The sequence below is a fragment of the Onthophagus taurus genome, chromosome 7 (assembly GCF_036711975.1).
Source record: "Onthophagus taurus isolate NC chromosome 7, IU_Otau_3.0, whole genome shotgun sequence".
NCBI lineage: Eukaryota > Metazoa > Arthropoda > Insecta > Coleoptera > Scarabaeidae > Onthophagus > Onthophagus taurus.
Genome location: NC_091972.1, coordinates 5587107 through 5869334, shown reverse-complemented (window position 1 = coordinate 5869334; position 282228 = coordinate 5587107). Strand labels below are relative to the sequence as shown.

At 32.2% G+C, this 282228-nt stretch overlaps 36 protein-coding genes, 3 long non-coding RNA genes and 1 other non-coding gene across 54 annotated transcripts in view; 24 read left to right on the top strand and 16 right to left on the bottom strand.

Moving 5' to 3' along the window:
• The window catches only part of LOC139430379 (uncharacterized), a 13239-nt gene extending 11677 nt beyond the window's left edge, over positions 1-1562 (top strand). Inside the window, exons 2-3 of the long non-coding RNA XR_011640864.1 lie at positions 1222-1402; positions 1463-1562. This is a non-coding gene — a long non-coding RNA (uncharacterized lncRNA). The remainder of the gene's footprint in view (positions 1-1221; positions 1403-1462) is intronic.
• LOC111418859 (protein Wnt-4-like) overlaps positions 1-29856 on the bottom strand; it is a 46962-nt gene extending 17106 nt beyond the window's left edge. Inside the window, exon 1 of one of the 2 annotated variants that reach the window (XM_071197277.1) lies at positions 29515-29856. In XM_071197277.1, the coding sequence (XP_071053378.1) occupies positions 29515-29597 (83 nt within the window). In that variant the 5' untranslated portion in view covers positions 29598-29856. Of the gene's footprint in view, positions 1-21223; positions 21242-29514 lie in introns of those variants that run through there. The other variant, XM_071197278.1, reaches the window with a different exon arrangement.
• A 3104-nt stretch (positions 29857-32960) lies between these two features.
• On the top strand, positions 32961-36231 carry LOC139430539 (uncharacterized). Its single transcript, XM_071197663.1, has 2 exons — positions 32961-35704; positions 35754-36231. Exons 1-2 carry the CDS (start codon positions 35647-35649, stop codon positions 36176-36178), a joined length of 483 nt encoding a protein of 160 aa, XP_071053764.1. The 5' UTR covers positions 32961-35646; the 3' UTR covers positions 36179-36231.
• A 44-nt stretch (positions 36232-36275) lies between these two features.
• LOC139430536 (CLIP domain-containing serine protease HP8-like) lies at positions 36276-37954 on the top strand. The gene is made up of 5 exons (XM_071197651.1): positions 36276-36431; positions 36498-36878; positions 36944-37034; positions 37233-37420; positions 37483-37954. Exons 1-5 carry the CDS (start codon positions 36353-36355, stop codon positions 37893-37895), a joined length of 1152 nt encoding a protein of 383 aa, XP_071053752.1. The 5' UTR covers positions 36276-36352; the 3' UTR covers positions 37896-37954.
• Positions 37955-52020: 14066 nt separating this feature from the next.
• LOC111415078 (phenoloxidase-activating factor 1-like) lies at positions 52021-53568 on the top strand. The gene is made up of 6 exons (XM_023046569.2): positions 52021-52145; positions 52209-52538; positions 52599-52686; positions 52739-52938; positions 52999-53091; positions 53143-53568. Exons 1-6 carry the CDS (start codon positions 52073-52075, stop codon positions 53454-53456), a joined length of 1098 nt encoding a protein of 365 aa, XP_022902337.2. The 5' UTR covers positions 52021-52072; the 3' UTR covers positions 53457-53568.
• Positions 53569-53715: 147 nt separating this feature from the next.
• Positions 53716-56007, top strand: LOC139430904 (CLIP domain-containing serine protease HP8-like). The gene is made up of 6 exons (XM_071198371.1): positions 53716-53797; positions 53847-54152; positions 54208-54298; positions 54347-54546; positions 54601-54696; positions 54754-56007. Exons 1-6 carry the CDS (start codon positions 53716-53718, stop codon positions 55065-55067), a joined length of 1089 nt encoding a protein of 362 aa, XP_071054472.1. The 3' UTR covers positions 55068-56007.
• Positions 56008-56793: 786 nt separating this feature from the next.
• Positions 56794-58442, bottom strand: LOC111415071 (CLIP domain-containing serine protease B9-like). Its single transcript, XM_023046563.2, has 4 exons — positions 58037-58442; positions 57583-57976; positions 57306-57517; positions 56794-57254 (listed from the first exon to the last, which is right to left on the bottom strand). Exons 1-4 carry the CDS (start codon positions 58116-58118, stop codon positions 56857-56859), a joined length of 1086 nt encoding a protein of 361 aa, XP_022902331.1. The 5' UTR covers positions 58119-58442; the 3' UTR covers positions 56794-56856.
• Positions 58443-61851: 3409 nt separating this feature from the next.
• LOC111415067 (transmembrane protease serine 9-like) lies at positions 61852-68832 on the top strand. The gene is made up of 11 exons (XM_071198370.1): positions 61852-62037; positions 63253-63459; positions 63554-64016; positions 64073-64374; positions 64432-64743; positions 64991-65209; positions 67513-67836; positions 67893-67977; positions 68030-68229; positions 68282-68377; positions 68432-68832. Exons 1-11 carry the CDS (start codon positions 61953-61955, stop codon positions 68740-68742), a joined length of 2604 nt encoding a protein of 867 aa, XP_071054471.1. The 5' UTR covers positions 61852-61952; the 3' UTR covers positions 68743-68832.
• An 89-nt stretch (positions 68833-68921) lies between these two features.
• Positions 68922-75194, top strand: LOC111415079 (serine protease easter-like). The gene is made up of 6 exons (XM_023046570.2): positions 68922-69285; positions 69341-69661; positions 69718-69802; positions 69853-70052; positions 70108-70203; positions 72867-75194. Exons 1-6 carry the CDS (start codon positions 69222-69224, stop codon positions 73169-73171), a joined length of 1071 nt encoding a protein of 356 aa, XP_022902338.2. The 5' UTR covers positions 68922-69221; the 3' UTR covers positions 73172-75194.
• Positions 75195-75377: 183 nt separating this feature from the next.
• Positions 75378-77611, top strand: LOC139430537 (serine protease grass-like). Its single transcript, XM_071197652.1, has 6 exons — positions 75378-75519; positions 76261-76578; positions 76635-76719; positions 76774-76973; positions 77029-77124; positions 77178-77611. Exons 1-6 carry the CDS (start codon positions 75444-75446, stop codon positions 77480-77482), a joined length of 1080 nt encoding a protein of 359 aa, XP_071053753.1. The 5' UTR covers positions 75378-75443; the 3' UTR covers positions 77483-77611.
• LOC111415044 (uncharacterized) lies at positions 77566-84671 on the bottom strand. Its single transcript, XM_023046536.2, has 10 exons — positions 84166-84671; positions 83786-84007; positions 83560-83729; positions 83216-83501; positions 81207-83090; positions 79083-79843; positions 78648-79034; positions 78275-78560; positions 77850-78224; positions 77566-77796 (listed from the first exon to the last, which is right to left on the bottom strand). Exons 1-10 carry the CDS (start codon positions 84169-84171, stop codon positions 77566-77568), a joined length of 4608 nt encoding a protein of 1535 aa, XP_022902304.2. The 5' UTR covers positions 84172-84671.
• On the top strand, positions 80309-81734 carry LOC139430538 (ubiquinone biosynthesis monooxygenase COQ6, mitochondrial-like). Its single transcript, XM_071197662.1, has 2 exons — positions 80309-80668; positions 80722-81734. The coding sequence occupies exons 1-2, from the start codon at positions 80509-80511 to the stop codon at positions 81174-81176; spliced, it is 615 nt and encodes a 204-aa protein (XP_071053763.1). The 5' UTR covers positions 80309-80508; the 3' UTR covers positions 81177-81734.
• A 207-nt stretch (positions 84672-84878) lies between the features above and the next one.
• On the top strand, positions 84879-86855 carry LOC111415045 (ubiquinone biosynthesis protein COQ6, mitochondrial). Its single transcript, XM_023046537.2, has 6 exons — positions 84879-85086; positions 85140-85247; positions 85976-86178; positions 86254-86369; positions 86437-86603; positions 86676-86855. The coding sequence occupies exons 1-6, from the start codon at positions 84952-84954 to the stop codon at positions 86703-86705; spliced, it is 759 nt and encodes a 252-aa protein (XP_022902305.2). The 5' UTR covers positions 84879-84951; the 3' UTR covers positions 86706-86855.
• A 3982-nt stretch (positions 86856-90837) lies between these two features.
• On the top strand, positions 90838-103182 carry LOC111415053 (uncharacterized). Of its 7 annotated transcripts, none has more exons than XM_071197656.1 (8): positions 90838-91148; positions 91610-91998; positions 92161-99005; positions 99060-99173; positions 99232-101828; positions 101890-102602; positions 102674-102834; positions 102894-103182. In XM_071197656.1, the coding sequence occupies exons 6-8, from the start codon at positions 102224-102226 to the stop codon at positions 103041-103043; spliced, it is 690 nt and encodes a 229-aa protein (XP_071053757.1). In that variant the 5' UTR covers positions 90838-91148; positions 91610-91998; positions 92161-99005; positions 99060-99173; positions 99232-101828; positions 101890-102223; the 3' UTR covers positions 103044-103182. The 7 variants fall into 7 exon arrangements, with proteins under 7 accessions (XP_071053757.1, XP_071053756.1, XP_071053759.1 ...); XM_071197655.1 differs by having other exon boundaries at positions 91610-92021; XM_071197658.1 differs by having other exon boundaries at positions 91610-92400; positions 92454-99005.
• On the bottom strand, positions 103175-113265 carry LOC111415052 (uncharacterized). The gene is made up of 12 exons (XM_023046543.2): positions 113001-113265; positions 109434-109504; positions 109006-109152; positions 108597-108809; positions 108363-108548; positions 107833-107973; positions 107251-107646; positions 106750-107193; positions 106294-106695; positions 105511-106233; positions 104053-104751; positions 103175-104000 (listed from the first exon to the last, which is right to left on the bottom strand). The coding sequence occupies exons 2-12, from the start codon at positions 109492-109494 to the stop codon at positions 103390-103392; spliced, it is 4023 nt and encodes a 1340-aa protein (XP_022902311.2). The 5' UTR covers positions 109495-109504; positions 113001-113265; the 3' UTR covers positions 103175-103389.
• A 4725-nt stretch (positions 113266-117990) lies between these two features.
• Positions 117991-120317, top strand: LOC139430535 (uncharacterized). Its single transcript, XM_071197650.1, has 2 exons — positions 117991-120145; positions 120198-120317. Exons 1-2 carry the CDS (start codon positions 118069-118071, stop codon positions 120227-120229), a joined length of 2109 nt encoding a protein of 702 aa, XP_071053751.1. The 5' UTR covers positions 117991-118068; the 3' UTR covers positions 120230-120317.
• Positions 120318-122456: 2139 nt separating this feature from the next.
• Positions 122457-131273, bottom strand: LOC111415074 (cyclin-dependent kinase-like 4). 2 transcript variants are annotated; one of them, XM_023046566.2, is made up of 7 exons: positions 131123-131273; positions 130584-130773; positions 130417-130526; positions 130074-130357; positions 129784-130013; positions 123595-123729; positions 122457-123540 (listed from the first exon to the last, which is right to left on the bottom strand). In XM_023046566.2, exons 1-7 carry the CDS (start codon positions 131188-131190, stop codon positions 123406-123408), a joined length of 1152 nt encoding a protein of 383 aa, XP_022902334.2. In that variant the 5' UTR covers positions 131191-131273; the 3' UTR covers positions 122457-123405. The 2 variants fall into 2 exon arrangements, with proteins under 2 accessions (XP_022902334.2, XP_022902335.2); XM_023046567.2 differs by having other exon boundaries at positions 122457-123528.
• Positions 131274-135469: 4196 nt separating this feature from the next.
• LOC111415043 (uncharacterized) lies at positions 135470-140947 on the bottom strand. Its single transcript, XM_023046535.2, has 3 exons — positions 140711-140947; positions 140433-140631; positions 135470-135859 (listed from the first exon to the last, which is right to left on the bottom strand). The coding sequence occupies exons 1-3, from the start codon at positions 140876-140878 to the stop codon at positions 135519-135521; spliced, it is 708 nt and encodes a 235-aa protein (XP_022902303.2). The 5' UTR covers positions 140879-140947; the 3' UTR covers positions 135470-135518.
• LOC111415080 (uncharacterized) lies at positions 135930-140389 on the top strand. Its single transcript, XM_023046572.2, has 5 exons — positions 135930-136234; positions 136284-138687; positions 138877-138951; positions 139014-139590; positions 139645-140389. Exons 1-5 carry the CDS (start codon positions 136078-136080, stop codon positions 140239-140241), a joined length of 3810 nt encoding a protein of 1269 aa, XP_022902340.2. The 5' UTR covers positions 135930-136077; the 3' UTR covers positions 140242-140389.
• Positions 140948-142085: 1138 nt separating the features above from the next.
• Positions 142086-147742, bottom strand: LOC111415055 (superkiller complex helicase subunit twister). The gene is made up of 7 exons (XM_023046546.2): positions 147480-147742; positions 147178-147394; positions 146100-147123; positions 145375-146044; positions 142763-143744; positions 142522-142709; positions 142086-142469 (listed from the first exon to the last, which is right to left on the bottom strand). The coding sequence occupies exons 1-7, from the start codon at positions 147657-147659 to the stop codon at positions 142113-142115; spliced, it is 3618 nt and encodes a 1205-aa protein (XP_022902314.2). The 5' UTR covers positions 147660-147742; the 3' UTR covers positions 142086-142112.
• A 171-nt stretch (positions 147743-147913) lies between these two features.
• LOC111415056 (chaperonin containing TCP1 subunit 3) lies at positions 147914-150180 on the top strand. Its single transcript, XM_023046547.2, has 6 exons — positions 147914-148042; positions 148100-148161; positions 148341-148715; positions 148764-149000; positions 149050-149133; positions 149190-150180. Exons 1-6 carry the CDS (start codon positions 148009-148011, stop codon positions 150033-150035), a joined length of 1638 nt encoding a protein of 545 aa, XP_022902315.2. The 5' UTR covers positions 147914-148008; the 3' UTR covers positions 150036-150180.
• A 2731-nt stretch (positions 150181-152911) lies between these two features.
• On the bottom strand, positions 152912-154213 carry LOC111415072 (secretory 13). The gene is made up of 2 exons (XM_023046564.2): positions 153885-154213; positions 152912-153836 (listed from the first exon to the last, which is right to left on the bottom strand). The coding sequence occupies exons 1-2, from the start codon at positions 154128-154130 to the stop codon at positions 153144-153146; spliced, it is 939 nt and encodes a 312-aa protein (XP_022902332.1). The 5' UTR covers positions 154131-154213; the 3' UTR covers positions 152912-153143.
• Positions 154214-154398: 185 nt separating this feature from the next.
• On the top strand, positions 154399-155261 carry LOC111415054 (transmembrane protein 50B). The gene is made up of 4 exons (XM_023046545.2): positions 154399-154578; positions 154637-154765; positions 154820-154958; positions 155011-155261. Exons 1-4 carry the CDS (start codon positions 154480-154482, stop codon positions 155109-155111), a joined length of 468 nt encoding a protein of 155 aa, XP_022902313.1. The 5' UTR covers positions 154399-154479; the 3' UTR covers positions 155112-155261.
• Positions 155262-155817: 556 nt separating this feature from the next.
• LOC111415057 (BTB (POZ) domain containing 9) lies at positions 155818-160165 on the bottom strand. The gene is made up of 10 exons (XM_023046548.2): positions 160073-160165; positions 159838-160017; positions 159651-159786; positions 159345-159601; positions 159013-159274; positions 158668-158887; positions 157066-157225; positions 156882-157009; positions 156511-156829; positions 155818-156453 (listed from the first exon to the last, which is right to left on the bottom strand). Exons 2-10 carry the CDS (start codon positions 160015-160017, stop codon positions 156283-156285), a joined length of 1833 nt encoding a protein of 610 aa, XP_022902316.1. The 5' UTR covers positions 160073-160165; the 3' UTR covers positions 155818-156282.
• A 627-nt stretch (positions 160166-160792) lies between these two features.
• Positions 160793-162705, top strand: LOC111415051 (uncharacterized). The gene is made up of 5 exons (XM_023046541.2): positions 160793-160935; positions 160996-161294; positions 161355-161562; positions 162201-162342; positions 162395-162705. The coding sequence occupies exons 1-5, from the start codon at positions 160845-160847 to the stop codon at positions 162561-162563; spliced, it is 909 nt and encodes a 302-aa protein (XP_022902309.2). The 5' UTR covers positions 160793-160844; the 3' UTR covers positions 162564-162705.
• Positions 162565-169856, bottom strand: LOC111415050 (structural maintenance of chromosomes 2). Its single transcript, XM_023046540.2, has 13 exons — positions 169758-169856; positions 169479-169669; positions 168997-169419; positions 165772-166050; positions 165372-165711; positions 164876-165309; positions 164679-164825; positions 164359-164622; positions 163574-164308; positions 163339-163524; positions 163074-163289; positions 162802-163011; positions 162565-162747 (listed from the first exon to the last, which is right to left on the bottom strand). Exons 2-13 carry the CDS (start codon positions 169644-169646, stop codon positions 162637-162639), a joined length of 3513 nt encoding a protein of 1170 aa, XP_022902308.2. The 5' UTR covers positions 169647-169669; positions 169758-169856; the 3' UTR covers positions 162565-162636.
• A 131-nt stretch (positions 169857-169987) lies between these two features.
• LOC111415060 (zinc finger imprinted 3-like) lies at positions 169988-171518 on the top strand. Its single transcript, XM_023046550.2, has 2 exons — positions 169988-170075; positions 170326-171518. The coding sequence occupies exon 2, from the start codon at positions 170346-170348 to the stop codon at positions 171306-171308; it is 963 nt and encodes a 320-aa protein (XP_022902318.1). The 5' UTR covers positions 169988-170075; positions 170326-170345; the 3' UTR covers positions 171309-171518.
• A 40-nt stretch (positions 171519-171558) lies between these two features.
• LOC111415061 (Ribonuclease kappa) lies at positions 171559-172136 on the bottom strand. Its single transcript, XM_023046551.2, has one exon. The coding sequence runs from the start codon at positions 172050-172052 to the stop codon at positions 171762-171764; it is 291 nt and encodes a 96-aa protein (XP_022902319.1). The 5' UTR covers positions 172053-172136; the 3' UTR covers positions 171559-171761.
• A 241-nt stretch (positions 172137-172377) lies between these two features.
• LOC111415073 (RNA polymerase II-associated protein 3-like) lies at positions 172378-174215 on the top strand. Its single transcript, XM_023046565.2, has 3 exons — positions 172378-172579; positions 172634-173993; positions 174046-174215. The coding sequence occupies exons 1-3, from the start codon at positions 172436-172438 to the stop codon at positions 174138-174140; spliced, it is 1599 nt and encodes a 532-aa protein (XP_022902333.2). The 5' UTR covers positions 172378-172435; the 3' UTR covers positions 174141-174215.
• A 5818-nt stretch (positions 174216-180033) lies between these two features.
• LOC111415063 (calcium-independent phospholipase A2-gamma-like) lies at positions 180034-183487 on the top strand. The gene is made up of 5 exons (XM_023046554.2): positions 180034-180447; positions 181030-181471; positions 181723-182532; positions 182596-182812; positions 182868-183487. Exons 1-5 carry the CDS (start codon positions 180377-180379, stop codon positions 183125-183127), a joined length of 1800 nt encoding a protein of 599 aa, XP_022902322.1. The 5' UTR covers positions 180034-180376; the 3' UTR covers positions 183128-183487.
• Positions 183488-185716: 2229 nt separating this feature from the next.
• Positions 185717-187020, bottom strand: LOC111415077 (uncharacterized). The gene is made up of 4 exons (XM_023046568.2): positions 186840-187020; positions 186192-186789; positions 185995-186141; positions 185717-185940 (listed from the first exon to the last, which is right to left on the bottom strand). The coding sequence occupies exons 1-4, from the start codon at positions 186953-186955 to the stop codon at positions 185758-185760; spliced, it is 1044 nt and encodes a 347-aa protein (XP_022902336.2). The 5' UTR covers positions 186956-187020; the 3' UTR covers positions 185717-185757.
• A 2253-nt stretch (positions 187021-189273) lies between these two features.
• LOC111415062 (ras-like GTP-binding protein Rho1) lies at positions 189274-191379 on the bottom strand. 2 transcript variants are annotated; one of them, XM_023046553.2, is made up of 3 exons: positions 191133-191379; positions 190773-190987; positions 189274-190681 (listed from the first exon to the last, which is right to left on the bottom strand). In XM_023046553.2, exon 3 carries the CDS (start codon positions 190674-190676, stop codon positions 190098-190100), a length of 579 nt encoding a protein of 192 aa, XP_022902321.1. In that variant the 5' UTR covers positions 190677-190681; positions 190773-190987; positions 191133-191379; the 3' UTR covers positions 189274-190097. The 2 variants fall into 2 exon arrangements, with proteins under 2 accessions (XP_022902321.1, XP_022902320.1); XM_023046552.2 differs by lacking the exon at positions 190773-190987 and having other exon boundaries at positions 191133-191378.
• Positions 191380-192585: 1206 nt separating this feature from the next.
• LOC111415070 (putative peptidyl-tRNA hydrolase PTRHD1) lies at positions 192586-193500 on the top strand. Its single transcript, XM_023046562.2, has 2 exons — positions 192586-192692; positions 193103-193500. The coding sequence occupies exon 2, from the start codon at positions 193108-193110 to the stop codon at positions 193465-193467; it is 360 nt and encodes a 119-aa protein (XP_022902330.1). The 5' UTR covers positions 192586-192692; positions 193103-193107; the 3' UTR covers positions 193468-193500.
• Positions 193501-195439: 1939 nt separating this feature from the next.
• On the bottom strand, positions 195440-195512 carry TRNAV-CAC (transfer RNA valine (anticodon CAC)). The gene has a single exon. It is a non-coding gene; the product is annotated as a tRNA-Val (tRNA).
• Positions 195513-198517: 3005 nt separating this feature from the next.
• IT (ion transport peptide) lies at positions 198518-239175 on the top strand. 4 transcript variants are annotated; one of them, XM_023046538.2, is made up of 4 exons: positions 198518-199010; positions 235400-235623; positions 237942-238065; positions 238330-239175. In XM_023046538.2, the coding sequence occupies exons 2-3, from the start codon at positions 235400-235402 to the stop codon at positions 238063-238065; spliced, it is 348 nt and encodes a 115-aa protein (XP_022902306.1). In that variant the 5' UTR covers positions 198518-199010; the 3' UTR covers positions 238330-239175. The 4 variants fall into 4 exon arrangements, with proteins under 4 accessions (XP_022902306.1, XP_071053839.1, XP_071053838.1 ...); XM_071197738.1 differs by lacking the exon at positions 198518-199010 and adding an exon at positions 209862-209945; XM_071197737.1 differs by lacking the exon at positions 198518-199010 and adding an exon at positions 234008-234087.
• On the bottom strand, positions 209867-237719 carry LOC111415048 (uncharacterized). Of its 2 annotated transcripts, XR_011640978.1 has the most exons (7): positions 237431-237719; positions 236966-237369; positions 232581-236901; positions 232448-232532; positions 232224-232394; positions 232025-232165; positions 209867-209943 (listed from the first exon to the last, which is right to left on the bottom strand). It is a non-coding gene; the product is annotated as an uncharacterized lncRNA (long non-coding RNA). The 2 variants fall into 2 exon arrangements; XR_002706336.2 differs by having other exon boundaries at positions 232224-232532.
• Positions 238719-250212, bottom strand: LOC111415058 (FA complementation group M). The gene is made up of 12 exons (XM_023046549.2): positions 250048-250212; positions 249027-249991; positions 248849-248970; positions 245794-246018; positions 245225-245732; positions 244996-245169; positions 244830-244946; positions 242077-244598; positions 239623-239792; positions 239460-239568; positions 239205-239412; positions 238719-239146 (listed from the first exon to the last, which is right to left on the bottom strand). The coding sequence occupies exons 1-11, from the start codon at positions 250065-250067 to the stop codon at positions 239227-239229; spliced, it is 5118 nt and encodes a 1705-aa protein (XP_022902317.2). The 5' UTR covers positions 250068-250212; the 3' UTR covers positions 238719-239146; positions 239205-239226.
• An 80-nt stretch (positions 250213-250292) lies between these two features.
• LOC139430573 (uncharacterized) lies at positions 250293-252574 on the top strand. Its single transcript, XR_011640979.1, has 2 exons — positions 250293-250583; positions 250647-252574. It is a non-coding gene; the product is annotated as an uncharacterized lncRNA (long non-coding RNA).
• A 3172-nt stretch (positions 252575-255746) lies between these two features.
• On the top strand, positions 255747-280774 carry LOC111429217 (uncharacterized). 2 transcript variants are annotated; one of them, XM_023065069.2, is made up of 9 exons: positions 255747-256322; positions 273241-276349; positions 276862-276967; positions 277026-277146; positions 277915-278078; positions 278147-279278; positions 279363-279480; positions 279536-279775; positions 279896-280774. In XM_023065069.2, the coding sequence occupies exons 2-9, from the start codon at positions 273260-273262 to the stop codon at positions 279983-279985; spliced, it is 5061 nt and encodes a 1686-aa protein (XP_022920837.1). In that variant the 5' UTR covers positions 255747-256322; positions 273241-273259; the 3' UTR covers positions 279986-280774. The 2 variants fall into 2 exon arrangements, with proteins under 2 accessions (XP_022920837.1, XP_022920836.1); XM_023065068.2 differs by having other exon boundaries at positions 255748-256322; positions 277882-278078.
• Positions 280775-281086: 312 nt separating this feature from the next.
• On the top strand, positions 281087-281969 carry LOC111429160 (mitochondrial ribosomal protein L24). The gene has a single exon (XM_023064998.2). It carries the CDS (start codon positions 281165-281167, stop codon positions 281918-281920), a length of 756 nt encoding a protein of 251 aa, XP_022920766.1. The 5' UTR covers positions 281087-281164; the 3' UTR covers positions 281921-281969.
• The last annotated feature ends 259 nt before the right edge of the window (positions 281970-282228 follow it).

Sequence of the window (282228 nt, the reverse complement as noted above, 5' to 3'; positions counted from 1 at the left end):
TATTTTCGTCAATAGTACCTTATTACGACTTTTTGTTTTGAGATTCAGATTATTAGGGAGAAATAAACAAACCGTTCTGAAAATGTTCACAAGAAATTAAGTGTGTGTTCGCCCACAAAGGAAAACAGTTGATCATAGTTAATCAGTTTCATCATAATTTTTTTTTCTTAGAGTGAATACTTCCTGCTGTAAGAAATCTTTTGATTAAACGCCAACAAGTACTTCTTTTAATTGCAGTATTTGGAAATTTTTCACAAAATAAAGCAATAATCGGTTTTTTCCCGGTTCCATAGCACTGAATCACGTAAACTTTTTCCTGTAATGTTAACATTCTGTTTAAAAAACACTTTAAGTTTACTAAATTACAGTTTGAGAGATTAACAGTGACAGGAAAGCAATTTTGTTTTTCCATGGCAGTCTTTGTTAGAAATAAAATTGTTTGATATGGATTTTTTCAAAGTAGGCCGATCAATCCGAAAATTTGCATATGCCCATAGTTTTTCATTCTGAACAAAACTTCTTTGTAACACTTTCACGTACTGTAAACAGAAAAGGTACTTTACCTGCCACAAAAAGAGTTTTTCTTTCACTGTCAAGGCTCACTTGTTTTTTAATAATTGATAATATGTTCAAAATTAGTCGTTAATCAAGCAGGGCTAAACCCCAAAAGATGACAATTAATATCGAAAAAATTTTACCTTTTATGAGTCGTTTCACCTATCCGGGGACACACTGTATGTATATTGGTAACAAGGATCCACACCATGTATAGCTTATAGAATGTTTGAACCAATTTACGAATAAATCTGTTATGATTCCTTTAGATAGGTGGCAATTTGCAACAGAACCTATTAGGTGTCCGTAGGCCAGAACATGATTGATGGCAGAAATATGCTTCTTGTATTTACGAATTTCGATAAAACAGACTTTTTGGATGCTTTTAATAAACCAACATCTCTCATGGATTGTTCCTTACTGATCTTTCTCATTGATTTTTCATGCATCCCACATTTTCTGTTTCACCACATGAGGACGTATTGCGCCTTTTTTTTCTGCAAACTGAATGTTGGAGTGTACGGATACTACTATCTATACCATTGGTCCACTAATTTTTAACCAAGATCGCCTTTTATTGTTTAAAATCTTGTTGTACATTTTCAAACTAACCTTCCTTTTTTGGCTCTGAGGCCCAGATATATTTTATTATTATTATTATTTCAGATTCATCATTTTGTTGGCGATCGACTCAAAATGGCTTCGTGATCGACCAATAGATCGCGATCGACGTTATGGACACCACGGATCTATACCATTGATCGTCGAAATGAATGCGGCTCCTGATGCTCTCTTTTGGTCGCGTCAAGTTAGATGGCTACTTGCAACAGAACCTAGGTGTCCATAGGTGAGAACAAGATTGATGGCAAAAATATAGTTGTTGCATTTACAAATTTCGGTTAAACAGATTTTTGGATTCTTCCTCATTGATTTTTCCGTTTTGCCACATGAGGAGGCATTGCACCATTTTTCTGCAAAACTTAATGTTGGAGTATACGGGATACAATGGCAATGAAATCAAAAACCTTGTTTTTACATCTAAGCTATTATCTAGCATCTAATCGTAAGTCTAAAATTGTTATTGCTTAAATAACTCAACATTCTTAAAATCATAAAAATATTATGATAACCTTCAATAAATTCACTCAACTTAAACTTTTTATTTCCGTTTGCTACTTAATAAAGACAGTTTACTGAGATAGATCGCAAGTTTAATCCTGTTTTATGCCTTTAACGATATTCTTTAATGAGATGGAGATCTTTTAGATGACAGTTAAAAAAATTGGATGGAAATGTTCTAAATTCAAAAGTACACATCATTAACGAGATATTCATAAACAGTTAAGATTTTGTTTATGACTTCGTTATAACTTATTTGACTGTATCATTAAAGCAGATGCATATAACTTTTTTTAACAAAAAAAAGGATGGCGTAACAATAAAAAAACAGCCATCAACACAGGATATTTAAGTTGACTTATGTGAATATTTAAGGATTAAAGCTAGAAACGAATTCCACGCGGAAATTCACTCATTTATCGCTTGAATTGGAATAGCGGTTCATTCGAGATATTCATCTAGATATTTCATCAAGATTTCTAGATTAGAGATCTTTTTAAAGGTTCGCAATTACAAATACTTGACTCTTAATGAATCTCACTTCGTTTAGCATCCGTTTACATCGTCCGCAAGAAAGTTAGCTCTTTTAACGAGCGTTAATTAAACTGTTAGCGTAACCGCTAATAAGGTAAAGAGATGGCGCTTAATCAATGTTTCCGTCGTTGTAAGAATTGGAAAGTGGCTGTTCTTGTTTTCGGATAAATTGAGTTAAGATTGGATTAAGTTTCTGGGTCTAAAATCGGTACCCATTAAGTCACATACGCGTACGTCAATCGGTCCATTACATTTGCTGTCTCTTTCGCCTTTTGGTCAAAGATGACGAAGGCCGTGCGTCTTTGGGGCCCGACCCGTTTCTCTCCGGCTCGTTAAACGTGCTCGTAAATACTGCCTCAGGCCTTTTGCATTCCATGGGGTGTTTTTAATTAACGTCCGGGCAAATCCTAGACGCGACGAAAGGAAATGTCGTTCGAGTTTCGCAACGATTTTCATTCCGCTTGAAGGTTACGTCGACGTTTTACTTCTATCATCAATGTTCGTAGAAATTTCTAAAATTTATTTTCTTTATCTTCAATAAAGGATGCGTTGAAAAATGATCAACAATTTGTCTTACTTATTTTATTGGTGTTTTCATAAATATAGAAGACAATTCCGAAACTTTAAGATATATTGATAATAATAAATCCCTTTTTCCATAAATCTGCATAATCCGAGAACATTAAAACAGTAGATCAGGTTCTTTCCAAAGACCCAGATATCTAGTCAGATCGTTAAGTTCATTCTGAGAGAAGGACTGAGGTGGATCGCTTCTAGAGGCTTTATATTCGGTACTTCTGAAGAGATTCAAAAGTGTGGTCGATGAAATTTTATCCAGATAAAATTTGGTAGAAACAAAAGTAACAATAATCAGACTGATTTTTCTGCTCTCTCCATATCATAGGCAATCCAAATAGTAAAGCAGCTTCTTTCCTTTGAGCCAGAAGTGTAGATCATTCAACACTGGATACAAACTTTATAAGAGCCCACGATTTATACTGCTCTACGAATTTTATGTCAAATATGCAAGATAAAGTTGTCTTGATATAATCTGAAATTTTGAATAATTCTTTCCAGTATTGATCGATTTTCATTCATTAACATTCACCCCTTAGATTTTTGAAGTTGTTAGGACAATGTTTATAAACCTCAACCGTGACAAAACACCATAGCAAAAAAAAAAAATTGTATGGGATCAAATTTCTCTCCATCAAAATCTGTCCCTTAAAATCCCTTCATATATAAGAATTGATGATAACTGTATGATTTTCTTCTTCTCTAAAGAATGCTATTGAGGTCTTTTTCACTCCAACATCGCAGGTTCTGTTAATTCAGACATTTTCTATTTATTTATTCTTCATCCGCTTTTGGATATGAAAGAACTTGAGATCTTCATTAAATTTATTCGTAGCGAATCCACAAATTAAACAAATCCAAACGATTTATTTTTTATTTCGATTTTTTTATTAATCGGTAAATGAAAGACAAGGAGATGGACAAGGTTAATACAATTCCCAAGGTTTTGTCGACGTTTTCCTTCCATCATCAACCACTCAGACGGATTTCCAGAATTTATTTTCTTTATGTTCAATGAAGGGAGCGCTGAAAGATGATCAACAATTTGTCGAAAGCTAAACAAAACTTTCATGTAATTCGCAACCACGAAACGTCATCACAAATTAGGGTTCCCAGAAGTATACAATGTTGTTGCTTTGTTCGAGGTTCAGTTAAACACATGGGATGTCCCTAATTTAATAATAGGTTGGAAGTTATCTTTACCCCCTGTTGTAACATCGGGGAGTGCCCGAAAGCGTGATTTAATGCTACCATTTATTTACGGATGCACCCTAACGTAGTTACTTTTAGGCGCAACATCGTAAACTGCAAATAATTTTGCCTAGACAAATATTTTCTGACAAATTATCTCCGTCGATTAATCAGGTACCGTTCGTTAATTAACGCCGGAATCTATTTATCCGGATTCATTTGCATTTCTAGCGGGCTAAGAAAACGTTCCGTGTTCCATACCTTCGAAAGGATCTATGATAATCGGCAGCTCATTAATTACTTTTATCGGACCGGTTGCTTAATTAGTAATGTATTTGTAGGGGGAAATCGACAAAATTTATTTGTAGTCGTCTGATAAAGTGCAAGCAATAAATACGTCTCGAAGTATGTTAATTCCTCGGTAACTTATTTATACTCCTGCTACTACTTCAAGGTAGAAATAACAAGTCAATTATACTCGGTTTATGTTCACGTTTGGGTTACAAATCAAAACTTGAATGTTATTCAAAGGAAAAATTGGTGATCAGAGAACAAAAAAATTAAATCTTAAAAGAATTAAAAATGATTTCGTTATTTGGACAATCCCTTTAACCATAACTTACTCGTTTACTATACCTACAATATTGAAACATGTTTTAAAAGACCTTGGTTCAAAGAGTAGGTGGTGGCGTTGGAATCGCATCGCGTGTATATCGCTGGGCGATAATTTACAGCAATATCTGATGAGTGCCAATTTATGCGGAGCCCTTGCTAATAAAGCCCGCAGGCCTGAAAAAGGCTTACAAGGAGGCAATAAACGTCTTCCGATCGACGAGGTAGGTGTCTTAGGAGTCTGCGCCAATTATCCTTTTAAGACGTTTAATCGAAATCGAAAGTATTTACGACTACCGTATGCATAAAACCGTAATTTATACGTCGTAAATTTAATTTCGTCGCTTAATTTTCTTTTCAAAAATCAATTAATATCGGACAATTTGACCAACTATCGATTCGTCGGGATTCGCTTGTTCCCCGAAAATATCCTTTGGACGTCGTTGCGACGTCTGGAAGTAGTAAAGTAAAGTATTTTTGGAAGGGTCCAAAGGACGGCGTCGCGTCGTTACATTTTACGGCCGGTCATAATCTCGACCATATCGACAAATCACATATTGAAATGTAATCCGATAAACCGTCTGGCACTCGCGCAGTTTTTTTTTTTCTTTTCAGAGATTTTCATCAAAACGCTTCATTTATTGTAGCCACCAAGTACTTGACTTTACAGTTTTATTACTGTTATTTTGTAACCTAATTAATGTCTTAAGTGATAATCGGTTTTTTAATTGGATTTTCCTTATTAGGTCACGCACGCGATAAATTGGCAAAAAATTTACACGTCCGTTGCATTTTAATCAGGTTTTTTTTCTTACAACCTTCGCTACAATAAATTACTTGGGAGAAAATCAGTTCTGTATATAGAATGATTCAAAAGTAGAAATCTTAAAAAAGGATTGAAGTAGTCTCAATGATAAATAATCTTTCTGATTCTAGTATACAAATTATTATTTTGCATAGCTGACCATACAAAAGTAATCGTAGAAAATATTGTAATTTAGGTCATTCTCTTGTATGATTTTCTTGCTTGATCCTTTTGCTTTGTCAAATTGTGTGATTGATGAGTGTACATATGGCCCTTCAAGTACTTGAATGGAAACAATTACATGATTGCATGGAAAGTGTTCTTGAAGACACCCAAGTGGCACTATCCAGTTAGAAATAAACTTTTCTCAAGTTCAATCGTGGTCTTCGCATTTCCAGTTACACTATTTTGCAGTTTGCCACAAAACAAAAATTCTCTACATTGAAGCGTATGGGAGTAAAAGGGCATTGTATTAAGGGTATAATTTGCTACAACTTTTGTTGTAAATAGTTTCTCTGTATCATGTTCCTGATACCGATTTGTTTAACACTCTTCAATTTTCATACTTTTGAAAAATTATCTTCATTGATGCATCTGGGAGTAAAAATGTTACAGGGCATTGTGTTAAGGGTATAATTTGCTACAACTTTTGTTGTAAAAGTTTTTTTGTATCACGCCCATGATACCGATTTTTTTAACACTCTTCTAATTTTCATATTTTTGAAAAATTATCTTCATTGATGCATCTGGGAGTAAAAATGTTACAGGGGATTGTGTTAAGGGTATAATTTGCTACAACTTTTGTTGTAAATAGTTTTTCTGTATCATGCTTCTGATACCGATTTTTTTTAACACTCTTCTAATTTTCATATTTTTGAAAAATTCTCTACATTGAAGCATCTGGGAGCAAAAATGTTACAGAACATTGTGTTAAGGGTACAATTTGCTACAACTTTTGTTGTAAAATATTTTCTGTATCATGTTCTTGATACCGATTTTTTTAACACTCTTCTAATTTTCATATTTTTGAAAAATTCTCTCCGTTGAAGCATCTGGGAGCAAAAATGTTACAGTGTGTTAAGGGTACAATTTGCTACAACTTTTGTTGTAAAAGTTCTTCTGTATCATGCTCCGGATACCGATTTTTTTAACACTCTTCTAATTTTCATATTTTTAAAAAATTCTCTACATTGAAGCATCTGGGAGCAAAAATGTTACAGAACATTGTGTTAAGGGTACAATTTGCTACAACTTTTGTTGTAAAATATTTTCTGTATCATGTTCTTGATACCGATTTTTTTAACACTCTTCTAATTTTATATTTTTGAAAAATTCTCTACATTGAAGCATCTGGGAGCAAAAATGTTATAGAGCATTGTGTTAAGGGTACCATTTACTACAACTTTTGTTATAAAAGTTCTTCTGTATCATGCTCCGGATACCGATTTTTTTTAACACTCTTCTAATTTTCATATGTTTGAAAAATTCTCTACATTGAAGCATCTGGGAGCAAAAATGTTACAGAGCATTGTGTTAAGAGTACAATTTGCTACAACTTTTGTTATAAATAGTTTTTCTGTATCATGCTTCTGATACCGATTTTTTTAACACTTCTAATTTTCATATTCTTGAAAAATTCTCTACATCTGGGAGCAAAAATGTTACAGGGCTTTTTTACATAAGGATAACGCCAAAATAAATGCGTACTACATTGTGACACACACAGAGTATCAGTAGATCACTTTGTGTCTTTATGGTTGTAACTTGCATCATTCTTGCATAATGTTTTGACCAGCATAATCACTCCCTCCAATATATCTTAATACACGATGTCTGCAATATTATACCAGTAATGAGCCTTCATATATAAATAACTATGTTACTCAAACTTTCAGTACTAAAATAGCTATCGTTATAGGAATGAAGTATTTTGCACGGTTAATCGTGGAATGCACGTTTCTAGCGATTCATGACATATATTGCAACGATTGAACAAAAAATAGTATACTTTACTCAGAAGATAAACTGTACGTCTTGTAACGCTTTCGACTTACTTCATTCGTACAAACAAGCCGCATTTATATGGTTAGTTTGCCATTGGTGTTCATCGGTGTCACTACGTTCATCGCCAAACGACAAACCACACCATAAAAACAACTTCTCCATATAAAACAATGTACTATTTCAACTCTTAAACCGAAACGTTTTTATATTATCTTGTATCATTAATAACAGTAAACACAGTAATCACAATAAAAAGTTTGAAATTGTCTAACACTATAAAATGTTAAGTTAATAAGTTTATATTAGTTGGGGAGAAAGCGTATAATTTATTAACAAAAAAGTGGGGATGTCAAAAGACGTTGGGTATTGTAATAAGTTAAAAGCATCGATTCAGACTGGTTCCTTCAGGGTAAATGATTTAAGATCGAAAGCTTTGGGCCGGTCCATAAAATTCGAATACAGTTATCCACAGCCTTGCAATTTTCGTAATCAATTGCTGCCATTAAGTTCGTTGCGACCAGGCAGTATGAAAACTTTATTATTATAAATGGGCCTCATCGCCGGCTTGGGAATGTACAAATAAGCCAGCTAATTACACAGAACCAGTCCGACGGGAACTGTAAGTACCACCCAAAAGCTGGGGTCCCTTTCGTTCTTTTCTCACTCTCTCTTTCTTGCTATCCGCGTTGCGCCGGTGACTCCCGGATTTCTCGTAAACGACCAGATAATACGCTTAAAAGCCGGCTCCAAACGGGCCGCGTAATGAAGCAATCTCGATTGAGTTGCCTGAAAGAGTGCATGAAAAAATAATCCACGAGAGTCTCGTATTTTCTTCGTGTTTTTCTTTTTACTTTCCGCGCCGTCTTCGAAAGACAAATAACGACCATAAACTGCGTGTCTTAAACCCACATACACGTGATAAAAAGTCCGAGTTAATTAATGCTACAAAAGAGAAAATTGCAAGGATATAATCCCTTGGTAAAACAATGTGCGTGCGTCCCACGCGATGTTCGAATAGTAAAGAATCGAACGTGAGGTGAATGTGGTTCGATCAAAAAGAGCCAATTTTAATTATTTTTGCATTACACTCATCCGATTATCGCCTAGATAATCTGATGTGTACCCAACTCCGGCTTATTAATATTTCATTAAATGCGAACGAAAAGAGGGGCTGAAAACGGTTCTGTGTAGGGGAGAGCTAGAAACGTGCAGTTTCAAATGATTACTTGTGACAGTTATCGCCCGAGAGCAACGTGAATATAAATTGGTAACTGAATTTGTCTAATGTGTATTAATTTTTTAACCCCCTTTTAGTTAAATTTATTACAAACAAGCAACCGCGAATTAATTTTCACCTAATCACATTAATCCACAAACGTGTTATGTTTGCGTCCTTCTTGAAATAGAAATAAACCTACATAATGTATAATCACCATGAAAAATCGTGCAAAATAAATTTAGGTTAAAGAAAAAAATATGTGAGAGTAACGTTGAAAAATGTAAGAACGTGACAATTAAATGTATGAGAAGAAACGTTAATTAGATGTAGAGGTGTTTTAACCTCGACATGTATTTGAACATCGACTATACAGTCGTGTGGCGAGATACAAGACACGGTGTCGTATTGGTATGAGGTTCTAGACCACCGACGAGATAGCATCGGTGCACTTTACGAACAGACAGTATATCATTGGTGAGCTGAGCTGCGCCTTCCGTGTCCAGGTGTTGCACACGGCTCTAAGAACTGTACCACTGTAACTAAGTAATTGCTGTTATAAATTAACTTAGGATCGGATACGAAAACAAAAAGTAATTTTTTTAGTACTTTTTTATTCTATCCTATTCAACTTGTAAGACATTGACAAATTAAGCAAGTTTTATTCACAACAGCATTCTATGGTAGCTTCTATACGTTCTCTTGTGACACATTCTTCGAAAGCCTGAAAGAGTTCAGCACATAACATCGGTTCATTAGGGTGGCTCTTGTAGCACGCGATAAGCTTTTTTGTATCAGCTGCACAAGGAACGTACGTGGATGTTTTTCCGGGTCGTTTTCCGCCCAATTCTTCAAAAGCTTTATGATATGCTGATTCCATAACGCCAGCAATCTCGTCGTGTTTTTTCTGCATTTGTTTGACGCGGTCACCCCAGTAATCCTTTTTAGGAGGTTCTTTATCTCGTCCTTCTGCTTTGTCCATGTCTTTCATAATTTTGGTAATTTCTGGAGGTAAAGGCCCGCCTTTACCGCATTTAGTATCCCCTTCATTTACTAGAATAAGTTTTCTAGTTCTACTTCCTGATAAACCCATTTGAAATTTCTATTAAATCAAGCCTAAAAAAGCGTATTCTTTTGGATAGAAGGACGTTAATACGTCAAAATGAATATCGATGACATAAATGCATTGACAATTTTTTTTAATTTCTTAAAGATAGGTTATCTATAAAAGTCTTTGTAGCACCCACGCTAGAATGTGAATCTAATAACCCGATAAATCAACGTCGGAGATGCACGAAGAAGAATTTCCGTAATTCTTGTAAACCTTAACGAAGGTCATCAATTCGAAGGCGAGAGAGTCGTTCATCTAAATTTTCCAGGTATCCATTATACATGTACGAGTTGGAGAAGTTGCTGTTGTGATATCGAGCCGATTTTACGTTGCATTTCGAATAGGAAACTCTAATATCGAGCAGTTTGACGATAATATCCACGTTAGAAGAAAACGACGCGATAAGAGGGTAATAATACCACGACTCTCGCGGTGCGGCCTAATGGAATAATAACTGGGTACAGTTATGTACTCGACGGTGGAGTCGAATTTTAACGCTCAGGCACGAAGTCTTCATTCCATTTATCACGACGAGCAATTAAGGTTTAACGGTAATGAGAAAATTGCGATAGTGAGCTTCTAGGAACTGTCTTAAGCGATCACTTGTGTGGTCAAACTGCAAAGATCTTTAATCTATGAGCGTTATGTTGACCGAAAAAAAAGAGTACTTACTACCAGACTGAACGTTTCTTTGTAATCACAATTCGGGAAGCGACCGGAAAAGATATGATAATAACAATAATAAAAGTACGGCCTGTAACGATCCAGTTTTTATGTGTTTGCATTTAAGTGGCATCATAAAACGGCATCGGGCCTTTATGGATACTAACTGTACGCCCCTGCAGCTTTATTAAGGACGTAAAAGGCGTTATATTGTGAAACATATAAAAGCCCTTATCGTTACCGAATCGAAGATCCTGGTTAATGGAACACGTAACGCCTCGAAACCGTAACTTTTGTTATTACGATTCTTATATTTATGGATTTTTATTTTTATGTTATCTGAAAAACCATTCATTTCGTTTTTAGTCATTCTTAACATTAAAAAATTAATTTTTTTGCTTACGGTCCATCTACTGCAGATGTCTAATCTGCTCGACCACGGGTAATATTATGGTTCGCTTATGTGAAGGGAAGCAACCTACACACAAAGACTCCCTTCCGGATATGATATATGCCATCGATCTGTCAATAAATGTAGCGGCCACAGCGGACATCATCTGCAAGCTGGCTCCCCTTGTCGGGGAAGTCGAGATTTATGCACCGGGCAGTAAACGCTCATATTTGCAATCAAACCCGGTCGGTCCACATAAAATCTACCCTCCTCCGGTCGTAAAACGTCGCCCCCACCTCTCCAACTCCCGTGGTAGTTACAAATTCCAAATATCCAGCTTAGGAAAGCGTACAGTTCTTTCGTTCTCGTAACATTATCTAAAGCGTCGATCGCTCGCCGTATCGTTCAGGTATAAATCCCGAACGAGATGGCAATCTTTGCGAATGAATAAGCTCGGTCGCCGTTCTCCACTTTGCCGCACTAATAAGCTTATCAACAATTTTAACTTTTACTCCACGCTATATTTCGCAAGACTGTGCTTGTTCGTGCGAAAGTGCTGTAACCACAACGTACATATTTTAATAATTTCATATTTGATATTGCGTAGAAAAAGAAATAGGTATTCAAAAATACGACAAAGTCGTCGCGTGTCCGTCATCAATCCGTCTTATTACGCGTTCGCCTGCATTAATTTTGGCCCTTAGATCGATGATGGAAGCTAGAAAATAGGTAGGGCCGTTCTTCAAAGAAAATAGGACCATATAACGGAAATCCCGGAGTCGTGCTTATCAGTCATAAAGCGTGTCCGCTGATTCATACAGCAGCTGTCTTAGTGGCCTTTTATTAGTCAGAATTCGTTCGAAAATAATCGATAAGAAACGTTTCTGTTTTATTTAATCTCAAATTTCCCACGTTTTGGATTTACACAAAGATCCACTTGGAATTGTCTCTTTCGTTTACCTCGCCAACAATAGTCGTAGATCATTTCCAGGTCATTGATTGTCGAGGTTCTCGAGCGAATATCCACAGTGCGCGGAGAGGCACAATGAACGTTCGAGGAACAGGTTGTTGAAAGTTTAAAGCGCGCGACGGCCCGGTATGTTCTAAATTACACTTAGCAGCGTCGAACGGCCGTAAACATAAAGCGAGAGGACCGGTTACCATTTATTCAAATCCGCTGTGTGCTTGCTGCGCCTCGCTCTTCTTCGCCTTTACACTCACTCAAATGATTTACGTTGACAATTCTTTGCTCGTTTATTAACCCAAAGTGTCCACTTGATTACGAATAGTGCTTTATGGATTCATGTCCTGTTTTACCTTCTATACACGTTATTACATTTAAGTATATTTTCCATACTTGACATGTACTTATTATGTAAAATATTAATTAGGAGTTTGGACGCTGGATTCGATATATCAACACGAAATTGTCAGAGTTGAAGGATTCTAGCACTTCGCCCATAAGCAACGGTTTAAATGTCTTCTTCTAAGAAACTTTGTATCTTCACCAAGATATATAAGGAATGATTTTGCCTGAAACTGCCGAGGTTGCTTGCGGGCGAAGCGCTGGATTGGATACAATACCAAAATCGTCTGCGTTGAAGGATTCTAGCGCTTCGCCCGCAAGCAACCTCGGTGGTTTGAGGGGAAATGTCTTCTTATAAGAGACTTTGTATCTTTACCACGATATATAAGGAATGTTTTTATATATTAACACGAAATCATCAGAGTTAGAGGATTTTAGCGCTACTTCAATCATGGCTGGATTAGCATTAATAACTTCTAATTCGACTAAAATTGAATCGATTTTCTTCGTCACCGGATGAAAAAAACCTAGGATTATTATGGCTAATAATTCTTTTACTCAATCCGCGTAGCGTAAAGTGTTAAGATCCAGGTGAAATTTCCTCTATCATACAACTTCTAGAATTTTCCCCGTTAAAAACATTTCTTAAAACTTGGGTTAATTTACTCCCTCTAAATCAGTGGTTCTTAACCTGTGGGTAATTACCCTTTGGGGGTTAAATGTCAATATGGGATGGGTAACCGAGCCACACTGATTTCTACATTTTTTTAGTAAACTGGTTCGTAAACTACAAGAATTACTACTATTAATTTTGATGCAACTAATGCGATAAAAAAACAACAAAAGAAAAATTATGGCAGAGTGAAACACAAGGCGACGCACATCTTATTCTTTTTGTTAAACTGTAATGTGATCTTATAAAACCTTGCATAGTAGATGCAGTAAAGTTTGTTATGGGCGAGCAATATGTTGCTAAAATTAATGAAATATCTCTCTCGCCCAGCACAATTAAAAATCGTATTGAAAGAATGAGTAACGATATTTTGGCCACAGTCATATCGGAACTAAAAGATTTTTTTTTGCACTGTAGTTGGATGAGTCAACTAACGTGTCTACTTGTTCACAATTACTCGCTTTCGTTGGCTACTTAAACGATGATCGTATTAAAGAAGAATATTTGTTTTCTAAATCGCTACTCACCACTATGCGCGGTAAAGATGTTATTCTTACTCTAAAACAATTTATTGAGGAAAATGATCTGAAGTGGTCATCGTTAGTTGGCATATGTACTGACGCTGGTCCTTCCATGATGGGTATTCGTTCTGATTTTTAAATATTTGTGAAACAAGTTACCTCACAATGCTCACCTTATTATTGCATGATACATCGACATGCCTCGGTTGTTAAGATGCTACCTTCTAATTTCCTGAGGGTGTTTAATACAATAGTGAAAATTTGTAACCATATTCGGATCACTGCCACAAATTAGAGAATTTTCAGTGTTATGTCATAAAGCCGTTGCGAAATTTTATGCAATTGTGTTCGCTGTCAAGGAAAAATGTTTTAAACAGGTTGTTTCAGATGCGCAAGGAAACAGCTTTGTTTTTTGAAAATCGTAAAACAGAAAAGGAGAAGAACTTTTATACAAAAATAAAAGACTTCACTCATTACAAGGAAATATAAGCAACATTCTGATAGTGCAAGATAGGATTGCTAGTTGTTTGCGAATACAAGAACTTTACAAACGTAGAGTTCAAGTTGGTGACATATCGATGTTCATGTATTTTTCCGAAATATTAAGCACATACAACGAAGAAATATTTCACTAATTCTATAGACCAGCACCTATCTTCTTTGATAAATTCGTTGAACCAATATTTCGCGGACATAGAGAACCGTCAAGCTTTATCCTAGACACTGAGACTATTTTCTACAGATGAAGATGTTTCAGCTAATTTCAGCTTATCAATCTACGCGAATAGTACATCACAAATGGAATTCCAAAATTGTAACTTAGCTACGTTTTGGACAAAGTAACAGAGCGAATATTTTATTTTAGCTGACAAGGCTTTAAGAATTCTAGTCCCATTTGGGAATACATATAGATGTGAGAGCGGCTTTTCAACTTAGGTTTCAAAACAAAATCTAGGAATCGATTCAGCATAGAGCATGAGTTGCGAAGTCTTGAAAATATTTTGTTAAGAAGAAGCAAAATCAACCATCCCATCAATTATTATTCAAAATTTATGTGTAATATATTTAATAATAATAACATTGTTATAGTACCGTATGGTATCTTTTATGAAGGGGTAAATCCCCAGTCCCGGGCAGGTCATGTGGGTAATGATGGTGAAAAAGTTAAGAAACACTGCTCTAAATGGACAATGAGTACATTTTTTTCCTAAAGTTCTAATACATTCTTTTAGTATCAAAAGACATTTATTTATATTTCCTCTGTCTTTGATTCTAGTTATGCTGCCATAATTCTCCGTTTATCCTAACGTTATTTCCCTTTTGAATTAAATCATGAACATCTTTAACTTTACATTTTAGTTCAATGTTTTCGTAATAATAAATTTATGTGAGAACATCGAAATGATAATGAAGTATATGGTAAGATCTGTAAGTAATAGTTGAGGTGGACTTCGTCTTCCGTACGTTTCCAATTATAACCTCGTTCAACATCTCTGGCTATCTTACATCCGCTAATTCGATATCTCTCGACCAACGACGCGTTTATACACATAGGCCTCGGTCTGGTCTTTGAAGGAAGCACGTTCTGGCGAGTTAGTCGCGCGTGAATTCTGCAACTCCTCCACTTGGCGACGGTCCAGCAAGCGACTCCAACAATCTTTTACACGCTGGAAATACAGAACCCGATACATCGCTAATTATAAGCGTACGAGGGCGTCCATCTGTTTCTGCGAAGGTAATCCTGCGAAAATTAGATTAAGAAATGACTGGTGGACCAGTTTGGTTGGCGCCAACCAACCGGAGGTCTTCTGATTGAACGAAGGAGTTAACGTTACGATCGGTTTGAGTGCTTTCCTATGTCGGCATTACGCATAAATATGCAACATCCGTTCTGTTTTTATAACACTTAAATATGTTTAAAATTCGTTTTTTATTTATGTAATATATTATATCAAGTAATTTTAGTTCATCAGCATTTTTCAAATAATCTCTTTTAGTTCGTAACACTCACCTTTTTTGCTAGAGGCCTTGCTTTAGGCGTCTATCTTCAGTTTCCAGTACAAATAAACTTCGATTTAGTAGTGGCTGTCGCTCAATCCACGCTGTACCCTGTCATTCAACGACGTGGAATAAAACTTTGTTTTTAAAACGCGCCTCCCCTCGTTATATAATTAGACGAGGGTCTCCGATCGCGGCGCCCGTCATATAATTAATTGCCTTCCCAGGTAGCGCATATTCAATCATAACCGGGTGAATGCCGGGATTATGACAGCCCCTTTTGTGCCCGCGTACAATGCGGGACTTCTTGGATTTCAACGAGCTCTTCATAATTTGTCGAAGCGGGCCGAAAAAGGAACAAGAAAGATTTTTTCTTTCTATATACGCAAGGGAAAAGAGGTTTTTGTAGAACGCGAATAGTTTTTCCATGCGACCACCTGCACTTGGCGTCTTGGGCAACCGGTAGCTTCTTTGGCAAACATTTACTGGCAATCAAACGATAAGGACATCACGCCTTGTATGTAAATTCAAGTGGAAACGAGACGTATCTCAAAGAAATACATTTATATTTTTAATCAACTTGTTTATTTAACTGTCTTGATAAGTACCTTTGTTTCATTAACATAAAAAACCACTTTTGCAACAGGTTCAAGTTTTACCTATTATTATTACTATCTATGGTATCATTGAGCCCCTAAGTAGTAGTAGTAAAAATTTTTAAATGGTTCGGACAAAAAAAAATCATAAACGCACTAATGTAGTTTTTTTTGAAGCCTACTACTATGTGGGTAATAAGTATCGTCGTATAACAAAGTAGTCGTTAAGATTTATGTTCTTCGTGGTCGTAGTTCACCGAATCGGATGTGTAGTCAGCGGTGTTTTTCGATGGAGGAGATCAGTCTCTTTTATGGCCGTCCGCGTTGGCCTAAGTGACGGCCGAAAAGCGTATTTTCAGTCAACGGTGCACTTCGGTCGCTCGTAAAATCGGCGACGGAGCCACGGCCGCCGGTAAACACTGTAAAATAACGGGCGATCATAAAACGCCGTTCATCACGAGAAAATAAACCGGGGCGCGGTTTATTTACGCTAGGGACACCTTGCGCTGCACACCCAAGGCCTTCTTCAAGACCCCCGACGCCTTTACGGCCCCGTCAAAGACTTTGCTCGTTCTGGATTTTTCTAACTCTTTTAAACACTCAATTACCATTTCGCGTCGGCGGCAATTGCTCGTTTTATTCTACGCGATACAGAGTTTGTTTGCGCCGACGTCCGAATTAAGGGGGCCGTTAGCACTTTTAACTGCCCGTTTCATTAAAATATTAACCAGCCGGAGAAGAGGAGTGAATACTTAAACCGGTACGTGCTACGACCTTTGTACTTTACGAGGATTTCTAAAGCCTCGTTGCCAGTTTAAGTACTCAACAGACGTGCATTTTACTACATTCTCACAATTACCGTATATTCCGTACAAGTTTATAACACACAATATAAAACATTACAATTTTAGTAGATCAAAAAAGGCTTTGACATATTTAAATTTTATTTTAATCCTATTTAATCCTAACTAGGTATAACTCGTTATTAGGTCTTTAAAATTATTAGAGACTTCTTTAGGGACTGTGCTATGTTATATTGGTAATGATTGTATAGCAAGGTGATGTTCCTACATATTGCCAAAACAGTTGTTGTAATATTGTTATAGTAACGTGGCAGAAACAACACTGTTCTGAAAAGTTCACAAGTACAGAGTTGGCAACGGTGGCAATAATTTTGAACTACGAAGTGTAGGAGGAACACTAGTTGAAGAAACTGAAGTAAAAAAATGAGTACATGAAGCATGGAAGCAAACAGTGACTATATAAGGTAAGTTATTAACACTATTTCTCATTGTATTTGACTACAGGGTAGTCAAGATGCCGAAAAGTAAGAATCGGCATTTGTTTAACATAGGAATCTTTAACATCGTTCCTTATCATCAGCTTTGATAAGTACGAGTTTTGCAGGTCGTGATTACCCAGCTCCCAAAAACCATTAAAAATCTGTTGAACATTATCTTGTCCTGCTTTTGATTAAGGTCGCCAGGTACATTGCTCAATAATTTGATGAACTTGGCACTATTGGGTTCATGTCTCTAATTTCCTGAGTTTCTGCTCCACCTTCTTCCAAGACTTTTCCTTTTTCAGACCTTTTCTGGTATATTATTGTCAGTAATCATTACTTCACAAAGCAGTAACGTAAAAAACCATTAAAGCGCGCTCAGCGGAGAAGTTGGGTTGGGTTGGTGGGTAATTTTTAGCCAGCTTCTTGGTATTATCCCCTCCATGCTTGCCTTTTTTCTTATGGACATTACACTTTATACAGTACTTGTGGAAGTACTAGGAATGAAACATAAAAACTGTGATACATGAACGATGAATGCAGTAACCATCGTTTTCGAGACGAGACTCGAGACGATACTCGGACAAGACAAGACGAGACTTTCATTGGTCTCGTCTCGAGTCTCGTGCATGAGGTCTTGCGTCTCGTACGAGAGTCTCGCAGGTAGGTATTTCCGCAAATAATATCTGCAATATTTCTGTAGATATTTTCGTATCTACACGCTGGAATTCTAGTAATGATATGTTGAAAGTACCTCTTGAAGGTAGACATGGACTTGGTGCATTGTGTCAAAATGTTGTTGATTTAAAACCATATGCTCTTGAGGACAAAGAATGGATACTGCTAGAAGAAGTGCATAAATTACTAGTCAACTTTCAAATACTTTCCAAGAAACTTGGAGGAGGGAAGTACGTCAAATTACCTATGGTGGTTGTATGTATCAATATACTAATATATAATATTGAGAGCAAAATAAGAAGAGAAGAAAATCGAAGAGCAGCTTATTGTTAGTTTTCAGGCTACGAGAGACAAAATATTAAAGCATTATCGTAAAACTAATTAGATTTATGTTGCAGTTTTAATTCTCGATTTGAGGCATAAGATAGAAGTTTCTGATATGACAAGATGGAGGCAAGAATTAAAAGAAACTTTGATCCGGAAATTTGAAGATTTATACAAAGTCTATGTCCATCAACCAGAAGGCCAACGTTCGAAATAACGACAATGGAGGAACGAGAAGATTCGAGAGCGGAAAAGTCGGATTTTGTAATTGATTTTGATGTTTTGTATGCAGTAAATCCTAGGCCTTCCGAAGAAGAATGGATGCAGGAGCTCCAAAAATATTATTCCATGCCTCGGTGTAATAAAGACACAGATATATTACAACGGTGGAAAATTCATGCTTCTAAATTTCATATTTTAAGTTTAATGGCACGAGATCTCTTAAGCATACCAGCTACTTCAGTCCCGATGAAAAACAAAATCATTTGCGACCGACAGGGCCGAGGACTGTAATTCTCTCTTTCGACTCTTACATTATAGCAAGTGTTTAAGTATTTCTTATTGTACTGAAACAATAAAATTATGCATGACGAGATTTGATACAAGACTTATTAGTTCATCGGCGAGACGAGACAAGACTTTATGAAAATCTCGTCTCGTTGGTCTCGTGCGAACCACTATTCTAGTTCCAGGTCTTGTGTTAGTTCTAGTGATAGTGTTAGTGTATAACTAGAAGTAACACTAGACCTAGAACTAGAAATATTCTACTAGATACTTTCTAATTCTAGGTCTAGTGTTAGTTCCAGTTTTAGTGCAATAAAAATATGCAATATAGTGACATCTTATGGTAACAAGCGCTACCTGCCACTGTCACTAGAACTAACATTAGACCTAGAACTAGAAACAGTCGGATTTAGCCGCACGTCTCTCAAGATGGCTAAACCTGAATGATTCTAGGTCTTGTGTTAGTTCTAATGCAAAACTAGAACTAACACTAGTTTCACGCGAAAGAGCATATCGTTCAGTATTGTTGTAACGGTTAGTAATAAAAGTGAAAATAGCTTGACATTCTTATGAAAAATGAATGAAGTAAGCTAACGTTTATTACCCAAGTATACACTTTATGTCACACCAAGTAAAAGCTGAACAATAAGCACTCACTATAGGTATATTATTCTATAGTACCGTAATATAACAATCAAAATACAATAATCAAGAATTATAGATAAGAATAAATAATATGATTTTGATAATAATCTATTGTATTGGTCAAGTATTAATTTTTTTTAACTTGAGTCAGCCATCTGCTTGTTTCTCGTCCAATGAAACTCTGCTTTGCTAATGAATAATAATTAAGGATTTGAGATCTCGGGGGAGGCAATTAATCAGGCCGGGCCTACCGAGATACGGGGGAATCGACGATAGGGTGTGCTGCAGCTGAGGACAAGCAATCCCGCTGTGAACACGAGGGAGCGACGTGCATTGTCTGTCTTTCCTCTTGGCGTTGCATCTCTTCGTCTAGTTCCGTTCTACGGCTAACCACGTGGCCACCCCAGTGGCGGAGATTTGATTAATTGGAACGGTTGGTATTACAAGATATTAGTACCCAGAGCAGCCGCATGGGGAGTTGTTGAATTTAAATGATTTGTTACTATACAAATATAAGAACTGTTGTTTAGATATAAAATTTAATTTAGATTAACTGTAGTTTCAAGAATTCAAATTTTCGTTTGAGATCATTCTAAAAGTACACTATAAATTAAAAAGTTTATAGCTTTCTTGACATTGGTTTACAACGGGTCAAAATTAAGTTTCTCGTTTTACCATCGACTAAATTAGCATTAGAAATGCTGGCGTTTACGACTAATAAACGTTTACGCCGTAATCTCGGTGAACCCCTTGAATTGATCGCGTTTAATTACTGTCCCATAGATCTCAAAACAATTTCCTGCGTTAATAGAAACGTAAAGAGAAGGATTTTAATTTTTTTTTTCAAAGTACATAGAAAAGGGAAATTTTCTCGTCTTTACTTTAGTTTATGTTTGTGTTCGATTTGCCTTCTCATTAACGCCGAGTGTATTTTTAAAGCATAGCCCAAGTCGAACCGGCATCTAACGTCACTGTAGAAACCTTCTTTATGACTGCAGTGAAAACAAAGTTCGTGTGTGTATACAGAGACGTGAGCTGGTATACAAAGTTTGTATATGGAAGGTATAGTAAATTCCGGCGGCAGCAATTCCGTTTTATTTATGATAATTAAATATCACAAAACTATCTCTGGCATAGAGAGATAGTTTTGTGATAATTTTTATTGATATGATTTAAAAGAAAAGTTTTAAACTTTAGAGTAGAAGTCTCATTATAGTTTATAACCTAAGGTTAAAAGAACAAAACCAACGCAATATACCTCGCGTTTCCCCTTTCCTTTTCAGGGCCCAGATTACGAGCCCTCGCTTGGGGCCATTGTGGGGTGATAATAATGCCTCGGTAGACAATAAGTGGCCGAGGTGCGCTGCCCCGATGCAAGGTTAATGAGATATCGGCCGACAACGGTTAATTACGTGAAGAGGGCTGCCGCAGCAGTGTAGGGCTGTTCCGGCGGGGTTCGTCGTTAGCCGAAGGCCCAAACTTCTTTTTTAATGGGATATACCACCCCTCACGGTAGGGCGAGACCCAATCTACCTCACAAGCCGTAAATATTGCGCCTTAGAGAATGATATATAACCTTTTTTCGACGCGGCCCGTCGCCAACCTAACGAACTGGGCGTGAATATTTCAGTTCGAAGGAAAGTTTGTTGTAACGCGACGGCCACTCAACCGTGTCTCTCATACGGTATCTTGCCAGATAGATAAGGAATATCTGCTTAATATGGATTAATTCGGTACGTAGCCAAAGGAATTCTCAATAAATATCGATTTACTACCTCAAATCTGACAGGACATTAAAATAAAATTGTCGTATGTGTGTAAACGCCTGCCGTAACACATTCTAGAACTAAATTGACCGTGAATTTTGAGAATTTACACTGACATCTTAAATAGCATACCATTCGAAAGTCAAAACGTACATTGTTAAAAATTATTTGTTGATTATAGAGACGTCGTTTTATAGGAAAGAAAATTCGTAGTCGTGTGAACGTCGAAGTCGAAAGAAAGCAAAGAAAGGTATAAAAGAAGTCGCGTATCGCACTCGCGATTGTTCTCGCTTTATGGTACATTATATCGTCGTTAAGGAACCGCAATATGTGCGGACGCGAATGACCCAGTAAATTTAATCTAACGCACAACAATGCGCACGCGATGTATCGTTGCGGTGTTTAAACTTGAAGCACACTTGGCACTTGAATTTATTTACACGCCTCGCTCACGGAACATGCACTCTACGTACCTGCAAGCACGAAACTGGTAAACATCCAGTGCGACATCACGTCCGCGACGTTATATCAATTATTCTTTGGTGACTTGACAATTTCTTTTTTACATCGATTTAAAATTTACGGTTTTTATAAATCCTGCTTAATAAAAGAATAATCTTTTGTAAAATGTGTATATTTATATACAGATACAACATAAGAAAACGTGCCGAGATTTCTTAAGGTAAGTCCCACAAGAAGTGGAGGCCAGTATTAAGCCTGATTAACAACGCCCAAGCGGCTCAGTCGACCAGATATCAATTTGACCTGGTTGAAAATAAAAGAAGACTCTGTAATTCTAACCGAAAGCCCAAAGAGAGACGGGTTCGTCGTTCCTTCTCCAACCTGAACCCATCTTCGAACCGCAGTTCGCTCGGTATTCATAGACTCTCCGGCACACTCAGGTGTCCAAGGTAATAATCTCTTTTTATGGCGATGCGCGTAGATTAAAGATCTAATCTCCGGTGTAATACCGAGGTAACGTAGCGCCTGCCGGGCCTAAATCATCGCCGTTTCCGACCAACCATTTCTCCTTTATTAGCGTTATTACTCCTTTTTTGCTTCGGACAAGATACGATCTGAGAGGATTAAGAAATTTAAGCCATGTTCCTTAATTAAGTGATCTGTGAAATTTCGTCGATGTGCTCCCTTTTTTGGAAGTCCAAATAAAGAGAGATTCGAAAAAACTCACTAGTTCAATGTATTCTTTCTTTATATGTAACCCATATAAATACTTTGGAACATTTTTTCATTCAACCATAAGCTACAACTAAAAACTGAAATATTTCCATAGAAATTATTGCGTACTTACTTACTTTGTCCCACATAAAATGCAACATGTCAATATAATTTAACATTACAGTAAAACGCAGTGTCCGTTATAGCTCAATAAAAATATACAACAATCTAACGCTGAATAACAAATAAACCTAGAACTAGAAACATTCCGTTTAGCCATATCTCTCTTAAGACTGGTAGTGCTAGTTAGCTTAAAATATCACTATGTTGCATATTTTTATTGGACTAAAACTAGAACTAACACTAAACCAAGAACTAGAATCATTTGGGATTAGCCGTCTTAAGAGACGAAGAGTAAACCCAAATGATTTTAGTTCTAGGTCTAATATTAGTTTTAGTGACAGTGTACGTGTAAAACTAGAACTAACACTATACAACGAACTAGAATCATTAGGGTTTAGCCGTCTTTAGAGACTTGCGGCTGAACCCAAATGATTCTAGTTCTAAGTATAGTGTTAGATCTATATAGTAACAATGCTAGTGTAAAACTAGAATTAAGACTAGAACCAGAAACATTCGGGAATTGCCATATTAATCAATTTTTAGCGATTCTTTCAGAAAACTTCTAGAAACAGGTAATTCTGCTCCAGCAAAAGCTATTCGACCGCATGTAGTTCATGTAGAGGACGAAGAAGCTATAACTAATGCTGTCATTGATAATCCTTCCATTAGCACTCGAAGAATAGCACACAACATACATGTAAGTCAAAATTTTGCATGGTGCGTATTGAACCGCGAAGTCCTTCATCCGTATCGTAAACAGAATGTTCAAACTCTACAGCCAGGAGATAATCAGCAACGGTTAGCATTTTGTGAATGGTTATTGCAGCAACATGCCCAAAATAATGACTTCATTTCAAATGTTCTCTGGACAGATGAATCATGTTTTACACGAGATGGTATAAATAATTACCATAATGAACATATCTGGGCATTACGAAATCTGCATGCGATTAGACCAAGGAAATTTCAGCATCAACGTTTGGGGTGAAATATTTAACAATAATTTACTAGGTTTGCATGTACTTGATGGACGTTTAAACGCTGTAAATTACAATTTTTTTTGAACAATACACTTTTTGATTTACTTGAAGATATACCTCTTAATGTACCTAATTCAAAATATGTGGTACCAGCACGATAGTGCCCCACCTCATCGCGGAAGAGTAGATGTCGAGTGGTTAAACCAATATTTTCCAAACAAGTAGATTGATAATAATGGTCCATTTGCTTGGCCTTGGATTTCTACTTATGGGGTCATATGAAACAAAGTGTGTATCAAGTGGAAATTAACACACGAGAACAGTTATTAAACAGAATACAAATGGCTGCTACTGAAATAAGAAATCAACCAGACATTTTAATTCAGCTGATGAATTCTTTAATTCGTCGTTGCGAAGCATGTGTTTTAGCAGAAGGGGGCTATTTTGAACTATATTTGTAATATTTATGTGTTTAAAAAAAAATGCAGCAGTTAATTATGATATAAAAATTAAAACTTTAGTGTTATAATTTTGTAAATAATTAAATAGGACATATGTTCATTAAAATTTTTTTTTAGTAATTGGATTAGCTATCATGTCACTGTTTGATGGTGAGGTAATAAATCACCCTGTATAGAAAGGCACTTCGATTTGTGTGATAAAAACTTCTCAAAATCAGCGGCATCACCATATTATATTTGGAAGTATACATTTTGAAATTCATAAAGTAGCAACGCCTTGAAAACCCGATTGAGAGTGAAAACCGTATTTGCATGTCATGTTTTACTGTAAATTGACAGATGGCAAATTTTAGTTAAACCGCTCGATAATTACTGAAATTATGATCAAGTTGCACCCCAGCATTGAAACAACTTGAACAAAGAATTGCAACTCCAAAACTGCCATCTAAGTGGACATATTTTGCAACGTTTAACCTGTTTTACATTTCACTTGTAATTGCTCAATTGCCGTTACCCTAAGGAGCCCTTTAGAGTAATGAGTAGAGTTTCGTTTATGAAATTGCGCTATACACACGCAAAGCTGCAATTGGTTACTCTTTAGTATAGATATTGATTGCGTGGTTATTTTGACTTGAAGGTAGAATTAAAATAGTAAATCAACTATGTTCCATATAGAGTAGTGTGGTAGTACTTGCCGTACTATGTTAGCTTTCGAAAAATTAGTACTGGAAATAATCGGCAAGGCGCTTTTTCTTTATTAATGTTAAGCTTTCGGATTTATTTTGTATCCTTCGTCAGAACATCACATGTCTAAAATTAAAAATCCAGTGAAACAATAAAATGAGGTTAGCCTCAAAAACTTACGAAAAAGAGCGCAAAACGAGGTGTAAACAGTCCATCACAGGATGGAAGCTCACAATAAGCAAGAATTGAACACGAGTCCAACTAATTTCACAATTAAAATAAAACCAAAGGACGGACAAACTGGATGTCAATGTGAGATGTAAAACACTTGGTGTAAAATAACCAAGAAATCGCTAAAAACCGCGGGAGTTTATGACTCATTCCAGGAGTACCAAAAAATGAAACATGAAAATGTTAAAAAATAAACTGTAAAACCGAAACGGTTAAGGGGGAACAAGAAAAGAACGTTAACGATGCACTATATATGGGAATAAAGACCCTAAAACAAGATTTTGGAGATCTCACTACAACGCACTTCATTCCTCATCGATAGTAGGTGTTTATATATAATTTTATGTTCCATATACTACTCTGCTCAAAGTACTCAAAGATAACCAAAGATAGTTTTCTCTGCAAATTTAATCTCTGCTACAATTCATTTCTTCCAAGTATAAATATAAATTTATTATGTAAAATGAGTTCTTCAATCTATGGTATTAGCAATATGAAAACGAGATTATTTATTCCAATGTTCATAGAATATAGCCATGTTAGTGGCAAAAAACTTAATAAGTGTTTGACCTTTTGGATGCCATGTTCTTCAGAAACAAGTTAAGATTTTGTGCAAAACGCCAATCTGTTGTGTATATGGACGGTCCTTTTGGTAAAAATGTTGGTATAAACACTAAGAATGGCTATTATTAAACTTACAACCAGATTATTACAAGATATATCGAAAAAATCATCTTTTTGCTTTAATTTGTAATAATTAAGCAGTATTAGTACACAAAGAATTTTACAAGTTGTAAAAATGAAGTAAATGTGTTCGTTAAAAATGTAGATGATTATAATTTATTTTTCTAATGCCTTCGAGTTTTATATGACCTCTAAGGCGGAAACACACATATGTTATGCGTTAAATAGGAACACTTAATTAAGATCAAGAGCTGCAATTTAAAGGGGCCAAAATGTGATTTTTTGAGTCGAGTTAAGAATATTCGAATTGATGAGAAGGGCAAATTAATTTCGCGAATTGATTTAACAAAATTTAATGTGATTTTCATACATTATGTAATATTCGATTACGATAATTGTAATCATATATTTTCAGGAAAAATTAGTAGTGGTAAGAAGTAATTTTAAATTTTACATTACGATACAGGTGTAAACAAATTACTTATGTATGCATTTTCTAATGTATAAACTGATTTTAATTTAGGTTAAGTATTCGGCCGGTACAAGGCCGTCAACTTTGCCTTTTTAAAATTTTACTTCCCGCCCGACATAAACCGAAACCGACAACCACCTGAGGCATGTCGTAATCGACACATGTAACCCAGTCCTGCATGTAACTATACAAAATCCGTTGCATCCCGTTTATAGCCAAGCTAATTTCTGTACAAGCCCTTTTGTATATGCGGTTGTCGCAGTTGGTTCGCCAACCTGGTCGTATACCTCAACTATAGCAGCCTATAAAACATGCACATACCTACAATACCGAGTTACAAATTCGTCACGGAATGTTCACAATAGGTCGCTACTCGGGGGAAGGATAATGCTTTTAGTCGTTTGTGATTTACATCTATAAGCACAGTCACAACCGGAAAACTATAACTATGCTCATGTTAAATGTTGGAATAAAACTGTCGAAAAATAAAGTTACGTTTCCGTTTTTAAATTGTTTGATATTCCAATTGGAAATAGTAATTTACACATAGAATGAGACAGAGAAGTCGATTGCAGTAACTATTTTCTATTAGGTTGGGTATTAACGACTTGGTAGATATAAAGTGCCGCCGGCGTAACACTTGCAATTAAAGACTCTGAGAGACAGACTGCGGTTCGCCAAACGCACGTGTGTTTCATTACCTTATGTAAATTTGACTTTCTTTGCCGTCCCAGCAGCCGATGTATTTCGTAACAGCGAAAGCTCTCGGCTACCGACCGTTTTATACACAACAACAACACAATTGTGGTTTTGTAAAGGTTGATTTAATCGTTAAATAAGCCGATTAAATATCAACTAATCAGATTAAAAAAAAAATTTACAATTTTCAAATTAGTGTCAACAAAAGTTTTATGTAGTTGTTTTATAATAAATCTTGGTCGGTGAAAATAGATGTGCAAACACTAAAACTAAGGCTTGCTGCTATACGTTAGCATATAGTGACATTTCCTGGACCGTGTTTCACTGCTTGACGTTTTATTACCGTTTAAAAAGTGAAAATTGCACGGCACAATAAAGTTACGACCGGTTGATACAAGACATTTTATGCTATCTAAAACTAGTAACAACGTAAAATATTCAAAATATTCTTTGTAACGTAAAAGATCTCTAATAAATTTCTATGTAAAAACCTTTTTTTGAATTTGTGGCGTCGCATACCTTCACCAAATTAACCGTATCATCCCTCATTCGTTCTAAAGGCGATACTGTCGGCTTTTTGAAGATAGTACAAAAGGAGGTGTCGTGACCTGGGTATATTTTTACGACGGGGACCGCCTTTTTTTCCCATACAGTAGTGGGCAGGTACACAATGTTGCCAACAAACTGTCGGCAGATATTTAAGGTTACCCGTACAATCTAATAACGAGGCATGAAAATTACCCCCTACTGATGACCAAAAGATTCGGCTAGGCTTCCTAAACCACGTTTAGGAATGTTTCTTTTTTATAAAGAAATTTTTACGTAAGAACGTTTTTGAGTTGAGAAAATGTTGGGATTGAGGTCTTAAATTATTTTCGAAGATTCGAGCTTCGCTGGCTACTTTCTTGCTGTCAGTATTTCGTTAGGTAATTATAACAAATTTACGGCGTTGAAAGGTCTAATGGGTCGATGAAAATTCTATTAGGCGTTGAGCAATTAATTGCCCTATCGGACAGCTTATAGTTAATGGAATCTTAAGAAGATGAATAATATTTCATGATTACATGTTAAACAAAAATTAATCATTCAAGATTTTCTTGAATTGAGATTAAACTGATACAAACTCAGTATAGTTAATAACATCAATTCTCGTTAGTTTAAAGATTTTTAGATTTCTATTTTTATGCAAAAATCTTCTTAATAAAGAAGTTCACCAAAAAGATATAAGAAAAGGTATCTTCTTTCAAATTCTTGCAACGAACAATTTAGAACACGTTCGCTAAGCAAAGTGTTTGCTAAGCAATTTAGACGAACAACGTGCAGAGTTGAAAGTAGAAGGGAATGAGAGTCGAGGAAGGTACAGCAGAGAAGGAACCGCGCCATTGATCTTTTTGTATACCTGGGGCCGTTGCGATGCGCTCGGGCCGCAGCTATTAACAAATATTTATAATTCGATGCCCCTAAGTGGAATCTCTTGTCGGGCATTTGTAAGGCAGCGGGACCGCGGTTGGAAAAAAGCCGCTCAGCCGCTGCCCTAAACTAGTTTTTCGATGAGATGCGATCCGGACCGATACGCGATATGCGTCCGTGCCGTTTTCGAACCTCCGGGAATGTCAACGTGCCGAGCAACGAACCCGACAACAACCCTTAGCCATCAAAGAAATGAACATCAACCAAATTATAAAGACAGCTCACGAAATTTACAAAAAAAAATCTTTTTTCGAAACTTATAATTAAATCTTTGAACTCTAAAATATGATCTTCATAAACAAAAAGAGGATATGTTAGAAGTTAGATTCCAAAGACATACTGTAGTCTGGGTGCACAAATAAACATTGCATCCAGAGAGTATAGGAAAAGGTATATCTCTTTAGTGTATACAAAAGAGTACTATTTGGACTGCACCCGACATCGTTGAGCCTTGAGTTACGTATGTGTGTTTTGAAAAACATAAATCATTTGTCGTTGCGCTCATTTTTCATGAAGCTCTGAAAATAGGCTGTAAATGAATGCACCGAAATCGTATTAATGCCAAGTGCGAATGTTGAGAATGGTCATTAAGTATCTTGACGAACCAACTATACAGAGCTTTTTATTACTATTGTGACGTCCGTACGTTTTAATTTAGCTCGTTTTCTTCGACGTTTATTCGATACTTTGGTATGTAATCGTTTAAATTGTACCTGGCACCGCTCGGATCGCTCGATTTTAGGCATAACATTCAACGTATTTTAAGTATCATCACCAATTACAGTAACTTGTTGTTCTACTTCCCATTTAATGTGACTTATCATTGTAACAAACCGAGTAGTATGTATCCTTTTTAACTAAATCACTCATCATTATGGTTGCTTTTTGAAAACAAACCTGAAGAGTTGAAAAAGGCGCGGTTCGCACGTTTCACAGTAATTAACCAAAGCAATAATTTTTACAAACTCATTAAAACATGTTAAATACGTTTCTCGCTTTACGACAAGTCGAGTCATAAATCGACGGGAGCTTTTTTCTTTCATTCCTTTATTTTCTATCCCGCGTTTTAGTTGTACGTTTACTTAAAGGAAAAAAGGGAAAATGTAAATTAAATGCGTACGTTAGGCGACATATTACCAAGACAACCTGTAATTTATTTGTCGATATGGCATGAAAACGGTTGTTGTTTATTGCTAGACCCCATCGGCGTGAGATTAAATCACCATTAATTGTCAATAATTACCACGCACCGACACAAATACTCCCGCGATACTGTTTATACTTTATTTTAAAGGTATATAATTTTAAGCAAACTGAATTCCGAAGGTTTTTTTAAGCGAACATAAAGTTTATTTTACACGTGACTTATTCCATCAGTATTTATCTAGGAAGTATCTATATTCAATTTGAGGTGCGGGTAAGAATTAAGAATAAAGGAAAAGAGAATATTTTTCGGCCACTCACCACCAATCAGCACTAGTAATATGAATAAAAAGCGTCGTCGAGAGGGCGACGGCCACGACGTATCCCGCACCAGGCCGCCACATAGCCCCCAAGAAGAAGCGGCGCCGCCGCCGCCGGAAAGCTCAGGAAATACAAATATGAAACGAAGAATGCACCAGCAGCAGAGATGTGATGATGAAGATGTCCCGACTGCACACAGCACCCGAGAAACTCCGTTGATTGGACACCGTCGTCGAAGAGATCGAAAGCACCACACGCGTTCGAAGAAGGATCACCGCCTGGATAGCGCGGTTCTGCACGTGTCACGTTCGCGTCTTGTCCTCACGGGGCCCTGCGTCCGACTGACGACGCCGCGAAATGAGGATCGCGCCACGGGCCGCGGGACACGGCCCCCGCCGGCCAACCCCGCAGTGCACCACCACTTCATTGGGCGGTCGAGCGACGGCTCCACCTCACCCACGACGCCCGCCACCAGACATCGACGCCGACGTCCTTATCATATATCCATAATAAGATATTTGCTTATCATACACAAAAACCTTATCTAACACAACTCAATAACTATCTACTTGATTATACTACTAATTAAGTTAGTAGATTAATTGGAAGGAATTGGTACAAATACATAAAATAAGACTACATCATTTCTTTATAGTTTATTATTATTTAGTAGAATAGTTTTGGCACTGAAATCAACGGTAACTACTTAAGATAATAAATTCTGAGGGTAGCACACATTCAAAACAAACTTTAATCTTTTCATAGACCTAATTTATATGTTATTAACAAGGGAACTGCAGCAGACACAAGCAAGTCTCTTTTGTGTCCATCAAAATCACAATCTGATTTATTTTCTCAAGTCAGACAGTTTTAGAAAGACATGACTTTGTAGCGGTTTTTTTGGGAAAACCCTTCCGCGTGCAAGTACAAAAGCGGATTGTTGTAAACAATTTAAAATAAACAATTTTTGATCCTCCTCCTAAACTCTGTTGTGATCTTCCGGTGAGATTTCGTGCGAAGAACGAATAATAGACAGAACTAGGTTGCGTAAGATCTGCTTAATCTAACTAAAACCTCTTTGTAGTTGATCTTGAGAGTTATAAAAACTTTGTGTTAATTTAGGTAGTCATTTCTTTTAGTGAGGTAAAAGTTTTTGAACGGGGTCGTATACACTCAAGGAGCGGGACGAATTCAACAATGGCGTTAAATGTCCTCACTAGCCAGACCCATTGTTCTGAATGGGGTTTTATAACCTCGGCTCGATCTTTTCCGAAGAAACCGTTACGCGTCAACGCATAAAACTAAAGAACCCCGTCGAATAATCTATTTGCCTAAGTTCCCTTATGATTAGTATTCATTAAATCGGCCGTCGAGGGCGAGACTGTAAAAGCTAAAGTTTATGACGGGTTGGGCTCGTGCAATTTACCAATTATCCGTCGAGCTTTTGTTCAGATCGCAGGAAATTGTCCGCTCCAGTGAGAGAGTTAAGGCTTGATCCGACGGACTTTATTACCGTCCCCGGTATAAATTTTCAATGAGTGTTTCCAGAAGTGCTAATTATAATAAATCATGTGGAAAAGGACGCGGGGAGGGGCAAGATTTATCTCGGCGCAACGCATTTCAACCTGCAGGAGAAAGTGCAATTTAGCCTCTCTTAACAAGCGACGCATACGGAATAATTGCACCTTTTAAATCGGGCGTTTTCTTTAAATAAATTATTCGTCGTTTCACCTTAAGTGTTCTATATAATACTTGTCTCGTTTATATTATTTAAAACCTAGATCATTAAAACTTAATAATTATGAATGTAGGTCGCGATTTTCGCTCTGTTTGTTTTCTACAATATACATATCTACAACAAAGAGAAAAACGAGAACTAAAATTTTGATGAGAATTAAGACCAAGTTTCTCAAGTTGTTAAGCAAAATAAAATATTTTTTCTTAAAAATACAAAGAATAATAATAGGTGTTTAAAGTTTAATATCCAGATAAGATAGAATAAAAGATAGTCATAACCATTGTACATTGTTCTAATGCTAGAAGCGATTTTGTTCTGTGTTAGATCTAAAATAATCAAGCAGAGACCGCCAGCTACGATTTCTATTGTTCACTTGTAAACAGGAACGGAACAATCGCTTTAATTACAGTCCTGTTTGAAAACGAAGCTGTCCATCGAGTCCATTGCACCGTAATGTGTATCCAATCACCATTCTTATCGCAACTTTCTTTTTTGTGTATATCATCCACTAAAACCGTATTAGATTTCATCATCATATACACACATTCATTAAATCCAATCAACTAACAACTATTGAATTTAAAACCATTCGGTGTTAGTAACACGGTTACAATTCAAAACTTTACCAGCCTTTATTCTAAACAACAGTTTCCTCTTACCGCTTTTCAACTCTCATAAATTACCTCTTTACACTTTTAAGTTTTAGGTTAAGTTTACTTTTCATTAAGAGAACGTCACGTTGATCCGAAGACGTGAACTGTTCTCGATCAGACTGAGGACGATCTTTTCGTAGCCGGATCGGGTTGGTACCCATAGATCAATAAATCTGCGACATCAAAGGTTTCTTTGACAGGACTGAGGTTATTTTTTCGTAAGACGCGAAGACAAACAAATCGCGGACGTAACGCACACGCTCGACTGATGGACACCCGTGTTCTTAGATCGCAGCGGTGCCGTTCTTTTGCTTATGTATCCCATGCACAACGCCTTCTAATGCTATTTAAACCCTCTGCTGGTTAAACGCTCATAAAAGTGGGAGTTAAAGTTTACTTGGAATTTAAATCTTGAAGTCTTCAATCTGTCGACACTTTTGACTCTTCATGTTCAGCATTTAACAAAATTCAACTAAACTCAAACAACTCTTTATATGTAGATGAGTATTCTCTAGAAGAGTTCGAAACAGAATTTACTTTGTGTATAAACTGTTAAGAATATGTTTGTTATAAGGATGTGGAGATATCTACTATATTAAAATATAGCCATGTAAGAAAATTTTGTCGTGGTGTTAATTTTATTAATCAAACTTGGTACACAATTTAATGACCAAATCTTTCAGCTTTTAATATAAGATTGGTTACACCCAAGAGTCGAATCTGAGCATAAATATTCTTTAACGCCTAAATGTTTGGCAACGATCATCATTTTTGTTGCAAAAAATCAGAAATAGAAACAGTTTCTATTATCAATTTAAAATATACTCAGGACAGGAAAAATATCACAAGTAGTTGTATATATGTATAATACAGGGTCCGGCAAAATGATCTCCCACATTTTAAATGCTATTTAAATTTTTTATTTATTAACAAATGACATATGCTATGTCATTTGTTTTTATTAAGTTTTGAAAATTACAGAGTCCAAGTGGCGACCATTTTTTTCGATACATATTCGAAGCTGATTTCTGAAAGTTTCCATCAGTCGAGCAATAATTTGAGGCGATATTTCTGTAATTTCTTGGCGAATTGCTGCTTTCAATTCGTCAATGGTTCGGGGATGGTTTTGAAAAACCTTCGCTTTCAGATAGCCCCAAAGGAAAAAGTTGCAGCCCACCTAACGTCTCCACATAACGAGATTACGTGTCCTGGAAACATTTCCCTTAAAACGTCCATTGTCCTTCTTGTTGTGTGAACCGTAGCTCCATCCTGTTAAAACCACACATCTGGATGTTCAAGTTCTCTAAGTTTTGGTGATCAGCAGTTAACCTTTACGCCTACCTCTTCAAAAAAATAGGGACCCCAAACGCCAAAAGATCCAACAGCACACCAAACAGTAACATGTGGGCTGTGAAGTGGCCTTTCATGGAGCTGCCGCGAATTTTCTGGTGCCCAGTAGCGAAAATTCTGCTTGTTTACACAGTCAGACAAATGGAAATGAGTTTCGTCACTCGTTAACAAAAGAGCATTTTGTGGGTCGTTTTGAAGAACATGCTCTGCTATTTTCCCAATCCCATTCACTAAGTTCTTGCACAATCATCATTTCGTATGGGTGGAATTTTAGATCAGCGTGTAAAATTCTTCTCACAGGACGATCTGACAAACGCAAAGCAGAGGCATGTTTAGCAGCTGAACGAGTAGGAGTGCTTTTCTTACAGCTGCAACATTTTCAGGTGACCAGTTGATTTTCTTTTTAAGGCTGAACCTGTGGCTCTAAAATTTTAAACCCACAACAGTATAGTTTTGCGATTTGGAACCGGATCATGTCTACAAAGCACGAAGTGAGCACCAAAAATTCTTTGCGTCATAATTACTGATTCGTTTCTTTTAATAAATGTTTCGATAAAAATATAATTCAAACTTAATGGATGCAAGGGCAAAAAAGGTAAAAGTGTCACTGATTTTACCTTCACCTTGTAAGGTCAGCAAATATTGAAAGAAGAAATGTTCTAATTCAATACAATATTGTTCAATATAGAATAATAATAATAACTCTCTAAAGGTTTAAGGCAAGTCCAGGTCCTTGATGAACCTTAGTATTGCTCCAAGGTCTTTGTCCGTCATATCAGTAGATGTCAGGCGAACCTTTCCGAAAATTTTGTGTCTTAGGCATCCTCTCGCGACAAATTCACACAGAATATGTTCAACAGTCTCTGATTCATCGTTGCAAAGTCAACAAGTTTGATCATCAGCTTGTCCAATGTTGAAGAGTTGGTATTTTAGGGGCGTATGGCTGGTTAGAAAACCTGAGAGCAACCTTAGGTTCCCTTTGCTGAGGCATAAAACTTCCTGTCTGTGTCCTGGACGTTCTTTCCAGTGCTAGGGTACCTTTGAGTCTTTCCATTGCCTTTCGTGCTTCCGCTCTGGTTATTACAGGATTTTGTACTTCTGGTTCTTCAACATCTTGTTCATCTTGATCCCAATTTTCATTAAGATAAAATTCCAAAATGTCGTCATCATTTTGATCTCCACAAATACTTAAACCACTGTCCACGTTTATGTAATCCCATGCAGTGATCTGATCTTCGCATCTTTTAGTAACAGTCATCTAATGTTCGCATTCTATCGCTGGTTGTTCACGATCTTCATGAAATTCATCATTTCTTCATTTAAATCCAGCTTTTGGAGCAATTAGCAATCGTTTCTCGGTTATTTTAACTTTCCTAGCAAAGCGCATAGCTTGCCATAAATTTATTTCCCGTGGAATTTCAACAACGTGGCGATAAAAAACTTTAAAATGTTGGATAATACCTGGATCCAGTGGTTGCAATTTACAATAATTTTTTTTTGATGATTCATTTTCTTGTCTAAATCCAATAATCAATCCTTAATTAAATTTCCTGAAAATAGTTCTTTCCATTATACAGCTCCGTTCAATAAAAACTCTTTTCTCACAACGAATAGCACTCATAACAAAATTAAATAACTGGTTATAATAGTGAAAATGAGCAGGATTTCTCGTTCTGTTGCAACGTCATAAAACAATCTCAAAATGAGCCATCATCTCCTTTATATTGCAGTAATCTACTGCAAAGTGTTTCTCTTCTACTAATAATGGTCAAACAATCTTTTACGAATCTATCATCAAATCCTAGGAAGATGAGGAGTTGGCACGTAACGAAATAAGAAATTAATAGAGTTAATTTCTAATCCTATGTATAAACGCATAGATTAATTTAATCCATCGATTGAATTAAATCGGTTTCATTTTGATGTTTAGTACCATCTGTTGTGAAGTTTCTCATTTTTTCTTGCTCACCCTGTATAAACAAAATTTTCTAAAATGAAGATATTTCAGTACGATTGTTACGCGTATTAGAAAAATAACTGAGTGATTTTAAACGTTAGATAGTCGATGGAAAAACGTATCACAAACTGCCATTAAAAGTAGATTTAAAATTCAAATCTTTATTGAAATAGCGTGTAACAGACAAATCTCCCTTTGGATTGAATCCAGTTTTAGTAACTTTCCTCTCCGCTTTATGTGCAGAGTTTACCACGGTAAGATAAATTTAACTTTCAATGTATTCCAAGAAATACCATGAAAATACATTAAATTCGTATTCAAATATACTTACTTATTCACCTTAAGGTAGACAACCTAAACAGCGCTTTCTCTCGATGAAACTTTTATAGAATCCTGTAATAGTTTACTTGTTATTTTTTTATTGTGTATAAGAAATGTGTCTTAAATTAACAATTTATGTTTGTTTAACGTTTAATTTTTTTAAAATAACAGGTATGTCTTTTCTAATTTTGTTTAAATTGATTTAATAATATCGTTTTAGATTCGGCATGCATAAAAAATATAACTTGTATTTCTCTTCCCTCGTGTGCACCTTTTATGAAAGTAATTACCAAAGCTCAAAAACCATTAAAATTAGATTTAGTAAAAATATTGCGATCGCAAGAATGCGACTTTGAACTGGGGTACCCAAAAGTATGCTGTAGTAACTCACCGTTTAAACAAAATTATGACAACTCAGATAAAATTAAATTTCCATCGGGAAACGATAAACCAAATACATCTTCTAATAACGCCGAAGTAATTTTACCTTCAACGGAAGAAGCAGAAAAAATTCGCCAAAAGAAAATTGAAGATATGAATAAAGTTTTAATTGAATCGGGAATTATGGATTTTATTGGCTTTGATTTATTTAGAAGAAAGAAAAATGGATATTTATTGTATATGGTAGATGTAGAAATTAGATAATTTATTTATTATTGTTAAATGTGAACGTTTAAAAATTAAACCGTTTTTCGTAACATGTGTTTTTAAAAACCTGTTTAAGCAAAAACGAATTCTAAACATGGCTGTAAGGTAAAATTGTTAAATCTCTTTAATAATAATAATGGTGTGTTTTAATAACATATTAAAACTGTGGAAATGTGGGGTAAAGTTAATATCATATTACTCGTGTTATTGTTATTTACGATTGATTTTTCCATAGAGTTTGGAAAATTTGGTGAGTAAAATAAATTTGATTATTAATTAGTGTAATTGAGTAAGATTATAAATGTTATAATTTTAGATAAAGTTTGTAAAGCTCCGCGAGGAGATACGTGCGTACAAATAAGGAAATGTCCCCTATTCGCGGAATTGCTCAGCAAAACTGATATACCTCGACCACGATATGTCATAAAATTAATAAGAGAACATCAGTGCGGTTTCGTTGGTGAAGTACCAAAAGTATGTTGCTTTCGAAGGATGAATACGTCATCAAAACCAAAAACATCGATCATCCCAATCGGAAGAAGTTATTTTCCGCCTCCTAACGTGACCAACCACACAAATTTACAATTACTTCCAAACAACATCTGCGGTCCAATAAGCCAAGGATACAGAATCACATCTGGTAATGAGACATCACTTGAAGAATTTCCTTGGATGGCTCTTATAGCTTATGAAACTGGTAAAATTAAAATTTACAATAATATAATAACGGATTACTTAAATAATTTTTTTTTAATTTGAAAGGTGAAGGAATTGAATTTCGATGTGGTGGAACTTTAATTAATAAATATTATGTCCTGACAGCAGCACATTGCATTTATAACAATTTAACAATGTGAGTATATATTTTGCATAGATAATTAAATTGTATTAGTCATTTGATCCTTCTGCGAAAAGGCTTCTGAATGATATATCTTGGAATTTAAAGTTAGCGGTTTATTTCTTAAAATATTCAGGTAGTTGTTATTTATCGACGCATTCTTATAATCTCCATAATAATATAACGTTGTGCAATTTGTTGTAACGATTACAGAGTCGGTATAAGACTTGGCGAGCATAACACTGACACAAAATTAGACTGCGATGTAACAGGAAGATGTTCCAAGCCGACACAAGATATTAGACCAAAAGAAATAATGGTTCATCCAAAATATGTCGCTGAAACTTTCGAAAACGATGTTGCTTTAATTAGATTGGCAACGGAAGCAAATATTTCTCAAAGTAACTCAAAAAATTAATTAATAATCATTACTTTAATAATTATAACTTAATTTATTTTTAAGAGAACATTCAACCAATTTGTCTTCCTACCGGGGATCTCTCTATAATGAATCTCGAATGGAAATTTGCGACAGTTTGTGGCTGGGGATTAACAGAAAACGGTTTAAAAAGCAATTTCCTACAAAAAACAACGATTCCTATAATACCGATAGAAAAATGTCGAAAAATGAGTGAAAAATACTATTCAGTGAGTTACGATCAAATTTGTGCCGGCGGTTTTAAAGGGAGAGATTCTTGCGGTGGTGATAGTGGAGGACCTCTTCAAACGGTAGCTAAACACGCCGGAAGATTGAGATATATTCAACATGGAATTGTTTCTTATGGTCCAAAACATTGCGGAACTGATGGTCAACCTGGAGTTTATACAAACGTTGCGTATTATATGGATTGGATTTTAAGTAATATGAAAACGTAAATTTTTAAGTTATTTAAATTATAAATATGTACTTGAATCAATAAATGATACGAAAAAAATCACTATAATAAAATAAATTTCTTTAAAAATCGAAATTGAAGAGTAAGATGAGTCAATGATGTTTTTGGTTAACATTAAAATCGGGTAAAAATTAAACTTAAAAATATACCTAGACAACAATAGGTTTAAGCGACAATAGCTTAAATTTATTGTTGAATAATAACAATATAAGATGCAAATTAATTCAACAACAAAACTGTAAGTAAAACAAAATATTATTGTAATATTTTGTTTGAGTCCTAATATTTTTGTTCCAGTATCTTTTTTGTATAATTAATAAAAAACCCGGTCGAGAAACTGTCGAAAAGTTGTGACTCACCTTATAAGAAAATTATAGCTGCTCCTACAGAACTGAAGTTAAATATATTTATATATTCAAGTAAATAAACAAATAAATGTTAAGTCGGTTATACGAAGCAGTCGACTGCTACCGCAATTAAATCGCAGGTAAAGATTCTCATAAAAATATTCTCAAAAACGAAAATGTTCTCCACTAGAAAATTCCCAGAGGTAATTTTCTCATCGCGCATAGCCACCACCACGCACTCTGTGTTGATCCTGATAAAGTTCAGACGGTTCGGGAATCCCACAGACGTAAATTATTGTTATGTGAAATATGGCAGGGCAGATGCGGGATTAATGGATGGTAAAAACAAAGTTGTGATAAAACCGAAGAATAATGTGTGGAATTCATCTTAATAGAGAAGAACAAATACAAGGGGCAGAGGTAATGGCAGAATTGGCCCTTTATCGATCTAAAGAAGGATTATTTGGAAAATTATATGTTTTAAAATCCGTGTTTTAAAAAACTACATCCGGTTGTATGGTGGAAGGGTCAAGATACTGCCTGCTTCGAGTGCAACAACAGAAAGAAGCTTCATCTACAGCTTTATTCACACTGCGAAAAGAAGAAATTACTGTTTAATACCGCATGATTTTCATTGTTCATTATCAAAGAATTTGTGAGATTAAGAGTATTAAGGGTGTGACATCTGAATCTTTTCTCTAAGTATTACCAATACACTTCTGCTGATCATGCACCAAGTTTTCATTTTCGACCCTTAAAGTTTGTGTTTTCATGTATAACTAGAATTAACACTTTCAGTATCATTACAACTAATATTAGGCCTAAAACTAGAAATACCGTATTTTCTCGAATGTAATCCGCACCTTTTTTACAAATTTTATGTGCTCTAATATCAAATGCGGATTACAATCGGGTGCGGATTAGATTCGCAGTCGTATAGTTGCAATTTGGAAAATAGTAAAATAAAATCAGATTATAACAATAACACTTTATTAAAGCTTTTAGAACGATATTTACATTTTTATGTATCATGTTCTTCCCATATTACGTCATCTTCGGATCAATATAGATCAATTCGGATTATACAAAACTTCTTAAATGATGTTATAATATTGTTTTCAGGGATCGTTTTCCATGTCGCCTACACTCACTGAACAAGTTCAGAAGCTCCTTTAATTGCTCCCGGTTTTGTTAATTCTCGAGTTTGTTAATATACATATACATACACAGGTTGTAGTATGGATGTTATACCACCAGGTATTATTATTATGACAAGAAGTCTAAACAAGGGCAACCAGTCTATGATTAATTAATATCCTTATTTAATAATCCTCCTGGTCTAAGACTCCATACTTGTCTTAATCATTCCATCATCAGCTTTTCCATTATCCATCCTTTTTGTTGTGCCCTAACTAGAACGTCATTCAGGAAGTCTTTCAGATTTCAGAATGGTTTTTTTCCCAGTATTAATAATGACAGCAATTTTTCCCTATCACTCTGCGCATCAATGTTATGCGCAATTTTTCGCAACCACTCGTTTATAAAGAAATTTCCCGCACACCTCTCCTTTCCAGTGTGTAATTATGTGGCATATCCAGATATACTGCCATTTCGTCGGCATTCACAGTTTGAGACAAATTGAAATTTTCTTGAAAATCATTAGGAGCTTTTGGGAAATTGTAGTTCTGCGCCTCAACGATAACACCATTCGGCGCATAAATCCCATAATCCAACCTTTGCTAGTATTAAAAATTTTTTAGTCCCTCCTTTCGTTTTTCTTGAGAGAACTAGAAAACTGCCTCGTCAATTTCATGAAATCGTCTCTTCGTTGGCCCGGTAAATTTTTTGCACGATGCCTCACAGTCTGCAATAGCTACCTTGTCTTTCCGCAACAGCCGCAACGTTACTTTCATTAACAGCAAAAATTGTACTAGCTTTTCGATTTCCTTAACGCTAACTTAATAACATGTCTGCTGTATAGAAGAACCTCTTAGATTTTTGCTACTTTTTTTTATAATTACGCTATTATACGTATAATTAAGCACACACCACGTTCGAGCTACTACGAGGGCAGTATATGAACGGAATTCGTGCTAGGCATTACTATTTATTTTTAAAATTATAATTATTTTCCAATTTTTTCTGGCTTGGTAAATTTAAAGTCTAGTCTAATAAAAACTCGTCGTAAGCAAGGTTTCTTTAGGTGCATCAGCGTCAGTCAACAGAAAAAATATATATTTATGGTTAACAACAAGCATCGCATCGTTTTGGTGTTGTCGAATTGCTCAAAGAAAGATGCGGATTACATTCGCAAACTAAATTTTTTTACCACTATGCATTTTTAAAATCGGGGTGCGGATTAGATTCGAGCGCGGATAAGATTCGAGAAAATACGGTATTCAGCTTTAGCCATATATCTCTCAAGACGGCGAAACCCGAATGTTAGTTCTAATGAAAGTGTATGTGTTAATTCTAGCTATTAGAACTAATACTAGATCTAGTACTAGAAACAATCGAGTTTAGCCATGCGTCTCTTAAGACGGCTAAAGCCGAATATTTCTAGTTCTAGTTTAGTTAGTTCTAATTAACTTGCACTGTTATAAAAATTCAAAAAAGAATTAATACATTTTTATTAATAAATGTTCACTTCAAACTTGTTTCTGAAGATGATTGTAAAATTTTACCTGAATCGTTAAACACTTTTTCAAACAACTTTAAATTAAGAATATTTTAAGTTCATTTAAAAAATTTCAAACATTTTTTATTATTTCCTAGTTGATTAAACAAATTGTTTGAATAACGAGTAAATACAGTTAGCAACAATTATTGTTACTTAGAAAATACAAAGGTTTTGCTAACAAATATTTTTATTTTTTCAGGAACAAATATCTTTGGAAAATTTTTATTTATAGTTACTTGAAAGTAGTGTAATAATAATATGGACAAATAAAAGTTTATAAAAACAATTGTTTTATTTAATCATTTCGAATAAATAAATATCCCACAAAATGGTTTCGTTCAAAGATCCGATACGTATAAATATTTATACATAAATAAATAATAAATTAATAGTAATAAATAATAATATCCATTATATCGTCTTTGTTAATAACAACCAATTTCCAAAGAATTGTTTTGTCCAAATACCCATTTCCTTAGTACGTTCCTTCTTAATCCAAATTTAATTTTTGTCGAAGTATTTAACTATTTTCGATTTTTTCCATTGGATATCCTCATCTTCAAGAATTGTATATGAAATATACCTTTTTCCAGTATCCTTTGAAGATAATTGAGTTCTTCCACCAAAAATTTGAATTATCACAGTCTTCAAAAATCATTTTGATGATAGTTATCGTAAATATCTTCTTCAACCAAGGAAACCAGAACCCATCAAAGATAATAAAGCAGCACGAGGCATTGATGTTCTTATGGATTGTTTGTAAACTAAGTGTGGGTAAAGGGAAATACAAGCTACTTTTATAAGCAAGGCTAAAAGGCGTCGTCCGTGTCGTCACAACGTAATGTTACGCCACGGAATTCCTCCTTCGGCCATCGCCCACTAAGCCGTACACCTTTATACGTCATAAGGCAGGTGGCTGAAAAAAATGAAAAACTTATTAAGCTCTCAGCCAAACAGGTTTCGAAACAGTGTCATGACGTCTGTATTTAATTTGTGGTCAACGGTTTGCAAGAGAATATGAAAAGTGCATCTGGGATATTCTGAAAGAATTTAGGTTTTAATCACAGAATTGACGTAGGTAAATATTTAAAAATAGAAACAGACTCGCTATCAACCGTTGTGGTTCGCACGTAAACAACGCGCTATTATTAGCGGTCATTAATTAATTCCATTCAGACAGACTGGGTCGGAAATATTATTATGCCGCTTTGCGTGTTTTCTCTTGTTTCTAGGTTTTCGTGTATTGGAGTTGCACAATCGTTTCCTTTGTTGCGATTATCTTTGGAGTGCGTCAATTTGTCTGGCGTGGCGGTCGTAAAAATGTGATGATTAATTATTGGTAGCTATTATATTCTGGCGTTATTGGAATTTTCTTTCACGCACACCAGTTAGCTACTAGTGTTTGTTAAGAATTTCTTAAGAAATGTTATATAAAATATTTTTAATTCTTAACGAATACCTACATTTTTTATAATTTCAATGTAATTTTCATCTTGTCGTTAATCGTCTTAATAAATGTTACGAAATTTATTAAAATTTTTAAAACCTTGTTATGTAAAGTAACAACGCCATATTAATTTTTCCTCTTCCAGATGAATTAAACAAAACATATTTAAAATGTGCTAAAAGTTTGAGTTGGATTAAGGTTTGACAATTTTGATCATAATCTAATATTGCAATACTTGTTAAATTGGAAGCTTAAAGCTTCTCATTTGAATAGTGACCATCACTCATGAACTTTATAGGGAAAATTTAGTGGTAAAATAATTTTTGAAGATAACGGTACAATTTTGACATTACAAAAAACAAAAAAAAATTGTTAAGTTTAATCAATCATAAAAAGCTTATATTTGTCGGTCCAGAAGCGAGTTTTATACCATGCTAAAGCTACGATTTTTTTATTAAAATCTTTTATATTTGTTTTCATTAATGTATGTTTACCTTTTGTAAAAGTTTTCTGACGATTTCTACTGATGACGGGCAGGGCCCGAAACCTGGTATAGAAAAATAAATTAAGCATATACATCATCTCAGTATAATTTTATTCAAACCCTACTGAGTATGATTTTTTTCTTTAATATTCAGGCGGGCATGCTCAATTTTATAACATGAAATCGCGGGCGCGTGTCATAAATTGTATGATAAGAGCTTCGCATTAACTTTTTTTAATTATCGAGCTATCGCTTCCTTATTTATGGTAGAGGCCACACGTGGCGTCTTTTTGCAGGAAATACTTTGATACGTTACTTTTAATAAAATACATATTTTGCTAGAGTAAAAATATTTAATTAAATAATTGTTAAAAACATAAAATTAAATCAATGAAATGGATTCACTTTTGAAATCTAACAACATTAACAAACTACATCCAATGTGAATTGGATGAGACAGGTTATATTTGCATTTTGCAGCAGTTCAAAGTTTTTTTTTGTTCAGAATACATAGTTACACGAATACTTTAGCGTTTAATCCTTTCAAATGCATAATATGAAGAGATATATTATAAAAACGAAAATTGTCATAAATTTTCGCGCGCTCGAAGATTAAAACGATATACAGTGTAAAATAGCACCCTCGTAAAATTTGTATTTATTATCCGATTTCGACAATTTTTCTTTTGAATTGTAGACCATAAATAACTGTACATTCGGACAAAGAGTCATATTTTTCTTAGAAAAGCCAAGGCCTACTATTTCACTTTTTAGGTGCTAAAAATGACGAAATCATATTAGGAATTTTTTTAAAAAAATCTGAGTACACCACTGCATTAAGCGCCTTTTGAAATGGGCATATACCAAGTTTCATCAAAAATGGTTGCAAATTAAAACCGTTGCAGATAATTGAAAAATATCATTTTGTATTATCCCATTTAAAATAACAACGTTGGTTGCCATAGCAACGAAACAAAAAACAATACAAACAAGCAAATATCGCCAAAAAATGCGCCATGATTAATAAAGAAACTTGTATTTGAATCAGTTTTCTTTAAAACCACAAATGGCGAAGTTATTGGCTATATTCCAGACATTTGACACACCCTGTATATAAGTATCGTATCTCATTAATTTTTGAGAATTAAGAAATAATTTTTGTACTAAATCAAAGCTTAAAACTTCCCCTCTGTATAGTGAGCACTATTCAAGAACTTTATAGGGAAAATTTAGTGGTAGAATAACTTTTGAAGATAATGTTACAATTTTGATCATAATCTGATATTGCAAAAAAGATGTCAAGTTTAAACAATCATAACAAGCTTATACTTGAAAGTCCAGAAACAAGTTTTATACCATATTAAAGCCTCAACTTTCTTCTTTAAAACGCTATATAACAATTAAATAATTTATTTGAATAATCTTTCGAAAATAAATTATATGTAAGTACTAAATCAAAACAATTTATGGACTTTAAAAATTCGTACCTCATTTAGTTATTAAAATTAAGTAATAATTTTTGTACTAAATGAAAGCTTAAAGCTTCCCCTCTGAATAGTGACCATCATTCAAGAACTTTATAGGGAAAATTTAGTGATAGAATAATTTTTGAAAATAATGTTACAATTCTGACCATATCCTAATATTGCAAAAAAAAGTGTCAAGTTTCAACAATCATAACAAGCTTATACTTGAAAATCCAGAAACAAGTTTTATACCATATTAAAGCCTCAACTTTCTTCTTTAAAGCGATATATAACAATTAATAATTTATTTGAAAAATTCTTCAAAAATAGATTATATTTAAGTATTAAATCAAAATAATTTATGAACTTCAAAAATTCATACCTCATTTATTTCTGAAAATTAAGAAATAATTTTTATACTGAATCAAAACTTAAAGCTTCCCCTCTATATAGTGATCATCACTCAAGAACGTTATAGGGAAAATTTAGTGGTAGAATAATTTTTGAAGACAATGTTACAATTTTGACCATAAACAAAAAGTGTTAAGTTTCAACAATCATAACAACCTTATACTTGAAGGTCCAAAAACGAGTTTTATACCATATTAAAGCCTCAACTTTCTTCTTTAAAACGCTATATAACAATTAAATAATTTATTTGAAAAATCTTTCGAAAATAAATTATATGTAAGTACTAAATCAAAACAATTTATGGACTTTAAAAATTCGTACCTCATTTAGTTATTATAATTAAGTAATAATTTTTGTATTAAATCAAAGCTTAAACCTTCCCCTCTGAATAGTGACCATCATTCAAGAACTTTATGGGGAAAATTTAGTGGTAGAATAATTTTTGAAAATAATGTTACAATTCTGACCATATCCTAATATTGCAAAAAAAAGTGTCAAGTTTCAACAATCATAACAAGCTTATACTTGAAAATCCAGAAATAAGTTTTATACCATATTAAAGCCTCAACTTTCTTTTTTAAAACGATATATAACAATTAAATAATTTGTTTGAAAAATCTTTCGAAAATAAATTATATGTAAGTACTAAATCAAACCAATTTATAGACTTTAAAAATTTTGTATCTAATTTACTTATTATAACTAAGTAATAATTGTTGTACTAAATCAAAGCTTAAACCTTCCCCTCTGAATAGTGACCATCATTCAAGAACTTTATAGGGAAAATTTAGTGATAGAATAATTTTTGAAAATAATGTTACAATTCTGACCATATCCTAATATTGCAAAAAAAAGTGTCAAGTTTCAACAATCATAACAAGCTAATACTTGAAAGACCAGAAACAAGTTTTATACCATATTAAAGCCTCAACTTTCTTCTTTAAAACGATATGTAACAATTAAATAATTTATTTGAAAAATTCTTCAAAAATAAATTATATGTAAGTATTAAATCAAAATAATTTATGAACTTCAAAAATTCGTACCTCATTTATTTCTGAAAATTAAGAAATAATTTTTATACTGAATCAAAACTTAAAGCTTCCCCTCTATATAGTGATCATCACTCAAGAACTTTATAGGGAAAATTTAGTGGTAGAATAATTTTTGAAGACAATGTTACAATTTTGACCATAAACAAAAAGTGTTAAGTTTCAACAATCATAACAACCTTATACTTGAAGGTCCAGAAACGAGTTTTATACCATATTAAAGCCTCAACTTTCTTCTTTAAAACGATATGTAACAATTAAATAATTTATTTGAAAAATTCTTGAAAAATAAATTATATGTACGTATTAAATCAAAATAATTTATGAACTTTAAAAATTCGTACCTCATTTATTTCTGAAAATTAAGAAATAATTTTTATACTGAATCAAAACTTAAAGCTTCCCCTCTATATAGTGATCATCACTCAAGAACTTTATAGGGAAAATTTAGTGGTAGAATAATTTTTGAAGACAATGTTACAATTTTGACCATAAACAAAAAGTGTTAAGTTTCAACAATCATAACAACCTTATGCTTGAAGGTCCAGAAACGAGTTTTATACCATATTAAAGCCTCAACTTTCTTCTTGAAAACGATATGTAACAATTAAATAATTTATTTGAAAAATTCTTCAAAAATAAATTATATGTAAGTATTAAATCAAAATAATTTATGAACTTCAAAAATTCGTACCTCATTTATTTCTGAAAATTAAGAAATAATTTTTATACTGAATCAAAGCTTAAAGCTTCCCCTCTATATAGTGACCATCACTCAAGAACTTTATAGGGAAAATTTAGTGGTAGAATAATTTTTGAAGACAATGTTACAATTTTGACCATAAACAAAAAGTGTTAAGTTTCAACAATCATAACAACCTTATACTTGAAGGTCCAGAAACGAGTTTTATACCATATTAAAGCCTCAACTTTCTTCTTTAAAACGATATGTAACAATTAAATAATTTATTTGAAAAATTCTTGAAAAATAAATTATATGTACGTATTAAATCAAAATAATTTATGAACTTTAAAAATTCGTACCTCATTTATTTCTGAAAATTAAGAAATAATTTTTATACTGAATCAAAACTTAAAGCTTCCTCTCTATATAGTGATCATCACTCAAGAACGTTATAGGGAAAATTTAGTGGTAGAATAATTTTTGAAGACAATGTTACAATTTTGACCATAAACAAAAAGTGTTAAGTTTCAACAATCATAACAACCTTATACTTGAAGGTCCAGAAACGAGTTTTATACCATATTAAAGCCTCAACTTTCTTTTTTAAAACGATATATAACAATTAAATAATTTATTTGAAAAATTCTTCAAAAATAAATTATATGTAAGTATTAAAGCAAAATAATTTATGAACTTTAAAAATTCGTATCTCATTTATTTCTGAAAATTAAGAAATAATTTTTATACTGAATCAAAACTTAAAGCTTCCCCTCTATATAGTGATCATCACACAAGAACTTTATAGGGAAAATTTAGTGGTAGAATAATTTTTGAAGACAATATTACAATTTTGACCATAAACAAAAAGTGTTAAGTTTTAACAATCATAACAAGCTTATACTTGAAAGTCCAGAAACAAGTTTTATACCATATTAAAGCCTCAACTTTCTTCTTTAAAACGATATATAACAATTAAATAATTTATTTGAAAAATTCTTCAAAAATAAATTATATGTAAGTATTAAATCAAAACAATTTATGAACTTCAAAAATTCGTACCTCATTTATTTCTGAAAATTAAGAAATAATTTTTATACTAAATCAAAGCTTAAAGCTTCCCCTCTATATAGTGACCATCACTCAAGAACTTTATAGGGAAAATTTAGTAGTAGAATAATTTTTGAAGACAATGTTACAATTTTGACCATAAACAAAAAGTGTTAAGTTTCAACAATCATAACAACCTTATACTTGAAGGTCCAGAAACGAGTTTTATACCATATTAAAGCCTCAACTTTCTTCTTTAAAACGCTATATAACAATTAAATAATTTATTTGAAAAATCTTTCGAAAATAAATTATATGTAAGTACTAAATCAAAACAATTTATGGACTTTAAAAATTCGTACCTCATTTAGTTATTATAATTAAGTAATAATTTTTGTACTAAATGAAAGCTTAAACCTTCCCCTCTGAATAGTGACCATCATTCAAGAACTTTATAGGGAAAATTTAGTGGTAGAATAATTTTTGAAGACAATGTTACAATTTTGACCATATCATAATATTGTAAAAAAAGTGTCAAGTTTCAACAATCATAACAAGCTAATACTTGAAAGACCAGAAACAAGTTTTATATCATATTAAAGCCTCAACTTTCTTCTTTAAAGCGATATATAACAATTAAATAATTTATTTGAAAAATTCTTCAAAAATAAATTATATGTAAGTATTAAATCAAAATAATTTATGAACTTTAAAAATTCGTACCTCATTTATTTCTGAAAATTAAGAAATAATTTTTATACTGAAACAAAGCGTAAAGCTTCCCCTCTATATAGTGATCATCACTCAAGAACTTTGTAGGGAAAATTTAGTGGTAGAATAATTTTTGAAGACAATGTTACAATTTTGACCATAAACAAAAAGTGTTAAGTTTCAACAATCATAACAACCTTATACTTGAAGGTTCAGAAACGAGTTTTATACCATATTAAAGCCTCAACTTTCTTCTTTAAAACGCTATATAACAATTAAATAATTTATTTGAAAAATCTTTCGAAGATAAATTATATGTAAGTACTAAATCAAAACAATTTATGGACTTTAAAAATTCGTACCTCATTTAGTTATTATAATTAAGTAATAATTTTTGTACTAAATGAAAGCTTAAACCTTCCCCTCTGAATAGTGACCATCATTCAAGAACTTTATAGGGAAAATTTAGTGGTAGAATAATTTTTGAAAATAATGTTACAATTCTGATCATATCCTAATATTGCAAAAAAAAGTGTCAAGTTTCAACAATCATAACAAGCTAATACTTGAAGGTCCAGAAACGAGTTTTATACCATATTAAAGCCTCAACTTTCTTCTTTAAAACGATATGTAACAATAAAATAATTTATTTGAAAAATTCTTCAAAAATAAATTATATGTAAGTATTAAATCAAAATAATTTATGAACTTCAAAAATTCGTACCTCATTTATTTCTGAAAATTAAGAAATAATTTTTATACTGAATCAAAACATAAAGCTTCCCCTCTATATAGTGATCATCACTCAAGAACTTTATAGGGAAAATTTAGTGGTAGAATAATTTTTGAAGACAATGTTACAATTTTGACCATAAACAAAAAGTGTTAAGTTTTAACAGTCATAACAAGCTTATACTTGAAGGTCCAGAAACGAGTTTTATACCATATTAAAGCCTGAACTTTCTTCTTTAAAACGATATGTAACAATTAAATAATTTATTTGAAAAATTCTTCAAAAATAAATTATATGTAAGTATTAAATCAAAATAATTTATGAACTTCAAAAATTCGTACCTCATTTATTTCTGAAAATTAAGAAATAATTTTTATACTGAATCAAAACTTAAAGCTTCCCCTCTATATACTGATCATCACTCAAGAACTTTATAGGGAAAATTTAGTGGTAGAATAATTTTTGAAGACAATGTTACAATTTTGACCACAAACAAAAAGTGTTAAGTTTCAACAATCATAACAACCTTATACTTGAAGGTTCAGAAACGAGTTTTATACCATATTAAAGCCTCAACTTTCTTCTTTAAAACGCTATATAACAATTAAATAATTTATTTGAAAAATCTTTCGAAAATAAATTATATGTAAGTACTAAATCAAAACAATTTATGGACTTTAAAAATTCGTACCTCATTTAGTTATTATAATTAAGTAATAATTTTTGTACTAAATGAAAGCTTAAACCTTCCCCTCTGAATAGTGACCATCATTCAAGAACTTTATAGGGAAAATTTAGTGGTAGAATAATTTTTGAAGACAATGTTACAATTTTGACCATATCATAATATTGTAAAAAAAGTGTCAAGTTTCAACAATCATAACAAGCTAATACTTGAAAGACCAGAAACAAGTTTTATATCATATTAAAGCCTCAACTTTCTTCTTTAAAGCGATATATAACAATTAAATAATTTATTTGAAAAATTCTTCAAAAATAAATTATATGTAAGTATTAAATCAAAATAATTTATGAACTTCAAAAATTCGTACCTCATCTATTTCTGAAAATTAAGAAATAATTTTTATACTGAAACAAAGCGTAAAGCTTCCCCTCTATATAGTGACCATCACTCAAGAACTTTATAGGGAAAATTTAGTGGTAGAATAATTTTTGAAGACAATGTTACAATTTTGACCATAAACAAAAAGTGTTAAGTTTCAACAATCATAACAACCTTATACTTGAAGGTCCAGAAACGAGTTTTATACCATATTAAAGTCTCAACTTTCTTCTTTAAAACGATATATAACAATTAAATAATTTATTTGAAAAATTCTTCAAAAATAAATTATATGTAAGTATTAAATCAAAATAATTTATGAACTTTAAAAATTCGTATCTCATTTATTTCTGAAAATTAAGAAATAATTTTTATACTGAATCAAAACTTAAAGCTTCCCCTCTATATAGTGATCATCACTCAAGAACTTTGTAGGGAAAATTTAGTGGTAGAATAATTTTTGAAGACAATGTTACAATTTTGACCATAAACAAAAAGTGTTAAGTTTCAACAATCATAACAACCTTATACTTGAAGGTTCAGAAACGAGTTTTATACCATATTAAAGCCTCAACTTTCTTCTTTAAAACGCTATATAACAATTAAATAATTTATTTGAAAAATCTTTCGAAAATAAATTATATGTAAGTACTAAATCAAAACAATTTATGGACTTTAAAAATTCGTACCTCATTTAGTTATTATAATTAAGTAATAATTTTTGTACTAAATGAAAGCTTAAACCTTCCCCTCTGAATAGTGACCATCATTCAAGAACTTTATAGGGAAAATTTAGTGGTAGAATAATTTTTGAAGACAATGTTACAATTTTGACCATATCATAATATTGTAAAAAAAGTGTCAAGTTTCAACAATCATAACAAGCTAATACTTGAAAGACCAGAAACAAGTTTTATATCATATTAAAGCCTCAACTTTCTTCTTTAAAGCGATATATAACAATTAAATAATTTATTTGAAAAATTCTTCAAAAATAAATTATATGTAAGTATTAAATCAAAATAATTTATGAACTTCAAAAATTCGTACCTCATTTATTTCTGAAAATTAAGAAATAATTTTTATACTGAGTCAAAACTTAAAGCTTCCCCTCTATATAGTGATCATCACTCAAGAACTTTATAGGGAAAATTTAGTGGTAGAATAATTTTTGAAGACAATGTTACAATTTTGACCATAAACAAAAAGTGTTAAGTTTCAACAATCATAACAACCTTATACTTGAAGGTCCAGAAACGAGTTTTATACCATCTTAAAGCCTCAACTTTCTTCTTTAAAACGATATATAACAATCAAATAATACATAGAATTTTACTAATTTATATCATAGAAAACCGAAATTTTGTTCAAAACAAATTAATATTCGAGATCTCTGACTAAGCTTGGTTTAAAAAAGTATGAAAAATGCAATAAAAACATGATGATCGTTATAATAGTGGTATTAGTCACACTACGAAGAAGTACATCCCCGTATTTATTGAGATTTTACAATATCTTACGAGAATTTTTTAATTTGTTTTTCATACTAAACTTCTTATCTTAGCAATAAAATGTGTATCAATTATAGTCTGGTCGCAACATGTTCATTTATGTCATTCAATTTTCCTAAAGAGTGACTAATGTAATATTCCCTTTTTATAATTGGATTAAAAAATCGTGGCAATTTTTATTTGTATATGATTATGAAAAGTTTAAATATGTACTAATAAAGATATAACATAATTGTTTAATTAATTTATTTTATTTTAAATTATTTATATGAATCTAAAGTGATTCACAATAAAGATAATATAAATCTAAATTTGAATTATACATGGAAAATCATGCAGATAAACATATGAATGTTGCTAAAATTAAATCGACAGAGGAAAACGCTTTGCTGGTAGTGACGCAATGCCACACTGATATCGTCACGGACCGCCACAGGTATCTCGCTATAAAAGATCCTCCCATTCGTAGCTTTTCACTCATATTTCTGACCACAACGCTTTGCAAACAACACCATCCACCATGTCTAAGTTTTACACCCTATTTACTTTTATTATAGTTTTAATTATCCCAGTGTTCAGTATTAGAGCAAAAAGTAAGTAAACGATTTTTAATTATATTTCAAGAGTAATTTTTTAATTTTTCTTTCTTTTATGAGGATTTGTTTTTGATGATGTTGGATGTAGAACTCCAGATAATGGAGTTGGAGATTGCAGGCCACTTTCGCAATGTGAAACTTTGAACAATTTAGCATCAACGAGGGCAGGTAGAATACGCGTTGCTGAATACATCTGTTCTTATAAAAGCGGCATAATTTCGGTTTGTTGTCCAAGTAAACCAGTGGAAGAAAACGGCGTTGATAGTACAAAAAGAAATACTGATCTTTTACCAACTGAGTGTGGTGTTAGTTATGCTGGGCATAAAATTACTAATGGGGAACAAACAGATTTGTTTGAATTTCCTTGGCAAGTCGCTTTACGATACAATGGTAACAAAAATGTTTTTGATTTTTCTGCCTATATTTTTTTTAACCTATTTTCGTTTGTAGATAAAAAATATCCATTTAGTTGTGCAGGAACTCTTATCAACAATAGATACGTTCTAACTGCAGCTCATTGTGTCGTCGGAACCGCAATGTAATTATTTATAACGACTTTTTTTTTAGATTTTACTTTTATTTCATTACAGAATTGGAGTAAGATTAGGTGAATACAACTTCGAAACTAATCCGGACTGCATAGTTGATAGAAATCGAACAACTTGCGCTCCGAAACACATTGATATTTCCATCACTAAAAAAGATATTATCGCCCATAAACAATATAGGCCTATAAATTTAAAGAATGACATCGCTTTAATAAGATTACCAAACCCCATTGAATTTAGCCGTAAGTATTCAACAACAATCAATTATTATAATATAACTAATATAAAATGTGTATTTACAGAAAGTATTTCTCCGGTGTGTTTACCAATTAAGGAATCACTTTTAAAGGAATTAGGCAATTTAACCGTAATTGGCTGGGGACGTACCGAAACTTGTAAGTTTTTAATTTCGATAAAAAAAAAATTTAATAATTTTCTGATTTTAGCCGAACCAAGTCCGATTTTATTAAAAGTGACCTTACCTTTAATGCATATAAATCAGTGTCGACAAGCATTGCGTCTAAGAATTGCAATTAGTGATAATCACTTTTGCGCTGGTGGTAGAAATGGTCAAGATTCTTGCAAAGGTGATAGTGGTGGTCCGATTATGTACACGGCTGTTGATGATGCGCAAATAAAATGGGTTCAAGCTGGTGTTGTTTCTTTTGGATCAGAATATTGCGGAAGAGACAAAATACCGGCTATGTATACTAAAGTTACACAATACATCAATTGGATTCTAGATAACATAAAACCATAGAAAAATATTGATTTGATTCTAAATGTTGTATATGATTTATTTATGCTTTTTTACACTTTTGTACTTGTAGTTTTTTTGTTAGATGAATAAACACTTTTATCACAGCATGCAATTCAAGTTTTTTTATTAACAAAATCCTTTAAGATAACTTTTCTTTTCAAATATATGTTGTAATGCACTAAACGTGCTAAAAAGGTAACATACAATGTATATAATATATATTTAAACTTGAGCAAAAACTTATTTAGTAATTTTTAAAATGCTTGAACCATTTCCAGCATTCGCTTTATTTCTTTACGGGTTAATTTCTTTGTATCATAATTTCGAAACTTTTAGTTCTTGTTCGTTTTTATATTTGTAAATTACTTTTATAAACTCATTTTTTTTTAGCTATTAACAACAATGATGGTTTTTGTCAAATTTCTGAAGACATTCTTGGTAAATGTACATCGTCACCGGATTGTAATGGAAATGGTGCAGCGTATAATTCCTCACAATGTCCACCTCATCAAATTTGTTGTCCCATTGTATCCACAAGATCAACTTTTGAAGTATTTGATGTACCCAATATAGAAAATAGCGTTCTTCCGATTGATTGCGGTGTCCCATTATCGTTTATCGAATATCGAATAACTCGAGGAATCGAAGCTTACCTCTTTGAATTTCCTTGGCAAGTTACTTTAAAATATCTAAGTGGTGAGTACTTCGAAGAATTTTTTAGTTCATTTTTATAAAAACATTGTTTTTTAAGATAAACAAAGACCGTTTTTGTGTGGAGGAACTTTAATCAGTAATAGATACGTTTTAACAGCCGCTCATTGTATAAAAACTTCTTCGCCTCTGTAACTAATCAAACATTTTTTAGTACTTATTAATCGAAAATCTTTTAGAGTTGCGTTGCGATTTGGAGAATATAATTTTGATTCAAATCCAGATTGTGACCGAAACGGAGAATTAGAAATTTGCTCCCCGGAATATCTCGAAATTCCCGTTGGAATAAACGATGCGATAATTCACGAAAGTTATTCCGGAAAAACCATGGAGAATGACATTGCGCTGATAAGATTACCACATCCTATCGAATTTAACAGTAAGAAATGTGGTTTGATGGACCACATCAGTTAATAAATAACCGTTTGTATAGATCACATCGCCCCGATATGTTTACCAGTTGGTTATTATGCCCAAGATATTTTTTCGGAAGAGTTAACTGTTATCGGATGGGAAAATACTGAATATCGTAAAATTTTAAAATAAATTATGACTTTAATGTTGGTGTTAAATTTATAATTTGCAGATAATGTAAGTCAAATTTTATTAAAAGTTTTTGTACCACATGTTAAAAATTCTGTCTGTGAGGCGATATTTAAAAATGTTGCTGATATAACACAGAATCAATTATGTGCGGGTGGTACGAATGGAAAAGATTCGTGTGCGGGCGATAGCGGAGGACCAATTATGTTTTCAGTAGGTTCTAAAGAAACTAAAAGATGGATTCAAGCTGGGATAGTTTCGTTTGGTCCGAAAAATTGTGGAGAAGTAGGTATACCTGGAGTTTACACCCGATTAACAAGTTATATTGATTGGATTTTAAACAATATGGAGTTATAAAATACATAATTAAAAGAACTTTGATTTTAACCATTTTTCATTGTAATTTGACTTCAACCTTTATATATCTTCTAAGCTATTAGGGTGAACCTTGCTGAATTATTGTGATAGAAAATTTGTATTTCCCATGATATGTGCTTTCAATATCTTAAAAAAGGTCTTCATTAAAAATTGCAGATATGATTATACACAATGATCTTTTATGCACAAAAGTCTTTAAGCCAGTGGTGTCCACTAATTTTTAATCAAGATCGACTTTTTATATAAATGTCTTGCTAAGATCGACCGAAGGGTTTAAAGTAACCTTCCTTTTTTTTGCTCTGAGGCCCAGATATAGATATTTCAGATTCCTGATTTTCTTGGCGATCGACGTTATGGCCACCACTGATTTAGATTAGCTTATAAATAAAAAATATTAATAATTGGGTTCAATCTTGTTATGGATTTAGACTTTATGGCCCATTACTAAGGTTTTATGTATAAAAAGTATTTCCCCATCGCTTTTAGTTTTTGAGTTATAATTGAGTTAATTTTCGAAAATCAACAATTTTGATGTTTAATCGATTTAGAGCTTATAAATAAAAAATAGTAATAATTGGGTTCAATCTTTTTATGGATCTAGTCTTTATGGTCCATTACTAAAGTTTTATGTATAAAAAGTATTTCCCCATCGCTTTTAGTTTTTGAGTTATAATTGAGTTAATTTTCGAAAATCAACAATTTTGATGTTTAATCGATTTAGAGCTTATAAATAAAAAATAGTAATAATTGGGTTCAATCTTTTTATGGATCTAGTCTTTATGGTCCATTACTAAGGTTTTATGTATAAAAAGTATTTCCCCATCGCTTTTAGTTTTTGAGTTATAATTGAGTTAATTTTCGAAAATCAACAATTTTGATGTTTAATCGATTTAAAGCTTATAAATAAAAAATAGTAATAATTGGGTTCAATCTTTTTATGGATCTAGTCTTTACGGCCCATTACTAAGGTTTTATGTATAAAAAGTATTTCCCCATCGCTTTTAGTTTTTGAGTTATAATTGAGTTAATTTCGAAAATCAACAATTTTGATGTTTAATCGATTTAGAGCTTATAAATAAAAAATAGTAATAATTGGGTTCAATCTTTTTATGGATCTAGTCTTTATGGCCCATTACTAAGATTTTATGAATAAAAAGTATTTCCCCATCGCTTTTAGTTTTTGAGTTATAATTGAGTTAATTTTCGAAAATCAACAATTTTGATGGTTAATCGATTTAGAGCTTATAAATAAAAAATAGTAATAATTGGGTTCAATCTTTTTATGGATCTAGTCTTTATGGTCCATTACTAAGGTTTTATGTATAAAAAATATTTCCCCATCGCTTTTAGTTTTTGAGTTATGATTTAATTAATTTTCGAAAATCTAATTTTTGATCAAAATCGACTTTTTATATAAATGTCTTGCCAAGATCGACCGAAAGGTTTAAAGTAACCTTCCTTTTTTTTTGCTCTGAGGCCCAGATATAAATACATATATATATATATATATATATATATATATATATATAATGGTACTAGGACCAAAAAGAATTGTTAAATACATAAGTTGAGGCAATTAACTTCCGGAATCCCGCATATTAATGGTAATAATAATTAGATTATAATGATAATAACGGTTATATAATTATATGTTAATTATTACATATCATTATATCGTTTGGAGTTTAAACATTAAAAAACGATGTAATTGTTAACAAAAAAGACGTTCCAAAACTTATTTTATTAAAATTACATCATGAAAAAAAAATTACTTAATATTTTCCAAAATCCAACTGTTGTGAAATTCCACCCTGGTAAATACTTTGGGAAGATAATTTTCAGTACATATATTCATATCGTAAGATACGACAGATGCTAAAATCCATCTGAGACGATAATCTTCCACTATAACATAAAAAAGTCCACTTCCTCCATAACCTTGACAATAGTTCGCTAGATTTTGACCATTGGCGCATAAATAATCATTTCCTATTGATGTCTGCAATAAATTTTGGCAATGTGCGTTCACTACATATGGAATAGTCAAACTTGATAATGTGTTCGTTCTGGATTTTAACTTATTTCTTTGAGGAAACCCGATTAATGTTAAATTTGCCTGTTTACGATAACTTTCTTTTATCGGTAAACAAACGGGTTCTATAGCACCTAAAATTTAATTGTTTTATAAGAAATCAATAAAAAGGATAATATACAAACTTGTAAAATTGACTTTTTGAGGTAATCTAATTAAAGCTATATCGTATTTTCTAGGCTTTGTAGAATTTGATCTATATAAATTGTGAATGATGATGTCTTTATTTTCTATTTTTAAGTCGACCGTTGGTGGTGCACATATATGCTTGTTTTTTATTCCAGAATAACAATCTGGGTTGGTATCGAGATCATGATCTCCTAATCGAACAGCAATTCTACAAACAAAAATCAATAAAAATTTTAATTAAAAAACTTAATTGAAATTATTACAATTACTTACATATTTGGTTTCGATTCTATACAACTTGCAGCTGTTACCACAAATCGATCATTTATTAACGTTCCTCCACAGTGCATCGAATTAGTGGTGCTATTTTCAGTATCATTTTCATAAATCAAATCAACGTAAAACGGAAATTCATTAAGTTCAGATTGTCTTATTCCTCTCTCCTCTCCTCTCCATGTAGGTCGAACATTTCCACAATCTTCAGTTAAAAGGTTATTAACATTAATTTCAATTTTGTCAAAACGATTTTCAAGTTTCATCACATATTTATTAATTTTTTTTTCATTGTCTTGTTTAATTTCATTGTTATTGTCATCTATTTCAAAAGAATTATTAACAAACTTGGTTTCATTTCTCTTAAAACCATTTAAATTTTCTAAAAGAGCAGCTAAAATAAAATTAATTATTAATGATACAATCGAAATATTTAACTGATTGTGTTACTTACTATAGAATTGATCGGGAAACACAAACCCTTTACAAAAAAAACTTTGTATCAAAACACCAAAAACCACGAGTAAAGTTTTCATATTGCCTTTCGATGAACAACAAGCTTGGTATTTATTCTACGAGCGAAAGAGTTAAAACAACAAGACAAAACTGGAATCTTTAACATCTTTTTTTCGTAAAGTGGTTATCCTCGGGTAACCCAGTAGAGATCAATAACCCAAGGTAAATGCGTGCATTATTTCATAAAAAAATAAGTTTAACTGTTAATATATCGACTTGCATTGCCACTTCGAAAGTTGAAGTTATTTCACAAAATCTAATTTCTTCTACAGTGGTATCAGGTGTCATATAACTTTTCTTGTGCGTCAATCGATTGTAAATCAATTAAGGCCATACACCTGTGTACTATATTTAGAAAGGTGGGGAAAAAACGACTAATTATCTTAAACACTAAGAGGAAATTTTGGATTATATAATGATGTATAAGAGCTAAAATTTGGTGGTGTGGTAAATTATGTGTTACATTACTCATTTCGATCTTAAAGAATTTTTCAGAAAATAAAAAAATGTAATATAAAATATAGCAAACTATTTACTGTAATTTGATGTGACCATTTGGTAAAATTGAACAGATTGCTTCATTTTTTGGTAATAGTTCTTACTTCTCACTTACAAAGACAGAGTGTTCCGTCTTTATAACTGTGCACTAATTTGCAAGAGAAATGTCGTCCCATAAATTACGGTAATACTTCGATATAATGGACCAATTTTTGATTTGAACTTTAAAGACTCTGAAGACGTACGTCTAAACCTGAAACATTCTAGTTCTAGGTCTAGTGTTAGTTCTATTTGTAGTTCAACAAAAATATACAACAATCTAGCGCTGAATAACAATTAAAACTAAAACTAACACTAGACCTAGAAATAGAAAGTTTCGGGTTGAGCCGTGCGTCTTCAAGCTAGGGCAAAACTAGAACTAACTAGTTTTGCACTCTTACTAGAACTAATACTTGACCTAGAACTAGAATCATTCGGGTTTAGCCGTCTTGAGAGACGTGTGGCTAAACCCGAATGTTTCTAGTTCTAAGTATAGTGTTAGTTCTAGTTTTACACTGGTACTGTTACCAGAACTAACGCTATACCTATATCTAGAATCATTCGGGTTTAGCCATCTTGGGAGACATGTGGCTAAACCAGAATGTTTCGTATTCTAGGTGTAGTGTTAGTTCCAGTTTTACACTAGCACTGTTACTAGAACTAACACTATACCTAGAACTAGAATCATTCGGGTTTAGCCGTCTTGAGAGACGTGTGGCTAAACCCGAATGTTTCTAGTTCTAAGTATACTGTTAGTTCTAGTTTTACACTGGTACTGTTACCAGAACTAACGCTATACCTATATCTAGAATCATTCGGGTTTAGCCATCTTGGGAGACATGTGGCTAAACCAGAATGTTTCGTATTCTAGGTGTAGTGTTAGTTCCAGTTTTACACTAGCACTGTTACTAGAACTAACACTATACCTAGAACGACGTGTGACTTTGACTCTGGTTACTTTAAACACCCATACTAGTGAAATAGTAAGCTGAGAATACAAACTGACAAACTAAAGTGAGGAGGAGGAGGAGTGAAGGTCAAAATAAAGTTACCTTAACTAAGTTGTAATTGACCTTGATCTCAAGGTGAAGGCGGCACGACACAATCGTGACCTTGAATGTTTTTAGAGTCAAGGTGTTTGGCTCGTCGTTTTCTTGAGATGAATCTCAAGGTTGAGGGCATGTAATGGCCAATGAATACATGTTGACCTTCACTTCTATTTGTCCACTGACGAACCTCCTTCTAAAATCTCAAGGTCAAACTTACGCAGTGTGACACATATCAGTGTGACTGTCAATGTTTATATTTTCCTGTTGAACCCTGGGTAGGAATGTGCACATATTCTCCCAATGATCAATATATCATCCGCGTACATATTACTTGTACACTTCTTGTATCGATAGACCATTTTAGGTTCAGCAGTGACTCTCGTATAATCTTCTCAATAGGTTGGAAAACAAGACTTGTTTCCATCTCCTTGGGTTTCTGTGTAAGAAACATGGGATCAATTAGCAATCATATATCTTCCAAAATTTTATGATTAGGACATCAAAAATAAATCCTTTATAGTTTGAAACTTGAATAAAAGCCTGCTGAAAAGCCGTTATATTTAAATGCTTATAACTTCAAGGTTATTTTAAGAGAGAAACTGTTATCCATCGGTTTTCAAATCATCAAAACCATCTGCAACGCTTTAAAAAAATGTATAATATTAACAAGAAATCCTAAATTTCTATCTTTAGATCTTAAACGGGTTATCGTCTTCGTGGGTTTGAAAACAACACAATCGACACAAACGTTTATTTGTTCATATAATAACTAATCAACCAAATCTCCTCTTAATTTTTACAGTTATTTCGAAGAATGCTTCTTTTATAATTTTCATATCTCAACGGATTCGTGCAAATTAATGTGCATACCACCACTTTTACAAGAGATTTCTTAGAAATAAACACACACTTTGGGTGCTACTAACTAGACGTCACATAAATTTTCTTTTACGTCAAGAGATCAGCTTGTGCTGGAAATTAATTAATTTTCAAGACTTGATTGCTATATTTAGAAACGTGGAAACAGTAACAATGAAGATAAATTTAAAAATACGATTATCTTAGGTACTAACGGGAAATTTCGGATTATGTAACAAATTATCCATACGCGCACAAAATTTCTTAATACGTCACCGTACAAAGTGGGAATTTAGATGCGATCAATTTAATTTAACAGTTGTTTACAAATAAATCCACACCAGTTTTATCATTTCATTACTTACAATAACACCCGTCATTGTTGTTCATGAACTGTAAAATTATGACGTAGAATGAATACGTAACGACTTTAATTAATAGAGAGGTGTTGCTTATAAAACAAGACATTTTTGTAAATCTCTTTATATTATTAACAATATTATAAATGAATTTGATCGTTTTAATTGGCCTTGAATTTAATTAGACCATTGAAGGAAATAACGATAAGATACACTTAATTAAACTTTATAGTCAGAATCATTCGGTGAAATCCCGTTTTTTTCAAAGCGTAGAAAATTTTTAGAGACCAATTCAAATTTCCCGAAGACTTAATCATTCTGTTCCACGAATTCCGTTGCCATGACCATTAACCGTAGGCTGAATGTCATGGAAAATTAAAGAATGCAAATATTGAACTCCATTAACGTTTACAAGTTGACTGTTTGCTCAGCAAAATGTTTTCAAATAAACAATGCAACAGAATTCCTCTTAATATCCTGCTTTCATTGTAAACCCCGTCCTTTTATTATTGATTCTAGATCGTTGCTCTTCGCTTATTATGTTTTAACACGTGAACCAAGTGGTGTTCACACTAACAGCATATTCTTTAAAATCGCTCAAATTCACTCAAAAATAAAATTTTAAATTTATTAAATCTATACTCATTAAAAATCTATTCAAGTTGATTATAGTTGATTTTCTTGAAATTAAAAGGAATATAAACAAGGTTATAATCAGAAAACCACAAAAGATCATTATTTGAATGCTAATTAACACCGTTTATAATTAAAATATTGTTAAGTAAAGGAATTTTCCTTTTTAATTACAAAAAAGTCACCCTAATTTTTCTTTATAAGCCCATAATGATTGGGTATGAATATTGGTTCGAATGGATACTCAGCCTAACAAAAAAGAGATAACATTCTTGCTAAACCCATGTAACTCATCGACGTACCGCCGTAGGCGATTCAACAGCGTCCTTAACAATTAACCAGCTCATGGTCGCTCAATTTAAGAACCGCTACTGAACTTTTCGTTGATCAGTTGTTAGTGGTTTCCGACACAAGCAACATGTTCGTTGTTAGTTTTTTCCCGATCGTTCTGTTTGCAATTCTAAACCACGTTGATTCCGCGACAACAAACAGAAGATTATTACGTGAGTATAAAACGATTATTATATTTTCTTGTTTTTTTCATTTGCGTGTTTTAAATATTTTTGCATCATTCCTGCTTTGCGACTGTTTATTATTTGGATAAATTAAAATGGATATCTTCTAGGTATATCCGTGCTTTATCGTCTTTGTTTTATTATTTGCAGATTTTATGAATAGTTTGTAACGTTAAAAAATATTAAAGTTAAATAATTTGAACATATTTATTTGATTATCTTTGTATAATATAGGTTGTAGGACATAAAGACGTCTCGTATTTTGTGTATTTTTAGATACGTTTCAAGGTCGTTTACTCATCTATATGTCAAAGAACCGAATTTAAGCTAAATAACATTCGAAAGTTTTTATCTGGTTGGAGGTAAATTGCCAGTTTTTTAAATGACTGTATAATTTTCCAGTCACGGTTGTTCCCCTGTTACTTAACATTTTATGTGAGACGAGAAGAACTTTTTTTTTAACATTTGAATAGTAAATTGCATCTTAATTCAAACTTAAACCGCACGTTTTAATCAATTTCAATTTCACTTTCTCGGATATAATAAAAATAAAACAAGAAGTAACACTAAAACTAGAATTAGAAACATTCGGATTTAGCCATACGTCTTTCAAGATGACTAAAACGTAAATGTTTCTAGTTCTGTCTTTCTAATGACCAAAAAAAGGTAAAAATTTGGCAAGTTCTATTCAACTTCTATTCGTCTAGGAACTTCTGGAGATGCTCTTTTCCATACTGCCAGATCACAAACGTGTCATCCACGTAACGAAACCCTAGCTTTGGTTTCCATGGACTTTTTTTCAAACATCTCCATGTAGAAATTAGCTCTGGAACATATTTCGGTAAGCCCTCCAGAATGACTTTCTGCTGAAGACCACCCACGGCATCTTTGCCTGATATTCAAATAAATAGAGGTTCCATATCAAAACTTACCAAAATATCCATCCTGGGGATCTAACTTCATACTTAAAAAGTCTTTGTCATCTCTTCTAAACGATGCAGATGGATTAATACAGTATTTGGCATGCAAAATAAAATCATATCGAATAAGAACACAAATCATGAAATAACTTTTGCATGAATATGTAAAGTTTCAATATCAAAACATTTTTAACCTTTTTTGGCTTTGCTTTTTAGCTATCGTTGTGTTATACATAAAACAAACAATCAGTTTACATAGAATTTTTTATAATTCACCTTGCAGAATGGGCAATTGATGACAGAGGTTGTAGAACACCAGATGGATACACCGGGGATTGTATACCAATCAATGATTGTCAGCCAATGGTCGATTTATTATCAAAACATCCTTTAAATGAAACCTACCGAATTCATTTCAAGAAGTATTATTGTTCCTTTAAAAATTCGGTTTTATCAGTTTGTTGTCCATCAGAATTAAGAATTAATTTTGGTATATTATTATCATTTCTTGAAAATTCCACTTTACTATATTATTTAACTTTGTTATTACTTTTAAATCAATTTTTAACTTGTATTTTTTGCAGAATGGCTTTATGATGAACCTTCGACATGTACCACCCCAGAGAAAGAACAAGGATCTTGTATACCAATTTTACAATGTAAACCAATGACCGATTTTCTTGAAAGATCCGGAACGTTAGATGCAGCCACGAAAGATGTTTTACGACAATACACTTGTAGATACGACGGAGTTGGTATTCAAAACATCATTGTTTGTTGTCCAAAAAATCCTATCAGATTATCAGGGCCAGGGCCAGCGACAAAAAATGACGACGTTGACAAATCTATTTTACTTCCTACAGAATGCGGTTTATCAAACAGTCTCGATAGAATTACAAACGGTCAAAAAGCCGATATTTATGAATTTCCTTGGTCGGTTGCTTTAAAATATGACACCGGAAAACCAATACCGTTTCATTGTGGTGGAAGTTTAATCAACAATAGATATGTATTAACAGCAGCTCATTGTATTAGAACTTTAAAATTGTAAGTATTAAAATTTCTCTTCGATCAATTCCTTTATTTTTTTTTAATAATTTTAGAACTGGGGTCCGTTTAGGTGAATATGATTTTAACACCAACCCCGATTGCATAGTAGATCGAAATAAAACAAAGTGTGCTCCACAACACGTAGATTTTGATGTTAGCGAAAAAGATGCGATTGTTCATTCGGGATACTCAAAACAAGGAATTCAAAATGACATTGCTTTAATAAGATTGCCTAGAGAAATTAAATTTACTGACGCGATTGGTCCAGTTTGTTTACCATCAAAAGAAAACTTAATGAAAAAAGATTCTGATTACCGAAACCTCACTGTTATTGGGTGGGGAACCACAGAGTTGCGTAAGTTGAGAGATTTACCTAAAAGTCGTTTTTATTAATTTAAAATTATCATTTTAGGACAACCAAGCACCGTCTTATTGAAAGTTACCGTACCATACGTAAATCAAGCAGATTGTCAAGGCGTTTTTAAAACTCAAGTAACTATATCGAATAAACAAATTTGTGCAGGTGGAAGAGATGGTAAAGATTCGTGTTCTGGCGATAGCGGAGGTCCTATAATGTACTCAGTGGTTGATGATGGTATAATTAGATGGGTTCAAGCAGGTTTGGTTTCGTTTGGTACTAAAGTATGTGGTACAGAAAAGGTTCCAGCTGTTTACACAAAAATATCATCGTATATGGATTGGATTTTGAGCAACATACAACCTTAAGAATCCGCGATTTATTTTTAATGAAAAGACTGGTAGGAAGAAAGAAAAAACAATGCGTATTTATGTCTGATGTGCTTATAAATGTTGTGACTATTTTAATAAATTTGTATTTTATAATATAATTAACAAATAAACATTCCGTTCCTTTAAAGGTTTTTATGTTTTATTCATGACTTAAGGCGATAAAAATTTTTTTTCAAAAATTACTTCTGGAACCACTTAAACAACTAATCTTTTTTTTCGTGCGACTGCTGTCTCATTTAGAACTGGTTTTTGTACGCTACAGTCGATGTGCAGCCTTTGCTGGCGAACAGTTCGCAAATTAAACATTGAAATTCTTATCCACTATATAAATACTAATTCAAAAATTGATAATCCAGTGCGAGTTGTCATGAAGTCTATAACTACATCATTAACGCTGTTGTTATGTTTTATATCATTTTCTAAGTCACAAAGTAATGCAGGTAAGGACATTTATAATTATCTACAATTTGAAACAGCATAATAAACGTAAATTAATTAAAATAATTTAGTGAGAAGAACCACATAAAAAAACTGTTGGTGTTGTAAACATTAGCTTTGTTTTGGTCTGTTGATTTTAGGACAAAGCAAACTTTTAATTGTGGAAATTTATAGCTGTATAAAGTGTTCTTCCTATTTAGTAATTCCGTGACTTACAAAATAAAGCCGATAACAACTTCAACAACAATTTCATAGAATTTTTGTAACATATTGTTTGTATATATTTGTCACCAAGTTTCTATAAAAGAATTGAAATCGTTTTAAACAAAATGTAATAAATCATTAAAACAAAAACAAACATTTCAATTTGTATTAAGACCTTGAAATCGGTCGGATGAATTAAAATCATCATTACGCGCAAAATGTTTTATTTTTATTCAAAACTTCAGATTGTTGACGCAAAATTGAATGTTTTTAGTTCAATAAAAATATGCAACTATGGAAATATATTTTTGTATATTACATCTTAAGTGAAATTCACTGTATTATTAACAAACGCAGTTGTTTAGAATTATTCCACTTATAACAACTCATCTCCTGAAAAATCTGCAGGTCAACGTTGTCGCCGAAGAAATATCATCATTTCCAAAATAGCTTCGAATGCAGTTTTGACGGTTGAGCATCGCTATGACAACAATGTTGAATAGATATAATATTCTTGTCTAAGTTTTACTATTAGGCTATTAAACAAACATATCTACAGGGAGCAACGATTGTACAAAACTGCATCAGCGTATTCTATGATCAAAAATAAACAAAAAAAGCCTAATAAACATAGGTCCGAAAATGGACCATTTTCGAGATATTCAAAGATTTAGTTTCATAAGTTGATATTGTTAACATCATATTTAATTTAATAAAACTATTAAGTATGGCTCCTATTAATTACTCCAAGGAAGAGATGGCGGATATGGTGTATTGTTACGGACTAGCTGATGGAAATGCGTCGTTAGCAGCTCGTCATTACGCGCAAAGGTTCCCGAACAGACGATTGCCTAATAGTCACACCTTTAGCAGACTATTTCTCAGATTAAAAGAAACGGGAAGCGTAACCCACAGCCATTCCACGGAGAGACATTACACAAGGCCGGTGGAATTAGAAGAAGCAGTTTTGAGAAGAATTTCTGCACAAGAAAACATTCACCGCATTTTAAGGGAGCAGTTGCTTTATCCTTATCATTACAACACCGTTCAAGCTCTAACAGAAAATGATGGCGAAAAAAGAGAGATTTTTTGTAGGTGGGCCATACAGGAAGAGATAGTAAACGTCGACTTTCCCATAAACATTGTATTTACGGATAAAGCAACATTTGCTCAAAGCGGAATTTTTAATATTCATAATGCGCACGTTTGGAGCGATGAAAATCCCCATGCAATACTAGAAACTAGTATGGACTGGAGTTATAGGTGATCAGTTATTAGGTCCATTTTTTCTTCCAAAGAGATTGGCAGCCGATGCCTACATACATTTTTTACAAAATGACCTTACAGAGGCATTTGATGAATTACGTCAACAAATTCTAGAAGATTGCTACTTTATGCACGATGGAGCACCAGCACATTATGCACGCGCTACTCGAGCATACTTAAATAACAGATTTGGCAATAAGTGGATTGGCCGAGGAGGGCCACCTCGTTCACCAGATTTAAATCCGTTAGATTTTTGGTTTTGGGCACATTTAAAACAAACTGTTTATTCTGAAGACGTTCAAAATGTGCAGGATTTGAAGAATAAAATTAGTAACTCATTTGACACAGTAAAACAAATTCCTGGTATCTTTGAACGCATTAGAAGTTCATTTAGAAAACGTATCCGTTTGTGTTTAGAAGTAAATGGTGCGCATATTGAACATTTATTATGACATGAATCTTTTCCAATTTGTTAAATATTCGTTGTTTTTATGCTGGTTGAACGATTTTCTTCGACAATCTTTGTTACTTGTTTTGTTAAATTATTAATGAACTGTATTAATTAACTTAATATTATCTTATTATTTATTAAACTTTATCTTAACCATCGTAACCATGGTAATCATATAATTACTGCATCTAAATCGTTAGAATTAATGATGTTTACAATAGGTCAGCTTATGAAACTAAATTTTGAATATCTCGAAATTGGTCCATTTTCGGACCTATGTTTATTAGACTTTTCTTGTCTGTTTTCGATCAGAGAATACGCTGATGCAGTATTGTACAATCGTTGCGGGACACCCTGTATATATTAATTTTTTTCTCTTTCAAGGCTCTAACTGTATTACTCCTTCCTACACTTCCGGACGATGCATTAACATTTACCAATGTCAGCCGATAATGAATGTTTTGAATAGCGGAGGTTTAACCAATCAATTCAAAGAGGAATTGAAAAAATACTATTGCGGATTTGATACGAATCCAAAAGTATGTTGCCCAAACTACGAGATTACTCCTCAAGCTGATCCTAATGATAATGGAAGTTTATTACCAACAGATGGCTGCGGTGAAGCTGAAGCACTTAGCAGAATAACTAATGGTGATAAAGCTGATTTATTGGAATTTCCATGGCAAGTTGCTCTAAAATACGTCTCGAGTAAGATAAAAGCTAAAATATAAAAAGAAAATGTTATTTAAATTAGATGTTTTTAGAAAAAGCTATTCCATATAGTTGCGGAGGATCATTAATCAATAAAAGATATATTTTAACTGCAGCTCATTGCATAACATCAAAATTGTATTTTTTAAAGATTATTTAGTGAATTTTTAATAAAATTGGTTTATTTTAGAATTGGCGCTCGATTAGGTGAATACGACTTTGCAACGCCCATTGATTGTGTTTCAATAAGAAATATTACAACTTGTGCTCCTCCGCATCAAGATTTTGATGTTACTAGTAATGATGCTAAGATTCATGCAGAATATAACAAGAAACCTTACGAGCACGACATAGCATTGATTCGTTTACCAAGAGATGCAATAATAAACCGTAAGATAAATATCAAAAATCACTTAATTTATGTGAAAATAACATGTTTTAGGTGCTGTTAAACCAATTTGTTTGCCCATAAATCAAAATTTAACACCTAAATTTCTGAATAATCTTCTCGTGGTCGGTTGGGGACGGACTGAATTTAGTAAATAGACTTAAATGAAATAAAAAGCAGAATTAATTCAAATAATATTTTTAGGTGGTCAAAGTACTGTTTTACTAAAAGCAGCAGTTCCATTACAAGGGAACGATATTTGTAACAAACGTTATAGCCCCATTCCAATACAAGATACACAATTTTGTGCTGGTGGAAAAGATGGTAAAGATTCTTGTAACGGCGATAGTGGCGGTCCTATTATGACTGTGGTAAATGTTGATGGTATAATCAAAACCGTTCAAGTCGGATTGGTTTCAATTGGACCAACTAGTTGTGGCTTAAAAGACTTCCCAGGTGTTTACACAAAACTGACATCATATACCAAATGGATTTTGGATAATATTCAACCTTAAAATAAAATAATCTTTAAATATATCATTATCGATTATATGTATCAATTTTAATTTAACATTTTTTTTTAATAAAATGTATGCAGCACTCAATTTGTATTGAAAGTTAAATTAATGAATTACTCACTTTAGCTCTTAGAAACACATTTTTTTCAAAAAATCTATCATTATGTTGTTTATAAATCCGTATACTGGGATGTTATGTATAATTTAGCAATTCAATTATCCTATTACATGTCCATTATCAATAAATCGATCACTAATTCTAGTGGTTTTCAAATCAAATATGTAGTAAATGACATCATTGAACTATTCTCAAGAACTGTTTATCACGTCAAATTTTGAAATATGTAAAAGAATAAAATAGGCAATAAAATGAATATGCATTTTGTAAAAATTCCCATGGAAGGTGCGCAAGTAGGTATATAATCAAACGTTGCTTCTATTAGAAGTAGTGTGAGATTCTCATCACCCAGTTGAAAATGAAATTATTCGCGATTTTATTTCTTTGTTTTATATCTAACACAAAATCTCAACAGTTTCAACGTAAGTGCATTATTTTAATTTAAACAATTAACTATATCGTTTATTTTATTTTAAGAACCATCATGCATCAATCCATCTGGTGACAGCGGTCGGTGTATTAACATTTTTGATTGTAAACCAATAATGATCATACTCAATAAAGAAGTGATAACGGACGAATTAAAAGTTGAATTAAGAAAATATTTTTGTGGATTTGATGGAGCGACAATTAAAGTATGTTGTCCAAATAAGGAAATTTTTTCTAAATCGGATGATGCTGAAAATTTGCTACCAATAGATGATTGCGGGGAAGCCGTATCCGTGGCAAGAATAACTAGCGGGGAAAAAGCGGAGTTATTAGAATTTCCTTGGCAAGCTGCGCTAAAATACGTATCTTGTAAAATATAAAAAATCTTCAAATATATATTTATTAATTTATTTTAAATGTTTCAGTAAAAACTATTCCATATTCTTGTGGAGGAACTTTAATTAATAAAAGATACGTTTTAACAGCGGCTCATTGCATAAAACCAACCTTGTAAGTTTTTGTTATAATTTTAATGTAATTACCATTAACGTGTTTTTTAGAATTGGCGTTCGTTTAGGTGAATATGACTTTTTAACGCCAACTGATTGTATCAAAATAAGAAATAGCACAATTTGCGCTCCTCCCCCTCAAGATTTTGATATCACACGATCGGACGTAACAGTTCATTCTCAATACAAAACCGCAATTACAGGTTATGATATAGCATTAATTCGTTTACCAAGAGATGCAGTGTTTAATGGTAAGATATTAATAAATATAATCAATAAAAATAATATCTCAAATTTCCTAATTAGACGCTGTTAAACCAATTTGTTTGCCAATAAACAAAGATCACACACCTGATGATCTTAGAAATATGCTTGTAGTCGGTTGGGGTCGCACCGAATACGGTAAATATAATTATACTTACCGGCGAGACGATAGCTACAAACCGCCCAGCAACAAGCTTTTTCCTTTATATTTCCACCTACTTCTAGGGCCCATATCTTCGTTATCTAGAAAGATAGCGAAAAACTAAGCACACGGTTGGAAAGCTTGGTCTTTTCTCTATCTTAAACCGAGTTTTCGTCCGCCGATATGTTGATAATAAGAGCAAGAAAAAATAAGAAACGTCGCGCTGCATTCAATTTACCTCAAAATTACCAAACTTCACGGCCTTGTGCAGCCGTTACCAGACGGAAATTCAATAAATGGTTTACATATGCGGAAAGAGCTGACCTTGGACTATCTTATTCCGAGTTTTCGTCCGTCAATATCTGTCGGCGTCTGTCAAGAAAACGCTCCTGAAAAGGAGCCTACAGTTGGCAACAAACTTTACTTTTGTATTTCCATCTATGTACTTTTCGGACGGATATCTTTGTTATTTATAACGCTAGCGAAAAACTAAGCACACGGTTGGAAAGCTTGGTCATTTCTCTATCTTAAACCTTTTCGTCCGCCGATATGTTGATAATGAGACCAAGAAAAAGTAAGAAACGTCGCGCTGCCACTAGTTTTTGCCACGGTTAAACCACGCTTGGGTCAATAACTCCCTTATATGACGGGGAGAAAACTCTAGAACTATGTTCATCTTATGGAAAATTTTCTGCTCTTTTCAACGGTATATAACACATCTCAATCACACGTTTGCACAATCGTTTTTCAGCCCAGCAACAAACTTTCGCCTTGTATTTCCGTCTACTTTTTGGTCCAATATTTTCGTTAACTAGAAAAATAGCGAAAAACAAATAACACGGTTGGTACGTTTGGTCTTTTCATTTAAATCACCTCAAAATTGTCCCACTTTAAACCTTGTGCAGCCGTTATCAGAAGGAAATTCAACAAACGGTTTACATATTCGAAAAGAGCTAACCTTGGCCTGTCTTATTTCGAGTTTTCATTTACAGACGCCGTCAATATTCGCCGGCGTCTGTAAAAGAAACGCACCTGAAAGACAACCTAACTTTCTTATTTGATGAAGGAAAAATTGGAGCAAAGTTTTACCCGAGAGAGAATCCTAACTTCATTTCATATTAACAGATAATTTTTCATTCACTCTTAATTTATTTAAAACCGTTTAAAAACATATAAGTACGAAGGCTTTTACTAACACTAACACTAGCACTATCACTACAACTAACACTAGACCTAGAACTAGAAACTTTCGGGTTGAGCCGTGAGCTTTTTGAACAAATGTTTGACGTTTCGGGTGCCATGTCGCAACCTTCTTCAGAAAACAAGTTGGAAGCGAACCCGAAGGTTTCTAGTTCTAGTTCTAGGTCTAGTGTTAGTTCTAGTGATAGTGCTAGTGTTAGTTCTAGTTTTAGTTTTACGTTTAGAAACATGTTAAACTGTTCAAAACGGAAAGATTATTTCAAGCGATTTTAAACTCGAATTGTTGAATTGTATTTTGCTGGTTTTGAATCTGGTAACGTTACCAACCTTTGCATTTTAACTCAGTTCATCAATTTAAAAAACGCGTATACAAACGCGTAAGCGAAGTGCGTGGCACACCGTTGGAAAGAGCAGAAAATTTCCCATAAGATGAATATAGTTCTAGAGTTTTCTCCCCGTCATACAAGAGAGTTATTGACCTGAAGCGTGGTTTAGCCGCGGCAAAAATTCGTGGTTTAGGTAGTTCATAGTTACAAAAACGGATTGTGCAAACGTGTGATCCCGGTGTGTCATACATCGTTGGAAAGAGCAGCAATTTCCCATAAGCTGAATATAGTTGTAGAGTTTTCCCCCTGTCAAATAGGAAAGTTATTTAAGAAATATATGCGTGGTTTCATCAGTAGGGGCTTTTTCAGGTGCGTTTTTCTTATAGACGCTGATAGATATTGGCGGACGAAAACTCGGAATAAGATAGTCCAAGGTCAGCTCTTTCCGAATATGTAAACCATTTATTGAGTTTCCATCCGGTAACGGCTGCACAAGGCCGTGAAGTTTGGTAATTTTGAGGTAAATTAAATGCAGCGCGACGTTTCTTATTTTCTCTTGCTCTTATTGCAACATATCGGCGGACGAAAACTTAGTTTAAGATAGAGAAAAGACCAAGCTTTCCAAACGTGTTCTTAGTTTTTCGTTATCTTTCTAGATAACTAAAATATTGGCCCGAAAAGTAGACTGAAATACAAGGGAAAAATTTGTTGCTGGGCTGAAAAACGATTGTGCAAACGTGTGATTGAGATGTGTTATATACCGTTGAAAAGAGTAGAAAATTTCCCATAAGATGAACATAGTTCTAGAGTTTTCTCCCCGTCATATAAGAGAGTTATTGATCCAAGCGTGGTTTAACCGCTTGGGCAAAAATTCATGGCAGCGCGACGTTTCTTATTTTTTCTTGGTCTCATTATCAACATATCGGCGGACGAAAACTCGGTTTAAGATAGAGAGAAGACCAAGCTTTCCAACCGTGTGCTTGGTTTTTCGCTATCTTTCTAGATAACGAAGATATGGGCCCTAGAAGTAGGTGGAAATATAAAGGAAAAAGTTTGTTGCTGGGCGGTTTGTTGCTATCGTCTCGCCGGTGTTATACTTATAAAGAAATGAATATACTTAAATATATTTTTAGAAAAGTTTAGTACGGTTCTTCTTAAAGTCTCGATTCCATATCAAGAAAATGATGTATGTAATCGGATATTACCAGTTAGGATTCAGGCCAATCAATTTTGTGCTGGTGAAATAGATGGTAGAGATTCTTGTAGTGGTGATAGCGGTGGTCCAATTATGACAGCTGTTAATGTCGATGGGCGCCTCAAAACTGTTCAAATTGGATTAGTATCGTATGGACCACAACGTTGTGGAAAAGATTTTCCAGGCGTATATACCAGATTAAGTTCATACACCAAATGGATTTTAGATAATATAAAATCCTAATTTTGTGTTATATCTTCGTTATCATAGTGGCGTCCTTGGTGATAATCAAAGAATACAGATTCATATACAGGCTGTCTCAGCGAGACCGGTCATTAGACGTTTCTGGGGTTCTGGCGAAAATAAAAATTTGAGAATTCAGACTTAAGTATTATCAATTACGATCTCTTCGTCTAAAATATTTTCAGATTTCTTGCACTTCCGGTTATACCGGAAGTCTCCACCAACTTTATTTTTTTAAATGGAACACCCTGTATATTTTTACATATTTGGATTTGTCTGTTTTCAAGGTTTACAAACAACTTTACTTTTTGCAATTTGATTCGGTCGTTCTCGAGTTATTCGAATTTTTCTAGAAAAATCTGCTCCAGCAGACATTTGTTCAAAAAATCAGAAAACACTCCATTTTTGGGATATCAATTTAGGATTGAGAACATGCTTAAGCAACATGATGGAGTATGTTTTGGTGCCGAGAACTGCGGTCTAGAACGTTTGATCACTTTACTATGGCACGTTAACTTTTCAAAATTTGGAAGTACCATAACTTCATTATTTTAAATGGCACCCCCCATATTTTATTTTTTAATCGTCTTCGATGTCTCATTCTACATCTTTTATATCCCATATGGCCCATACCTAATATTAATAGTTTGGGAGATAATTAGGGTTTTTTGAAAAATGCACACATATCATATGGATATTTAGCCTAGTGTGCCATGAAAAACAAGCCTTCTCAATGAGTTCTTGTCAAAGACTCACTTGTTTACGTCACTTGATGCATGTGAGCTAATAATTATCTGTTATGTCCCTTAATATTAGTACTGAAACGAGTTAAAATCGATAACAATAACGAAAGTAATATTTACACAAATCAAGAAATTCTTAATTTATTTTCTTTGCATGAAAAACGCGACAAAGTTCGTAGTATGATTCTCAGATCTTCTTTGGCAGCTCGAATAGAGGTGTTGGGACTGGCCTCGAAATAAGCCAAGGTATTCACCTCTTCCGTTGCATTATCTACTAAATTTTTTGGTCAGTTTAACACGTGATTAATTCGTCCAAAATGCAAAAAATTTGCTTCTATTCCTCTAAATTTACCTTTTGTCATCGGAGATAAATGTGGATAATTTTCATTAAACATTCTGCAAGTTCTACTAAGAACTTTGTCGCACTTTTCGTGCACAAAAAATAAATTATGGATTTCTTCATTTGTATAAACATTATTTACGTTATTAATATCCATATTAACTGGTTTTAGACTCACAAGCATCAAACATCCTAATTAGACTTTGACGTTTATCAATAAGTCATTAAACATTTGTTTTCCATGGCACACAAGGTTAATATCCATATGATATGTGAGCATTTTTCAAAAAACCCTAATTATTTCTCAAACTATTAATGTTAGGCATAGGACATATGGAATATAAAAGATGTAAAATGAGACGCCGAAGACGACTAAGTAATAAAATATGGGGGGTGCCATTTAAAAAATGAAGTTATGGTGCTTCCAAATGCCGCTGGAGCAAATTTTTCTAGAAAAATTCGAATAACTCGAGAATTGCTGGTTCAAATTGCAGAAAGTAAAGTTATTTATAAACCTTCAAAACAGACAAATCCAGATATGTAAAAATATACAGGGTGTTCCATTTAAACAAATAAAGTAGGTGGCGACTTCCGGTATAACCGGAAGTGCTAGAATTCTGAAAATATTTTAGATGAAGAAAACGTAATTGATAACACTTAAGTCTGTATTCTCAAATTTTTTGTTTGGCCAGAACCCCAGAAACGTCTAATGACCGGTCTCGCTGAGACACCCTGTATAAAACAAGTTCTTACTACTGGTTTCTCGCTGTTACATTCTTTCATTTTCCAGATTAACCTCAACATTCAAAATTGTTCTTTCTATAATATGCTTACCACTTTTTATCACGCTTGTATCCTTGACTTGATAATATTTAGATCTTAAATTTAATTTTTGTAATTTTTTTTATGAAATTATAATAAAAGTGAAATTATGCAGGAAGGTTTTGTGTTATTTATTCATTCAAAAACCTGGAATTTTTGTATAATTTGATAATAAATAAGTATTAATACGAATACCTTATCTGTATCCATTAACTATCCGGTTTTAACGTCCTAGTCAAATTAGTTTGGTGTAAAACGGAAAAAAATAATTCTTTTAAAACAGGTTTTTTGCAAGCGTTCCTACAAGGTTCTTCGCTATATAAACAACGTCCACTCGAGATTCTGTAACATTGATTCGAAAATAATCATGGAGTTAAAAACAAACTTAATTGCGCTTTTATTGTGTTATTTCATATCTCATTCAAAATCACAGTTAATACAACGTAAGTAACGTACTATTTAAATATATTACACATACAAGGTATTTTTGTGACTCACGGTATAATTTTAATATACATACATAGTATTACAATCAAAATTTCATTGACCCTAACTACTTTTTAATTAAGTTTTTAATTGTGTAGAAGGTAATTATCTTATTGAATAATTTAAATTTCTTAAATAATAAATCAATATTATTAATCATAAGATTTTGTTAATTCTCCTAGAGTTCAACGCATTCCCAAAAAACAAAATTATGTAAACAGCGACTAATTATTTTGAAGGCTTTCCTTGCCTGTAGGTATTTTATAATAAAATATCATTAGTTCATGGTCAACTTATATGTGGTGTAGCTATAAAGTTCGTGAAGTTTTTGAAGAATTTTTTGAAATCAATAAAACCATTTTTCGAGAGTTTTTATAGGGGATTTTGTATACCTACCGTTTTGATTAAGAACCAGACGTTTTATAACGCTTTCTAAAATGTTTTCAACGGTGGAGAATCCTACTACAAATACCTGTTTCTAAATATTTGTGTTTATCTTTTAAAAGATGCCCGTTTTTACCTCTTCAATTAATTTCCAATTATCATTCAGTGTTCAACACCTGATACATTGTCTTGAGATATCTACATTTATCACTAACTGGCATTAACCAGGTTGAGTTGAGATACTCTCCATGTGCTTAAAATTATGCAACGAGTCATAAAAAAACTGTTGAAATATAAATAAAACTTTTTTTAAGAATCAACGTGTATAACACCCACTGGCGAAATCGGCCGGTGTATTAACATTCTTGATTGTCAGCCAATAATAAATATTATCAATGGCAACTCAATAACAACCGATATAAGACTTCAATTACAAAAATATTTTTGCGGTTACGACGGAACGACAACAAAAGTATGTTGTCCAAACACGCTGACACTTCCTCAATCAAACAATGCAAGTTTATTACCAACAGTGGATTGCGGGCAAGCTGAAGCTCTTGTTAGAATTACAAACGGTGATAGAGCGGATTTGTTAGAATTTCCTTGGCAGGCTGCGCTTAAATACGTATCCAGTAAGATATTAGATACTTAACATAAAATTGGATAATAATAAATTTAATCGTTTCAGAAAAAGCTATTCCATATAGTTGTGGAGCATCGTTGATTAATAAAAGATATGTTTTAACGGCAGCTCATTGTATAACACCAAATCTGTATTTCTTAAACCTTTATCATCACAATTCATTATAAAACTTATTCATTTTTAGCATCGGTGTACGTTTGGGAGAATACGACTTTTTAACCCCAGTTGATTGCGTTACAATAAGAGGAGTAACGACGTGTGCTCCTCCACATCAAGATTTTGATGTCACCAAAGCGGACGCTACAATTCATCCAAGCTACCAAATTGCAACATTGGGTTTCGACATAGCGTTGATTCGTTTACGAAAAGATGCTGTATTTAATAGTGAGATAAACTTTTTTAATCATAATATTGGGATAAAAATTTTATAATTTTTCAGAGGCGGTTAAACCTGTTTGTTTACCTATAACCGAAAGTCTAACACCTAAATCACTAAAAAATCTTCTCGTTGTTGGTTGGGGACGCACCGAATATGGTAAAAAATATTTCCTAAATTAATATTTACATTTAATCATTAAAAAATTTTAGGTAGACCCAGTTCGGTACTTCTTAAAGCAGCAGTTCCGTATGAAGAGAATAATGTCTGTATAAAACAAGTACCTGTTACAATTTTTGATTCACAACTTTGTACTAGTGTACAAGACGGTAAAGATTCTTGTAATGGAGATAGTGGTGGTCCTATTATGACAGCTGTAAATGTTAATGGTGTCATCAAAACCGTTCAAGTTGGATTGGTTTCATATGGACCAGCACGATGCGGACAATTTTATCCAGGTATATACACAAGACTGTCATCATACACTAAATGGATTATGGATAATGTAAAACCATAAAATGGAAAGATTACAATATTTACTTTTATATTATTTTTATATTAGATTGCTTCACTGTATTTTTTATTGATTTTATTAACGAATTAATTTTCACATTGACATAAACATTCATCAATTTTTTTTCTAGAACTACTCTTTTTTAAAATTGCACCTTCCCCCTCCTTATCGAAAAAATCTTCAAAATGAGCTTGAATAGCTTCATCCTTAGTTTCAATACACTTTCTATCAGAAACATCACTGGAATTTGAAGAATAATTTCTCAAATCTTTATACAAATTTGCCAGCAATTCTTCTCTAGTTTTCGAGTTCCTAAGCTATTTTAATTAATTTTACTATTTTGATGCGTAATTTTACTAATTTAATGTACCTTTGATTGTCTTTCGAATAAAGTAGGTTGCTGCTTAACCCGTCCAAGCATTATTTGCATCCTATGTTTGTGTTCTTCGTTTCTAAGTTTTTCTTCGTCTCTCCTTAATTGGAGACGCATCGCTAAATCTTCTTCATGACTGTATTGGAGCTCTTGCCAAACCGGTTTTTTCCTCATCACTTTTTCTTTCCATCGCGCTTCATCGCGAAGTTTAACCTCTTCCAGTTTTTTACACATTTCTAGTTCCATTTTTCGTCTTGCAGTTTGTATTCTTAAAACGGCTGCAAGATTTGATCTACTTACCGCGTCCATTGCCGAAAATGATCTATTGGTTGTTTTAGTTTCAGCGGAAGAACATTGCCTGTTATGTTTATTCTAAAAAGGTATCATAAAAAATAGTTTATCATAAAAAAGTAATTAATTACTTTCAACTTTCTTTTTGATTTATAACTTTTTGGATTTTTTCTTAAAAAATCATTTTCTAATTTTTCTAACTCTTCCAATTCTCTTTCAAGGTTCGTTATATTCTCGCCATCATTATTAATTTTTTCCCTCATTATTTTTTCTACAACTCTTTGATCAATATCGAAATCCCTAAAAGATCTTGGGCAAACAATGTATTTTGGTCTTTTTGTTTCTCGTTTAGCCATCGATGGTGGTAACGAGGAAGCTTTTAGCATTTCTTCTGATCTAATTTTTTTTTGAAGCGCTCTAGAAGAATTCGTAATTAATACATGATTATTTATAACTTTATACAAGAAGGTCCAAACAAATACGAAGTCTTTAGCAGATTTTTACCTATAAAATTCATCCTCATTCATTTTTTGATAAATATAATCACTAAAAATATGTTTTGGAATTGGTTTAGCCTTGAATGGTTTATATTTAACCGGGGTTGATTCAAGAAATATACAGGGAGAAGATTTCGATAACCTTCTAGTAATCGCTTGAATTTCTTCATCTCGTTTTGTAAACGAAAAAGGTCTCATTTGAGCCTTTAAAGCCGCTTTACTTTTCTTTTTAATCTTTTGCCTCCTCTTCTCTTGATCAGACATTATTTTATCGAATAAAGGAATTTGGGATTCAATTGGGACCGGATTTGCCCTAAACATTTCATGTTTTTCTTCTCGTTTATTCTTTTTTGTTTTTACCATAATATCATCGACAATTTTGTTTTCTTCATCTCTAAAAAAAATGTTACTTTCGGTAAAATTTTTTTTGTTAACTTAATACCTGACAGTCATTTCAAATGGTTTTGGAATTGTTATTCCATCATTTAATCCAAATTTAGATTTACAAGGACTATTTGGAGCACTACGAGTTGTTAAATTTTGATCAAAAGGACATTCATCAACGCTGCAAAAATCCCAAAACGAATCGTTTGTCGTGTTATGCCCCTTTGATCCTGCAGAAGATGAAACGTTTGCCCTAGATTTTGATCGGAAATATGGTAAATCCGGTGATTCTTCAGGACTAAATTTTTCTGACGGACTTTCAATCCTTACAGATCTCCTCGAAGGTGGTTTTATATCTTTTTCACACGATGATATCGATTCATTATCTTCTTTGTGTACGTTAAGAATTGATTTATTTGAATGTTTTCGTTTACATTCATCGTTATTTAAATTTTTGTATTCATCAATCCAATCTCCATTTCTATCAAGGTATTCATAATAATCTCTTTGTTTTTCTTTTAAAATTTCTAATCTCCTATAAAATTCTTTATTCGATAAATGATTTAATTCGTCGTAATCTGGTATACTATCGTAAAATTCGATAAACGATTTCAAAGTTTTTTCAGATGCGCCTTTCGATTTATTATTAATATTTAAACAGTCCGATTCCAAACTTAGCTTTCTCGCTTGGTTTTCCAAGTGATGTATAAACTTTTGATCGTAAACGGGAAACGGTTGTTTATTTACGGGATTTCTAGGAATTTTTAAACAGGAATTATTAAAAACTGCACTCGTATGGTCAGACATAGCGTCAGATAGGTTTTGTTAGCTATTGGAAGTTCGTGTGCTTTTGACCTTAAAAAGTAACACCATAGCAACATGCAGGCTAATCGATATGTTGTTACCAGGAGCTTTTCTTTAATAGTGTTAGTTATAATTGGAATTTTAGAAAATATCACCTGGTATTTTAAGTAAGAATGACTAAACAGAAATATTTAAAAAAAGTTTAAGATATGACTCATTTTTACTTTCTCATTTACACAAACTACAATTCCTACATTTATCAATTACATACTGACCCATGTCTGACGCCTGAAATTTGAAGTAAATTTGCACTAAATTGCTTTCTATTTCATAATGATATCTCAATTAGTTCTTGAGATACAATTTTTGCCAAGTTGATTTAAAAAAATCATCTTATTTATGGAAAATAAGAAATTATTTATGGCACATTAAATCTTCGTCAAATTTCCTTTAAAATGTTCTTTATTTCATGATGATATCTCCATTCGTTCTTAAGATACGATTTCCCAAAACTCCATTTCGACTACGTCGCCATCTACACGCAATCTTAATAACTTTCAAATTCGACGTTAAAACAGAATTCTACTTAATTTATTTATATTGTCAAAAATAACATAACCTCAACGTATTAGGTTTAATAATTTAAACTAATTTGCTTCTTAAAACTACATTCAAAAACAATGTATTCGCCAAAAATGTTAAATTTTTATCGTCAACTTCTTGCAACGAGAAACGCTTCATTTTCTACAATGAAAAATTTATCTACATCAACTGAAAATCATTATGATATAATAATAGCCGGTGGTGGAATGGTTGGAACAACTTTGGCATGTACTTTAGGTAATTTTTCAATACATATTTTAATAAGTCTTTTTAATTTAATTATTTCGCAGGTAAAAATCCGAAATTGTCAAATAATAAGGTGCTCCTTCTCGAAGGTTCCAAAGAAATCAAATACACACCTTCAGAAAAATATAGTAATCGAGTGGTTGCCTTGAATCCAAGTACAAAAAGCTTGTTAACTAGAATTGGGGCTTGGAAACGAATTGAAAGTGTCCGATATGGACCTGTCTGTAAATTACAAGTTTGGGATGCCTTATCAGACTCAATGATTGAGTTTGAGGAGGATGATATGAAAAAAGAAGTAGCTTTTATTGTTGAGAATAATTTATTGTTACATGCTGTTATGGAAGAAACAAAATCATTGCCTAACATTAATATAATTAATGAAGCTAAAGTAAAAAAATGTAACTTAGGTATGAACATTGATGATTTGGTTTGTGTGGAATTAGAATCAGGAAAGAGTTTTACTTGTGATTTATTGGTAAGCACAATAATTTGTGTATAAAACATTTAATTAAAACAACATATAAATTTACATTTTTTCTCTAGATATGGAACTTGTATTTGAATTAACTCGAGAAATTAATTCTTTATCGCCACATCTCGATTTATTACTTCTCCTTTTTCGTTTTTGTTTATCTTTTCTCCCTACAACCAATTTATAAATACTTTTAATAATTTCTTTAGGAATTTTTTGTTCTCTCGGATCGTTTGGTTTAATATACAAAGCCCAATCATAATCAGATCTCATCAATAAAGCTTGTTTATGTAAACAAGCTAATAATCTGCGCGGAACACAATACAATAACTTTGAAAATAACATACTTTCTAAATGCGCAACTAATTCTGCTTGACGAACCAATCTATCCAAACCCGCGCTTCTTTGCAAACCTTGTATATCGCTAACGGCTAAACCCACCATAAGATTAGCAAGAATTATCGTCACTAAAACCACAAAAAGTAATAACATAAGATGCGCTGTGTAAGGATGAATTATAGGAGCGTCTTCATCAAAGAAAACGTCTTCATATTCTAATTCACCAGACATCATAATGATTGTTTTTAATAAAGCATAAGCAGGATTTTTAAATGCTTTATAATTGGAACAGAGAACACCAAAACTAAGTCCAAAAGCCATAATTAACCACATATACGCCATAAGAAATTTTGAAAAGTTTACTGAAACGGTTTTAAACATTTGAATATAAAGACCAAAAATGGGAAACCTTCCTACAATCATCATCAATTCAAGCCATGTCAAAAAGATACTAATGGCTGCTACGTGATGTTGCCATTCGCTTAAATCTGACTTTAAATCATTCGAATGAGGCGATACACAACAAAAAACGCTGATTATAATTAACCATTGCAACCAATTTTCCCATTCTTTAATATAAATTAACCAACTGTGTGTTATTTGAAAGATCTCTTTTCCCATTAACATACAATTTAATATTATTAAGAAATAAGCGACGATTGTTAATGAAGTTGGGATTTCACAAGGAATATCTTTATTTGAATCATTTGTTGTTGAATTATTTACTTTTTCAATAACGCAACCTTTTAAATAAACCCCTAAAATATAAGCGGTAAACAAAAAAACGAATAAAGCGTGATAAAATAAACTGAATAAGAAAAATTTTCTTATTCTTCTCCACTTCAAAAATAAAAACGTCTCGCATAACGGATGCATTAAAATTTCTTTGTGTCCCACTTCAATGAAGTTTAACAGTAAATCAGTTTCACCGTTTGCCACGGATGGAACTAGAACCTTAAAATTTAATTTTAATTCACAATCGACGTCGCCTATCTCGTGATCGTTCAATCGAATCGAAGTGTCTAATTTAGCGCGAAATTTCGGAATTATATCCGGCGTTCTTCTTGTTATAAATGTTAAAGCTGATATTCCACCATTTGTTCTTGCAGTCATATTTGCTCCAAAGCTCAATAACAACATTACACATTGCGAGAATTCGTTTAATGCGGCGAGATGTAAAGGAGTGTAACCATAAATGTCTGGTTGATTAACATCTGCTCCTGCATTTAATAGCGTTTTGGGGATATCACAAGAACGAGAAAATTTAACAATAGCGGTGTGTAAAGGTGTCCTCCCATCGATATCTCGGGCGTTTGGACTAGCTCCTCGTTTTAATAATAATTCTAAAATTTCCGTTGATTGGTATAACGTCGCTAAATGTAAAGGAGTTTGATGTTTTCGATTTTTTGACTCAATGTCCGCTCCAGAATCTAATAAAATTTCAACGCATTTCAACTCTCCATCGGCGGCTGCCAAGTGAAGTGCAGTTTGTCTTTCGGCGCCACATTGAACTGAAACGGATGCTCCGTAACTTAAAAGTAATTTTAAAATTTCTGGAGAACCCATCGCTGCTGCCACGTGTAACGGAGTTTCACTAAAAACCTAAAAATAATACACATCAAGAGGATTTTTTTATTGATGAGTTAATGTCTTTCTAGAAAGATATTTCGTCATAATTCTTTGATGTTACATTTCATTACTCACAAAAAAAATTATGAGTTCTTTACCTGCGAAGTGTATGGCAGCGCACCAGCTTCTAATAATTCTTTAATACATTCGATGGCTTCACTTTGAACGGCGTAATGTAACGGACTTTTCTGGCTAAGATTTGCGTTAACATCGGCGCCGTGTTTAATTAAAATTTTTACGCAACAAATGTGTCCTTTACTAGCTGCACAATGTAATGGAGTTACTTTAAATAATCGATCCCATTTTCTTACATCGGCGCCGTGTTCGATTAACATCTTTAAACATTCTGGTCCACCCGATATAGAAGCTAAATGAAGTGGTGTTCTAAAAAAAGTTATTTTTTTTAAATTTTCAAAGTCATTTTTTGAATGTATTTATTTACCTTCCTTTTATATCCATAACATTAGGGTCAACACCTTCATCTAAACAACGTTTAATTAATTTATCTTTTGCCAACCATGAAGCTATTAATAAAGCACTGGATAAATTATCCTTCGTGTTTATGTTATCTTTGGAAATATTTTCAAAAAGATCATCTACACCTGGTAAAGCCTGCAGGTAAATAAATATTCAAATTTAGATGAAAAATCGTAGAGATATTTATTTACGTGTAAATCTTCAACAATCTCGTTATCTTCCCAAATCTGTTGATTTATTCTGCACATTTCGTTCATCTCACATTGCGAATCAGAATCGTCCGAATCAATTTCAATCGAACTTTGACCAGAATCTTCATTTTCAACTACAGATTCTTCGGTCCAAAACGGTGTTGGTTCCTCAATTTTACCAGCTATGTGACTGTTGTTGTTCAAAACTGCTATGTTTATAGCCTAAAATAACCATATTTTCGCGTTTATAATGATTTTATGGTTTTGCACTTGTTAAAACTTTCTTGGAAGTCTTTTGTTTAAGAAATGTTTAATCAAATTTGGTCAACACGTGGTAAATTACCCTTTTTATGCGATGTTAATTATAGTCTGTTACTTACCGACATTTTCCTAAAATTTTATACGATACGGTTCTCTCATCGCACCTCCGAAACCGACTGAGGCCAGCTTCTTTCCTCGAGACTTTACTATGTGTACAAATCTATATATAAAATTATAAACACACTCCACTCCGGGTATAGAAAGCGAATTCGCTTTGCGAATGTTAACGTAAAAAGTTAAATTGAGCAATAAATTTAACGATTAATGTTCTAGGGTAAGAAAACAACAAATCGGATGTACTAAGTTTGAGTTAAATTAAGAAAATGAAAAGTAGTTTAGTAAATTTGAGTACGTTATTATATCCAGATGTTGACATTCATTTTTATTTATGTCTTATCATAAAGATTCGAACATAACTTCACGTATTTAAATTTATTTATTATAGATTCCTTTGTTAAATCTTGTTTACATTACAGACACCAAAGAATTATTAGCTATATAAATGTTTTTGTTACTCGCGGAATGATTTTAACCACATATCCCAGCACGCAAATGACCAAGATATGTGTTTCAGGACATTTATACAACAAATTCTTAGCATATGTGCTGATAAAGTACCACTTCCTGTTACGTGATTTGATTGAAATTTTACATTTGATAATTTTTAAGCAATTTTTATGGAATTATAATTTGTTTTATAATTTTTACAATTGTTATTCTCACCTTCATTCTTTCCCCACTTACTACAAAAAACTAAATTATTTGTTACAATGACTAAAATGATAATAAAATTAAGATAATTACAGTTAGGTTGTGATGGTGCTAACTCCAAAGTAAGAGAAGCTATGGGCATACAATACGTTTCATGGAATTATAACCAAATGGGATTAGTCGCAACATTACAATTATCCGAGACAACCGACCAAAACACAATAGCTTGGCAAAGATTTTTACCAACAGGACCAGTAGCTTTATTACCAGTAAGAACATTTTTATAAAATAAAAATGTTAAACGTAACGTTCTTATTTGCAGTTGAACTCAAAACAAAGCTCTTTAGTTTGGTCAAATACACCAGAAAATGTTAAACATCTTCTCAAACTTCCAAACGATCAATTTATAGACGAACTCAATAGTGCTTTGGTAATTTCAATACAGTGAATTTCACTTAAGATGCAGTATCCTAAAATATATTTCCCTAGAAATCAGGGCGTACCTACTTACTTAGTCCCACATAAAATGCAACATGTCAATATAATTTGACATTACTTCTAGTTTTACACTAGCACTGTTACCAGAACTAACACTATACCTAGAACTAGAATCATTCTTGTTTAGCCGCACGTCTCTCAAGACGGCTAAACCCGAATGTTTCTGGTTCTAGGTCTAGTGTTAGTTCTAGTTTTGCACTAGCAGTATCACTAGAACTAACACAAGACCTAGAACTAGAATCATTCTGATTTAGCCGTCTTAAGAGACGTGCAGCTAAATTCGAATGTTTCTAGATCTAGGTCTAGTGTTAGTTCCAGTTTTAACGGTTATTCAGCGTTACATTGTAATATATTTTGATTGAACTAAATGTAGAACTAACACTAGAACTAGAAACATTGGGGTTTAGCCATGCGTCTCTTAAGACGGCCGAAAACTCATAAGGTTGTCATAAGGACGTCACCTTTTTCCAAGTAAAACTTTTCCTTTGCAAAACTACCCAATGCCTGTACTATTAAGCTATGTTGCATTTTATGTAAGACAGTGCAAGTGCATAGTAGTTTTCTAACTGCGTTCATATATTGCGAGTTATATGAAATTCCCGATATAACAATCATCAATCATTTAAAATTAATTTCTTTTTTTTTATTGGGAAATAACAGTTTAAAACGTTTCAAAGAAATAATATTGTTCAAGAAGCTAACAAAATCTTAGACACATTCTTTAAGCTCATAAATTTGCCGCCAAATTGTATGAGACAATTACCTCCGAGTGTTTGTGATGTCGTGGAAGGATCGAGGGCTGCTTTTCCGTTGGGATTCGGTCACGCGGCAAATTACGTCGGTAAAAACGTTGCTTTAGTGGGGTGAGAAACAGCTGGATTTAAAAACCAGCCGTGAGAACTAACCTTGAAACATATTTTTTATTTCCTTTTTTAAAGAGATGCTGCTCACCGAGTGCACCCCCTTGGAGGTCAAGGTGTCAATTTAGGATTCGGCGATGTGGAATGTTTGAATGAAATTCTAAGCGAAGCCGTTTATTCGGGAAGAAAATTAGGTTAAAAAATTTTTGTAAATTGGGGAAATCTTTTGAGGTGATTTTATGAGGGTTTGTTTCTTGGCAGGTAGTTTACTTGATTTAAAAGAATATGAGACAAAGAGGCAAAGACATAATGTGCCTACAATGTTAGCTTTGGATGGGTTACAAAAATTGTATTCTACTGAAGCGGCACCTGCGGTACTTCTGAGAAGTTTGGGCCTACAAATTACTCACGCCTTGTCTCCTATTAAAGTAAGTGTTTCAAAAATTTTACCTGATTTCATTTTAATTTACCGGAATATTTTTTCCTTTTAAATGTTTTAGAGAGCTATTATTCAACAAGCCGCTCATTAGAAAATAATTACTCAAGGAAGTGGTAATCGCTCTTATTTGTTATATAGATAATTTAATTAGAATTACAATAAATTTGTACTTAACTAAAATATTTTATATGTGAGTTGTTGAATAATAAAAGAACATTAAAATGTGATAAGTTTTGATAAATGGGCTTTAATTTCTTCAAAACCTAAAAAATAAAGAATTATAACTGAAATTTTGATTTTGTTGTTTTTATTTTATATAGAATTTAGTTTCGGCCTTTGGCAATCTTCAGAGACTTTTTCTTTTGTTAAAAAAGATCACATATCAAAGTCGAAAATCGGATTATTAGTTACAAATTTACAAAATTAAAGTTTTAAAAACTTGTAAAACAAAATTAAGGACGAAGTGTTACAAGTTTACAGGTTAAAATTTAAGAACGTTCTTTAATTTATAATTATAATATATAAACATCATTATGAAAAATAACGTAACGTATGTAAAATATAATACTTTAATTGCTTTGATTATAGGATTTTCTGTTGTTCTAAGCATAAAGCAAAGCATACGCCAAGCTTTGGAAACCATCCTGCCAACGTGTTTCTCAATTTGTAAGTTTTTGGTCAAATATCACATAAAGATCTCTAATAAGCGATGCGCCCCCATGACCATAGTCGAATTTAATTAATTATTTGATAACATAAGGATCATTGACTGTTATGATAACAAATTAGGAAACCTTTTTACTAAAGTTAAGGATAAGACTGATAACAATTTTAGATCCAACTTGATTTATTGTGTTTCATGCAAGGGTTGATATGGAAAGTATGTTGGTCAGACCAGTCAGTGGTTGAAGAGTAGAATCTCAAAACATGCAAGTGACTGCAAACTAAAAAAGTTCAGTATTGCTTTATCCCAACACGTTTTGGAGTGCGGACATGAATTTGATTTTCGGGATGTAAAAATCTTGGATTCAGAAAGTAATTATCATAATAGGCTGTTCTTGGAGATGGTACACTTCAATTATACACAGAATGCTGTAAATTTTAAAACAGATACTCAAAACCTTAGCAACATTTATGCTTATTTGTTTGCCTTAGATAGGTTTAACCACAATAATTCACCCAACTTACAAGGTTTTAGTCCTAATAACACCTTAACTTTCTCCAATGATATGTTTTTTTTAGTTTGTTAATTAGATTTATATTAATTAATTAGTGCTAAATTAATTAAAGTTGAAGTTTAGAGATTCATTTTAAATTAAACTTATTATTTATTTCATGTTCATTGTTTGATGAATTTTTGCTTTACACTGTATGAACATCATGAATTTTTGGGATTTGTGTTCTCACTCCAAAAAAACAAGTTTTCCTTTTTTACATTTGACGGTCGTGCGTCTTGCATCTGCTTGTTCCACGTTTTATTTTTAAATTTTTCGAGTTTTTAATTGTGTTCATTATTCAATTTTGATTATTTTTTAAATTTTAACATGTTTTTGATCAATTTATTGTTGACGAATGTTGAGATTTTACGCCACTTCCAGTTACAAGTAAGATATATTTTTTGCTTCTTAAATATGGTTGCTTGACTGGCTTGACTTACTTGAAGATTGTAACCAACAATCGAAATATTAGCTATTTTAAAAAGTTGTTTTACTTTTATTCCTGAATTTAATTATGTTCAACTTTCTTGTGAAAGAAATTGTATAACATTTGCTCAAATTGAGCGTAATTAAGTTCGAGTCACAGTACTGTTGCAAAGCGTCAACGTCACGCTGCAATCCAGAGTTTTTCAAAACAACAAATATATCATTAATGTAAATATTAAACAAAACTGCCCTGCGGTACACCCGAAGGCACTGAAAAGGAACTAGATTTAAGTCCTTTGATTAACACTATTTGAGTTCTTCCCCGCATATAGGAGGCTAACCATCTGACCAAGTAGCCATCGACACCAAACTGTTGAAGTTTTGAAATTTACAGATTATGGTCAAGTCGGTGAGTCAGCTCAACTCGGTCGAACTTGCTGAACTCTGTGTAAATAGCGTCTACTTGGATAGATTCATCCATAGAACGTAATATGTAATTGCTATATTCTCACAAGTTACTCTCGACAGAGCGAACCGTGTTGTCTGAAATCGATTTGGTTTTTGAGCATGAAAAATAATCTTTTGTATATAAGTTTTTCAAGTAATTTGCTAAACATATCGATTTTGAGCAAATTACTTGAAAAAATAATGATATAGGTCTATAGTTAATAACTTTGCTACGATCGCCAGCTTAAATGCCTGCTTCCAGACACGCGGAAAAACACCAGACTGAAGGAACTCCAGGCTTTCCTAATTTTCAGATTTTAAATAATCTATCGAATCTCATTTATTTTGACATTTTGGAAGTTACTGTTCAATACCGGATTATAGTTTTCGTTATACAGGGTGTATCTGAATGACTGCAACAAACTTTAAGGGGTGATTCTTTAGTGAATTTTAAGGGTACTTTGATATATGAACCATGGGCGACTTCGGCTCCTCTAAGGAGCTACACCCCTCCAAAAATGGCGGAAAATTTTGGTTTAATTTTTTTTTCTAAAAAACCATAAACGCTAGGAAAATGAAATTTGGGGAATATGTTTAACTCATAATAGGACACGTTTTGACCCTATTTGTACTTTCAACCTACGCTTCTAAACTACTAAACGTAACCACCCCCGTTCAATTTATGCCTAGATTTTTTTTATGAAGATGATAAATACATTGGAAAAATTTCAGTTAGATAGATAAAACTATTCTAAACCTTTTTTGTCTCTCTGATGTTCTTCGAAAATTTAATAATTTCTGAGAAAAAAAATAATTAAGCAAACACTAACTGTTAAGCTGTATGGTTGTTAATCCAAAGTTGGAATGAATTTTTAATGAAAAAATCTTAGTAAGCTTTGCAATCTTTGTCAGAAATATTTTTGACGTTTAAATGTCAGTGGTTTTCGTACAATTATTGTTTTATTTAAAATTTTGAAACGTAGAGTGAACGAGCATAAATGCGATAGAACTTTATTTAAAAATTAATTTGAAAAACAATAATAATAATAAGAAAAACACTGACATTTAAACGTCAAAAATATTTTCGACAAAGATTGCAAAGCCTACTAAGATTTTTTCATTAAAACTTCATTCCAACTTTTGATCGACAACTCCGTTGTTTAACGTGCAGTGTTTGCTTTATTATATTTTTTCTCAAAAATTACTCGTTGTTGGAAAAATTTTAAACAGACAAAAAAGTTTTATGATACTTTCATCTACCTAGATAAAATTTTTTTAATGTATTTATCATCTGCATAAAAAAGATATTAGCAAAAATGTAAAGGGGGTGGTTACGTTTAGTAGTTTAGAGGGGTAGGTTGAAAGTACAAATAGGGTCAAAACGTGCCCTATTATGAGTTAAACATATTCCCCAAATTTTAGTCTCCTAGCGTTTATGGTTTTTGAGAAAAAAAAATTAAACCAAAATTTTCCGCCATTTTTGAAGGGGTGTAGCTCCTTAGGGGAGCCGAAGTCGCCCATGGTTCATATATCAAAGTACCCTTAAAATTCACTAAAGAATCACTCCTTGAAGTTTGTTGCAGTCATTCAGATACACCTGTATATCACAGAAGTGATGAAATTTGGGGTGCTGAAGATGTGGGACTGAATATTTTCTCCAGATATTTTGCAAAACCATTATTTTTGTGTCGATTATCAATATTTAACGTTGATATTTCATTAGATTTTCTCGTGATTCTTCTTGTTGGTTTCCATATTTCGTGACTATTGGGTTCTATGTTGTTTACAAACAAACCTAAAAACATAATTAAATTTCATTTTATATTTAATTAATCAATGTAAACAATAACATATTTAAGTACATACGTAGAATATATTCTATGTATTTTTTCTAATTACTATTTTTAATTTCTCAAAAAATATTTAAAACGATCCTTAAAATTGATTTAACTTTTTTAAAATCTCCTCAAAAAGCCTTTAAACAAAAAGCCTCAAAAACATTTTAATAATAATAAATTTCCAGAGAAAAATACTACATTCTAGAACGCTTTGTTTTGCATCCAAGGCATCTGTCGTCCGTTGGGTCATGACGTCTACAAAAATCTATAGCAACGAAATTGCGTTAAACATTAACAAAAACATTTCTAGAAAGAAATACACCATCATTCCATTAAAAATACTATTTTATTCAAATAACCAATAACCATTTTTTCATAACATTAACATTTACCCGATTTTTTTAAACATTTTACCCGTACTACTTTTTTTACGCGACGTAGGAATACACTTTCTGAAGGTGACCGAGGTATAAAAGGCTCCGTTCGCTGCGCGTCATTCGTCATTCCAAGCGCAGCGTTCAAGTGAGTACGAGTCGTTTCCAGAGGAAGTCCCCTTCAAGAAGATTTCGTCGAACTTGGGCGTCGTCCATCGACTTTTTTTAAAAGGTGTGTTTTACTTCTTAAACAAAAACCTCTTTCTCGATTATGGGTTATCCACAAATGCCGAGGAAGACCTGTAATACCGAAGATTTAATCGCGTGGATTACGAAATTCAAGACGAAACGTACGTTGGTTAGACAGAAAAGGTGCCGAGATCTTCTGATGGAAACCGTGCTTTCCAATGCGTTATTCGAGGCTCAGCGCGAGTTAGATTTTAAGCAAAAATTAAGAAAACAAAAATGGCTGGAGAAGAAGAAGGAAATGGAGCGGCCGTTAGATGCGGAGGAGATGAAATTTTCGAATTGGGAGAGATACGGAGATTTGGCAAGCTTGGACCAATTTTTAACTGATTTGAGTCAAATTAAAGTTCCCGTTAGATAATGATTATTTTTTCTCTTTAAGAAAAAAATCAACTCTGCAAGCTGTGATGTAAGACTGTGATATTATGAAGGATTTTTCTCTTGCAGTCTCTATCCCGAAGGACTTGGTCGTTTGGGGTCTTTGGGTGCCAACGGATCTCACTCTGACACTACTGTTTGGTTTGTAAATGTATCATCCAATTTTATTTTTAAATTGGCTTTCCTAAAGATTCAAGTTAAATAATCCTTCTTTTTTCTTGTATATTTGAAATTTAAAAAAATTTAATAGTAATAAATAAATACAAATAATATCAATTTGGTGTTAATTTGAGTGATTTATTTCGATTCCCTTCGTTTTTACTTTTTATTAATCTGTTTGAATTTTTATGTGAAGAGGAGAGAGAGGAAATGGCGAAGCAAGGTGTGGCAAATTTCGAGAGGGCGTTGCAACCGTTCGTGTTCGGAACGTTGAACCTGAGGCTTAGCTTCGCAAACTGGTAACGAAAAATACCATGGACAGGTTTTTTTAAAATTATTTTTGTTACAAAAAAGAAAAATCCGTCTTTGATTGTCCAACCAACAAAAAATTATTGGACAATCATTGATTTTTAAATTAAAACTTTCCTCATGTTAAAATTAGTCGTAAAATTTTCCTTTAGGGTGGCAGTTGAAGCTCTGGACTTTGTTTCCAAGCGAAAATCAGAAATCTGCCAATTCTAATTGTACTAAAAAGGAAACGCTGAAAGAAGTTTGCTTTTATTAATGCCCTGAGAAAACCAGAAGAAGTTATGTTCGCCAAAGAGAAAATTATAACCAAGAAATACGGAACTTACTTTATAAATGCTCGTCCCTCTTGTATTTTGCCAAGCTGTCACAATTCCAAAAAAATGTTGGAAGAGGTAATCCGAATTAAGTTGGTCAATTAAAATTTCCTATTAATCATTGGTGTTAGTCATGCATGAGGCATAAATGAGGTCATTATTTCCTGTTCAATCCTGTAAGCACCATTACATCTTCAATTAGAATCAAGGGGAGTTAAATATAAGGTAAGGTAAGTTCTGTACTCGACTGCTTTGATTTCAGAATGATGAAAAATGCAGAGTATTTTGTTCATACATAAAAGTTTCATTCAAAAATTGAACGTGACGTTAAACGAGATGTTTGCTGATGAAATAAATTGGATCTCTTTCAATGGCAAAAAAATCGTATGTAGTGAGTTGAGTAGGTTTTTGCGTTTTCGTTTGTAGCTCATTTTTTGGAAAATCATTCGCGGTTATTAGCAATAAATTGGATTCAAGTCAATCAATGGAACTTACTTTCAAATCTATAATTGAATATATAATTTTGGATTTAATTAATTTTTCTATCAATTTAATAAACAAACTTAATTTTTAAATATAAAAAGGAACATAAAATTTGAAGATCATGGTGAAAATACCTTTGGAAGGAAGTTATAGTTCTGGTATGTTGCGACCCAATGTTATTATGTAGTCAAATTTGACATATCAAAATTTAGTATCTAAGTGTAAAGATTTGTATCAATGATGGAGAAGCATACAAGAGATTTAAAAATGTTTGAAAACTGAAATGTATGTATATGGAGTAGGTTTTTTGCATTTTAAGTTGTAGATGTGCCTTAAAGTTATTGGTATATACTTCGCCAATTTTCTAATGGACAATTTAAATTCAGATAAATGTTTTGCATGCTACAATTTTTTTTAGTTTAAATAATTTAATTCTCCAAGAAATTCTAAATTTAATATAAAATGCTTCATTATATATATGTATAAAGCATTTATGTGATTAAAAAACCTCCAACATCAGGTGAAATCATCTATAAGGACCATATTTTACTTCATGGTATGTCATATTGAAAGTTTTTTTTATAATGAAGTGATGTGATAATTATTGAATATCTATGTCAATTATTTTTGGTAGATGGACTGAATATCATGTGTTATTTGAAATAATTCTTTTCATACTGATCCTTGTGGATAATTAAATAATTTACCATTTTGCATGTCCAATAACATTTTTTTAGTCTCAACAATGAAAACTACGTTTGTTATCTCATCTCTAATCAACGTCATCTTACGAAGAAGTTCGAAATATTACGAAAAACGCGTTCGGTTTTTTAACACTTTGTATTAACGCCATCTATATGATACAGCACGAATTATGCACTCAAATGTCTCCAAGTTCAAATTTCCAGAAGGAAAAATAACTGTATGTAGATGCTGGTTTGTTGCAAAAACAATTTTGTATTTTTCAGTCATAAAGTATCGCCATAAATGTCAACATTAAAAAAAGGGTTTGCATGAGGAGGATATTAATACAAAACCGTATGTAATTACAGTAGGTTATATTTGGTTTTGAGTTGTAGTATTTGTGCCCAGAAAGAATATGGGGGAAGTAAAAAAAATTGTCACAAACTGTTTAGATATCTATCAATGTGTTATATGGAAATCTTTGTCAACATATAAATGATCACACATAAATTATACTAAGTTTTGGTGAAAACATCTTCAAAAGATGTAGGTGATTTACTTTTTGTATTGTAGAATTTTGTTGTTACAACTTTTGAGAAAAGGATGGGCCCTTAAATCAATTCCCATTGTATTTTGCAACAAATTTTAATCCACATCTCATTTATCCCCACAAAGAAGTTTTAAATGTTTACAGAATTAAGCTAATTTTTTTTTAATTCAATGAAATATCAAGAAGGGACTGTGTGGAATCCCGGGTATGTTACAACACAATTTTGTTTTTTTAGAGAGTAAAGATCAACACCAAAAGTATTTTTTTGCCAATACAATTAAAAGGTTTAGAAGAAAATGTTGCGTATCACAAAAATCATGACCCAGTTTTGGATAAGAAAGAGACTTCATAAAGGATTTTTGAATTACAAATAGTTTTTTTTTGGTGCTAGAAAAAAGTTTGTTTTAGTTTGCAACATTTATTTTGTATATCCACTCAAAACAAGTTATTATAATAACCATTGCATTACCGCTTCAACATCCACTATCATAAGGATTAAGAAGATTTATTTTATCCAAGAAAGATGCAGACAATTTTCAGGAGGGTAGGTTTTTGCGTTTTAGAATTCACCATGTTACACAAAATTCAAAACTTTCTTACTGATCTAAAACTGCCTCCTTGCATTAATGAAGAATGCGCAACAGCAAGTTAAGTTAAATATCTCGCGTTTTCGTCTTATTCAAAGCGAAGAATGAAATCTTGTCTACCATTCCTCGTCAATAATGGTGCGTACTTTGTGTTAGTTGCAACCCAACGCTATTTTTTAGTGATTCTTTTCGTTTAAAATGTCAATGTGCCAACACGACACCAAGAAGAAAATGAAGATGATTAGAAATCATACTTGTTTTGCGGTAATGTAGAATGAATACAAATTAATTGCATTGCAGAGAAAATTGTTTTCCATAAAAGCAAACAAGGATTAATACAAATTAATTTATGATCCTCCAAGATTTACTTCAAATTTTTCTTTGTTCCTGAATAAGTTCTATCTTTGCGGTCGAATTTCGTTTCATATAAACTTCGAAATCAAGAAAATCAAAAGTCATCTTACGCCCTTTGCGGTAATGTAGAATGCGTAACAACAAATAAATTTTATTTTAGAAGATACATTTCGCTAAATATGAGTGAACACAAGAAAATCAACTTTGATGGGAGTTGAAGCACTACTTATTAAATTGATTATGGTAATGTAGAATGTTAACAACAAATTAATTTCGTTTTAGAAGAAAGAAGTTTAATTTCCCTGAAAACAAGAAATGTTGGTTTGAATTAACTTAAAAATTGAAATCATTTATTTAGAACAAATTTTCCTTCTTTAACATTCTTCTTTTTGCAAATACATCGTTATTTTTTTGCAGTCTGACTCAAATTTATCTTCACTTTGTAATAGTAGCGGTTAAATTCGGTTCTTGTTAAATCGTATGTATGCATTATTTTGCAATCCAAATACTACTTTTTCAGTCGGATATTTATTCCCAAAAATTTTGAAAATCATCAAAATGAGAAGAACTATAATGTTCAAAACTTTCTCAGAAGATTCAAGAAATTCAATATAATTATAGATTTTAGAAGATGTTTTTGATAACACGTTTTGGACTAAAACGATTAACATTTTACCATAAAACCCAATTGGCGAATTTCGTCCTTGATGAAGATGTTTGAAGCATACCTCGTTCCTGAACAAATCGTATGTACTTCAAGTTACAAACCAACGCTATTTTTCAGACTGATTTCCCATAAAATTTCTAAATCGGCATCGAGGCGCAGAAATTCGTGATTCGTTGGGAGTTGCAACAAAGAAATCAATTCGCTTTGTGGTAACGTAAAAAGTATAACGACAGATTAATTTTATTTTAGAAGATAATCCGGTTTCGATAAAATGCTTCAAACAAATCCAAGCTATACAAAAATGTATTCAAATTCTCCATAGGAATGCATCGAAAATGTTTCAGCATTATGGTAATGTTACATTTAAGACAATTCGAAAGTTATTCTGTTTTAGAAATCCTCACAGTCTAGGAAATGATTAACTTATTAATTAATTCCTTAAAGTAATTCTTGAGTACATTTTTAAGTGGCCACAATAGGTGGCTTAATTTTGTTTGCTTTGTTTAATTTTTAGAACTTTTTGACGGTTTATCTCCATTTTGGAGATAAGTTTTCAACAACTTCCAGAAAATATGCTTAAAATACTATAACACTATATGCTTTATAACCATCGTATTAATTCGCCTATTTGTACATTAATACCAATATCTAGTGACTTTTTTCTTTAAAAGTGTTGTCCAATTTTTGAAATTTTAACCTGGTATGTAACATACATCGAAAATCGATTCGTTTTTTTTGTAGTTTGGAAGCCAAAAAAGATGTTTCACCATTTATATAAAACTACCACGCAATTAGAAGGCTTATCCAACAATTTTGATGTGTATTTTGCAAGTAATACTTAAATGATGCATCCAGCTTTTGATAGTGATTACTTAATACGTAACGCAAATTTTATTACCTTTTAAATATATGTTTGTTTTGCGGTAATGTAGAATACAAATTAATTACATTGCAGAGAAAATAGCTATTTTCCATAAAAGCAAATAAGGATTAACACAAATTAATAATTTTTGATCCTCCAAGATTTACTTCAGACTTTTCTTTGTTCCTGAATAATTCTATCTTTGTGGTCGAATTTCGTTTCATATAAATTTCGAAATCATCAAGAAAATGAAAATCAAAATTCATCTTACGCCCTTTGCGGTAATGTAGAATGCGTAACAACAAATTAATTTTATTTTAGAAGATACATTTCGTTAAATATGGTGCACATCTTTGTCTTCATTTCATTAATTACTGCGTGAACACAAGAAAATTAACTTTGATGGGAGTCCAAACAAGATACTTAAATAATTAAATTGATTATGGTAATGTAGAATGTTAACGACAAATTAATTTCGTTTTAGAAGAAAGAAACTTAATTTTCCTGAAAACAAGAAATGTTGGCTTCAATTAAATTGAATTAATTTATTTAGAACAAATTTTCCTTCTTCAACATTCTTCTTTTTACAAATACATCGTTTATATTTTGCATTAGTTGCAAACCCAACTTTATTTTTTTCAGTCGGACTCAAATTCATCTTCACTTTGTAATAAGTTAAATTTGATTCTTATTAAATCGTATGTATTTCGCATTATGTTGCAATCCAAATACTACTTTTTCAGTCGGATATTTGTTTCGCAAAAACTTTGAAAAATCATCAAAATAAGAAAAAAACTAACATCTTAAGAAGATTCAAGAAATTTATCAGATTAATGGTACCCGGAAAATACCAACAATATAATTACATTTTAGATGTTTTTGATAAATCGAGCTACAAATCCAATTTCGTTGTTGATCAAGATGTTTGAAGCATACCTTCGTTCCTGAACAAATCGTATGTACTTCAAGTTACAAACCAACGCTATTTTTCAGACTTATTTTCTATAAAATTTCTAAATCGGCATCGAGGCGAAAAAATTCGTGATTCGTTGGGAGTTGCAACAAAAAAACCAATTCGCTTTGTGGTAACGTAAAAAGTATAACGATTTTATTTTAGAAGATAATCCGGTTTCAATAAAATGTTTCAAACAAATTCTCCATAGGAATGTATCGAAAATATATCAGCATTATGGTAACGTAACATTTGAAACAATTCGAAAGTTACTCTGTTTTAGAATTCCTCATAATCTAGGAAATGATTTACTTATTAATTAATCCATTTAAATTAAGTATTTCATGAGTACATTTTTAAGTAGCCACAATAGGTGGCTTAATTTTGTCTGCTTTGTTTAATTTTCAGAACTTTTTGACGGTTTATCTCCATTTCTGGGATAAGTTTTCAACGATTTCCAGAAAATGCTTAAAACACTATTTATATGCTTTATAACCATCGTATTAATTCGCCTAAGAATTTGTACTTTAATACCAATGTCTAGCGACTTTTTTTTGAAGTGTTGTCCAATTTTTGAAATTTTAACCTGGTATGTAATGTACATCGAAAATCGATTCGTTTTTTTGTAGTTTGGAAGCCAAAAACCATGTGTCACCATTTCTATAAAACTACCACGCAATTAGAAGGCTTATCCAACAATTTTGATGTGTATTTTGCAAGTAATACTTAAATGATGCATCCAGCTTGATAGTGATCACTTAATACGTAACGCAACTTTTATTACCTTTCAAATAAATGTTTCTATAACGTTAGTGAGCCCTTTAAGCAGCATAATCTTTTTACAAATTTTAGGATTTTTGCGAAAATTTACCCTCTGCGAGGTCTAAGTTTTCCCAATTATCTCAATTTGTTCGTATGTACCTCTTCATTTAATGCACAATTTTCCTTCTGTTTTCGCCACATTTGTGAGCCAAACGAAACTATTTAACTGTTATAGATTATTTTAACCAAATGGCCGTCGAGTATATTAAAGAAGTTTGATCATCCACGCTTGAAATGTGTCTCAAAATGAATATTTTTAAATTTTGTACCGATTGAGCATGCGTTAGCAAATATAACGTGTGCTTATATCTAGAATGGAGACGGTCTTAGTGACTGCAAGTATTATTAATGTATTTATTGCATGTATTATGCTATGGTAGCCACTATGTGGCATGGCAACTAATTGTATTTTCCAGAATTGGTTTCAAAATTATTTTATTTTTTATTGATGAAGAATCGACATTCTAAAATATGCATTAACGATTTATTTAGAAAAATTTATATAATTAAGAAGCAAATTCCAGCTGTAGCGATAATTAATAAAACTTTTATAGGTTCTTAAATGGGTAAGCAAGAGCTACAGTTGGTTAATAAAATTTCTTTACAGCTTAAATTTATACTGGATTTCTGAATTTGTTGTAATGGATAGGTTTTATTATTTAGCAGCCGCATTTAATATTTAGATATAAATGGAATAAAAAGCATCATGCCAGGAAGTGAAGGTAAAAAACAATAAAACGACTCGATTCAAAACATTTAAAATTGCGCATTTTCAGAAATATGATTGAATAAAATTGGTTTGAACACTATCAGCACAAAAAAAATATGCACGAATTGTAGAGATATGTTTCGAAATTTTGGATATAAAGTAGATCAAGAGGACAGAACAGGTATTCTAATTTGTGTTCATAATTATTGTGGTTATTAAGTATTATTTTTTTATCGCAGCAAATTGAAACACAAATTTGAAAATATGGATTATCAGAAATCTTAGATTCAAAAGAATTCGTTTGGCTAATACTGGTTGATAGTGAATAAACACAATATTCGACAACATCCGATTGGGGCATGTTATGGAGATAAAATAGATCAATCGGATCGTTCCACCATTTTTTAGGCATTAAGAGATACAGAATTCATTGATCAAAAAGATTTTCTGCCGCCGAAAAAGACTCCTGGTGATGATATAGATTTCCCGACAACAGAACTCATCTGGTCGTGTGAAAAGGATTCGTTCGATAGGATTCCTTGCAATTCAAGAGGATTTCTGACCGTGGAGGAGGACATCTTGGTGGCAGCAGAAACCTGGTCTTCAAAGATTTTCTATTGTGGCAAACATGGTCGTCAACTACATCACTTTGGACAACAAAGAAAATTCCTGCTTTTCCAAGAAGATTCCTGGCTTCACAAAAAATCATCGGATAGGATTCAAAGGATCATCAAGGAAATTCTTGGCCGCTGCAGAAGATTCCCGATCAGCGCAGAAGATTCCCGATCAGCGCAGAAGATTCCCGATCAGCGCAGAAGATTCCCGATCAGCGCAGAAGATTCCCGATCAGCGCAGAAGATTCCCGATCATCGAAGAAGATTCCTGGACATGGAAGAAGCTCCCTGGTCTTCAGAGAAGATTCTCCTGGTCATGGAAGAAGCTTCCTAGTCTTCAGAGAAGATTCTTGGTCATGGAAGAAGCGCTCTGGTCTTCAGAGAAAAATCCTGGTCATGAAAGCAGGTTCTTGGTCGTCGGCGAAGGTTCCTGGTTATTGAAGAAGTATTCTGATCATCGGTTCCTGGTCATCGAAGAAGAATCATCGCTGGGAAAGGTTCCTGTTCAAACTTCCATCAAGGTTTCTTCCAACCAGATTGAAACAAATTTCCAGTCGTTCCAATCCAAATGTACTTGGAATTCCGGAGGGTCGAAGAGGAGTCGTGGCTGTTGAAGAGGATGGATTTTCTAATGGATGAAGACGATCTCCAGTTCCCGAAGAGGCTTCGTAATCGTCAAAGAAGATTCCAGGACGTCAAGGGATCTCTGAAGATTTTTCATGGATGCTGTACAAGACAACAAAAATTTTAATGCCATTTATTCACGGTACATATTCGTAACTAAAATAAGGGACAATTATTATTGGATCTGGAAGGTTCCCAGAAATAAAAAACTATAGAAGAAGATCTGCAATCAAAGAACCTGATTCCAATTAGAAATACATATTCATCTTGCGAAGAGGATTCTTTGGAGTTGAAGAGGACGTCTGATGATCGAGGGTTGAAGACATCATTTCACGGAGGAAGAGGCGTTTTGGACACGATTGGTCATTTTTTTCGACGGATGATAAATGTTGGCATTTGAAGAGGATTCTGTTTGGAGAACTGCTTCCAGTTGCAGTATGTTTATCAACGACGGAAGAAGAGGATTGCGGATGGCCGAAGAGGAGGAGTACAGTGTCCGACGAAGAAGGATCAGCTGGGCGAAGAGGATACTTATTGGATGAAGACGATTTCATTTGGACGAAGAGGATTCCGATTGGATGAAGAGGATTTCGATTGGATGAAGAGGATTCCGCTTGGATGAAGAGGATTCCGGTTGGATGAAGAGGATTCCGATTGGGTGAAGAGGATTCCGATTGGATGAAGAGGATTCCGATTGGATGAAGAGGATTCTTGGTGGATGAAGAGGATTTGGCTTGGGAACAAGAAAAATGGATATATACTTTGAACTCAGAAATATAACTTCAAATGTGAGAAGCAAACCCAAAAAAGGATCTCAGGTAACATGATGAGTCCTGATAAGTTATAGTATATATCTGTGATGGAGGAGGAGAATGCCAAAAGGAAACTTGGAGCCCCGATGGAGGAACAGGATCTAACATCACGAACGAAGAGGACTTAAATTTTGGACACTTCTCATCATGCTATCTTTTAATGGGATGTTTCGATTGGGTGGATGAGGATTTCAGTAGAGCGAAGAGGATTTCGGTCGGACGAAGAGGATTGCAGTTGGATGAAGAAAGAACTTGTGGCAGATGAAGAGGAATTCGACTGGAAAGAAGATCCCACCATAGAAGAAAGGAGCACCTTTTGCAGAAGAGATTGTAAACAATGAAAAACAAACATATACATTTTAAACTGAGATATATTATTTTAAATAACAGAAGAAACTCCTCAAAGAAGTATCTCAGGTAAACGTGATTGCTGATAATTTATAAAATTTATGATAGACGAGGAAATTGTCAAATGGAAGTGTGGACCCCGTACACAGGAAGAGGATGGACCGGAAATGAAAGGAGGATCAACCTGGACGGTAGAAGAGGATGGATACACCACATGGATGAAGAGGATGCGGGCTGGATCAAGAGGACCTCCAGTATATGGAAGAAGACGATGCGAACCGGAAGAAGAGGATGATCTCCGCTTGGATTCAAGGACCACCACATCAAATGTAGGATATGAAGGTGGAGTTTAGTTTGATGGAAGAAATCCAAATGGAGGAGCAGATTCGGTCAACTATTCTTTAAAAAGGAATCTTTTTTTTGAAACTTATATTTATTGTAAGTTTCATTTTCTAATTTATTAACAACAAAGAAATCTAATATATATTTTTTATTTCAGAGATGCTGCTTCATCAAAAATCAAATTGTAAATTTTTTAACTTTTTGTGTATCATTACATAATACAAGTTTATTGTAAATTTATACTGTTTTAAATATATTGTTTTTGAAAACTGACTTTTATATACACATTTTTTTTTAGTATCCGTTCATTGTCACTTTTCCGTTATTATAAATACATTCAGAACAAAAGATGCAACAAGCGGAAAAAAGTTCAGTTAGATCTGCAACAATTTTCTGCTATATGCTTCCCCGTTGTAGAGGATTCTCTCAGTTGACAAAATGATTCTGATAGTGTTAGGTTGTCTTAGTATATTAAATAATGCTAATTCCGAATGGATTCAAATTCCACAACCAAAAGGAGACGCAGGTTATTTTATAATTTTAGTTTCAATTCGAAGCATCTTATAACAATAGTATTCATTTTAGTATCGGAAGTATTTGATACAACTGAAAGCAATAAATACACTACTTTTGCTACAACTCAACATTACACCACAGACTCAGATTATTTTCTGAATCAAACGGAAACCTCCATGTTTAGCAAACGAATAGATTCAGAATTTTTATATGATGATATTAAAGAAGAAAGATTTCAATTTCCAAATTATATTGAGGATGTCCAAGATAATTTATTAAAGCATAATCATGGCTCTTTCAAAAGTAAACTTAATATTTTATTGGATTTAAAGAATAACCTTCTTTACAACATAAGTATGTTACTAATTTTATTACTTATTTCATTTTAATTAATCAATATATATTCTTAAATAAAACCAATCTAGAAAATAAGATAAATAGGTTATGGCCGATTAAACCAGAAGGAAGACAAGCTAAACACCTCGAAAAAGAAGATGATTATCACATGGATTTCCCATCAAACGAGGGTGCATTAATGACGATTGGGTTTTTAACATTTGCCGTTTTTCTAATAAAACTAGTATTGGTAAAAATTTCAAAAATACGAATGAACTTACAAAATAATTAAACTTTTTTTGTATTTAGAAATTAATCACAACGCTTAGAGATAAGAATAATGTTATGACAACAACGGCCGCTCCGGGTACAGTCCTATTTGGAAAAAAGAAACGAGATGTTGCATACGAAGAAGAAATTCGTATTTTAAGGCATATAAATGAATTTAAATATCAATAGAATTTGTTTTTCAAAACTCAGCTGATTTTAGATACTAGGTGATATGTTGTCCAAATTAGACATTTACACCCGTAGTAATTTGAGCATTTGTTGGGGGAAGTAGAGCTTTATCTGGAATTATATGAAACTACTTATAATACTTGATTGTTTTATTTTATTAATTTATCATAAAAGCTAACAATAATATACTTTATAATAAGATATAAATTAAACTTAAATACTAAATTGGTGATGCGTTCGCGTTCCAATGGTTTTCTGTACAAGATAAGGCATTTCATATACAAAATAACACAATACAATCACAAATACTACAGATTAACACCGAAAAGTTTTTGGCTTAGTTCAGTCAAGAAGGGGAATTTTCTAAAACATTTTGTTCTTGACCTTGCTTTTCATTTGGTAGCTCGATATAAATTGGTCGATTAAGTGATAAAAACCTTTGATTGTCTTCGACAATTTTTGAATTGGCGGTATTTAAATTTGCCACTTTTTTTCTATAAAGAATAACCAATAAGATTAGAACGGATATTATAAAAGCAGATCCAGCTGCTATAACAATCAACGCAGTGTGGTAATGAGCAATCAAGGAAACTGGTGATTGCGATACGATTTCGCGATGTTCTAACGAAATAATTCTTTCTGCCATTAGAGGTTCAATGTTTCCAAGTTTATGTACGAATCTTGATCTTGTTATATCTGCAGAAACTCCTGGTAATCTTTGTTGAGTAACCATTTGTTCTAATCGATAAGCTACGTCGACTTTGTTAGTTCCTATCAAAGAAAATTTAATATACAATCCATCATTGTTTATATCGGTAAGAAATCCATCATCGCTTGGAGCTCCTCTTAAGTTTTTAACGATTTTTGTTATTTGATTTATTACAGGTATGGCTGTAATATCATCGAATTCACCTCTAAATCCAAGAATAATATCGACACTTTCAATTGGTGTTGGTACTAAAAAATTTAAAACATAGAATTTAATTTACTTATAAATAATTTAACTTACAACAAAGTTGGTCTCCTTTTTTGAACGCAACAGTATTTGGCAATTGATTTCCAGCTTCATCTACACACCAACACATATCCCCATCGCATTGATTAGACAAAAATTGTCCGTTGCTATCGCAAGACGCCCCCAAAGCTTCACATCTTGATCTTAAAGGTAACTCCCATGCTAAAGTATCATCTTCAGTTTGATCTTCCTCTTCAAAATCATCTTCGAATTCATTCAATTGCATCATAATTTCTTCCAAAGCAATATCAGCTTCGTGACTAACATCAGATCGATCTCTCATCCTGTTTCGAGCTTGTCTAAAGTTACATTCGGGTTGACCACCTCGTGTAACGGTCCCTTTTAGTGCTTCACCTTGAGGATTAACACACCAGCATACACCAACATGATCTAAACATTGAACCGGTTCCCATCTTCCAGTTGATTTTTCACATCGAGGTGTGAAAGTTGGTTTATTGTATCGTTCAGATTGACGTTGATTTTTTTCACGTAATCGCTCGCATTGACTAAGAATGGGACAAACTATGTTACACAGTTTTAAAGATTCAAAATTGTTTTGATTTCCTTGACAGCCACTGTATAAGAATGAGTCGCATTTATTTGATTTTCGATTGAAAAAGTATCTGGTGATGTTCTCAATTTGTTCTTCGTTGTCGCATTGGCCCATATCCATTGGTTCAAAACAAACTTCTCCTACGAAATTAGAAGAAAATAAGTTAAAATTGATTAATTTGATTAACTAACGTTTGCATGCTTTCAGTTGTAGTTTAGTTCAGCAATTTTCATTAATCTTTATAACTGTTATTGAACTAATACTAGAATTAATACTTGCATTATCTTTAGAACTAACACTTGAACTAGAAAGTGTGGGGTTTAGCCGCACGTCTCTCAAGACGGCTAAGCCCGAATGATTCCAGTTCTAGGTATAGTGTTAGTTCTAGTAACAGTGTTAGTGTAAAAGTAGAACTAATACTACACCTAGAACTGGAATCATTCGGGTTTAGCCGCACGTCTCTCAAGACGGCTAAACCTGAATGATTCTAGGTCTAGGTGTAGTGTTAGTTCTAGTAACAGTGCTAATGTAATACTAGAACTGAAGACGCACGGCTAAACCCGACACTTTCTAGTTTTAGGTCTAGTGTTAGTTCGTTTTATTTCAATAAAAGTATGCAACAACCTTTTGTTGAATACAAGTAAAGCTAAAACTAACACTAGCACTATCCCTTGAACTAACGCTAACACTGTCACCAGAACTAATACTAGAAGACGTACAGCTAAACCCGAATGTTGTAATTAGTTGTAATTCTAGTGTTAATTCTTGTGGCAGTACTAGTGTTAGCTCCCTATTAAAAGCGAGTGCTTCGTTGCTTTCGATGATAATGACCACAAAAAAATCCTCACATATCTAAGTTTATTCAAATAGATTAAATAATAATTCTTAATTTGACTTACTTGGTTTTGGACAACAAACTGCATATTCACCAAAAGGACTTAATTGACATTTATGTGAAGATGGGCAACTTTCGAAATCAGGTCCGCATGATATAGTTTCATCGCTACTTCCTAATTTTAAAGGTTCTCCATATTGACATGGATTTTCTTTTTTCGGAAGACACATAGCTATTGGAGGACATGGTCCATCAACACATTCAACGTCAACTAATCTACAAATTTCCCCGTCTTCTCTACATGAAATTTTAGTGCAAGGATCTGAACATTTACAAGTACGACATCCTTTTTGATCAATTTCGAAACCGTGTTTACAATCTTCGGCGCATTTGTATAACGGACACCGGGAATTTTCGGTTTTGTTGCAATTTAGTGGTTGTTTCATGTCTGTTCGTGTTTGGGAGATTTCGAATCCTCGTGAATCGACGCACCAACATTGTCTTTTTAGAGGGTGACATTGTTTTGATTCGAAACTTCCATCTTCTTTACATCTTGGGATGTAGAACATGTTTCCTGGTAATGCAGCTTCGTGCGCGTGATGTGTGGCTAATAATTTTTCGTGTTGGCAAGCTGTTAATAATAGCGGTTCGGTACATTGAGTGCCACAACCATTAGAACAACATCTCATAGTTCCGTTGCAAGCTAAATCCGAACTGCACTCAAATTCGCAAGAAGAAGACGTCGCGGGAACTATATACGGGCATTGCCCCACTTTTTTTGGGAGACCTAGAAAGATGGAAAATTTATTAATTGAATTTAAAAAGAAAAAAGATATTTATTAGTTACAAGCTGGAACTGGTGCGCAATAATGGTCTTTGCAGCTAACTTCGACTAATTGACATTGTTCGTTTTCGCCGCAATTCACGCTGGAGCAAGGATCTCGACATTGGCAACTAGGACATCCTGTGTCTTCTTCTAAAATGAACCCATAGTCGCATCCCATTCGACAAGTTAAATCTAAGCATTCGGAAGTTCGTCTTAATTCTTCACAATTCCTTGTTGCGTTTCCAAATCCTTTCGTACGAGGAATTTCGGTACCAAATTGATCAACGCACCAGCAGTACCCATCGTGGCATTGAGTCATCAAGAAATTGCCGTTTTTGTCACAAGATGGTGGAGGAATCGCAATGGTCATACCATCCCTCGTTCCTTCCATGCTTTCAGAAAAACTATGTAAATAATAACACACTAAAATAAAAATTAATTAATTTTAATTAAATTGTTGTGATTTGATAGTCATACTGGTTTGGACTCTTTCTACATCTTCTTGAATATTTTCATGGGATACAATCGGGCAACAAACTGCTTGGGTTGATCCTGGTACCGCGGTACAATTATGTGTACCAGGACAAAGAGTTCCATCACCTTCTTCGAATGCACAAGCGATTGGTGCGCCGCTAGATTCGTCAGTTAATGGTGTTCCATCTAAACATGGATTTGTATAAATGGCTTTGGGTCGACAGAATGGTAGAGTAGGGCAAAATATATCGGCGCAAGTTGAGTCTTTAACAGTTACGCATTCTTCATCTTCAGGACATGTGTACCCATCACAAGGATCGTCACATTTACAAGTTGGGCAACCATCTTCATCTAATTTGAAACCGTATTCGCAAATTGCTGCACATTCATGTCGTTCACATTGAACACCATTATTATTGATGCTTCTTCCTAAAGATTGACTCCTAGCTGTATTTTGAAAACAATAATTAATTAAAAAAACTGAATTCTATTATTAGTTTTTACCATCCGTTAAAGAACAATTAGCCATATCAGCTGGACCCATTGATCCTCGTAATTTTCGTCCCATTCTATCAACACACCAACAAACTAATCCATTTCTACTACACTGTTTTGGTTCGAATTGTCCATCAACGGTGCATTGTGGAACGTATCCTTTAGAATTTTCATTAATCGTTAATAATTCCGATACAGATTTTTGATGAAAACATTCTGTAGCGTTTTTGGGATGTACGCAAGATGTTCCGCATTGTTCGGAATCGCAACATTTCTGGATGGAAGGACATTCTAAATCGTGGGTACACATCGTACCGCAATCTAAACTTTCTTCGTTCTTCAGCGGACACGTGCCCGTCTTTCTTATTTGTAAAGAAGCCGGGCAGCACACGCCGTATTCATTTCCTGAAAGGTCAAGTAGAAATGATTGTCACGTTTGAGTGACTCGTGAGTTAGCTGAAGAATTCAACTATAGAAGGTGCATCTGTGATGCAAATTCATGACAAAGCTGATTTATTGATTAGGTACGAAAAGGTAGAGGCGTGGTGACAAATTAGCATTTAAAGAGTGAATTTAGAAAGTGCACTTTACCTGGTTGAACCAAACATTGGTACAATGGAGGACAACTCGGTTTACTAGCATCATTTCCACATAAAAATGGACGAACTGTTTCGCTTATTCTTAACGGATCGCCCACGGGACATATATTTTCTAAACTACGACCTCTTTTACCTGCAAAGAAATTAAAAACGCACCGTCAAAGACAAAAAAATTCATGTCCTTGGGACGTGACACATTTTTTTTTGTACATAGATCGAATGCCAATGCGAAAGAATCAATTAGAAAATACGTGATTGCAACAGCTCTATTGTTGATATTATAGGCGTTTCACGTTCTTAACCTATTGCAACACCGAAACGAGGGAGATTCCGATTGCACAAGATGAATCGCAAAGAGAAGAACATCTCCCGAAGCCGTGACCTTTGCGTGGGAACGGCTACTCCCGTGGTATTTGACGGAGAATCGCGTGAATTATTTGGAATCTAACGACTCAAAGTGAAAGTGGCCACTTCAATACAAAGTTTCGCTGGCTTTCGATTCTTGGAAAGAAAATCACTTACACGTCGGTATCGGTGGACATGGTGGATCCGCACATGTTAAATCTTCTAAATGACAAGCCAACGAATCCGGACATTTTATATCTTCACAAGGATCTCGACATCTACATAACGGACAACCTTCATCTGTTAAAGCAAAACCGTGTGGACAAAACATTCTGCACGTATGAGCCGCACATAATTTAGGTGCTAAAAAAATAATTTAAGATACATTTTAAAACAAATTTGTTTTATTACCAGTGCAATTAACTAAAGCCGCAGCGGGAGCTCTAGTTCCTGGTAGTTCAAATCCGGCTTCATCAACACACCAACAAGAACTAACGATTTCGTTATTGCATTGAACCGGTTCAAAAGCACCATCTTTAGCGCATTTAGGCATTCTGACCTTCTTTTCGTCGACGCCTAAAGCTTTCGCTCGTCTCGCTTCCGCTCGTCTCAATGTTTGACATCCTGATTAAAGAAATTTGTTTAAAAAACAGCCTTGAATTCTGTTCAAGCGTAAAATGTTTTGTTTTTTTGTTATACGACCGTAACACGTTAGGAATTCGCATTGAAGGTCGTTGAATATATTTTTTTACGGTTCTAATCTATATAGGACGTGACTCATAATTGATACGTTTCGATACATAAATTTTGAATTACCAACCTGTATAAAGCTGTTTGGTGCAAATTTTTCCACAAGGACTATCGCAACAAGAACTTGTTGGGTTGCAATCGTGATCATCAATGCACGGATCCGCATTAAACGGGCATTCTTTTATCTCAGGACATTGATTTTCCAAATCGTCTAGAACTATTAATAAAAAAAAAGTTGTTATGAAATTTTAATAAAGAGGACGTTGACCAAATTTTTTTTTTCACGCCGGGTGCTTCACTTAATTGGCGTTAGGTATTTTGAAATCACGTGCAGTTTGTTACACTTTCTAAGTACACTTGTTGAGTATGCAATTACTTAACTGGTCTTACAATTTAATGATTACCTTTTGTGAAAAACGATTATACATCTTTTCTTAGTAAATGCATGAGAAAATCATTGCAATAAATGGTAATTCGATTTGGTTGCGGGGAACTTACCTTTTTCTGTTGTAATTGATGTAATTACCAACAATCCAAGAAATGTCAACCGTAGAAGCATTTTCTTGTACCTGCATTAAATAAGCACACAGTTAAAAAAAATTTGTCATAAAAGAGGATCGTAATATGTTATTCAATTTTGGTTATGTATGTATGTTAGTTTTAATTTAGACTTGCAAAATATTCGTTTGGTGTTTATCAACTTTTATCATTTTCAAATGCTCATTGAATTTACAATTCAAATTTTAACTATGCAAAATAATTCATATACAATCGAAGGTTTTAGAAAAAAAAAGCCAAAGTGTCATAATTTACAAACCAACGAATCGTTAATTATATCTTGTGTATTGATAACGCTGCTATCATTGGAAATAATATTTAGAAAGATTTCGGAGCATATCCTACCAACAGATTTTTAAAATGTAATTCCAATATCAATGCCAATATTGACATGCGACAATGGATCATGGATTTTTAACGAAACACTCAAAAATAAGTTGATCATCTTTGAGAGAAAGATATTGAAAAGAATTCTAGGCACAACAAAAGAGAACTAAATACTTGTAAAGTACAACACGAAATTTACTAAATATACAAAGAACTCCCACTGACAGAATTCTGCAAGCTGCAAAGGTTGAACATGTTACGCTTCCCGTCCAAAACGACGAAAAATCGACAAATAGGGAGGCTCATTGTATATCTTTGTTCATGTTTTGATACACAACTATGCAACATTTCGCTGTATGACACCTTTACAACTTACCTACCTCAACTAATAGGTTCTTTTGGCTTTAATGGATCTCAACTAAGAGATTTATATCATAATATCTCGACATCTGTGCTTATAATCTATCGCCTCCTTCTTTAACTCGCTGCATCCCTCGCGACCAACACTTATTTCCTCGTTTCCACAGCGGAATCTGGCCACCAATCTTTTTCCTTCCTCGTCCTCTTCCATCAATAGATACTTTGGCAGTTCTTCTGTCATTATCTTCCGATTCTTTTCATTGTATCTTCCTTCACGTATCTGTGTCCTCTCCTGCTTCTATATGTCTCTGTCCCTATCTCTTAGTTCTCTTCACATTTCACCTCTCTCCTGTAATATCCTTCCCTATCTCCTTAATTTCCCTCCAGCACTCCCTCAATATCCTGCAATGCGTTCTTCTTTCGATCCTTTCTTTGTACTTCACTCCTCTTCCCCAGCTTCTACCCTTATTCCATCCACCTTAACCTCTTCCTTCACTATATACCCTGGAATCTCCCTCGTCAACCCTAGTACCCATCCCCAATACCTTGTTTGTACATCCTCCAACAATTCTTTTCCTTTCCATCCCCACATCTTCGCACCGCACATCATTGCTCTCCTCACCAAGCCCTCAAACATAACCTTTCTTTCTCCCACATCTCTCCCAAAAGCTTTCCCCCATCCCTAAACCTGGCCCATTACCCTGCTCGCTCTTTTTGCCATCACTCTCATGTGCGACCCAACCTTATTTTATTACCCTCCGAGAACCTATCCCAAATACAAGTACTCTTTCACCTCCTCTATCTCTCTTCCCTGCCACATCCATTCGAGAAGATAGAGGGAATATTTTCTCCCCCCTTTGCAGAACTTCATTATGTTTGTCCCCTCGACGTTTCCCTCCAGCCCCTTTAACCCGTCATTGGTCAAAGCTATAGTTCGTTTTTTTTCTATAATACTTGTCAATGTAAATTGTTTAGGGTTTCTGTTGGTATTATCTAGAACCCTTATAAAATTTATGTTGTTTTCCTGATTTTTATTAAAATTATCAGTAACTAAATAGTTGAGGTTAAAATACTAATACATTTTTAGATAAATACGATTTTAACGAAGTACATATTTATTGTAAAAACGTGCTACAAAGTAATTAAATAGAACAAAATACCTTTTCTAGGTAAATAAATGACAAATAAACACCCCACAACACTTTTTATGCACCTTTTCTTTTTGAATAACGAAAGCTCAAACGTCAGTGTGACATATCTATTTCAAAACATGATAAAACAAAACCCCCTGTTAATTTTACCAACTTTACAACAATTTGACAGGTATTATAGAAAAAAAATAAACTATACTTGTTTTCGTATGTTATGCTTGACCTAGCGAGCAATGACGGGTTAATAGACTTTAATAGATCTCAACAAAGAGTTTTATACCATAATATCTCTATAGAACATATCGGAACCGAGAAAAGATGGAAATGAAGCGATTGTTAGCGCAACTTATTTAAGTTTAAGAACTCAACGTTTCACATATTCTTCTACTATACCATATTTCTATCCTCTCTTTTAGTTCTTTATATAGACATTGTTGCGACAACAAACCTCGATTAATTGTATGGTATTATTAACGGATGACATCGTTGTCTTGTTGAAGAATTCGTCGCAGGTATCCTTTTTATCACGTTACGCTTGATCGCCTACTCTTTTCGTTAGATAATTCTTGGCACACTTTGCACATTAAAAGTGTTACATCAACTTTCTCGTCTCACTTTATTTTGGCATCGTGCTATATTTTATGCAAATTAACTAGAAAATACGTTCTAAGTACCACCTATACAATGATTCTTAAGAACATACTTTTCAACAAAAAATCTCTGTTTTATTGCAACTAATTTAAAAATGAATCATCATACATTTTTTACATAACGTTTTATGAAGCTAATATATTCCATGTTTTAACGCACAAAGAAAATGTTTTTGTTGCGTGAATATTTGAGTAAAGTGGGTTTAAGAATAATTGCATAAAAATTGCGTTCAAATATTACGTCTTTGTCATCATTATATTTTCAACCTTGTACATCTTGCCACAATCGTAGTACCTAGCAGTAATTGTTATTTATCTGCACGCAGCACGCAAAAACAGTATAACCACAAATCTTCGAGCGATGGCTCCTCTCATTGCGATGACCTAAATGTTAGTTAGGCGTTCTACGGTAGACGACGACAAAGAAGGAACCGCTACGTTTACCGAGTTGGGTACGAAAAATCGGAACGGTTATGGGCCGACGAGCACCGACAAACCAATTAACAAAAGCTCCCCTCGACTACTCGAGACTCTTCGTTTAATCCAAACGAACGGTGTTCTTATGTTAGAAGGATAAATTTTCAATCGTCTACGGTTGTTTCAATTCTAGAAACTAAACTACACGGAAACTCGCAATTGAACTGCAATGTAACTGTGTACGTGTCGATTTCGGCCTCCATCAAACATTAAACCGGTGGATTTTCTCAATTTCTCGATGAAAGTTTTCGATGACATCTAACTGGGAAAGTCGAGAAAGAGTCAGCAACTTTTTAATGATTCAAGCTTTATATTTCTGAGCTTCCATTGTTACGGAAAAGAAAACAACTGTGAAAGTTTTAATTTATTGAGACTACTTTATATTACCTAAATGTATTTATCAATAAATTTGTCAATAGAAAGTTCTTTAATTCACAACACATCTAAAATGATACTATGATACCTAAATATTTTAAAATAGACATAACGCAACCTCATATATTAGTCATGAAAGAAAGTTTTTCCCAAAATTAATTTCTTACCTCAATGGGTGTCCAAATTTCTATAAAAACATCCAAAATTGTGAAAAGATTGGCGATGTTGATGAAACAAAAATAAAACTACTTCATGAAAGTTTATCGATACTTGATTATATTCACTGAAACGTTCTTTTTATTACAATTCTGTACTCGGTGTAACCACGATCAGTTTCGATCAGCTCGCGGACGCAAACTGCCTCTATTCGAAGCGGCGTCGTCGAAGATACACGCCGAACACACCAACATACTGACACACTTTCTTCTTCCACGGCATTCCCAACTCGACGAACGAGGATCGGTGAGAGCCTCGACGTCATGTCGTTTCAACCAGGTGAGAAGACCCAGCGCATCCGGGACGCTTCGAAGGCGGAAGTAAAGGAGGGACGTTTGATCGAGATAAATTTGTAGATATACAGACGAGAGAAGCTGCCGAGGGAATCATTACTTCGGATGTTATGTCATTTTACAATTCTTTTGTAGCCACGGTTCGCTTCCTGAATTGAAATCAATATGAATGGAAATTGAAATTTCAAATAATTTCGTATCATTTTAGTTTTTAATATCTCTCTTCGTTGGGGTTCTCATCTTCTTAGAATCATTGAGTGGTGCTTTTTAGTTTTGTTGTCGCATTATTAGTTCTTCCGGGAAAATAAAATGTATCTTGTTTATAATAAATGTATCTTGTTTACGCCTACAATTTATTATTATTATACATTTTGTTGATTTCATTACACATTTAGTGTAACGGTAAATGAAACTGTAGAATCACCTGAGTAAAACTAATTTTGCTTTAACTATCTCTTGTATCCTTTTTATATCTAAACTAGAACATCTTATAATAACACATTAACCAAGACAGATTTCTCTAGTAAACATAAAATTCCAACAATAAGCTTTTCATTATTTAGAGCCGGTTGTACGATAGCTATATGGTCGGCAATATCATTATCGTCATCACTCAGCTCTCTGCGTCCACTGCTGGACATAGACTTCCCCTATTTCCACCCATTTCCTTATGTCCTGTGCTGCCTGGAACCAGTTATTAGCAATCTCTTGATGTCTATCGAGTTGGTGGACTCTACTCCGTTTGGCAGCTCGAGGTCTCCATTCCAACATCCTTTTCGTCCACCTTCCATCTCTCCTTCGGGCTACATGTCCAGCCCAGTTCCTTTTGAGTCTGACAATGCGAAAAATGACGACTGTAACGTGAGTTCTTCGGCGCAAATCCTCATTTGTAACGTGATTTCTTAGTGAGCTTCCCATTATACGCTGTGTTATTCAAAGCCTGTCGGCAGATGTTATGGTTAAAGTCAGTGTTTCTGCCCCATGGGTCATGTAATGATCGAACATTTTTCTTTTTAGACATTGGTAGGTTGCTCTTAAACACATATCTGAGTTTATCATATGCTGCCCATGAGAGGATTATTTTCCTCCTTAGTTCGCAGGTCTGCTTGTCTCGTGTAATTTTAATTTATCGCCAAGATAGGTGTACGAACTGGGAACAAGATTGGTCATAAATTTTATTTTAGAGATATTGATTTCCAGACCAACCCATGCACATACTTCCTTCAGCTCACGCAGCATCATCAACGCTCAACACAATTTTTCCCGTCAGTTTTCGACCGTCCATGTTTATATCTTGATTCTCTCAGTCCAGCTTTATGAATGCATATTCCAGGACTGTAATAAATGACTTAGGAGACATCGTGTCACCTTGCCTTACCTCTTTACCAATTGGGATATGTTCACTCCAATCATGTAGATGAACCACCATAGTCGCTTTTCTGTAGATGTTGTAAATTAGTTTTGAGCAGTGATAGGCGCTGGGTAAATACCCGGCGGGTAGGTATTTATAAAATGGGTATTTATCTGGATACTTACCCCGGCTCAGGGTAAATACCCAAACAGTACATATAAAAGTGATACAAGTAAAAATATAACAGATTCGGACAAAAATGTAGAGGAACATGATGAAATGAGCGTTGAAGACGAGGAATTGTCAACGATCGAAGACGTATTATTATCAGGTAGGTAACCACTGCTCATTCTACATTCTTGCGACGATGATACGCCCAGTTCCACTTGAGCTTTGCCACAATGTTGACCGCATCATTTACGCCAGTTCTTCGTAGGTCTTCATTTCGTATGTGGTCCCTTAGGGTTACACCCAGCATCGACCTCTCCATCTTTCTCTGCGTTACTTTGAGCCTCCTGGTAATGGCCACCGTTAATGTTAAAGTTGCGAAACCGTATGTCATAACCAAAGGAAGCACGCATTGATTGAAAACCTTTCTTTTCAAATATACAGGAATATCGCTCATGAAGATGTCTCTAAGTTTCCTGTAGGCAGCCCATGCGAGTATCATCCTTCTGTTTAGTTCGCTTGTTTGATTATTATCTCTCGATACATGAACCTCATGGCCAAGATATATGGCTGCGATGCGAACCAACAGAGATGAGTACTTTAAGAACAATAGTGGAAAAGACAAGAAGAGATAGAGTAAGGAACAAAATTGTAAAAGAATTTTGTGGACTCGGAGATCTCATGAGATTTGCTAGGGGAAAAATAAAAAAAATTAATGAATACTTCCAAAGAATGGAAGAAACCTGGCTGATTAAGACAGCAAGAGACCAAAGATTAGCTAAGAGATCCCGGGAGACCAGGAAGTTGGATTTCCAGCTCTAATGAAACACCATGAATGATGCGTAAAAAACAGGTTACAACCTGAATAAAAGAAGAAGAATAATAAGATCTTAAACGAACTACTTAATTTTCAATTGGAAATCAACAATCTCATGGATCTTGGAATCTTGGATTTGATGCAAGTGCAATATGATTAGAAAAGAATCAAACAACAAGAATTAATGAAGCACAAAAACTGAATTTAGTCATTAATATTAGACTGATACTCAATTTAGGACATTCAAAGTTGTTTTTCAAGCATTAAAGAAATCGTTAAATATTTTCGAAGAGTATTACGTAAAGGAGAATGGTCGGTAGTGAAATATAAACTTTTCCGAAATATATGTACACTTAAAGCTAATAACACCAGGAATGTGTATAAATTTGTTAGACAGTTAAGACAAAGGCACAAATCGCACGTAGCTCTATGCTGAGATGGAACAGGAAAAATAATATGTGATAGTGAAATGAATGACATTTAGAAAAAGTATTTCCAAAACCTGTTAAGCATAGAAACTGATTTTGAAATAGACAGCAGTCCGTCACGCCAAAGAAAGGATAGTGTCATGGAACCTATATCAATTAGTGAGGTTCAAAACGCAATCACTGCGTCAAAACATGGAAAGGCATCAGGGATTAATGACATACCATCGAAAGTATTCAAGATAGAAGTATTCATTATCACCAATATTGATGTTAGAGCTTGGAACAAGATTTGTCCTAAATTTTGTTGATATTTAGCCCGACTCTTGCACACGCCTCCTGTATACGTTCAGCATCAGTTTCATCTCTCCAAGACTATCCGAAATAAGGACTATATCGTCCGCGTAGCGCAAATTACTTAGGTATTGCCATCAATGTTTATACCTTTTTGGGTCCAATCCAGTTGTTTAAATACACTCTCCAGGACTGTGATGAACAATTTGGGTTCAACATAATATTGCCTTGTCTTACCCCACGCCCAATGAGTATTCGGTCAGTACTTTCATGCAATTTTACCGTCATTGTAGGAATCCTTTAAATGTAATAAATAAGTTTGGTGCAAGAATGCAGAGTCGATAATGGACTCTGCATTCTTGAACTACTTGCAAAACTGCCATCAACTCAATTTAAATCAAATTTTATAAATACCTCTAAATACCCATCTTGGGTAAATACCTCCGGGTATATATCCAGGGAATTTTCCCTTGAAAATAAATACCCGGGTATTTAACAACACTGGTTTTGAGTATCGATTATCGACGCGACATTTTCAAAACCGCCCCCATCCAACGGAATCAAGGGCCTTCTGGAAATCAACAAAAGCTAGCACCAAGGGCCTGTTGTAGTCGATTTCTTCGTTGGTTCCAAATCCGGTACGAAAGGCCGCCTGTTCCAGCGGCTGGTAGTGTTCTAGTTTATTTTCATGTCTGGTGATCAGTGTTCTCAAGAATAGTTTGTAGAGGTGATTCAGAAGGCGTATTGTGCTGTTAAACAGACAGAGGAGCTAGCGGAGACCACCCATCTTTATTCTGTCTGTAGCCACAGAAACTTCTCCCGGTGCTCTATTATTTCTGGGCTTTCTTAAAGCAAATGCAATCTCCTCCAGCAAAATATCTGGCATTTCTTCCGATTTTTGGTTTCTAATGCCTATTTCCTCTGATAGTATGTCTGGTTCCAGATCTAACTTCATATTCTTACCCCACTGACTTTTGTATAGCAGCTGGTAAAAATCCACCACAGCCCACAATATTTCTTCCCTATTCGCTATTATTCTTCCTTGTTTGTTTCTAATTTTGCTTATCTCTCTTCTCCCAATACCCAGTCTTCTGCGTAAGACCATTAAGCTTTTATTTCCCCGTATAGTTTGTTTGATCTTCTCTTTATTATAAATTCTAATATCTTTCCTTATGGCCCTCAACACCTGCTTATTAATCTTCTTATCTCTTTTATTTCTAGATAAAAGACGAAGATTCTTCTTCGTTGCATCAGTTGCACAGTAGTTAGACTGATTTTTCGATTCTTCTTTACCGTCACAAATTACTAGATATGGAAAAATATATAGATAGTTATCAGATAGATTTATCATAACATTGTACAACCTGCCTTTTTAATTTCCTAATAAATGTATCCCGGTTCCGCCTGCATATTGAGGATTTTTCCAAGATTAACTAACAACGTTGAAACGCACTCTTTCTATATTATAAATAGAACCGCATTAGCGCGATTGCTCAACGCACGGTGATATTTCTACTTTTTTTTTATATTTCAAAGTAAATTAAACGGAAATAAAGGTGAAACGAAAGGTCGTCAAACCTGAAATGTCAATAACCACGTTGATTTGACGTTGGACACGTTTCGAAGGTGAAATAAAGTTAAATCTTGGGATGAATATATTAAAATTAAAGTATGATTAAAAGAAAGTTGTATTACGATAACGAGTACAATACTTGTGTGTGCTTTGAACCGAGAGATTGTCGTCGAATTCCAGCTGAAAAACCATTTGAAGTCTTCACAAAAATCAAAAAGAATAAAGATAAAAAGTATCATGCTAAAAGCACTCAGCACAAAAGAGAGGATAATTTTGATTATCGACCGATTACTTGTTCGTACAAATATGTTCCTTGTGGCGAAGTGGATTGCAAACCGAAATTGATGGTTAACATCGATCATGTTAAAAATCAAAAAGCGGTTTCTTCCGAAACCACCGATAACCAATCTTATCAACATCCTTATCCACAAAAAAGAACTTTAAACGGGCAACATCCTCATGTTTGTATTCAACCGGAGTATTATGAACCGTGCGAGTGCGGACGGATTTACAAGAAATGCGAGGATTCAAAAGGTTCTTACACAAAGCGTGCATGGAATGCGGTGAAATCAACAACAAAAAATATATTCGGATTTAAACAAAAAAGACCAACATATAATGAATACATTCAAAGCTGTGCAAATCAATTTGTTTATCCATACCCAGTCCCATTTGCACGATATGTTCCCAAGAAGAAACATCACCACACAAAAAATCATTGCAATAGAACTCATAACAAATGTAATAGACCATCATTAAATTCCAGTATTTCCGAAGATATCTATTCGACGAAAGATACAATTTCTGATGACCCAAAAGTGTATTCGCGATTTAAGGAAACTCAAACTCCAGAAAATTATAAAGAAACGGCATTCCGCGGATACTCACCTTGTCATTACGCAGAATGTAGTCCAGAAAAAGACTGTTGTTGCGTGTGTGATGTTGATTATTGCGAATGTAAATGTTGTACTGAACAACATGAAGTCATCGATGTTCATAGAAACACGCAAACTTCAATTCAAAACATAAAAGAAAGGTTCACACAAACAGATTTTCCAAAAAGATGTTGTAAATGTTGTAAATGCTGCGCAATTAAATCGAAACGCTACACGACTGAGTCGATTCCAGCAAATCGTGGGTCTTATGCGGGAAAATGTACAATATGTGATAAATGCGTAAATGTAAAAGGACCTTGTCCTCGAGCTGAATATTTCGACGAAAAAAGTCCCAAAAAAGAATTTAAAGAAGCTGAACAAGAAAAATCGACAAAAACTCAAATGGTAAAAACTAATTCAATACAGTGCATACCAATAGTAGAAAATAAAGCAACGAGTTATGATGATCCAAATTTATCGAGGAAAATGCCCGAAGTAATGCGAGACTTATGGGATGGTAAATACGATTTAACTTGTGATAAAAACAAGAAAAATATCGGAGATGTTCCGATTTACAAAACAACGATCGATTGGACAAATGATTTCTTACAAAGTATGACCCCAAGAAGAAAACCAAAAAATTTCTTTATCGACGATGGATTATTTTCAAGTCCTTTAAGCGGAAAACAATACAATTTGAGTACAACTCAAGTTAATTTATCTCCAAGATTACCAAAAAAGAACCTTCCTAAACCGTTAAATCTAAATGATGACATTTTCAAGACGAACATATCCAAGAAATTATATCATTCGTACGGTGAACATAACACGCTTATTTCGGCAATTTGTGACGCAATTTTAAAGAAACACGATGACGATATGTGCATAGGAAATAGTCAATTTGTATGTAAAGATGATTTGTCTTCAAAACAAGATTTAAATCTTCCCACTCAAGAAGATACTAAAAAATGTCAAATGAATCGGAAAGCAATTACAAAATCGATTGTGTCGAAAACAAAAAAACCTTCAAAACAGTCCTCGTCTGTAGAAAATTCAACGAATACAACAAAAATTGGTTCAATTCCAATTAGTACTAATAAAAAATCGTTTGGGAAAAAAATTGTTAATAAGAAAGCTGAAAAGAACGAAAATAGTTTTAGTGGAAAGACACCTTTGAAAAAAATGACAAATTGTGATACGTTCAAAAATAACTCGTCAAAATCTCACGATTTATATCAAAATCCTGAATACAAACATTTCAGTGAACGAACTAAAACGGAAAAGTGTGAAAATCAAATAGGTTATTCCCCCCCTATTGATTATAACAAAATCAAAGACTTAGATTTTTCCAGCATTAAATTTAAAGAACCCGATTTTGATATGAATGCCAGCGAATATTTCCGACAGAAATATATTAGTCAGAAAAATTTTATTTTAAATAACTTACCAGCTTACAGCTCCACCATATCCAACGAATATCAAATCAAATCTTTACTATCCGAAGAAAATTTAACACCTTCATGTCAGTTATTAGAGAATACTAGTTCTCCAACTCTTCGACAAACACCTCCTGTGTCAACAACCGTTTTATACCCAAACACTCATTCAAAAGTTGATGTAAAAGGTGATGATAAATTTTTCACAATGGATCAAAAATATTGCCCAAAGAATATTGATGAAATAATGAATAAATTTGAAGAAGTTCGACGAGGAAAAGGACAAGATTTTAATTTTTTTGGGAAAAAAAGTTAAGTTTTTCAGTTATTATTATTATTAAAATGTATTGTACTTTTTGAAATTTTATTTACTTTTGTAAACGTGATTATTGTATAATAAACAATAAGATATACACTCTATCATCTCGATTTCAATAAAAAAATTTACTTAAACACAAAAGACGAATTGTTTTTGTAAGTTACTACCTATTTTATCAATTAAAGTCAAATTTATAGTCTTTTTTACAGTGATAGGAGGAACAATGGTCTTGATAAGAGAGGCGGTGGAGATGAAAGAGATGAAAAGGTCGCTGGAGAGATATTTTCCAGGGTATATAGTGAGGAAAAAGGTTAAAGTGGATTCAGTAAGGGTAGAAGCTGGGGGAAGAGCAGTGAAGTACAAGGAAAGGATGGAAGGAAGACCGCATTGCAAGATCCTGGGAGAGTTCTGGAATGAAATCAAGGAGTTAATATATGGGCAGGAAGAGAGGGTTAGGGACATACAGAGGTAGGAGAGAAGGTCCCAGATACGAGATGGGAGATATAAAGGTATTGGAAAATAGTGACAGAGAAAGTGCCAAAGTATCTGTTGATGGAAGAGAAGAGATTGGTGGCCAGATTCTGCTGTGGCAATGAGGAACGAGGGAACAGATACTGGGCGGACGATGTGAAGCTGAGGGAGGAGGCGATGGACAGGAAGCAGATTTTAGGAGACGGGAGCCGAGGAACCAATGGTGTAGAGATGAGGGAGAAGGGATAGAGGGTTTGAGCATATGCATTACATATATTGCATTATATACAGGGTGTCTCACGTAACTGGTTCGTTAGCACTTTTTTAGGTTCCACTATTCATAGAGGTTTGAAATTTTGGTAGCATAGGTTGTTCATTCTAAACTTTCAATCTAAAATATTTTCAAGATGGCCACCACTTCCGGTCTACCGGAAGTAGACCACAACTTCGTTATTTTAAATGGAATGCTATAGTTTTTATTACACCTTTCAATTATACATAAAAAAATATGTTGACTTTGATAAAAATTGTTGGTACCTACCATTTTTTGTTTTCGAGTTATTTTGATTTTAAGCTTTTTTTGGCAAATTTCACCATGCTTTTTAAAAGTCTATATCTCAGTTAACGTTCATTAAAAAGCCTTTGTCGGGTGTTGATCGGTGAATTGTACACTTGATTTTTTAAGTGACCCCGCAAATAAAAATCCAATGGTGTTAAATCTGGAGATCGTGAAGGCCATTGCCATGAATATAAAACAAATTTAAAATATCGGCGTTGGAATAATTTGCCATGATATACAATGACTTTCACTCGTGATCAAAAGTAAGTAACAACAACAATAACACAAATATGGACCAAAAACTGTCAAAATTCCATTCCTTCTAATAAAAAAATCAAACTTTTTCCCGCATTCCGTGCATGCTTTGGTTAATGTCTCAATATCAGGGAAACTACAATAAATAGGTATAGGAATGTTTATAGATAATTTGTAGAAAATTAAATTCCCTTTTTGATAGGGTAAAGAAATATGGGGTGTTCCATTTAAAATTTTCAACTTTCTCGCAATTGAATATTGAGAAACGATAATTCAATTTTTGACCACCCTGTATAAGATTCTCTGATACAACAAATGATAATCTATTTGGCAGCATCTGTAGAGTAGTCGTGCCAATGCAGAGCTTTTTTGAATGATCGTTAGCTGAGATATTGGCTTTTAAAGACCATGGTGAAATTTGTCAAAAAACACTTAAAATCTATATAACTCGAAAACAAAAAACGCTAGGTACCAACAACTTTTATCAAAGTCAACATATTTTTTTACGTATAATTGAAAGGTGTAATAAAAACTATAGCATTCCATTTAAAATAAGGAAGTTGTGGTCTACTTCCGGTAGACCGGAAAGGGTGGCCATCTTGAAAATATTTTAGATCGAAAGTTTAGAATGAACAACCCATGCTACCAAAATTTCAAACCACTACGAATAGTGGAACCTTAAAAAGTTCTAACGAACCAGTTACGTGAGACACCCTGTATATTGTACTGGAGAAAGTATTGTAAACAAAATTACAATAAAACACTTATTATAGCCTTTTTTATACATTAATTGGTTTTTATTATAATTTTGTTGTCTAACTTCACACTGTAACTTCAAAACATACTCATATTAACAATTCATTGAAAATAAAATTACTTTTTGAATGATGGTATAATTAGAAAACTAATATACACTTTATTCTATTTTTGAATTTGTTATTGAATTCGTTATGACCTCATGGTTTGCACCTGGAGAAAATCTCATGCATACTAACAACATCGTACCAAATCCAGACGTATTGTTATTAAGCAACACCACAATAGAAGCTAATTTTAGATCGCATTTGACATCATTCCAGATCATAACAGGATATGAATTTTTAAGTAATCATTTCGTAACGTTCACCACCGTTCACAATGTATTTCGTTATGAAACGTCCGATACGTTCGAACGTAAAGTGGAAAACCCAAAAGTAATTTGAACGAGGACGTTTCATTTTGAAATATCATATTCATTAAATAGAATGAATAAGGAGGTTTTTTTGGGGATATAAATGAATGGGTTGGGTTTTTTTTTAATAAAATTGTTTTTAAAGAAAATATTTATTTTTTTCTTTTCTTTTAACAGATAGAGTTTCGAAAATAACTTGATAACTATATTAGTGCGTAAAACAACATGTTTCTTTTTTTGATTTTAATTATAATTATAAGTGCGATTTCCCAACACCCCAATTCCACAACATTTTAATAATTTAATAGATTTTTCCTCGCATTTATTTTGTAAAAAATGACAATTTTTGTCAAATATTCGGAAGGTGATCAACTTTATTATTGCTTTTTTGTTGTTGTAGAACTAAAGGTTTATGAGGGCTTATTGGTTTTGTAAGGTTTAGCATGGGTAATGTCATGCTTTTGTTGGAATTCTGAAAAAGAAACTAAAGTAATAAATAACATTTTTGTGTTATAAATGGTACAAATTGAAAACTTACACGGGAACGATCACGACTACGATCGTTAACTTGAGAATCGGCATCTTCATTTTTAAAATTGAAATTTTTGAAATATGCATGTGAAAGTAATTGTTCGCAAGTCCACCTCTTTGATGGGTCTTTATCTACACATTTCTATTAAAAAAAATTAATTAGATAATATTTTACATACATAGATAGTATTTTGATTACAACAAGAAAACTTTTAACCGATTTCGATCGATTCGAAAGCTTAATTATTAGCCAATATGAAAGTGGAAAGCCTTTATTCTGAACAATATTGCTTTTTCACACTTTTGCTTTTAGATGCATTATTATCGAGAAAAATTCGAACACCTGACAATTAGATAAAATCGTGAATTTACATCTTCTTGCTAGTACAACACGGGATTCGAAACGTTTTAGAAAAAAAGTTTTAGTATAAAAGTTGTAGCAAACTTTATTTATAACAATATTGCTCTTTTATGCTTTTGCTCTTAGAAGCATAAATATCGAGAAAAATTCGAATACGTGACAATTAGATGAAATCGTAGTTTTACATCTTGTTGCTGGTAGAGCATGGGATTCGAAACGTTTTAGAAAAAAAGTTTTAGTATAAAAGTTGTGGCAAACTTTATTCTCAACAATATTGCTCTGTTACACTTTTCCTCTCAGGTGCATACAATTCGAGAAAAATTAAAAAAAGTGAAAATTGGATGAAATCGTTACGTTAAAGTTTAAGTTGTAGCAAACTTTATTTTTAACAATAATTAGAATTTTATTTATTTAGGATGTTTCTAAATACAGCTATTTAAAACATGTACACCAAGTAACATTTACTTGAGATATTTAGAATTAAGATATAATCATTAAACATTAACATGCAAAGTTACATTTAAAAAAATTTATAGCAATTTCCACGATAAAAACTATAAAGGACATAAACAATCCAATGCCTAATAAATAAAATGATCCCTCTAAATTACGAAGTTTAGTTTTCTTGGGTTTTTGATCCATTTCGATGATATCTGAACCGTTGTAAATTCTTTTCAAATCATTTTTCCATTTCGATAAGAATCCAGCGTACGATAAAATTTGTGCGTCTCGATCAATTTGGTCAAACATCGGATGGCAATGTTTTAAAATTAATTTTCCAAAACTTGACATGATGTGAATCGTTTTAAACTGATTTTTTTGATGATAATACGGTAATATAAACGTCGAATACGTGTAGGTGATGAAATTTTTGTTTTGCATAAAGTTGAATATATCTTTATGAATGTTTGGTGTTATGGTGTAATCTTTAAATCTCGGATTAATCATGCGGATATAATCGGCGGTCGTTTCTTGTAGTTTCACTTGGTAATTTGAATCGATAACATCATCGATGGTTTTTAAATATTTTCCGGGGATTGGGACGGTTGAAATGCTGTATAATCTACCTTGAAATACTGAATTATAAACTAACGCGTAAAATAGATAAATGGAAAGGAGGAATCGTTTTCCATTTGATTTTATTTTAGCTGGTACTAATAAATTTATTCTTATTGCTAAAAATGTTGCTTCTTCGAAGAATTTCCAATCAAGTTTTTGATGGTCCAAAGAAAATCTTAACGCAATTATTATGATTGCGATGAAATTAACTAAAAGTAACCACATCCACACGTTTAGATCAACAATTAAAAATAAAGCACGGAAATGGTCGATGGGTTTCGGTTTAGGTATAAGTAAAACTCCCGAATCAATGTAAATCGGTCTGCTTACATCAAAATCTAAGTACCAGTTTTGTTTGCTGTTTGGTATAATCACAAAAGCGCCCATGTATATATCGCTTAGATTTGTATTAAAATCGTTTAATACGGTATAAAATGATCCATTAGCTCCATATTCCTCGGCAATTCCATCATTACCTTGTCGATAAGACAAGGTTGTATTATATTTTCCAAATAATAATTTCCCTGATGAAAATGTTAATCCGGGATAGTGTTTATTTTTTGGGTTTATCGTAAATGGTCGACTTTGAAACCAATATACATTCACGCGGCAATTGTATAAATCAAAATTTGGAGAGTACTCATCACAATTAAAACTGGTGTATGTTAAATTAATGCAATTAAAAGATTTGAAATTAATTTTATAAACTTTCTCTTGGTGTATAATTAATATTTTTTTGATTAAATTATCCCATGATGTTTGTATAATTTTCTCGATGTAAATATCGTCATCAATTTGAATTATAAAAAGCGCTCTGCAATGATATGGATTATTTGAGATTATTGTATTTAAAATGTCGTTGAATTCCTTTAAATTCTTTATTTGTATAATGTAATTATTAAAAATGTGTTTGAATGCTTGACGGTTTCCCGTATAAATTGTTTGGTTACCGAAAGAAAAGTTGGGTGAATTTATTATTAAAGTTTCTTCCACAGTTAAATTCTTTGTGAGCTTACACAAACAATTTTCACATAATAAAGCTTGTTTAAACGTAAAAATAATTACTGTTATTATAATTGTTAATAATTTAATGATATTAATCATTACTAACGGGGTTTTTATCGCCGAATGAATAAACTTTCATGCTTATGGTCGCTTATTTATACATTCTTATTAGATTTTTTTATATAAGCGATTTATTCCATTGTAATTATAATCATATTCATCATCACAATTTACAGGTGTAACCTGTAATTTACAAAATTACTCTTACAGCTAAACCGTATCAACATTTAATGTTAAGAAAAAATTAGGTTTCTTACAAAAAATACGCAATAAACGACAAGATTTTATACCATTTTGATTATAACAAGAGAACGTGTCAACCGATTTCGATGGACAATATATCATTCGAAAGCTTAATTATCGGCCAATATGAAAATGGAAATGTCCGTTTTATAGTTGTTACAACATTTCTATTAAACCTTTTTTTTCTATAATATTTCGAATTCCGTGCTCTACCAGGAACAAGACGTAAAACCACGATTTCATCTAATTGTCACCTTTTCGAAATTTAATTTTTCTTTTTTTGCCTAGAACAAGACCTAGAACTACAAACATTCAGGTTTAGCCGGCTAAACCCGAATGATTCTAGTTCTAAGAATAGTGTTAGTTCTGGTAGTAGTGGTAACAGCCAAACTAGAATGATTCTAGTTCTAGGTATAGTATTAGTTCTAGTAACAGTGCTAATGTAAAATTAGAACTAACACTAGACCTAGAACTAGAAACATTCGGGTTTAGCAGCATGTCTCTCAAGCCGGCTAAACCCGAACGATTCTAGTTCTAGGTATAGTTTTAGTTCTAGTAACAGTGCTAGTGTAAAACTAGAACTAACACTAGACCTAGAATTAGAAAGTTTCGGGTTTAGCCGTGCGTCTGAAGACGCAAGTAAAGTCGCTAGTACGCGTCTGGCCTTGGTTGCCATATCGTTTGAAAGTATATTATACTCTCCAGCATCCTCCTCCCGATAAGTTTATCAGCCGGATAGTTATTTATATACATAGATGATAAATCTATCTATAGGATTGTACAACCGACCCTAAGACGAGTAGTGTAAGAATGCCAGTTCTAGACCGGAAGTTAATCCTGCCAGTCCTGCGATGACGTCACGTCTCAATGTATTAAGTATAGGGAGCGGTGCCAACTGAAGTTTGGGGGGGAAAAAATTAGGTTGGTATTAAAAGTAACTAGAGATCTTGGGATTTTTTATGAAAATAAACAGAAAAATTTAAATACAATATCAGCTGGAGATGATGCAATAACTTCAAAGTAAACTAAACTTAAAGTAAGTTTTAAAGTTAAAAATTCTAAGAAAGGAGGAAGAACCTCCGCAAAACAAGATCAACCTACAACAACCACAGCAATGAAAGATGCATCCTCGATGATCAGAGGTTCAGTGTCTTTAATATTGTGATAATATGTGTATCCGTCTTTCGAAAATGAATAAAAATACTTTAATTAAATACAATAAATAAATAACAATCTTTAATAGAAAATAGAAAAAATAGAAAAAAAATATCTAACACGAGACTCTACAAAAAAAAATAACGAAAGTAAACGATCTCAGGGTTTGTTTTCTAGGGCTCATGTAAACGAAACACAGTTGCTCATGTTTTTAAAAAAAAAAAACATTTAAGTTAATCTATAACTTTCAGCTCTAAAACTTCTTAAATAAATTGATTCTGATAATTGAAATAATCAAAGTGATCTGAAATAATTGATTTTGATTCGCTCTGGATTACACACGAGGTGAGTGAGTTATTTTTTAGAAATGGTATATCGAAAATAAAAAAAAAATCTTAACTTCTTTGGTTTTACAGATGTTGGTGGAATTGATTGAAATCTTGATTCCTTCCTGGTTTGAACTGCTCCCTTTTCCCCCTTGGTGGAATGTGCTGGTACCCCCTTGGTGGCTTTCCGGAAAAACTATTCCGATGTCTTCTTTCCCAGGTTGGTTATCGTACTCTTCTTAATTAATTTTAGCTTCTTTTCTTCTCCCTCAATTGTGAATTTCTTTGGTTATGTTTTTTCTTCAGAAATTTATCTTGGTAGGATTTCACGAGCGTTTCGAAATAGATGTTTACTCAATGATGATCAGGAAGCGAATCTTAGCGTCCTCGTTATTCATTTTTCACCCTTTTTTCGGCAAAAATCGACAAAAACTTCTCTTTTTTGTCCATCACCCTCTTTGATACCACAAGAAAAAGTGTAAAAAATTTGTATTTCTGAGCGCCATCTCTTATTGACATTTGGTTTTTCTTCCAAATTTTCAAAAATTACTTTTTAAATAAACTATATTTATTGAAATCCTTCAATATCTGAATACTCTGAATTATTTCATTCCCCTTTGACACAACTTTTCACATTAATTCCAAAATTTATATTCCGTTTCTTTCAAAATCTTCACATTTTTAATTTTCAACATTTCGGTTTTAAACTGATTAAAATCACTTGAATCTGATGTAATTCATTATAAGCTTTATGTTTTTAGGTATTTCAAGAAGTTTTTTGGCTGTAATCACCCATAAATTGAATACTTTGGATTTGGAGGTTATGTTTCGTTTTTTTTGTGGCCTCTTTTTTTTTTAACTAAATACAAGAATATTTCTTAATCTACGACGGAAATACGAACGGATTTATCATTGATTAAAACATTTTTACAAATAACGACGAAATCAATGAGAACTATAACAAATTTTTATGAAATTTTTCAACGATCAGCTTTAACTATCCTCGGTATATCAACTTTGATATCAATACGTGAGTTGTTCTTTATATTTTAATTATAATATTAATTTGAACGATTTGAAGAAGTACTAATAAACTCTCTAGGCTCTCGATTTACAAGGATTTTTCTACGGAATGTCATTATTTCCTCTTTATTGTAATTATTTCTTATAACAAAACTATTGTTTATTAATTAGTTAATAAAATTATGAGTGGAACCCAATATTATTAGTATTATCACAATATGTTTAAATATATTAGGGTTGATGTTAAAAAAAATTTGAAGAAAAGAAATTGTGTTTTAAAATAAATATATTAATTTTTATTTATTAAATTTGTGTTTTATTTATCCACCACACACCAGAGTGCGCATAACTCACTCCTACTTACACCACTCAAATCTAGGTGGCGCCATTGTATTTAAATTTTTCTGTTTATTTTCATAAAAAAATCCCTAGATCTCTAGTTACTTTTAATACCAACCTAATTTTTTTCCCCCAAACTTCAGTTGGCACCGCTCCCTATACTTAATACATAGAAACGTGACGTCATCGCAGGATTAACTTCCGGTCTACAACCGGCATTCTTACACTACTAAGACGATTTTTAGTGAAAAAATCTATCCGTTACAAAAGACAAAGCTCCATATGTCAATTTATAAATTTTCAGCTCCGCGGATAAATAAACAATTAAAGAAAGAATATTGAGATTATTGAGTAAGGTTAGTTTTCTTTTGAAACGTCAATCATCCCGCGAGAGAATGTGAGGTAAGATCAGTTTTCTTTTGTAATATCAATTAAACCGTGAAGGGATGTTAAGCAACGTGAGTTTTCTTTAGTAATGTTATTCGTTCCGGTAATAATATGTTAAGTAAGGTCAGTTTTCTTTAATAATGTCAATTAAACCGTAAAGGAATGTTAGGCAAGCGTAATACTTAACTTTGCAAACAATGAACATTTTATAAAAGGACATTAAAAAAAAGGAAATTACCTTAAGAAAATCTAAACATTCCTCATTACACATTGGTAATTTTATTTCAAGCGGTTGCAGCTGTTGTGGTACAGGAAGAGTAACACCTTGAAAAAAATCGTTTGTTTTAAAGGCCTGCATATGTCTTGGTAATAAATCCCCAACTGAAGATCTTATCAAATACAATTGATCAACATCTGATTTCCCAGGCCATAGAGCTTCTCCTCTTATTAACTCAGCTAAAACACAACCTAAAATAAAAATTTAAAAAGATATTTTTATTTTCTACGAGTGCAATATTTTATTAATACCAATTGCCCAAACATCTACAGGTGTCCCATATTGAGTATCACCAACTAACAGTTCCGGCGATCTATACCATCTTGTAGCAACATAATCTGTATAATTTTCACCAGGACTTAACATGCGTGCAAAACCAAAATCACACAATTTTACAACACCCGATGCAGTTAAAAGAATATTTTCTGGTTTGATATCTCTGTGAATGCAACCATGTTGATGACAATATGATACTGCTTGTAATGTTTGCCAAATTATTTGCTTGGTTACTATTTCAGGACAACCTCTTGGATATCTAAAAATTAAAACTTAATATAAGTACTAAACTCGGATGTTTTTAGTACTGAATAATACCTTTCTAATTCATTCAATACTGTTCGTTCACAAAATTCAAAAACTAAATGCAAACGGCGTTTTCTTCGAAAAACTTCAAGAAGATTCACCAAATTAGGATGTTTTAAATTCTATTAATAAAAAAAAATTATTAACATCATTAAAACATTATAATAAACCCAATTTACTTTTAATAATCTAACTTCACGTAGAGCGATTTTTCTAATTAACGGATCATCTTCGCTTTCTGCAAACTTTTTAATAGCGACGATTTCACCGGTATCCCTATTTCTACATTTATAAACAATCCCGTAACTTCCTTCGCCCAATTTGGCTAATTTTTCATATCGTTCCATAGTTTTCGATGGGGTCCTCGTTCTAAAATTAGCAACAATTACACTAGACGTAATTAAACCCTTATCTTTCATCGGGCACAGATTGATTTTGCGTAACAACTCTATCGGTTCAAAAATAATAACGTTACATTAAGGTATTAAGGTATCGATTTATAAACGCTGCAATGAAAATCTCATAATAAAATATTAAAACTGTATATTCGAAGGCGACCTAGAATATTAATAAGGTGAAAAATTCTTTTTTTTTATGATATTAAATGATATGGATGAATAAGTAAACGGAAGTTTAATAAGATTTATTTTAACGAAGATATACGGATTTTTAAGTGTTTAAAAAAAGTTTTTTTTTGGTATAAAAAGGATTGTCTTACCTTTTTGGTAATAGTTGCAACTGGTTTCCAAATAACCACAATTTACTTCCTGAAAACCATTTCTCCATTCGATCTTTGCACCTATCCGGTAGGCACTGGGGTTACGTTCTATTGTTTGAAGGGTTGTGACCATGGCAACTCCATTAAGATTGTGGTACCCCTATTGACATGGTACTTTAACAGTTAATAACCCAAAACTTTATTTACTTACCTAGTTTCTCTTTGAATAAAAAAAGTAATTCAAAATCAATAGTTTACAACATAATATATTGTTATGTATTACAGTAAATCCTCGATATAATGGACTAATACTGAGAATAATGCTGAGAATGGAGTGTTCGTTATAGCCGAAAGTCCGTTAAATGAAAAATTTTTAATTTGCACTTTCAGTTTAATAAAAATATACAACAATCTAATACCGTATCACAATTAAAACTAGAACTAACACTACACCTAGAACTAGAAACATTCGGGTTTAGCCGCAAGTCTCTTAAGACGGCTAAACCCGAATGATTCTAGTTCTAGATATAGTGTTAGTATAAAACTAGAACTAACACTACACCTAGAACTAGAAACATTTGATTTTAGCCGCACGTCTCTCAGGACGGCTACACCAAAATGATTCTAGTCCAAGGTATAGTGTTAGTTCTAATAACAATGTTAGTGTAAAATTAGAATTAACACCACACCTAGGACTAGAAACATTCGGGTTTAGCCGCACGTCTCTCAAGACAGCTAAACCTGAATGATTCTAGTTCTAGGTATAGTGTTAGTTCTAGTAACAGTGCTAGTGTAAAATTAGAACTAACACTAGACGATGAGATCATCTCTACCGTGGTAGATCTCATACAGAACCCTCCAGACATAAATCCATATTCTTCACTCAAAAAATTGTTAATCGACAGGTTATCATTGAGTGAAGAAAAACGGCTGGACGATGTTCTGTTAGGTTCGCAAATGGGAGATCAAAAACCGTCAGATTTTTATCGAGCGATGTTGACCACAGTTGGTGGTTCTCAGGTGGTTAGTCCAAATTTACTATTAAAATTGTGGCAAAGGAGACTACCTCGTGTTGTTTCGGTTGCACTCCTCGCTTCTGGCAAAGAGGACGTTGTGGACATTCTTTCCATTGCCGACAAGGTGTGGAAATCAATGAATTTGACGTCGACCTCAACACACCTCTCGGAAGTTCAAAAACATCGCACCACAAAAACACCACCACACGACGAATTACTAACAACAATCCAAAATCTGACGTTAACGTGTCAAGCACTAGTGACTACCATTACACAACAACAACAACAACAGGACAACAGGACAAAAAATTTGGAAAATCAAATAAATTCTTTGACTACACAATTTCAAAACATACCAACAAATACGTTGAAGAATTGTAATTGTAATTGTTTTCACAATTCTCGAGATAGACATCGTTCTTCGTCACGTCACTCGCGGAATAGATCTAATTCAACGAGTTATTCGACTATTTGTTGGTATCACCGTAAATTTGGAGACAACGCGGTTAAATGTGGAGGAACATATTGCAAATTTTATAATTCCTTCACCGACAAAAACAAAAATTTTCCATCGACATCAAAAAACTAATAAAGGTTTCAAAAGAAAAACAAAATTTTTCCAAATTCAAAATTTTGACAAAAAGTCAACCTCAATTTACGGTAAATTCTGTCAGTTCGCGACTTTTCATTTTTGACAATCAAAATAACCTAAATTTTTTAATTGACACTGGAGCTGACATTTCGGTTCTACCTCACAAATTATATCCGAAACGTAACCAAGATACCAACTCAAACCTTTCGGCCGCTAATGGTACTACAATTACTACATACGGTAAAAAAATGCTTACAATTTCATTAAATCTAAGAAGGAATTTCCCATTCGTATTTACTATAGCTAATGTTAGTAAACCAATCATTGGTGCGGATTTCCTTCATGCATTTGGTATCTTGGTGGATATAAAAAAGAAGCGATTGGTAGATTCGAAAACCAATTTGTTTTCAATTGGTTCCATTGTCAAAAATACTATTCCAACTCCCAAAATTTTTTCTTTTGAAACCAAATATACAACACTCTTAAAAAAATTTCCAAAATTAACGTCTACACCGGACTTTACAAAACCAGTTGGACATAACACTCGACACAGAATTGTTACCAACTCACACCTACCGTTTTGTCGTCCCCGACGTTTAGACGTGCACAAACACAACATCGCAAAGAAAGAATTCGAACAAATGGTGGCATTAGGAATCTGTCTTCTTCTTCTACAGCGTCGCCTCTTCATATGGTTCCTAAGAAAGATTCCAACGATTGGAGACCATGTGGAGACTACCGACAACTCAACAACATCACAGTTCCAGATCGTTATCCTCTTCCGCACATTAAAGATTTTAACTTACATTTACACAATTGCAAATTTTTTTCAAAATTAGATCTGGTACGAGCTTATCACCAAATTCCTGTAGAAGAAGACGATATTCCTAAAACGGCTATCACTACACCGTTTGGTCTGTTCGAATTCACGAGAATGCCTTTCGGTTTACGTAATGCGGCACAAACCTTTCAAAGGTTCATAAACGAAGTTCTATATGGCTTAGATTTCCTATTCGTATATCTAGATGATATTCTAGTAGCCAGTCGCAATGAAGAAGAACATTATCTTCATTTACAACAATTGTTTCAGAGGTTAACCTCTTGTAATATTAATATACAACCAACAAAATGTGTTTTTGGAGTTACAGATTTAAATTTCCTAAGTCATCAAATTTCTGCTGAAGGCGTTCGCCCTTCGCAATCTAAGGTTAATGCCATAACTGAATTTCCAAAACCAACCACACTAAAACAATTACAGCGATTCTTAGGAATGATAAATTTTTATCACAGATTTTTACCAAACATCTCAAACATTTTAGCTCCTTTACATCATTTATCAAAAACACTTTATTCACAAAAACTTAAATCAATCACTTCTTGGACACACCATCACGACATTTCTTTCACTACAGCCAAAGAACTTTTTTCAAAATCCGTCACTCTTGCACACCCATCACCACGAGCAACTCTTTCACTGACGACTGACGCCTCAAGTATAGGTATAGGAGCAGTTTTATCACAGACTATAAACAATAAAACACAACCTTTAGCATTTTTTTCTCAAAAATTATCTTCAAGCCAAATAAATTATTCAACTTTTGATAGAGAATTGTTAGCAATTTACACTAGTATCAAATTCTTTAAACATTTTTTACATGGACATCAATTTACCCTGACACACAAACCTTAAAAAACGCGCAATTTAACGATACAGAATTAACACATTTACTAAACAAACAATACTCAAAGACACAAACTACTAAATATAACCTATCGCAACAAACAACATCACATTCAGATGTAAAGCTTTGGTGCGACATTTCAACAAACAATCCTCAAATAATAGAATTAGAAACATTTGGGTATAGCTGCATGTTTCTCAAGACGGCTAAACCTGAATGTTTCTAGTTCCAGGTGTCGTGTTAATTCTAGTTCTACACTAACACTGTTACTAGAACTAACACTATACCTAGAACTAGAATCATTCGGGTTTAGCCGTCTTGAGAGACGTGAGGCTGAACCCGAATGATTCTAGTTCTAGGTATAGTGTTAGTTCTAGTTTTATGCCACTGCCCTGCTGCTAATCGTATCAGATTCTCGATTTTTGGGTCGCAATTCATCTCCCCAAAGTTTCTGAATGACTTTTCATCGAGCAAGACATTAAGAAATAAGATATTTAATAGTAATAGGTACCTGAAATTATAAATGAAATAAATTATAAATGGAATTTCATTAAAATGAAAACTAATAAAATCTAAATATAGTAATTTGCAATTAAAATAGCTAGGAAGTCAAATAACTAAGAGGCATTTCCCGTAAATATCAAATAGCAAAGAATGAAAGAGATAAATAATAACAACGGTGAGACATTTGCATTTAGTCAAGCCTTAGGATTGTGGTCGTAATGTAAATCTACGTCATTTATCGTAGAGTAAATCCGATTTCAAATGCCAGAACCGCTCCTACTTCTGGATGCCATACGAATTCATCCTCGAGCGCGGTTCATCTACTACGAAGATTAATGGTTAATAGCCGTAGATCCGTTCGATGTTAATAAACTCTCTAATTAAGCTCAAGCAAAACGGCGCAACGCATTCGTGGAATCTGTTGCTGCAGTGTGCCAAATCGAAAACGGGACGAATTGTAAATCGGAATTGATTTTCCATCTGTGTTCATATAAATTCCAAGGTAAATTGCCATTTGCAATAAAATCGTGAATGAAGATTTTTATGGGCTAATAACAATTTTATTTAAAAAGGAAACAATTTCGGTTATAACAAAATAATACCTAAATATGTACAACCTTCATAAAAATTTCTTGTAAATATTCTTGATTAAATTTACATCTTCCGTATTCTTTCGCACAACTCCCCCGTTTTAATCCCAATTTAACGGGATGATGCAAAAAAGTATCTTGTATCATATCTTTAAAAAATCCACTTGATGATATACCATCGATAATTTTATCGCCACTGTTCCCGATTCCCTTAGAAACTTTTGTCGAAGAATTTTTCACAATCCAACAAGCGACTCTTTGAATACAAGCCGATTTATCGAAATCGTTTTCTTCTAAAACATCTTGCATCCTTGAATTCAATCGATTCCAAATCGCATTTCCAAAATCACCACCTAAAAAAAATTATGTTAATAATAAAGGGCAGCCATGTCAACGAAACAAATCAAAAGATTATTAATAAATATTTATTTCACTACTGTCAAAATAAAAAACATGCAACGTCGAGGTTGCGCAAAATTTCGTCTGTGAAAAACGGGGTCGGCCCTAATATATCTAAATTACAGCACCAATCTGGGCATGTTTTTTTTTGTAAGTAAAAGTGGGTAAGAATATGGAACAGTTGTTTCTCGTCGAAATTTTCGTAGACTCGATCTACTTCGCCAATGCCGACAATCTTCCTCAAAAGAAACAGATTAATATCGTTGCTGCGTGGAGTAACATTACCAGCTTAGAAATACGTAACGATGGTTTGGGAGGATCAGATGAAAGTAAAACAAATTTATTTTTTTTGAAACTCTTTTAAATTTATTTTTTAAGGTTCCAAGTCGTTAGAAATGGAATTTGCATCAGGAAAATCGTATTTGTTTTCATGTACCGTTGATAAGATCTTAAAATCATTTGCGGCATATCCTTTAGAATTAACACTATTCAAAAAAGATACTCCTTCACCTATTGGAACTGCTTTAGTAAATTGGCAATCCGATTTCGTTCAAATGGTAGATAGTTGCAATGATAATACTGGTTATATAACTCCAGTTAGTTCAAGAGACACTTATGTAATGAAAGATCCAGCCGATGCCGATGCAGGCACAATTGATGTTTTTATTAGATTATCATGTTTTGGAAACAGTATCACAACGCAGTATCAAATCGTAAAACAAAAAGATCCAAAAGACGGCCAAATGAAATCTGTGTATTTGTACAAAAGCCCTAATGCAGCTACAACATTTCAATGTCAAAGATATGGAATGGGAACCTCAATGGACAACATACCAATAGGACCTACTTTAAATCCGACCGAATTAGATGATAAACTTTTCAAAACATTCTTCGCGGAACAAGGGAGACAAGTACCCGGTTCCGTAATGCCATCAGCTTTCAATCTAGAACAAATCATTACTCAACGTTTCAATAAAACTGTTGCTGACGACCAGATGTCTTTAATGTTCCGCATGGATAATAACAAATTTATTACGTTAGCGGATATTTTAGGATCAAGCACATCGGGACTAAACGGGCTAGAACCAATTCCAGATGAAGATTTGACTATCGAGAACATCAACAACATGCTTTGCAACGACAAAGACTGTCCTGCTGCGAAACTCTTCAAAGAATACGGAATTGGCCCTTTAGCCACAGGTCAAGGCTTAGGAACTGTGTACGGCCATGTAGTTCCTCCAACAACTTACGGATTAAGTCACGCTAATGGAACCATGGAGAATTACGGCCCGTTTGGTTTGTATCGAAAACCTAAACAGCCGGATCAAGATTACGAACCAAGGAAAACGAAAAAATCGAAAAGTAAAACTAGCAGTGTTGACTCTGGGGGATCTTATTGTTCGTGTCAGAAAAAAGTAATTAGGTTAAGAGGCGGTGCAATACCAGAAGGTAATAAAGAAAACGAATTATCAAACGTTAACGTCGGCAAGAAAGGTGATGGTACAAAGAAAAGCAAAAAGGAATCAAAACACCCGAAGAAAAGTGTTAGTTCATCCAGTGATACTGTAAATAAAGATGTGTTACGTTTAAGAGGTGGTGGATTCTCTAAGGAAGCTAAAAATGTCAATAATGAAAATGTATGTCTCAAAAAGCTAAACCAAAATAGATTAAGAGGAGGAGGATTAACCGATGAAAAAGAAAAGGAATTAATGAGAATTTATAACGTAAAGGAACCAAAAATAATGAAAAACTTGAAGAAAAAGATTAAAAAATTTAAAAAAAGCGTACAAGATTTGTCAAGTGAAAGTATAACTAAAAATATATTACGTCTAAAAGGGGGTGCTCCAATGGATGATAAACAATCATCACCGCTACAAGCATGCAAAAGCCTGATGGATAATTTCGATAAATTAGTGGATTCATACAAAAAAGCGTTAGGTCCATGCGGTCAAGCAACATGTCCATTCGCCCAGAACGTCATCGATGAATCATGCAAAGGATTTTGTCCCAACGACCCAGATAATTGCCCCCAAATCCCAGCGGAAATTCTAGCTGCCAAAAAAGCTAAAGACGCCCTAAGTATCTCTTCGTGTGGTACCAACACATGTCCGTATTCCAGACTTATGCAACAACCTGTCGAACCAGAGGTAAAACGAAAACAAGTTGCCCCCGCTTGTGGGGAACCGACATGTCCTTACACAAAAAGAAGATTAGGAATTAGTGATGAAGACGTAGACGAAGCGCTAATTCAAATGAGTAAATTGCCTCCAAATTGTGGTGCCCCAACTTGTCCCTATAAAGTAGAGGATCCTCTCCCTCCAATTCATTGGGATTGTCCCGACCCATTACCTAAAGATCGTTGTAAAAATCCGAATTGTCCCATTAAACAAGGTCAAGATTTTGCCGATAAAATGTTTAAACCTGTATCAGCTCCGTGCAAAGCTCCCATGTGTCCCTATGCGATGCCACCTCCTTGCGATGTACCAGGGTGTCCTTTTGGCCCGCCAATACCTTGTCAAATACCTGATTGTCCATTTAACGCAATTCCTCCGTGTACCGATCCTAATTGTCCAATTAACGAAAAAATACTACAACAAGATAAAGAAGTTTGTAACGATCCAAGATGTCCATTATTTAAATCACCATCAGGAGGTTCGAAAGAATCTGGTCCTTGCGATGATCCCTCGTGTCCGTTTAGTGTAAAACCACCAAGTCCTCAATTTAAAGAAGTGGAAAGTTGTCCTTGTGCAAACGGTTCAGGAGTAAAAACACCACCAGAAACGTAAATAATTCTATTATGACCCAGTCTCATAAAACTACTTTAAATCTTTTTGTTTTGCACGTTCATCATTGACTTCTTTCAATTCTCAAATCCTACCAAGGAAGATTTTGTAATGGGGATTTTATGAATTGTTAAGATGTTAAAGAGGTTTTATGAAACGAGATCTGAGAAATGTAATAATTTTTATAGGAAACCAACTCAACCAGAACCATGTCCGTGTGCTGGTGGAAAATCACCAAATTCAGGAAATATAATAGGAGAAGGGTAAATCATAGGTTCTTTTCATATTTTTCAAGAACTACACTTCATTTTTGTTATATACCCAGAGAATTAGTAACTGGAAAATTAGATAAAATTGAACCGTGCACGCCATTTTCGTGTATGAAGACAGGTGGAAGTTTGGAGTGCATGGAGTGCTCAGGAGGACAAGATGCTCCAGTTGACAATAAACCTCCTGAAGAAGTCAAACTCGATAAAGTCGAACCGTGCGTCCCTACTACGTGTTTGGCTAAGAGTGGAAATCTCGAATGTAACACATGCAATCCTAATAAAAAGGATGCTGTAAGTGGAAAAAAGGATACTCCTAGTAAAGCAGGTGGTGGCACCGGTGGTGGCACCGGTGGAGGCACCGGTGGTGGCGCCGGTGGAGGCGCCGGTGGCGGTAACGGTCCATCAACAAAAGCTAAAGCAAAATCAAAAGACAAACCGGATAAAAGACCAGGAGGTGATGCCGACAGACCAAAACCAAAAAAACAAGGCAAGAGGAAAAACAAATTTGCTTTAGATAGTGGGGATAATTATCCTGGCGTAAAAATTGGTCATCGATATTGCGTCACACCAACATTAAACGTTCCACACAACATGGGATGGTTATGGAATATAAGAGAACCTGGAAGGTTAAAGGTAGTAACAAAATGTAACAATAATTTTAATTTTGAACAACAATTTTATTTTTAGCCTAGAAGAGGGTGGAAACCCGGAGCATTGACACATACTATGCTTGAATTGATAGAACGGCATCGAGCCGCGTTAGGACTTAAAGCTTTAGTTCAAGCAACTCCGAGCAAACCAAAGAAAAAGCGTAAGAACGCTTTTGGAGTTTATGAATCTGACTCGGACGTCTCAGTTCCTCCTAAACCTACGCTTCAAATAAAGAAAAAAGATGGTTGTTACTTCATAACAATGAATCCTTTGAAAGATCCATACAAACTGGAAGAAAATGAAAGTCCATACATGGATTGTACACCGATGCAATTTAAAATAACCAAAAATAAACCGCCCATACAGATTGAACCGGGCATGGAAGATGAATTCTGTTACTGTAGTGAGGATGAAAAGAGTTCCTCAGATAGCGAATTGGATATTGAATTTACTCCTCCCGCTGGACTTATCCATCCAGAAAGGTTTAGGAAAAAGAAAAATGTGGTTCATCAAGATACGCAATATGATCCTAAAGACATTCCATCGGATAAGCCTGAAGGTGGTGGAGGAAAGGGTAAAGGTAAAGGAAAGGGCGGTAAAGGCGGCAAAAAAGGAAAGAAAGGCAAGAAGTAGATTTTCTATTCGAGTAGAATATCACACGATTAAATATCAATCGATTTGTAACCTTTTTGTAGTTTTGTTGTTTTGTAGTTTTGTCTTTGTGTATGTTTGTGATCGTTTTTATTTTTTATTTCTTATCGGGATTAAAATATCTATCTGTTATGAGTCTATTTATGAGCTTTGAAAAAGTTAAAAAAACATACTCCGATCTGCTTTTGATGATAAAGATCCTTTTGCTGATATAAAATGATATAAAGCAGGTAATACAAAGCCCGCTCCCGCAACAACAACTCCTGCCAACACAATACTTCCTACATTCACACTTGCCATTGCACCTTTGGTCATATTAAATGCTTGTTTTGTTGGTATGTTTATAAAAGGAACATTAAAAGCCAATTCCACCTAAAAGAAATTTAAGATTACACTATTTCACAAAAAAAATAATTAAAAATAATAAAATAAAGCTTTAAAAAATTCTTACTTGTATAACGCCGCTGTCATCTGTATTAAAATGGATAAACCTTTGATTTCTATCTTTAAAATCGATCTTTTCCATTTCAAGATAACTTCCACTTTTATTAAGGGAACAAGAACAATACTGGAAATTCACTAATATTAATACAACGGTAATTATTAACTTCAAATACATGGTAATGAAAAGAAGTTGTTACGACACTTAAGTCTTCAAGTACAATGAACGTATTTGAAACAAACTTTTCTTTTTTGAAGTGCTATAATTTGTCCATTACGTCAATAGAAGGTGAAGATTTAGTTAAATACTAGAGGATTTACAGGTAAACAATGGGTGAAAGCTAAAAATCGCTTGGTTATTTCAGTAACGCTACGTTAAACACTTTAAATAATATCGCTAAAGTGAAAAAACGTTAAGGAAATTTTGTAAAGCAAACCGTATTAAGAATTTTGATGGAATTTACAATATTAGTTAATAATTAATGTTATATAACAATTAATTAGTAGAAGCAACCTAACGCATTGATTTAAAGGCTTTAAATAAAGAATTCTAATTCGTAATTGGAAGATTACAGCGCCACAGTGTGACGAGAATGTTCTTGAAGATATTCTTACTACAATTTTCTTGTATTTAAATTTGAATGTGTTCTTTATTCCACTCTCATGTACTCAACTTAACCTCACCTAGGTTTTTCGCTTGATGAGTTGAACAAGCATTTTCATGGCTTAGGAACCGAAATTAATCCGATTGTAAATCACTCAATCTAATTGTAAGTAAAACTAGAACTAGAATGATTTGAGTTTAGCTGCACGTCTCTTAAGAGGGCTAAACACGAATGATTCTAGTTCTTGGTCTAGCGCTGCATAACAATTAAAACTAGAACTAACGTCTGAAGACGAACGGCTAAACCCGAAACTTTCTAGTTCTGGGTCCAGTGTTAGTTCAATAAAAATGTGTAACATAGTGATATTTTATGCGTACTAGCACTACCTATCATCTACCAGCCGTCTTAAGAGAAGTACGGCTAAGCGGAATGTTTCTAGTTCTAGTGTTAGTGTAGTTTTATATGTTATCAGCGCTAGATTGTTGTATTGTAGGTAAAGCAGAAACCTATATATACCACATAGATTCGGTTTACTCCCCGGGTTGCTTGACTTGGCCGCGAATTAAACTCGAGCGTTTTAGCGTAAAGTTATCTAACAAGAAATTATCGAAGTGATCAGCAAAATTAATAGGGATTAATTGATAAATTCATCAAAATGTGGTAAAAGTTGGACTTAGAAGAGTAATTATTGCTAATGGAATAGTCTTTCATCAATAAGCCAGATACAGCTAACAGAGAAATATTCCTAAATATGGGAAATAAATAAAAATTATTAGCAAGATCTCTTCGTTTCTTTTATTATTACAATTATATAAGTTCTCCTTCACGCTGAGTATACAAACTAGCAGCAAAAACAATATCTCTTTTAATAGCTGTGCTGGCTTCTTCCATTTTATTTTGAAGCGTTGGATCACCAATAAGTCTTGCAGCGTTTCTAACATCGCAAATAGTTTCATTCAATTGCTGAATACACCTAACAATTATTCCCTCTTGGACATCAGTTAACTCCATAATTTCAGCAAACGGTTTATCAGAAGCCCAATTATACACAACCTCCACCAACCCAAAATGTAATTCTTCATCGCGTCCCAAATCGTTACTTATTCGATGTTTTAATTCTAAATCGGTAATTTCCGAATGCATGTCTTTTAAAAATTCAATTCCCTAAAAATATATTTTATAATTATTTCATTTTTTTAAAGTTAAATTGATTTACGTTTTTAAGTTCTTCCGTTAATGTAAAATCGGCTAAATTTTTTTTAGTTTTCGCTTGGAAAACTAAGCTTGATAATAAAGCGGCTACTTCCGCCGGTTGTAGTCTTGTTAAAATGTTTCTTAAAACTAATTCAGTTATAACTAATTCGTTCATTCCCATTTCACAAGCAACTCTTCCTTTTAATTGAACTAAAAAAAAATTAAGTTTAAACAAAATTAATTAAAAAAATTAAATTAATCACCTTGATTATTAGAATCAACATAATCTAAGTCTCTTAATAAAGCTAATCGGCTTTCGTAATCCGGATAAAGCGACATGCTCGCATGAGAAACCAAAAATTTCAAATGCCTCTTTTCATCTTCAAGCGATTTTCGTTTAAAAACCCCCAAAAATTGTTCCTCAAAATTCGGAATTTGTACACACCCAACATGATCCAACAATTTTTCTTTTAACTCAACCAATTCTCTTACATGATCATATAAAATAGCATCATCAACTTTTAGATCATTCAAAAAATCTAAATATCTCAACGGTAAATTCGCTACGTTTTTATTAAACATAGCGATTGTAATTTCAAATAAATCTTGAACTGCGTGTTGGCACGTTTGACCTGGAGGGTCGTCTTTGAATCGGGGCATTTGTCTTTTATCCCAGTCTTTTAAGATTAAATCGCAATCGGTTTTAATCGATTTCGAGCAAATTTCAAAGATATCTAATAAGGATATGGTTAAAACTTGATGGGTAGCCGTTCCGATTGGTTGATAGATATCATTTTTCGCCAAGGCTAACATCTTATACCAAGAGTCTTTTTGAACCGCCTCCTCCTCTTTTTGATGATTATCAGATAAAACTAAAACTTTTAATATTGGTTTGGATGCCTTTAAATTCGAGGAAAGAAGGATTGCTAATTTGTTTATATGCTTTGAGTGGGTTATTAATAGAAGTTTTCCTGGGGTTAATTCTTTAGAAACGCGGTGAAATTGTATTATATCGGGTAAAATTTCTTCGCGAACTTTCAAGTAATCATTAGCTCTATCAAAAAATTTAACTAATGGTTGTAAATATTCGCTGAATTCTTGATTAGTTTCAACTTTAAGGGTTTCCTCAACTTTTTCTAATTTTCTATGGACGTCGAACATTTTTCTTTGATGATCAGCTTCTCGAAAACTCCTCGACATCATCCCTTCAACGCTTAAACTCTCACCTCTCAATAAACTAAGCACCTTTAATTAATAATTTAATTAAATACACTTAATAGTATATTAAAAAACTAGTTTCGTAAGACACGCTTGAAATGCACGAATTCAAGTTTAAAAACGAGTGGTTTTTTAATGAATGAGTGCTTTAAGTCTTATGAAACGTGTTTTTTATGCTATTTTTTGTAATTCGCGTTTTTATCCTTGTTTTTAACAAAAATAAAATAAATTTTGACAATGTAGAGAAATAGGTATGTAGCAGTTGGTGACACCGTAACACTTGAAAATAGAAATTTGATTTGACAATTAGAGATTGTCAAAACACAAAATGTATTCACCTGTAGAAAATGTTTCGTGACACCTCCCGAAATAAAAAGAAATTGTTCAGAGTTCTATTAAAATACTACTTCAGCCCCAGGTATTTTTGATAGGAGACCTTGGGACTGATTGTATGTCGAAATCTCCCCGTAAGAGGGCATTAGCGTCTATACTGAAATAATTTAATTAAACTAACAATTTTGTTGTTAATAGTGGGAATGATAAGAGACAGCAATAATAATTATTACCAGTATTATTTTTTTGATTTACAAAGTATAAATTCCAATTCGAGTTATATTTTTTAAATTTGCCGCTAAGAATTTTAAAAGTTGAAGTTTGTTCAGAATTGACTAATGAAAACGACACTAAGTTGTCAATAAAGTGATTTTTCGGTAAGAGTATAATAAAGTAATAATGGTATGATTAATTAATTAGATTATAATTGACATTATAGCTTTGTTTCAGCTAATGTTATAACTAAAGTCCCTAGATTTACAAAGTACCGCGGTTCATGACGCCTGTTTTCGAGCCAAAATGGCGGTTTGACAACTTGTCACTGCTTCTCACCACTTATTTACAAAAATATTGCCGTCTTGTTGCCTTTGGAGTTGCAAAAATAGCAGTAAGAAGGGCTTACGACTCTTAAGAGTACCACGAGAAAAAAGAAAGGAGTTTTGACGTAATGTTATCAATAGAACGACATAGTTTTCATTTCCCGTTTGACTTTCGAGCAAAAATGGCGACAAACCGCGGTACTTTGTAAATCTAGGGAGTTTAGTTATAACTGGTTGAAAGCTCGTCAGATGCAATCTCACATGTCATATGATGCAGTGAAATTCAAATGTGGCGGTATTATTTGACAGGTGTAATTGCATCTGAGGAATTCCCAACCAGTCGGAATGTTAATTGGAGCCACATAGTGTGTACAAACAGTTATTCTGTGGTTGGAGCTTTTATACATAAACCCAATCCAATATGTATTCTAGTGGTTCGGTTCTTAGCTGAATAATTTCAAAAAATCCCCAAGAGATGGCGCTACATGCGTTCAATTTTTAGTACGAGATTTCTTTTTTAGAGAATTGCATTTCTACAAAGCTGTTTTCTATGCACTACTTGCAGAGAAGCCCCACGGAAGGTTCGAACAACAGATGTAGTTCAAATTGTCACATTGACAATTAGAAAAATAAATGACCCAATGTCACCAACTTGAACTGGTTCCATAAAATGTTACTAAAATCGCATTATAGCATCGGATGCTGTAAGGAGTGTCATTACAGCACCCGTTTGCTTTCATTACCAACGCGAATTACAAAAAAAAATATTTTATTGATAAAATTACCATTCCATAAGTTAGCCTAAACTGACTAGTTAGTTGATTAGGTCTTCCCAACATCATTCCTTTTAGAATTTGTTCCCCAGGTATTTTTTGTTTGCACAAAATTATAACAGTACCCTGATCATCACATCCTCTTCTCCCAGCTCTTCCAGCCATTTGAATATACTCAGCAGGAGCTAAAGTTCTTAATTCAACTCCGTCGTGTTTTTGGATTGAATCAAAAATGACCGTCCTAGCTGGCATATTTACACCCATAGCAAAAGTTTCTGTGGCAAAGAGTAACTTAACCAAACCGTTTTGAAATAACATCTCAACCATTTCTTTTATAATCGGTAAAACCCCGCTGTGATGAACGCCAATTCCTCTTTGCAAAATATCCCTCATTCTAACGATTTGCGGAATTTGTCGGTCAGGTTCTTTAAGGCTTTTTATGCATTCCTCGAAAAAGCGATGAATATTCGATTTATCCCGCGCTGTAGTTAAATCTAAACTTCTTAAATTATCCGCATTTTGATCGCATTTTGCTCGTGAAAATGTAAAAGCGACGACTGGGAGTAAATCATGTTTTTGAAGATGCCCAATTAGGGCGTTCCATAAAGTTTTTTCTTGAGGAGGTGCAAACTTTTTTATAACAGCGCTTGGAGGTGGAAGTGTATCTTTCGCTTTTGTATAACTAAAATAATAATAAAAGTTAATAACTCATTTATTTGATTATGCGATTTAATTACCCAGCTTGAACCCAAGTATTTGAACTATTTAAAAGCAAAAATCGATTATCTTTAGTACTCCCGCCGGTTCCAGTGTATAAATAATGTTGTAATGGAACAGGTCTCTTTGCTGTACTTACAACGTAAACTTTTTTTTGATGCGTTCTTCCTAACCAGTCGGCAAATTCCATGGTATTTGGTACTGTGGCACTTAAAAGTACGACACAAACATGAGCAGGGAGTAAAATTAAGACTTGTTCCCAAACGTGACCGCGTTCTTTATCGTTAATATAATGAACTTCATCAAAAATTACAAACTCTAAATCTCTAGTTACATCACTACCACAATATAACATTGATCTTAAGATCTCTGTAGTCATAATTAAACAAGCAGCTTTCTGATTAATTTGAAAATCTCCTGTTATTAAACCGACGTCTTTAAAAATCATTTTAAAATCGCGATATTTCTGGTTTGATAGCGCTTTAATTGGGGATGTATAAATAGTTCTTGTCATGTGTTTTTGACTTAAAGCAATGGCGTATTCTGCTACAACGGTTTTTCCGGCGGAAGTATGAGCAGCGACGAAAACGTGGTTATGCTGTTCTAATTGTAATATAGCTTGTTTTTGAAAAATATCAAGATCGAATTTGTATTTATGAGCCATTTCAGGTATACGTTCTTCAAAATCATCGATCGGTTTGGTGCAATCTAATAAAACAGCCCATTCTGTTTTTGTCGCCTTTGAAGAGACGGTTGAAGTCAGTTCGGAAATTTTTAATAATGGTGGTTCTTTTGGTAAAACTTCTTCTTCTTCAGGAAGATCTTCATTTTGTTTAGGTATTTTTTCCTCTTCTTTTTTATTATTATTCCAAATCCCCATAAAGTCTTTTTCTTTATTTACAATGTCCACTATATCAATTACATTATTTGTTTGTCTTATATCAAAACATTTATCATAAGCAATTGGGTTTTTACAAATTGTTACACCATCAGGTTCAAAAACTAATCCTCTTTTAAATCCTGGAGGAACTGTTAAAATCTCTCCTAAAATTAATTAATTTTTATTTATCTTAGAAATGTTATTGAATTGAAAATTACCAGATAAAATATTTTCTTCTTTCGCCTCTAAATCTTCAAATGGATTAGGATAACCAGCTGGCCAAAATGGAAAATTCATGGCGTTTCCCCGAATTGATTCTGAAGCTGGTGCAGGGGCTCTTGTTAATGAAGTTGAGTTTCTTGCAGTTTCACCTACACCCTCGATAGGAACTTCAATAAAATCTTCTATTGCCCCCGTTTCTAAATTTCTTACAACCTAAATTGTTTCATTTAAAAAAAACTAAATAAGTATCTCACTTTATATGAAATTAATAAATAAAATTGACTCAAATAAACTCTACCTTTAAAGTAGAAGCTAAAGGTGATCCATCACAATGAAATAAAGCGGGTACATTCGGTTTTCTAGGCCACAATTCCTGATTTTCTTCATACTGATGAATGGGAAGTTTGTCAATACAAACTATATAATTATACAAGTCTTGATTGATATCGGGAAGAATCGGAGGAATTAAATTTTCCATTCTTATTGAGATTTTCTTTTTGAGCTATTTTAAAATTTTTAATTAATAAGTAATATTGAGGTTATGTTTTGTATTTGACATAAATGATTTAAAGGTTATGTTTATTATAGAATAGATTTAAAATTTTTATAATTATATTAACACAAATGTATTTTTATGATTATAAACAATTATTTAATTACAATTTTATAAATTGCCATAAGTAAATAAAGTAAAAATTTGATTAAAAATTATTTTCCTGTCAAATTATTTACTGAACGTAGCCTGTATTATTCGAGAACGTTTCGTTCACGCGTGTGTCAATTTGCGGTTATAATTTGTCGCCTTATATAAAAATCTACGAAGAAAGATGTATCCTGGACGTGCACCTATTTTAGTCCTAAGTATACTTGTTATTTATCTCGTGATTAACCCTTTACCAACCAGCTTTTTTCTTACAGGCCAAAACACAAAACGTGATAGCGGCAAAAAGGTGCAGTTGGAGAACATCAATGCCGGAAAGGTAAGCACGTGCTTTTATTGCTGATTATACGATAAGAATCGCAATTTTCATCAAATTTTCATGTTTCCATTCACCCCCACAATCACGTCAATCACTTATAAGCCCCAAAAACTATTTTAAAAAATTTGAGGTTATGTCGATTTTTAACACACCCATTTTTTATTAATTTTCAAATAAAGCAAATTGCGGACGTTATTCGAACATGTCTGGGGCCACAGGCGATGTTAAAAATGTTGATGGATCCCATGGGTGGGATTGTAATGACAAATGACGGTAATGCGATCTTGCGTGAAATTATCGTACAACACCCAGCTGCAAAAAGCATGATTGAAATCGCTCGTACTCAAGATGAGGAAGTTGGTGATGGTACCACATCCGTTACTGTACTTGCCGGGGAAATGTTGGTGGCCGCCGAACAATTTTTAGAGCAACAAATGCATCCCACCATTATTATTAGACAGTATAGGCAAGCTTTAGAGGATATGATAAAGCTTTTAGAGGGACCATATAGCATTCCTGTTGATAAAAATAATAAAGCAGCTTTAGCTAATGTGGTAAGTATTTAGGTTGATAAAATACAATTTTTATAAGAAAATTATTAGATTAAAGGGTGTATTGGTACCAAATTCATAAGCCGTTGGTCCGATTTAGCAGTAAATATTGCTTTGGATGCGGTTAATACTGTAACATTGACAGAAAATGGTCGAACAGAAGTTGATATTAAGCGGTATGTCAAGGTGGAGAAAATTCCAGGGGGTACTATTGAAGATTCTAAGATTCTTGATGGAATTATGGTCAATAAGGATGTCACTCACCCAAAAATGAAGCGATATATTGAGGTATAAAAGATGTTATAAAGAATTATTATCTAAACCTTTTTTTTTTTAGAACCCACGAATAATCTTGCTTGATTGTAACCTTGAATATAAAAAAGGCGAATCTCAAACAAACATAGAAATTAAAGGAGATACGGTATAAAGTCATTTAAAACTTAAAATTAATCAAATTAATTTTTTAATTCTCTACAGGAATTCACTAGATTGTTAGAACTTGAAGAAGAACACGTACGTAGACAATGTGACGACATAATCGCTCTTAAACCCGACCTAATCTTCACTGAAAAAGGCGTGTCTGATTTAGCACAACATTTCCTTGTTAAAGCTGGAATAACGGCTATCAGACGTGTAAGAAAATCTGATAATAATCGTATCGCAAGAGCTTGTGGCGCTACAATAGTTAATCGTACAGAAGAACTTCAAGAATCTGATGTAGGCACAAGATGTGGTCTTTTTGAGGTTAAAAAAATAGGTGATGAATACTTCACTTTCTTAGTAAAATGCCATGATCCAAAAGCGTGTACAATCCTACTTCGCGGTGCAAGTAAAGATGTGTTAAATGAAACTGAACGAAATTTACAAGATGCTCTTCAAGTAGCTAGAAACATTATGGTCACACCACGTTTAGTTCCTGGTGGTGGAGCTATTGAAATGGCAATAGCTCAGCATTTAATTCAGAAGGCGACTCATGGTCCATACCGAGCTTTAGCGCATGCTTTGGAAATTATTCCCAGAACTTTGGCTCAAAATTGCGGTGCAAACACCATTCGTACTTTAACCGCATTGAGAGCAAAACATGCCGCTCATACCGATCAAACCTCACCATGTACTTGGGGTATTGATGGTGAAACTGGAGAATTAGTTGAGCAGATTAAGGAAAAGGGAATTTGGGAGCCATTATCTGTAAAGTTGCAAATTTATAAAACTGCTGTTGAAACGGCTATTTTATTGTTGCGTATCGATGATATTGTATCTGGATCAAAGAAGAAGGATGGGAAGGAGCCCCCTAAACCATCCGAAGTCCAACAACAAGAATAAAATTAGAACACTTTAAAAAATCACTTATCATTAATTTTGAAATCAATTCACCGCATTTAAAATTAATCGTTTGCTTTACTAAGTTATAATTCAGTTCTGTTCTTCTAAATATTGTGTTTTGCTAATAAAATGTATTTGAATACTAGTTTTGTTGTTGTATAAGGTTGTCCAATTCCCTATGAACGCTGTTGTTATGAACGTTTCTGACATTTCTATATTTTTATTTATATACATAAACTCTCTATTTCTTGAGTTTAATAACACTTGTTTGGTGTTTAAATTTATAGACATTATTATATTTATATCTAAAGTTGCGATAAAAATGTTATAATTCTAATAATAATTGTTTGTTTAGAAAATAGATGGCGGCACGATACATTATTTTTATCGAATTTTCTTTAAGTAATTACTTTAAGGCAGTTGAGAGAGTTAAAACGCCTTCGTTGAATATTAAGTAAAATTTAAAAAACGACCTATCATATTACACTATATTATATTCAAGGTCCGTTGAATAAGCACCTGTATAAGGTTATCCAACTCCAAGGTTTATAGAACATAAGGTTACCTCATTCCCTATGCCTCTGTAGTATCGATTATTACCCCGCAAATTGACGTCACTGGTTCGATACAGTCAGAATAAAAGATAGCCTATACATGTGCCTATACGTGACAACACGATGCGAGGTTTAAATATTTTATATAGACTGTACCACAGTATAGGTGGTGTTGTGTTGTTCATAGAACCAGCTACGTCACTGACCCACCTTGCCTCTCAGAGGAGGAGAATCGGTATTGGGTAACCTTATGTTCTATAGACCTTGATCCAACTCCATATGAACACTGTTGTTATGAACGTATCCCCCGCAAAAGCCTTGCTGTGACGTTAAGAAGCAACATACAAAAATATAAAATTGAAAAAATATTAAAATATAAAGCGAAATATTAACGGTTATAATTTTATTATTGTTAGGTTATCCAACTTGACTCGATTACCATGGTGATTAAGATCCAAATATTACATTTGCTTGTCAAAATTGACGTTCAATTTAAGTTTTTTTGAATGAAAAACACATAATTAATTGGATTTAAAGGTTGTATTTAATTCAAAATAGGTAAATGGATGAAATTATAAGCAAGGTAAGTGGATCAAATCAAAAAAAAAATTTTTGGATCAATTAAAATGTACAAGAATTTAGGGTTAAATAACAATTAAAACTAGAACTAACACTAAACCAAACGTGAGTCCAAACTTGACGCATTTATCTCAAAAAACCAAAAAGTTCGAACTTTTAATTTTGACATATTTATCAACTTCATAAAAAATCCTTTAAAATGAGTCCAAACTCGACATATTTAACTTTAATATTAATGGAAATACAATCACTTCCGGTTTGAAACGTCAACGTCAATTTTGACACATTTGTCATCTTCATTAAAAACCCTTTAAAATGAGTCCAAACATGACGCACTTATCTCAAAAAACAAAAAAGTTTGAATAAACAAACGTTAAATCCGAAGTTAGCAACAATGAAGATAGCAATTTAACTATTAAATATTAATACCAACCTTAATTTTTAAGTTTTCTTTATTATATTTTTGTTTCTGTGACAAATATTAAGACATTTTATAAAAATTAAGAATATGTCAAAATGACATTGACATTTCAAGTCGGAATTTGCTTATATCTCGAGTAATATTGGAATTAAACGTATCATGTTTGGGCTCATTTTAAAGGATTTTTCACGACGATTATAAATATGTCAAAATTGACGTTGACATTTGTAACCGCAAGTTGAGCATAACTTCATTAATATTCAAGATAAATATGTCGTGTTTGTACTCATTTTAAAGGATTTTTAATGAAGATTACAAATATGTCAAAATTGCGGTTGACATTTTAAATCTGAAGTTATCATATAATAGATAAATGGACAACTTCATGGTAATCTTTTATGATGTATTCTTTATTTAAAAAAACATTAAAATGAGTCCAAAGTTGTATATTTTTATTGCACTAAAACTAGAACTAACACTAGACTAGAACTAGAAAAATTCGGGTTTAGCCGTGCGTCTTCAGACGTTAGTTCTAGTTTGAATTGTTATGTAGAGCTCCCTTTTTCCATGGCAAACTCCCTTTCTGGTGAGCTAAAAAAAATATGGAGCGTACCATTTAAAATTTTCGACTTTCTTACCATTGAATGCGGAAAAAAAGTAATTCACTTTTTGACCATCTGTATAAGATACTGTGATACAGCAAATGACAATCTATTTGACAGCATTTAAAGAATAATCGTGCCAATTTAGAGCTTTTAGAATGAACGTTTGGATGGAGTTTTAAAGGGCATGGTGAAAACTGTCAAGAAAAACTTAAAATCAAAATAACTCGAAAACGAAAAACGCTAGGTACCAATAACCTTTATCAAAGTCAACTTATTTTTTCGCATATAATTAAAAAAAGCAATAAAAACTATAGCATTCCATTTAAAATAACGAAGTTGTGATCTACTTCCGGGGGACCGGAAGTGGCCACCATTTTAAAAATACTTTAGATCGAAAGATCGGTATGAACCTCCTATATAAACTAAATTTCAGAAACGTAGATACAATGGAACAGAAATGAAACGGGTGTTGCTGACTTTTTGGCGGACACTGTATACTATATTCCATACAAAGTGGGCACCTGTATATTATACTTTTCCAATGACGTCACGTTTCCTACCTCACCTCGTCAACGTCAAATTGTTCGAGTTGGATAACCTTATAACCAATACTCAACGGACCTTAGTATTAGTAAATTAAATAATGAAAATGTTTTGGAATGGATATTTCATGAAATTGAGAATGAATGAAACGATTTTATTTCAAAAAATGACAAAATCACCTGATCATTTAATCATCAAAATCATTACTTATACAACTTCATTAATGTTTAAAAGAAACAAACAAAAAATTACATTTAAATGCCATAACATTATCAGTAATACAATTTTTTATTACCAGATCACTATCTTTCAACATTTTCTGTTTTTTTTTGTGACATGGTGTTTAGTTACAAAATAGAAACCTGAACATTTAAACATCATACTTAAAACATAGAAATTATAAATGTTACAAAGCTCTTTGTTCTACAGGTGTTTGTCCTTGTCCTTTAATAACATCACTAATACATTGCCAAACTCCTTCAATATTCTGCTTCCATAAATGAATTTTATTATCTCCACCGGAAATAGCTAGAATATTACCATTTAAAGACCAGCTAACATTCCAAACAACATCATCAAATGTATGTAAAATTGTTGGTGTCCAACTCTGGCAATCTTCGCTACTCCAAATGACTACTCTTCTATCTTGGGAACAGCTAGCAATAATATGACGGTTCATTGCTACTGAAGGGGCCCATGCAACGTCCCTAACCCAATCGGAATGGACTTCTAGTTTATTTTCCTCTACCCATCTATCTCCATCTTCGCGCCAGATTTTAACTAAATTATCACAACCACCTGAAACAATTCGTTTTACAAGAGTTTGAGGTTGGTTGCTATGAAATGCTGATTCTGGAGTTATGGCAGGACACCAGCTAACAGCATTGCATCCAATAGCATGGGCATTTTGTATTTTCTTTGCATCCCAACCGCTATCATTTTGATAAGTTAAAATTGAAATTGAACCATCACTACTTCCAGTGGCCAAAATTAAACCATGTTCAGATGGAGCAAATTGTACAGAATTTACACTAGAATCATGACCGGAATATTCATGATATTTGGTCCATTTCCCTTGGATTTCTTTCCAAATAATTACCTAAAATAAAATGTATAAGCTTATTTTTTATGTTGTGTTTGCATTTACCTTTCTGTCATATGAACAAGATGCTAATAAATTTCCATACTTGGGATGGCTCCAAGCTACTTGCCAAACAGGACCAAAGTGGCCTTTAAGTTCCTCAAGTAACGTGTGAGCCCCATTTTTTATATCGTACACTTTAACAGAGTTATCCGATGAACACGTCGCTAGGCGTAAACCGTAGTAATCAATTTCGGCATCGTGGACCATATCTTCATGTCCCGTATCGATTGTATTTAATACAGTTACCATTTTTCTCTTTTAAAATAAAAATTCGAATCAGAAATAACCCCAATAACCAAAAACTACGTGGAAGGTGTCATTTGAGAGTGTCACTAAAATTTTTAATACCAACATAAAAATTATAAAAAATAAAAAAATTTTTATATGAATTAATTTTGTTTATAAATATAAATTAAAGTAGAATTTAAATAATTATGTTGAAGTAAATAATTTGTATAAAAGTGATTAATAAATACGTATTTGAAAATTATTTGTGTTGTTTTTGTGTTGGTGTGATTAGCTGTCATAAGTGACATAAAAAGTTTTTTGGTTAATGATTCACACAACAACAATTAAGTCGGTAAACTAACAATAAACTATGGCAAATTGTTTCGAAAACTTAAACATACCGACGTGCGTTTGGTTTGAGGGTGGAGAAAAAAGAAACGCTGTAGCATCGATATTAGCCGGTTTTTTGGTAAAACAATATCTTTGTTTTTATCTATTTATTATTAACCGAAATAAATTGGTTTCAGTTTTTCTTAGGATGGTGGCTTATAATTGATGCTGCCTCCGTCGATGGAGGAATTACAGTTGGTTACCACATTTGTGGTATTTTCGGTACATTATCTTTAATTATTGTTAATTCAATTTCCAATTCACAAGTAAGATAAAAATATTTTTTAATAATTGTTATTAAACGATCGTTTTTATTTTAGATTCGAGGAGATGCTTATGAAGGAGGATGTATGGGCTCAAGGGGAGCAAAGATAGTTCTTTTTATTGGTTTTGTTATGGGATTTGGTTCAGTAATTGCAGCTTGTTTAATTTTGTTTGCTAATTTTGTCAATAAAGAAGGTAAATTAAGATTAAATTAATTTATTTAATATTAATTATTTATTGTTTTTAGTTAAACAATGGCCTGGAGTTGGATTATTTCTTCAAAATGCTCTCATTTTTATAGCATCTTTAATTTACAAGTTTGGACGATCTGATGATCAATGGGGCTAAAAATGTTTTTTAAAAACGATAAATTCTTTTAATCATTTAAAATCATTGAACTTAAACGTGTATTTATTTTTGTTTTGATTTAGCTTTTTAGATTCGCATATGTAATAACTATATTAATAACTATAATAAATTAATGATTCTTAAAAACAATTTGAAAAATTCTTAATTAAACCTTCTCCAAACTAAGTTGTTGTTTAAATTAAATAAATCATCTAAAATGTTTGAAATTTGTACCATTCTTGAGTAATTCCTGATTTTCTAATTTTTTGAATAGGGATTTTGCATACAGTAAATGTCAAAAATTTATAAACGTCAAATTGATACTAAAGTAACATTTTTGCATCGATTTTCAATGAAAGACAACAATTACGATTCTTCTAGTTAAAAAAGTTGGGAAAAATTCGATGTAATTTGCCTTAAAAATTAAATTTTTAGGTTAGAATCACAAGAAAACTTTTTAGGTTATATTATGACATAACCTAAAAATGTTTTTTTATGTCAAAAAATTAGAAATTTTGAATAAAATATTTTTGAGGTAAAAGGTTCATCAAATGAGTTAAAATTAATGTTTGGTGTTTTATTTTGAAATGTAGAGAAATCACAACCAGTCTATTTATACACTAGGATATAATAATTAAATAATATTTATACTACCTCTATGCGTAAAGCACACCATTTAGGTATTACCTTTTAAATTTTCACTATCATTATTTATACCAGTTTATTGCTACAAAGTGTTGATATACATAATATAAAAATACTGCAATCTAATACATACCTACAAAAAAAAGATAACTTATTGATACGTATACATGTTCATAATCTACTTCAAAGATTTCTTTCTTTTTTAACTACATACACCTAATCACAAGAACTGTACAAAAACGATGCTCTATCACATATTTCGAAAATCGCGGCCCTGTAACTTCGAAATTCCCAAAAGTTAGGTCATTGGAAGAGAATAATTTTTGAGTTATTTGGAGAGTTGACGTGACCACTGAAAATTGATTTTCGAAATAGTGTTTGCGTGAATTACTTAAAAATTGTCATACAGAAATTTTTAAAAAGTCATACCGTCTAAAGAAAATATTACAAATAAGCTAGAAATAGTCAACAAAAAAAAAGAAATAAACAAATTTAAAATATTCAACAAATATTTCGATTTTTGCTTTTAATTCGGAAATTCCGCCGGAACTTCTTCCTCAGCTTCCGTTGCCGTTTCAGTCGGTTCACGATCAACGCGATTTTCATCTTCCCAAAAATTACAAACCCCTTTTGTTCTTTGGACCGTTGTATCTTCTTTGTCACAAGATGGACATTCAAAGTGCACACAATGAAATACCTAATTAAAAAAAGAAAATCGATTAAAAATGTAATTGAAATAAATATTTTTAATAACCTCATTTTCCGAGTTTCTAGTTCCAACGATTCGAATATAAACGACTGGTCTTGGAGGAAATTTAACAACTTGCCAAGATTGGCAATTTTCCCTAGTTTTGTCAATCATAACTTCCCAATCCCAAATATTCACAGACGATTCAATGTAATAACTATAACTACGATCGTCTAAATCCCAAAGCAACAATCTTAAACTGGACAAAATATATGGTTGTGCTAATTGAATTAAAATTGCTCCGGAACCCAGCTGGTGGCATGTATAACCGCGGTCCCAATCGTAATGTTTCGTATCACCATCTAATAAGGTATGTCTCGAACGACTGAAATCAAAATTACATTACACAAATGAATAATTAAAAGTAACAAAATTACCTAACACCTTCAATAACAACGGCTCCCTTTTGAACTGTGGCTATATTATAAGTAGGAATGATGATGTCTTTTTGCATTTTAGGAATTTTCAACTTGTACATTGCTTCAAGGGCGACAAGATGAAACACCTGTAATTGTGGATTTCATAAAAAAAGATTTAATAATTAAAATTTGTTACAAGTACCCTGTTGACTGTGTTATTGGTGCCAACGATTTTGATGAACTGAACCACTCTGCTATCAAAGTAAAGGTCTTGCCAAGAACGGCACAAATAGTTGCTGTAATCGACGACTCTTACCCAGTCTTTTTGTTCGAGCGATACTTCAATGTAATATGAATATGATCTGAAAAATGTTTGGAAAAGATTAGAACGAAAGGAAATCTATAAGAATTTGAGTGACAAGTATTAATACTTGTGTCTTAAGCTGGATTAACCTACTTATGGTTTTCTATACAGTATAGCTGCTTTTTACGTTCATAAGTTTTCAACTATTGTGTTTTTCAAATTAGTATTGTGTAGTTTAAAAATAATAGTTTGTGTGGAGTTAAAGATATGGACTTAGTAAATAAATATGGGCATTCTTCGTCTACTATTTCAACTATTATAAAACATATAGAGATAATTATGAAAACAACAGCGGAAAACTCTGTAATTATCGTAAAAGGTAGAGATTAGATTTGCGAAATGGAAAATTTACTACTTTAAAGACAAAGAGATGAGAGGCTAAGTTAAACTTTTCGTAATGTTCGTAATCCAGCTTAAAAAACAGGATTTTTAATTTGACACTTCAGAAAATTTTTGAATACAAACAAAAGTTGCTGTTTATTTAAATTTAAAAAAAATAAAGTCCCTAGATTTACAAAGTACCGCGGTTTGACGCCATTTTGGCTCGACAGTCAAGCGGGAAATTTAAAACTATATGGTTCTGTTGATAACATTACGCCAAATTTCCTTTCTTTTTTTCTCGTGCTACTCTGAACAGGCGAAAGTCCTTCTTACTGGCATTTTTGCAACTCCAAAGGCAACAAGACGGCAATATTTTTGTAAATAAGTGGTGTGATGCAGTGACAAGCTGTCAAACCGCCATTTTGGCTTGAAAACAGGCTTCATGAACCGCGGAAAAAATATATATATGAGCGCCATCTATCAATAATTTATTACGTCATTTAATAACAAGATTAAATATTAATAAAAAATGTGAAATAATACAATCTATTCCAACTTTTGTGTATAAAAAAAAATATAAATTAAATAGTTCAACAGATGTATTTGTTTCAAATATCAGAAATATGTTTTTTTAATTTTTAGTTATAATTTACAGGAAACTGTAAATTTAATTTCTTTGACGACACAAAAAAAAAGTTTATTTTTACCTTTATTCTAAAACAATAAGAAACCGTCCTGTCGAACACTATATTTTTGTAATCAGAAAAAAATAGCGAATTTAATAAGCAAATAATCAGTGATTGTTTCCATTTAAAAAAACCAAAATTCTCATGATATCTCAAAATCTAAAACCGAAAATTTTTTTTCGACTACGTCATCAAATTCTCTGTTAGAAAGTGTTCATATAATGTTGTAGTTATAATACTCCACCTATAATAATAACCAAGATAATTGCACTTGTTGGTTTCATGATATCTTCAATTTTGGCCTCTAAGGCCAAAATCTCTTTTTGAACCAGCCTGTACATTATCCGCCAATTTTTAAACAGTCTGTATATTTTTAAGACATTTACATTTAAAGTTGGTCAATCAATTGGTAAAATTAACTGATTATAATTACCTCAAATCTTTATCCCAAAGCAAAACGCGTATATGATTAATAATATAAGGAATACCAAGCTTGACAATAATTCCTTCATCTCTTGCTCCATTAATTGCATGTCTTGTGTATCCTTGTTCCATATCGTACTTACTAGTGTTGCCATCCAAAAGGTACTCCAATTGCTCTCCAGTAACCACTTTAGCGCCGTATTTTGCGCTAGCCACATTTTCATCAACAACTAAACACACAATTACAAATATTAAGTATTTTTTAGTACAAAAAAATTTAAAGTTAAAAAATTAAGAATATTAAAAAAGGAAGAGTCTCTACATTACATTTAAAATAAAATGAAATATTGCTAACCCATTCGACCGCGATGTGGTAAGTTGCAAAGTCTTGAATTGTTTCTTTCAGCAATAGCATCTAAAATTGTATCAGATGGAACCAACCCAGTGGGACGAACGACCGACAACAAATCGGTGACTGTAATTAACGGCAATCTGATGCAATTTATTACTAAATTGTCAACGTCTTCATTAACTTTACACCACTGGGCGACGCCTTTAAAAATTTCCACTTCCGGTGCAAAATACGAGTTACGTTTTAACAATTCAACCAAAGAACCCTACGAAAAGAATTTTTTTCATCATTTTGATAAAGTACTTCTTTTTCTCCCTACATTTTTAATTTATTACCTGCGATAATTGCAAGAACGTATCGTGTTGTAACAAATCGGAAGCGAATTCGTCCATAAAATTATGACATACTTTCACTAATTGCTCCAAGCCGTATAATCGGGCCGCATCCAAAATTGCGCAAACATTTTTTAACACCAACAATTGTCTTAGAATGTCTGAAATGGATGTTTCTAAATCTTGGAATCCGTAGAGATGAGCTAAACCTAATATATCTAATATTACATCCTCTTTTAAAGCCATCACAAACATTTGACCTAGAAATTAACAATTAATTCAATTTTTTTATATATTTTTTTTAATTACCAGAATATATATATTTTAATAAAATTTTAAACGCTTTCAATGGGGCATCTGCTAATGTTATTACAGATTGTGAGGACTCTTTCATGCCACCATATAATAATGCACGAAAATATTCACTTCGCGCAGCTAAAATCATCTGTAAGAATAAATAGTTGGATTAAAAATTAATTTTTGGTTTATTTCATACCTTGTGGGCATATAGTTTTTGTCCCTCGACTACTAAAACAATATCGGAATACTCTTGACTGGTGCATAATGTCCCAAAATGTTCCGATAATTGCGTACAGTGTTTTATGTCCCCAAAACGCCGGGTCTCCTGCGTTGATGTTTGCTGCAAGAACTGGTGGTTGCTGCTATTGCTACTCATCTAAAAACGACGGCGGCGTAAAAAACAATTTAAGATGTATAAAAAGGTTGCTTACTTCGGTTTAATTCGCCGGGGGCCTTCCGTTATGTTTTCCACGCGACATCAACGGTTTTGATTGTATCCTATCTTCTTAAAAAGTGGAAAACATATTCGGTTGACGTTTGGGAGATGGAGCGTTTTTTGAACTGGTCGGAATTTAGTTACGGAAGGAGAGTTTAAATGTCATGTCAGTTAATTTAATAATTCAACTTAATTCAATTTTGATAATTGTTATTTATTAATTAAATGTGAGCCGATTATCGTTTTATTTGTTACGATCAATTTTGACAATTAATTTCTTTTAATTCGAATAATTGCATGAATTAAAAAAAAGTGGTGCCATCTTGTGATAGAATTTACTGTGATAATAAAATAATTTAAAATTTAAATAATAATTGCAGTTTTTAATTTCAATAAATAAATGGATTAATAAATAAGTTAAATTAAAAAAATGATGTAAGAAGAAGAAATAAATGAGAAGTTATTTTAACAAAGATAAATTTTATTGGTTTTGTTTCTTTCCACAATTTTAATTATAATATTACATAAAAAAAATAATTATTTAATTTAAATAATTGTAAAAGATTAACTTTTAGATACAATTGTTAAAAATAGTTATTTAAATAACGTAATAACCGTTCCGAAAAAGAATTGTATATGTAATATTGTGAAGTACCAAAAAAACCCATTCAAAACGAAATTTACAGAATAGATAATTTCCCGATTACATTTTTATGGTGAGTTCGTTATTGTGAATTCACTGAAACAGTTTCAAAAGGTGATTCGACATGAACAGACCACAAAATTTGTTATCAGCCGATCGTGGTGAGGTGAATAATTTTATTAATTCATTTGATACAGTTTTATGTGATTGTGATGGTAAACTAAAAAAAAAGCATCAATCTTTACTTAATTTATAACAATTTTAATTTATTTTAGGGGTAATCCACATCGGTTCAAATAAAATTGAAAAATCCAAAGAAGTCATTAATTTATTACAAGGTTTAGGTAAAAAAGTACATTTTGTAAGCAATAATTGTTCGTTATCTCTGAAAGATTTTAAACAAACCCTTAAAAAATTCGATTTGGATGTTGACGAAAAAGATATTGTATTTCCCACGATTGTCATTATCGATTATTTAAAAAAAATTGGATTTAAAAGAACGATTTTTTTGATTGGATTGAAAAAACTGAAAGAGGAATTTGAAAAAGCTGGTTTTAAAACAATTCTTCAAAGTGTAAGGGTAAAATTGTAATAATTTTAATTAAAAAATTAAAATGCGACAACTTTTTTATAGTTAAATGAAATTGAAGAAAACGCTCAAACCATGAGCGATAATTTAATTGATGATAAAAACATCGGTGCTGTTATCGTGGATATAGACATTAACTTAACGTATTTAAAGTTACAAAAAGCTTGCGTTTACTTAAAAAGGAATGATGTGTTATTTATGACTGGAGGATCAGACTGCAAAATTCCCTTTTACAATAATATAACACTTATAGGTAATTAAATTAAAACGAAAGTTAACCTTGGAAATAATTAAAAATAAAATCAGTAAAGTGTAATTTCTTTCAACTTGTTGTGTAAAAAGTATTTATTTGTACTGTGTACACATAATTGCGTTATCACTATTGATTTTTGTGACACATCTATTGATTAATTAGATATGTAATTAAATTGCTTAAAGAATTATTTTGTAATGTTTATGCTCTGTTTCTAAAATCTGCATAAAGGTTTGCAAATATAATTTCTAAACAATTTTTACAAGGATAAGCTTCTTTTTCGAGGTGTATTATTAGATTGACTTCATTGCTAAGATAGTCTCATTAGCCTGGTGTTTTATGTCACTGAGTATAATTTCGGGGTTTTGCATTCTCTAAGAGAATTTTTTAAGGGGTGACACCACCTTGCTGCTGGGATAAATAGGTATAAAAATAAATAGTTTTACATTATGTGAATGTACTGAGGTTGCTTAAGTTTATCCAACTTATTGTGTAGATGCAGTTACTGTGAATGAAGAATAGATAACAGGACATTTAGAGTTCATTTTGTCATAGATAACATTGTCTTTATCTTCCAGTTACAAAAAAATAATTTAGAATACTTGGGGATAAATTCTAAATATGATTCTTTACTTTAGGTCCAAATTATTTCCATAAAGCTCTAATAGACATCACTGGAAGACAACCAATTAGATTTGGAAAACCTGACAGAGTAATGAATCAATACATAGAATCGAAATACAAATTAAAACCAAACCGAACTTTATTTATTGGCGATTCGTAAGTAGAAAATAATTAGTTAAGAAATTAATAAATAATATTTATTTTTTAGATTTACTGATATTGAATTTTCTCAAAACGCCGGATACAAATCTTTATTGGTTCTAACTGGAAACACTAAATTTGGCGATTTAAAAGAATTATCAAATCGTTCGCTTTTTCCCGATTATTATCTAGAAAGATTAGGTGATTTGTGTCAAATATTAAATGGTACAAAATAAATTTATCAAAATTATAAACATTTATTTAAAAGTAGAGTAACTTTATAAACCAAAACATTATTAAAAAATCAATTTACCGCACATTTGCACTTCGACTAATAGTTGATTTTCCATCAATAAATTGAGTTTTAAACAAAACGTTCGCATTATTAAACATACCATCTTTTAATGAAACAATGATAAACTAAAATTTTAAAAAATAATTAATATTAATATAAAAAAAATCAAAAAATTTTACTTGAGATTGTTGAAAATGTTGTTTTAACATCGTTCCTATATTTTGGGTATGCGAAAGATCTAAAGCGGCATCGACTTCGTCTAAAATATATAATGGGGCTGGATTGAAGAGGAGCATAGCGAGTATAAACGATAAGGCGATTAAAGATCGTTGACCACCACTCAATTCGCCTAAACTCTCTTTCCAAACACCACCTAAACTCACTTTAATCTTTAAACAAAAATTTACACAAAAATTAATTAATCAATTTTTTTTAAGTACATTTGAGTTACCTCAACACCCGTTAAGATTGAATGTCCTTTTGGTATTCCTAATTTGGCGTTCGCTCCTGGTAATAAAGTACTTAAAATCGAACCGAGATCTTTTGTAACTTGTTCAAAGGCGATTTTAATTGCTTCTTCTTTTTGACTATCTAAACTTTTAATACTTTTTTTTAAAAGTTCCTTGTCAATATTAATTTGATTGATTTTCTTTTGAATAGTCGCATACTAAAAATAATTATAAGAAAACAAAAAAAAAATGATTTATTTTTATTACCGCTTTTTCTTCATGTTCGTACATGATTTGCGCTTTTGGATTAACTTTAGTTTTTAACTCGGAAAGTTTTAATTTCCCCTCAGACAATTTTTTTTCCATTTTTCGACCTTCAGCTTCCGATAAATTTTTCGCTTCTTCAATGTATTTATTATCAATATCTTTAATATCTTTACCAACATTTTTAAGCTAAAATCATAATTGCAAGTCGATGTGTTTGGATGTGTTAAATAATTACCTCAATTTTAATAACTTTATGTTCATTTTGAGCGGTATTTAGATTAATCGCCAAAGTTTTTAATTCAAGTTCAATTTTCATGATTTCGTTAACTTTTTCATCTTTAGATTTAATAATTTTTTGGATCTCTTTATTTTGTTCGGCGAAAATCGATTTTTCATGTTGCATTCGCTCTTTTACTTCTGCCACGATCTCACGAAGTTTTTCTGATTCAATTAGAGCTTTTTGGTGTTCTTCTTTTAAAGTTTTTATTGTATTTTGGGCCGCTTCTATATTTTCTTGGGCGGTTTTAATTGTATTCGTGAGTTCTACTACTTCCATATCTAAAACTTTTTGGTCCTGTTCACGTTGGCCATATTTTTTTTGACTTTGTTCCGCTTTTTTTCGCAAACGAATCAATTCCGCTTCAATTTCTTTTTGTTGTTTTTCAAGATGATCCTTAGAATTAGTCATTTTCGATTCTAAGTTTTTAATTTTTTTAGCACATTCACTTTGAATATGATTATTTTGTTTAATATTTTCTTCTAATTTAATTATCGAAGTTTCAAGTTGTTTAATTTCTTCTTGTTGCTTACTAAATGTATCTTGTTTGAGTCTATTTTTTAACATTTCAGATTCGTGAGTTAAAATATCAAGACGATTTTTAAACGTTATGTATCTTTCTTGCAAAGTTAACATCGTCCTGTATTCCTTTTCAAGTTCGTTTAATTCTTTTTGGATTCGTTTGGTTTCATTCTTTAAAAAAAAATTTATAATAAACGTTTTATATAAAACGAAATTATTACCTGCTCTTTTAAAACATCATCTAAAAGTAACAAAACCGGTGTAGTTTTTTGTCTCGCCCCTCCGCTTAAAGTACCAGAAGGACTTGTGGTGTCCCCATCCAAAGTAACACAAGTTTTTCTTATAGAATCGTGATAACTTATTTGTTTAGCGATTGATATGTTCTTTGCGATAAAAATGTTGCCAAAAATGTATTCAATCGCTGATTTAACTTGTGTACTATATTCTAAAACATCAAGCGCTGCTATTAAATTATCTTCTCCAACCTAAAAATATTAATAGTTATTTTTTAACCAAGAACAAAAAATATTAATAAACTCACTAATTTTCTTGCAAAATTTACAGTTTGTGGTTTCATCCTATCCGCTTGAATCTGATTTAATGGAATAAATGTTGTTCTATTTTGCAGGTTACCCCTTTGAAGTAACTTTTTGCAAGTTGTATCTTTATCTACAACCACATTATAAAGCTACATCAAAAATTAGCTATATTTTTCGTCCAAACATCGTTTTAACTTACCCTTCCACCTGCGGCTGTTTCAATTGCAACAGAATAAGCGCGATCTTTAACCTTAATAAGAGATGCTACAATTCCAAAAACAGTACCCCTATTAAATCCAGGTTCGGGATCAGTATAATTAAACCTTAAATAAGGTTTTGAGGCGTAAAAATTCTCAATGTTATCCATATGATCATTTATTGCTGTTGAAAATGTGTGGCGTTGCTTTTCTAATTCGCCCATACGATTCTCAGAATAATTTAATTTATTCAACGATTTTTGAATGGTGGTGATTTCACTATTAACGTTTTCCAATGCAGTTTTTTCTTTGTTATAATCTGCTGAGGCTCCAGTTAAATTTGCCCGTTTCATTTTTAATTGATCCCTACATTTGCTAAGATTTAAATTATCAACTTTTAAATCAGTAGCAGCTTTTTTAGCTTGTTCTTTCGCACCTAATTAAAGAATATTACAAAAAAAATGATTAATAAAACAAGCGGTTATGGAGAAATCTTACTAATCAATTGGTCTTTTAATGTTTGAGCTTCTCCTTCATCATTAACTTCCATACCAGCACAAATAGCTTCATATTTCTTTTCACAAATCGCTAAAGCTTCTTTGTCGGCATCTTCAGCAGCTTTCATTGAATCAAAAAGACCGTGAAATTTAGCTAATTCTTCTTGTTTTGTTGTGAGAGCTGCTACATCTGCCTTTAAAACAGTTTCTAATTTTTTTACATTTTCTTCTTCGTTTTTTATCCGATCTTTAGCGGTTTTTTCTGTTGCATTTATACCAGCAGCTAATTTTTGTTTCTCAGTAAGTTCAGCTTTGATTTCTTCTAGTTTATTATCAGAACTCTAAAAATATATATGTTATCATTGGCAACCTCGATTGTTGCCTACTATTTAATTTATTACCGTTTTATGTTGTTCCATTTTTTCATTAACTTCCTCCTCAATTTCTTTAATCATCGCTTTATCTTCTTTCACTTTAGTTTTGAACATCGCAATTTGATTTTCAATGATAATAACATCTTTTTCTTTTTCATTTACAAGTTTTACAGTGTTACAATATACCAATGCGGCACAATATTGGCGTAAACGTTCTACTTCACGTTCGATACGTTGAAATTCAAAGTATTGAGTACGCTGTTGCCTGTACATTTCTAATCGAGGTTGAATTTCATGAGTAAATGTCTGTAAAGCAATTTAAAATGAAGTGTTTAAACCTTTCAATACTGCTGGGATATATGCATCCCAAAGGATGTTTGAAAAATACTGTAGTCTAGTATATCGCTTTAAAATACACTGGGACGGGATTTGTTAGTACTTCTGGCTTCACTTTATGTGTGACTCACATTTAGTTTAGATTACGAAAACGTGTGACTCCTATCAGCACATTTTTATAGACCAGTTGGGTGTTTGTGTGCTTCTACTGCTATTGTTTTTAGGGTTATTTCCATGTAGTGATAATATTTACATAAATTTCTGTCAGTTTCTATTAGCATTGCCTAAAGGTAAGTTATATATTTATTTTTTATAATAGTCTATAGCCACATTTACCAAATTTTGTAAGAAAAAAGTGAGTTTATTTGTCCCCACAGTATTTTATCGCTACAATATAAATATAATTTTTTAGTATGAATCGTCTACTGACTGATAAAGAATTAGCAGAGATTGCGAAAAATTTGTCAGATATAGAGGTTGATCCCTACCATGACAGTGATGATAATATGGATTGGAGGACTACGTTTCCTCCAATGAGTCTGAAAGTCCAACAACTGACAAAGAATTAGAGAAATCAACATAATTCTGGGATGTGTGCTGAATAACTCTTATAACCGTGTGCCATCAAATCATATGTATTGGTTGAGAAATGAGTCACTTCAGAATCTAGCAATAACAGAAGTCATATCCAAGGATCAGTTTATACTTCTCATGTCGAAACTTTACTTCAATATTCCAGAAAAAACCGGTGGATGCATCTAAAGTTTACTATATTGTAGAGGTTTTATTCTGCCTGAAGTACACCTTTCTAAAAACAAGGACAGTACATTTCAATGCATCGATGAATCGATGACGAAATTCAAGGGGAGGTCTAGTCTAAAACAGTAACTCCCCTTGAAGCTTCCTAAACGAGGGTAAAGTTATGGACTCGATGTGACGCTGTAATAGGATTACAGTGATACAATAAAGTCTACATACACTCCAGAAAATGATAATATCTCAGCTCCTGAAATATAATTCAATGAATTTTTTAAACGAAGGATATTAGAAGTATATATTATTTGAATACAAAGTTCGAAAGTGCTACGAAGTGAAGGCTACAGCAGTAGATTTAGTCGCACGTCTCTCGAGACGGCTAAACTCGAATTATTCTAGTTCTAGGTCTTATACTAGAGTTTTAGTTCAATAAAAATATACAACATAGTGATATCTTATGCTAACATGTTTTTGTTTATGTTGATATCACAACATAGTGTATCTTATGCTAACTAGCGCTAGTTACCACTGTCTCTAGAACTAACATTAGACCTACAATTAGAAACATTCGGGTTTGCTGCACGCCTCTCAAGACGGCTAAACCCGTATTATTCTAGTTCTAGTGTTAGTCTAGTTTTATTTGTTATTCAGCGCTAGAGAGTTGTATATTTTTATTGAGCTATAACGGACAGTGATAGACTTTTTTTAGGACTGTATGTAGACTTTTTTGAGTTATAGATATGATTATGTTTTGTGTTTCCCTTGATTAATAATAACTTATATAGTTTTTGTGTAAAATATGGACTTCTTACATGTTTTGTTAAAAAATTTCATTGAATTACATTTCGGGAGCTGAGATATTATCATTTTCCGGGCTGTATATAGACTTTATTGTGTCACTGTATGTCTATGATAAAAATATATAGGGTGTGTCAAATGGAAATATAGCCAATAACTTCGCCATTTGTTGTTTTAAAGAAAAATGTTTCAAATACAACTTTGTTTATTAATCGTGGCGCATTTTTTGGAGATATTTGCTTGTTTGTATTGGTTTTTGTTTCGTTGCTATGACAACCAATATTGTTATTTTAAATGGGATACAAATATTTTTTGCATACTTTGATAGAAGATAAATGCCTTTATGCGATGAACATGTCAAATCATATGGTTGCATAAGAAAAAAATCGAGAAAATGCGTTTTCTGAAAATATTAAATCAGCAAATTACCATCAAAGTAGGCGCCGAAATAACGCCGTTGACAGGTTTAAATGTCAAAAAAATGACAGTTTCAACAATTAGGGTCAATTAGAGGGTCTTTGATATAACTTTTTGTTCAAAGCCCCTTCTCCGCAGAGTTATAGCACTCTAAAGTTAGGAGAAAAAAATTGTTTTTATTTAATAAATCTACTATGGAGGAATTTAGAAGAATGAAATTTGGCAGATAACTGTTGTTAATAAAATGACACTTTTTGACGATTTTTATAACCCGAAAATGTTATTACAAAGGGCTGAAAAAATCAACCCCTATAATACTTTACATCAGAACTTTTTAATGCGTCTACATTTTTCTATTTAAAAACTTGATTTATATAGAGGGATTCAATACGCAACTTTTTTGTTTCTTGTCATTTTCTCCTAAAATCGTTAATTTGATAACAAAAAAATAAAACAACACACAGCCTCAAGTGAATTAATTCAGATATTGGTTTATTATTAGTCAAAAACATGAAGTCAAACTGAATTCAGCATTATTTTATTTTTTGTGATCAAACTAACAATTTGTTAGTTGTAAAATGTGAAGAGATAAGAAAGTTACAGATTTTTACCCTTAACTTTAGAGGGCTATAACTTGGAGGAGAAGGGACAGTTATATGAAAGACATCCTTTAATGTTCACTGTAAAATCATTTACAGTTATTAAAATAAATAATAAATTTCTCTTCTAAGTGCTCTTTTATTTCATTACTGCAGGGACAAATATATCCCAAACAGGCACTACTGTAAGGACATATGTATCTCAGGCCCTTTTTTTCTAAATACCAAAAGATAACAAATGAAACTTTGCATACACACATTTTGAAGCCAAATGAACAACATTTTATACACACAATTTACTGCATTAGCCAAAAGCTGTATTGAAAGGATTAAATAAGAAATTTACCTCTTGAAATTCTTGTAATTTCGCATCTTTTTTTTCCATTGTTTTAACATGTTGGATTCTTTTGTGATCGTAAACTTTTGTTCCTGCAGCTTCTTCAATCATAGCTAAGAAATCCTGGGGTTTCATGTTTAAAACTTTTGTTATTTTTCCTTGCATTACAAGAAAATGTGGGTTGTTCACATTTAGATGAACCGAACAAAATACATCATGTATTCGTTTATTTGGTACAATTGTACCATTAATTAAGTACTTATTTTTACCACCCAACATAATTTGTCTTGTTATTGTAATTTCATTGCAATCTTCTAAACCAACGGGAGATTGGCTTTTATTTCTATTATCAAATGTAATGGAAACTGTGGCTTTTGTAATACCCGTTTGTCCAGATTTATAAATTAAATCTTGCAAATTTGTTGCACGAACCTATTATAAATAATGTAATATAATAAATATAATTGGAATAATCAAAAAAATGTTATTACATGTGATAGATTGGTGATTCCTAATAAAAAACATATCGAATCTAAAATATTTGATTTTCCACTTCCGTTTAAGCCAGTTATGGCGTTAAACAAAGGATCGAATCCTTGAATTTCTGTTCTTTGGGCGTAGGATTTAAACCCATCCAACACAATTGATTTAATATACATGTTAGATTCTTTAATTCATTCGACTAAAAAAAAAATTGATTTATATATCTTTTAGGCTCAATATGATTTAACTAATTAATGTGTAAGAAACATGAAACAAATCTTGCTTACCAAAATGTGATTTTAATCAGAATTTGATGCTAAAAACTGTTTAAAACCGGTCATAACGGTTATAAACACAACGCCGATAATATAGGGATTTTTTAAGTTTGGTATCAACAAGATCAACAAATTAATAAAAGCTATGAATTAAACCAAATTAATTTTTATTTAATTATTTAATAATACTAAATAAGAAATTTCTTTTATTATTTTAAATATATACAAATTAAAACAGGAAATATAGAGAGTCAAAATAATACTGTTGGCAACAAATTGACAGATCTTTGACAGATGGTATTATGGCGGGTTTACACCACAAGCTTAACTGTAAGTAACTCATAAGATAATTTCGATAATTTCTCTTCTCACGGATTATATTACTTAAAAAAAATAACAAATTTGAATTCTGCATTATTTAACGTACCATTATACTATATTATTAATCATTTAAAAGAGTTTTATAAACCGTAATTCCGTTTGCTTTAGGCTAGTGTTGTTTCAATTCAATTACTGCACTATAAAAATCACTGTTTTTTAACAAATAGTTGTGTTTTAAGCTTTAACTTTCATCTTTTAGATCTCCTATGAAACGCAAAAATGAGTAAAACTGAGAAATCCACATCCCCAACCTCAACTTCTAAAGATAAAGAACAAAAAGAAGAATCGCCATCAGCACACAATAAGGATATAGCCAAAATTTTAGATACAAAGATAGTTACTAACACAAACATGGACAGTGATACAACAGAAGATGAAGATGATGGTATGAGAGTGTGTGTTCATTGCAGGCGATGTTTCATGTCAAACGGTGACTTAATTCCCCATTGTATTAATTCTCACTTTTGTGATCCCTCCTGTTTTCAACACTGCTTACCATCTCGATATGAAAAACACAATTCGTTAAAGACTTACCGCTCATTGGGATTGACAATTCGAACTTTGGGGAAGCGATTACCTTTGAAAAAATGCAAAGATTGCAATCAAATTTTCATTTGCCATTTTGACTATGTTAATCATGCAATGGAAGTACATCTGGTTGCAAAACCATACGAGTGTGCATGTTGCAATAAATGCTTTGATACAGTTCTAAATCGGGTGTATCATGTCATGAAGGCGCATGGAAAAAGAAATATTAATTGTAAAACATGCGGGAAATGTATTGTATCATTACATTATATCGATAGTCATCTTTTAAAATGTAATATTAACACTTATGAGTGTGATAAGTGTGCAGAACAGTTTGCTTCAGATGAAATGCTTCAAAGTCACATGACTAAACATGAAGGAGGGGACAGTTTTCAATGTGACGAGTGTGAAAAGGATTTTGATACAAAAAAGAAATTGAAAGCACATAAAAAGGATCATAAAAATCCACCTGTTATAGAATCTACAAGAACACTACGCAAACGACGCAAAAGGAAATATGTTGAGGAGGTGGATGATGACGAAGATGAAGAGGAAGAAGAAGAGGAGGAGGAGGAATATCCAAAAAGGAAAAAGAAATCTTATATTGAGTGTAAAATTAAAAAGGAAAAAGAGGAACCAGAAAGTGACAATTAAAAAGATTTAAACAGGGATATTTTACCAAAATACATATAAAGAAGAAGAATAATCATACATAATTCATTTTTTTAAATCTTTATACGATTTGATTTGTAAGTAGGACAGCTTAATATTTACACAATTATATTAACTAGTTAGTTTTTACTGAAACATAATCATTTCTTTTTGTTTATCTTATAAGAAAATAAAAAAAGAACTAAGTACAAATGTTGTGTTTATATCATAATTCCAATTGAAACCCACAAGATAAAGTCTACTTTTTTATTTATAATCTTCTAATAACATATTAATTACATTAGAATACTTTACAATGCATTTTTGTATCTGTACAATCAAGTTAAAGGACAAAATCTACAAATCTTAAATAAATCTATGTACTTATTTATGGAATACAACACTTGGAATTTTACAAATAACAACTTGTGACACCAAAAAAATCACTTCATTCATTTAAACACTTAAAGATGATCTGCTATTCATCCAAAATTGATGTCCAGCCACTGCAAGAGTAATCAAGTATATACAAGCAGCAATCCAACAATTGTAAGCGTTTTGGGCGTAAGCTGTGTTGGCTGCGGTGTAAAAATCGTCCGCGGTTTCAAAGTCGTGTCCAAGTGGAAGATCTTCAGCCAGGGCTACTGAATGGGTGTAGTAAAAGATCCCCATGAGTGTTAATTGGACGATGCCCCAAACGCTCAGGATTAAACCGCAGAGAGATAATTTTGGTCCGCACACAGGCATTGTATAAAGCCTTTTTTAATGAACACTTTAACCAGAGAGGTGAATTAAGAAGTAATTTAATGTTTTAACCAGCGCCTACAGCACCTGACCAACTATCAAAATCATGTGATTGTCAAATCTGTCAAAAATAAGTAATACCAACGTAAAATAAAAGTTAATTTATTTTAAAAATATTATCCTATTTGATTAGAATTATAATATTAATTTTAAATTCGTGTTAATATTTTATAATAAAACTAAAATAATAATAATTAAATCAAATTTATTGCTTAGTAACAAGCAGTTTTTTTTGTTTGGTTGCTATGTTAATGAGTTGGTATTATTGACCAAACAACCGTCATAAACGTTTTGACATCGTTTTAAAGTCAAGGAAAAATCTTGATATGGATACGATTTTAGTGCAAAATCAAGTGCGACAGAATGCAAAAGATTTACAAGACTTTTATAAAGAATTAAATCAATGGGGTGAGGCAATTAAAAAGAAGGATGAGTTTGAAAAAGGGAAACCACAACGTCGACAAGTTTCGGTAAGGTTAAATTGTTGATTCAACAATTTTTAACTTAATAATTTCTTGTTTTAGACGTCTCAATTAATTTCAAATGAAAAAAAGTTTAATGATGAAGTGGAGCAACTTTCTTCACCATCAACATCGAATTCCCATCAAAAAATTTTTAAAGATCCCACAATAAAGAAACACAAACGTATAAAAGGATCAGATTATGCAGCATGGGATAAATTTGATGCAGATGCTTATTGCGCAAAATTAGACAAAATCGAACGAGGTGAAGAATTAAGTGATCCAGAAACCGACGAAGAAGAAGAAGTAAACGAACGATTATTACAATTGGGTGATGTTCATAAAGAAAAAGGAAATTCTTATGTAAAACAAGGAAATTGGGATGAAGGAATTCGTTGTTACACGGAAGCTATTGATTGTTATGCTTATAACGCAATTTATTACGCGAATCGAGCCTTGTGTTATTTAAAAAAGAGGCAATATAAATTAGCTGAAACCGATTGTACTGTTGCTTTACAAATCGATAAAATGTATGTAAAAGCTTATTTAAGGCGTGCTGCTGCTAGGGAAGGATTAAAACTTTTTGAAGATGCTGGGAAAGATTTATTAAAAGTTTTTGAGTTTGAGCCATATAACACTGAAGCACAGTTGATTTTAAAAAGGGTTGAAACTGCTTTGGGTGTTAAAATAACGAAAGATACATTGAAAAAGGATGTTGAAAAAAAGAAATCAATTTTAACAGAGGTTATTGAAAGAAAGGAACCCCAAAAAGTGTTAAATAAAGAAACTAAACATGAAAAAATGGATGTTACTGAAAATAAAGTAACTGTTGAGAATGTTTTTGCTTACGGTCCTGGAGGAAATAATGTAAAACATATTGAAGCTGTGCGAAAAACACCAATGACGCGATCTAAAAGATCTTTGAAACGAGTTCGGATTGAAAATGTTAATTTAAAATCTGAACAAACGTTGCTTTTTAAAGAGCAAGTCTTGAAATCAACTAATAAAGATATGGAACCCATTACAACCCCACCTGTTTTAAGTAGTAATCATAATTTGTTAGATTTTAAAATTGAGAAAGAATCTGAAATTTTGAAAGATCTGACTTTGAAAGATTCCCCGGTTAAGGATACAAAATTAAATGCAATTGAACTTCCAACCACCTCATTACAATTCTATCAAATCTGGAATTCATTCTCTGATTCTACAGAAAAATACAAATTTTTAAAAAAAATTGATCCTCTTTGGTTAAGAGATATATTTAAATACAACATGGAATGTGCTGTTTTTGGAGAAATTTTAGAAGTATTGAACGACCATTTTGTACCTAACAATGAAAATTATTATGAATATCTTATGGGGTTAACCAAAGTGAACAGATTTAGCGCTTTGGTTATGTTTATGACATCAAAAGATACACAAAGTAAGCTATACTTTTATTAATAATGTTGTATTGTTTGTTTGTTTTTTTGTAGATCTTCATAGTTTGGTTGAAGCAATGGAGAAAAACAATAAATACACCAAAGATGATGTTTTATATGTCAAAACTGCTTATGAATTGAAGAATTAAAATATATCTAGTATTTCTTTTTTGTGAAAATAATAACATAGATAACAATTATTGAGAATAAATATATTTAATGTATGTTTTGAGTTATTAATAATTGATTTTTATGGATCAGAGGAACTCCCAGAACTATCTTGATGAGATTCTAATGAAGGAAGTGCTTCCTTCAAGCCTTCTCCACAACGAATTTTAATTGTCCATTGTTGTTTATTAATATTTGAATATAATTTATGCCAAATTTCATGCCTCTGTATGCTTCTTCAACAGAAATATCGTATTACAGACTTTTGTGAGACTCTGTATACAAGTATTTCTAATGGCTGACGTAAAAAGTGTGCAATAAATCAATAATTTGATAAAATAATCGTTTAATCAACCGTCATTACATTGTATTTGATTATAACATTTACGCATTTCACTTTCGTTCTGTTTTGTATTTAGGCAACTAATGAACGTCATTATTTGCACCTAGAACAACAATAACGTCAAGGTATTCAACTTCCCAAAACAAGTTTCGAAACGGCGCATTTTATTTATTTTTTAAGCGACGCAATTCGTAATAAAGCTCGTGGCCTCGTAAAGTGCAAATATTTTGAGATAATTATTAAATATTATGTTGGAAATGTTACGTGGTTTTAATCACGATCAATTATTTAACAAGCTTTTTCTTTTGTGAAGAAATAATGTTTTGCGTAGACGTAATAAAAATGTAATTATCAATTTAAATAAACTTACGTTCGTTTAATGAAACGATTACTAAATAAGAACGATTTATTTTTAGTGTGAGTCAAAGTACTAACATGATCTAAGCCAATATCGTTCCACTCAAAGGTCATTTGAGTACACTTTAGTGCACATTTTATTTTACTTAAGAGTTTTGCGTTAATAATTATTAATAAATTATCAAATTAAGATACGTCTGCGAAATTCTTGACCTATCATCAAAACATTTTATCCTCCAGAGAAATGATTTGATGAAAATTTATGTTTCTGAATAAATCAAAATTATGACATTAACGAAATGGAACCACAAACCAAATGTCAACCACAAAATTGTAATTTAAACGAAGAAAAATTAATAACTGAAAACACATCCCATGAAAAATCTTTTTCAAACGTTGATAGCGAATATGATGATCAATCCAATGTTAAATCTGAAATTGAAAGTGCTACTGAAGACGTAAACGTGACAAAATTTTCTTCAATACATAATGGTAGTAATTGCAAAATAAATGTATCTAAAGAAAATGTAATAAGTGAAAACGACTCTTTATCGTTTCAAAACGTAGCGGGACAATTTCCATCGGAAGAATTAAAACTTACGATAGAAGACGTAATGAATGATAACGAATCCTTATCGTTCGCTGGAATACCCTTTTGCAAACCAACCGTTAAACAGTCCATTTCGTACGTTGGGCTATCCAATGATCATTTTGATATTAAATCTGATGTTGATGTAGAAGAATTTAATTTTCCGGGGGTATCTCATTTATCGCATAATCAAGCTTTACAAGCAATAAACACTGTCCTTAGCTATTTCGAGCAACAAAAAGAGGATTTATCGATTATCTTAAATTTACAAAATGCTAAAAATGTGATTAAAAGAAATTTATTGATTAGGAAAAAATAAGTTTGTATAAAAAAATTGTAATTTTCTAAATTTTATTAATAAATTCCTATTTTCAAAACATTTTAAATTATTTGTTTTTTTTTTCTTCTATACCTGTCAAGGTCAAATTTTTAGGACTTTACATGGAATTAAAGGCCCGTTTGCACGCTCAAGCCGCTTTGTGCACATGAATTCAATAAAATATTTCCATTCACACACTCAGTTCAGTTTGCACAATTGTAGTGTTCAAAATGGAACATTTGGATGAAGAACTAATACTTGTTTCAACAGCTGTGGTGTGCATTGTGAAGAAAAAGAAGGACTTGAAGCCCAAAAGAAAAGTGATTATTACAAAGGGATGTGTTTACCATACTGATGATTTTCGCAACTACTTGTATAAGGACGAAGCCATATACTCGAATTTGCAAAATTTAATTAGACTCATCATTTCGAAAGCAGACACCGTTATGAGACGTGCGATTCCCCCATGAACTATCAGGCTATCAGCTACGCTGAGAGTTTTGGCAACTGGAAGAAATTACGGCCCAGTAAACAAGAAACCTCTGTGAAACATTTCAATTTTAATGTACAGTGAATTAAATGAAACATCTTAGAACTACGTTTCATATACGTGACAGATACGATTTTTACGAAACGTATCTAAAAATATGTATCAAATACATTTCAAATATTTATGAAATATCATTAAAATATGTAGCAGAAACATTTCATTTGAAACATTTCGTTACAAATGTGTCTGAAACATGTCTGGAATATCTTCAGCACCGCCTGTGAACGTATGTACAAACATTAATTAATGTTTGTAAACAGAACTAACCTAAGGTAACATTCCTTCACGGTTTAATTGACAGTTCAAAAGAAAACTTCACGCTATGATTGGCATTACTAATTACTAAAGAAACTTCACGCTATAATTAATGTTTGTAAACAGAACTAACCTTACCTAACATTCCTTCACGGTTTAATTGGCATTTCAAAAGAAAACTTCACGCTATAATTGGCATTACTAATTACTAAAGAAAACTTCACGCTATAATTAATGTTTGTAAACAGAACTAACCTTACCCAACATTCCTTCACGGTTTAATTGGCATTTCAAAAGAAAACTTCACGCTATAATTAATGTTTGTAAACAAAACTAACCTTACTTAACATTCCTTCACGGTGTAATTGGCATTTCAAAAGAAAACTTCACGCTATGATTGGCATTACTAATTACTAAAGAAAACTTCACGCTATAATTAATGTTTGTAAACAGAACTAACCTTACCTAACATTCCTTCACGGTTTAATTGGCATTTCAAAAGAAAACTTCACGCTATGATTGGCATTACTAATTACTAAAGAAAACTTCACGCTATAATTAATGTTTGTAAACAAAACTAACCTTACGTAACATTCCTTCACGGTTTAATTGGCATTTCAAAAGAAAACTTCACGCTATGATTGGCATTACTAATTACTAAAGAAAACTTCACGCTATAATTAATGTTTGTAAACAGAACTAACCTTACCTAACATTCCTTCACGGTTTAATTGGCATTTCAAAAGAAAACTTCACGCTATGATTGGCATTACTAATTACCAAAGAAAACTTCACGCTATAATTAATGTTTGTAAACAGAACTAACCTTACCTAACATTCCTTCACGGTTTAATTGGCATTTCAAAAGAAAACTTCACGCTATAATTAATGTTTGTAAACAAAACTAACCTTACTTAACATTCCTTCACGGTGTAATTGGCATTTCAAAAGAAAACTTCACGCTATAATTGGCAATACTAATTACTAAAGAAAACTTCATCTATGTATTTAAAATTTTCAACAGTTATTTCCAAATCAGCTCTAAGCGTCATAATTCCAGAAGCATACGATGCAAAGCATTAAAAGACACATATCTAAGGTGGTAAGTTTATTAAATATTATCAATAAGTTATAAGATACTAAAGGAAGTAGTATCAAAATATTTTCCAACAATAGACTCAACAAATGAAAAATACGGAATAATATGGGTTGGTTGATATAATAAATTCGTAATTAATATAAATTATGTTGCCCCATCCTCTAAATCACTGAGGTTGCGAAACAAATCTGCAGCACTTTGCTGAGTGTTGCTTGGGTTGGGTTGGTCGATGGTTGAGTGTACAACGATTACTCTGAGTGCTGAATGGGGGTTGAATGTTGAATGAGAGTGGAGTGTGCAATGAATACTGAATGTAGAATGTCACTCTTCCTGTTGGGTTCTGAGTCCAAGGATCTCATTTTTTCTACCAAAGCATCATACGCATGAGCTTTAGCGTTGCGGTCGCTGTACTCATTACTTTCCACTTTCCAGAAATAAGGGAACGACTTGTACACTTCATGTAGGAATTGTTTTTCGCCGAGCATTTTAATCTATGAAACAATAATTACAAGCAACACACATCATTCAATGTGCATGTCTGAGGTTATAACTGAGGCTTGAGCATCGTAAACAATAATTACAAGCAACACTCATCATTCAAGCAATGTGCATATCTGAGATTATAACTGAGGCTTGAGCATTGTCACAAGGCTCAGTCGAAAGAGCCAATCGGGATATACAAAATATATTAACTGCATGGATAAACCATAATGATTCATAGAAGTGGTCAGAAGAGAATCTTTTGCTCCAAGCAACGAAAATGTTAAAAACCTCAAAAAGAAAATTCCCTCCTGCCCAAATTGGTGATAAGAAACAAAGCTAAAAAATTGGCATGCGCAAATTTCAAGCCAGCGTTCACACGCAACGATTTACTAAAAGGGCCCATACACCTGCGAACAAATTGCACAACAGAGGCTGTTGTGCAAAAATTGTATGGTGTATGGTGTTGTTCAACGTGATGCGCAACAAGTTGTAGAAATTCAAAATTGTTTGAAATTAATTGCGCAACGGATGACGTTGTGCAACTATTGCATCATATATGGGTCCTGGCTCGAGAGGTTGTACAGTTAAGGGCAGGTTTGGACAAGTTCCGCATACGCCACACACTAGTAGTACTGATAATTTTAAAATGGCGAACTTTATAAACAACAAAGACTTTTGGAGCGAATTTATTAATCTATATCGCCAGTTGCCAGAAGTGTGGAAAGTGAAGAGTGATGTGTACAAAAATAGAAACAAGAAGAACGTCGCGTATGAAAAACTAACCGAAAAATTAAAGGAAATAGAACCTAGCGCCGATAGAGAGATGGTGCGAAAGAAAATAAATGTTTTGCGTACTGCGTATCGGAGGGAATTGAAGAAAGTAGTGGCGAGCTATAGATCTGGCACAGGCACCGAAAATCTTTATGAACCAAGTTTATGGTATTTTAAAGAATTAGATTTCCTCAGAGACCAAGAAAGTCAATTACCAAGGACTTCTACCATGGAATTCGCCAAAAGTAGTGGGGTCCATTCGTAAATAATTTTTGTAATCTAGTGGTGAACTCAATTGAAGTTCCTTGAGGAGATTTGCGTGGCTAAAAAGGGATCTTTTCTTCAACCACTCTTTCATCCATACTCTCCTCTTCCTCCTTCTTTTTTTAATACCAACATCCTCGGAGGTTATAGCAATTATTATAGCTAAACAGGCCGCTTCGTCAGATGGCATGTTTCCGTATGAACGCAACACATACAACTGAGGTTTGCATAAAATAGCGCACAGTGTATGGCTAACCATGTTTGTACAACACTTTGTTGCGCAACATCAGGTTGCCCAATATGTATGCAGGTGTATGGGGCCTATTATGCAAGCCAATTTGCGCAAATGGCTTGAGCATGTAAACTATACCTTAACACTAGACCTAAAAAGTTTTGGGTTTAGCCGTGCGTCTTCAGATATCGATTAAAAAACATTAGGGCTAAGTAAAATAAAAAAGAAAAGTTGTGAAGGTCATTTTTAAATAACTTATCGATTTCTTTATTGTATTGATTTTTCTAAATTAAAACACTAATCTATACAAGTACCTAATTCATCTAAAAAACGTTCCATTTATTTTTCATTTTTTGATTAAAACGACCTCAAACCACCATCTCATAATATTATATTATCATTTTTTTACCAAATAAATTACGTTTAAAAGGGAAAACGTAACAAATTTGATTTTTTTTTTACTTTCGTCGAAAATGAGGTGATGTCGGAGGCGTGGCTATAGAACTCGTACGATACGCCGAAATAAATTGGCTTAGTTCCAACTTTATGTCCACGTGTCCTCACGTTTTATGACTCGTGCTATCGAGGCAAATAAGAAAAAAATATCCGCATACGCTGTTTACTCCCCAGGGGGTATTCCACGCGACGTCGACGTCCGACGGCGCTCTGCGCCGAAATTATTATAAATCCTTTTTTAAAACGATAAATGTAAACAATATTTGTTTTCAAACCCCACTCAAACTGGCTTATAAGTAAGCCTGATTTGTTTACAAAAGCACTCAGTTCATTCAACGCTACGTGATAGATACAAATCGTGAATAAAACATCACAATCGAATAACTAATAAACAAAGTTTTATTTATTGAATAAGAAAATAAAGTGATTTAATTGAAAAGTGGATTAATTAATTTATTTAAATCTGTGTTATTTAATATTATTTATTTAATTTATTCTAATGAGTGCTAACGCAATGTCTCTTAGCAAGAATATTGTGCATTGTAGAAAACATCTGATAGTACCTATAAGGTAAGAATTAAAAAAAACTTTTAATCATCCCTGTATATACTTATGAATTTAAAAAATAATATACAGCGTTTATAAAAAGTTTTATTTTTTTTTAAATGTAAATTTTTAATTAGAATTATGTAATTTTCTTAATAATCGATAAAATCGTTGTTTAAAACTAAAAAAACTCTAAATTAATGTGAAAATTGCCCCAAAAAGTATAAAAACTTTTTGACTTAACCTATACATATCGAACTTTGGAATCAGACCACCCATTTTTAAACAAAGCTTTTACGCTAGCACCTATTTTTAAATAATCTAAAACTGTTGTAAAATATTCGCATGAAACTTTCTTTTCTATTTAATGACTCAAAATTATAAATTTGCTCCAACTGTCAACATCATCAAATACGTCACGGTATCATAAAAAAAAAAAAAATCAGCTGATATTTTATTTACCTAACACGGTTCGTAGATAAAATAATAGTCCCCTTCACAAATTCAACGTGTCAGTAGTCAGTTTCGCTCGTTATTACGTTTATAAGCGCTTTCATAAACCTTGTTAATTCGAAATCGTCTTAAAAATGCCTCTTTTTCTTGAAGGTCCATTTCGGGCAACTCAAACGCGGTCGAACCGACTAAGATGAGCACAAGGGCGATGCCCCTGGCTCATTGGAGGGTATTGTCCCAGTTAAAAGAGTATTTGTCCAAATTGACCAACGACCAAAACTACCAGAACATGATCAACAAAGAATTCGCCCAGATTCTACAGAAGATACAACCTTCCGTTTATGGAAATGCTATCGTAAGAACTGTAAATAAAGTATCTGAAAAAGATAATGGGACCATTAAGAAAGATGCTGTGGCTAAATCTGTCGCCGTAGAAAGTGAACCAACAAGTATTACAACGGGAATTAGTATTCCAGGAGTTTTAAACGGATTAGGAATTAGTTTTGGAGCTAAAGAAAATAATGGGGAAGTTGTTAAAACTAATAATGTTCCAAAAGTGGCTAAATGGAAAAATGATAAGGTTGTAGCTTCTAAAGTAAGTAGTCGAATTAAATATTTTTGCTTTTTAAGGTTATGTTACTTTGTTTCTTTATTAGATGATTTAATTATTAGTTAATTAGCCATTATAATTTAATTAATAATAAATATCTTAAATATAGAAAAAAATATTAAGAAAAATGATATAAAACGTTTAATTAAATTTTTTTTGACATTTTGAGGTTATGTTTCCTTAACCTACAGCATTTTACTCAAAAAAAAATTTAAATTTGTTATTTTTTATTACAGTCAAGTATCTCATCAAGAACAAAACACGTAATATTCTCAATCAGTCAGGCTCAATCAAAAGAATCAAAATTACGTCGAATTGAAGATCTTTCAATGCACATAAAGCAATTTCCCGAAGAGAAACATGCAGCAGTTAAAGAAGGCGCAATTAGATTATTGTTAAGAGTACGAGGGTGCACTAAAGACATTCAAACACAATCTGCCATATCGGAAGCTTTGGCTATCTTGGGACATTCAGATCCACTCCCAAATAAAGGGATTCGAATATTATCAATTGATGGGGGTGGTATTCGAGGATTACTTGTAATCGAGATGCTTCGTAAATTGGAGGAGTTAACTGGAAAAAGAGTTTACGAAATGTTTGATTTTATATGCGGAGTTAGTACAGGGGCGATTTTAGCGTGTTCGTTAGGGATTTTACAAAAAGATTTAGATAATTTACAAAGAGATTACAAAGAGTTGAGTACTCAAGTGTTTACACAATCAACAATTAAGGGAACAAGTAGTTTGGTTTGGTCACATTCTTATTATGATACTTCGTTATGGGAGAAATTATTGAAGGAGAATTTGAGTGAAAATAGCTTAATAAGTACCGTTAGAAATCGAAATACACCAAAAGTAGCGGCCGTTTCTGCTGTTGTAAATCACGAGAGGGTATCTGCTTATATCTTTAGAAATTATTCTTTACCATGGAGGGTGCAAAGTCAATATATGGGGGGATATGAACATGAAGTTTGGCAAGCTGCGCGTGCTTCAGCTGCAGCTCCAACTTATTTTGAAGAATATAAATTAGGAAACTTTTTACATCAAGTAATAAAGTTTTTTTTGTAATAATTATTTTGTATACTAATTCATTCTTGTTAATAATTTTAGGATGGTGGAATCTTAGTAAATAACCCCACAGCTGTAGCTATACACGAAGCAAAATTGTTATGGCCTGATAGTCCTATTCAATGCGTTGTTTCATTTGGTACAGGGAGAACTGTTCCTAATAATTTTGGTTCAGATGATAGTAAATTACATCCAGCTAACGTTTCGTCATGGAAGAATAAATTTATGAAGATTTTGGATAGTGCTACAGATACGGAAGGTAATAATAACTCCATTTAATTTTGACAAATAAATAAACATGTATATTTTTTTAGCTGTCCATTTGATGTTAGGAGATCTTCTTCCAGAAACTGTTTACTATAGATTCAACCCCTACTTAACAGAAATGTTAAGTATGGTTGAGATTGATCCTGGTAAATTGGACCAATTAGAAAGAGATGCGATGATGTATTTGAGAAGAAACGAAGATAAATTTCAAAGGGCTGCGAAAACTTTGTTGGAAAAACGAACGATGACGCAAAAAGTTCAAGATTGGGTACATTTAAAACGGGAAACGTTGGGTTTTGAAAAATGATTTTTTTTAAATATTTAAGATTTTAACTCTAAACATCATTTTATTCGTTGATATATTTAAATTTTTATTTATTGTATACATCCTTGTTATACATATATTTTTTCTTTAGATCTTATATAGAGTATTTTTCTATATTTTCATCAAGACAAGTATTTTAGAGCATTTTAATTAATCTTATTCTCATCACTCTAAATCATCATCACAAATCGTCGATTTTTTTTAGATATTCTGTGATTTTATACACTTGTAGATTAAAAATTGTAGCTGTTTCTTTTTTGTGTATAATTCGAAAAAATTATGAATTGTTAAGATAAGAGAATCTGTGATTTTAAGTTTTAATAAAACAAAAATATTATTTAATTGTTGTTTTGTATACAATACAATAATTGTTCCTATTACAATATTTATTGTTTTTTTATGAAGCCTAGTCAAAAAATAGTCAACAAAAAATTTTTTTGGTTGTAGATTTTGAGATATGACAATTTTCGTTTTTTTAAATGGAAACAACCACTATTCGCTTATTAAATTCGTTATTTTTTTCTGATTACAAAAATATGGGGTTAGATAGGTCTATTTCTTATTGTTTTAGAATAAAGCTAAAAATAAACTTTTTTTAGTGTCGTCAAAGAAATTAAATTTACAGTTTCCTGTAAATTACGGTATTATAACTAAAAATTATTCTACTAAAAATTTATATAAAATTTATTTTATTTTCTAATATTCTTTATTACTTCTCGTAATGTTCGTAATCCATCTTAAAAAAACAGAATTTTTAATGTGACACTTCAGAAAATTTTTTAATACAAACAAATGTTTATTTGAATTAAAATAAAAAAAATAAATATATATGAGCGCCATCTATCAATAATGTAAGTCATTTAATAATAATATTAAATATTAATAAAAATGTGAAAAATGCAATCTATTCCAGCTTTTGGGTAAAACAAATATAAATTAAATAGTTCAACAAAGGTATTGTTGTTTCAAATATCAAAAATATGTTTTTTTAATTTTTAGTTATAATTTACAGGAAACTGTAAATTTAATTGCTTTGACGACACTAAAAAGAAAGTTTATTTTTAGCTTTATTCCAAAACAATAAGAAATAGATCTTAGAACCCTATATTTTTGTAATCAGAAAAAAAAAACGAATTTAATAAGCGAATAATCAGTGGTTCTTCCCAATAAAAAAAAAAATTGTCATGATATCTCAAAATCTGAAACGGAAAATTTTTTTTTGACTACGTCATGAAATTCTGTATAAAAAAGTGTCCATATAAGGTCTTAGTTATAATACTCCAAATATAATAATAACCAAGATAATTGCACTTGTTGGTTTTACGATATTTTCAATTTTGGAAAATTAGGGGAAAAACGAAAGACGATAGCGCTTTGAGGTTTTCGGCATTAGCAGTTTCTCGGAAAACGAGATTATGACATGTAAGCTATTTTTTTTCTAACGCTTATAGTTTCCAAGTTAGCCTATTCGGACATCGACTTTGAACCACCCTGTTATATATAACGCAATGAAAGAATTCAATATCTCAATACATTTAATAAAATTAGTAAAAGCAACGCTCTCACAAATTGAGTGTAAAGTGAATGCCTACTTATTAATCGGGGCGCATTTTTTGGCGATTTTTGCTTGTTTGTATTGTCTTTTGTTTCGTTGCTATGGTAACCTTCATTTTAAATGGGATGCATATTTTTTTGCATACTTTGATATCCCTCTATGCGATGAACATATCAAATCATATGGTTATACAAGGAAAAAATCGAGAAAAGATGCGTTTTCTCAAAATACTAAATCAGCAAATTACAATCAAAGTAATCAAATAACGCCGTTGACAGCTTTAAATGTCAAAAAATGACAGTTTCAACAATTATGAAAAATTAATGATGTATGGGTACGGTGACACACATTTAATGTAGTTTCATCATTGGAAGCTAGGATTGGAGGTGAATGATTTATCCTCTATCCTAATATGCAAAAAAACCACATGCATCCCGTTTAAAATAACAATGTTGGTTGCCATAGCAACGAAACAAAAAACAATGTAAACAAGCAAATATAGCCAAAAAATGCGCCACCATTAATAAAGGATTTTTTATTTGAAAAATTTTTCTTTAAAATCACAAATGAGGAAATTATTGGCTATATTCCAGACATTTGACACATTTTGTATATCTTTGAAATCAGTCTTACCTCCCCTGAATGCATTTATGATGTTCCAAGTGGCTTTGATTTTATTGTTGGCTGTGTCAATCACTCTAGAAAATATATTTCTTTTTGAAATCTCAATTTCATATTATAATAGTTTCTGTCAACTTTTCCTGACAACAGTCCTTCGTATAACTAGAAACTGGAAGGTTGTGGTGCCAATGATGATGAATTTCTAGGTGTGTTCTGATACAGTGTTCGCCAAAAACTTAACAACACCCACTTTTCTTTGGTTCCCATTGGTTAAAATTTTAATTTATCTACTGGATAAATTTAACAAGAGGATGGTAAAAGTGGAGAAATTATTATTTCTTGGTTAATGGATTGTCACGAACCACATGAGGAGGATAATTGCAATAATTACATAATTTTAAAATTTTAACTACTCATTTTATTTTATTTTCAAATTTTAAAACTTTTCCTTTAAATTGGAATCATCAAAATCTTCCTCAATAAAATCTTTATCATCAACATTTCCATTAATTTGCAAATCATCAAATTCTTTTTCTTTTAACTCAAAAAATTCTTCTGTAAAATAATCCACTTCCGGTGACGCTTTTAGCTTATTTTTTCTTATTTTACGTTTCAAATTCTAATAACACAATTAAAATAAAAATAAATATATATGAATTAAATTGATTTTTACCTGTCGTTCTATTAAAAATTCTTTAAAAACTTCCCTCTGTGTTTTTATTGATTTAAATTCAATCGGTTTAGTGTTTACTTCATTTAATGTACTAATTACATTGGTTATTTTTGGTGTGGAACGTGACTTTTTCAAGGAAATTTTAATCTAAAATTAATTTTTAATTAAATTTTACACAAAATTAATTTTTAACCCACCCTATCCATAATATCTTTATGATTTAATCCTAAAACATCTTGTGGCATTTCCGGAACGTCCTCATCAATTTCAACATCATCCAGTTTCAAAATTTCTTTTCGAACCTGTTCTTTTAATTTCATTTCCATCACACACAATTCTTTTCTAACTTTTAGAATACTTTCACTCGGTTCATAATCTTCTCCAAAATCAGCTTTCGCTAATCGTTTATCAATTTCTACAATTTGCCCATGAATTTTATCCCTGACAAAATGAATATTAGGCACATTTCCGATAACATTTAACCATGTTAATTCGTGTTTTATAATCCTTCCGCTATCTTTTAACATCTCTTCTATATTAGGATGAGTGTTATGTGCTACATAAAACACATTAATTCCTAAAAAATCTGGCGTCACTTCAACTCGATTTATCTCTAATCCTAAACCAGAATAAATTGAGGCCATTTCACCAGTTGCCATAAAATCGGTGATGTGTCTCATAAACAGTTTATTTAAAACATTTATACGACGGATTCGCCCTTGGGTTTTCGTTGAATTCGGAGATTTCTCGAAAGTATTGGATTTAGAGTAAATTGGGTCTTCAAAAAAAGGTTTCCTAAAATTAAAAGATTTTTATTAATTTGTAGGTTAGAATTTAACATTTACCTTCTTTTGGGGTGTTTTAACACTTTGGACATCGTCCTACCTATATCATTTTGAGGGGCTGTTGTATAAATCGAACGTTGGAGGATTAATTTAAAGATTATTTTTGTATTTTGCATATTTTTTTTAAACTAAAAAATAGGTTATAAATTTATTGGTTTATAAGATTGACATAATTTTTACAGGAATCTGTAAATTAATCGTAAAGTTTTAATGTGTCATAATTCATAACAGATGATGTTATTTATTATCACTTAATGATTTTGTGTTTTCTCAACATTTCCAAGAATTTCTTTTTTAAAAATTAAATCTATTTTTAGTTGTTTTCAAGTCAATACTTGGGAATTTGTGTATTATTTATCAACAAATAATTCCATCACAATCAACATTAGTCATAAATCATGATTATATCGGAAGTGGCACATAAACATGAATCACCTTGTCTTTAACAAAGCTTTAACCGGTATCAAAACACTCGTTGGAAGCTATTTTTATGTATTAATATGATTTTATCGGTATTACATGTAAATAGGTCTCGTTATTTTTCTTTGAAACTTATTGACATTTCCTCAGGTTTGAACATCAAAACGATTTTACGACTGAAAGATCATAACAGTGTTGATTCGTATTAAAGAGGAAAATATGTTTCAGATAGTATGGAACTATATTTGTATTACATATTGAATAACACTTTTCTTTAAATATTACTGCAATTTTGGGGCCACTTATCACAGCTACATATTTGGTTTGAGAAATGTCTTCTAGTGAAATTTTTAGTGCTTCGTTTGAATTTACTTCTACAGTAGAAAGAATAGTATCGAGATATTTTGTGATAATAGTTTTAAAGCAAAATTTGACAGCTTCTTATCATAAATTTCCAGTCGTTCCTTAAATTCGCAAAGTTTTTTTTTACTCAAGTTGATTGACCAGGATGGGAAAAAACACAAATTCTTATTTTAATCAAAAATCATTGATTTTTTTCTATGGCTACTGCAGTGGTGGATTTCACAAAAGAACTTTCCTGATATTGAGAAACTTCTTCCAACTTTATACAATGTTTATGTGTTGTTTGTTCTTCAGCTTCAATAGAGAGGGTCTTCACAACATTTCGGCTCGTCCACTCCAATGTGGAAAAAGCCAAAAAAATTGTGTTTTTTTTTAATAAACTTTATAATTCCTGAGAATTGTTTTCTTTTTATTTATATTTTATTTGTCTTAGTTTTTAGTTGTCTGGTTTACCAGTTTTTGTATAGAATATATTTATTATTATTTTTCTTTTGATTTAAATTATTGATTAAAATCGTGTTTTAAATCAAGTGATTTAAATCTGGCGAACCCTGTGATTGACTCATTTTTCATTTCTTATATCCAGTTGAATCTGGAATCTAGTTCTAGTGATACTGTTAGTTCAAGTTTTAGATGTTATGCCGGGTTTTCATTAGTAGAATTAGTGGTAGAGTAACTAGCGTATTTTTAAGCCGTTCCAACTTTACTCTACTTATTGTTAGTTTGATAGGGCACCTGTTTCTACTTAAATTGAAAATAGTATGGTACAGCAGGCAATAGAAACATAAAGAATGAACCCTGGTCATCTAGCTCAACGCTGTGTTCATTAAGGTAGTGGCGGTAGAGTAGAGTGGAAAATTGTGGTGGGGGGACGGCAAGTGGTAGAATAACTAACTTTACCACGGTGCTATACCACTCTACTCTACTACAACCAATTGCTGTACTCTACCACTTACATTTCCATTAGGCGAGTTCACAAGATAGTTATTACTTACCCAATATACTATACTCTACCACTTAGTCTAATGTCAGGTTTGTTGCATATTTTTATTGAACTAAAAATAGAACTAACACTATACCCAGAACTAGAATCATTCGGGTTTAGCCGTCTTGAGAGACGTGCGGTTAAACCCGAATGTTTCTAGTTCTAGTTTTACACTAGCATTGTTACTAGAACTAACACTACACCTACAACTAGAATCATTTGGGTTTAGCCGGCTTGAGAGACGTGCGGCTAAACCTGAACGTTTCTAGTTCTAGTTTTACACTAGCATTGTTACTAGAACTAATACTATACCTAGAACTAAAATCATTCAAGCTAAACCCGAATGATTCTAGTTTTAAAGTTAGTATTACGTCTAGTTTTACACTAGCGCTGTTTTAGTTCAATATAATACATTAATTATAATAAAAGTAGTAATAATTGTGTAAATATCATTTATATAATCATTTATTTGTTGTAGTTGCGTTTTGTTGATAATGGGCAGGAAAAATTCCCGCATATCTAAGCTTATGATTCAAATGGTTTAATCTTTGATGATTAATTAGAATAAATTTCAACAAACTTATCTTTTAATTATTTATTAATCGACTTTTTCAAGTTCAAAGATGGTACTTGATTAGGTTAACCGCGTATTAATAGAATAAAATATACTGTAAGAAAAAACGTTTATTCCTTTCATAGATTATTATACATTTACGAGTTATTTAGCGACGTAGTCAGCAACCCAACGTACAAACTTATATGAAATCTCAATTCCTCAAGAATCCATTTTTCTAATTTTTTTTTTCGTTTTTAATATTGGTTAGTTATTTTTTTTTGTTCTCGTGCATCGCTTACATTGTTATACATTGTAGGTAAATACAAAACATTTAATAATTATATTTGTTTTTTAATAATAAGTGAAGGATGATCGAGCTTGGTATAATATATTTTTTAATTTTTTTTTTAAATCAGACAGAAGTACAAATTATAATATAATAATAATACCTTACTATAGAGAAAAAAATAATAATAATAAGTAGGTTCGTTTTTTTGTGCTAAGCTTTCTAGATACAGATGAAATTTTCCTTGTTTTTTTTTTTTAAGGTTAATAATAACAATAAAAAATGAAATGGGTTGTTTTAAAAACAAATTCATTGTTTAAATTAATACATATATATTTGTGGTTTTTTTTTCAAATTATTTTTAATTAAAAACCACGTGATATTAATTTCAAATTTATTTAATTAATATTTTCAACACCAACCTAAAAAAATAAAAATAACTAAAACATTAATCACATGTTTTTTAATTTTATAATAATAAAGAAGAGATTTTTTTTTTGTAATAATAACCTTCATTTCATTTTTAATTTATCATCATCAAAAAAAAAAATCATATTTTTTTTTGTTCTTGAAAAACAATTTTAATTATTTTTTCTCAAAAAAAAAAAGTTTTTTTTTTCATTAATATAATATAATAATAATTAGGACTTAAAAGAGAATACAGGGGCGTTTCTTCTTCTTTTTAACTTGAAGTGCAGCCCTCGTTGCGGTTTCGAAAACCTCTCGGACGCCTTCTTTACTTTTAGCAGAACATTCAAGATATTCAAACGCATTAATTTTTTCAGCCATCGCACGACCATCCTGAGGTTTAACCGGTTCTTGACGCATCTTACTCAATTCCTTAATTGTATTTAGATCATTTCGTAAATCCTTTTTATTCCCAACCAATATTATAGGAACGTTTGGACAAAAATGTTTTACTTCCGGAGTCCATTTTTCAGGTATATTTTCCAACGAATCCGGTGAATCAACAGAAAAACACATTAATATTACATCGGTATCCGGATAACTTAATGGTCTTAAACGATCATAATCTTCTTGTCCAGCTGTATCCCATAAAGCCAATTCAACTTGTTTACCATCAACTTCAATATCAGCAACGTAATTTTCAAATACGGTCGGTACGTACACTTCAGGAAATTGATCTTTACTAAATACTATTAAAAGACATGTTTTTCCACATGCACCATCACCAACAATTACCAATTTTTTACGTATTGCAGCCATTGGACCTTTTAAAATAGAGGTTAAAATTTAGATATTAGTTTTTAAATTTCTTTCTCTTGTTTTCACTATTAAAATTAAAGAATAAATGGTACACACTTTAATAACGATGAAAAAATTCCTTTTTCTTTATATCTCTTTATATTGAGTCAACGCCTTTGATTCGCGAAATAAAGATGGCGGCTTAACAGGGAGACTAAAAATGTAGTACGTGTGTATGTGTGTGTCGTATTCTGTCTGTGTATTAAGTAAAATGAATGAGTGTATTATGTATGTGTAAAGCGGGTAACATAGATACCTTCAATAAAAAAAAGCTAAAACAAAAAAAAATCGAGTCATCGATGAGTTATTTTCTTAATTTCCCTATTCTTTGATTTCTTTTCATTTTCTTTTATGTTATTATCGATTATTTTTATTACTTAGCTAAATGAACGCGTTATTGTTAAATTTAAAACACACCTCTGTTTGTCTCTCCACCATTAGACCAACAACAGAACATTTAGGGTTTCGCTCCTCCTTCTCGTGTCTTCGAACGGGGGACACTCATTAAAAAATTTCGCCCCGTTTACTTTCCCGAAATCGTTCGTTTTCCTTTAAACACAGAAATAGATCACCACACGCGAATAAACAAATCAAACGTAGGATGGTTCGAGGAGGAACAACTACTGGGCAAACGCGGACTTTAGATGTTCGATGACGTTTTGGTTCAAGAACGAGGAAAAAAAATAAACTTACAATCGGGGTGACATCTATTGGGGATATTTTAAAAACTAAATTAACCTAACTTCATATTCGTTGATACATTTTTTTTGATTTTCATTCATCAAACAAAATTAATTTTTTCAAATTTAATTGAGATTTAACATATTTTTAAATATTATACGTTGCTTTTAAACTAGAAGGAGTGCATATAATAGTTAGATTTACACTATTAAGGAATATCACCAAAATATCACTAAATATTTTTGGCGGTAAATTTAAATTCATATCTATTTAATACTATGACTTACTTTAATCTTTGTTATTATATTTATCATTTAAATCAATTATAAACATACAAATTAACGTTTCATGTGATTCTTCACAGCACTTAGGCCCTAGTGGGCTCTTTGTACATCCCAGCAATTTACAGCTCATTCAGGGATCAGAAAACCAGCCCAAGGTTTTAATGAATGTTAATATACATAAGTTGGTAGAACATCTACTTTCCCTGACTCCAAATTTGATGTTGAAAGGTAATGGTTTACTTAAAATTTGTTTGTTCATTACTTTATATAAAGACGAACGAGATAATTTTGGCAACTCTGGATGGTTGTGTATTTCTCTCTTAAAACTAAACGATTTTGGGGAAACCTTGATAAAACAATATCAAGTTTCCTTCCTGTGTGTTTCAGACTCATAACTTTACCAGTATATTTATATTATTTAATCACCTAGAAATCTGATTTTGCAACCCCTACAAATAAAGCATTATAATTTAGTTTGATATAGTTTTAAAAACTTTAATGTTATCCTCGACTGTTTTATTAACAATATTGGTTATTTTTATTAGATTTTCTTTATAAATGATGTAATGCTTTTCTGTTAAAGCAAAGTGTTCTTAATCTAGAAAACTTGACACACAAATTGGTTGGATGTGGGTAATCAAACCTATAAAGCCGTGTGTCCACTACCAAGTTTTCTTGCGGAAGTTGCTTCCAGAAGTGACTTCCGCAAGAAAACTTGGTAGTGGACACACGGCTTAAGATCAAAGGGTTCCTAATTTAAAAACAAAGTTTAGTTAGAAACGAATCAAGAGATGGCGCTACATAATTCATAATAAAAATAATTTTAAAAGAATAAGCTTAGTAAAAAATTTTTTTAAAATTGCATATAATTATTTAAGATTGTGATTTTTATTGTATTAAACAGTAATTATAATCAACAAATATAATTGTTCATAATTTATTACTAACTTGTAAGAAAGTATTCTTTACAGATTGAGGTTATGTTGTAAATATCAACCAGACACGAAATAAGGTAACACTTTAATCTTATAATTAATTACATAAAAATTCACGGACTATCTCAAAATATCTTCTTAATCAACAATAATTATACACAATTCACAACGTTAAATTTCATGGTCTCTTAATAAACAATTTTTATTTTTGAGGTTATCGATTTTTATGTTTCATACATTCCAATAGATGGCGCCACCAGGTTAAATTTACATTTTTTTCATATTTTATTTAAAATTTATTCAAATATTTATTGTTTTTACTTAAATATACAACAATTAATTTTAGTTTATGCATTTAATTTTAATTTATTTAAATAAGTTTTAATTTAATTAAATGAATTTTGGTTTAAAAATTTTTTTTAAGATGGCGCCACGTATATTCAGAATTTTCCCACTTTTAAATTTAAATTCAAATTAATTCTTTTAGATAAAATGGCATCAACGATAATTCAATACGTTGTACTTCGTAAAGATCTTTTAAAAGAATTAAATTGGCCGTTAGGTGCGTTAATAGCGCAATCGTGTCATGCGGCAACAGCGGCAATGCATTTATTTTACGATGATGAACATACCAAAGAATATTTAAAGAATTTGGATTCGATGCATAAAGTGGTTTTAGAAGCTAACGATGAAGAAGCCATTGTTAAATTGAAGGAAACGTTGGATGAGAATGGGGTGAAACATAAACTGTGGATTGAACAGCCTGAAAATATTCCTACCTGTTTAGTTACAAAACCGTACCCGAAAGAAGATGTTCAAAAGTATTTTAAGAAATTTAAATTGTTTAAATAAAGTAAAAATTGAAATAAATTAATATGGATTAAAGAGAGTATTTTATTAATACCTTTTTCATTTTAGGGTATGATTTTTATGAAGTTTCTTATTTTTTATTTTACCCCCATCATTTTTAGCTTTATGATTAGGGCGTTTCTAAAAATTACACACATATTGAAAATGACCCCTGATGCCACGATGTAAAAAATATAAAAGGAGAGAAAGTTGATGCTCATAATCAGTCTGGTTGTGTATAAGTTGGGGATATATTGTATTCGAGAATCAAGAAGGTGAATATTTAAGGTAAGTCTTGATACATAAATAATATGAAGACAAAATTTTCCATGGTTTCATTATAACATACAGAGGCTATGGACCTACATTTGCAAATTTTTCCACCGTAGAATATTGTTACAAATTTTTGTCGAAAAAGTTTATCCGTTCGTATAGCTTTTTATTTTGAATGTTGTATAGTGGATTATTCGGATGGCGCATCTTTGTTATTGCTCTTAAGCATATTCTTTCCGTTTTATTGATTATGTCAAGTGTTTGTTTCGGTGCAATGATAGTTAGGACACGTCCATAATCCAGCAAAGGTCTTAACTTTGCTACTATTGCTTTGTAGATGTGTTTTAATGATGGCTAGGGATGCAAAAAATCCCAATAAGCGATTCGTTTCTTGAGTAATTGTTGCGCCAGCTTCTGAGAAGTTGCTACGAGTGGCAAATATTTCATTCATATTTTATACAAACATGGAAATAATGATCGCATGTCATCCCAAATTGCTGTTGCATCTCCTTTGATAAGAGTAACTGGTGATGATATAAACATATGAAATTCTGAATCAAGTTTGGTTTTGTCGGTAGTTCTGTTTTTTAAGTATTCATATGTTAATTGTTTGTGTTAACTCCATGTTTTTAGATTCGTCAGAAGACTCAGATTTTAAAACCGTTGTTCGCATACTGTTTGCATAATTGGTTATATAACTGAAGACTTTAGCTTTAGAAGTCGAATCTTTAAAATGAATCAGCTTAAAACGCGGATCTAGCACGATTGCAATTTCCAGAGATAGGCATTGCTCTAGTCTATCAAATCGCTTTACAATCGCCTTTTCAATTTCTACTTCATCATTGATGGCTCGAGAAAGCCCATGATAGTTAAATATGGTTAAATAGACCACATAAAAGTTTATTTTTTTCTGTAATAACACCTGTCAAAGTCAAATTTTTATGGTTTCTGTTGGTATTACCCAGGATCATTATAAAACATAATAATATGTTGTTTTTTTGATTTCTAGTTAAATTTTCAGTAACAAGGTAATTTTATTTTATTTTAATTATTTGTGTATAAATATAAAATCATAAATGAATTTTGAAACGTTAGTTTGACATAAAATGAATTCAAAATATGACATAACATAATTCTCTGTCAATCTTGCCAACTTAACAACAATTTGGCAGATATTATAGAAAAAAACAAGGTTACATACATATGTTGTACTCTCTAACTAATTATTATCGCACAAATGCACTTTTATAAGCAGACTTACCAAATATTATGTTTACCATATCTACATCAGTCAGTGAAATAAGTTCTTATACGATTGCGCGATTCTGTAAGCCATCCTATAAGATGATAGCAAAGAGTTACTTGGTGCTTCAATACCACGTTTTAAGAAATATTAATAAAAATAATACGTAACTGCGTATAAATCGTGAAATCATTATTAACTTACAAATAAAAAATAAAAAAATTTGAGTGAAAAATTTTGAGGTTAAGTTTATGAAGTTGACGTTCGGGTCTAATGTGTTTGTGTTTGTGTAACATGATATTAGCAACAAACCTTTTAACCCCATTAAAATATTTTTCCGAGATATAATCCGTTTCATATTATTAATTTATTTAGTGCTTTTGTATTATAAATTTAGAATTTATTATTATTATTAAAAAAGAAACAAAATTATTCAAGAAAAGTTTAAATTAAAAAAGATGTTTCCGGCCGGGTTCGAACCGGCGACCTTGTGCGTGTGAAGCACACGTGATAACCACTACACCACGGAAACTTGAAAAATATATCCTTTTTTACATATATGACGAAAAAGTTATTAATTAACAAAATTTTCCTATAACATTTATTAGTTGTGTAAAATCTTGAAAACCTTTCAAAATATGATTACCTCCAACACACCAATAGATTAACCATAATGGTAATAATCCGGGAGGTGGTTGGCATCATCAAAGCAAACGTTGCATCAGATGTAATGGACCGTAACCGTTGCGGCAATCAGAATGCAATTATTCGAAACAGGATGACGGGTGAGCGTGTGTGTGTGCTCCAATTATCAGAGGAGAAGGAGCTGCAGATTCGCAAATCGACGCCGCCGTAGGGAATCTTTCCAAAGAAAAAGAAATGAGTCTCTAAAAATTGCGATGATGTCATCTCCGCGTAGAAAGACGGATGACTCACCCGAGAGCGTTTGATGGCCTTTTTCGCGAACCACTCTTCTACCACTTCTTCTTCGCAGTCCAATTATCTGCGATAATTAGCCGCCACGGGCTACAGCCGCAACTTTTTAACGACGCGCGAAGTCGTTTGTTATACTGTACCTACCTGGATGAAGGAGAAGACCGATCTTTCTATAAATAAAAAAACAAAGAAGTAATATTAGTAATTTCGGGGTTCGCCAAATCTCCATTATCTGTCAGTCATAACCTTTTCGTGACCGCCCCAAGATCGCTCTTCTGTTGCTAAGTTGCCTTTTAGGATCGGTTAAAAAATACAAAAAGTAAAATGAAATTGAAAAAAGTTGATTTACGATCGTTTAAAGTCTTATTAAGAACAATTTAAGCGGGGTTTCGCTTCCTGATTTTGAATCGAGTAAATTAAACGGGCGATGGCCGAAGGATATAACTTGTAAATCACCGGTGTCAGGTTTTGTTTGTCAATACGGAAATATTACTACTTCGTTTCCTTCTTGACATTAACAAACGTAGTTGTGATCTGGGGAGAAAGGAAGGTGGATTGCCGGTGGCAAATTGAAAATTATATACCTGCAACTTTCAACACCCATATTCTGCAACTTTTCCGCCCTAAAATATCGAAACCTTCTTCTGATTCATTCGCTCTCAAGGAGATATTTTAGTTAAAGGACAACATTTACTCAAAGGTGCCACCTTAATAAATAACCTTGGAATTAATTACTTTTTAAACGAATTATCTCGATTTGCGAAGAAATTTTCATTATTTTAAAATTTTGAAAAATTTGTGCGATTAATTACCAAGTAAGTCTCGGGCGTCGCTATGTCTAGAAGTTTCTGAACTTGTTATTAGTTCAGTTTCCATAATTGGTTTAAATTGAAAAAATTGGACGAGCCTTCGTAACGCAACTAAAATGCGTCGTAAATTTTTTTAAACCGTCACTTTCAATTAATGTGCGGAGAGGTATCTACATTAAGTGCATACCCTAGATATGCCTTGAATCATAAATGAACCATACTACGTCTAAAGTACATGAAAGAATTTAACAATAAACAAGTTTCCGTCAATTGACTTGTTCATGATGTCGTGCCTCGAATCATAAACGGTATTACTTTCAGTTGCAGATAACGTCACAGACAGTTTGGTACCATTTATTTTATAATGTTTTGATTAAAATGATTTAATATGGCCTCGGTTTATATTATTTTAGTCCGTGATAAAAGGACATGCAAAAACATTACACTTTTGGGGCCTACAACAATTAGGTTAAGGATTTGTGGAAGATTTGAGATTCACTGTCAAAGAAAATAGTTAAAGAGCTGATTAGGGAAACACGATTTAATTTAATTAAGAGTACCGCGGGACTTGGAGAAGTTATAAGGCAGATTTGGAGCCGAGAAGTGAAAAAAGTTAGATTGTCTTTTTTCAAATAGATTTTTATTATTAAAACTAACACTATGTTGATATCACGATGATATTTAAAGATAAATCCTGCTGATTGGTCACTAAGAATTACTGATAACTAGATACTGCTAATAGGTAAGTATAGGATGGCTAAAAATTGTTCGCAGAAGGTTTGAGACTGTTGGCAGAAAACCAGATACTCATAATGAAACAAAATATATTGCTAAGAGAGAACTAAATACTCCTGAGAGAGGACTAAATATAGCTTGCAGAAGATTATATACTGCCAATGGAAGAATATACTCCTATACTGCTAATGGAAAGCTAAATACTGCTTATAGAGAACTGTACTGCTAATTGAGGAATATATACCGCTAATACAAGATTAGGTATCGTTTACAGAATGTTAAATACAACTGGCAGAAGACTAGATAGAGCTGATGGAAGACTGCTAGGAGTCTGGTATGATTAAAATGATCAAAAGTATGTTATTTAAAGCTGAAAAAGCACAGTTGTTTTGATTTTCATGACCTTGAAAACCCAACTCACATATCCCAACTCAAGCCCCTACCCAACATTCCTTCACAGACATTTAATTTTTAATCAATGTCAGCTTAATATTGTTCCAGTAGCGTATATTTGGCAATGTAAATTTCGACTTCACCTTAGCTAAGATAAATTAACATTAGCGAAAAAATAAAATTAAGATGAAAGTAGAATTTTTCTAAAAATATTTTATATAAAGTCATTAAACTTAAGTACAAACAGTTAACCTCCTTGAGAAAGCAAGAATTCTTAGGAATTTCAAAACCGTAGCCCAAAATAGGAAATAAACCTATACAAAATAAAGAAACGATTTGACCCTAACCCATTAACGTTAACGAATGTAAATAGAAGCACTTCCGATCGACTTCCGTTTCGCCAGAAAAGAAACTCGTTCACGGTCAAATAGCATGATATGAGAATAGTTTAACGACGAATATGACCGCCAAATAAAAATCAAATCTTCCTCATCGGGCCAATTTACCTTTTATCCTCCCACGATACGCAGATAGAGAGAGAGAGTAGGGGAAGATAATAGAATGTTACGAATCTCTCATAGTATCTATGTATAGTGTAGTCCCGTGTCGCATGACGGGTCATGAGACCCCGACATGGCCCTGTCAACCAGCTAATAAGCTTCATCCTGTGACGAAGAGCAGTTTGGCTAGTAGCAATTCGAGACTCAATCACAACGTATCTATCTGGAAGAAAAAAATTAAAGGCATTTATTTTAAATAACAATGTATTATGAAGAAAAATTGTGAAAAATTTCTTTTTGGTTTTAATGATCTAATTTAGTCGATATATTTTTTATTGGCTTGGATAGAAGGGAATGGACGGGTTGGAAGTGGAAGTAAATCGCGTCGCGTTCTCACGGTCTCGCGGGGTTCACGTGCAGGAGGAAGAGGCATCCTATGGCAAGGATGGAATCCTGTTCGCGCGGTTATGAGTGGCCCGCGATGGCCTATGCTACGAACGAAAGTGAAAACACGTAACTCTTCTTCGTCGGACTCTCTTGGTATTATTATCGTTCGTTGTATTCCTTTGTCGCTTTGTTCTTTAGTTCTGTGTATTTGTGAACGGCGAAGACGGTTTCGTGTTTTGATCGATGAATATCTGCATGGGAGGGCGTTAGGTAAGTCAATTTCTAAAACGAACATTTTCTTATCTATAATTTAATAGCATAAAACGTTCATTATGTAAAATAATAAGTGTTTAAAACGTACAAAAAATTAAGAACGTTTTTACTGTTCTTTGAAAGATGGCGTTTTAAACGGAATTGGAAGTGGGGATTAATTTTTTCCGAAAAAGTTTCGTCATTAAATTCTAAATATACACTAAATACACATAAAGAGATAGAGAATATCTATTAGTTCAGAATATAATATCTCAAAAACTAATGAAGATATTAAAGAATGGCTATCACCATTAGAATTATTAGTAAATTCTTAATATAATCTCTAGAAATTTCAATTCTTAATTTTCATACATAACCTAGAAAAGAAGTTTAAACCGTCTTTTGTATACAATAAAATATTTAGTTTTTAAGGGTTAAGCTTAGTACATGATATCTCATAAACTAATAGAGATATTGAAAAACGGTTATCATCACTAAAATTGTGAATTAATTCTTTCTAATTTCACAGAATTTGGTTTTGTTATTTCTACAAATGAGTTAGATAGAAGTTTTTGAATTTAACTCAATAAAAACGTCAATCAAAAATGGTAAATTTGGTCATCTTTAGAACTTGATATCTTAAGAACTAATTGAGATATCGAAAAATCGTCTTTCTTGTAAAATTCCTCATTCAATTCTGAATAATTTCACCGAATTTCAATTTTTAATTTTCATATATAACCTAGAAAAGAAGTTTAAGCCATTTCTTGAAAACAATAAAATTTTGAGTTTTTAAGGGTTATGTTTGAAACATGATATCCCAAAAACTAATACAGGTATCGAGAAACGGTTATCACCACTAAAATTCTTAATTAATTTTTTATAATTTCAACAAATTTGGTTTTGTTATTTCTACAAATGAGTTAGATAGAAGTTTTTGAATTCAACTCAATAAAAACGTCAATCAAAAATCGTAAATTTTGTTATCTTTAAAACTTGATATCATAAGAACTAAACGAGATATCGAGAAATGGTCTTTCTTATCAAATTCCTCATTCAATTTTAAATAATATCACCAAATTTCAACTTTTAATTTTCATACATAACCTAGAAAAGAAGTTTAAGCCATCTTTTGAAAACAATAAAATGTTGAGTTTTTAAGGGTTAAGTTTGAAACATGATATCTCATAAACTAATACAGATATCGAGAAGCGGTTATCACCACTAAAATAGTGAATCAATTCTTTATAATTTCACCGAATTTGGTTTTGTTATTTCTATAAATGAGTTAGATGGAAGTTTTTGAATTTAACTCAATAAAAACGTCAATCAAAAATGGTAAATTTGGTCATCTTTAGAACTTGATATCTTAAGAACTAATTGAGATATCGAAAAATGGTCTTTTTTGTAAAATTCCTCATTCAATTCTGAATAATTTCACCATATTTAAATTTTTAATTTTCATACATAACCTAGAAAAGAAGTTTAAGCCATCTTTTGAAAACAATAAAATGTTGAGTTTTTAAGGGTTAAGTTTGAAACATGATATCTCATAAACTAATACAGATATCGAGATGCGGCTGTCACCACTAAAATTCTTAATTAATTCTTTATAATTTCAACAAATTTGGTTTTGTTATTTCTACAAATGAGTTAGATAGAAGTTTTTGAATTCAACTCAATAAAAACGTCAATAAAAAATCGTAAATTTTGTTATCTTTAAAACTTGATATCATAAGAACTAAACGAGATATCGAGAAATTGTCTTTCTTATCAAATTCCTCATTCAATTTTAAATAATTTCACCAAATTTCAATTTTTAATTTTCATACATAACCTCGAAAACAAGTTTAAGCCATCTTTTGAAAACAAAAAAATGTTATGTTTTTAAGGGTTAAGTTTGAAACATGATATCTCATAAACTAATACAGATATCGAGAAGCGGTTATCACCACTAAAATAGTGAATCAATTCTTTATAATTTCGACAAATTCGGTTTTGTTATTTCTACAAATGAGTTAGATGGAAGTTTTTGAATTTAACTCAATAAAAACGTCAATCAAAAATCGTAAATTTTGTTATCTTTAAAACTTAATATCTTATAAACTAAATGAGATATCGAAAAATGGTCTTCCTTATAAAATTCCTCATTCAATTTTAAATAATTTCACCAAATTTCAATTTTTAATTTTCATATATAACCTAGAAAAGAAGTTTAAGCCATTTCTTGAAAACAATAAAATTTTGAGTTTTTAAGGGTTATGTTTGAAACATGATATCTCATAAACTAATATAGATATCGAGAAGCGGTTATCACCACTAAAATAGTGAATCAATTCTTTATAATTTCACCGAATTTGGTTTTGTTATTTCTATAAATGAGTTAGATAGAAGTTTTTGAATTCAACTCAATAAAAACGTCAATCAAAAATCGTAAATATTGTTATCTTTAAAACTTGATATCTTAAGAACTAATTGAGATATCGAAAAATGGTCTTTTTTGTAAAATTCCTCATTCAATTCTGAATAATTTCATCCTATTTCAATTTTTAATTTTCATACATAACCTAGAAAAGAAGTTTAAGCCATCTTTTTAAAACAATAAAATGTTGAGTTTTTAAGGGTTAAGTTTGAAACATAATATCTCAAAAACTAATACAGATATCGCGAAGCGGTTATCACCATTAAAATTGTGAATTAATTCTTTATAGTTTCAACGAATTTGGTTTTATTATTTCTATAAATGAGGTAGATAGAAGTTTTTGTATTGAACTCAATAAAAACGTCAATCAAAAATTGTAAATTTTGTTATCTTTAAAACTTGATATCTTAAGAACTAACTGAGATATCGAGAAATGGTCTTCCTGGTTCAATTTTGAATGATTTTACCAAATTTTTAATTTTCACATATAACTTAAACAATTTTGTGCTCTCCACCAAAGATATATAAGTGATATTTAATGATACATAAAAAATTGAAAACTTTTAAATTAAAAAAAGTTTTTTAATAGATTAATTACAAAGTTCTAAAACAAACAAATATTTTTAACATTTTTATTATGAAGCATGAATTATTACTCAATTATTAAACCAACAAAAGTGCCGGAAAATCACCCAAAATGCTCTTGAAATTTAAGCTCAACGGCGTAAAGTAAACCGGACTTTATAATAAAGTAAATGTCCGCACTGTTGCCTGTTAGCTTTTACACAAACCAATTACGAAGCGATCGCCAAGTTGATCGTGCAAAAATGTCAACGATTACATTTTTTAAAAGTACGTGAATAAATCATACTCTTTACAGAGAGAAATAATTGACAGCGATCAATCGTGAGGCTTACAGCAAAATACAAAAAGGTTGCATCAACCTTCTGGGTTTCATCAGAACTTGTACAATACCATATAATTAACTGTAACAGTTTCCCTTTTCTTTTGATTTCTAAAACAGTTGTTTTCTTTTGGTTTTTTTTATCGATTCGAAGATTTTAATAGCTGATGTAACAAAAACGTTCAATGAATAATCTATGATGTAAAAGTAGATGTAAAGAACCGAGACCGTTTTTTCTATTTAATATACGTCACATTCGCGTCGTATCGCGGTCTAAACGAAAACAGTGTCAAGTGTAATGGGACAATTAGGGCATTGTCAAGCCAATTAAGGCACTTAAATTTCAAAAGTGTATTGTTAAATACAGAAACCGTATTTGCTTGTCATTATTTGGATCTAAATCCGATCAATATATCACGTGTTCTAAATTTAAATATTTACACAAACATCCTGATATAGATTACGGTTTTGCATCATAATCTTCGAATTTATTTCATTCAGGTTACTAGGTTTTAATATGATTTCAATTTTTAAACGTTTTTAAAAGTTTTCGCGAAGTCTATAAAAACGTACGATGAGTAAAACTGTTCGTCTTCTTAAAATACATTTGACACACTAAGTAGACCGCTGAAACCGGCTAAGGTTATACAAATATTGAGCTATTACATACACCCGCATCATTGAAGAGCGGATATTCACAAATAAATAGTGAGTAAGGTGGGTTTATTTTGGTAAGGTGCGAACCAACTTTCAATGTAACAATACTGCGAGGGATGACAATTATAAATAATCAATGATTCGGTAAGTATTTATCAATATTTACAGTTTGATATCATGATTGATTTATTGTAAAATATTCTATTTTGAATGGGTCATAAATTTTTGTAATCAAGCAGTTTAATATTTGATGAAACGTTACTTTGCATATTACATATCCACTTTATGCTCTTCCTGTCGCAAAATCTACATTTAAGTGATGTACCATGAAGAGTTTGAGTGATCTATCAGAACTTATTTTTTGGAAGAAACTAATTAAACTTATTATAGTGAATTTAATTTTTTCTTTTTCTTCTACCTCTAGCTACAAACTACTACCATGACGATCATGCTAGAGGTGTTCCCTCCACTCGGTGGAATATGGACCTGACTCCCTTTCTTCTCTAGTGGTATCCTGATCTCTTAGGGCCACCTCATCAAATGGAGAGTGCATATCTAAGAAAGCCAAGTATGCAAATTTCTCTCTGCTGATTCATTTATAAGTTATACAACGTAGGGAGAAAATGAAATCTTATGTTTGTCAACCAGCCTGCTCCTCATACAGTTATCCTTCAATGGCACCTACAGGATTCTGGAGTATAGCTGTTGTTTTCACGCCTGTCGAGTCTCCTTTCTTGTATATAGGGATGATTATGATTCTTTGCCAATCAGCTGGTATCCGCCCTATTCTCCATACTGTTTGGAAGAGTTCTTTAATTTCTTCGCCCAATACCATGTCTTCTGCTTTCACCATTTCTGGTACTATTTTATCTCCCCAGCTGCTTTTTCCTTCTTCATTTTCTTGATGACGACTTGCACCTCCTTGAGAATTATTTGCTCCTCTTTTTCATCGCTAATTCTGACTCTAACAGCCATTCTTTTCAAAACTTCCTACACAACATTCACCCATTTTTTCTCGATGTGGTCGTTGGTCTTCGACCTATTGGTTTCGAATCTGAAACTCATCTTTTATTGAAGTTGACAATATTTATATTATACATATAAGTTGCACATTCTAGGTTTTAGCAAATTCTCATAAACATAGTTGCACCTGTTAGTGGATCTTGTTTCGTTACAGCATGAGTCATTTTGAATAATCTGTAAACTTAGACAGGAGATCTGTTCTCTTTCAAACATATAACTAGCAATTTCCAGGTCTGCATTATTGTTGGTTGCTGTGTTCCGTTGTAGTATTATGTATTTAGTCTTGTCTTGCGCATTTCTACTGATAATTGCTATGTCACAGCGAAATCTAATTTTCTGATAGCTGCTTCCACCACCTTGTAGCACTCCAGTATTGATGATAAATGTATGTAGATATTAGCTCTCCGTCACCTTGGGTTGCAACGCTTATTGCAAGGCAGTTATTGCCTGGTATTCCTAATCATATAATATATTTTAATATTATAAATCACTCCATCGATATTTAAATTTAAATATATTTATAAATAAATATATATTGTGAATAACACAATCGAGGTTTTACTCTCTTTTTTCTTTTATTTGTCCTTCAAGCATTATAACTTTTCCTATTAAAAATCTTATTTAACATTCTTATTTATTTCATCAGTAATTATTTCTTATTTAGAGCAATACGAGTTTTCTATGCTCTCCAATTAATTTCTTGACAATTTTACACAAACTTATTACAATGAAATGATTAAATTTTAATTTAATTATAATTCTGTTTAGGTATACATCTTTTTCTCGAGACTTACGTGTACTGTTTTGTGTGATAAACTATTTTTAGAATGGAAAAAACGTTACGAATAATTGAGAAGGAATCTGTTTGGGTTTCATTTCTACATATTCCCCTTCCATCTTCTTTTCTCTCCGAAACAAGATCGGTTTCTTCCTTATTTGGATGAATCACTTATAAAAATTTGTGTTACGTATTTTGAAAGTTTTCTTCTTATAAATATTTCTTGTGTATGTGTTAATTTTTTGTTTGGTTAATTTGTATGAAATGGGAACGCGTGTGTTTATAGACTTCAATATATAGATTTGGCGGAGGAGTCGAATCGTAAAAATAAACTTCATTCATTTAATGTTTAAAAAAAACGAAATTTTAAATAGGTTTGTTCTGCCAAAAAACCCAAAAGAGCGTACTTTCGATGCTGACGATTTAGTTTTTGCGTTTTTACTGAGAACTATGGTGAAAGAAAAGAAACAACATCCTTTTATTGTTAGTACGTTAACGGCTACAAAGTGGTGGGTAGTCATAACTGGTCTCAAATCTATACAAAATAATTTCGTCTCAACCCGTAAGTTGTGAATATGTGAAAAACATCACGTCCACTTTCCCAAGAAATTATGAACGATCGAAGCAAAAATTGTTTTTTTTTTAGACGAAATTCTCGTTAGTCTATCATAATACAATATTAATGGGTATACATTTATATTTCATATTTATATCGATTAAAATATTTTAGTTGTTCCAAGAAATAATCCTTAGAAAGCACCATATACATCATTTACATCATTTCCGATAATTTCCTGATTCCATCTGGTTCAATTACGAACGAACGTCATCTTTTAAAAATGCAAACTCATAGTATTCGTTTCATTTAAGCGGATGTAAAAATTTCCCGAGATGTCATTATATTTCAAAGATCGTATCTAATTGTTACCGATTTCGAGAATTGTCGATCATGTTTCCCTCCACAAATCCCGTTCAGACGTTATTCTCGGTACCAGTATTGCGTGGGCGGTTGAAGATGGCCAGTAGTCATCAATCAAGTTTGAGCTGGCATATCAAGGTTTTTGATTAACGTCTTAATTGTTACTTCTAAGGAAAAGTTCTATTTCAATCTTTCGATTCAGATATAAATCTCGTTTGTGGTAAATCTTGTATTTAAAAATTGATTTGTATCGAAATATTTTATTAATTTTAATAAAAATAAATAAATAAACATAGTAAAAGAAAACAGTTTTTGAATTATCAACTTATTTTTCATCTTTTGGTGGTAACCATTTTTTTTTGTAATTTAAAAAAAATCGTAGTAAATCGGGGTTTTAATCAATCATCATGAAATTATCACCATTTATAAAACAAATTGTTAGCTTTTCAATGAAAAAGGCCGTTTTCCAAAATATCTTTTAGTTTTTGAGATACAATTTTTTTAATTACATTACCCTTCTTAAAGTTATCAATTTTTATCGAACTTTTTATTAATTTCGCAGAAAACAGATTTATCACTAAATTGTTTTGTACATTTTTAGAACAATAAGAATAAGTTTCACGTTTTTAATGATAAAATTAGTTTTGGAAAATCATTTTTAGTTTTTGAGATATCAATTTTTAAACACAATGAGGTTTTCATTTTTTTACGGTAGACAATTCTTATGTTATTTTCAAAAAATCGTAAAAAATCGGGGTTTTAATCAATCATCATGAAATTATCACCATTTATAAAGCAAATTGTTAGCTTTTCAATGAAAAAGGCCGTTTTCCAAAATATCTTTTAGTTTTTGAGATACAATTTTTTTAATTACATTACCCTTGTTAAAGTTATCAATTTTTATCGAACTTTATTAATATCGCAGAAAACAGATTTATCACTAAATTGTTTTGTAAATTTTTAGAACAATAAGAATAAGTTTCACGTTTTTAATGATAAAATTAGTTTTGGAAAATCATTTTTAGTTTTTGAGATATCAATTTTTAAACACAATGAGGTTTTCATTTTTTTACGGTAGACAATTCTTATGTTATTTTCAAAAAATCGTAAAAAATCGGGGTTTTAATCAATCATCATGAAATTATCACCATTTATAAAGCAAATTGTTAGCTTTTCAATGAAAAAGGCCGTTTTCCAAAATATCTTTTAGTTTTTGAGATACAATTTTTTTAATTACATTACCCTTGTTAAAGTTATCAATTTTTATCGAACTTTATTAATATCGCAGAAAACAGATTTATCACTAAATTGTTTTGTAAATTTTTAGAACAATAAGAATAAGTTTCACGTTTTTAATGATAAAATTAGTTTTGGAAAATCATTTTTAGTTTTTGAGATATCAATTTTTAAACACAATGAGGTTTTCATTTTTTTACGGTAGACAATTCTTGTTATTTTCAAAAAATCGTAATAAATCGGGGTTTTAATCAATCATCATGAAATTATCACCATTTATAAAGCAAATTGTTAGCTTTTCAATGAAAAAGGCCGTTTTCCAAAATATCTTTTAGTTTTTGAGATACAATTTTTTTAATTACATTACCCTTCTTAAAGTTATCAATTTTTATCGAACTTTTTATTAATATCGCAGAAAACAGATTTATCACTAAATTGTTTTGTAAATTTTTAGAACAATAAGGAAAAGTTTCACGTTTTTAGTGATAAAATTCGTTTTGGAAAATCATTTTTAGTTTTTGAGATATCAATTATTAACCACAATGATGTTTTTATTTCTTTACGGTAGACAATTCTTATGTTATTTTCAAAAAATCGTAATAAATCGGGGTTTTAATCAATCGTCATGAAATTATCACCATTTATAAAACAAATCGTTAGCTTTTCAATGAAAAAGACCGTTCTTCAGAATATCTTTTAGTTTTTGAGATATCAATTATTAAACACAATGATGTTTTCATTTCTTTACGGTAGACAATAATTCTTATGTTATTTTAAAAAAATCGCAATAAATCGGGAATTTAATCAATCGTCATGAAATTATCACCATTTATAAAACGGTTTGTTACCTTTTCAATGATCAAGGCCATTTTTCAAAATATCTTTTAGTTCTTGAGATACAATTTTTTTAATTACATTACCGTTCTTAAAGTTATCAATTTTGATCGAACATTTTATTAATATCACACAAAACAGATTTATCACTAAATCGCTTTGTAAATTTTTTGAACAATAAGGAAAAGTTTCATCTTTTTAATGATGAAATCCGTTTTGGAAAATCATTTTTAGTTTTTCAGATATCAATTTTTAAACATAATGATGTTTTCATTTCTTTATGGTAGACAATTCTTATGTTATTTTCAAAAAATCGTAATAAATCGGGGTTTTAATCCATCGTCATGAAATTATCACCATTTATAAAACAAATCGTTAGCTTTTCAATGAAAAAGACCGTTCTTCAGAATATCTTTTAGTTTTTGAGATATCAATTATTAAACACAATGATGTTTTCATTTCTTTACGGTAGACAATAATTCTTATGTTATTTTCAAAAAATCGCAATAAATCGGGAATTTAATCAATCGTCATGAAATTATCACCATTTATAAAACAATTTGTTACCTTTTCAATGATCAAGGCCGTTTTTCAAAATATCTTTTAGTTCTTGAGATACAATTTTTTTAATTACATTACCGTTCTTAAAGTTATCAATTTTTATCGAACATTTTATTAATATCACACAAAATAGATTTATGACTAAATCGCTTTGTAAATTTTTTGAACAATAAGGAAAAGTTTCATCTTTTTAATGATGAAATCGGTTTTGGAAAATCATTTTTAGTTTTTGAGATATCAATTTTTAACCACAATGATGTTTTAATTTTTTTACGGTCGACAATTCTTATGTTATTTTCAAAAAATCGTAATAAATCGGGGTTTTAATCCATCGTCATGAAATTATCACCATTTATAAAACAAATTGTTAGCTTTTCAATGAAAAAGACCGTTCTTCAAAATATCTTTTAGCTTTTGAGATATCAATTATTAAACATAATGATATTCTCATTTCTTTAAGGTAGAGAATAACTCTTATGTTATTTTCAAAAAATCGCAATAAATCGGGGATTTAATCAATCGTCGTGAAATTATCACCATTTATAAAACAAATTGTTACCTTTTCAATGATTAAGGCCGTTTTTCAAAATATCTTTTAGTTTTTGAGATACAGTTTTTAACCCCTCTTAAAGTTATCGACTTTTATCAAACTTTTATTAATATCACACAAAGCAGTATTTATTATGTATTATTTTCAAAAAAGTAAACTTTTTTTAAATTTTTGAGATAGAAAGTTACCCTTCAAATTAGTTAGGAAGTAATTAATGTATGTATACAAAAGGGGTTTGAATGTTTAATGTTCGTAACTTTGTATTCATCACCGATCCCAAAAGACCCAAAGCTATTTCTCTTATAATATCAAACACCCGTGTGTATTTTAGAAGCACAATCTAATGGTGTTTAACGTTAATGTTATGAATACGAGAATAATGTGTTCTTCATAATGAAAATTGGGTGAAAATTATTGAGTTCCACTTTTTAAAGCTCAAAGTGTACCACGAACCACAATTTTTTAATCAAAAAATCTTTATATTACTATAAATATTACAAGGTGTTAATCATATAATTGCACAAATTAAGGTAAATCAAAAATAAGTACATGAACCGAAAGCCCCCTACTTTCGTTGCCTTAGTCCACCGAACAATTCGATTCCTCGTTTTTATTGGTGGTAGAGGTGGTCGGGGCACTAACTCTGAGAGTATATCAGCAGCAGAAATATGGTTGGAACCATCACACTGTATCCGCTCGAACGTACGGACCCACGCAGGTTCCTCCTCCTTGCTGGTACCCAACTCGACCGAACCTGCCGTTGTTCAGTTCTTCGCATCGCGCTTTCGCGAAAATTCACAAACGTCGAAGCCGTTGAGTTCAAATCCACGCGCAGAGTGTCTTTCGCGCAAGCAAAAAGTGATTACAAATCTGGTCAATTGGTGGTTTTTCGTCTTCCGATCATCACTGCTACTTACACTCCTACTGTTCTTTTACTATCGACGCAGCTGAAGGTGAAGGCTTCCCTTCTATACACATTCGCAAAGAACGAGAACACCTGTGGGATTGCAGCATCAGACGGTTGCTACGAACTTCTGGGACAAGTAGCGGTAGCAGCTTACTGTACACTGTAAGATTTCAATGTTTTATTATTTAACGTTTTCATTGTAATTAGATAGAATTAATTCAAAAAAATCGTTTAAATAGTTCTTAATCTACATACACCTAATTGATCTTTAAAGCGAATTAATTAATATAGTCTACAGTTTATTAAGATTTAAAGCCCATAAGCTCATGTGGTAATTCAATGTAAACTATTTATACCAATGTTGTACATAAATCAAATTCAAGTGAGTTGACACAATTCGATTTGCTCATTGAAATAGATTTCTCAACCAACCAACTAATGATATAATAAATTAATATTGGCTTTGTATTTTTGATACCGTACTTGATACGGTATGCGAGTTAAAACTTTAATTCTGCAAATGTTAAAAGATGAATTAAAAGTTGGAAAAATATTATGTAAATTGAAACGACAACTTTATTATTTAAATAATAAAATTCGGCGGTTATCATCATCGGATAAATTAAATGAGTTAACATTCGATAATTCCTATTAGAATTTGAATACTGAGTTAGATTTAATAATTTTAGCAATTATATGGAAAAGTATCAAAATTTTATTTTTTAAATTAAATCCTCTTTTTTCCACTTTTTGTGGTATACGATTCTCTTGTCAATTTTAAAAAAATCGTAATAAATCGGGGTTTTGATAAATCGTCATTAAATTGTCACCATTCATAAAATAAATTGTCAGCTCTTCAACGATGAAGGCCATTTTTCAAAATAACTTTTAGTTTTTGAGATATATTTTTTAAATTACAACTACTATTTTTGAAGTTAACAATTTTTATCGATTCTTTTTAAATTATCGTACAAAACAGATTTATCACTAAATCGCTTTGTACATTTTTAGAACAATTTGGAAAAGCTTCACCTTTTTAACGCTGAAGTTCGTTTTGGAAAATCTTTTTCAGTTTTTGAGATATCAATTTTGAAACACAATGATGTTCAAATTTTTTTACGGCATAAAATTCTTATGTCATTTTCAAAAAATCGTAATAAATCGAGGTTTCAATAAATCGTCATGAAATTATTACTATTTATAAAACAAATTGTTAGCTTTTCAATGAAAAAGGCCGTTTTTCAAAATATCTTTTAATTTTTGAGATACAACCTTTTTAATTACACTACCTTTCTTAAAGTTATCAATTTTTATCGAACATTTTATTAATATCACACAAAACAGATTAATCACTAAATCGCTTTGTACATTTTTAGAACAATTTGGAAAAGCTTCACCTTTTTAACGCTGAAGTTCGTTTTGGAAAATCTTTTTCAGTTTTTGAGATATCAATTTTGAAACACAATGATGTTCTAATTTTATACGGTATACAATTCTTGTCATTTTCAAAAAATCGTAATAAATCGAGATTTCAATAAATCGTTATGAAATTGTCACCATTTATAAAACAAATTGTTAGCTTTTCAATGAAAAAGGCCGTTTTTCAAAATATCTTTTAGTTTTTGAGATACAACCTTTTTAATTACATTACCTTTCTTAAAGTTATCAATTTTTATCGAACGTTTTATTAATATCACACAAAACAGATTTATCACTAAATCGCTTTGTACATTTTTAGAACAATATGGAAAAGCTTCACCTTTTTATCGCTGAAGTCCGTTTTGGAAAATCTTTTTCAGTTTTTGAGATATCAATTTTGAAACATAATGCTGTTTTAATTTTTTTACGCTATACAACTCTTATTTCATTTTCAAAAAATCATAATAAATCGAGGTTTTAATAAATCGTCATGAAATTGTCACCATTTATAAAACAAATTGTTAGCTTTTCAATGAAAAAGGCCGTTTTTCAAAATATCTTTTAGTTTTTGAGATACAACTTTTTTAATTACATTACCCTTCTTAAAGTTATCAATTTTTATCGAACGTTTTATTAATATCACACAAAACAGATTAGACACTAAATCGCTTTGTACATTTTTATAACAATATGAAAAAGCTTCACCTTTTTAACGCTGAAGTCCGTTTTGGAAAATCTTGTTCAGTTTTTGAGATATCATTTTTTAAACATAATGATGTTCTATTTTTTTTACTGCATACAATTTTTATGTCATTGTCAAAAAATCGTAATAAATCGAGGTTTTAATCAATCGTCATGAAATTATCACCATTTATAAAACAAATTGTTAGCTTTTCAATGAAAAAGACCGTTCTTCAAAATATCTTTTAGCTTTTGAGATATCAATTATTAAACATAATGATGTTCTCATTTTTTTAAGGTAGAGAATATTTCTTATGTTATTTTTAAAAAATCGCAATAAATTGGGGATTTAATCAATCGTCATGAAATTATCGCCATTTATAAAACAAATTGTGAGCTTTTCAATGAAAAAGACCGTTCTTCAAAATAACTTTTAGTTTTTGAGATACCATTTTTTTAATTACATTACCTTTCTTAAAGTTATCAATTTTTATCGAACTTTCTATTAATATCACACAAAACAAATTTATCACTAAATCTCTTTGAAGATGTTATGAATTGTAATGAAAAATTTCATCTTTTTAATGATGCAATCTTGCAAAATCATTTTTAATTTTTGAGATATCAATTTTTTCTCAATCTTAAACTTTTATCTATAAACAACTTTCTATTCACTTTATGATTTTTTAATTCTATTAAACTTGTTAAAGTTATTAAAATAACTGTAGACATATGTTAATTTTTATAAATATCTTCATTAATTTCCATTTTCATTAACATATATGTTAATTTATTCAATGTAAGTTTAAAAAGCAATGTTAATTTTTTTGTTTACAACTATTTGAATAAGTAGATGTTATTTTTATAATAGTTTCTATGTAAAAATAGTTTAGCACTCCCATTACAATCGTATTAAAATATGTTAATCTATGAGATTCCACATATCCTTTTAAGTGTATCAGTAAAGTCCGTTTGTAAACTTTATACGTAAAGTTAAGCAATTCTATTCATTCAAACAAAGCCTTATTCATTTTAACGATCCTCAAACGTAATGAAAATTGTTCCGGAAACCTTGTTGTGGAACGAAATTGTGTTGTGTGTGAAAATTGTTTTGGGTGAAAACTATTTAATAATAACATTGTTCTTGGTCGTTAATTGATTGATTAGTACCAATGTTTGAAGCAATAAAATTGTCGGTTTTCTCAAGAACTCTTATCTGTTCTCAAGTTTCGACGAAGTTCGATGTCTATATTTTCATTGTCCACATTAAAAGGTTCATTGGAGAACGGCTGCTACTTATCTCATTTACGGTTTGACCACCTGAAATTTAATGGAATTATCCTCAGCCATTTTCTCCGTTATCACGTAAACGTCCATTTCGAGGTGCGGAGGTGCACGAAGAATCGAAAATCCAACGATGGACCACCAACGCCAGCGATAGCGGCAAAAGGGCAAACGTCTCTTCCTGGAAGCGACAACTAATTAGTTCTTGTGAAGAAGGATAAACCTTCGTCGTCCCCATTGAACGATAACGCGATCTCTCTCCTTTTGTTTTTAAACGTACAACCATTAGTCTTTAAAGAGATAAAAGATTTTTCTAAACAACAATAAATTTATTTGTTCGGAAAGGTTTAAAGGTAAATAAATTTGTGGTGTGGTGTTTCCTTGGAAATGAAAAACATGTTTTATAAGTAAGGATATTTCGATCGCGCTTACGAAACGATACGCGAAAGTAAATCGTGTAAGCTTACGTGAGTACCTTCTTATGGGAAACTTTATTGACACAACTTGAACAAAATTTCAACGTTAGAAAAGTTCAAATTACCTATAAGTCTTTTACGTAATTGGAAATTGTATCGAATTACGTTAAATAAATTGGTATTCCACTCAGTCTTTAGTTACTATTTTACATAAATTGTACAATTTGTTGAACAAATGACCCAATTTGTCCAAAGTAATTCTGTATGAATATAATTTTGATTCTTTTTAAACATTTATTTTATTCTGTATTTATATTTTATTAAATTCCGATTTAGAACAATTTAATTGAACATTTTTATAGAAAAATTTAATTTATAACATTTCCATTTACAAATTGTTTGCAAAATTATTCAAAAAAATTGTGTATCACGTAAATATTAATACTTGTTGGCTTCAATGAAATTTATGAATAAATAATGATATTTTATAATAAAAAGTTTTGTTTGTGTGTGGTCTACCGATGTTAATTTTTGATGAAGTTGAAAAAAATGAATTTCAATCTTTGAATTCCAAGAACAATTTGGCGAATATTAAATTAAGTACGTTTACGAGCCAATTACATTATTCACCATGACTTTAGCGTGCCATCTATCGTTTCGAGCGTATCTTCCGAGAAGACACCACGAGACAGTGGCGCGGCGTCGCGACGTTAATTAAGACTCACATTCCGCGACTTTAGATCCGCTTCATGCAAAAGACAACCGTTCAAATCGGTAATTCAATGACAAATATTAAAATAAATACTATTAGAATCAATTAAATTTGATTACTCAAGTTTTTTTATCACACGAAATGAATTTCTTCTGTAAAGTTGGTGCAGCACAGTGAAAGTTGCCTTCACGCGAAGTAAAAGTGACTTCATTCACGATTTGCAATAGAGAGACAAACCCGGCCGACATTCGAACACGGCCAGGAAAGTGTCCTTTATGGCACGGGCGTCCATTTCTGACATAGAATAAAGGAAACGGTCTCGATCGTGACCTCAGCTTCCGCGACCGTTCTGTTCTCGACCTTTCGCGGACCGAGGACGTGAAATGAAGAAACGAATTTTGTTGAACGGTGAACGTCGTCGACGCGTCGATTTCTATAAATAAAACCGTCGCTTTGTAGGTCGTTAGGCGTCTTAAGAAACCCGTAGAATAATTGCTCTTGTGTAAGCAACAATGAGAGTGGCTTGCTTCTGCGATGCTGTATTTGCTCTTAGGAAACGTCTCTCTCAACTCAATCTTTTAGGTTGTTTCATAACAAACCCTTTTTGCAATAAAAGATTTGAGATTCTTAGAAGGTTTTTTAGAGAGATAACCTCAAAAGATATAGGTTATTAGTTAGTTGAAAGTTCCACAAGACAACCACATTATGATATTTCCAACCATCTTTCTAATTTGTCGACTTGCAAAACAAGAGTCTACATTTTACTCTTAAGAAACATCTGGATAATATCATTCATAAAGGAAACGTTATTTTTGTGGAAGATGTAAAAGCTACACTTCTGCAATTTTATCTTTATTAAGATGTTTTCATTTTTGGGTATTCTTAAAGATAGGCAGAAAAAAATATTTTTCTTGTGCCATCTAAGCCTTTGCTAAAATCATCTGGCAAACAATCCCAGCTGAACCAAAAACTTTTAGCACTCTCATCACACATTGGGTTTAAAATTGCAAATAATAGTTATTTATTGTGCAAGTGTTTTAGACAGCATTTTATTCACGCAAGAATGTTCTTAAGTTAAGTTGACATTTCACGCTGACAGCGGCTGTCATCTCAAAAATCATTGCAATTAACTTAAAAAACATTGGGAGGTGTTGAATTGTTGCTATTTATTTTCGATTGTTTATCGACTCCATTTGTAACATATTTGTAAAAGTGTGAAAGTTGTAAAGGTAAAGTTGGTGAAAAATGAAAGAAAGTGATATGAGAAATCAAAGAATGAAAGTCTATTAATATAAATGTTAATGTTAATATTGATAATAAATAGGATGTGATTGATTTAAGATTGTATTTTTCATTATTTCACGAATAATGTAACTTTATTCCACTAGTGGATAAAGAGGTACTTTATACGGTTCATAAGTGTGGATAAAACTTCAATTATAAGGTGATTGTGGATAAAAATATCAATATATGTATTTTTAAAAGTTTTATATTCAAGAATCTCCTGATTGAGTTTTGCAAAACCAAATCATCATTAAGTCTTTATCTTAATAAAGACTTAAGTCTTAATTTGTATAACAAGAAAGAAGGGAATATTACACTAGAGTAGGGTACTCAAAAGAGGAAGTATGAAGAAGAAGGCGGGAAGGGTAAATACTGTGGAAGGAGTTAGGGCACAGAATAACCAGAAATGACACTGACGTCGATTTATTTGATGTTGGTGGCATCTCATTTTATCACATCGATTTAAAATCCGCCATCTTATCGCGAGGAACGTCTTCTGAGCAACGTCTTCTGGTTATTCTGTGATTAGAGAGTAAAAATAGAGAGGTGAAAAAGCAAGAATGGCGTGCTCATGTGGTAGAGGGGAGATACAATAGCAACTATACAATCATAATAAACTCTATCATGATCAGGTTAATACTTGCACTCATTTTAATTGCGTATATGTACTGCATAGGTGATTATAGTCATTGCCTTAGGTTCAGTACAACTTGTGCAGTGATAACTGCACAATGTCAGTACCGATCGAAACACCTCCAAGTTTGAAATGGCAATCAGCAACGATATTTATTGTCAAACTCTCGAAAAACTACACCAAATCATTCGATAGAAATGAAGAGGAGGTTGAAAGAAATTAAGTTGTTGTCTTACAACCTCAAATCAGGCACTGTCTGGGTTCAGAAATACAATTGGGAAGTTCTTGTCCAAACGCCCTATAGTCCAGACTCTTCCTCCAATCTTCCCAGCAGTATCTTCGCATTAATCTGGTATGAGGAGTTGAGTAAGCTGATTCCCCTATAGCTCTCCACTGCTCTCGTACCTCCCTTCTTGTGCACTGAGCATATTATACCCACCCTTCAACGGTTCGGAAACCCTTCCCTCCTCAACTCATTGTTCAACATCTCTAACAGGTTCCCTCTCACCTCTCCTATCGCCACCAACGATGCCTCGTTGTGTACCTCATCCTCCCCCGGCGCCTTTCTCCTCCTCAACCTCCCCCCCAAAACTGTTGTCAACTCTTCCTTCGTAATCTCTTCACGCCCCTCAGTCGTCTCTTCCTCCTTGACCGCCTGCCTATCTTCTATCCCTCCCAACAAATTCATAAAGTGACTCCATCTGTATATCGTTACTGACCTTTCCATTCCTCAACTTCTTCAAATACCTCCATTTCTTTGTACCTTCTTCTTCCTTATAACTGTCCACCAGAACCTTTCTTTTCCGCCACTGCTTGAATCTTGTCCTTGCCTCCCTTTTCGTCTTCCTGCATTTTCCAGCCCACCATGCGTTCCTTCCCAGAATGCGCTCCCGCCGTGAAGATTCCCTCCTCTATCACCTCCATCAAATCTTCCAGTCCCATTACTCTTTCCACTCTTTGTCGCCAACTCGTCAAATTTTCCCTGTAACGTTTTATCTCCTCTCCTGACCAATCTGTCTTAACATATTTTCTTCCGCTTTGGGTAATTCATGTCAGCAAGCTAATCCAAGAAGCAAATTCGTATTTCTTTGCTCTAGATAGTTAGAATAAAGTTATGCCACCTCATACTATACTCCAAGTCAATTATGTAAGTTTTGCTTCTTTTTTTTAATCAAGCTCCTCAATGGTTTCATATTGCTATTTGAAAGCAAACTAAAAAGGTTTTGCTATTTGGCAAGATTTGCTAATAAGTTCGATAGATCATAACTTTTTGATTGGAAGAGTATGTCAAAATCTTCTCGGGTGTCCGTTCTTTTTCTGGCATACATTAACGATATCAGTATTTGTGTCGATAGTTTCAAAATATACTTGGTGGATTTTGATTAGAATGTATCGCATTCTGCAGTATGTATGTATTAAATCACTTTATAAAGGTAGTTTCGAATGATATATTGAGTTTACCGTTTGAGTCATTTGTTATAAAAGTAGACTACGTGATTTATAGCTTAAAATTATTATTACTACAATAAAAGATAAACCTACACATAAAAATCTTTGATAGTTCATAAAATAACTCATTTCGTTTTTAACATAACACGGGTTCTAACTCTTAAAACTTTTAAACGTAATTCACGCTTTCAAGTAATAATAATTTACTGCCACAGTATACCAACATTCTCCATTTTCTTTTATAATAAGCATACCAATCGTTCCTTGTTTTCTTTCAAAATACTTTTTTCAACAAGAAAGAAAAAATGAAATTTCTCTTTTCGCGCATTCACTGACCTAACGCAACGTTACGGTTCGTGAACGCATCGTGACCGTTCGAAAATCGCTTAGCACAGCAATCCTCGTTGCGCAATCCTCCTCTTATTCTTCTTCTTCGTCTTCAACTTGAGCCTCCTTTTTATCGCCCAACGGAATTTTCCTTTTCGTTTCCTTTGCATCGCGGAAGTGCGGAGCGTTGCAATTTGAATCAAAAAGGCTGAACAACAACAAGGTAAAGAAAATGAGAAGATGGAGGAGAAACGGAAATGGAAGGTAAAAATAGTTAATATCAGTGTAGATTGTGAGAGAATCGGAGTACTACGTTCGGCCGCGAAACTGCTGAAGTCGCTATCGTAGTCGCCACGCAGTCTGCAACGGCCGACTTGATGATGTAGCCGCGAACGCGAATGGATCTAGTTGTCCTTGACGGAACCGCTGCTTGTTGGACTCTCTGTTGCATGCAATCGCTACGGATCAAATAGCCCCAAGTATATTATATCGTGTATCGAATGGACTGACTATGATGGAATAGAATATTATGTATGTCGCAACGTAATTTTTAATATTTCTGATTAATATAGTAAGAATTACTAAAATAATCTTCTAAATCAACTTGCATCAATCTCTAGTTTTTATGAAACTCTACCTCCTCTTCACAACAAGTGTAAATCTTAGCAGCTATCACAATTTCATGTGTTCAACTAAAAATCGTCAGCTTTAGACAATTAAAATTGGGTCACTTCGTTCATAACATATTTATTAATTACATCCTTCATCAACGTCCTAAAATAAATGTTACAATCATCACATGTAATTATCGTTGTTGCGTTAATTGACATGTATTGTATTTAGTTACGGAACTAAACTGACGGTTCTCATCTGAAAAGACAATGGTGTTTATTCAACGTCGAGTTGCATAATTCGTCCTAATCAAAATGAAATAACGTATAATATGCGCAACAACAGCAAACGACATAACCAGAGTTGAGTTTTTGGATCGGGAGAAATGGCAAAGTTAGAAACTTAGGATACGTAAAAGCTAATTTGCATAATTAAATACCTCTAAATATAGAGTCGCGAAACCGCAAATCTCGGCAAAATTCTGTTCTATTTCTGTATGACTAGCACGCCATTCTAATTCCGTCGAGTTCTCCTAGTATAAGAGTGGTGTCTTTTATAAAGTGAATTGCATCCGCTGTATCGCGTCAAATGTGAAAGTCACTGAGATTGTTCTCGCATGGTTTTTGCTGGTTTCTGATTATTATTATAATTCGCTTTCTTGGTCAGTTCTTTTTTGTTTTCTAAATCTAATTGAGTCAACCGCGAACGTAATTATTTCCAATCTTATGTTCCGCGAGATCTTGCGTGACATTTTAACGACTTCGAAGATTTAAAAAGATGAGGCGCAAAAATGTTGATGATTCTTGGTTGGATTTAATCGCCGCACTAAGGAGCTTTTACCTTAAATGTTAATAGATGTTTTGAATTATGTAATTTACATCTTTAATAACGTTGGTTTTGTAGCGATTATTCCTAGTATTAATTATTATGTAATAAACAAACGTCTACTAATAATAGGTTGCGGTTAACGGACGTTTTATCGAAACCAACTTAGTAATTTTAGAATTATTGCTATATCTATGGTGTAATAAACTAATCAACCTACTGAAGTAGTTACATGAATATTTTATTAAAGAAATTAGTAGTCTATTAGAAAATGAAATGAATCATCGAACTTGAAAAAAATATTCTATGAAAAGTGCGATAATGATGTAATGAAATCATTTTAAGTTATTCATAGACTCAAAGGAGTTGAGAAATCTGAAAATATCTATAAATTTAATTTTTTGTATTTACATCAAAATGTTATTTACGTAAATGTTATTTGGGTAATAAACTAGAAAATTAAATAAAAAATAAGATTTCAATAAATCATATCTAAAGGTCTACTTAAAATTCTAAAATAGATGAAATTAGAAAGGTAAAATATCAAAGGAAATGTTACTGATATGAATAATATTATTTGAGTTATTATAGTTATTATAGTTTAAAATCTACACGTGCCTACATAATTAAAAAAACAGCAGATAAAATATCCTTGATATTTTTGACACGCAACTCTAAATAACTTTGAAAAAATTGACTTTAACATGAAATTAAAGCGTAATCTTTCTTCTTTAAAATAATGTATAATTTGTTGTTACAGATTAAAAAAGTTTCCATCAATTTGTTTTTAAACCATGCAATTTTAATGATTGGAAAAAATGTAAAAACTCTAGAATTCGTGGAAGTCTTATTTTTGAAAATTAAGAAACGATTTTAACATTAAATTAAAGCTTAAGCTTTCTTCTTTAAAATGATGTATAACTTGTTGTTACAGTTTAAAAAAGTTTGCATCAATTTATTTTTAAAAGCAACCATGTATTTTGGCGTTTAATCTTAAATAGGAAAATAATGTAAAATTTTAAAAATCGTGGTGGTCTTATTTTTGAGAATTATTAAGCGACTTTAACATCAAATTAAAGGTTAATCTTTCTTCTTTAAAACGACATATAACTTATGGTTTTGATTTAAAAAACTTTGCAGCAATAAATTTATAAACACAACCATGTATTTTGACGTTTAATCTCAAACAGGAAAAAAATGTAAAATTCTAATAATCGTGAAGCTCTTATTTTTGAAAATGAAGAAACAATTTCCATATCAAATTAAAACTTAAACTTTTTTCTTTAAAATGATATACAATTTATTGTTTTGATTTGGAAAACATTGCAGCAAAAAAATAATAAACATAACCATGCAATTTTGACGATTAACCTCAAATAGGAAAATAATGTAAAATTTCAAAAACTCGTGAAGGTCTTATTTTTGAAAATCAAGAAACGACTTCAACATCAAATTAAAGCTTAAGTTTTCTTCTTTAAAATGATATGTTGTTACAGTTTAAAAAAGCTTGCATCAATTTGTTTTTAAATCATGCAATTTTAATGTTTAAAAAATGTAAAAACTCTAGAATTCGTGGAGGTCTTATTTTTCAAAATTAAGAAATGATTTTAACATTAAATTAAAGCTTAAAATTTAAGCTTTCTTCTTTAAAATGATGTATAACTTGTTGTTACAGTTTTAAAATGTTTGCATCAATTTATTTTTAAAAGCAACCATGTATTTTGACGTTTAATCTTAAATAGGAAAAAATTAAAAAATTAAAAAAATTGTAGAGGTCTTATTTTTGAAAATTAAGAAATCACTTTAACATCAAATTAAAGCTTAATCTTTCTTCTTTAAAACGACATATAATTTATGGTTTTGATTTAAAAAACTTTGCCGCAATAAATTTATAAACACAACCATGTATTTTGACGTTTAATCTCAAATAGGAAAAATGTAAAATTCTATTAATCGTGAAGGTCTTATTTTTGAAAATCTTCTTTAAAATGATATACAATTTATTGTTTTGATTTGGAAAACATCGCAGCAATAAATTAATAAACATAACCATGCAATTTTGTCGATTAACCTCAAATAGGAAAATAATAAAAAAATTCAAAAAATCGTGGAGGTCTTGTTTTTAAGAATTAGTAAACGACTTTAACGTCAAATTAAAGCTTAAACTTTCCTCTTTAAAAGGGCATATAACTTATTGTTTTAATTTAAAAAACTTTGCAGCAATAAATTTATAAACATAACCATGCAATTTTGACGTTTAACCTCAAATAGGAAAATAATGTATTTCAAAAACTTGTGGAGGTCGTATTTTTGAAAATGAAGAAACGACTTCAACATCAAATTAAAGCTTAAGTTTTCTTCATTAAAACATCATATAACTTATTGTTTTGCTTTCAAAGACTTTGCAGCAATGAGTTTATAAACAAAGCCATGCAATTTTGACGATTAACCTCAAATAGAAAAATAGGGTGAAAATTCAAAAAATCGTGGAGGTCTTATTTTTGAGAATTAGTAAATGATTTTATCATCAAATTAAAGCTTAAACTTTCTTCTTTAAAACGGCATAGAACTTATTGTTTTGATTTCAAAAACTTTGCAATAAATTGATAAACAAAACCGTGCAATTTTGACAAGTCCAGGATATGTCCAGGTGTATGTGGTATATGTAGTGCTTCGGAAGCAACCGACTCTGGCTAAATCTTTAAGAAGTGTTATCATTTGAATGTGTTCAAACTTTAATATGATTCTTAATTAAACATAACGAGCTTTTAAGTACACCAATATAAATTATCTGTACTTCTTTGTCTATGAAAATGTTATTTGTAGTACCTCTCGAGTTAAATTTATCATTGAAACGTTACAGGACAGTATTTCCTTTTGAAATCTAAACATAGACTGAGTAGCCGGCGATAGTCGTGTCATTAAAGCACTTAAATACGTAGCAATTTCTCAGCGGGGGCAAACATAATTTCAACTCGACGTTCAGCCAGTGTTGAAATCAGGAAGAAACTACGTCCGTAACCCAAAATTATATTATAACCACATGGCGTTAGCCACTCCGGGGCCATTTGGCAACGTCCTCGCCTTCGATCTTTCTCTTATCTTTTTTTCTCATTTTCATCGTTTTATTCTCACGGACCGTCTTATTTATCGGTCTGGCCGCCGACCACGAACGGTTTTGTTGATAAATAAACGACGCGACGCCAAGCGTCTTTGCGTCCAAGGTTGATACGAAAACTCATAACTATACTATATATCAGATCGGATCCGCTTAATTGAGAATACACTCAATTATGTTTCATTTAAAATTGTGCAAGGAAAGGAGACGTCATCGTCGACATATTCTTGGAAAGATTTCCAAGCAGATTTCAAGTGATGAATGAGCGTGATGTCACGTTAAAAAGTTTACTGAAAATGGAGTCTATTATTGTTAATTAACCAATAAGATGTATTTGATTAAATAAACCTATCGGAAAGAAACACGTCAAAACCACACGATGATATTATTTCGGTTATTTCTATTGGTTCGAAAACTTTGTATAATTAATGATAACAAAAATTAAACTCATTTAATATAACCAATGACATAACGGGTTAAAAATATCGAAAGTAAAAAAGGGGGTGGGTATATCTTACGTATTATTTTATTTATGATTTTTTTTTTGTGAACTTTGTTCGATTATCTCATAACGAATGAGAAAAATCAATTTATAGCGATTAATTTAATTAAATCTCACGTCATAAAACTGGAAATGATACTTGTACGTAGTTTAAAGGTGATAATTACCTAGTTTTTGTTGAATAAAGTTTTAAAAATAAATTGATGCTTTCTCGAAATTTAAAGGAATTAATTGCGCATTTTATATGTGTTCTCCCGATAAAAAATACGATTTATTATTATTGTTTCTGACGTTTTATGCGAACACAATGCGTATTAAATTTCGGTTATCAACACGATTTTAAAACACTCTCATTCATTATTTATAAGCAATGATCTCACGTTAGTCGCATTTAAAAAAATCGATCACGATCGGCTTAATGTACAACATTATGGAATATCAATAACAGTAATTATTCCAATAGTGGCACTTAAAATTTGTTATTCTATTAATTTTATGTTTGTCACGGTATTTTACACTCTAAAGACATCGGGAAGTTTTCGATTACACATTGTAATTATACATTAAAATTTCAATACGTGATTCTTTTTCGATGATTGATAGCTAAGCCTCTTCATTATCATAGTTGGAAGGTTGAATTTATCATTATCGGAAATTTATAAGATTTAAGAATTAAAATTTATGAGGCATGTTTCTTAGTTTTTATTGTAATAATTTAAGTGAACCATTTTATTACTTAAAGTTATTAATAACATGCGCGGTTAGAAATTTTAAAAGGGGGGAAAAGTTAAAGTGTGGTGAAAGTGTCCGTTAGGACAAATTTATTATCGCTAAAACCGCAGAGGTTCCTAATTGGACCGTTTTATCGATCTCAAAAATAGATCGGAGATTATTTATGGCCTCTCGCGCCGCCCTCCAACATCCATGAAGAAGCGAAAAGATGAAAACGACTCGGCTTCGAGTTAACAGGAGGTTTGTCGCCAACAATCATCGCCATCACTTGACGTGGTCATGAAGGAAAATGAATCTATATATAGCGGACCTCGACTAAGGCCAGCAAAAAGCGAACGCTTAAATATTTTATATATATATACCAACTCACAAAGTGGTTGGAATCTTCCATAAGGTCCTGAGGCATCTGCAGACTAAATCCTTCGCAATTTATCAGGGCAGAATCGCCCACTTGACGATCAGCTCGTAAGGACGATGTCGTTTTTATTGGTTTAACTTGCCAGGATACAATTTACGTCTTGCAGCCGGTTGTACTGTTCTACATCTCAACATGTTAACGGATTTAAATGCGATTTCAAGTCAAGAAAACCCAACACGTAACCATTACTGTATTTATCGCACCTTTCAATTATTCATCGCGAGATGATTTCAATTTCAAGAATTACAAAGCATTCCAGGCGTGACTACCTGGTAAAAGAAAGATCAGTTTCTAATTTTAGATTTTTTAAAACATCCGGATGTAAATTAAGTAATTCTCGAAAATATGATTCAAAAATAAACCGAGGAAAAATTTACTACTTGTATCAACTTCTTCATTACATAATTACCAAACCGCAAAGTTGTGTGTGTAAGTACAGTTACAAATCTGGTTGTGGTTTCATTATAGTAGAAACCTCCAAGGTCTTAAAAAAAATAAATTACCGTCGCCATATTTTTCCTCCCAGCCCAGTTCTAGTTTAATCTAAATCATTGAATCACGACATTTTAACTTCCGCGTTTGACTGATTTATGGGCAATTTTGTAACACGAGGACCACGTTCAGAATGCCCGTTCTATTTTATATTTGCCACTAAGCAAAACATAACCCACATTCAAACCGTTCTTAGTCCAAACACAACAAATTTAATCTTTATCATATTGTTTCAAGTACGAAATTGATCGATATTTTTTTTTAATTTTAATCGAATACGAATTTGGCTGTTGCGATTGTGAGGATTGTTTAAAAGGTGGGCAGAACAATGGGTTGTATGGTAAGGCGCGGGAACGAGGCGGCCTCCGAGAAATGAAAGAAAGCCCGGTCTAAAAATAGATAACCAGTTCACGAAGATCAAGGAGCTTATAGAGCGCGCTGACTATGATAATAGCCACGAAGCCTGCGGCCACAGCAACAGGTGTGCGCCGAACGCGATACTGGATTTAATCGTACTTACCAGAAGGAGATTAAATGGGCACAGTGGAGTTTATGTTTCTGGTTGTGTGTTTAGTTTCTTGTTTACGACTTAAAATAATTCCAACAAATGCTGAGACTATGCAAGAATATACGTTATGGTTAAAATTTTCTTGTATGTTTTTACTTATTTTAAATAAATATTTAAGAAAACATCGTACCATAATTGTTTGCATTTGCAATTTAAAATCAGATTTGCAGAAAATTAAATCAGAAATTAAAAAACTTTGTTGTTAAAAACCTTATATATGTTACTGCAAAAGCCCGACCTACGGCAAATCCTAAGATTTTCCAGTGAAACCTAAGATTTACCAACTCTGATTGGTAAAAGTCCGAAATATTCCGTGATCATCGTTCGTTTCGACTCGGTAAATCTTAGGTTTTACCGCAGAGATACAGTAAATGTTGAAAAATAGACACGTATAGAATGCTTAAGATGTAACTTAAAGTCTAACAGATGAGGCTATTATGACATATTTGAAGCTATGCCAACCTTGTCAAAAAAACAGAAGACTTTGAAAATGGGCATTGTCATTAAGCCTACACTTCATAGTGAAATGAACTCACGTTGTCAAGTAGATCTAGTAGATCTACAAACTAACCCTGATGGAAAATATAAATTCATTTTAGTTTCCCAAGACCATCTTACTAAATTTGTGATTCTTCGTGCACTTCAATCTAAACGCGGAGCCATCTTTTGGATATTTTCACCACTTTTGGAAATAAATAATGGTCGAGAATTTTGTACCCAAGTTATTGAAAGTTTATGCTCTATGTGGCCGAACGTTAAAATAGTACATGGAAAGCCCAGACACAGTCAGAGTTAAGGAGTTAAGAAAATATGTTGAGCACGTGGATAGAAAAAAACCAGTTAACAAAGTGGTCAGAGTAAAATGTTCCCCCTACGAAGCAATGTTTGGTAGTCCCGTGAAAATGGGCATTACAACGTCAGCAATATCTAGAGACATGCTTGAACTAGTAAGATGTGAAGAAGATTTAGATAATGTATTTGCTTAAATATACATAACAAAATATTAACGTCGGAAATGCCATTGAACAGAATAAGTAAGATAACACTGAAGAGGACATAAACAGAAACACTGTGAAGAGTAAAACACAACAAGACGAAATGATTATTAACGAAAAGACGAATGAGAACCAAATAATCCATGACTCTAAGAAGTTTTTATAACTGAGGAGTCAATATCGAAAAAAGAGGATGAAAATCAAAGTCAGCAAATAAATATCCAGATGTGAAAGTTGGCCAAAATGTAAGACTGAAAGTACCTAACATTGACAGATCTAAAACTGACTCAAAAAATCATTATTGCAGTTGTGGTAGATATAAATAACAACGAGCTTTACCAACAGGGTACGAAAATTGGAGCACTAAAATAGCTTTATACTAAGAATCAGTTTACCTCATGCTCTGAAGACTTTATAAAGATAGAAGAAGTTGTTATGACAGGAGGACAAGGATTTAAAAAGTGTAACTACCTCAAAAAATGCTTATCAAAGAAATGCGCTTGCAAGATAGATAATCATTTAAGCCATTTAAGGATTTTATAGATGGATAATTTCATTACCAATTATATTCTAATAAATTATTAAAATAAATGATTAAGAAATACGAACTGTTATTGGTAAAACTTAATATGTGCCAAACTCTATTGGTAAAAGCCAGAAAAATTATCTCTTGTTTAAAAAATCCACACATTTACCAACTCATTTTGGTAAATCTTATGATTTACCGTAATTCGGGCTTTTACAGTAACATAATATACTTTTTGCTCCTGATGATGATGTGTAATCATCGCAACCGGAAAAAAAAAGATGAATTTATCTAGCAACACAAACTAATTTAACAAAACGGGGCATCTCAATTGCTCTCAACAACTTTAGGGGGTGTAGTTAAAGAAATATCAACAATAAATATCACTCTCTGTCGTCTCTGGTTCTTTTCAAGATCACTTATCATGTCTCGGATATATCTTAACATTGTCACGGACCTTCAACATCTTTTAACGTTATCATTTATATCTCAAAGTTTTACTCATAATATTTCTCTATACCATCCCTGATTTCCTTAACATCATCTTTAATATCTTCAATTATAAATCAGATATCTTCGAATATCATCTAAAATCATTCCAAAATAATCCCTTCTCTTCTCTTCGCTTATCAAAGAAATGAGCTTGCAAGATAGATAATCATTTAAGCCATTTAAGGATTTGATAGATGGATAATTTCATTACCAATTATATTGTAATAAATTATTAAAATAAATGATTAAGAAATACGAACTGTTATTGGTAAAACTTAGCATTGGTAAAAGCCAGAAAAATTATCTCTTGTTTAAAAAATCCACACATTTACCAACTCATTTTGGTAAATCTTAAGATTTACTAGTTAAACTAAGATTTACCGTAGTTCGGGCTTTTACAGTAACATATATACTTTTCGCTCCGAATGATAATGTGTAATCATCGCAACTGGAAAAAAAAAAGATGAATTTATCTAGCAACACAAACTAATTTAACAAAACGGGGCATCTCAATTGCTCTCAACAACTTTAGGGGGTGTAGTTAAAAAAATATCAACAATAAATATCACTCTCTGTCGTCTCTGGTTCTTTTCAAGATCATTTATCATGTCTCGGATATATCTTAACATTGTCACGGACCTTCAACATCTTTTAACGTTATCATTTATATCTCAAAGTTTTACTCATAATATTTCTCTATACCATCCCTGATTTCCTTAACATCATCTTTAATATCTTCAATTATAAATCAGATATCTTCGAATATCATCTAAAATCATTCCAAAATAATCCCTTCTCTTCTTCTTTAGCTCTACAGTCCAAATCAGGTTCAGGTCTCCCTTAATCCTTGGATCCAATCTTCCTTGTCAGATGCTGCTCTCCTCCAACCCCGAAAATCTCTTGCGACATCTTACTGCGTCTTTCCATCATTTCCATGGCGTTTTCTTCTCTGCATTCGTGCATTGTACGGCATTTTTGGAAATCTCTCTTCCATTCTCACCACATGTCCGGCCCACGTCAGCTTTTGTATTCTGATGGATGCCGAGAGGGACATCTTTGACAAATTCTGCACACGTTTTGGTCCAAAACTTTTCCCAGGATACTTTACAAAATACCTGTCTTTCGAAGATGCCAAGTTTATCACTTGATCTCTACGACAGCACCCATGTTTAGCTACCATCTCTGTATACTCAACAGTTTCATCATTTTCTGTCAACATAATTCTTAATATTTCCAAGCATCATCTCAAGATGGTCTCTATTAGGACGTGAGAAGACATAAAAGGTTGTTTTAGCTTCTTAGTTAATTTGGGCTGCATTGATTTCAATTAACATCTGATTATCAGAAAAAAAAAAGAATGTGATCTTTTGTTTAATCGTATTCAAGGTCAAGAAAAGCTTCCATTGCTAGATTTGAGCGCTTCTTATAATACCAGAAATCGTTAATCTAAGTATGTTATAAAACGTAATCAGAAGTACTCACTTTTCTCCTTATAAGTTAAAATGATAGGCCATAAAAATGATACGAAATAAAAATGAGTTAGACCTCCGCCGCAGTGTTGGAGCATCATCCTGCCACGTAAAACCAGTCCATGAATTCAGCCGAACGGCGGCGTTTTATAATTAACGAGAGCACGTCTTACAAGTCTGAAGTGGCGTAGAGCGCGAACAGTGTCGGATTTAACACGAAAAACGAGAGAGACGGATAAACGAATGATGTGGAAGAAAAGGTAAAAGACGAAGAAGAAGAAGTAGAGGTGCCCTAAGGCAAAGAAGCGACCAAGACAAGCGAGCGTCGGCGCGTCTTCTTGTTGGTTAAAATGACCTACCGGTATAATCCGTAAAATCGGCGACTTGTTAACCACCGGTGTGGTCTTAGCCCCTCTCACTCTCTTTCTCTTTCTTCCTTCAGCAAACAGGTTGGCGAACGATGAAGTTGTTACGGTCGGTCCGTTTCCCAGCGCCGGCGGCCGGAGGCCTGTTATTACGAGCAATCATTTATTCTTTAACAAGCCGCCTTTGACTCATCAGAAAATGACCGCGAGGAGTGCGCAGGTGATTTCCTCCTCCTCTTCTGTCCCCCAGTCCGTTTCTTCTTCAAATCCTCTTTGTTTGTTTTTCGCGACGCCAACCATTAACGCTCTCTTTATTTCTTTCTATCTTTCAGGTTTTATCGTCATTTCATGATTGAAAATCATAAGAACCGTTAAAACATTTACTTTTTTTCTTGTATAAAATGTTACCAGCTAAAAATTTTTCGGTTTTCCATTTTATTATCCCAACCGTAACATTACAGAAAATATAGTTCTTATTCAACAAAGGAAATTAAACGAGATTTGAAAATAATCAACGTAATCCCTAAAATGATATATTTAACGTCGCTGTTGGGTCTTAAAGCGGCACGGCGCGGTTCGAAACGAGACGCAAAATCCCGTGAGGTGGCTGTATGTGTGGTCAAGTCGTTGGACGACCACACTTGAGGCCGCTCTTTCGCGTCTTCCTTTTGCCAACATTCAATTAAAACGCGCCGTAAGGCGGACAGCTTGGCTGTCCACGACCGGACGAGGTAAAAACGGCCGGACATCTTAATCTCAGCGGCTTCGATTTATTAAGTAAAAATCGTCGAACACCTGGTCGAGGAAACCAGCTGTGCCTTCACAGTGGAGGAGGTAAAAGAAAAGCCGAGAAGAAAGTTTCGCATACGTAATTAGTTATACGATACCTCGTCAAGATCTCCTCGCTTCGTCGTCAAAGAACCATCTTTGTATAATTCTACGCATTATACTTCTCCGTTAGTTTGAATTTCTTCATCATTATTCCGAATGATACGCGTAACATAAATAAAGAGATAAATACGTGATATACCAGGTGACGTTTGTCCGGGATTTAACTCGTAAATACCGAGCTAATCCTGCAATTACCATTTCTTTATCGGCCTTTCGCGGTTCTTTGAATGACGAAGAAGAAGAAGAAGCGGCGGTGCGAAACGGTATGCCGAGTATTTTCTTCTTCTTGGCTTATAAACTTTCCATGGCATTGGCAATATCAGGCGAGGCACGCTCTGATTCACAATGACAAATTCTGATTGTAGGTATGTATTTATAATTATCTGATCGAAGTTGTAAATACATTCTATTGAAATGACTAAATTACGAGGAAACGTTATTTTTAAATCTTTATCCATTTATTTTTCTCAAACATTAACGAAGGTGATATTTGTAAGGTTTCGCTAACGCTGTGAAGATAAGGTTTGAGAAACTATAGAGAGAAGCATTCTTGGCATTTCCGTTCCGGTAAATATTTGTCACACCAAGCCTATACAGAGTAATCAGATCTCTGTTTGTGTTTACAATTTTTTCGCAAGTGTCCTAGTCTTGCTATTATTACAGCTGGGCGGTGATGGTGCTGTGTACATAAGGAGATCCGCGTTAACGAGTGACATTAACTATGCTAATCAAGTTCGCAATGCAAAATGCTGGTGAAATCGCTTGTACAATCTGATGGCACATTTAAATACATTAGTAAGTGGTACGATAAGATCTAGTCTGCGGTGCGGCTGTATGCTAATCCATGTGACCAGGTGTTTTTGGGTTCACGTGTTTGCAATAGTTTAAGTTAAAAAAAATTTAAAGGAAAAATTATTCAGAGTAATGCCAAGAGAAGAAAAGTGGGTGAGTTATCAACAAAAGGTGAAGACAATGATAAAGCGACCATTAACGTTTGGATGGTTACGTTTACGTTTTTATCTAAATGGAGCTTTTTAAAAATAGAAACAAACAGGTTCTAGTCAATGTGTTGTAGATAGATAGAGGAAATATTAACCAGTGGAATGTTAACAAAATTATTAAAAAATATTCCTAAAATTTTGAAAATTCTTCCAAGTATTTTACTTAAATAAGTATTCTTCAATAAAAGTTGTAACACCAAATGTTCAAAATGTATTCAATATTTCATTTATATAACTCTAATACATCTTTTAATATAATTAAGTCTCGAGATATCCTGTACTATTTAACTTGTTTGTTCTTGATCTAAAACTACAACTAACACTTGCACTTTAGAACGAAGACTAGAACTAGAACTAGGAACATTCGGGTTTAGCCGTACGTCTCTCAAGACGGCTAAACCAGAATGATTCTAGTTTTAGGTCTTGTCTTAGTTCTAGTGACAGTGTTAGTGCAAAACTAGAACTAACACTAGAACTAGAAACATTTGGGTTTAGCCGCACATCTCTCAAGACGGCTAAACCTGAATGATTCTAGTTCTAGGTCTTATGTTAGTTCTAATGTCAGTGTTAGTGCAAAACTAGAACTAATACTAGACCTAGAACTAGAATCATTTGGGTTTAGCCGTCTTAAGGGACGTACGGCTAAACCCAAATGTCTCTAGGTCTAATGTTAGTTCTAGTGACAGTGCAAGTATAAAACTAGAACTAGAAACATTCTAGCAAACTATCTCTAACTTCTATCAAACTAGGTCTAGGAAAACATTTCTAGTTAACATTTCTAGGTGTAGTGTTAGTTCTAGTTTTAGTTCAATAAAAGATATAAAAATTCAAGAAAATTGATACTTTTTGGTTAACAAGTATTCACTTCGAACTTATTTTTGATCAAAGTTGGCATCTGAAACTTCAAACACTTTTTCAAAAATGACATGGCTTCACCAGAAAGTTCTTAGTTTTAGGTCTAGTGTTAGTTCTAGTTTTAAATCAATCGGTGTTAATTCCTGGCTGGTGTTAGCCATCAAGCTTTCGTACTTATATTGTTTGTTGTTCATCTCCAATAAGTGGCCAACCTCAATGTTCCCACTCTGAATACTTCTTAATAATATTGTTAACAATAACTCCATGCTTAGAAGTCTTTGGGCTGCTTGGATGTTTGCAATGTTGTGAGCTTCTCTGTAAAAAATAATTTAAATATAAAATAATTAAATAATAAAATGCATTTTTCAAATACGATTTTTCCTCAATGTTTGCGTTGAGGAAACTTGATAGTGTGAGGATATGGAACGATTTGATAAATTTGTAGGGAGCATTTTGTTAAACCAAAAGGGATACAGTAGCTTTATCAAAATCTCCATCATGGCAGTTCATCTTGTGTACCATATTTATTTTCCACACGCAAGCCCTGAAGATTTTGCTTAAAATTGTACTCAACGCTGAACTTAGGAAGGAACAAACCTAATTCTTGTTTTCCAAGCACCTCTTTGGGAATGTGCCATTACAGTAAAAGCAATCATTGTAAAAGCCATAAAGCTAAAATCAACTTTAAACGAAATTTATTTTAAATTTCATGATTTACTCAATAACTTACCGGATAAAAAATTGTCTTTTTATAACGTTACATCTTATCTGCAATTTTTTGATTTGCTAGTTTCGTATTTATGACTGCAGTGCTACAATCCACGCATCTGCCTTAATTCTGATGATGTAGTTGGAAAATGACATAATTTTTTTGTTTTTCTATTAGACATTGACTAAATTTTGAAACTGAGATAGACCACCATGTTATATCTGCGTCGTCACGTAATCTCAGTATTGGTGTCATTGACTAGGTTGTGAAGATTGATAACTTCAGATAGAGTTGATACTTAGTATGCCAATATCAAAGAATTCTCATTATCAACTTTTATATAAGACTTATACGAAGTAATATATAAAATAGTATAACAATGTAACAGTTATTTTTAAGCAGTGAAAGCAAATGTAAATATTTTGAGTGAAGTATAAAAAAAAGGTAATAAAAGTAAGTTAGAAATCGTACAAAAAAATGTTTAGGTAGTATTTTTAGGCAAAAGAGAGAGCCCAGTCAACACAATAACAAATAATAAAAAAGGCTGCTAAGCTTTTAAACTCGACCTGGCAAACGTTTGGATCTAATCTCGCCTCTCGGCTTCGACGACACTGTTGCCACATAGTAAAAAAGTAAAATAGCACTAACCAGACTGCTTGGTGCCAGGTGTCCGTCTGCTTCTGGTTCTGGTATAAAGTGGAAGGAGCGAAAGACGTCCGTTTCGCCCGGAGCACTTGCTCCAGAAATAATACCACTTCTTCTTCTCCGCGTCCCGCTAAACGCGTTTATTGACTCCCTTATTAATATCTTAATTAAGCAATTATTGCGACGATCCTAACGTACCCGCAGCCGACGCAACAAGAACCAAGAGGATTCTTTTTTATATTTAACAACTTGGTACAGAAATACACATACACGATTGTTATTATTATGATTTGGCCGCCGTTCCTGTTTTAATGTGGGATTTATTTCCGGTCGTTTGCGACTACGACAAACGTCGTTAAATCGACAAAATTACGATCAAGAAAATAGAAAGTGAAACTCCATAATTACACTATAAAAGATTTAAAATATCTTAAGGGTTTATAAAAGAAGCGAAAACGTAAATTATAAATTTATGAATGGTTTTAAGGAACGAAAATAGATTCAAGAATTAATTCTGTGTATTTTGTGTACGTCATTTTACTGTTTGTGTACTTACTGTTAGTGCTTTTCTTATCAGATCATCACAATGTGTGTGTTTTATACTAAGAATTTTAATTCAAATAATTAAAGGGGTGTTTTCCATTTGCGTTATTCATTGAATATCGTTTTTCTTTATTTGAATTTAAGAATCGTGGTAGGGAGTATTCGACTTCGGTTGAAACACGACGGCTCAGTCAGTAAACGGTGTTCAGTAGTGGCACATCCGTTTCTCTCAGAGACTTCGAGTTTCTCCCGTTTTACAGTTGAAGTCATACAGTTGAACGTTCTCGCGCAATCTGCTTTCATCACTGGATTTTTGTATTGTATTTTTCTTCGAATTTACGTGAGTTTTTATATCTAATATTTGCGCTTTCTTTTCCGATTTATCTTTACTACTTCCGGAAAGTTATAAAACTTCTCTTTATTTTCTTTTTATCAAGATGAAAAAAAAAGAAAGTTTTATAAACATAACTATTTCTTATTTTCCTTTTGTTTCATCTTGATGAAAATTGTTTCAATGTTGTGAAGAAAGCTTAAAGTTGAAAAAGATTTAGTGTTGTATTCGAGTTTCAAGGACCGTTTTCGATGACTATCTATTTGCCAGACGTCTCCTTTCCCCAAATATATAAACTCTTGATAAAAGCGGATTAATAAAAGAAAATATGTAGGTCGATATCCCGCTGTTTTTAATCATTCGATTTAATCTACCCCAATATTAAACAATATAACCAATACTAACACAACAGCTTTTTTTATTCGTTTCGATTTTCTTCATATTCATTAATGGTATTAAATCAATTAAATGGATCGGTATAAAAGTTGATGGTCGATCGGGAAAGGTTCAGTGCTCAGTGAAGGAGTCGAGTGGAATCGTCTAATCTTAGACGATCCACTTAATTTATTTATATATTTTTGTTTGTTGTGGGGAGGTGGAAACTATATAATCAGTAAGTAGAACGTTAACGAGTTAATTATTTGAAAAGAAAAAAATGGTGGAGGTGTAGGATTTCTTATCTCAAAAACCAAATCAAAAAAACCATTTTTTTACAAGCATTAATATTCAATAAAAACACTTGAAACGAGAAATTGTTTTTCTTATCGTACTTGAAAACAAAATTTTATAGTTAATTTTTCATACTCGAATGACGTTTAGGTAATTTAGTCGTCCTGTATTTGGAGAATGGAATTCGAACCGCGCCGTCATTCCAACTTTACCAAGTCATTTTCCTTATATGCGAACAATCGTAACATATTAATAGTTAGAAGGAAACGGACCATAAGTGTACGTCGCTTTTAACCATTTATATCATATAGGTATGCGTTTTTCGTTACATCTTTTTCTAACCATCATGATTTTCAGATTACTCTTATCTTTAATCTTATTTATTTTATAATTATATTATAATGGAACCCCTATTTTTAGAATAACAAACAATACGGAATATTTATGATTTATTCATTCAACATTTAGTAAACAAGTAAATCAAATATCTTGAATGAATAGGGATACGTTTTATGTTGACATATTTACAATTACCTGGAAGTTATCGCGTTTCGAAAGAAAATACGCAATGCTAATAGCGATAAGTTATCTATATATATATGTATAGTATGAAAAAATAATTAAAACTACATTTTCTTTAATTTTCTCTTAGATGACTCATCAATTCTCCAGTGCAAGCACTCAAGCAGTGTGGGTGTGCATCGCGCTCACGTTGGTTTCGCAGTTGGTATTGACATACCCATCCGGAAAGAGGCAGAACTTTTTCCATTTGGAGTGCAAGGGACAATACAACAAAAGTGTATTTGCACGCCTAGATCGTATCTGCGAGGATTGCTACAATCTCTTCAGAGAACCAGAAATCCATACACTATGCAGGTAAATATCGATATCTAAACATTTTATTGCCTAAAAAGACTTCTATAACTTTATAACTATCACTTTAATGTCAAATTGGACTAGATTTGAGATTCCAGTTTTCCCAACTACTTTCAAATTTCTTTTGTACATTAAAATGTATAATTTTTAACTTTTCAAATCAATTAGGAATTGTACAAAATCAAAAATTCTAAATCTATTAGAAATATCTCACTGTGTATCACTTTTTTATAGGTTTAGACATGATCCTCCTTATTCCTAATCAAAATCGCATACTTTCTGCGACATTCAAAATGTGTCTGATCATAAACTCAGTTCCAAAGCATAACTAATAGGGTTTTTGGCAAGCTCATGTTATAAAAATAACGTAAAAGTACATAGTTGATACACTTTTGAGTTAAAATTTAAGTCTCGTATTTCAAAATGTTTACCAAGTCATCTTTGTATGTTAGTCAAATAAGAACATGATTCCAGTTTTGTTAACTTTTTCAATAGCTTTGATAAAAAAATGTGTTTCGTGGTTTATTGCAGCCAAAAGATTTTTGATCTTTACCAATTGATCCAAGAACGACACTAATCAGCATGTAGCCTTTAAAATAAACGTTGCAAAGATAAGTTTTATCATCTTCGTTCTTTTTTGCAGAAGTTCAGAGTTTGAATTGAGAACCAAAAATATAACTCGTTGTCTATCACTTTTTGACAGATTTATACATGATCTTCCCTATTCCTAATCAAAATCGCATACTTTCTGCGAGACTCAAGATGTATCTGATCATAAAGTCAATTCCAAACCTAAGTAACCTAAGTAATAGACTTTTTAGCTTATGTCATAGAAATAACGTAAAAGATAGGAGTCGTGGTAGCTTGTGAACGAAGTATCATTAAAAATTTTGATGTTGATACACTTTTGAGTTAAAATTTAAGTCTCGTTTGCCAAATCATCTTTGTATGCTAGTCAAATACGAACAAATGTTAGACGTATATAATCAGAAAGTATTACCACAATGATTCCTGCTTTGTTAACTTTTTCTATTTGTTTCCATCCGTTTATAGCTGCCAACAGACTTTTGTCTACAATCAGCATGTAGCCTTTAAATACGCTCTTGCAAAGATATGTTTTCATGAAATAATAACCAATAACCATCTTCGTTCTTTTTTGCAGAAGTTCAGAGTTTAGATTAAGGCTGAAATTCCTCTTTACTTCTGCCATCCGTTTCTTTTCTATTTTTGTTATTGTTAACCAATAATAGTAATATTAAAGATGGTTGAGATACAAATCTGAAATAATTAATAAGAAATTAAATCTTAGAATATTAATATCATTGCTCGATAGCTCCTCTACCTTTCCATCTTGCTGATATGAAGCCATTATCACTGTACTTGATTTTAAAAGACAGATTTTAGGGTAAAATCAATCTAATCGCTGCGCCTTGGTTATTTCTCTACCATTTAAAACTTTTTCTTCCATTCATTCTCAAATGTTGTTCATAACGTAACATTGAGTGACCAATCATCCATGCCAAAATAACTTAATTATGAACTATTATACAACAATAATTATGCAGTCTTCTTTATTAATATCCAAGCTGGTAAGTGATTTTGGTTCTCTAGAACCTTGATTGTAATCATATCCCAGAAATAATTTTGTTATAAGTCTTTTTTCCTCCAAGTGTCTAAACTATAGTTTTGCTGAAACATTTTTGATATTTTCAAATATAAACTGGAACTTTCTGCCAAGGAATTGTCCTTAAAAAAAATTAATTTCGTACAATATTGTTTTATGTTTATGTAAAAATTATCTCCTTACCGAGTCACCTTGCCTTTAACAGCACTAAAAAAATAAATCGTCTTTTAAAGTAAAAGGATGATGAATACACACGAGCCGTCGTAGCAATTGGCACGCAGGTGTGAAAATATAAAGACGACAACGACTCTCTACCCAATACACGCAAAGAGAAGAAGTGTAGAGAAGTATTTTGGCGCCAGTGTGTTTCCTCGTACTTACACACACGCATAAACGCGAAGAGTAAAGGAGAGAAGCACAACCTTTGCGGTCGACGACGGGTAGTCAATGACTTTGAGGAGCAATCATAAAGAAGTTATTGTGCTGCTAAAAATAGACACCGGTTATCCTTCTCCTCCGCGGCAATCCGGGGCTGTATTTAAACCGCGGCCCCTGTTTATATACTTAATTGACTCATTGCCATTAACCAGAACATTTAACCTTTAAATATTTTAAGTATTCTTTTACATTAATTTGATGATTATAAAAACAAATATTACATAAATGTTAGAAAAAAAAATTAATTCATTTTCAGAGACAAATGTTTTACAACACACTACTTCAAGGGTTGCATCGACGCGTTACTACTAGGAGATGAAACAACATCTCTCCAAGAAATGATAAGAGTACTACATGGGGCAGATCTTCCTGGGGCATAGGTACACATTAAAAACAAGTTTTTATTTTTTTTTAACACTACTTTTAAGCATTACTAATTATTTTTTTTTAACATTTTTAATTTTTTTATATAATATAAATAACAATTTTTAAAAAATTTTATTTTAAACAATCCACAAAAACAAAAAACTTTTTTGGGGTACAAAAAATAATTTTCCAGCAAATTTTGATGTGGAGATTTTTCATCGACTTTTTTTCTAATTTCAATTTGTTAAAATGAAATTAATTCTTATTTATTTTTTTAGGGAAGATTGCTTTACCTCGGAAGTATTCCAAGGCTGCATAGAAATACTTCTCATCACCGACGAAATTGAATTAATGGCTATCCACAACGGTGTCGAAATATTGGGGAAATGAAGAGCTAAACAAATTAACAAGCAAACAAAAAAAATTAATCAAAAGTTTCCCCGTCGTTGTCCTTCTATTCTAGTCAACCAAAAAGTATAATGTGTATATTGCGTTTTAGTGTTTAGTAGATAGGAGAAGAAACGTTTATTTATTAGTCTGTTGCGTAAATAGCCCCAAACATAACTGTCGTAAAATTACATTAAAAGGAAGATAAATACATCACAGGTCACATTATTAATATTATTTTTTTATTAAGTTATTTTATATTAAAGAAAAAAGACAAAAATTAATTTTGATTAGATTATTTATTAAAAACGCTGGATCGTATTAGAATTATATTAATTAATTTAAAATATTTAAAAATTATTTGGCTGGAAAATTAAATTAGTAAATTTTCTTAAGGCAGCTAATTACGATTATTATTTTTTTGACCACCAGTGACAAAACGATGGGTCTTCTGATACTCTTAAGAATCTCTCGTTACATTCCTCGAATCAGTATTTTATTTGTGTTGATGTGAAATGTATTTTTTTAAATATCCGCCGTTTTCATTCTTTTTTTAAGATTTATAAAAATAATTACATTTTTGGCAACATTTGTTCCTTGACTAATCTCGAAATAATTTCAATGATTACTTCAACGGTAGCGATTAGATTATTTAGATCTGGTTGGTTTTAAAATTATCTTTTTTGAATTTTTTAAAATGTGTCAAAACTGAAATAAAATAAAGTTTAAAGCAAGGATATTTGTGTTTTCTTTTTTACTTTATTACCAAAAATATTATATGCTACATTTTATTCGCTATCACTTAAAACAATTATCCTCCTCTTTTTCGTTTTGTTGGAATTAATATCTTTACATTTATGCTTATTTCTTTTAAGTTTCTTATTTTCCTCCAAAATTCTTTCTGCTATCTCTAATTCGCTTAAATCTTTCTCAACGGGTAATTGACTTTCGGAAATATTTACACAAAATGAATCCTAAAAACATTTTTTTTAAATAACATAAAACAAAAATAAAAATTTACCTCTAAATAAGAATTATCTTCGATATTTTCTTTTTGGGAGAAGACATCGATATCGGGATTTTTTGGTCGCTCGGGAATTTTAAAACGCCCATTTAATTGTAAAGGACTTCTAATATAAATAAAGAAATTATTCCTATTCACTTAATGTTCAAAATTAACTTACCTGACAGATTCTAAATACTTTATGTGCATACTTGTCGTATTTAATACATGGGTTTGAGTAACAAAACTGGCATCATATGAATCTTGTGTGCTACCTAATTCGAAATCTTCAGAGTCCTTTTCTTCTGAAGTATCTTCAGCTTCATCATCAATAAATGGATTTTTCAATTTCTATAAATACAAAGAGATTGTTCAAGTATTTGATAACGACATATAAATCAAGAGATAATAAGACATGAAATAACAATAAAATTGCATGTTCTCCTTAAATTGATCAACAACGTGATAATCATCAGATACCAGATGTAGATAGCAAAGGATCAACGAATCTAAATACTGAATCAGCGGCAGAAAAAACGCATAACATAAATTGTTGGGAAACTGTGGTCCAGTTGCTCTGTGATCTCAACCGGGCTTCTTCAAATTTCCTTCTTACTGTGCGTTCACTCACGTTTATATATCGATCATCATGGTGTTGTGTGGTGCGTCTTCTTCCTGACCCAGGTCGTCTGATAAATGGTGCGACAAACCGTAGCATAACGAGTGTTACGTCCATCTTTCACTAAAGCCACTGCCTGAACAACTACTGCAACACTTAAAGGCTTTTTTCTTGTCTAGCAACCAACAGTCAACGACGTTAACGACACTTAACGTCAATTTTAATGGCTTGCTTTAATTTCTGATGGCGCTGCGGAAGAAGTAGCAAGTGATCAGAACAGACGAGACTACAAGCTTCTTATGTTTCAAAGCTTCAAAGCGTAGGAAGAAAACACGCATTAACGTTATGCAACATTGGTGAAACTGAAGAGTACCAAAATGGGGAAGGTATGTACAGAAATATTGGCAAAGGGTTGACCTTTCAAATAAAAAAACTTTATTCAAATCGAGCAATACGTACAAATGTTATTGCAGTTTGAAGCAGGTCATCATTTTAGGTGATGCGTTTTTTATGCCGAGTGTATTTGAGTTCTTGCGGGTTTAGTGTTGAAAATGTTAAATATTTGTAGAGGAATGTAAGTGTAAGAGTACTTTTTAAATGTCTTCATCAAGGCTTCTGGGTGATATATCCAAAATATATTGTTTTTAAAATATTGAGCCACTGCCTTAACCACAAGCGACCTCGGCTCTAAGTCTTTAACACCTTAGATTGTAGAGCCTCAACTATTAACTTGTTGATAACTTACAATGTACTAACAGCTTACATCAAAATACCTCGGGCGCAAGCGACCTCGGCTCTAAATCTTAAACTGTTTCATTATTTGATAATTTGAAATGCACACGTTTAATCTCAAAGCACATATGAGTTCTTTATGTTCTTATGGAATGAAATTTGTGCCGTTATGTTGACGTCTGTGATTTGCTTCTCAAACATATATATACTATCTCCTATATCGCTGACTCCCTATCTAAGCAATGAGTGGCGAGCGTTTCCATCAAAAGCAGACGGAATGATATATGTTTTGTCTTTGTCGTGCCCTCATGTCGCGAAGGCGCTTGCGCGAATCGTAAATTTTAAAGAGTTTGAAGTGTTTCGCGCGTATTTTATGCAGCTTTGAAATGCAATTATTGTAGATAATTGACTTTAGTTATAAATTATCGTAGATGCATCAAATAAATTATAATATATGTACTTTTGTGTGAAATTGACGTTGAATATTGCTTTAAATATCAACTTTATGTAGGTTGTTCATTAAACATTATATTCTTTACTTTTGTTTAGGCAACCCAAATAACAAACCAAATTTTATGTAACCATGACAATTTTGTCGATTTCAAATGTTATAAATAAAACAAGAAGCCATTATTGTATTAGATTTTAGGTTATGTTTATGTCAAACATTTATTTGGTGTTTTATAAACATCAAGGTCATCAACTGCTATTAATTTTTAATTCACCGTCCAATAAGATAAAAGCGTACTCACCACGTGTTCACGCATGTCTCTTGTGTAGACGGGGGCACGACAGACACAGATATATATATATCTGCACTCTAATGTTTACACTCTTTTGCTGCCTTAGTCAGCGATATAGGAGATAGTATATATATGTTCTCAAACGTCAAGATCCCTGGAGATGTGATTTAGGTTGTCTACAATAATGTTAAGCGCAAGAGATCGTGGAGTAAAAAAGATAAGAATACTTCGAAAGCTGATATCAAAAAAACGTGATGTTATCTGTTTGGTGGGATTTCAAAGGAATCGTTTCTACCAGACGACGCTTAATTCTGTGTACTGTCATTAGCTAGATACACTGTACTTAAACAAAAAAGGCCAGAATTGATCAATAGAAACGGTGTAGTGTTTCAAGAATATAATGTTGAGACCTTATACAAGTTTGTATGATCATGAGACATACAACCCACCATATTCTCCAGATCTGACACCTTCTCATTTATCAAAAGATCTATAGTTAATAATATATAATAATATTTATAATACATTTTAAAAAACCTACTTTTTTATGTAAACCTCGATTTGTTCCTATATTACTTTCATCTCTCCTTCTAGATACGCCCGGTGATTGTTTTCGACACCAACCCCGTGCTTCTTCGAATTCATCATCACTACTTGCAAAAGAAATTCTTTTCCCCGTAATTTTTTTGCTGGATTTCGGCGTCTTTTCATCTTCACTCTCACTATTTAGCAAAGAAATTGTATTTTTTGTAATCTTTTTAGTAGATCTCGGTGTTTTCAACGTTAATTTTATTCTTGACGTGGATTTTACTGGTGTTTTATAAGAAACATTTTCAAACGCATTATCATCGTCTAATAAATCGAAAGTTATTGTATTACTAGATTGAGATTCATTCGATTTACTATCCCTGTTTACTAAACTATTTAAATTATTTGTTTTATTTTCTGTAGGATTAGTTAAATTATTATCTTTATCAACACATGAATTTTGTAATTTTAATTTAAATTTATTGGGTTTTTTAAATTTCTGGGTTAAAACGGGACTTAATCGTTCTTCTTGAATTTCATCATTCTTTTGACTACGATTTCGCCGATATTGAGATGTAATATTATTGGTGTAATCATAAACAGGCGATAAAGAATCGTCAGAACTTAATAATTCGTTGGAATTATTTTTAATTGGAGAATCTTCAATTATTATAACATTGTCTGATTTATCAATATTTTTTGGTGAATTTTCTTTTGGTTTTTGGGTTAAATCAAAAAGTGACATATCGCAGATATCAGAAATATTTAAATTAATAGAATCCGCTGATTTTTCTTTCACGTGGTAACTTTCTTTATTAATATTCTCATTAGCTGAGATTTGAATAGATTTATTTAATATCTGAGACACACTATTAAATGATTCTTTTTGGGGTTCTTTTAAAGTCGTTTTGTAGTCTTTTAATAATTCTTGAGTCAATCCAAAAAATGACTCATCACAGATATCATCTAAATTAAGAGAATGTTGGGTAATTTTTGCTTCTTCTTTATTTATTTTCGGTTCTTTTAATTGTTGGGTTAATCCAAAAAATGATTCATCACAGATATCATCTAAATTAAGAGATTTCTGGGTATTTTTTGCTTCTTCTTTATTTATTTTCGGTTCTTTTAATTCTTGGGTTAATCCAAAAAATGATTCGTCACAGATATCATCTAAAATAAGAGATTTCTGGGTAATTTTTGCTTCTTCTTCAGTTATATTCGGTTCTTTTAATTTTTGAGTCAATCCAAAATATGATTCATCACAGATAACATCCAAATTAAGAGATTTCTGGGTAATTTTTGCTTCTTCTTCAATCATTTTCGGTTCTTTTAATTCTTGGGTCAAACTGAAAAATGCTTCTTCCTGTTTTTCGTCTATTTTAGCCTTCTTTATGTTTGGTTCTTTTACTGTAGGGATAACCCCAAAAAATGATTCATCACAAAGATCAGCGATGTTTAAATCAACACCATCTTGAGATTTCTTTCTTTTTTTCGATAGGATTTGTTGTGTTGAGTTTATTTCATAATAATTTTCTTCATTTTTTAATTCATTTTCAAGTTCAAGAGATTCATTAAAATTATCATCCCAATTAAAATTTTTTTTGTTGTCTTTTATAGGTGATTTTAAATTTAATCTTTTTGGTGTATTTATTGGGCTATCAAAAAGATCCTCGCTATAATTACTAAGATTACTATTTCTGCTTTCTCCCAAATAAATATTATCTTCTATATTATTCTCAACAACACTTTTATCCTCATTTTGAATACGATTCGATTTATTGACATAAAAACTTGATTTTGACGCCGAATCTAACTTGCTTTTTAAATTAACTTTGCGTTTTTTCGGTGTCTTTTTAGTAAATGTCCCAAGAACTGGAGATGATGATCTTTCATCTTCTCTTTTCTCTCCCTCTTCCGTTGCAATAACTAAAGAACTATCAAAAAGAACGGGCGATTCTTCAGAACAATTCATATCAAACAAATCATCGATATTTTCTAAATGAAATACCTCTAGGTTATCATTACAACATTTTTCTACTCCACCATCATCAATTAATTCAACATTTTCTGTGTAACACGATTGAGATGTTTTATTAATCGAACCAATAACTTTTTTAATACTCTTTGGTGGTTCGAATTGAAACGTATTTTCTTTCTTTGGAGTTTCCATTCGTATACTTTCTTCGTCAAAAACAATGTCTTCATCGAAACATTGCTCGAAATCGACATCATTTAAATCTTGAATTGTCGTCTTAAATCTTAAATCTTGTAAATATGCATCAAAATCGTTCTCTGTTAACGCCTCAATAGATGAAATATCCAATTGGGACAAATCAATTGGATTAAAATTGGTCGTTTCTTCTTTTGGTAAACGCTTACATAAATTAGTATTTTCACAAAAATAGCACAATTTTTTTTCTTCATAACAAATGTTTAGGAATAAAGTTATTTCTGAGAATAAATCTTGTGTAAGAGTTTCGATTTTCTTTTTTGTGGCATTTTCTTTAATTTCTTCCAAGACCATTTCATTTTCAACTAAAATTAGAAAGTGTTTTTATACAGGGTTTAGCCGTCTTGAAAGATATACAGCTAAACCCAGATGTTTCTAGTTCTAGGTCTAGTATTAATTCTAATGATAGTGCAAATGTAAATTCTAGTTATTAGAACTGAAACTAGACTTAGAACTAGAAACAAAGTAGAGAAATATATTTTAGTATATTAGTAGTGAAATTCACTGTATAAATTGATTTAATTAATGTTTCTTACCTTCAAGTGAATTAATTTTAGGTTTATTAAATAAATTTCGTATATCTGTTTGTTTAAAATTATCGTTAGATTCACTTTTAGTTATTTTCCGTTTCTTATTTTGATTTTGTGATGAAACTAAAAAAAATAAATAATAATTCCTTCAAAATCACATTAAAAAAGTTACCTGTTGGTTGTGTAATTGGTAAATTATATCTTTTAGTATCGACGAATTGTAATAATGAAACTAAAATATCTGTATCGTTTGAATGTTTAATATTTTCTACAGGTTGATAAACTCTTAAAATATCCAAAGGTTTATTATAAGCAATAAGTTTTAAATCTTCGCTTAGAGGATCACCTGTAAACTAAATCAATACATCTCAATTTCAATAACAAGATTAATAAAAAATTACTTTGATTCCATAAAAACACTGAAGAAGGAATTATTTCTTCACTTTCAATGATTTCAACGTCTTTTAAGATTTGTGAAGCTGTTTCATTTTTAGTTATATTATTAAACATATCTTTAATGTTCCCGCTTTTTTTCTTCGTGATGGTTTTAGGAACAGAAATAAACATTTTATTACAACTTGGAAAAATATTTTCGGGAATCATCTTCGGATTTTCTTTGTATAAATGTTTTGGAATCTCATTTGATTTTAAAACATTCGTTGATAAATTTGTTTTATTCGCCAAAGCTTCCCTTAATAACTCCTGTTCTTTCCCTTCCGTTACTAAAATGATTACTTTCCCTTGTTTTTTCCTTCCAGTTCGTCCCATTCTTTGAATTAATCGTATCGGGGATTTATTCGAAATATCGAAACAAATTATTAAATCAACTTCTCCAATATCTAAACCTTCTTCTCCTATACACGTTGAAATTAATACGTTACAAGTTCCTTCTTTAAACGATTTAATAATCTAAAAAATCATCAATTAATTTTAGTTTTTAATCCGTTTATTTATTTATTTATTTTTTTACCGTAATTTGTTGTTTTTGTGTTATTGCTCCTTGTCCCATAAAATATTTAGGGCGAATTATTGGGGGATGCTGCATCAACATAGCGTATGCTTCCAAAACGGTCTCTTTAAATTCACTAAATATCATTACTTTGGATTCTTTGTTATCATCGATTGCGAAGTAGTCGAGTAATATATTGCGGAGTTTATAAAATTTTGGATGACCAAATTTTGAATTTGTTTCAATCTAAATTTAACAATAATTTATACAGGGTCTTTCAGGTTTTTGTAGCAGGACTTTAACAGTCCATAGATCTTTTAAAATTAACACAAAAACTTTATATAAACATAGGAAAATAAAGTACAAAGTACCATCGGAAAATACACAAAAACAGGAACTTTACAAAAATACAGAAATGCATCAACGGTCGCTTTTTATGGATATCAATCGACGAAGCAACAGATGCAACAGGAAGATATGTAAGGTAATCGCTAAACAATTTTTGTTTTGTGCTTGATAAAGCGAATCATAGCACTATTGCAAGACTTTTCGATGATTCTATTAAGATTTTGGGTAAGACTTTCAACAGAGACATGATTTTACTCTTTGTATCAGATGCTGCTCCCTACATGGTGAAAGCAGCTTAGACCATACAAACATTTTATCCAAAAGTGTCAAAAATTCGAGGTATGTATTAACGTCGACCAGCTTATCATCAATGTGAAAAAAGTATTTTTAAAAGCGCCGTCAAGAACAGTAAGTTGTAAGTAGTTGTCTTGCTATTCCTCCACAACCGTCGCTGCGGAACATGGATTGAAGCAGCAAACTACTATGCCACTAACTTCGAAATAATTGGGAATGTGTTTGATGCATTAGATGAAGAGAAGGCTGCGTCAATCAAAATTTCAAAGGACCTACTAAATGAGAATGCAATAAAATCAGACTTAATTTTCATTGCATCAAATTATGGCTTCCTTGGCGCATCAATAAAAACATTGGAAACAGCAGGACTTGCGCTTTCTACACAGGTTGAAGTAATGATATAAGCTCAGGACTTAATTAATGGAATAAACAGTGAAGCTGCTAAATTAGTAAAAAAAACAATACCTATGGTTGTTTCAAAAAATCATGGTTTACCTATTTTGAAAGAAATGTTTACATGTTTGAATAAAGGATGCACAAAAATAATCTCAGTGAAGCACTAGCATTTAAATTTGCACCTATAACTTCAGTGGAAGTGGAACGAAGTTTTTAATGTATAAAAATGTTTTACAAGAAAACAGATATTGTAATCAAAATTTAAGCTAAATCTGTTTCTGTTTTATTTTCTATTTATCTTTTGTGTTTTCTTCAATCTTTTCTAATTCTCTTTTAGTTTTCATAAGTCGAACTAATAAATATCTCCTGTTTAGAAATAGATATCATTTTTCATTTGCTTTGTTTAACCTCACCTACAGATTTAAAAGATATCCATATTTTAAGATTTAATTCCAATTTTTTATAGAGCATATTTTCATACTTAAACAGCATATTTTGATTTTTAGAGAATCCATGTTTAGTATGGAGATCTCGAAAACTAGCGGAGATAGAGAGACGATTAAATAGGGAAAGAATTGCAGTTTCATGAACTCAATTTAATGAGCTTTTTGTTTTTTGGATGAAATGCATAGCTAACTAGATATCTCGAAAAAACATCAGCTTCACACATGTTAATAAACCACGTACAATTGTACACACCTATTGTAGTCATCTGAGGGTAGTGTTTGTGAAACTGCCGTTTTATATGAATAAAATCTATGCTTTTTTAGTTCTCTTACGACAGTACGTTGTGACGTGCCTGCTTCAGATGTAACTTGTGTTGAAACCGATGCATCTTAATGAATTCGTGCTAATACATTTACTTCTGTCTTGCATCTTTAATTGGTTTACAGAAAAAACCATACTTAATTATCAGCCTTTTAAAAGTAGGTAGAGAAGGCTGGCGAAATACTGTTCTGCAGCTTGTATTGCATTTTTATAGCATAAAATGTAACACTTAATGATATCACGCTTTTATTGATTAGAAAAATTCATATTGGTTATAATTAACAAAACCTCAATCAACGTTAATTAGAAACTAAACGAAACATACGTTTGACTTAAGCTGTCATAACCAAACGTATCTGTCAATTGTTTCCATAGCATACTACCTGAACAGTTTTCCAATTAAAAGAATAAATGGCTACAATTTATTTACTAATAAACATATCTATGTCAAGTGGTATATCATTAGAATCGTTGAGATTAGAGAATTTTTTTTATAAAGTCATGGCCAACTATGGTTTCCATTAGAAAAATTCAAGTTTGTGTCATATCTCAAAAATTATTGCTAAAATAAAAAAATCAGTTAGACTGCTTTATTAAACATGCAATACCCTACAAATTTTTTCTTTACACATTTTTCCTAAAATCAATAATAGCGGAGCCATAGGTATCGAACGATATAACAAAAAAACGGTTTTTTCGAGATATCTAGTTAACCATGCATTTTATCCAAAAAACAAAAAGCTCGTTAATTTGAGTTCATAAAACTGCAATTCTTTCCCTATTTAATCGTCTCTCTATCTCCGCTAGTTTTTAAGGTCTCTGTACTAAACATGCAAAAAACTCACCCTGTATATCAAATAATATAAAGCGGATTATCTTCAAAACGATCAACTTTAGGCCATTTTGATAAGAGTACCCTTTTTGTTTAAAAAAGTACACAGAATAAGAATTTTTATTCAAAAAGTATACTCTCAGAAAAGTTATGGTTATTTTAATCCGTAAAGAATACGTACAGAGCGCCCTCTACCGGCTATAGTCAAACGGACTCTTTTTCATGCCAAAAAACCTCCGTATACCAAATTTGAATAGAAACGATTGAAAAACACGTGTAATATTAAAAAAAATTAATTTAAATTAAATTATTAAATTTATATATTATATTAAATTAAATTAAGCGTTCGACCTATGTTTATATGAAGCTTTTTTGTTAATTTAAAGATTTATGGACTGTTAACCTGGCATAAACATAATAAAAAAAATTTTTATTTACTTGTGGTATTGTTCCATCAGGTAATAAAGAAATATCAGGTCTAGGACCAATATATTGTTGCATTTCATCCATCACAGCAAACAACTGTGAATTACCTTCCAATAGTGATTTTTTGCTATGCTCTAAAAAAGACAAAAAAAGCTTCATTTATTTTTATTAAATTATTAATTTAAATCACCTTCAAAAAAATTTAGAAATCCTCTCATCCCATGCCTAATAAGCAACTCATATCCATGATATAAAGTAATACAAATAGTTAAAGTTCTAGATATTTCACTATGTTTCGGATGTCTTTGATACTTTGAACGAAGATTGAAATCTTTTAATGTCATAAAAATTTTTCCTTTGGTTAAATTTGCACAATTTCCTGTTATGATATTGTTATCTTTTAATACTTTAACATATCTTTCTAAAACCCTCAAGTATTTATTTCGCATCTCTTCCAATTTTCCACCTAAAGGAACAACAACTGTTTCTAAATGTCTTTGAAACACATATGGTGCAACATCGGGGCTTTCTTCTGTTCTCACTTCTAAATGGGAAATCAATAAATTCATAGACATATCAATCACATCGTTTGTTGAATTTCCAGGTGTTGCACTTAAAGCTAACACTCTAAAATATTTTGAGTGAACATGTAATTTTCTTATAACTTCGCAATATGCATGATTTCCTCTTGCTTTATGTGCTTCATCAATCACTATACACTTAATTTGTTTACACAAATCAGGGAAGGTGTCTATATCGTTTTGAAGAACTTGAGGTGTAATAAAAAAGACTCTTTTAGTGTTCCAAATTTCCTCCCGCGAAATTTGAGCCTTCGTCCCTGTTAATTCTGCAGTTACATTCTGTGGGATCCCCGTAATATCATAACATGCTTCTATTTGTTGTTTAACTAAAGGTCTTGTTGGGGCCATAAATATTATTTTTCCTGATGGATACCATCTATAGAAATTATACATCACCACTGAAGCTATAAAAGTTTTCCCCAAACCTGTTGGTAAACTAACTAAAGTATTTTTATATAAAGCTTCTTGTGTTATTCGAAATTGATATTCACGCATTGGATAATTTGTGGGATAAATCCACGATTTTCCGGCGTGTAAATCAAAACCTTCAGTGGTTAAATCATTACTGTGATAACTGAAATTAATAGAATAAACATGTCATAAAAAATATATAAATGAATATAATCAAACCTTTCCAGTTGTGTATCCATAATTGCAATGAAATGATTATTATAAAAAATATTATAAATTATATAAAAACATTAAACGAAAAGTACAATAAACATTTTACAAATAACTATTTACTTTAATCTACAATCTTGTTTAGTAATTGAATCTAACCTATAACCCCTATAACCTTATAAAATTAATTTTATTAAATGTCAATTTGACGTCTATAATTGAGAAGGAAATTTATAGATGGCGCTTTATTTAATATGAAAAATTTAAATATAAATGGAGATCTTATTTAATTTAACATATTTACGTTTTAGTAAAATTAAAATTTGTGTATTTCATTAATTGTGATCTAATAATTATTTATTTCTTTCGATATCTTGTTCGTAAATATGACCATGAGAGTGAAGTTTGTTAACAAGTGGCATAGTTCATAGAAATTAGTGATAGCTGTCAAATTGCTTTCTTATTCTGTGAATTTAAATTTTTTTGGAGAATAATTAGCTTTTTTGAAGATTGGGCTTGAAGGTTTTATACTCCAGTATATCTTTGTAAAATGACGAAATTATTTCATATTATTTGTTATTCTTCTAATTTTCAAATTACGTTTTTAGTGATATAGGCAACCAAAGCAACTACGGTATCCAAAATCCGTATTTGAACACCCACCGAAAAATCACGAATTACTCAAGAATGGTAGTACAAATTTCAAATACTTTTATGATTTATTTCACTTAGAAGAGTAAATCAAAAGTGGATGTCTTGGTTACCTATAGAGATTGACAACTGTACGCGAAAGAGCATTTTATTCACAGTTCACAGCAAAAACTGTATTCGAACAGGTCGCAAGATTGTATTTTTGTGTAGATAACTGCTGTTATACAAGATTTTTAATCGTGTCGAAGTGGGTAGAAAGTCACCTGAACTTTCAAATCAACAAAGAAAAAAAATAATAAAATGTCATATGAAACGAAAATCTTTGCTTGAAACCGTAGAAGTAATGAAGCGCAGCACTTCTACTACACAATATGTGGCGTGGAATTATAAAACGACAGGTGAAACACTATGAAATATAAATCGATCGAAACTAATAAGAAGAATCATTCATTCCTAAGTCGTTAAATCCCTAAGGATCTTACCGTAAGTGGGGCTACAACAGTCTTGAACAGGTCTTTGGTGTTCGTGTTAGTGCTGCAAAAATTGTCTCAATAAGCAAACACGTTTACATTATTTTTTTGTGGGTTCCCAATTAATATATTTTAAGAAATATTTCTTTGTTATCAACTCTCCACAATCCTTCAAAAATGGAATTAGATTTTTTGGAAAAGATCAAATAAATATTATCTTAAATTATCAATAAAATAATAATACAACATATTTTCCAAGTACCTACAAATTGCGGAATTTTTCCGTCAATTCAAGGAATCTCGAAAAAAAACTTGTCAAGGTCAGTCAAGTTGGAAATGATATGCTCATTTTTACTATACCAAAGTTATGAATCACAGATATACTCACTCGTAATGTAAATCGGATAACGTAATACTTCGAAAGCAGCTCATCGCTTGGGGAAAAACGTTTATCGAGGAAATAGAAAGTTTTTTAACAGAAATACTAAACATCGATAACCCGATATCTTTAATTTTAGTACAAAAAGATACAATATTCGCATAAAACATAATTAAAATAAAAGCTATTTTGGGTTCCGCGAATTATAGTGATATGATTCATAGAATATGACGCAACAAATAATCTGATCCAGAGTCGAAGAAAGAAATTAAACTTCCCGGAAATACGAAATAAAAAATATCTCTTAATTTAGTTTCTATTATTGAAAAAGTTTTTGTGGTTTAAATGACTCAATTTTTTTTCTTTATTATGAATAAAAGATAAAAATTAATAGCTTTTTCTTAGAAAAATAAAAACCGGATTTAAATTCCAATAGAAAGAACACATCGCTTCATTCCAATTTCCATTTTTTCAAGTGCTTCTTATTATTAATTTAAAAATTACATCACCAGATTTTTTAATAGCTTTGAAGATAAACTTTTCAAACTTATTGAACAACAGTGGAACAACAGTTATGAACAAACTGTGAAAGAAGTGAGAGAAGGAGCGAGAGAGGCGGAGAATCGTAAGATATTCGCAATATCGAATGGTGTGGTGGTAGGTTTAGGTGAAACGGCTTTCGTGGGCCGAGCCGAAGAGACAAGGCCGAAAGGGAGATTCCGAGAGAAGGATGGCAAGATAACCTGTTATGTAAAAGAAGGACAAGTGTCTACCGGTGGAGTGGAACTCGCCCGGACTCGCCTCGCTCTCGTCCCCATATGTATCTATGGCACTACACGTGGACAACTACGTGAGGAGATTCCGTCTTTCTGACTCCGTTCGCTCTGTTGGGTAGTGTTTAATGGGTTACAGGAACGTAATAAAAATAATTTAGTTTTTTAAAACATATTAGTAATAAGTAAAAAAAAATACATGAAAATTGACACTAAGACAAGAGCTCACTTTTCAAAAATACAAATTTTTTTTCACTCCCAAATTTGAATACTTTCAATACTCTTCGTGTGGCATTACCTAGTATCTTTACTTCCCTTTATGGCTCTACAACCCGAATCGAGCCTTTGCCTCCAATTTTGGCCTCTCTCTTCTAGTTCCATCCTCAGCCGCCTTCTCCGCCTCACTCCTTGCATCCTTCTACTGATTAGTTATGCTTACCAGCTTAGATGTTATCTTTACTTAGTACTGATTATATTTGGTCCACTTTGTTACTAATTTTTTACGATTTTTGCATCTTATACAACTTCCTTGGGATTACTTCTTTGTTCTAAATTCCTGCCTCACTTATTTATGATGTTTTTGACATTTTCCAGATTCTTTTGTTAAAGAAGTAAAATAGAACGGGAATTCTCTCTACACAACTCAAGTTGCAGAGAACGATTCGATATGATTGCACATTGTTGTGTAACATTTTCTAACATGTTCTAAGTAATTTTATACATTTTCTTGAACTTGAAATATATCTTGGAAAAAAATTGAATATTTTATAGTTGATTTTTTGATGGGTCAAAAAGCTAGTACATATCTGTTTAAAAGTAGAGGACTGTTGAGTTCCTCCAGTGGCGAAAACAGAATAGAGTAGGAAATTCCGTCTGAGCGGAGCCTTCAAAAAGAGTCGAAGAGGGAGATGAGGGGAAAGAGGAAGAAAGGCTACGGGAATCCTGTCCATTCGATGTCGTTCCAACGCACGGCGTTCTTTTCTGCGAAACGGCACCGCGTTACTTCATACAGACGTGTCTATTTTTAGCCAAGCAATAGGTAAAACGACGCCTCCGACGACGTTGAAAGGCGTCCGTCTTTTCGTTTCAAAAATAATTTCTTTACAGTCTCACCGTCTGACTGTCTTTATTATATCGTCTGCATTTACAGACGACGACGATCACCAGTCTCCACGGATCGAGTCTGTTTCGATAAAACGTCGGCTTATCAGTTGTTTTCACTTGGAGCAATCGGGTCGTAGGAGGCCGAAGCTTGTATAAGACAGTTCGCGGCCTTCTCGATTGGCGATCGGTCGTTTTATCCGACGTCTTTGCCGGTGGTGGACTACATAAGTAGATGTATACGGAGATTCGACGTACGTCGTAATGTAATTTTGAAAAGTGTCCGTCCGTAGCAGCACGCAGCTAAAGTAGCCACACGGTTCGTTCGTTCATTTCGTTTTACATCGAGCTCTGGACTTTGAACTCACCCGATCGGGTCGCGAACGGCCGCCTTCTGTCGGCTCGATAGGTAACTCCAAAGGCAGAGAGAGAACGAACGATGAACAGGTTTGAAAGTTTTCATCGGAACGGCCGTGTGCTTAAAATTACAGGATTGGCTTCAGAATCATTACATTTTTTACATGCTCATACCGTATCATCTTAATATGTGTATTTCCAACCCATTCAAATAAATTACAGTCATTTTAATCTCGGAATTTTTTAATCTTTTCGTGATTTGATCTGAATTCTAAATGAAAGAGGTAAATCTGGCAGGATTCTTGAAAGTACATAAAATTATGCTCATATTCGGAGAAAAAATTCGTCTTGATTTGTCAAGCTACATGATTGTGGTGTAAAATACAACATACTAAACTTTCTTTAGCCGTATTAGAGAAAAGTTAAAAAAGATGAAAGAACTCTTCTTACAATGAGTCATACATGTATTTATGCCTAAAGCACTAACAGAGTTGGGTTGGATCTGGTTGAGTTTGGTTGGGTTGGGTAAAATTAGGAGAAGCTTGAATCAAGCATTTATCTCGACAGTTTTCCTTTCTGCTTGAGAGTGCCCTTAAACATATTTGCGAAATAATTAAAGTTTCTGTTGCATTTCGCCATCGCTTCCACTCACAATTTTTCTTTGTATGCAAATTCCCAGCACTTTAACACAGTTTGCTGTGTTAAAGCACTCTTCTGCACCACGCTATCGGTGACAAAAGAGTAATGACCTGGGTTTCTGTTCTTTCCTGTATCCACACACTCAAAATTGGGATATTACGCCATCTCGCATGCCAATTCTTCATTATTTATTAATACTAGAATTCGCGTCATTCCTTAACTAGATAGTCCAAAGAAAGTATTCCTGGGATATATGTAGTCTGGTCAGCATATTTCTGTGGTTTTATATATTAGATGCCAAGATGTTAGTTAAGTGAGTAGTTAGTTCAAATTTTCAGTATGATACCTTGTCATTTTTTATGGCCTAGTCCTTGTGCAGACTTCTGGGTAGTTTGAGATACTGCATCAGGAACTTACCGTATTTAGCCCAAGGTTATTCAAACTTCCCAGCATAAATGTGATAATCTCTCTCTGTCTCTATATCTTTATAGCCCGAATCGAACCTTGGCCTCGCTCTTCTAGTTTCTACCTCCACTTATCTCCTTAGCGTCCCGGTCGACAGCATCTTTCCATCTCATCCTCGGTCTCACACCTTACATTCTTCTATCGATTAATCACTCTTTTCCCATTCTGATCACTTGACCAACCCATCTTAAACGCTGGAGTTTTATGATAAATGTGATAATGTTAAAAAAAATTGTTTGTCTGGTTACTGGAACCGGCAGCTTAATATCCCGTGTCAACCAGAAGAAACGTATTTATTCAAAACTTGAACTTGACACCTATCCTTTTCTGCAACCAAACTGAATCGCTTTCTATTACTTGTTTGCTGCTACAATGTCTAGGACAGGTTCATACGTTGATTACTGCGATTTTCTGGATTTCTCTTCATCGCTGATTTTTCTTTTGGTAAGGAACCGATTCCAGAGAGTAAATCTGTTTGCAGATTTAGGCATTCCACATCAATCAGATGAAAAAAATACTCTTCTGTATTATCTTAGTTTTTCTTACAATACTTGATAACTGGTAATACTTTAGCTTAATTAACGTTTTCATTTCAATTAATTCAATTCTGCACTCTAAACCAAGTGATTTATAGAACTATGCAAACTATGTCTTTTCTCTTGATCTATTTTTTTATAAATTTCAGATAATTTCAACATTTAATAAATTGGATATAGCGAGAATAGAATAAAACTAAAGTTCGGTCCTGTATACAAAGGGTTTTTAAGTGGAGAGAGGAGAGCGAAGGCGTACGTAGAGAGCACCAGCAGCAGTAACAGAAGGAGGTGGAAGGGGGGGGTGGCGGAGGAGGAGGTGGTGGTGAAGTAGTGGGAGGCCGAGAGAGGCGATTCCCTCGCGCCGATATACTACGTACACAGAATGAAACGAAATACCTACGCTGGCCGGTGATCGCGTGTGCGTGCGGTGTGTGCTAGTCGAGTCATCCACAATCGGCCGAGGAAGACAAGGACGGCGCGAGTAAACATGGCGCCGTTGTAGCAGAGCCAGCATATCATATTTACGTAGGGTACCCCCGCAGTATCCCGGACAGATACTAATCTGGTCCATCGCGAAATTTTCGATAATAAGTGACTGACGACGAACGTGGCGCGATACAAAATACAAACGTCGAGCCAGTGCAACAACGCGTCTAACCGATTTGTGCCAAGCTGTGTGTTTGTTACTCAACCAAGAAGACTGAGCTAACTCTAGAATCATAATAATTATTAATAAGTATCAGTGCGTCATTATTTTCGATACCAATTTCATCTCCCCTCCTCCCGACCGATGGAATTCCTCCCGGGAAGAGGTGAAGAATGGTGGACGTCCGGTTCGTCGTCATCTGTGCAACGTAAACAATGATCAAGTTAACGCTGGAATCACCTTTACCACCTCCTCCTGGATTTTCACGTAAGAACATATTGTTATGTATACTATTTTTTTAATGCGTAGCTTCCTTTGATTGTATTTCTCTTAAGATGTTATCCGCGTGATCTGTACGAGTTTTTTGCACGGCTTTGTACTTCTATTGGCGCCTCGTCGACTATCACTTGGCGTCAAACACCGTCTGCCTCGTCTCTGTCCTCTCCAGTCTATCTACTGTGTATATCCTCATGTGGCTGTGTCCTTGTCTTGCAACACAACTTTGTCGATTCTCCTCTCCGCAGTGGCATCGGCGTTCCACACTCTGAAAAGAGATGAATCTTAGCGTTTTGATTTTCTCTAAAATACGGCAGCGTCGGACAACGACGACGACGACAGATTTCGCGTTATGTCAACGGTTATTTTTGTGTTTTTCGGCTTCGACTTCGTGTTGGCCTCGGGCGTTTATTTTTGTTGGAGTTAGAGAGGCCCCCGATAGATTTGACAGTTCAACTGTATTAGCTCGGGCCCACTACGATCCGAAGGAATTCCAACGCTATCCAGATGAATTATGTTAGAAACGTTCTATGAATGCGTTATCGTTATATTATACGACTTTTTTTACGTATTAATATCTTGAAAAAAATTAATAATCTTTTTTAATGGTTATTATAAAGCGTGAAATTTCAATGAATATGATGATTTTTTCACGATAAAAAACAATTCATAAAAAATTATTAATATTTGATAAAGTTGTATGAATTAATTGTATATAAATTTAATTGAATTACTACATACGTAGTCTGAATTAGTACATTCTCAAATTAATCGCACACAAAATAAATTGATGAAAATTAGGCGAAGATACTAATGGAGCCAAAAAATCGTTTATTGAAACTGCAATGAGTCACGGTGTATTGTTGTATTCATTGTATTGCAACACCTTTTAGTTCTTGATGTTTGGTCTTTCGCTAAAACTGTTGATTGAGAGTCTGACCTTGAGGCACAACATATTTTAGGTATTAAAAAATCATGACTAACTTTGTAGGGAGAAGAAAATAATGTCAACAATTTAAGTAATTATTGAATTTGCTACAAAATACTTTTTATTTCATTGTGATACCTCAATTAGTTTATGAGATACGATGTTTTAAAGTTTCTTTAATATCAACAATCACTATCAATCCTTTATTTAAAAAATCGTATCATCAGGATTTATGGTTATGAAGAAATAGACACTTTAAAACAGGATTAAATTTGCTGTAAAATCGTTTTTATTTTATTTTGATATCTCATTTAGTTTTTGAGATATGACCTAATAAATGTTTACTTCATAAAATTGTAAAAAATCAGGGTGAACTCCATAATTATTATCTCAAAAACGGATGGAGATTTTGAAGTACGGTTTTGATCATAAAAAAGTACATATCTTTTTTTATATGTTGGGAGCGTTTCATACAGATATCTTAAGAATTCGATTTTTCATGATTTTTTAAAAATGATGGCAAAACTGTTAACTTTATAAAATCATAAAAATTGGGGTTGAGTTCAATAATTATTATCTCAAAAACTAGTAGAGATTTTCAAGTACGGTTTTGATCATAAAAAAGTACATACATTCTATTATGAATAGCGAGCGTTTCATACAGACATTATAAGATTTCGATTTTTCATGATTTTTTAAAAATGATGGCAAAAACTGTTAACTTTATAAAATCATAAAAATTGGGGTTGAGTTCAATAACTGTTATCTCAAAAACTAGTGGAGATTTTCAAGTACGGTTTTGATCATAAAAAAGTACATACATTCTATTATGAATAGCGAGCGTTTCATACAGACATTATAAGATTTCGATTTTTCATGATTTTTTAAAAATGATGGCAAAAACTGTTAACCTTATAAAATCATAAAAGTTAGGGTTAAGTTCAATAATTATTATCTCAAAAACGGATGGAGATTTTGAAGTACGGTTTTGATCATAAAAAAGTACATATCTTTTTTTATATGTTGGGAGCATTTCATACAGATATCTTAAGGATTCGATTTTTCATGATTTTTTAAAAATGATGGCAAAAACTGTTAACTTTATAAAATCATAAAAAATGGGGTTGAGTTCAATAACTGTTATCTCAAAAACTAGTAGAGATTTTCAAGTACGGTTTTGATCACAAAAAAGTACATACATTCTATTATGAATAGCGAGCGTTTCAAACAGACATTATAAGATTTCGATTTTTCATGATTTTTTAAAAATGATGGCAAAAACTGTTAACTTTATAAAATCATAAAAATTGGGGTTGAGTTCAATAATTATTATCTCAAAAACTAGTAGAGATTTTCAAGTACGGTTTTGATCACAAAAAAGTACATACATTCTTTTATGAAGAGCGAGCGTTTCATACAGATATTATAAGATTTCGATTTTTCATGATTTTTTAAAAATGATGGCAAAAACTGTTAACTTTATAAAATCATAAAAATTGGGGTAGAGTTCAATAATTGTTATCTCAAAAACTAGTAGAGATTTTCAAGTACGGTTTTGATCAAAAAAAAGTACATACATTCTTTTATGAATAGCGAGCGTTTCATACAGATATTATAAGAATTCGATTTTTCATGATTTTTTAAAAATGATGGCAAAAACTGTTAATCTTATAAAATCATAAAAGTTGGGGTTGAGTTCAATAATTATTATCTCAAAAACTACTAGAGATTTTCAAGTACGGTTTTGATCACAAAAAAGTACATACATTCTTTCATAAATAGCGAGCATTTCATACAGATATCTTAAGAATTCGATTTTTTAAAAGTGATGGCAAAAATTGTTAAAATTATAACAGTTGGGGTTAAGTTCAGTAATAATTATCTCAAAAACTAGTAGAGATTTTCAAGTGCGGCTTTGATCACAAAAAAGTACATACATTCTTTTATAAATCGCGAGCGGTTCATACAGATATCTTAAGAATTCAATTTTTCAAAAATGATGTTAACTCTTCATTATTTCAGTTAGAATTTTTCTTTGTTTCATTTACCAAATGCCATTCCATATGGAGTTTCTATTATTACATTAATTTATTGTTGTACACTACAGTCAACATGTCATATTTAACATTATACCAATACTTCTTATGTAGGTACCATTTAACAATCATCGTGTTTTTTCTTCCTTTTTCCACCAACCAACAATTTCCTCTGATGATAGCAAGCGGGTTCGACAACATCTGCCGATTCGTCCGGGCGATTCCTCTTTCTTTTTGTTTTGCCATACGTAAATATTACGGGGTTCCATTTCGGAGAACACCACAGGTACGACGACTACGACGACGTCGTTGGCTTTTCTCGGAAGAGCTTCGGGCGGACTCGCAACACCTTTACCTGTTGCTCAGCCGCTGATGGTGCTCCTACACCGGCTGTTATAATTTTTTTTACCGTAGCACCTGACCCGCGTTCGAAAGCTTTTTCTTCTAGCATTTTTTTTTCTTCCTTTAACTTACCGAAGCCCGGTGTATTTCTTATGACGTAACTTCTCGTGGGCGAGCAAAGAGAATCGATAGAAAGTTACCCGCGAAGTCGGCTCTTGGAGGTGGTCATTCGAAAAACAGTTAAAACACCGTCTTTTACGACAACGACGACGGCGATAAACGTTTTATACCACCCAAATAGCAAATTTTTCCTTTTATCGCTTGCTAAAGTAGGTGGTAAATAGTCTTTCTATGTAGAAACGTTATGACACCTAAAAATAAACATTGCAGGATGCACGTCATCTCTGTTTTTGTCCGGAGTAATCTTGTTAAAGTTATTAATCATGTTTGTGAGACTTTCGGCACGGTGGACAAAACATGTGATTCTTTGTAGGTGTTTTTATAAATGATGACCTTTATATCAGCTGATTTTTACTAAAATCAGATTAATCACCTTTTATGTTTATTTATTATTTTCATTTTATTCCATGGTTTTAAACAATAATAATGGAATAGTTTCAGTGTAATTAATTCAAATTTATGTAATGTTTAGGTGTGATTGTTTTGATTTTTATCGTTGAAATTACAGACTGCAATAAAGCAATTAAAAGGATAGATTATAAAGTGTTACTACTTAATTAATTGAAATATATTAATTAAAATAATAAAAAAATTACTGAGATGGATTAATAATTAAAATCCAATATGTTTTTTTAATCATTACAAAGTCATAAACAGGATTTAACGTTAAACTAACACTATCACTAGAACTAACACTAGGCCCATAACTAGAAACATTCGGGTTTAGCCATCTTAAGAGATGTACGGCTAAAGCCGAATGTTTCTCATTCTTGGTTTAGTGTTAGTTCTTGTTTTAGTTCAATAAATGAAAAAAAAATTTATGAAAATCAATATTTGTTAACAAATGTTCACTTCTAACTTGTTTCTGAAGAAGGTTGCAACATGGCATTTGAAACGTTAAACATTTTTTTTAAAAGACAAGGTCTTGTATGAGTTCTAGTGATAGTGCTAGTATTAGTTTTAGTTATTAATAGTTCGTTATTTATAAGGTATCATAAATTGACCTCTGAAAACTCGATTATTTATTTTGAAATTCGTGACTTTTATAAACTTCCCGTTAAATACGTAGTAGGACTTTGCACCTCATTCAACCTCTCATTGTTAGACAATAACAGAGTGATTTTGCGTTCTTTTTTATTACGCAAATTGATTTAATTTAATCTTTTTTATTACTATCAGTTTTGTTGTTGCTCTTTGGATTAACGCTTACTTCAAACGATTACTTTAATAAACATTCTTTTTATTATTTATTTATTATCACGTCATAACAGCTGATGTTGTCTATTTGTAAATTGTATACGTGAGAGAGTGAAACAATAAGAATGCATAATAACGCAGCGACCTCCGCCAATCTTCCTTCTCATTTTCTTACTTTTTCAATCGCTCGAGACTGCGAGGCCGTTGTTTTGCAAAACGAACAGCACGGCAACGATTGATGTGTCGTGCAGAGGGGCTCCCCCCTTTTTGGTTCCTCTTTTTATTCTACTCGTCGTCGTCGCAAAAAGGCAAAGTACACCGCGGTTACAGGGATCGAATAAAACGCAATAACGTCATCATCAATATTACCGATTGCCGGCACAACAGGAGGCGTCGCGGCGCATATCGTCTCTCGTTGTTCCTCTCTCTCTCTTTAAATAGCTATCGTTCTCTTATAAAAATAACCTCCTACGCTAGCGCGTTTGCGTTTCTTACGCAAATCGCTTCGGAATTCGATTCGAACTCGAATGCGGCACAGCGTGTTTCGACTGCTATTTGAGAATCAAAAGTGTAAAGGCTTTGTCACATCCGGTATAATAATATGCGGTTGGGTAATGTTGTTTAGAAAAGTGCTACTGTTTCAATTATTTTTGTTGCATTAAATTTGTTTTGTTTCAATTAATTCGATAAAAACTATCGAAAATGTTTACCCCAATCCAAGATGGATATTAAATTCATTAAGTATGGTCTAGTTTCTGCAGAATTTAATCAGACGAGATGGGAATAACGAACAGGATAAATGATTTAATTTAAATGAAGGTCGCTTCCATTTCACAGAAAATCATTTACCGTGTCGATTGCATCTTGTTAATCGTTTTCTCATATTTTTGAAATTTAAAATCAACAGTTTAAAAGTAAATTAATACTTTCAGTTCAATATTAATTATAACATCTATATTTTTATTGCATCAATAATGATATTTGTGTTTATATAATGTCATATGTACTACATTAGTTGATGGGTTTTTCTAGGAATATTTTCTTGTAAATTGCGATTTGACATGGTTTTTTATTAGATCAAACCCACACTTTTCCAAGTATTTTTGTTCATTTCCGTTATTATCACCTGAAAGGATTTACTGAAAATGATCGAAATTTGAAAAATTATATCTTCGAAACTAATTGAAGTATGATAATTAGATGAATAACATTTTAATGCACATTTACCCTAGTTTCAGTGTGCCATAAATAATTTCTTAGTTTTAAAAAATGCCGTTGTGATGATTTTTTGAATTCATCCCTGCTCTTTTAATTGTTGTGGTGGATTAAAAGTATTCTATCTCATAAACGTTTTGAGATATTATCATGAAATAAAATGCATTTTAAAGGAGATTTAATCTAGTTTTAATGTACCATAAATAATTTCTTAGTTTCCATAAATTTCATCATTACGATTTTTTGAATCAAACTCTACATGCTTACACTAACGAAAGATTTCCTGAAAAACATCGAAATTTAAACCATCATATCTTCGAAATTAATTGAATTATGATAATTAGGTAAACAACATTTTAATGCACCATCCACTTAGTTTCAGTGTGCAATAAATGATTTCTTAGTTTTAATACATCTCGTTGTGATGATTTTGTGAATTCATCCCTGCTCTTTTAATTGTTGTGTAAGATTAAAAGTATCCTATTTCATAAACGGTTTGAGATATTATCATGAAATAAATTGCATTTTGAAGGAGATTTAATCTACTTTTAATGTGCCATAAATAATTTCTTAGTTTCCATAAATTTCATCATTACAATTTTTTGAATCAAACTCTACACGTTTACACTAACGAAGGATTTCCTAAAAAAGATCGAAATTTAAACCATCATATCTTCGAAACTAATTGAATTATGATAATTAGGTAAATAACATTTTAATGCACCATCCACTTAGTTTCAGTGTGCCATAAATGATTTCTTAGTTTTAATAAATCCCGTTGTGATGATTTTTTGAATTCACTTCTGCTCTTTTAATTATTGTGATGGATTAAAAGTATCCTATCTCATAAACGGTTTAAGATACTATCATGAAATAAATTGCATTTTAAAGGAGATTTAATCCAGTTTTAATGTGCCATAAATAATTTCTTAGTTTCCATAAATCTCATCATTACGATTTTTTGAATCAAACTCTACATGTTTACACAAACGAAGGACTTCCTGAAAAAGATCGAAATTTAAAACATCATATCTTCGAAACTAATTGAATTATGATAATTAGGTAAACAACATTTTAATGAACCTTTAAGCTAGTTTCAGTGTGCCATAAATAATTTCTTAGTTTTAATAAATCCCGTTGTGATGATTTTTTGAATTCACTTCTGCTCTTTTAATTATTGTGATCGATTAAAAGTATCCTATCTCATAAACGGTTTAAGATACTATCATGAAATAAATTGCATTTTAAAGGAGATTTAATCCAGTTTTAATGTGCCATAAATAATTTCTTAGTTTCCATAAATCTCATCATTACGATTTTTTGAATCAAACTCTACATGTTTACACAAACGAAGGATTTCCTAAAAAACATCGAAATTTAAAAACTTATATCTCCGAAACTAATTGAATTATGATAATTAGGTAAACAACATTTTAATGAACCTTTAAGCTAGTTTCAGTGTGCCATAAATAATTTCTTAGTTTTAATACATCCCGTTCTGATGATTTTTTGAATTCATCCCTGCTCTTTTAATTGTTGTGTAGGATTAAAAGTATTCTATCTCATAAACGGTTTGAAATATTATCATGAAATAAATTACATTTTGAAGGAGATTTAATCTAGTTTTAATATGCCATAAACAATTTCTTAGTTTCCATAAATCTCATCATTACGATTTTTTGAATCAAACTCTACAAATTTACACAAACGAAGGATTTCCTAAAAAAGATCGAAATTTAAAAACTCATATCTCCGAAACTAATTGAATTATGATAATTAGGTAAACAACATTTTAATGCACTTTTAAGCTAGTTTCAGTGTGCCATAAATAATTTCTTAGTTTTAATAAATCCCGTTGTGGCGATTTTTTGAATTCACTTCTGCTCTTTTAATTATTGTGATCGATTAAAAGTATCCTATCTCATAAACGGTTTAAGATATTATCACGAAATAAATTGCATTTTGAAGGTGATTTAATCTACTTTTAATTTGCCATAAATAATTTCTTCGTTTACACAAACCTCGTTGTTGTGACTTTTTAGATCAAACTCTGCATGTTTTGTTAAAAAAGATCATATCCTCAAAACTAATTGTAATATTACCTAATTAATCAACATTTTAAGGTATATGCAATCTAGTTTCGATCTATCAAACATAATTTCTTAATTCCCATAAATCTTCTTGTGAAATAAGTTTATTTAATCTATTTTATAAATTTCATATCGTGCCCTTTTAACATTTTATGTATTGGATAGCTTTAGAAACTATATGAAAGCCTTGGAAATAATCTCTTGGTACTAATTTTCTTAATTTTAACTCAACCATTAAACTGAAGAACTATTAAAGAGAATGTAGGGAGTTTCTTCATTTAACAGTAATTAAATTGTTGCTTTCTCAGTACTTATCCAATAAATATTATGTAAAGATTTTAAATTTTCTAATATTAAAGACGTCAAGAGTATTTAAACATACAATCTTGCAGTGAGGATATAAAACACTTCCATCAACATCGTAATAACATTTTCATAAAAATTCTTTCGTCTATTCTTAACCGTATTACACGTAGCGTTAACAGATTTAGGTTTAAATATCCCCAAATAAAGTAGCAGGTAGAATTCGGTGATATTGTTTTCTAAAATTATACAAACGTCCTTGTGTATTTTGATTTTGTACATATTCCAACATAAATATTAAGTGAGACATACTTTTTTATTTAGTTCAAATAAATTTGTACGAAGGCCAAAAAAACTGGTCCAATTGTCGTTTTAAATTGGGAGAATCGAAGAATTTTTCCTAAAAGACGTGTACAACATATAAACGGTTGCGAGTCGAAACAAACACAACTTTTTGAGATACTGCCAAAAACTGTGAACGCGGGTCTCGTTCACGTCATAGCTGTGGAGCTCTCCTAGGCCGTTGCCAGCTGGGAAATACCGTATGAAATAGCTAATTAAAAATACATTGTGCGGCGAACGTGTTCGCTACCGTTTTTATACGCGAAAATATTCGGCTCATCTGAAACGTTTTTTCATAATAAAAAAAAATTAAAATACTTCAATTTTGTAACACGCTTAATGGTAATTCCTTTCGCTTTCGGCCAGTTCGTTTTGCTCCAATTTTTTGGTCGCGCTTCGTAAAACAAATCGCGAAAATTGTTTGGCAGTTGCCTCAACAGTTCAGAGTTGGGACTCAATAAGGCACCTGCTTGCAATTTATCACGTTACAATGTCCAAAAAGTGAAAGCTGAAAAATACATGATGCTAACGGCGATCTGAACAATATTTTATGGTAATTTAAACTTTTCTTTTTATACCAATCTTATAAAAATACAGGTCTTAATCATACCTTTTAAGTTAATAATATTATTTTATCTCGAAATGAATTTTCATAAATCACTCATCGATTGCGTGACCTTTTCAAAAATATCTTTAAACTTATCTAATAGATGCAAAAACTATTCTCCAAAAATGACGTCGAAGCGATTATAATTAGTAATTAATCTGGTTATAAAGATTTTATTGAAACCTCACTTTTCAGTCGATCATGGAAAAGACAATGTAGATACGAGAGTTTTTCTAGTTAAGATAAAAATCAGGTGACAGGGCAATAAGTGTTTTGTGAATCCGTGATAAGATTCAAGGTAATTTTGATCGTCGTTTCTGATAAGTTGGAATGCCTTAATGTGTAGAGGAGTAGGAAAGATTTCGCAAACTGATGAAAATAAATATAAAAGATAAAAAAATTTTCCCCAATGCGCAGTTTTTGTAAATAAATGATTTATTTTCGTGGGAATTAACGAGAACTTTTTTCGACTCGTACTTTCCAACAAGTTCCCATATAAATAGATTTTTAAAAAAACAAACACCTCAAAATACGATTTTTTTCATCAAGTCAGAACCAATCCCACAAAGATATTGCGCGTCGTTGGAAAACCGATAAGATTGTAATTTGTAATAGATTTATGTTTCTTTAAAATTGATTTAGAAATTCTTCTATACTTATGTACTTATTTATTTCCTATATATATATTTTGATAAGATTTACACGAATATTTGATAAGATTATATAATAATAGTAAAAAAGTTTTACTTTCATAATTAAACAGGAAGTCTTTTTATAATCTTTGCATTCTCTGTATTTGATAGATTTTTGACATTAAGAAATTTATTGAGAGAATGATATTGAGAGATTGTGTGTTAATAAAAACTGTTCATAATACATCATAAAGACGAAGAGAAGAAGAGATATTGAGGTTTTTGAATGAAATTTTTTTATAACTCAAAAAATAGAAACTCTAGAAAAAGACGTTATGGATGAAAATTGTATGTAATAACCTACAATAACATTATCTATAAGCGATTGTAACTCAAGTATGACTATTACCAACCTAGCAAATTTAAAATAACAAAAATTTCATATTTGAGGCATTCAATAATGAAATGGTTTTTAACTCAAAAATTAAAAGGTATGGATGAGAGCGATGTTAATAAAATTTGTTCATAATATATCATAAAGACATAATCCATAAACGGTTTGTTTCCAAATAAATCGCATTTGTAGTCATAAGCCATAAAATCCACAAATCTCATAATTTACGTTTTGGAATCAAATTTGTTTATAACTCAAAAAATAGAAACTGTAGGAAAAGACGTTATGGATGAAAATTGTGTGTAATGAACCAACATAACATTATCTATAAGCGATTGTAACTCAAGTATGATTATTACCAACCTAGCAAATTTAAAATAACAAAAATTTCATATTTGAGGCATTCAATAATAAAATGGTTTTTAACTCAAAAATTAAAAGTTATGGATGAGAGCGATGTTAATAAAATTTGTTCATAATATATCATAAAAACATAATCCATAAACGGTTTGTTTCCAAATAAATCGCATTTATAGTCATAAGCCATAAAATCCACAAATCTCATAATTTACGTTTTGGAATCAAATTTGTTTATAACTCAAAAAATAGAAACTGTAGGAAAAGACGTTATGGATGAAAATTGTGTGTAATGAACCAACATAATATTATCTATAAGCGATTGTAACTCAAGTATGATTATTACCAACCTAGCAAATTTAAAATAACAAAAATTTCATATTTGAGGCATTCAATAATAAAATGGTTTTTAACTCAAAAATTAAAAGCTATGGATGAGAGCGATGTTAATAAAATTTGTTCATAATATATCATAAAGACATAATCCATAAACGGTTTGTTTCCAAATAAATCGCATTTGTAGTCATAAGCCATAAAATCCACAAATCTCAAAATTGAGGTTTTTGAATCAAATTTGTTTATAACTCAAAAAATAGGAACTATAGGAAAAGACGTTATGGATGAAAATTGTATGTAATGAATTATCTGTATGCTATTGTAACTCAACTATGATTATTACTAACCTAGCAGATTTAAAATCATAAACATGTTATATTTGAGACATTCAATAATAAGATGGTTTTTAACTCAAAAATTAATAGCTGTTGGTGAGAATGATATTAATAAAAATTGTTCATAATACATCATAGAAACATAATTCATAAACGATTTCTTTCCAATTAATTCGCAATTGTTATAAAGTTTACTAATCTCTAAATTGATGAAAATTGATCAGATAATCACTCCATTTCCGATTACGTGATTTGATAGAACTTTTATGCCTGAATGTTTATCATAATTATGAATACATAACATTAATCGTGTGTATTTATTTGAAATGTAAGTTTATATGAAAGGTCAAGTAAAAAATCGTTGAAGTCATTTCTATATAAAGAATTCTTAAGAAAATTCATCTTCTTACATAGAACTATTATTATGCCCACATAATATTCATGCTTATTATTGTATCATCTACACAATATCATATATAATATCAACGAACTCAATGTTTTAATCAATTTTTAGATAATATTTGAAAAAATTTTAAAAGTATTTAAAAAATTATTACGCAAATCATATCTAAAATTTGTTGGTAATCTTAGGCATACGTAAAAAGTTATCATTTGGAATTTTAAAACTATTTATGTAATGGAACATAAAGAATCATTCTAATACAACTAGATATTGAAATAACTCGTTGAAAGTTTTTCAATACTACGTAATGAAATAATGTACTTTGAACGTTCTACTGACGTCAGTTCCTAAACGAAAAGGTTTCTTTATAAACACACCTTAAAACACTTTTGGTACGATTTAAATTTAATACAACAAATTTAAATAAATAATTATTTTATAAAAAAAAATTGTACATTGTTGATTAATCTGCTGATGACTCGAAAACATGAAATCCACCAAGTAGGAGTCAAAATCCGTACAGAAATAAATCCGGCTGATAAGATAAAGCGTTTCTATCTGTACCGGGGCCAAAACGTTCGTTCCCGAATCAGATCGGCTTGCTGTTATTGTTGTATCATCGATCAGTACAAAGTTTGCATTTGCGCAACTACGTCAACGACACTGTTTACATCCCGACGTTTGCCTAAAAAAAAACATATTAATAAAAATCAAAAATATCTCGATTAGAGGCGAATTTATCAAACGCGATTCCCCACGTCTCGTCGTTAAAAATAAACATTATCTGATTGAGTCGTTTACGTGGCGAATTCATAAATGTAACGTATCGAAATCGCAACTTCCTCGTTAAGGCGCCAAGGTGTGTTTTATTAAAGGTAAATGCCTGGTCAGTTGAACCAGACTAGAATTTCTTCAACGACGACCTTCCAATCGTTCTTGGACGAAAGTGAAAGTGTACACCGTCGTTGTTGGTTGGATTTGCACCACGCAAATATTTTCGTGTGGCATGTATTGTTGCGTGATCGGTTTGAAATTGCATTTTAAATTTCATCTAAGAACAATATATTTTTATTAAAGAAATTAAAAAAAAAAAATAAAAGTATATTTGGGTTTAATTATAATTAATCTGTATAAATATTTTTGTTTTTAATCAAAAAAAATTTTCCACTGCGTTCTTTAAAAACGCAATTTTGATATCGTCATTGTTAATTAAAATGAAACTCTTAATTCAAAATTCTTATCACTTTATGCATTAAATAGGTCAATATCGTGTTACAGACCATTTACTGTTTGCATATCCTATACGAACGATTGCTCTGAATTTTAAGTTGATTTTGTTATGTAGATCACATTTAAATTTAATTTCTACTTTGGATCAGTAAGAATTTATAATCTCTATTTTAACTAATTTAATTTTGCTTCGCGTTTGATCTGTTAAGATTGATAGATTAAATTGTCATAAAAAATGATAAAACACTCAATCATGAATACATTTTCTCCAATATCATTTATTTAAGTCATGATTGTACTTATCTAAACACAAATAATCGTTTGATTAAATTCACAATGGGAATCGCGATAATTTATCAACTAATAAAAATAGAAAATTTGTGAGTTATTAGAAGTTAACCTTGGTTTGGTCAAAACAAGTTTATTTTCAGATTTAGGTGTTAACGTTCGTTGTTAGCCAATGAATTAAATAACTTCGGATAATAGTTTAGGTTTTAATTAATGAAAAATATCTTTATCAAAACAGGATGCCGCGCGCGCGCGTCGACCAATGTTTCGCCGAACGATAACTTTACTTCAACAGGAATTTATTTGTGTTTCACTGCTACTGCTGCGAGACTATCCGCGGGCGCGTTTGTTTGTTCTGTTTATCTATAGCGGTTAGATAGAAAATTCCAAGAAACGAGCAGACACTTTCTGAATGAATACACTTCTGACTTAAAAAAAAATAATAATGATGATTCTTTGCGGTGAATATATTTTTTGTTCTTCGTTATCTTCCTGAAACCCGCTGGTCAGCTTGTACCTAACAAGGTCATTTCATATCTTATCGTCGCAAATAGCAAGTTTAGAAATTTTCAAAGTAATCCTCTAATAATATATGAGAAAGATAGAACGATTAAATCGAGATAGTCTATATAATAACGGGGGCCCCCAGTTTTTTTATCGATCCAAATACGTCACAGAATCTGTATGTTATTGAAACCTTATCAAATACGAAATGACTCATCCAGTTTTAACGACAATATCGTTTTGATAATTATCCTATTAATTCTTTTACAACGTTTATTACAAAGATGCATGTCTTAAATCATTCTGTCAGTGATGATTTTAAAATAAATGAAGTGGAGAAATGATCGGAATAATAATATTGATGAGTATCTGTAGATGATTCAGAACGAACGCTTCGTTAGAGAGATTCCATAGTAAAACGAAAACAAGTTAACGAAGTGTGAATCACAGGTTGCTGCTGTACGTTCGAAGGAAACAAACTTTCGCTTGTTAATCTTTGTATACGTCAGAGGTTACTCAATTATAAATGTGCGTTCTCTTTTTTACACCAACTCGCTAACCCAATGACGATTTGTTATGTGTGTTTCTATTTCGTTGTTGCAAAGAAAAACTATGTAAAAAGTATTATTTTGATTTCAATATTATTTTAAAAACACTTTTAAAAATCAGCTAAAAAAATTTTATGTTTACAAATTAATTAGAATCTTTATAAAAAGATATTGAATCGAACCTTGAACTTTTTTTTCTCGAAATTCCTTTAGAAAATTATGTTAACAAAAAATATCTTATAACAAACAATCATGAATTTATTTATCAAAAAGGTCTTCTTGTTGTAATGCTCTTCCATGGTGTCCTGTGTTACATCTTAAATTATGGGTAAAATGCGATTCAAAATTTTACAAGTATATTGCAGATGGTATTAGGCAGTGACCCAATAAACGTTCTTTATTTTTTTTTTGCCCATAAGAGTTGAACATCATCATATTCACATGTGACATATTAGTTTTTCAACATCATGTAGAGAGATGGGTTTGGTGATGATGGGGTTGGGATTGTGATAGGTTAGATGAGGATAACTGGAGTTTTGTTGTAAGACTGGATTTATTCAGTTTTATATAGTGCCAGCAGTATACAGTCTCTTGTAGGGACTAATTAGTTATTTTGCAAAATGCAAATAGATTACTTCAAGCAATTTAATATGCAAGCAGACAGTTATTTACTATAACTGCTGTAGAAGGATCTCGTTTTGTATTAGCAATATGTAATGTTGTATCAGCAGTATTTAAACTTCTCCCAATAGCATCTAATCCTTTGTAAGTAGTCTTTAATCTTCTGCAAGCAGTATTAACCCTTTGTATCCCGGCGGTACTTTAAAGTACCGGTAGTTTTAAACACTCATTTTAAACTGTAGTCATCTATTCGGCGCATTTAGAACTATCGGTACTTTCTACTAAGTTTATACGAAAATATAAGTTTTATTGCAACCTTTTTTTTCTCAATATTTTTCCAATCCAACCCAACAATTATTATACATCATTTTAAAGAGAAAGCTTTGAGCTTTAATTTAGAACAAGTCTCATTCCTTAATTTCAATAAATACGACTTCCAGGAATTTTTAAATTAGCATCCTTTTTGACACTTTTAGTTTATACGAAAATGTAAGTTTTGTTTCAACATTTTTTTTCTCAATATTTTTCCAATCCAACCCAACAAGTATTATACATCATTTTAAAGAGAGAGCTTTGAACTTTAATTTAGAACAACTCTCATTCCTTAATTTGAATAAATACGGCTTCCAGGAATTTTTAAATTAGCATCTTTTTTGACACTTTTAGTTTATACGAAAATGTAAGTTTTGTTTCAACATTTTTTTTCTCAATATTTTTCCAATCCAACCCAACAATTATTATACATCATTTTAAAGAGAAAGCTTTGAGCTTTAATTTAGAGTAAGTCTCGTTCCTTAATTTCAATAAATACGGCTTCCAGGAATTTTTAATTTATCATTTTTTTTGACACTTTTAGGTTGTACAAAAATGTAAGTTTTGTTTCAACATTTTTTTTCTCAATATTTTTCCAATCCAACCCAACAATTATTATATATCATTTTAAAGAGAAAGCTTTGAGCTTTAATTTAGAACAAGTCTCATTACTTAATTGCAATAAATACGACTTCCAGGAATTTTTAAATTAGCATATTTTTTGAGACTTTTAGGTTATACGAAAATGTAAGTTTTATTTCAACATTTCTTTTCTTAATATTTTTCCAATCCAACCCAACAAATATTATACATCATTTTAAAGAGAAAGCTTTGAGCTTTAATTTAGACTAAGTCTCATTCCTTAATTTCAATAAATACGACTTCCAGGAATTTTTAAATTAGCATCTTTTTTGACATTTTTAGGTTATATCAAAATGTAAGTTTAATTTCAACATTTTTTTTCTCAATATTTTTCCAATCCAACCCAACAATTATTATACATCATTTTAAAGAGAAAGCTTTGAGCTTTAATTTAGAATAAGTCTCATTCCTTAATTTCAATAAATACGGCTTCCAGGAATTTGTAATGTAGCATCTTTTTTAACACTTTTAGGATATACGAAAATGTAAGTTTTATATCAATATTTTTTTCACAAACTTTCAAAATTTTTGACTTCTTGGGACACAAAGGGTTAAATCTTCTGCAAACAGTATTTTGGTCTTTTACAAGCAGATCTTGTATTATGTTACCAGTATGTAATCTTCGGTAAGCCGCAAGTAGTCTTTAACTGTTTGTTCTGTAAGGTAATTAATTACAGTCTCGATTTGATAATATACCTCTCTCATACTTTTTATATTGAAAGAATCATGCGTATGCCAACATTTGAAGGATTGGCATATATCTTTGAAATGAAGAAAACTCTCTCACTCGATAAATGATAACCTGCTTAAGTTATAACATAAGTAAATATTTCATTTACATCGAATTTTTATTGCTATAAATTTTCTTCCGTTAATTTCTTATGAGAAAGAACTTCCTTTTTAGACCTAACTGATTATTCCACCAATGTGGGCCTCGATTACCATTTCCTACATAAAGTGGATTAATTATATAGTAAACCAGAGAGATTATCTCATCTGATCACATCCTCTCACAACTTCAATGATAAAAAGCCATAATATTAATTTATTTTATCTTTTTCTTTTAGATCGAGACTGAGTATCGCGATGGACAACTGCTCCATCGAAAGTTACTTGCACAAAAAGTTTAAAAAGCAGTCGAGTAGTGTTCCACAACAAAATGTATCAGCAGTGCCATCGTCTTCAACAAACGAACAAATATCCGTATCACCAGTTGGGGCGATCGCGGAGAAATCGAATCAGTGTGTGTTGGCAAATCAACAAAAGTATATTGAAAAATCACTTGCGGTGAGCGATGTGCCAACCAATTTTAGTACAAATTCTTCGGGTGATTGCCACAGGACGGCATCGCCACACACGTCTTCCATATCAGTTAATAGTATGAGTATGTTAGAAAGTAGGATCGGTAGGCCGGTTCAATATTCGACCACGAGCAACAACGGCATATCACTACAGCGAGTATCATCAGAGTGTGGTAACCAAACGAACCAATTGAATAATCAACAGAACCAAATAAACCAAGTAAATCAAATTTTGGTGGCAGCGTCGGATTCGGCGTTAAATTTAAATAGTACTAAATTACAATCGAGGTCTTCCAGTTTACGAGATGAGGATTTAGACAAAGTTGAAACGTCTTCAACTCCCGAAAAACCCGGCGGGAAATATGTGTGCAACTATTGTAATTTGGTGTGTTCAAAACCTAGTGTATTACAAAAACATATAAGGGCGCACACGAACGAGAGGCCGTTTCCGTGTGTGAGTTGCGGGTTCAGTTTTAAAACTCGTTCGAACTTGTATAAACATTGTCGATCTCGAACGCACGCCAATAGAGTTTTGGGAAATAAGGCTCAAGAGATAAACGTGGATATGGACGAGGAAAAACAGGAATCGTTGAAACCCGATTACGAAGAAATCAAACCGGTCGACGCAAAATCAAAACCGTATAAGCCGAGATTTAAAGCTTTTTTTGATTCCACCGGTGTTGAAAATGGGGGGGAAGTCGAAACGTTTACTCCTACCGGAGAAACGACTAAATCCAACACGAGCAACGCCGATTTAATATCGTTACACATTGACGAATTAATCCATAAAAATAATTCTTTAATTATTAACACAAACGATCCAAACATGTACAAGAAAAGAAATTCAATCAATACGTCTTCAGAAGTAATCACGAATAATAATCACAATGAATATAACTATAAATATCACGAATTGTACCAACCGAATCATCAGCATGTTCATGCGCATCCACAACATCTTGATATTCCACCGAACGAAGATGAACCTTTAAATTTAACAAATAAAAATCGGAAGCGAAGTATGAGCGAAGTTCACGAACCAGTTGGTCAAAAAAGCTTGATCAAAGAGTTGTTATTAAAAAATTTATACGCCGATTCGAATAAGCAGTGTCCACATTGTAAAATGATCTTCCAAACGGTGACCGAATTGGATTTGCACAAATTAAGACATTGCAAAGGTTATCAGAAAGCGGGAGCGAGATACTCGCGAAGCAGCTCCGTTAACGTCGCTTCGATTTTAACTCAAAATAAAAACGCCTTCGATACCAATCCGCATATCCCAAATGTCTTTCCGTTAAAATCTCCCGGCCCGTTCTTAGGAAAAACTCGATTGGTCGAAAGTGATAAAGCTAAATCGTTTTCGTTTGACGATGGAATACAAACAACTTCGCTTCAAACTTCAACGACGTCGCAAGATATTATTAAAATGTCGCAACGGTATGCATTGTCACCATTAACTTTACAAAGTGAACAATATAGGAAACAACACGTTAAATTATTCGGGGGGGAAGTAAAAATTCAGTCGTCAGAAAGAGTTGAAGTTAAAAAAGATGAGAAATACCATCATCACCGTCAGAATTATCAAGAATATCCCAATAATATAAGTGGTAATACTGTGGTAAAATCGACTTTACAGTCGGGTGGGACATTAGTGCAAACAAAACCTTTTGAGGAACCTTTAAAAAAATCAACTTCACCAGAAATTATTAGGGTGTATGAAAGTCCTCCTCAATCACCCACGATAGATGTAGTTAACGTTGATAAACCGTCGTTTTCTTATCGACCCGAAGTGATCGTTGATTATCCCCGACACGAAGAGACTCCTTATACATACATGAACATCATGGATTATAGTCAAAACGCAGTAAAGATGCTCACACCAAAAATAAAACAACCAACATTAAATCTCCAAGAGATCGTTTCTCCACTTAAAATAAACATTGAGCAAAGATCATTCGACAAAATTGATTCACCAGTATTCCCAAAAGATCTCGAAGAACGACGTAAATCAGAAAACATCGATTTCGCACAAAAACAAATCCTACTCCAACAAAAAATGACGTTGGAACCGCCAAAATTACACGTATATAATCCAGTTAAGTTTTTAGTAAACGGAAAAGTGATTAGATACGTCCCTGGTATGCCAGGACCTATTACGGTTGATACACCATTAGAAACGCCGTATTCACCTAGTTCTCCTATAACAAGAGTACCTATACCTAATATGAGATTATCAAAACCTAACATACGTATTACGCCTCCTGAAAGTGTTGAAAAGTATCCAGAAAAACATCAATCAATCGAGATTAATCGAAGTCCGAAAATGGCTTTGGAGATCAACACGGATTTAAATCCTAATGTAAACGAAATGAAATCTCCGGTTAAACTTTTTGTGATAGATAAATCCCCAAAACTTTCTGAAAACAAATCGCCGATAAAATCACCGAATACTCCAATTAGTTTAGACTCGCCAAAAAAATTCGCCAGACCAAACAGCTTGGCAATTAAATCCGCACTTCCCGGTTCTTTGAAACAACATCACGGTCTCACCCCGACCGTTTTCAATCAGATTTTAATTAGTCCGGATACGCCGAGAGTAGCCAAGAAATACAACCATCAAATTCTTCACGGAAATTATTTTAGTTATTTGGGATTGAAAAGTTCGACGAAATCCTCTTATTGTACTTTAAATAAAACCCAACCGTTTTATGTGCCGCATTTTAAAAAGTTGAGTATGTACTCAGAATGGAGGCAACATGCCGGAACTAAAATGGACAAACTTTTTGCCGGAGCTTACGATTCCAGACAGAGGAATCATAAGTATACTGTAGCTAAAGCTGTTGTGGATGATACTATTCTTCATTCAACGTATAAGGTAAATATTTTTATTTGGTTGTTTCTAAAAAAGGTTAAATGAATCATCAGGGTTCAAAGACATTGTTTAAAAACATAGTATAAGCGAATTAATGTTTTTTAAATCTTGCTGATGCAAAAAAAAACTTATTAATTTGTATTTATTCGGTTGAATCCTTTTTTTTGCGTGTAAATATGATGCAAAACATAAAAAAAAATAATCAATATTTATAACAAAGTGATTATCTAATACTTGATTAGGGAAACTGCCGAGATATAAACAATAAAAACATTGAACTCTGCGAACCATCGTACATTATAATCGATTCGCGATCAAAGTTCACGTAGTTTGATCAGTTGAGTGATTGATAAAGAGTTTATTTTGTTATTTAGAGTGTTCATAAAAATGTCTAAAGTTATTAAAGTTGTCATTAAAAATAGTTATTTATGATCCAAGGGATTAAAACCAACCTTTTTTATATTAATGTCGCAATTTTTGATTAATTAATTAAATTTATTATTACTTAATTTCAGTTTAATGTTATTGAACAACAATCTCAAAAAGAAAAGGAAGAATCAAACAAATCTATCCTTGGTGGATTCGAATCCAACGAAGATTATACTTATATTCGAGGAAGAGGTAAATTTAAAGTTAATTCGATGGTTTTAAGTGATTAATTTTGGTGTGTTTTTTATAGGAAGGGGTAGATATGTTTGTGATCAATGCGGAATTAGATGCAAAAAGCCTTCGATGTTAAAAAAACATATCAGAACACATTCTAACGATAGACCCTATACTTGTAGTCATTGTAATTTTAGGTAAGTCAATTAATTTGAGAGGATTAAACAATTTTTAAGGGGGAGTGCGCTTTTAAAGTTTGGAATTGGTGTAACACTCAAAATCTTGTTAATTTTGTACTTAACCTCGATTTAATAAAATGTTGAGCTATTAGTTAGGCAACACAATTTACATATAACATAACCTTTTAAATAAAAAGTTTTCAAGAATTTCATCGCAAAGTTTAAGCTTTAAAAGCTTTTATTAATCGTTGTTTAATACACTTGGTTCATTAACAAGTGTAATGGGCTATAATTTAAATATTTTGATGAAGTGTTATGGTATTGCAATAACATTTAAAGTTGGTGTTTATCAAACTTAAGTGAGCAGGATTCGAGATGAATTTAGATTCCCCGGTTGGTATGTTAATCATTAACTCATCCTGGTCTTTCCAGAATGATTCCTTTACCGATTACCTACTCCCTGTCTACAACATTCATGATAACATTCTGTCTCTACAGTAGCAAACCACGATATTCTGCTTGTTATTTGTTTTACAGTACACCAGTTGATACTGTTGTCCTAGATAATCAAAGTTGATAAAAGAGGGATAAGCACATTGCAAAGATTACAAAATTAAAGCTTGATAATGGCATTAATACTTAATTTATAAGATTTTGGGTTGTTATAAAACCGTTTCTATATTTTTGGAACACCTGTATAATAAATTCAAATTTAATTCACTTTAGATACTTAAAATATGTTTTTTATTCTAGTGGTGGTGTAATGTGCCTATCATCTTTTTGCAGCTTTAAAACGAAAGGTAACTTGACCAAACACATGAAAAGCAAGGCGCACACGAAGAACTACGCGGCGACAACCGGAAGTACATCTGTTTCACCCAATTTACCAGGAAGTCCAAATTCGTCAGACTCAGAATCTGAAGAAGAAGATAGTGTTATGGATAGTAGCGGTAAATTAATTAATCTTCTATAATGTCTGTTTTTTACGTCTAATTTATATATTTTTGGTTAATTTTAGATGAATCCTCTACGAGAAATCAAGAACAACAAGAACGCGAAGCGGTTTTTGGGTTGTTATCGCTCTCACAAAAATCATCGGTTACTGAAAGTATAAAATCAAGTTCGAATGGAACGTTAACGAGATCGCTTCCTGTTGATTCTTCCTCAAATTTTATGGATACCGAAAGGATAGCTCACGTTACAAAAACCAATTACGCAAAAAATAAAATCTTAGACCAATCTATAAACTTTAACGCGCCGAAAATATCTGATATTTCAGTTTTAAATTCGGACACGGATTTTCGAGAGGTCCAAAAAATCACCAAGTATTTAGGAAAAACTAATTTGACCAGACCATTAACATATCCATATACAACGCCTATTATTATTGAACCATCCATAGAAATGATGGAAACAAATCAAATACGTAATCAAGCAAACTCATCAGAACTTAAACCGTCTTCTGAACGCTTACACAGTCCAAAAATGGTCGACCCAAAACAATTTAGTGTAATATCTAGGTACACAAAACCAGAAACTAGTAATAACCATCAAGATGAAGAAATGCCACAAAATATAGCGAGTGATTTACGTAAAAGAAAAGCTTATAACGAATCCATTCTTCCATCAAAAATTTCAAGAACTGAAGTTGATGTTATTGATTTATCAATGCCGTCAATAAATGGAAGAAAAATTGATCAAATGAACGGTTATCATCAAATGGATATCGTTGATAATAATTGGAAAGCTAAAGAAATCGCTAATAATATTATAAGGAGTTGTGAACAACCTGACAATTCACCAAAGACTTACGAAAGTGATGAAAGAAGTAGTAACGAAGATAGTCATCAGTACAATGTGAATATGAATTATGTGGTTATGGAGAAAACGCAAAAATATAAACAGGTTGAGTATGATAATAGTGCGATGGAAACTTTAGCCGATATCGCGACCAAACAGGAAAAATTGGAGAAGAATTCTGTTGCGAAAAACGTGGCCAGTGAATTTTTAAAACTGGCCACAAAAAACGAACAGAACGAAAATGTTCGCGATGCTTTCATCCCGAACAATAAGGAAGTTATTGTTAAACCAGACGAAAATAAAAATTGTAATATTTGTATGAAAACTTTTACCAAACCTTCCCAATTAAGGTAAGAAAAAATCAATTTAACACCATTTAAAATCACAGGATTGTGTTAAAATAGTACTAATACAATTTCAATTTTTCTTTTTAGACTTCATATGAATATCCATTATTTAGAAAGACCATTTCGATGCGATTCTTGTTCGGTTAGTTTTAGAACTAAAGGACATTTACAGAAACACGAACGAAGTGCTAGTCATCATAATAAGGTAATTTAACTATTTTAAATAAATTTGTTTTGTTTTAATATTATTTTTTAAACAGTTGAGTTCCTCTCCAAACCTGTCGTCTTCAGAACCAAGACCGTTCAAGTGTTCAGATTGTAACATCGCATTTAGGATACATGGGCATTTAGCGAAGCATTTGCGGGCAAAAATGCATATCATGAAGCTCGAGTGTCTTAACAAGATCCCGTTTGGATTGTATGCGGAATTGGAACGTTCTAATAGTCTTTTAACCGAAATTAATACGGCGGATGTGGACCAATGTTTAGAGAGTTTAAAGGTTTGTTATTTAATAAAACTTTGGGAATTAATACTAGCATTATCACTGGGAATTAATAAGAGATTTAGAACTAATAGCTAAACTAAGTTAATTTTATGTTAAATATATTTTTATTTTTAGAAACTGGCGCAGAAGGTGTTTACAAACGATCCAGGAAAATTAAATCACCTGGGACAAACATCAGAAACAGTAGTAGAAGCAGATAGTTAGCGATAGATTATTAAAGAAAAAAATTGTTTTTAATTTGTACTGTTTAAGTAAGTTAAAAAAAAGACTGAAATCAAAACGAATGAGATGCTAGAAATTTTTTTTCTATAAAAATTAATGAAAAAACAAACGTATACACGTGGATAGATTATTATATATTATTATTACGATAGATTGAATATTTTTCGTGCTATATTGGAAGATTTAAAAAGTATAAAAAAAGAGGAGAATATCGATAGTCTTGTAGCTTTCTTAGGTGTATGTCATTCTCATTGTGTCAAAACTTTTTATGTGATATAAAAGTAAGTTTTTTTTCTGTACATAGATTTGGTTTATATTTTATATTTACGACATAACTTTTAAATAAATAAATAAATATATTAGGGACTAAAATCGCTATATAAATAAATCAAAAAGTTGTAAAAATTTGAGTTTTGTGAATTGTTATTGATTGGCACTTATTTTCTAATAACACAACAATGTTATAATTATCAAATATCTCGCCCCGAAATATCTTGTTTTGTTAACATCAATAAGCTCCTATTTTGGGTATTTGTTTAGTTTTATTCAAACCTATTACGTTTACTAGTTTTCTTATTCGAGTTTTAGTTAAGTTTGGACCAACATTTTAAATAAAGTGTTGTGTTGATTCGTTGTACATATGAAACGATACAATATTGTCTTATTGTTTAACTGTAGTTACTAATTTACTGAAAATTTCAGCTGTTAATTACATTTATATTGTTGAAAAAGTACAACATTATTGTTAAATATATTTTTGTTCAGTAAAAATTATTGCTTTTTTTCTTTTTGACGATTTACATATTTTAACTCGTTAAATAATAATTTACATAATAACATTCAAGTCCTTTTATAAAATTGTTTCATAAATTATTAATTTATTTAAATTTGTATATTTAATAAAGATTTTGAAATATAGATGGCGCTTTCTTTAATAAATAAAACAAGTTTAGTTATAAATTAAATATTTTAAGGATTTTAATAATTAATACTCTTTAAATTACGTTATTTAAATTATATTAAAAAAATTTTTTTTTTAATTAATCTTTATTTCTTGTATAGTTCTCAATAAAATATATAGATGTCACTTTGAAACATAACCTCACTTATAAAACACATCAACATAGTATAAATAAATTAGAAACATTTATAATTTATAAAATGCGTTTAACTCAAATATTATCAGCAATAAGTAAATATTCGAAAGATTACTCAAATTTACCTGATAGATACATAAAAAGGTCGATGGAACAAGTATACTGGAAAAACCCGAAAGGTATCCAATACAAACCTAACGCAGTAGTACAACGCAAAAACTTTAAAATGACAATGAATCGTCCGTGGACTGGACAATTCCACCAACAAAACACCGCTGGAAGGCATCATAAAAAAGTTTTTGTAGAACCCATAAAAGATTGGAGTTTCTTTCGAGGTGATCGTGTTGAAATTTTAGTTGGTAAAGATAAAGGTAAACAAGGAATAGTCAAACAAGTTATACAAGAAAGGAATTGGGTGGTTGTTGAAGGCTTAAATTGTCACCTAAGGAAAGTTGGGGGTGAGAAAAATTTTTCTGGGGTTTACATCCAATCGGAAGCTCCATTATTAGTGACAAACCAAGTGTCATTAGTAGATCCAGCTGATTTAAAATCAACTAAAATTGAGTGGAGGTTTACTGAAGATGGACAAAAAGTTCGAGTTTCTGCACGAACTGGAAGAATTATTCCCATTCCTGCAACTTCAGACACAACAGTTGATTATAAGACCAAAGGTACTTATAAAGAACAACCTAAAGATACAGCGGCTGATGATGTTGCTGCTATTACATTTGAACCAAAACTAAAAACGTTTGAAATGGAAATTATGGATAATATGGGAATTAAAGAAGATAGAGTACCACCTAAATCTTATTGGTATTAAAATTTATTTCTTTTAATAAAAATGATTAATAAAAACAAATAAAAAAAAATTAATTTTTCTTATTCTCTAATCCTTAAACTATATCTCATATTTGGTTATTAATTAATTACAAGCACCTATCTTTTATTAAAAGGTTACAATTTAATTTTTGTTGACGAGATATTAATTTTCCTGGTTTGGATGGGGTTTTACTAAATCCGTCGAATATTCGGGAGTGAACATTCCAGACCTGTCAACTACAGAGATTGGAAACTGCCCGAAGTTGCTTTGCATTTTTATCACCTCATATTGTGTATACCGTTTTATAC

Bases quoted from the DNA above. Each gene is read 5' to 3' on its own strand.
- LOC139430536 (XM_071197651.1), top strand. From the start codon at position 36,353: ATGTGGGGTAAAGTTAATATCATATTACTCGTGTTATTGTTATTTACG. The intron at 37,035-37,232 runs GTGAGTATATAT...TAACGATTACAG, and splicing joins ATTTATAACAATTTAACAAT to AGTCGGTATAAGACTTGGCG. The intron at 37,421-37,482 runs GTAACTCAAAAA...TTTATTTTTAAG, and splicing joins GGAAGCAAATATTTCTCAAA to AGAACATTCAACCAATTTGT.
- LOC111415052 (XM_023046543.2), bottom strand. From the start codon at position 109,494: ATGCTTCTACGGTTGACATTTCTTGGATTGTTGGTAATTACATCAATT. The intron at 107,194-107,250 runs GTAAAAACTAAT...TTCAAAATACAG, and splicing joins TAATTGTTCTTTAACGGATG to CTAGGAGTCAATCTTTAGGA. The intron at 104,752-105,510 runs GTAAGTCAAATT...CTAATTTCGTAG, and splicing joins AGTTTGTTGTCCAAAACCAA to GAGAAGTTTGTTTTGAACCA.
- LOC111415057 (XM_023046548.2), bottom strand. From the start codon at position 160,017: ATGAGTAGCAATAGCAGCAACCACCAGTTCTTGCAGCAAACATCAACG. The intron at 159,602-159,650 runs GTAATTAAAAAA...GTTAATTTCTAG, and splicing joins ATTAAAATATATATATTCTG to GTCAAATGTTTGTGATGGCT. The intron at 157,226-158,667 runs GTAATTATAATC...AACATTTTTCAG, and splicing joins CTTTGGGATAAAGATTTGAG to ATCATATTCATATTACATTG.
- LOC111415072 (XM_023046564.2), bottom strand. From the start codon at position 154,130: ATGGTAACTGTATTAAATACAATCGATACGGGACATGAAGATATGGTC. The intron at 153,837-153,884 runs GTAAATGCAAAC...ATTTTATTTTAG, and splicing joins CTTGTTCATATGACAGAAAG to GTAATTATTTGGAAAGAAAT.
- LOC111415071 (XM_023046563.2), bottom strand. From the start codon at position 58,118: ATGAAAACTTTACTCGTGGTTTTTGGTGTTTTGATACAAAGTTTTTTT. The intron at 57,977-58,036 runs GTAAGTAACACA...ATTTTATTTTAG, and splicing joins GTTTCCCGATCAATTCTATA to CTGCTCTTTTAGAAAATTTA. The intron at 57,255-57,305 runs GTTTGTATATTA...ATTAAATTTTAG, and splicing joins TCAAAAAGTCAATTTTACAA to GTGCTATAGAACCCGTTTGT.
- LOC139430904 (XM_071198371.1), top strand. From the start codon at position 53,716: ATGCTTGAACCATTTCCAGCATTCGCTTTATTTCTTTACGGGTTAATT. The intron at 53,798-53,846 runs GTTCGTTTTTAT...ATTTTTTTTTAG, and splicing joins TTTCGAAACTTTTAGTTCTT to CTATTAACAACAATGATGGT. The intron at 54,299-54,346 runs GTAACTAATCAA...AAAATCTTTTAG, and splicing joins ATAAAAACTTCTTCGCCTCT to AGTTGCGTTGCGATTTGGAG.
- LOC111415061 (XM_023046551.2), bottom strand. From the start codon at position 172,052: ATGCCTGTGTGCGGACCAAAATTATCTCTCTGCGGTTTAATCCTGAGC.
- LOC111415056 (XM_023046547.2), top strand. From the start codon at position 148,009: ATGTATCCTGGACGTGCACCTATTTTAGTCCTAA. The intron at 148,162-148,340 runs GTAAGCACGTGC...TTTCAAATAAAG, and splicing joins AGAACATCAATGCCGGAAAG to CAAATTGCGGACGTTATTCG. The intron at 149,134-149,189 runs GTATAAAGTCAT...AATTCTCTACAG, and splicing joins TAGAAATTAAAGGAGATACG to GAATTCACTAGATTGTTAGA.
- LOC111415043 (XM_023046535.2), bottom strand. From the start codon at position 140,878: ATGTATTTGAAGTTAATAATTACCGTTGTATTAATATTAGTGAATTTC. The intron at 140,632-140,710 runs GTAAGAATTTTT...AATTTCTTTTAG, and splicing joins ATGACAGCGGCGTTATACAA to GTGGAATTGGCTTTTAATGT. The intron at 135,860-140,432 runs GTATGTTTTTTT...AATTTTTTTTAG, and splicing joins ATCATCAAAAGCAGATCGGA to GTGGTGATTTTGGAAATGCG.
- LOC111429160 (XM_023064998.2), top strand. From the start codon at position 281,165: ATGCGTTTAACTCAAATATTATCAGCAATAAGTAAATATTCGAAAGAT.
- LOC111415045 (XM_023046537.2), top strand. From the start codon at position 84,952: ATGGGCATACAATACGTTTCATGGAATTATAACCAAATGGGATTAGTC. The intron at 86,370-86,436 runs GTTAAAAAATTT...GTTTCTTGGCAG, and splicing joins TTATTCGGGAAGAAAATTAG to GTAGTTTACTTGATTTAAAA. The intron at 86,604-86,675 runs GTAAGTGTTTCA...TAAATGTTTTAG, and splicing joins ACGCCTTGTCTCCTATTAAA to AGAGCTATTATTCAACAAGC.
- LOC111415067 (XM_071198370.1), top strand. From the start codon at position 61,953: ATGTTCGTTGTTAGTTTTTTCCCGATCGTTCTGTTTGCAATTCTAAAC. The intron at 63,460-63,553 runs GTATATTATTAT...TATTTTTTGCAG, and splicing joins AGAATTAAGAATTAATTTTG to AATGGCTTTATGATGAACCT. The intron at 65,210-67,512 runs GTAAGGACATTT...TTCTCTTTCAAG, and splicing joins TAAGTCACAAAGTAATGCAG to GCTCTAACTGTATTACTCCT.
- LOC111415080 (XM_023046572.2), top strand. From the start codon at position 136,078: ATGGAACAGTTGTTTCTCGTCGAAATTTTCGTAGACTCGATCTACTTC. The intron at 136,235-136,283 runs GTAAAACAAATT...TTATTTTTTAAG, and splicing joins TTTGGGAGGATCAGATGAAA to GTTCCAAGTCGTTAGAAATG. The intron at 139,591-139,644 runs GTAGTAACAAAA...TTTTATTTTTAG, and splicing joins GAGAACCTGGAAGGTTAAAG to CCTAGAAGAGGGTGGAAACC.
- LOC111415054 (XM_023046545.2), top strand. From the start codon at position 154,480: ATGGCAAATTGTTTCGAAAACTTAAACATACCGACGTGCGTTTGGTTT. The intron at 154,766-154,819 runs GTAAGATAAAAA...TTTTTATTTTAG, and splicing joins ATTCAATTTCCAATTCACAA to ATTCGAGGAGATGCTTATGA. The intron at 154,959-155,010 runs GTAAATTAAGAT...TATTGTTTTTAG, and splicing joins TAATTTTGTCAATAAAGAAG to TTAAACAATGGCCTGGAGTT.
- LOC111415060 (XM_023046550.2), top strand. From the start codon at position 170,346: ATGAGTAAAACTGAGAAATCCACATCCCCAACCTCAACTTCTAAAGAT.
- LOC111415074 (XM_023046566.2), bottom strand. From the start codon at position 131,190: ATGGAGAAATGGTTTTCAGGAAGTAAATTGTGGTTATTTGGAAACCAG. The intron at 130,358-130,416 runs GTATTATTCAGT...TTTAATTTTTAG, and splicing joins GTATTGAATGAATTAGAAAG to ATATCCAAGAGGTTGTCCTG. The intron at 123,541-123,594 runs GTAAGTTTTCAA...TTATTACTTTAG, and splicing joins GTAGTCGTGATCGTTCCCGT to TTTCTTTTTCAGAATTCCAA.
- LOC111415058 (XM_023046549.2), bottom strand. From the start codon at position 250,067: ATGGATACACAACTGGAAAG. The intron at 246,019-248,848 runs GTAAATAAAAAT...TGTTAAATTTAG, and splicing joins CTGATGGAACAATACCACAA to ATTGAAACAAATTCAAAATT. The intron at 244,947-244,995 runs GTAACTTTTTTA...TATTTTTTTTAG, and splicing joins ACCAATTACACAACCAACAG to TTTCATCACAAAATCAAAAT.
- LOC111415078 (XM_023046569.2), top strand. From the start codon at position 52,073: ATGTCTAAGTTTTACACCCTATTTACTTTTATTATAGTTTTAATTATC. The intron at 52,146-52,208 runs GTAAGTAAACGA...TTCTTTTATGAG, and splicing joins GTTCAGTATTAGAGCAAAAA to GATTTGTTTTTGATGATGTT. The intron at 52,687-52,738 runs GTAATTATTTAT...ATTTCATTACAG, and splicing joins TGTGTCGTCGGAACCGCAAT to AATTGGAGTAAGATTAGGTG.
- LOC139430539 (XM_071197663.1), top strand. From the start codon at position 35,647: ATGTGTCTTAAATTAACAATTTATGTTTGTTTAACGTTTAATTTTTTT. The intron at 35,705-35,753 runs GTATGTCTTTTC...ATATCGTTTTAG, and splicing joins TAATTTTTTTAAAATAACAG to ATTCGGCATGCATAAAAAAT.
- LOC111415062 (XM_023046552.2), bottom strand. From the start codon at position 191,172: ATGTTCTGTTGTTGGTCTAATGGTGGAGAGACAAACAGAG. The intron at 190,682-191,132 runs GTGTGTTTTAAA...CTATTTTAAAAG, and splicing joins TGGTGGAGAGACAAACAGAG to GTCCAATGGCTGCAATACGT.
- LOC139430535 (XM_071197650.1), top strand. From the start codon at position 118,069: ATGATTAAAAGAAAGTTGTATTACGATAACGAGTACAATACTTGTGTG. The intron at 120,146-120,197 runs GTTATTCCCCCC...AGATTTTTCCAG, and splicing joins AAAGTGTGAAAATCAAATAG to CATTAAATTTAAAGAACCCG.
- LOC111415073 (XM_023046565.2), top strand. From the start codon at position 172,436: ATGGATACGATTTTAGTGCAAAATCAAGTGCGACAGAATGCAAAAGAT. The intron at 172,580-172,633 runs GTAAGGTTAAAT...TTCTTGTTTTAG, and splicing joins CACAACGTCGACAAGTTTCG to ACGTCTCAATTAATTTCAAA. The intron at 173,994-174,045 runs GTAAGCTATACT...GTTTTTTTGTAG, and splicing joins GACATCAAAAGATACACAAA to ATCTTCATAGTTTGGTTGAA.
- LOC111415055 (XM_023046546.2), bottom strand. From the start codon at position 147,659: ATGGAAAATTTAATTCCTCCGATTCTTCCCGATATCAATCAAGACTTG. The intron at 147,124-147,177 runs GTAATTTTCAAT...AATTAATTTTAG, and splicing joins AGAAGAAAATATTTTATCTG to GAGAGATTTTAACAGTTCCT. The intron at 143,745-145,374 runs GTAATTTTATCA...TATTAATTAAAG, and splicing joins TTAGGCTAACTTATGGAATG to GTGCTTAGTTTATTGAGAGG.
- LOC111415070 (XM_023046562.2), top strand. From the start codon at position 193,108: ATGGCATCAACGATAATTCAATACGTTGTACTTCGTAAAGATCTTTTA.
- LOC139430538 (XM_071197662.1), top strand. From the start codon at position 80,509: ATGTATTCGCCAAAAATGTTAAATTTTTATCGTCAACTTCTTGCAACG. The intron at 80,669-80,721 runs GTAATTTTTCAA...ATTATTTCGCAG, and splicing joins AACTTTGGCATGTACTTTAG to GTAAAAATCCGAAATTGTCA.
- IT (XM_023046538.2), top strand. From the start codon at position 235,400: ATGACTCATCAATTCTCCAGTGCAAGCACTCAAGCAGTGTGGGTGTGC. The intron at 235,624-237,941 runs GTAAATATCGAT...ATTCATTTTCAG, and splicing joins GAAATCCATACACTATGCAG to AGACAAATGTTTTACAACAC.
- LOC111415050 (XM_023046540.2), bottom strand. From the start codon at position 169,646: ATGTATATTAAATCAATTGTGTTGGATGGGTTTAAATCCTACGCCCAA. The intron at 165,310-165,371 runs GTAAGATTTCTC...TTCTTTAATTAG, and splicing joins ATTAAAAGACCAATTGATTA to GTGCGAAAGAACAAGCTAAA. The intron at 164,309-164,358 runs GTAATAATTTCG...TTTTTTTTAAAG, and splicing joins ATGATGTTTTAAAAGAGCAG to AATGAAACCAAACGAATCCA.
- LOC111429217 (XM_023065068.2), top strand. From the start codon at position 273,260: ATGGACAACTGCTCCATCGAAAGTTACTTGCACAAAAAGTTTAAAAAG. The intron at 277,147-277,881 runs GTAAGTCAATTA...TTTTTATTCTAG, and splicing joins TGTAGTCATTGTAATTTTAG to TGGTGGTGTAATGTGCCTAT. The intron at 279,776-279,895 runs GTTTGTTATTTA...TTTTATTTTTAG, and splicing joins AATGTTTAGAGAGTTTAAAG to AAACTGGCGCAGAAGGTGTT.
- LOC111415079 (XM_023046570.2), top strand. From the start codon at position 69,222: ATGAAATTATTCGCGATTTTATTTCTTTGTTTTATATCTAACACAAAA. The intron at 69,662-69,717 runs GTAAAATATAAA...TAAATGTTTCAG, and splicing joins TGCGCTAAAATACGTATCTT to TAAAAACTATTCCATATTCT. The intron at 70,053-70,107 runs GTAAGATATTAA...TTTCCTAATTAG, and splicing joins AAGAGATGCAGTGTTTAATG to ACGCTGTTAAACCAATTTGT.
- LOC111415044 (XM_023046536.2), bottom strand. The intron at 83,091-83,215 runs GTAAAGAACTCA...TATTATTTTTAG, and splicing joins CGCTGCCATACACTTCGCAG to GTTTTTAGTGAAACTCCGTT. The intron at 77,797-77,849 runs GTACATTAAATT...TAATTAAAATAG, and splicing joins TATTCGAAAGACAATCAAAG to CTTAGGAACTCGAAAACTAG.
- LOC111415053 (XM_071197656.1), top strand. From the start codon at position 102,224: ATGGATTCAAATTCCACAACCAAAAGGAGACGCAGGTTATTTTATAAT. The intron at 102,603-102,673 runs GTATGTTACTAA...AAACCAATCTAG, and splicing joins TAACCTTCTTTACAACATAA to AAAATAAGATAAATAGGTTA. The intron at 102,835-102,893 runs GTAAAAATTTCA...TTTTGTATTTAG, and splicing joins TTCTAATAAAACTAGTATTG to AAATTAATCACAACGCTTAG.
- LOC111415051 (XM_023046541.2), top strand. From the start codon at position 160,845: ATGAACAGACCACAAAATTTGTTATCAGCCGATCGTGGTGAGGTGAAT. The intron at 160,936-160,995 runs GTAAACTAAAAA...AATTTATTTTAG, and splicing joins AGTTTTATGTGATTGTGATG to GGGTAATCCACATCGGTTCA. The intron at 161,563-162,200 runs GTAATTAAATTA...TCTTTACTTTAG, and splicing joins CAATAATATAACACTTATAG to GTCCAAATTATTTCCATAAA.
- LOC111415077 (XM_023046568.2), bottom strand. From the start codon at position 186,955: ATGCAAAATACAAAAATAATCTTTAAATTAATCCTCCAACGTTCGATT. The intron at 186,142-186,191 runs GTGGGTTAAAAA...AATTAATTTTAG, and splicing joins ATAAAGATATTATGGATAGG to ATTAAAATTTCCTTGAAAAA. The intron at 185,941-185,994 runs GTAAAAATCAAT...TTGTGTTATTAG, and splicing joins AATTTTTAATAGAACGACAG to AATTTGAAACGTAAAATAAG.
- LOC139430537 (XM_071197652.1), top strand. From the start codon at position 75,444: ATGGAGTTAAAAACAAACTTAATTGCGCTTTTATTGTGTTATTTCATA. The intron at 76,579-76,634 runs GTAAGATATTAG...TAATCGTTTCAG, and splicing joins TGCGCTTAAATACGTATCCA to AAAAAGCTATTCCATATAGT. The intron at 77,125-77,177 runs GTAAAAAATATT...AAAAAATTTTAG, and splicing joins TTGGGGACGCACCGAATATG to GTAGACCCAGTTCGGTACTT.
- LOC111415063 (XM_023046554.2), top strand. From the start codon at position 180,377: ATGAGTGCTAACGCAATGTCTCTTAGCAAGAATATTGTGCATTGTAGA. The intron at 181,472-181,722 runs GTAAGTAGTCGA...TTTTTATTACAG, and splicing joins ATAAGGTTGTAGCTTCTAAA to TCAAGTATCTCATCAAGAAC. The intron at 182,813-182,867 runs GTAATAATAACT...ATATTTTTTTAG, and splicing joins TAGTGCTACAGATACGGAAG to CTGTCCATTTGATGTTAGGA.